At 38.1% G+C, this 243,793-nt stretch overlaps 3 protein-coding genes across 13 annotated transcripts in view; 2 read left to right on the top strand and 1 right to left on the bottom strand.

Annotated features, from left to right (window-relative positions):
- Positions 1–640: 640 nt before the first annotated feature.
- SLF1 (SMC5-SMC6 complex localization factor 1) lies at positions 641–49,152 on the bottom strand. Of its 3 annotated transcripts, XM_081940965.1 has the most exons (19): positions 48,518–48,608; positions 48,133–48,204; positions 46,435–46,539; positions 44,797–44,872; positions 41,335–41,578; positions 39,031–39,193; positions 28,637–28,771; positions 27,669–27,722; positions 26,386–26,538; positions 25,145–25,311; positions 22,930–23,067; positions 21,561–21,723; positions 20,037–20,184; positions 16,339–16,484; positions 8,578–8,744; positions 8,075–8,208; positions 6,212–6,304; positions 5,439–5,621; positions 641–1,853 (listed from the first exon to the last, which is right to left on the bottom strand). In XM_081940965.1, exons 3-19 carry the CDS (start codon positions 46,537–46,539, stop codon positions 1,345–1,347), a joined length of 2,778 nt encoding a protein of 925 aa, XP_081797091.1. In that variant the 5' UTR covers positions 48,133–48,204; positions 48,518–48,608; the 3' UTR covers positions 641–1,344. The 3 variants fall into 3 exon arrangements, with proteins under 3 accessions (XP_081797091.1, XP_081797090.1, XP_081797092.1); XM_081940964.1 differs by lacking the exons at positions 48,133–48,204; positions 48,518–48,608 and adding an exon at positions 48,709–49,152; XM_081940966.1 differs by lacking the exon at positions 48,133–48,204 and having other exon boundaries at positions 48,518–48,602.
- On the top strand, positions 48,599–233,269 carry KIAA0825. The gene is made up of 20 exons (XM_081940976.1): positions 48,599–48,711; positions 52,872–53,004; positions 53,723–53,891; positions 54,720–55,395; positions 71,652–71,816; positions 82,683–82,777; positions 83,588–83,815; positions 87,150–87,415; positions 90,131–90,281; positions 91,900–92,090; positions 94,494–94,676; positions 104,804–104,914; positions 107,463–107,599; positions 115,565–115,753; positions 116,908–117,141; positions 118,405–118,813; positions 128,257–128,416; positions 137,245–137,397; positions 150,256–150,350; positions 231,765–233,269. The coding sequence occupies exons 2-20, from the start codon at positions 52,874–52,876 to the stop codon at positions 231,874–231,876; spliced, it is 3,855 nt and encodes a 1,284-aa protein (XP_081797102.1). The 5' UTR covers positions 48,599–48,711; positions 52,872–52,873; the 3' UTR covers positions 231,877–233,269.
- Positions 233,270–236,054: 2,785 nt separating this feature from the next.
- ARB2A (ARB2 cotranscriptional regulator A) overlaps positions 236,055–243,793 on the top strand; it is a 238,236-nt gene continuing 230,497 nt past the window's right edge. For 8 of the 9 annotated variants that reach the window (XM_081940967.1, XM_081940971.1, XM_081940973.1 and 5 more), the window contains exons 1-2: positions 236,055–236,184; positions 243,073–243,196. In XM_081940967.1, the coding sequence (XP_081797093.1) occupies positions 243,091–243,196 (106 nt within the window). In that variant the 5' untranslated portion in view covers positions 236,055–236,184; positions 243,073–243,090. Of the gene's footprint in view, positions 236,185–243,072; positions 243,282–243,793 lie in introns of all 9 variants that reach the window. The other variant, XM_081940969.1, reaches the window with a different exon arrangement.

Below are 243,793 nucleotides of genomic sequence, written 5' to 3'. Positions count from 1 at the left end.
CACAAATAATTCCATCTCAGCTTCATGTCCTACTTTGAAATAAAACTGGAAAAAAAGTTTAGATAAATTCATGCATAAAAACTGCCTGGAGATGGTTTAAAAGAAAAAAGTACAGATAAACATCATTGCAAAATCTGAATCCCATTAAGTTTTGAGGAAGATTTTCATGGATGGGTATGCTGCTTTGTCTGATAAGGTAATCTTGACAGGAAGGTGAGATTCCTTTGTACCTTGAGATCTGTGTAGAGGCTAGGAGGAACAAGAAGAATGTGTTAAGTCCCAGCAAGACTCTGCTTTCATTTAAGGGTGAAGCAGGATGGGGTTTTTGTTACTACAAAAAAGTATGTGAGAACAGTCTTTCTGTTGGGCTCATACCTTTGAAAGTTCTCCTTTGTCCCTTTCAGAGACGGAAGAGAGGTAGACTTATTGAAAAAAAATACTCATGCTCTTTGGTATCTCTTAGCAGCAGAGATATGATCTTACTTTCCCGTATCACCCCTTTTCAAATGAAAGACACTTTCTTCAATATACTTGGCCCATTTGAACACAAAATAATTACCGCTTAGTACAACTTAGCAGCAATTACAGTTGCAGAAATGCAGTTATTCAAGGCAATATGTTTAAAAACGAAGTACATGTGTTTAAGAGAGTTTAGAACATTTATTTTTCTAAAAAAGTATATGCAAATTGTTACATTAAAAATGACTTATTTCGGTATAGACAACAATATAAAAATATAGATTATCACCAAAAAATGTTCAAATTTACAGACATGTATTCTGTAAACCCATCAGTGTATCAATCAAACCATCATCATATAACAATAACTTGAAGATTAACTGAATTAATGCGGAACAATTGTTTGAACCCACTTGTGCATTGTAACAAAATCCACACAAATGTAACAGAATGTCATGTTTGTTACGTGAATGAATCACGTTGGGCCTCAGGCTAACATTTTATCAATCCCTTCAGGAAATTAAAATCTTGTAAGAAACTGGTTTGTTTATAGCTGTGCTTATTAAAAAGCAAGAATCACACTGAGTTGTTTAATCTTGGAATATCGTAAAGCTAGGGTAAACTGCAGTTCCTGAACTGAGGAATCATTGAGAACGATATAGTTAGGGTAAAACTACAAATCTCTTCAACTACTCCACAAAAGAAAGTGGACATTAAAGTGGATGATCATAATAGTTTACATATTAGGGTTCTCCAATATGGCTTACAACTAAGCCAGTCTTCAACCTTTCACATGGGAAAAAAACACAACTTTTCATGTGTTTCACTTATCTAAGCAAAAATTGCCACTGAATATTACAGTTTATGTATTTTAGGCAAGTCACACTAACTTTGAAGTTTGTTAGTTAAACATGAACCAGACATCTCAATTGTAATTATAATTTGCTGTAACATTGTGAAAAAAGCTTGTTTCTGTTCTTCTGGGTCATTTTTAAGATCCTCAATAGTTTTCTGAAGATATTCTGGGAGTTTGTGAAAAGTTTCAAGCTCTTTAAAATATAGATCTATTAACCAATGATTAGAAGAGTTCATATTAAGCTTGTAACAGTCATCTGCCACCAGGAATGAATCTGAGCAACCAAGCTTTTTAAAAGTAATAGGAAAAGGTCTAAATAAGTCATATACAGAACAAAGATTTAACAGCATCTTGCAAAATAAGTTTATCCATAATTCTTTGCGTTGATTATAGAAATTACTTTGTACTTGAGCATGAAATTCCTCAACTGTCTGTTCTGGCTTCACAATATTCAAAAGATGTTGCTTAGTTGCTGGACATTTTATGTAATCAAGTGGCAACTTTCCTGTAGAATCTTTTTGTTGTAGCAATATTGATCCTGTAGTAGACAAAACATCAGTCAGAAAGTATAAACACACACATGTAGACAGAAAGTGCCTAAAAATAGTCTGGACTCTCTTGTGAATCTTAAAGATGAGCAACACAACAAAATCAGATTGTTAAAAACTAAATAAATAGCATAATTTAAATCTAGATTAGAAGATGTTTTATAATATGATTTTATCCTGTTAAGACACTATACCATGGCTATTAAAAAGTCTGTTACTGCACGATTTATATCTTTTTTTGGGAGGATGCTTCATTGTACTCCCTAGTACATCATAATCATATAAAAATTGAGTCATTTTTTCCCCAAAACTGAGGGCTCCTTTGTTTTAAGTAGCACACAATTTATTCCTTAAAACCAGGAATAAATTTTCAAACTCGATTTCACTGAGGGCCACATCAGGGTTGTGTTTGACTTCAGGAGGCCAGGGTGGGCATGGCCTGTTTGACGTAACTTGTGTTGGGGGCGCCTGTGGTGGCCTGAGTGCTCTGCCAGTGAAAACAGGCTCCCGAGTGCCATTTTCAGCTGTGACGGCCTCCTGCAACCCTCTGCACCCAGCCCTCCTGAGCTCCATTTTCACTAGCAGAAGCACTGTGGGCCAGTCCTTCGCTGTTTCTAGGATGGCCGCGTAGGCCAGATCTAAACACTGCGCAGGTTAGCTCCGGCTCCCAGGCCTTGAGTTTGACAGCCCTGCTTAAAATCCTCTAATAATGCAAATAACATTTGTCAGCAGCCAGGTTTGATGCGGACTCTAGCTAGGGATCCAAGCCCCCCCCCCCATTTCTTTCATGTTCTGAGCAAAGGTTATTTGTTGTACATAGTTGTATGTATAAAAACAGGCTACAATTCTAAGCATATTTTGAGTTGTTTGCAAAAACATAAACATCCTGACAGAATTGTAGTCGCTGACCTGAAACAAACATGCCTCCAATTCAACCATGTAATAATTACAAAAAATAAAAGTAATAGTTTTGGAATAGGCTTCACAGTCCTCTAGAGTTGACCATTATTGAAAATCACAAATATGTAAGAAGGCCCAATAATATTTCTGTAATCAATGTGTTCTGTTGATTTTTACTTTCATGCACCCTTTAACCAAGCAACTCATATTAGTACAATTAAATGTCTTCTGAATAGACATGGAATGCGATAGGCATGCAATAGAGCACATACATCCAAAATTATTGTTACTTGGTTTTCATCAGCTTACATTATATTACAACAAGGCATCCCCTGGGCAATGATGATGTCACCGTCTGACATCATCACAAAGCACTTTAGTACTTCTGACATGAAAGTATAGTATATTACAATACAATCCATCATATCTCCTTGCTGTGTTTGAAATAAAAGTTGCAAAAATCCTAATTAGCAATAATCATGATAGCTAAAATTCTAGGTTATGATCCCACTAAGCTGAAGAAATCTGTTTACATAGAAGGAAGGATTTTAAATAATAGGGCCTTACCCTGTTGGGGTTACTGGGAGTAATCTTGGTGGTTCTTGATAGACTGTTGTTTACAGTTAGCTTGTCTATATTGGTGGGGGAACTGTTTACTTCTTGAGTGTTGCGCTAGTATTAATTTTAGTGTTATTCTCTGCTAATCTAGGTATTGATTCCTACCGTGTTTTCCCGAAAATACGACCTGTCCTGAAACTAAAGCCTTGCCACATTTTTCGCGTGTATATGTTTAGTCCATTTTTCATTGAACTTTGTGTATGTAGTTATGATCTATGGAAAGCACATTGTCTTTACTATGTTGGACTTAAAAAAAACAACATCCAGGACTTACTAGAAAATAAAAGGAAGTGACTGAAGTAGAGAGCTCTTTTTTAAAAAACAGTGATCACTGTTCATATTTTGTTTTGTTAGAATAGGGAAACTTTTTATTACTATGTAACTCACTGCCATATAGATATTATTCTGGTTGTGGAACACATCCCATTAATTTAGATTTTACAGGATTGCAAACAACAGGGTAAGAAATATGGATTTTTTGGGATTGGCAAATAACATGGGTAATCATAAAGAATCTTGTTATCTACATTATGCCCCTTTTTGCCTAAAAATGGTTATGCTAATACGAATACAGTACATGGAGGTAAGAAAAAAGTTGTTAGATAATCCTGGCAAATTATCATCTTTCAAAGTAACCAGTTTCATAGGGTTGTTGTGACAATTAAAAGATGTACAGAATATGGGACACTAACAAACAGATTAATATTAGTATAACTGTAGTGAAAGTTTATAGAGATGAAATTAGCTGGAATAGTAAAGAGAAATGTCATAACTCTAAAACAGAGATACTGCATTGTACTTAGTTACTTAAAAAATAAAAGGCACACGGATGAAGAGAGTGAAAGTTTTGAACGGTTCTGAAGAATAAGAAATGTGAGTAATTCTACCCTGAATATGCAACACAGAGTTCTTGTCAAGTTCTTGTCAAAACCTCTGACAGGCCAAAGCCTGGCAACTGACAGCAAAGATAAGTCTGAGCACACAGCCTGTAAAGTTGCCAGGAGACCTTGATGAATGAAAGAGCAAGTAGATCTTCTCCCTTAGGACAAGGGGATCATCCAGTGGCCATTCTTCATTGACACACAGGAAAAATGCACATCTGTCAGTGGAATGCCACATTCAATTGAGGACTTGGACTTGCTGTAATATTGGGTCTTGCATCACTTAGACCGATTGAAGAGAAGCCAGGTATTGGCTAGGCCTGTCATCTGCATGGTACAGTAGATAAATAAAACACCTGGGAGATCATGTTACTGTTCTGGAAAATACACACTTAGAGGGAAGAACAGGGAGATATTGATTGGGAAAGAATGTCAGACAGAGACCAAGCAAATAGCCTTTAGGGGGCAGGAGACAACTGCAAATACAAAGGAGCCTTCCAGAGCAAACAAAAAACAACACTAATTTGTAATTTGGAGTAAGTTTAGCTAAAAAAAACCAAGTACAGCACTTTTTTTACTCTACGCAACTGAGTTATATAAATCTGGAAACAAGATAAAACATGAAATCCGAATGACACATGGCATAATAAAGATTACAAACTATGCTATGCATCTACAGATATAAAATGCTCATGCAAATGTAAACTGTTATACAATGTAAGAAAGACACAAAAGGTCGTATAAATGGCATTTACAATAGTTTTTTAGTGTTTTGCTATTAAAATAAGGCACTTTTTTCAGAAGAAACAACAGATATTTGTTCAACCCAAATAAAAGCACTTGGTTATTAAGTAGCACGAAGCAATCAGCTTAAGCATACTGCAGTTCATTGTAATATAATGTAAAATCAAGTTTTGGGATAGTATGAAATGCAATCTATACTATTGTTTATTAAGATAATCTTTAAAGCAAATCTGCACTTCAGCAAATATGAAAAAACAGCCACAAATAATTTAACTGACAAGATGAATGAGTATAAATATGACAAGATACACATCAATATTTATGAAAACCTCCAGCTTTCAAAATGACATTCCAAACAGCCTCCAATTTTAATACTCTGCAATTTTTAGTGATTCAAATTTCTCTAAGCTTATTTAACATAAATGCACTCACCGCCATGCTGAAGTAGAAGCTCAGCAATCTCTACATGTCCGTTTGACAGTGCATCATGCAAGGGAGTCACTCCATCCACTTGACTGAATAGGTTTACCTCTGGACAATGCTGCAAAATTTCACGGACGCACACTGTGCTACCATGGTTACAGGCTTCATGCAAAGGTGTCCAACCAGCATAGTCTGAATTATAAATTATGAGGAGTTTTAGGAAACAGCAAAATCCATATTGGGATGTTCATAAATGAAAATCAAATTTCTAAAAAAATAATAAATACATTTCTACACAAATAAACATCAGTAAAAAAATCACATATAATTTGGTACTTTATTTTAAAAGAGGAAACATGACTTGAAAGATGTATTCACTGCAATTTTGCAATAATCTAAAAAGAAGTTTTCCACAAAGCACATTAATATTAATATTATCAAAATTTTAAAAAAGTAAGAAATCAAATTGGAGCTAGTATACTAGAATTTAAACAAAATTCTTATTCAGGGGATAAGGCAGCCACTTTGAATTCATAATTATAAAATGGCTAGGTAGGAATAATTTTTAAATAATTACTGTGCTTAACTGAAAACCCCAAGAATTATATGGAACAAATGACTGGTTCAACAAGCTTTCGTTCCAAACTACTACTCAAGTCTTGCTTTTAATGTATTTTTATGGGTAAGTAAATAATTGTGAAGAATGTTACAAATATATACCTTTCATAGCTATTTGGAAGGCTTATTGTATGTATTTAGTAAAAAAAAAATCAATCACTTACCTTTAACATTAATATCTATTCCTGGTACAGTCAGAAGACGAATCAATTTCTTCACATTGTTGCTTCTGCAAGCAATATGCAGAGCTGTCTCCCCTAGAATGCAAAATTCATACAGTGTAAACAAAACAAAATCAAGGCAATAAGCAAAGTGAAAGGAATTAGGAGTGCTATTTGTCAGAACATTTATTCATCGGAAATATCTCTTCCCAGTGCAAATATCTTTAAAGGACATTAAAAAAAACCCATCAAGTTTCTTTTCAAGTCACAGATCCAACAAGGATTGCACTACTAAAGGGTTAACCTAGGAATTATCTCCCCCTCCCCCTTTTAGTTGTAGAATGCTTCAGTCACATTATGAAAGCACCAAATGATCATGGAATGCATGCACAAAAATGCTTGGATTTGAAGCTGTAAAAGTTTAGAATGCAGTTGCCCTCCCTTAATTATATTCATGAACCCACATTAAGTGCATGGCTTTTTTTGATACAGCGTTTGTAGCTTAATTCAAATGAATGTTTCTGTCCAAGCATGAGTGCCTCTACAAACTCAAGTATAATACGAAACTTCAAATCTGGTAACAGATGGTTTACTGTTTCTCAATAGGCTGTCTGGCTCATGTACAGTACCAGAGTGATAAGAGGGGGATGGGGGAAATGAAAGAGATTACAACGAATGAAATGATCTTTTTTTTCTTAAAAACACACACACACACGCAACCTCATTTAGAACTAGAAAAAGATTAAACAAAATCTGCCACCCTGAAATATGAATTACAAACTTCTAGGTAGCAGTGTAATTGCAGCAGGCCGGGTAATAAAAAAATGATTAATTTACAATATGTTGGTGAACTGATTATATCAGAACAAGAGCATATGAAAAACACGTTGCCCAACATAAACAATGATTTTTTTCTTTAAAACCATTTGCGCTGTTGGATTGGATCACTAATTACCTACATGTAGGAAAGGTAAAGTCAAACTCTTTATGCTGCATGCGGCTGAATCCATCATAAGCCACTTTACCAGGCCTTGCTTTGTATTCAGAACATTATATTTAGGCAAAGAATATTTGGTTGTTGTTATAAAAAAGTACAATATCCTACCTTCAAATTAAATGATAACTATGTGCCAATTTATACTACTGTACACTCTCATTAATCAAATAAAAATATATAAATTTTAAGTAATTGTTTCTGACACAATTCTTGAGAAATTGGCACAGACTGAGAATAAAATATAAAAATCCATGCAAATTATTTTTTTTAAAAAAAAATATTTTAATTTTAGGCCTATAGTATAGGAGGAAGACCATTTTAATTGGATCGCTCTTACCTTTCCTAACAAATGTCAAGCTTAAATTCATCACCATTTTATCACAGAAACCCTATCACAATTGTACTATAGTGCATTTCACTGAATTTGTGCTTTAAGTAGAACTTGGGTAAATTACTAAACTGATAATTTAAACCCTCAACATTTGTCTTCCGATATAATGAACAGTAAAGCCTGGGGCTGAATGGCGAGAAGAGCGGAGCAAGAGAATTAGACTTTCAAATCAGAAGATAATGCTGATCCTTTCCAAACACAGGTTGGGGTGGATTAGTGAAATAAGACAGTCAGGACCCAAATGGATTTATTTAAGGTATACTCTCAATTTAAAACTTGGTGTGTTTGGCAGACCTAGTTAAAAGAAGGGGAAATCCTGCAAAAAGGGCCATTCATTCATATATATGACTTCCCATATTTAAGCATCTGATGGTGTGCAACATGTAAAGCAGGGAAGTGATGTCTGGCTTATGTAATTATGTGATGCTGCTTTACAGCAATTCCTTTTATGATTTTTAGCATTAGAAATGCACAATACCTTTAAGATTAATCTTATGGACATTCATTTGTTTAGCTGAAGAATGGCAATTTTCTTTGTCATGCAATACGGTAGGCTTGGTTTTTCTTTTGAGATATTTTGGTAGATGAGCAGAGTTATCCTTGGTTTGTACACTGAAAATAAGCAAACATTGAAAAGAGGGCATTACACGATACATTTACCTTAAACATAGCTACTGTGCATTATGATAATAAAGAATTCACAATTCTGACTGCTCGCAATTAAAACACAAACAGCAAAATTTAACACAGCGGCACATAACTATCCCCAAAATTCAATAAAATTTGAACAATCAGTATGTAGAACATATGTGTAGAAGGAAAGATACACACACCATTGTACACACACAAACATGTTCATCACTGAAATAGCAAGGCACAATAATTTGCAGACATCACAGGTCACTTAGAGTTCAAGAAATGGGTCAGGTCAGAAGCTGTCCCTCAAAGCAAAATCCTAGTGGTGTTGTAGATGTTACTTACGGTACATCAGGCAGGACTTTGGTTTGGTTCTGCTTATCGCCACTTAGCATCAGTAATGCCCTCTGAGACTCGGAGCATGGCCATTGCCCTATTTTCTTTTTCTTTTCTTTCTGCATCTTCCCTTTCTCACACACTCCAGCTTGTAAAGTAGGCAGATAGCAAGAAACCTGTTGCAAGAGCGACATTTTAGTCTGAGCATGTTGAAAGATTATAATAGCATTGCCAGTCTCCTCTTCTTGCATCTAAAGCTAACATCTTTAAATAATATATTTCAGATAAACATGCTGAGTTTACACAACAGTTTTTAATCATTCTTATGCCAAAGTAACTCCCGTGAAACACATTTCTTATGCTTTTATACCCATTATTAGGAATTCAAAACGGCTTAACTTGCTATAGCAGAAAAATATAAGGGAAAAAAGTAGCATGAGAAATTTACAGTCCTATCCTTCAATGACTGTGCACTGTATCTATATACTGTAATATAGCCTTCAGTCTATTGCACTGTTCTTGAAAGAGGGCTGAATCTAGGCTTTTAACTGATTCCCCCCCCCCTCCACTTTTTTCTAGGAGGAGAAAAAATGTGATTTAGCAACACCTAGCTTTTGAAAAATTAATATTTAATTTTTTTAAAAAAAATACTGTAAGTATGTTCTGTTCACAGGCTTTTTGTTTTAGTAGAGATTGATCTGATCGGGACTAAGAAAAAAGATGATTTTTTTTTCCACCCTTCCTTCTGCAACTCTGTAATGCTTCCCTCCATGCTATTTGCCCCACAATATACATGACGTGGTGGGGAAACGGCAGAAAAGAATTGAAAATGTTGCCTAGTGTAGTCTCAATTGAGCCAAAGACCCTCCCAAGCCTTCTATTAATAGGAAGGACATGGTAGATGCAACTGATATGTATGTATGTATGCATGTATGTATGTATGTATGTGTGTTATGCTGAAGAAAAGAAGGAAGAAAAGAAGGAAAGCGCTCGTCTACTGCTATCTTCTCCGCTGGCATTTCTACCATGATGTTTATCTTACTGAAAGATGCCTAAACTAGGGGAAAAATCCTTTCACTCAAATATACAGTGATTATTTGCTCAGCTGGGGCAGAGAAATGCCATGTTACTTTCCTCTGCCTGCCTAAAGTCCAGGATTATTACCAGTCCAGGTGAGCTAAACACTACGTCAATATCTGTTGGAAATTCCATCTCATATAGTCTAGTTTTAAGAACAATAGTAAGGAAGGTCACTATCTTTTGTCACATTAAAAATTGTGAACTATAGTTCCAAATGTTCAGAGCACAATGTGAAATATGTTGTCAGAAGTATGGGCATTTGCAGGAAAAGTGTCAGGCAATGTGTCTTGACCTGGAGTACATATACTTTACTTTCTTATACATATGTAGCATATAACAACTGCACATAAATAGAAAATATGTTCTCATATTTGGAGAAAGCTGTTGTGTTTACTTTGTACCGTGTATACTGAGATTGTATTAGCTTATGGTCTCTCAGGAAACACACAGTTTGACCTGAAGTGTCTAAACCTCTGCATGGAACTATAATTATTTAGCCTCTTTCCAGGTCCTACTTTAATATTAAATGAAGGCCACAGCAGATAAGAGTATGTACAAATAAAATGGCTTAAATAAAAAAAGATGAATAACAAATACAAAGTCTCAGATCAAGAAATCTGAAGGTGCAACAGAACAACTAAGTCACTAACATGGAAAGTTAGAGATTGGGCATTGGTTCTTACCTGATACGCTCATTTTCTGGTAGAGTAGAGACAGCAGCCAGACTGGTATGCTCAGTCCATTAACCAATCGGACTGAGTCTACACTTATGATGTCATTGGGCCCTTGTGGCTCCTCCCCAGTTTCAGATGAAGGAAAAACTGTAGACTCAAGTGAGAATTGTGAGCAAAAAGTGAAAGTCCATAGTCACTGTATCTCGCTCCTCCGCACAAGGAATTCCCTCGTGTGACCCATACCAAGGCAGGGCTGGCTGCTGTCTCTACCAGAAAATGAGCGTATCAGGTAAGAACCAATGCCCATTTTCCTGTTATCATAGAGACAGCAGCCAGACTGGGACGTACCAAAGACTGGGCTGTCCACTAGGATGGGAAATTGTAAAAAAGGTCCGTTAGGGCACAAGCACTTGTTGTAGCACCCTGCGCCCAAAAGCTGCGTCAGCCGACACGTACTTGTCCAACTTGTAAATGACGTATGAAGACTGTGGGAGACACCCAGGTGGCCGCCCGGCAGACTTCTTCCAAGGTGGCTTGAGTCACAGATGTCGCAGCGCTGTGTGTAGAGTGAGCTGTAATGTTTGCAGGGACCTGTATTGATTGAAGTTCATAAGACAGTTTAATACAGGCTCTTATCCAGCACCCCAGACTAGACGATGAAGCCTAGGTACCCAAGGAGGTCTGGCAAAAGGAGATGAAGAGAGCTTCCGAGTGGTGGAACGAGGCGATGAGGTCGATGTAGATCTTGAGGACACGACGTACGTCAAGAGTGTGCCACTTGCGCTCCCTCTTGTGACGCGGAGACGGACAGAAATCAGTTAAGGTCAACTCCTGACCTCGGTGGAAACAGCTATTGACCTTTGGTATGAATGTCGGGTCCAGTCTTAAGACAACTTGGTCTGGATGGAACACGCACAAGTCATGCCTGACTGAAAGAGCAGCCAAATCAGAAATACGTCTGGCAGAGGTTACAGCCACCAAAAACCGTGTTTTAAAGGACAACGGTTTCAAAGAAGTGGATCTCATAGGTTCAAAGGGCGCAGAAGTCAAAGCCTCTAGGACACGAGGCAAGTCCCAAGTCGGATATCTATGTATGGTAGGGCAATGCAAGTTGGACGCTCCACAGAGAAATCTCCAGATTAAGGGGTGAGAAGGCAGATGTTTGGATGCCAGGCCGTCCAGAGCAGAGACCAGAGCGGCCACCTGCCAGCGTAGCGTGCTAGGGTAAGTCCCTGATCAAGCCCCCTCTGCAGGAAGTCCAATATCTGCAGAATGGATGCCCTAAGTGAGTCAACAGTCTGGTTGGAACATCACAGAGCAAAGGTCCGCCACGTGGCATCATAAATGCGGTTAGTAGAGCTTCTGTGTGATGCCTGAATGGTAGCAATGACGTCGAGGGAGATGTTATCGGCTGTTAAAGCTTGCCGCTCAATCGCCATATGGTTAACTACAACCACTGGGGGTCGGGATGACAAACTGACCCTTGGTGTAGAGACAGGAGGGATGTGCCATGTGGGATGTGCCATGGGGTGGAGATTGACAGAGACACTAGATTGGCATACCAAGGCCGGCGTGGCCAATTTGGCGCTAGCAGCAACAGTTCTGCCTCCTGCTTCAGCATTTTTTGAATTACCCTCTGAATGAGGGGAAGGGGAGGAAATGCATACAGGAGACACCTGGACCACTGGCATCTGAGAGTGTCTACTCCTTCTGCCATGGGGTCCATGAACCTCGAGTAATACCTGGGTACCTGGTTGTTGTCTGCCGTCGCGAACAGGCTGTGCTCCTGCTGTGAAACCTAGCCCATGGGACAATCCCGAAGCAGGATACCATCTTGCCCAAGACTTGGGAGAGAAGAAGGGATGCCTTGCGTAGACATAGCACCTTCCTGACAAGTTCCTTCAGACTGAGAATGCGGTTATTGGATAGGAACACCCTCTCGGCCATGGTGTCTATCAAGACCCCGAGGTGGAGAAGGCGAGTGCTGGGAACGAGGTGACTCTTTTTGAGATTCACCCTGAACCCGTGATTCTGCAAGGTGTGAATGGTGAGGGAGAGATCTCTTTCTGCCTGAACCGGAGACCTGGACAACAAGAGGATGTTGTCCAGGTAACAGAGAATCCGAATTGGGGATGACCTGATGTGGGCGATTAGTACTGCCAGTAACACTACCTTTGTTAATACCCTGGGGGCAGAGGATAGACCGAACGGAAGAGCTCGGTAATGGAAGTGCCTCCCCCCATAGGAGAAGCGGAGATATTTTCGGTGGTCTATGAAGATGAGGATATGAAGGGAAGCTTCGGTCAAGTCTACCAAGTCTGACTGCCTGGAGGATGGTGTGCAGAGAATGCATTTTGAACTGCCGATAGACAATGTGGCGGTTCAATGTTTTTAGATCTAAAATTGCTCCCCATCCCCCGGAATTCTTTGGTACCACAAACAGGCGGGAATAAAAACCTGCCCTTCCTGATGGGGAAGAACCGGTTGGATGGCCCTGATCTCCAACAGCTGCTGAATGGCCTGTTCCATCAGTGCCCTCTTGCGAGGACACCGAGAGACCGGGCATGGCACGAAGTGTTCCTGGGGGATGGAGAGGAATTCTAGCACGAGACCAAATTTGACAGTTTTGAATACCCAATTGTCTGTTGTTGTCTTCTCCCAGTGGTGGGCAAAGAACGCTAGGCGGCTTCCGATCGGAAGAGAGTCCAGATAGTCATTTCCTACATGAAAAATGGAGGTTGCCTCCTCCATGGTAAGATTTCTTGGAGGGGAAACACTGTGTGTTTCTACTGGAGCTGTCCTGGTGAGATCCCTGTCTGGGAGTGTAGGATTGGCGTTGTGGATGTGGGAAGGAAGGTCCCCCGGTTGAAAGGGCGACCTCCTATAGAAGGGAGTGGGCCGACTGTCCTGTTTCTTGTAGATGGATGAAAGGACCTTGCACTTGTCTTTAGATTCCGTGAGGTACGGGTTTAAGGGATTACCAAATAATTGGGTGCCACTGAATGGGGAGGCTGCTAGGCGCCACTTGGTACGGACATCCGCCTGCCATGGCTTGAGCCAAAGCAGACGCCTGGCTGTGACCGAAGAGGCCATGGCTTTAGAAGCGAATCTAGCAGGGAAGAATCAGCCGCAAATTCAACCGCTGCCCTGATCTTGTTGAGATCCCTATTTGATCTAGTGTCAGTGGGAGCGATACGCTCCTGAAGCTATTCAATCCAAACCAAGGCCACCCTGGAGAAAAAGGAAGTCCAGGCCCCAGCCTGATAGTTTTTGATCAAGGTTTGATCTGACCTTTTCTCCTCAGGCTTGAGAACCTCCTCAGGGGCTCCAGAGACCACAGTATGTGAAGACAAGGCTGCAACCGATGCATCCACTGGGTGCGTCTCGAAGAACTTGGTGAGGTCTGGTGCAATGTTGTAGAGACGTTTGTCAAGGTTGGTCAGCTGTGGGCCCGTGCCTGGAGAAAAAAAACACCTTTTTTTTCACCGTGGGTTCCGTGAATGGGGTTCTGGGACCCTCAATTGAAGCCGGTTCTGCCGGATTATCCTGTGAAGTAGAAGCTGAAGCAGAAGATGGTAAATTAGCAGCTTTAATGGCCTTAAGAAGAAGGGACTTGAAACGATCAGTAATCCGGTAAAGGCAGGCGTATCTTGGGTGACCACCTCGTCATCAGACAGGTCTGAGTCCCGCAGATTATCTTGCTCCCCACCAATTGAGGCCTGAGAAGTAGAGGCAGAGGGATCAGGTTGCTGAGCCGCAGCAGAAGATTTATGCTTATGGCCATGTGATGGAGCAGGTTGGGGTTGCTGTTGTAGGCCAGCAGCCATGACCTGTTTAATGGTTTCAGCAATAATGGTTGCCATATCAGCAGGAGAGGTGTATATAGTGTGGGGGCCCCCAGAGCCATGTGTAATCGGGAGGGAAGCCTGTTCAAAGGTGCGTTCCCTATTGAGAGGGACATCAAAGAAATTGCCTCTGGTGCCAGGTTCCATCGAAGATAAGGACTCAGAAGACGACAATTCCCCTTCTGAATAGGCCGGGGGGGGGGGGGGTGAGGGCCCATGTGAGGCAAGACAGGTGGAGCTGGGGACGCCACTTGCTGATCCTCGGAGGGAGGGAGTGCTGGGCAGTTAGAATGTTGTTGTTTTGGGGCCCTCTGAAATTCTCTCTCAAGGACCTTCTCCCTGTGCTCTTCTGCCCTAGTAGTCGCTTTAGAGACCTTGGGGTTTACTCCTGAGGAAGGGGCCTCTTTGGCTTGCCTCTTCCTGCTGCTCTTTGCCCCTGATGGCCCTGCATTCGCCAAACAGTCTCACCCGTTTGCTGGCTAGGCGCTCCTGATCACCTGGGGTGATCCCGTGTTGCTGGGTACTCCAAAAGGCTGCTGTAGAGTTCGCACCTTTTTTAAAATGTCCAAAATGGCCAACTTTCTTTCTCTGAGGCTTTTCCAAGCCTCAAAATGGCCACCGCTATCTTTGTGGGCTTTTCCGACCCGCAAAAATGGCCACCGATACTAAGTGTGGCCAGCGATCTGCAGAATGGCCACTGGACTCACCTGGAACTGCTGCGTGCTAAGCGGCTGGTCGTGTCCCGAGTGCCCAGAATCAAGGAGCGCTGCGGGAAACAGCCGTGGAGTCGTAGCTCGTGAGCTGTGTGATCTGATTTCAAGGCAGGCTTCCTGAGCAAACTCGTGGCCACAGGCAATCAGATGGCTGAGGAGAGGCAGCCAGAGATCAGTTTTGAGTTTCCCTCCAATTTGTAGAATAAAGGATTATTTAAGGAACCAATTTAAAGGAACAACAATTTTTTTGGGAAAAATTCACCAATTAAAGATATAATTAAATAATTTGGAGGAGAGATCAGGGCCTGATGACATCATAAGTGTAGACTCAGTCCGACTGGTTAATGGATGGAGCATACCAGTCTGGCTGCTGTCTCTACGATAACAGGAAAGCTTTTGAATTTTTACCCTAGCCCTGCTTCCTATTTCACAAAGAGGGAGGTCAGCCATCATCTCCTTCCAGACATCACCTCACTAATGCATGAGGGAGACTGGTCTCATCCATTGTGCTGCCTTTTTCATGGTTAAAAAATGTAAAAAGTATAGTAATTTCCATTGTGCAAATTCATGGCTAAGCAGTTAATGCAGAAGCAGATGACTTAGCCTTCCTTCCTTCAACAAATAAAATCAATCTTTATTTAAAGAGAAAACATAATTTCCTTTTTTAATGTTATGTATCAATATACAAATATTCAGTGTTTGAAGAGTACAGATACAAGATGGGAATGATCTGATACAGATGCAAGGTTTTTGGGTGGAATTTAAAAAGAGACACCGCAGGGATTTCAATGTATTACAAATCATAAGAATGTGCAGATGTGCAAAATACAAAGGTATGCAAAATGCAAATAATATTTTCAAACTCAGTTGGTTATCAGCCTTTCAATGTAGCCCGTCAAGATACAGATTGCACGAGTAATACTGGAATTCCTGTTTTCTTGATATAGGGTATAGCAGCAGGATTTTGAAAGCTTGACAGCATTTTCCCTCCCTCCCTCGTACACTCAGAAATTAAGGCAAAGCAAATTTTTAGTTTCTTTCTGGTATTTTTCTTAAGTCAGGAGTCGCCAAATGGGGCAATTTTATGACTTGTGGACTTCAACTCCAAGAATTCTCCAACCAGCATAGGAGTTGAAATCCACAAGTCTTAAAGTTGCCAAGTTTGAGACTCCTGTCTCAAATCAACTCTTTAATTATGGGTTTAAATCATGCTAACAGCTAATTGTTGTCATACTGTTTCTCCAAGATCATGTTTATGGTTCTTCATACTTTGGTAGCTTCTTTATGTACTGTATATGACAGAGAGCAGGTTTTCCTTGAGAAGATGGGGATTGGGGACTTCTACAATCCACACACTAGGACTGATAATCAGGCAGATTCACAACAAGAAAGAGAGAGAGATGAAGCCAACAGTAAAGGACAAGTCAGAATAACCTTAAATGAGTGAATGGCACTTACCATTTTTTGAAGTGAAAGCAGTTCATTAGGAAGAAGAGTGCTGTTTTGGAAATACAGATTTTTAAACACAGCTTCTGCGACAAACATTGCAAGCCACAGAGATGAGATAGAAGAAATGAATACTTTTAATTCCTCATATGAAAAATCTAAAAATAAGATGACCAAACATTAAACCTTAGACCAGTAATCTGGGGAAAAAAACCAACCTTGTAATATTTGCTAAGCATCAAATTTTTGTAGTATTAATAAATAAATTTTTTTTAAATAATCACTCATTTAATAATCTGAAGTAAAAACTGATTAAATTGATAAAAAGAGCAATAAATTCCAAGGCAAATTTTCAAGCTTAAATTAAAAGCTACATATCTCTAAACAGAATCTGCATCTGTTAAAGCATAAATTCAGAAAAAACCAATGAGTCAATTTGGCATTTAAGGGAAAAATACAAGGCAATATTCTTATTAATACAACTAAAATTGTTACAATTTTAATTACAATCTCAAAACCTTACCAGGAGCAACATTGCCAATATGCTTCCACATACTTACATTTACATTATGTCTACCCAAATTTAATATTTGGTATAAGCTATTGGTGATTAACACAATTTTCTACCTTCAAATCTTGGATGTAGCTCATAGTATATGTTGTAGTTCTATATTGTCACTTTGAAGCAGGTACAAGAATATAGCTCTTAATTACAAGCTCTATCATCTATGGGGCATGTCATGCAATGGCCAATTTTAAGAATATATGCCTTAAAATATTTTTAGCCTTATACTTCACCATATACAGTACTTTACAAAAGTTCAAAATAATTCATTAGGAAAGTATGGATGAGAAGTTCATTTAAAAAAAAATTTTTTTTGATGGTATATATAATCAATTTGTATTCTGCATACTATATAGCCAGTGTTGTGTAGTGGGCATCGGGCTAGAAACAAGGAGGTTGGGAGATTTAGTATTGCCTTAGGCATAGAGTGAGCTGGGTGATTTTGGGCTAGTCACACATTCTCAGTCTAGGAAACCAGCAATGACAAATCATTTCTGCAATCTTGCCAAGAAAACTGCAGGGACTCATTCACTCAGCAGGAGTCAACAATGACTTGAAAAAAAAAACACCACCCAAATTAAAAGTGCATACAAAGATGAAAAAAGAGGAAGGTGTATGTTTAAACAGTATGCATATACATAGTGCCAAACTACATTCTATTTTTGTATAGTTTGCTGTCCTTTGGTTAATATTAATAATACATGTGGCTTTTGTCTCCTTGGTCAATTTGTGATATTAAGATACTCAGAATGTCTTAGAATGACAATGATTAATCTCATTTAAGTTAACAGATACAAGTTATAGTTTTTTTATAGCATTAAATCCTTTACAGTCATAGTTGGTGACAGCACCTAACTGATTTGACGGGTACTGAAAAAGGAATGCAGGGTTAGTTCTAATTAGTACATGGGTGAAAGACCATCAGGAATCCCAGGTCTGTAAACTAGGTGAAGAAATTAAGAAAAACATCCCCCCAAATACCCAGTGGTATATCATCTCCATATGTTTTGAAGAAAACAATATTTGACAAGGGAGATTTCAGTTTACAACAACTGCTAACCAATTTGGCCTTTTTTATGGACATTGGTAGTCCTTGCTTAATGAATGTTTAGTGACAGTTTGCAATTACAATGGTACTGAAAAAGTAACTGGTCCTCACAGTGGTCCTCACACTTACGACTGTCTCAGGACCCCCCCAGTTGCATGATCAGCATTAAGATATTTCACACCTATGGTTATGACTGTGGCAGCATCCCCTGGCACAGTTTGTGTATTTCACAGCCACCTTTTGATAAGTAGAATCAATGGAGAAGCCAAAAGTTAAACCATAAGTTGCGGTCACATGATGTCTTGTTTAACACAGAGAAGTGAGTTTTAAGTCTATTTTGGTCACAGGAGGTCTCAATGTGTTGTTTAGTATTATGGGGGAATAACCTTTGGGGGGTAAAAGTGGAGGTGGGAAGCCCACAGCTACATCACAGACAGGAAAAAAAATCTTCTCTACCATGTCAGGTTTTAAAAGGAGAGAGAAAGGTTTTTACTTTCAGACTTGAAACATTCTGTTAAATGCCCTACAATAAACTAGAATTAACTCATTTGATCACATTTCCTGTCTGATCTACTTTGGGAAGGCTGACAGACAGAGTTGCTGGTCCCAATTGAGGCCATTAAACAAGAATTGCCTGTAATCAGTACCTTAAAATTATAGTATAAATGATAAAGAATTAGTGTAATGTTCCACAAATTCAAGGGATATAACATGGGTAGCTTAACAATGTCAATCATTGGATTCTGAGATAAAACCAAAAAGTTCTTGAGAAGGAATGTCAAGAAGAAAAGTTGCAGAGAATTAATAGTAGTTGAAGGCTCTACTGCACATATTCAAAAAGTCAAACAAGTTTTTCATTTATATATAATATAGGCTGTAAATAACAAGGGCTATAATGCTTAATTCTTAATTACTACCGTATTTATCGGCGTATAACACGCACTTTCCCCCCCGAAAAATAGGGGGCAAATGATGTATGCGTGTTATACGCCGATATACGCCAGGCGATATACGCCAGGTGCACAGAAAAGGATCACGGAGCGCTTCACCCCAAAAGCAGCTGCTTTTCTGTGCGCCTGGCGTTTAAAACATCCGGCTATCTATCTAAACGCCAGGCGCACAGAAAAGGATCGTGGAGCGCTTCGCCCCAACAGCAGCCGTTTAGATAGATAGCCGGATGTTTTAAACGCCAGGCGCACAGAAAAGCAGCTGCTGTTGGGGCGAAGTGCTCCGCGATCCTTTTCTGTGCGCCTGGCGTTTAGATAGATAGCCGGATGTTTTAAACGCCAGGCGCACAGAAAAGGATCGCGGAGCGCTTCGCCCCAAAAGCAGCTGCTTTTCTGTGCACCTGGCGTTTTAAACATCCGGCTATCTATCTAAACACCAGGCGCACAGAAAAGGATCACGGAGCGCTACTCAGCGGGGTGTGGGCGAGAGGAGGAGAGAATGGATGAGCCGTCTCTCCTCTCCCAGACACCTGACTAAAACACTTTCTTTCGCCCGCGGAAGAGCTCGGGCGGGCGAAAGGAAGCGCTTTAGACAGCGGGGTGTGGGTGAGAGGAGGAGAGAATGGATGAGCCGTCTCTCCTCTCCCCGGACTCCCGACTAAAAGTTAATAAAAAAAAGGAAGGAGGGAAGGATGGAACTGGAAGGGAGGCAGGGAAGGAGGGAGGGAGAAAGGAAGGATAGGAGGATAGGGAAAGAGGAAAGAAGGCAGGCAGGCAGAAGGGAGGGAGGTGGAAGGAAGGAAGGAAGCATAGATAAGCAGGAGGGAAAGAAGGCAGGCAGGCAGGAGGAAAGAGGAAGGAGGGAACTGGAAGGGAGGCAGGAAGGAAGGGAAGGAGGAAGGGAGGGTGGAAGATAGTAGCAGTGAAAGCAGCAGTGTTCATAGTTGCTTTTACTGTCCTTTTACATTATTTACCTTATAAGTGGTAATAATATTAATAAAAAAAAAGTTCTGAGCTACCCTTATTTTGCTTCAAAGTTCTTTATTTGAAATTTAAATTTTTTTCCTGAAATTTCCCTCTTAAAATGAAGGTGCGTGTTATACGCCTGTGCGTGTTATACGCCGATAAATACGGTAATTATTAACATTACCATCACACGAAATGGCAATATAAGAAGCAAGGTCATCAGCTACAGAGGGCAACATATTTCTGTCCATTATGAAGCCTGAAATAATCCAATATTCCACAACAGCTCCCAAAATTGAATTTAATAGTTCAGCTATTTCATGTTTGAAGACCTGGAAAAGAGTACAAGTTCTATATTGTTATTGTTTACTAACATACACTCAAATTAGTCTCTATATTATTCACTTTAATAAATAAAATGTTTTCTGAGTTGCTAGGAGTAAAGAAATTACTGGTTTAAGATGGTGGGCCCAATCTGAAGCTACAGAAGCTATCTATATCTATCTATAATCTAGCAGGGGTAAAAGATACAAATACTTTTAAAGTTATTTTTCAGCAGAATAGGACTTTTTAAAGGGAAGTTGGAATTAATGAGAGGGTGAAGCATGCTGAACTTCATAGAAATTGGTGTGTGGGGGAGAAGGTTGAACATCTTTTAAATCAGGTTGGTTGTTTTAGCAGGCTGTGGGATGACACAGAACACAATTATCATTTTTGTGAAGAATACAGGTAAAACTCAAAATTTTTTCGAGTTTCATCTGTATATGACAAAATTGAGACTGTGGGTCTTTTGTGAAAAAGAAAGGGCTATTCATTAGGAATAACAATTCTTCTTCCTCGTGTTAAGCAGGTAATTGTCAGGTTTTCAGATGGAACATAAGGGATTATTTTGGTGCTCTTTTCCATAAAAGCTAGCTAATACAGTTAAGGAAAAAGATATGTAGGATTAGATTCCGATAACAATGAAATAACTTATATGATAAAACTGGAATGTCTCTCAGCTTTTAAAGATCTTTTTGTCTTTCCACATGCTATCAAAAGGAGGCTGGTCACAAGGATCACTAAGAATAGAGGATGTAACTATATTGCATTAGACATGTTAACAGCACTACAGGTAGCCTTTGAGTTACGAGTCTTTGGACTGGGGCAGCTAAGTGATGCAGTCATAAAGCATGATGTCATATAGCAATCCAAGCAGTTCCGGTTGCCGCTGTAACCCCAAGATGCACAGGTTGTTAAATGGGAAGTGGCAGGAGTCCTAAGTAAAAAGCAGAGGAATATGGTAGGATGGCTAGTGTGCATGTATACAAGTGGAGGGAAACTGAGGGAAGGAGAGCTTGGGTATATGCATGTTAAGGGTAGAGAGGTCGAGGGAAGGACTGGGTGCATGTGTGTGAACGCAAGGAGACTGAGGAAAGGAGAGCAGGGCATGGCACATAGGAAGTCAGGAAAGACTTGTCAGATCAACTTGTGACCTTCCCTGCCGGCTTTCACACTGACTGAGAAAAAAAGCTGTTGCCCAGAAGCAGTTGCTATATGTATACTTCATATGCATAGGTATTTATATAATAATCTGTACCATGCTACAAAATATCAAGTCTGTATTACACTGAATGCAACAACAAATATTAACAGAGCCTTTCTGAAAGTGGGACATGTAAAAATATTATTTCTCCTTCTTTATATTTATATTAGGTAAATCACTTACATCAGTTGTCCTGAACTTTTCTCTGAATGAATATATAATCCAGTCTATTAGAATATTTGTTTGTTTGTTGAAAAGCACTGAATCGTTTCCTAACCAAAAGGTGTTCAAAAGAACAGTCTGTGGCATCACTAGTGGATTATGTGAGTCACTTCCTTCATAAAGCCTGTAAAAGAAATTTTCATTTCTGGATTTAACTACTTAATTTGTTAAGACTTCAGTATGTTGCATATTTTCCATAGTTTAACAGTATAACAAAGAATTTATAGAATGTGTGATAAACAATGAAGTGATGTTTGAGGCCTCATGTAAGTCATACAAAATGTAGAAGCTTGCTATCTTGTCGTTTAGAGGCAGCTTCTTGAAGAACAAAATATTTTACTCCCTCTGTTATTTCAAACAAAGGACTATAATAGATGAAGTTCAATAGATTAACCACAGCATACAATAAATATGAGCATCAAGATTGCCTATTAGCAAAGATATAATGTAATATTTTTCTCTTAATTTATAAGATTATTTTTGTTTGTGTGTAGGAAATTCAAAACTAAGAAAGAAACTATATATAAAATATTATGGAGAGCAAGGCAGAAAGGTGAAATCAACATTAAGTAACTCCTCATGGTCTATCTAATCAGAGTTAAACAGCCGGGTGCCTTTGGATACAAGACCTGTAATTCTCAAGCAACAAAGAAAATGATAGAATTCACAATTTCTGGAAGATACCAGATTTCCCATGCCTGAGCTAAAGTGGACTCTCATCCCACAAATATGTCCTTAAAAGTTGTGGGAAACATTATGATTTATATAGTAACTAAGATAAAGATTATACATTTCACAGGAAGGAACTGCATTCTGGAAATTTAGAACTGCTAAACTGTAATATGTAATAGCTGTCTCTTAGTTCTCCAAAGCACTTTACAGTATATTACAGCAAATTGAGATATTTATTTGCAGGTTGTGTAAAATAATTTTAATTTGCTGCAGTTCAAATAAAAAAGAACACCTTAAATACCTAAAAATATTGTTTTTAAATACACATCACACAATAATTAATTTTTGTAATAGGGCTGTACACCTCATTGGGTTTGAAAGCAAAAAGCTGCTTTGCAGCACACATGGACAGATATGTAGACCCTTGCCTGAAACTCTTGAAATCAAACATCTTTCCTGGGTTAAATGACAGTGCGCTGGATAGCTGTACAATCTCAGGAAAAGTCACAGCTGAATCCAAAGTGATGCACAGCCCTAATATTTAATGTATACATTTCTAAGTAGAACAGCTTATATCTGAAACAGAGAACACATTTACTGTAAAACAAGATCCACCTTAAAAATATAAATGGAAAGGCTAAAAGGAAAAAAAATATACCTTCTTCTTAATGCCAACACTTCAGCCTCAAACAAATTCGTAACAAATGTCAACAGTTTTTTGTGAAAAGTTCTATCCACATTTGTAGTTTTTGGGTCCGTGATTGAATGACAAATATTATTGTAATAAAGACAAGACCTGTAGAGGGGAAAAAAACCACACAATAATGAAGATTCCCTCAATTTCACATATTTTCATGTACCGTTTTTATTTACCATCCCGACTTTTACATTTAAATCCAATTCTTCATGTTCTGAGAGTGTCCTCTTTGTTGTTACATCTTACTGGAACAGAGATCTAATTTTGCAAAACACTGCTGAGCATAAAAAAGGATTGCTGATAGGATATAGAAAAGAAATTTCACAAGGATACTTTCAAAATAAAGAAATAACTACTGTGTTTCCCCGAAAATACAACAGGGGCTTATTTTCTTTTGCCCCACGAAATATGGCCTTGGGCTTATTATCAGGAGGGCTTATTGTTTTGGGGCTGCCGAGCAGCTGCTCCCTTGTGAACTGGCTCCCAAAGAGCCGGGCAGAGCCTCAGGGGCGAAGCAGCCATGAGGTAACTATGCTCACGAGCAGCCACCCAGCAAATCCCCTCTCCAGCTGGGCAGAGCACCATTCACTGACCTAGGGGGTATTCCTAAGGTGCCAAGCCATGTGGCGCTCTTCCCGCCCCCCAGCTCCTGCGGCTTGGCACATTCGGGATACCCCCTAGGTCAGTGCACAGAGCTCTTTCTGGCTGGAGAGGGGAGCTGCGTAAGCGCCTTTTCTGCCCGCAGGCTCACCAAGCCCTTCCGCAGCTCTCCCAGGGCACTGCCGCTGCTAGCCGCTGCTGCCCGCCGCTGCTCCGCTCCGGCATAACTTCCAAACTCCAAAACTCGGGGCCGAGTCTTCCAGCATTGGCCGCTCTAGGAGTGCTCTCTATGGTGGCCGGCTGCCTGGCAGAGAGTCTTCCGGACAGAGAGTCTTCCGGACAGAATCTTCCAGCAGCCGGCCCACCATAGGGAGCACTCCTAGAGCGGCCGATGCTGGAAGACTCGGACCAGAGTTTTGGAGTTTGGAAGTTATGCTCAGAGCGGGGCGGCGGCGGGCGGCGGCAGTGCCCTGGGAGAGCTGCGAAAGGGCTTGGTGAGGCTGCGGGCGGAACAGGCGCTCGCACCCCCCCTCTCCAGCCAGGTAGAGCTCCATGCACTGACCTAGGGGGTATCCCGAATGTGCCAAGCCGCGGGAGCTGGGGGGCGGGAAGAGCGCCACATGGCTTGGCACCTTAGGGATACCCCCTAAATAAGTGAATGGTGCTCTGCCCGGCTGGAGAGAGGATTTGCCAGGCGGCTACTCGTGAGCATAGTTACCTCATGGCTGCTTCGCCCCTGAGGCTATGCCCGGCTCTTCGGAAGCCAGTTCACAAGGGAGCAGCCACCTGGCAACTCTCCCCTCCGGCCAGGCAGAATGCCACTCCCCAACCTAGTCGTATCCTGAAAGCGGCAAGCAATATGAGTGCTCCACCCCCAGCTCCTGCGACTTGGCGCTTTTGGGATAACGCTAGGTCAGTGAGCGGTGCTCTGCCTGGCCAGAGGGGGGCTGTTCAGGGGGTTTATTTTCGGGGGTGGGCTTATATTTTTGCCCACGCGAAAAATGTGGCAAGGCTTTAGTTTCGGGACAGGTCGTATTTTTGGGGAAATACGGTATATATAGTTTTTTATTGCACTGCTGTTCAATGTGTACATAGAATTATATAAAATAATATCTACAACAAAGTGTCATAACTCAGGAAAGTACAAGGTGCTTCAGAGATCATATGTTTTTGATGATCTATTGCTCTACAATTACAGGCTTTACTTATTATTGTGAGGTTATTAAAATCCAACATTTGTCTGACAACACAGATAAGCACAGCAAGTTTTTTTTTTAAAAAAATCCTTGTATCTTTGTACACACTTGAACTATAATTTTGATAGCAAAACCATTTAAAAATGGTTTTGCTCATGAATCTCTTCATCTTAGAAAATGTACATCTGATATTAAAGCAATTAACCTTTTTGCTAACTTTGATTGCACTCAAAGCTTTTTAAAACTTATTTTTCATATCTTTTAATAGTAGCTGTTCAACAGAAAAAAAATTCTTAACAAACATTCACTTCATATGAAAATGAAAAAGCAAAACTATTTGCTGCTTCAGCAATGATGTAATAATTCCATTAAGGTTTTACCTGACAAGCATTTCCATCAGAGACCATGTTCCATTCTTACAAACAGGACACTGAAGAATTTCAAGGTAATATCTTAGCACAGAAGGTGATTTCCAAGGAGGATTGTGTTCGAGGAGAGTATACATTATATGAAAAAACTGGACAGAAAGGGTAGGGTCTGAATTGCCCTGTAAGAAAGCATGAATGTGTATCAGTTTCATGTTCTGCATCAAACTTAATCTGATTATTATTTTATTTTATTTTAAAACTGAATGTCTTGAAGAATTTAAAAGTGATTTATGTCATACTCACAAACAATATCTTTCTATATTTTATCAAATAATATTCTTACTTTTGGAGATCTGTCATTTAAGCAGAATCTCTACTTCAGTACTATCCACTTTCTTCATAACAAAGTTGAAGGTAGTATTACAGATGATTTTGACAAAGTTAAACACTCTTATCCCTAACCCAAATACCATCTTCTCAAAAAAAATGAAGCACTGGCTTAGCTAAATGGTATTAAATTGGCCAACTATTTCATTACAAAAGCTTTCTCAAGAAAACTATATACTGTCAGCTAAGCCGTCTAACATTTAGAAGGCGAAGGAATGCTGATAAGCTGTGAAAAGTTACTGGAAGATGAGCAGAACTTTGGGAAAGCAAAGGAAACTAACTCCCTAGACTAGGGGTGTCAAACTTACATCATCATGGTGGCGTCATGTGACATATCGTGACTTTCCCCCCTTCGCTAAACTGAGTGGGCGTAGCTAACACGTGACACATCTGGTCCATGGGCCGTGAGTTTGACAGCCCCGTCCTAGACAATATTCATTACATGCTGCTTCTTTGCTCTTTTAAAACACCGCTATCTTTGTAGTCCTGTCCCCATTATCTCATAATTACATCCCAATAGTCTCACTGATCTCTAAGCACGAGATTTTATATCCAGTGAAATGTCTGGCTAATATAGCCAATTGTATGTATAGTTTAAGTCTACAAAGAGGGTGTTCAATCCCAGCTTTCTTTAGGCCTCTCTTTGGGTCTGCCTCTGTCAATAAATTTATGCTTAATGTAATGTATCTTGGTCTTTGGCTTAAGTGTACATCTAAAAATTATATCACAATGTACAAAGGTACAAAGATTATTATACAATCTTAATTTTCACAATCTCAATATAAATAATTGAGTTTCACTGTGGTTAACACTTATAATTTCAAGATGTGCTTTTTTTTTTACAGTAACAAGTAAGATGTTCTCACCTGGAGAATATGCTCTAAAAGAGAATGAATTAGTTTAGCAGGAGGAACACAATCTTTTCCAGAGAAAAATTCTGTGATTGCAATTGGTAAAAAATGATCATCCACTAGTTCTTCCAATATCTTGTTTTCCCTGGAACAGGAAGCATTGTCAAGCTAAGAAGTAAAAATTTTAAGAATTATTATTAACATATTTTTATTAGGCGTTAATAAAAATAAACAAAATCTTTCTGAATTCATAATATGAATTAGTTGACTAATCAATTATAATTCCGTAAGAACATAATTTAACAGCATAAATAATAACTTGAAATTTGGGTGATCGGAGAAACAGAAATTCTATTTTGACTGGTTGATAGCTGGTATCCACAATTTTACAAAAATCTTCATTACATTTGTTTTTATCTTATACTTGATTATAAACAAAATAAATTAATCTAAATTTTCAGACCTAAACTGTTTTTAAGACTTCACTTTCAAAAAAAGTGTTACAGATATACTGTATTTAGATTAAAAAATTGAAACTGTGAATATATCTGTTGTCCAAAAAAAATATTCCCACAAGAGTGCTAGTACTGAAACAACAAAACATCTGAGATGACAAGACATTGTTGTTTGTTATCAGTATGTTTTAACCAGGGATTTCATGTCCTGTCAATATTAATTCACCGTGTTATCTAATGTTATCATTAATTGCAGGATTCACACCTTAAACAAATGTTCAATTACTGTGAAATATGCATTTGTATTGAGATATTCCTGTCAATATTTCAAAAGTCATAAAAGATAGGATTACAATAGTATTCAAGCATATTTAATTACTCCACAGTAAACATTTTGAGGTGATCCAAATAATTAAAATACAGAATTTTGTGCACATTTTTGAACATTAGTACTTGGGACTGCAATTACTATTACTGTTGCTGAGCATAACCAGTTATAACCAATGAAAATTGGTTCACATTTTTATAGTAACAAAGGTTATTATTACTTCAAGAATTTGTTTTTAAACATAATATGGGTACATTAAACTAGATTTTTTTTTACAGTTAGGAGCAAGCAGTTGCAGTTCCATACTCACTTAAGCAAAAACCTACGGCTGTCAGTAATCTATATTATAGTATCACATATGCTTAGTATCTCTGGGTAAAAAAGAACCTGCTGAAATTCAGTCCTTTCAGAATAGCATTTATAATGAAACAAAAGGAAAAGAAAAATATGTGAATGGATACACTTTGCATGTCACTTCTAAGCATCCTTCTAACTTCATTATTTCAGAATCTTACCTCCTTGTTGCATTCCACCTTCTGGCCCATTTGAGTATACTTGCTTAGCATTGCCTGACAGTTAAAAACAAGTTGTTCTTGTTATATTCAATTTGTTAAATGTAATGCAGACAAATATTACATGACAAATTAAATAGGAATTTGGTTATCGGTCCTGCTAATATCTAATAAGAATACTGATAATTATAGTCAAATTCATTTAAAGGACTTTACAGATGATTCCTCTTATCTATTTTTTTCTGATAATACTTTACTATTTTACATTTTTTGTAAAATACATGTTACGTGCATATGTATTTTCTTATTGCAATTTCCTTATTTCACAAAATTTCCAGTAGGCAGACCTATTTTTAAATGGTAAAACAGATAAAAACAGATCTCTATATTTTTCTGCTACTTTGCCCTCTAAATGTGTAGCCCCTGATATGTAGAATGTCAGAAAAAGTATAGTGTTACAATCATTTTTATTAATGGTTTTTTAAGATTAATTTCTATAAAAACACTTTTGTACAATTGTTAGCAACTTTACCCTCCAAAATAGTACAAATTGTTCAGAAAGGCCTCCAACAACCTGAAAAGACTTTGGAGGGTTCTAGAGGAAATAATGCTTATTAGGTTTCCATTGTTTAAAGTACGTATCAAATTACCTGAAGTAACAAGTGTAAGACTGAAACAAGTTTCACTATATTCAGTTCTGTCTGAAAAATACCTCAGTTGTTCTTGAATAGTATTCACACTTACTGAATAGATTTTAATTTAAAAAATGCTAGTAACTAAGTCAGGCATCTCTTCTTTAAATACTGGAGGTTTCCAACCCCTTCCACTGGCAATCCTATACATTTAGAGGGCAATGTAGCAGAAAAATATATAGATCTGTTTACATAAGTTGCATTCTTCTATTTACAGTTGCTTTTGTTCCTGTTCTTTCATACCATGACAGCAAGAAGTTTATAAAGATTCATGCTTACCTGCTGATAATATATATGCTTGATAAGTGCATTTTTCATTTCATCAAATTGCGTATCAATCATTGCTTCTCTCGAGTCTTCCTCATATTTAATATTTTTCTTTTGGTATTCTTCAATGTTGGTTTCACTTTCATTCTAAGCATTACATATAAAGAATGTTGGTCCTTACTTGAACATTTCTTTTCTGTAGTGAGGCAGGAGAGGCTACAGCTGGGTTTAGTCACGGCCTGATTGGTCCAGAGACTGAGAGAATTTTCTTAAGTATCCTTCCTTCCCTATAGGCTCCCAGTTTCACGAGGTCGAATGGAAAAAGCTGCAAAACATTATGTAATGAAAAGGCAGTGCATACACACACAGGCCTGCAACCGCCCCGAACCCGACTAACTAGAATGCTATGGGTGGGATGTAGCCCCTCCCACCTCACTACAGAAATGTTCAGGTAAGGACCAACGTTCTTTTTCCTGTAGGTTCGGTGGGAGGGGCTACAGCTGGGACATACCTAAGCTAAGTCCCAGGGTGGGATGTAGACCCCGGGGAAGGGGAGGTCGCCACCTGTTGAAGAACCCAACGGCCGAAGGACGCGTCCGCCAAAGCAAAACGATCTAAACGATAGTGTCGGATGAAGGGTGTTGGAGAGGCCCAAGTGGCTGCCCTACAGATGTCCTCTAGAGGGGCCCTAGTGGCCCACGCAGCCGTGATAGCCGCACTCTGAATGGAATGGGCCGTAATTCCCTGCGGTGGAACTTGATCTAAGGCTTCGTAAGCCGCCCTGATGGCCTGCCGTAACCATCTGCCTATGGTGGCCAAAGAGACTCTAGCCCCCAGGGTACTGGGCTGGAAGGATAGGAAGAGAGCCTCTGAACGCCGAAAGGGGGTTATGCGCCTGAGATAAATGCGCAAGGCGCGGTGGACATCAAGCCTTTGCCAAAGGATTTCCCTCTCATGGGAGGGAGAGGGACAGAAATTAGAGAGGATGACCTCCTGCGATCTATGGAAAAGGGAGTTGACCTTCGGGAGAAATGTCGGGTCTAGTCGCAGGACGACCCTGTCTTGGTGAAATTGGCATAAGGCATCTTTGGAGGACAAGGCGCCTAACTCGGATATACACCGAGCTGAAGTAACGACGACGAGGAATGTCACCTTTAGAGTTAAGTACCTGAGGTGTACTGTCCTTAATGGTTCAAAGGGGGGTTGTCTCATGAGCGCTCTAAGTACTAGGGATAGATCCCACGTTGGAAACCTGTGCACCGGGGGCGGGTACAGGTTCGCTGCCCCTTTTAGAAACCGTTTGACCAGTTGGGACTGGGCTAAGGATAAACGGCCCTCCCCCCAGGATGGAGGAGAGGGCAGCCACCTGTCTTCGCAGGGTGTTATGGGAAAGGCTCTGATCTAGGCAGTGTTGTAGAAACTCAAGGACCTGGGCAAGCGAGGCATTGGTCGGAGATAGGTGGAACCTTCTGCCCCAGGAGGCAACCATCGACCATGTCGAATTATAAATCCGTGTGGTCGACCGGCGTCTGGAGGCCTCAATGGTGGAAATGAATTTGGTGGACAGATTAGCATCCCTCAGGAGTCGCTGCTCAAGTGCCAGGCGGTCAGTTGGAGTCACTGCGGCTCTGGATGGACCAGGACCCCATGGCACAGGGCGATCTCCTCCTGGGGAATCCTCCAGGGGGGAGATATGGACAGTTAGATTAGGTCCGCAAACCAAGGCTGCCTCAGCCAATATGGCTCTACTAGGATGACATGTGCCCTCTCTATCACTATTTTCCTCAGGGTCCCCTGGACTAGGGGGAGAGGTGGAAAGGCATAAAGGAGGCCTGGGGGCCATGGACTTCTGAGGGCGTCCGTTCCTTCTGTGTTGCGTGCTGGGAAGCGAGAGAGCTGAGCATTGGTCAGGCTGGTGAACAAGTCCACCACTGGGTTGCCGAAGCAGAGGCAAATTCTGTGGAAGAGTTCTGGAATTAGCTGCCACTCACCGTGATCGACTGTCACCTGACTCAGTCAGTTGGCCTGATGGTTGGCTATGCCCGAGATGTGTTCTGATGTTATTGACGCCGGGTTCCTCTCCGCCCAGAACCTGAGTTTCTGGGCTTCCAGCCATAGACTCTTGGAATGGGTCCCCCCCCCCGACGATTTATGTGGGCCTTTGCAGCGACATTGTCCGTCAAGAGGAGCACATGGTGATTGGCTATAGAGTCCAGAAGTGAAGCAGGGCCAGGCGAGCTGACTTCAGCTCCAGCCAATTTATATTGTGGTGCAGGTCTGAGTTTGTCCAGTGACCCCGCGCCAGCCTGGATTCCCTCAAGGCCCCCCAAGCCGAAAAGGCTCCCATCTGTCGTGATTGAGATGTGATCCAGTTCCCAAAACTCGGATCCCCGGGGACAGCCACCACTTCAGGGACCAGCGAAGCCCCGGTGACAGGGAGACTGAACGTGGGGAAATGCTCATGCATTGGCGTTGGTAAAGGATGAGCGTCCATTGGAGAGTCCGAGAGTGAAGGCGGGCCCAGGGAACTATCCCTATGCACGACACCATGTTGCCCAGCAAGCGGGACAAGGTCAGGATGGAAACTGACTGACTTGCGTGGACGTGCCATGCCAAGGATTGAAGGCTTGTCAAGCGTTCTGCGGAAAGACGAACGAGTCCCGCTACAGAATCTATCACTGTGCCGAGATGGATTATTCTCATCAAGGGAGAGAGATGGCTCTTGGGAAAGTTGATGGAAAATCCTAGAGACTGCAGAGTCCGGATGGTTAGATTCAGGTCGTGAATTGCCTCTGCTCGGGATTGGGCCAGGACGAGCACGTCGTCGAGGTAGCAATGGAGTCTCACCGGGAGGGATCGCAGGTGAGCCGCCAATGCCGCAAGGACCTTCGTGAACATGCGGGGGGCAGAGGCCAGACCGAATGGAAGGGCCCTGTATTGAAAGTGGCGCCACTCGTGGGAGAAGCGGAGGAATCTGCGATGGGCTGGCAGTATTGGGATATGCAGATATGTTTCCGTCAAGTCTATAGAGGCCATAAAGTTGTCCCGTCAGATCCCCAGGAGGATGGACCAGAGGGAGGACATTTTGAAGCGCCGGTAGACTAGGTAAGAGTTTAGGCGCTTCAGGTCCAGAATCGCCCTCCATCCCCCGGAGCTCTTCGGGATGATAAATAGGTTGGAGTATAGGTCCAACCCGTGCTCTTCCAGTGGGACCGGCTCGATAGCTCGAATGTCCATCAGGTATTGGATGGCTAGATGCATTAGTCACCGCTGTTCCGGATCCCTGGAAGGGGGGAAGGTCCTGAAGAGCGTCGGGGAAAGAGAGAGAAACTCCAGACGGAGGCCGTCCCTGCTGTTGACCTGACCCAGGCATCCAACGTTATCTGGTCCCACTGATCCGCGAAGGATGCAAGGCGGCCGCCTATGGGCTGACCCGGGTTGGAGTCATTTCCCTCTGCGGAAGGGGCGCCCTCCCCCTCCGCGAAAGGGCTGTTGGGACTGACCTTGATATCTACCCCTATCTTGCCTGTCATATCTGTAGGGGGCATACCGCTGCTAGCGAGTCATGGCCAGGAGGCGTAAAAGAAGGTCTTCAGTAAGAAGCCGGATGAGACTCCAGCTTCTTGGTGTTAGAGGGAAGGATCTTCTTCTTGTCCTTTTTCCACAAGGATTGGGTCAAGCGAAGCCCCGAAGAGGTTGGGGCTGGTGAAGGGGACCACTGCCAGATTCCATTTGGACTTGTTGTCCATTTGCCAATTGCAGAGCCACAAGAGGCACCTCGATGTTAGAGGTAGACAAAGCCCTTGAAGCAAATTTGATGGAATCTAAGGTGGCGTCTGCGGAAAACTGGGTGGCCGAGATGATCTTGGTGAGGTCTTGATGAAGACACTCATCCTGGAGTGGAATGCGGTCCTGTAATTGGCGCAGCCACATAACTGCCGTGCTATTAAAATAAGAAGCTGCAGAGAACGAGCCAGACGTTGTGATGACACAACGTGCGGTCTCGATAGTCCGAGACCGCCATTGATTCTTTTACCAGCTGCATGGTCCATATGGACCTAAACCATCCCGAAGAGATGGTGACAGGGAGACAAATCCTTGCTGGTCTCATGGACACCGCAAAGTCCCTGATCGACCCAAGGGAAGTTCTCCAAGCCGGCAGTAAACAGACAGCCCCAGGCTGACAAAGTCAGAGACAGCTCCGGAAGGAAAGCAGTGAAAGTGAATCCAGCTGGTGAGATTTTTTCTTTGAGAATGATTGCCCAAAGAAAATTTTTTAAAAAGATAAATTAGTCCTTTAAGCAAAAGAATAAAGCGGCGAAATTTATCTTTATTGGACTGCCTTAGAAAGTTTTTTTTCCTTTTCTATGTAACAGCGTTTTGTGGATTGAAGTGATTGGAACGCTTCCCGTTTCTCCTCTTAAGTGAATGAATTGATTTTTTTTCTTTTTTTCTGTGCTACCTTTATTTTTTGGTTGGTCTAAATTTATTTTTTACTTCAATAATCCTTCCTCTTACTGTTTATTAAATTTTATTAAAGACACTTAAGAGATTTTTGCTTTCCTTAAGTTTGATACGAATAAGAGAAAGTTGAATCTGCCATTCGAAAGCCAGAACTTGGTTTTTTCTTTTTCTTTTTTGAAACAAAGTATCCTTTGCTCTATTTTCTCTGATTCTGTTGACGTTGTAACTAGAGGGTTTGCAGCTTGTCTGTAGAGACTGATAACGACTCAAGGACACGGACTGTTCTCTTGCAGGTGTCTTTGTGGAATATTTTGGACAAGGGAAGGGAAAGAAAAGATAGAACCCTCACTTTTTTGAAAAAATTAAAAGGATCTTATGTTTAAGCAAATTCAAAACAAAAATATTTTTATACATAAAAGAGACATTGAAGGTGAGAGTGGCAGTGGATTCTAAACCTTTTCTTCTCTTCTGGGAAATATGTATTTATATACAGATGAAGAAACCCTATGTTACCAGGATTTTTTGGATGGAATTCTAAAGATATTGGAAGGATTTGGTAGATTTGATAAGAAGTTGGATAGATTATTGTCTGGCTCAATAAAAGATGAAGGGACTGGAGCCTCAAAAAGTAAAGAAGAGAGTGAAGATATAGAAGATAAAGACAAGATAACAGATGAACCTAATAATGGAGCACCTATGAGTGAAAGTGGAAAGGAGGGAACATGGAAAAGTGAATCTGATTATTATTATATACGATGATCTGGAGCTCTACCCCTCCTGTCAAGATATGGATTTGATGATGGAATTAAGAAGAGAAACAGCTTTAGAAAGACATCTGATAATCAAAGACATGTTAATTTTAATACCAGTTCAAGGGCAACAAGACTATATGAGAGATCTTTCAAGCAAAAAAGTGCGGAGAGAAGTTTTTAAAAACTTTATAAAGAAGTTCATAAGAGAATTGACGCAACAACTGGCTAAAGAGATAAGATTGTTTTGTTACTGGAAAGACACAGGCTGATAATGAAAGTTGATAACTTAAAATTTAGTTAACCTTTGGTGATTAATAAGTAGGATTTTCTAGACACTTTTAGAATGTTTTCTTTAAAATGTTTATTCGTTAATTAATAACTCATTATGATAATAACAATGGAATAATCTCAATTAGTAAAAATAATTTGGATATAAACTGTAAATTGGGACCTGGGGAAAAGATTTATCAATTTCACTAATACATTTTTGTTTAGATTTTGTTATAAAGATGTAATTTCTCTTGGGCATTTATAAACTTTACTAACAAACTTTTGTTTAGATTTTATTATAAAGATGTAATTTTTCTTGGGTCAGAGGGGAGGAGATGTAATATAAATGGCATTTTTTTCTTTTTTCTTTAGGTAACTATAATAATAATAAGGAAAAGTTAATGGATAATGGTTAATGATTTTTACATGATTGGCATTGGTAAAAGCAATCAGGTATAAGCCTTAAATAGTGAGTTGGGGGAAAAAAAGGGAATATGCTATAAAAGGGTAATTATTGGAGGTTTACAGGAATAGCTAATGAATGCCAGTAGGTGGTTGTGTCTTTAAATACAAATGATTCTAGATAAAAGCATGTTTAAATAATTATAGCTAAATGAGAATGATGATACATTGATGGCAAAATACATAAAGATTTTCGATTTTAAAATGTAAATTAAAATTATGAAGGATGTATAGTAACGCACGAAATTTATTTGGAACCAATCAACATCCTTTCTACAAGATGTAATGAAGAATGGGTTTTTTTTGTGTTTTTGTTTAATTAAAACAATAAAAAATCCCCCCCCCCCCGCCAAAAAAAATAAGCTGCTGCAGCCAACTTAATGGCACAGGCCGAAGTGTTGAAATTCTTATGGAGTGTAAGTTCCGCATGCTTGTCCTCGGGCTTTAGTTGTTTGTCGGCCACGCCGCCTGAGACTACAGTGGATGCATTAGCGAGAAGGGCAACGGGGGCGTCTACCATTGGTAATTGTAGGGTCTGGGAGAAGGCCTGCTCCATGTAGAAGCGCCTATCATTACTCCCAGAGTTAGGCAAGGAAGAAGGTCGAGACCACTGGTTCTTGACCACTTCCAGGAAAGGGGGGGAGGCTGAGACTTCCTCCTTATCTGTATTGGAATTTATAAACATGGCTAGGTTGGGATCCCTGTGTTGGGAAACTGGAGGGGCCCCCATACAAATCTGAGTAGTCTTCTTAGCTTTATGGAGAAGAGTTTTGAAGGCCAGAGGGAGAAAGAGGCTTGAAAATGCCGGATGGTCAGGAGGAACTGAATCCTTCCGAGAACTCCAGGTCTGGATGAGCTACCTCCCCTAGGATAGAGCCCTCACTAACCACCGAAGGGGAAGGAGGTCTAGGTGGATCCTGTCCCCTAAAGGAGGATGGAGATCTGGGGTGTCTGGAGACAGTGAGGCCTTGCCACCCCTTGGGAGGAGCGTTCCAGTTGGGAAAGGCCCGAGGCAATGCCCTTAGTTATAGCGGTGGAAATGAGCCTCCTGATGCTGTCAGGTAGAAACTCAAGATCTTCTAAAACCTCTTCGGAAGGGCCCCGGGATGAGGGCCTCCGGGGGGAAAGTTGTGCGGCTGGGAGATAGTCCCAAGAACCCCCCTCTCCTGGATCCCCTCTCCCTTCCCTATACGATCTTGGTGAGATGGGAGGTGAAGGAGAAGCCACCTGTCTGCGAGGCCATGCAGATGAGATAGAAGGGGAAGAAGGACTGAAACCCCCGGGGGGCGAGCCGGAATGGTGAGAGCTGGGTCCTATTGGGGATCTGGATCTACAAGGAGATTCAGGCCTAACAACTTGTGCTAGCCTCTCCGCCCTGGCCACCTCTTTTTCCAAGGCCTTCTGTCTCCTTGACTCATCTCTAGCAGCCGCTCTGGAAGGGTGCTGGTCAGCTGCTGGCCTGGAGGCCGCTGCCCTGGTTCTGAGTCTGATTTGGCCTTCCTCTACCATTTCTCCCTGGGCCTGCACTGATTCAGGGGCTGTGGAGGCCATGCCTCACTCACATGGCCTGTGCCTGGATTGACTGCGGCAAGCTTGCTGGCCTCGATGTATGGCCGCGCTGCAGGTAGCTGGTCAGAGGAGAAGGAGTCTATCGGCCTCGATGAATGGCCGCGATATCGACAGGCCAGAGGAGAAGACATCTGTGGGCCTCGGTCAATGGACCCGATGCAGGCTGCTGTCTTACAAAATGGCCACCCCCCACGAGGTCGCACCAAAATGGCCACCACACCTCGTGGATTCGGAGAGAAGGTGCCTGATATCAATGGCTCTGAGGTTGTGGCCTCATGGCGAGCTGAGTCCCCTTGGAACTCTTGCAGCGGCTACATCTTCCCGTTCGCCCTCCGCGCTTCTTTACGAGCCGTGGCGTGCCGCACAAGGTGACTTAACAACTGAGGCGCGCCTCTCAAAGCGTAATTAAAGCCGCGTCAAATTCTTAAAGTTGCGGCGAGGCTCTGGCGGCAGCGAGACCTTGCAGCAGTGGCGGGTTGTTAAAGCCGCGGCAAGACTCGCGACCTTCAATTAAAACGGTCTGACAATCAAAGCCACCCACAGAGCCTGCAATTTGCTCGACTGCAATAGGAGCCTGCCACCCCTGCACACCCAGGGATCGGGGAAGGCCCCCCTTTGGGCCCAGGGTAGAAGGCCAAGGCTCTCCTTATCCTGATGAGGCTGAGGGACAGTCTCTATGGCCAGCAATCGAAGTTTTTGCAGAAATTTTAGAACATCCAATCAACCAAATTAGGAAAAATATAAACTTCAATAAGTACCTCACTGGAGCCACAACTAGTGCTTGGACCAAACACTGAAGAAAACTGGGAGCCTATAGGTAAGGAAGGATACTTAAGAAAATTCCCTCTGTCTCTGGACCAATCAGGCTGTGACTAAACCCAGCTGTAGCCCCTCCTGCCAAACCTACAGGAAAATACATTATTTTTTATACAAACAAGGTGTTAGCCAACAGAATAGTATCAACTCAAAAAATTATAGTTAAAATATAGTTAGTGTAGAAAAACACAGCTTAATATAAAATAGTACTGTTTATATTGAAGTAATTGTAAATCAGAAGGAATACGTTTGAAAAGAACATGCTTAAACAGTCAACATATACAGTAGGTTTCAAATATCTATACTATATAGTAGTTTTTAATATGTGGATTGAATGAGGAAATCTAAGCATAGAAACATATATGGTTCTTGTTCAAGATTAAGCCATGATACATGAAAAAACACAGCCCATCAGAAGATATTTTACCCTTCTAATTACATATATGAAAATTTCCAGAAATGAATTTATCATAGCTTGCCATTTGCTAATAAACAAGCTATTCTCTTTACTAATATGCTACAAGCCAAACATTATGGATAAAAAACTTGATTTTGAAAGCTGGTTTCTAATTCTGCTGTTTCTAGAAGCAATTTGACAAAATTCTGGATTTTCTGGTTTTACAAACACAGGGTTTTTATTATTGTTGTACATTGGCTCTATTAATAGGTATGGATACAGTGGATCGGCTTTTTGCCAGTCATTTTTTTCAAAACCATTTGAGATACTGCAGAAGGAGTTTGCCTTGTCTAAAACTGAGAAATGGCTACATTCAATTAAAACATCATTTGATTTTCCAATCTGGTCTAGCTGTATTCACAGCAATTATCATTCCTAGATTATTATTAACACTGAAACATGTTTTGGATAGTTTTGAATGCATATTTTTAAACAATTAAAAAAATTATTAAGATTAACATGGATTAATTTAAGAGATTTGGAATAAAGAACTGGAATGCCTGCCATTAACAAGTTAATAGTTATGTGTCAAATAGTAATACATGTTTCATGTGATCTTATTATGAGTTTTATTCCACATTAGAATGTTCATGTTTATTGGACACATCAGAAACTCTTAGGAAAAGGGTGGTGGTCAATTTCATTATGCTCCAAGTATAAAATCATGGAGGGAATACTTACATGTAGATGGGCTTATCGTATCTAGACAAGTATCCACAAATTTGTTAATATGGCTTTAAGAAGAACAAAAACATGTTAATTTTGAAAGCAGTTTGGTCTAGTGATTAGGAGAAGTCAGAAGACCATGAGTTCTAGGACGGGGTGCTGGATATGTTCGCTATCTTATTTGTAAAAATAATAAAGGTGGAATATAAATAACATTATATAAGTAAACAAAATAAAGAGAGTAATGTTAAATATAGTGAGCATGGAACTTTGGGGCATACCAAAGTTATTTGCTTATGACGGAAAGAGAGATCCACAATACTTAATTCAGTGATATGTGTTCATTCTGTTGTGAGTAAAAAGAGTGATAAATTATTTCATATGATTAAGATTTACTGCTCTGCTGAAATATTGAATTGCTTTCTCTATGTATTCTAATGTGTTTATATGTCTTTTCTTTCATTCTTCTGTAAAGCAAAGCAAATAAAAAAAAATTATATTCTCTAATTTGTTTGTAACAGACCACTGTGTCTAAGTGTATCTTTTGAATTTATGTGCTGCTAAAATGAAGGAAAATGTAAAAAGACTGTGTATGTGTATGTATGCCAACTGTATTTACATTTAAAAGGTTACTATTTAATTGGGCTAAGGCGATAATAACTCTTCCCTCCAGTTAAGCAATTATTGACAACCAAGATTGGTTAATCTCAAAAACACAAAATCACAGGCATGCCCTGAATGGTGCCATATTTGATTCAACGTAAGCAAAATAATGAATGCAATGGTATCTAATGATTCTTACTTTAGAACTATATCTACTGTTTTTTTAATGAAAAGTTCAGAAATTAATATGATACAGTCGGAACTGTTACACAATGATAATTTAACAGAAGTAGTTCATCACAACTCATCAGCTATGTTTAAAACATGAATTTTGTTTATATACTTGCCTCTAAAAGATAAGTTCCTAAATAGTGAATTGGGTAGCATGGAGCCCCAAAGAGATGTTTCAATTTTCCTTGATTTAATATTGTATTATTAGTTAAAACATGGGTAATATCCTTTGGTGTACTTAGTGCTGTATAAATATTGGCCTCCCCAGCTTTTAGAACTCTGAAAAAAATGGAAAGATAATATTTCAAATGTAAATATGATTCTATTTCAAAAGCTAAGTTTATAAAAATAAAAATTCCTTTCCATAGTCTTTCCCATAATCACAGAATGGGTATGTGTACACATGTGTCTGTGAATATATGTGCTTGTATACAGCATTTTTGGAGTATAAGATGCACCTTTTTCCCTCAAAAAAGAGGCTGAAAATCTGGGTGCATCTTATACATTGAATACAGCATTTTTTGCCTCCTGAAACCCTGCTTCCTTCACCAAAATAGCCCTGCAGAGCCTCTAAGAAGTTTTTAGAGAGCCCCTAGGGGCTGGGGAGGGCAGAATTTTTTAAAAGAAAAACACAGCCCCCAGAAGCACTCTATAAGTTTCCTAAAGGCTACTCATGCCCCTTTTTAACAAAAAACAGGCCCATTTTTGTGAAAAACAGGCTGTTTTTTGCTCGTTTATGCCCTCCCCACCCCAGGAGCACTCTGCAAGCCCCCTAAAGGCTATTCATGCCTTTTGGGGGGGGAAACGGGCCCGTTTTTGTGAAAAACGAGCCCTTTTTGTGAGGTTTGCAGAGTGCAAATTTTTTTTTTATTTGTCTCTTCAAAACCTTGGTGGGTCTTATACTCTGGTGCGTCTTATATTCCGAAAAATATGGTAATGTATATGTGTACATGTATGTAAATCTCTCTAACAGTGCTTCATTACCTATAAAACATTCTATCTATTCTTATTACTATAAATGAATGTCATGAGTTCTCACTGTTCAAGCTCTATCAACTGTTCCAGGTAGAAATGATGCTAACGGACGAAATAATACTGAAATGTAAAACACTGAAAGCTAAATAATTAAAACAATAACACTCAGACATTTTCTAATGTTAAATTTAAGTGCTATTCCCAAGTCAACAGAAAACTATTTTGGCTTGAAATTTGCTCTCCCCATAACCAACTTCAATCCTCTCTTGCTTCTGTTTGGAATCACTGAAGTCATCTGACTTTTTAAATCAGTAATGAGTGACAAAATCAATCAGATTTTATATCTTCTTATTGTATTTGGAATAGTATCAAAATAAATGGGAAAATACTACTTTAATGTCAGTACATCTAAAGGTAACTTATTTCTGTCTCATGGATCGCAATGAGACAAATATATCATGGAACATGACAGAAAAATGTTGCCATGATAAATTTGTGCCATGGTTTGATGCAAATGGGGTAAGATCCTTAAAATAAAACATTGGTATACATGCATGTGTGTCTATATACATTTGTATACCATCTCACATAGCAGTTATCATATTTACATCCTACAGTGCACATCACGCACGCTCTCCCTGACCTGCACATCTCCACACACTGCCTCATACATCTTGCCCACCCCCCACCTCTTGCTCAAACTTCCTGACTCTCCCACACACCTTTGTGCATTTCCTCTCTGTAATGGCATGTGGGGATAGGATAGGATGGGTGGTTGGTTGGAAAATATGGTCAGATAAGAGAGGGCATACCCACAGATGTATAAGGGGCAGTAGAAGACTCTCAGAAAAGAACTAATTTCTCAGGATGTAAAAGAGATGGTGGGAGATTTGTACCATCAGACTTGCAATGCAGCCATGCAATAAATAAGGTAGAATTAGTTTATCTGGGTATGTGTCCAATCTGGTCCACTTCCAAAGACGACGCTCCGCCACCAAGCTGCAGCCACTTACAATTGCCTAGGGCTTGCAATTTTTTGCTGGCTCCCCCATCCCTTGACTTTGGTTTGGGAAACTAGCAAGCAGTTGCTTCAGCTAGTGACTGTGGAATTCACTTAACAATAGCAAGTGGGACTACAGGGATTGCCATTGCTAAAAAATGTTGTCCTGCTTTATGACCACATTGCTTAGAGATTGAATTGCCATTCCCAACTGTCATCTAAATCAAGAGCTAACTGTATAGAAACATAATTTTGTTCCACTGCTTTGTGCACTAAAATATACCCACAATTAACCAAGAGGTGTTTAATTGCAGAGAACATATCAGATAAAGAATGCTATTACAAAAGAACTGATATCTAGTTTAGTAACAAGAAAAAAATACAATTATTTTCTAATGACTTAATCATTCATTTCATTAGATAAAATTTCAGCTCTTTTCCCTACCTTATCAAGGAATCCTTTCGTTCATTACCACTCATAATAAACAGAACAACATTCCATCTGTGGAAGGCTCCTGTAGCACCAGAATGACTGAGCTTTTCTCGCCATCTTTTAGGTGCAGATTGCATTTGAGGTGAATAAAGAGAATCGTTTTTAATTTTATAACCCCACTCATAAGTTGTTTCATCAAGCCATCTGCCACTTTCAGCACTATTAATTACGTAGTCCTTAGTTAGTACCCATTTTCCTGAAAAACAAACGAAGTGTCAACCACTAAATTTTTATGTAAACAAACTGCTGTCAAAGGTCAAATATAAAAATAAGCAAAAATTCTTAAGACAAAACAATTAGATATTAAATGACATTTTACATTACTATATCTAACCATTTATGTATTTTTTGAATCTATATTTTTCTGGGCATCATTAAATCCTGATTTTAGCAAGACCTATACATCTATTTAACAGCATATTAACATATTTAATAAATAAATACTGTAAGCCTATGGAAATATATTCAGAGGTAACACATTACCTAATTTTTCATTATTTATTCATATCCATGGCAGCAATACCATGTCTTTTATATAAAAACAAACTTTAGCTTGTTTCATAGTTTGATGCCAATCAGTTTCATTGGAGAGCAAAGCAGATTGTGCCACTGCATAGCACTATTTTACCAGATGGTATTTCTATAGGTGCTAGCTTTGGATGCCAGCAATCATCTGATGAAAAGGTACCCTCAGCTTCTTTGGGACAAGCTATTACATTATGCTATAATACAGAATTCTCTGATTGAAATATGTTACAGCATAATTTAATGGAATAAAATTGATAAAAATAATGGTGGTGGCTTGGATGAATGAAATCATAATTATCAGATAAATGCTATAACTACATCATGCACACATAAAAGTAATTCTAATTTCATTTATTATACATGTTATTAAAAATTCAGAATGAAATGAGACATTTGCTCAATCTAGATGGGGATATTGTGGAATAAATATATGTGGTGATCTTTAAGGGGAAGATTTTAGGAGATCTTGAATTTGTTATGGTATTTCCCAAAAGTGTTTTTTCAAAAAGCAACTGGACTGATTTTTTTCCTTGAAGATGTTTCACTTTTCATCCAAGAATCATCTTCAGCTCATTTCTAATATAAGAAATTACTTCCAAAGTATATTCTGCTTCCTGTCTAAACTCTGATTAAACAATTTTCTCACTAAGAGATTGCAATTTTAATATTTGAGCAGTTAATAACTATTAACAATAGAGATGAGAAATGGAACTTGTGCTGAAGTTATTTTTGCACGATTGGAAAAAAGTAGACGAAGTCGTTTTAAGTATAATAGAACTAATGTAAAATACTCTGTTCACATATTGATAGTCAAAGACAATGTATTGGATTGCTTGAAGAAATATGAGAAATATCTAATAATGTAAATATAAACAGTAATAGCCAAGGATTCCTTATCTTAGCTGAGTCACAACAGAGAAGAACAGGAACTGGTTAGCAGATTTCAAAAGATTACTAATTCACAAATCTTCTTACACAATTGGTACTTTTAAGAGTACAGGTAGTCCTCACTTACAACAGTTCATTTAGTGACTGTTCAAAATTACAATGGCACTGAAAAGAAGTAATTTATGACTTATACACACTAGCCAATTTCCATTCAGAGTTGGAAGGAGTTATCTGGCTTTCTCTCAATAAGATTGCATTGGTATTTAAATACCCAATTACTCCATAGATTTCTTTCATCATGAAAATGAAGGATTTTCTGAATAGTTTTTAAATTGTTCCAAACTGAATATTTATGGATGCTTACACTGTACTTCCTATTCCTCAAACAAAATGGAAACGGCTGTGCAAACTCCAAACTTAGAGAAGCTGGGCAAAATAACATCAAATTATGGCAAAAATGTAAATGTAAAAACTACTACTGACCATGAAGTTGAGAAGTTTTTGAAAATGAGTAGATAAGATCTTACAGGATTTTGTTTAAACAGACAAGTAACTTAATTCATAACAAGCCTGATATAACAGTTACTGAAAAGAAGAAAATCTGGTTCACTGATGTTGCTATACCAGGCTATACTAGGATTATGAAAAACAAGTAGAAAAAATTATCAACTACTGAGACTTAAATATGATATCAAAATTGAACACAATGAAAAAGAAATCCACTGTTATGCCAATCATGACTGAAGGCCTCGGAGAGATAATTAAGGGGCTTGCTGGATATCTGAAATACTGAATTTACCAGACCTGAACACCTTTTTTTTTTTTTAAGAAAAAAGATCCAATGCCTCTGACATAGCCAATCTTTTCTGGAGAGCTACCCAAATCTCTCTATCAGTTTGGAGGGATACATTCCTCTTACTGGGATAAACTCATTTGGAGGCAAGTCATTGTGTATTTATTTTAATGGAGATTATTAGAGATAACATTATTAGAAGATACATTTGGAGGAAAAATAATCGAACAGCTTTAAAGGTAATAGAATATAAAAAGAAATAAAGTCAACAAAGTTTTGTGTTTCCAGGTATAGACAAAGACTATCACTGAGTCTTATACATGTAGCTCTCAACTTACAACCATTTATTCAGTGACCATTTGAAGTTACAACAGCACTGAAAAAAGTGACATTACCATTTTTCACATGACTTTTGCAGCATCTCTATGGTCAAATAATCAAAATTTGGATGCTTGACAACTGGCATGTATTGATGACAGTTGCAGTGTCATGGAGTCATGTGATCTTTTGAGATCTTCTGACAAGCAAAATCAATGGGAAAGCCAGATCCACTTAACAACCATGTTACTATCTTAACAACTACAGTGATTCACTTACACCATACTTCCTTTTGTAAGTCAAGTCATAGATAGCACATTCTATAAAAATACAAGGTAATGTTATGTTTGGGTGCTACAAAAATTAAGCATTAGATATATTTCAATTTCTGTAGTATTAAATAATTTGGAGCAAAAACCACTCCAAATCTAACAGCTAGTTCTAGGATGACTTTACTATGCATTAAATTAACATGGCATCTATATAATACTGCCATCAACAATCCATGCTTGAGAGTGGAAGTGAGAATGGTTTGAAACTATGGAGAGGAATAATGAAAGTGTTAACATAAACTATGTCTTGAATTTTGGCCTTTAATTCATTTTGCTAAGTATTTTTTCTTCCATTTCTGGACTTTACATAATGATGCTTACTCTCAAAGCATGATAATGTGGATATATATAAAGAATAAATGAAAATATGTATGTTAGGTTTTTGTTTTTTGTTGTACTCAAACATGTCACATTATATTTTTCTTTGTATATAAGCAGCAGAGAAATCCATGTCAAGGTCTTGGTTATATTTTCATGTGCCATTCTTTTCCAAAGAATCATTATAAGCAACTGGTCACTGCATCATCTGAAATAACTACAGTATATTGTATTTACCTGCTGCACATGTTGCTAGAAACTTTTCACTCTTGCAAGGCCTTTTTGCTATAAGATGAGTACAATTTTTATATTGCTAAAGAAAAAAAAGAATTGTTATTAAAATGTGTGCATGTTATTTAAGGATTAGCAGGTATTTACTATGGCTCAGCACATTGCATTAACAAGTAACTCTTAGTGGGATGCACACAGTAGTATGTTGTCTGCACAGAATATTCTAACTTGCGTAAAATAGTATGGGCATGTTTGGAGTAAAACTCAGCTTTGGTTATACTTGTGGCAATATGATCAAAATTTGCCAAAATTACTATTGTGTCCTTACTATTAATAAGAAATACTACCAGAGGTATAGATATGACTAAAACTGGTAATTTAGGTTTTACCTTATCTTACTGAAAAACAATATGTGAAAACCTATAATGACCAAAGCCATGACAAGAGTCAGAGGTTAATATCTATGAGTCCATTTGGTACTGTGCCTCTTTTTCTTATCTTATGCTTTAATTTCTTAACTTTTTCTTTATTCTACAAATTATACTTATCCTGAAAGAAAATAACATGAAAAGTATATGTGTATGTATGTATGTATGTATGTATGTATGTATGTATGTACATATGTATGTATGTGTGTTACAACCCCTGCTATGCCCAAATATGGGAGGAAGTTCACTACTCCCTCTTTCTGTCCTTCGGCTCATTACAGAAAACCATCCAGGCAGAAAACCATATTTTTATTTTTAACGTTGCCTTTTTTTATATTTGTGTTGTATTTGTGCTGATAAATAAATAAAGGGAGACTAGTATAGATCTATTTCAAGCTATTTAGCTCTCATCAGCTAGCCAGGTTCAAATCCCAGTAAGGGTATGGCTAGCTGATGAGAGCTAAATAGCTTGAAATAAATCTAGCGCCAACATTTCTGCCTCCGCCCTCCGCAGCTCCCGGCCACGCCCGGATGGAGGTAGCCAGAATGGCGCCGAGGCAGTCCGGCGGGCGAGCGACCGAGGATCAGGCTGCCTCGCTCACTCTTTCGTCCGCCCGGACCACCTCGGCATCGCTGTGGCTACATCCGTCCGGCCGCGGCCGGGAGCTGCGGAGGGCGGAGGCAGAAATGTTGTTGGCGCTGCCGGATGACGAAGGCACGAAAGCGACTGGGGAACAACAAGAACCTTCCTGCCTCTGCTGGATTTTGCGCGCTCAGTCCAGCAGAAGCAGGAAGGTTCTCGTCGTTCCCCAGTCGCTTTCGAGGACTGCGGAGCGCGAGCCGGCGGAGCACGCTCAGGAAGGCGGGGAATGGGATCACGTGTGCTGGAGGCTGAGGCAGCCTGAGCCTCCAGCACACGTGGTCCCATTCCCCGCCTTCCTGATAACGTCACCAGCCTCACCAGCCATAACTTCACTGCACGTCACTGCATACATACATACATACATATATATACTTTTCATGTTATTTTCTTTCAGGATAAGTATAATTTGTAGAATAAAGAAAAAGGTAAGAAATTAAAGCACACACACACACACACACACACATATATATCAAGACAAAAAACTGAGTTCAGTTTCCAATCAGAAACTCTTTCCAATAAAACTGCTGCAGGCTCATAATTACCTTATGTATTTTATCAAGTACTATTACTTACCTCACTGTTAAAGAAAACACAGTCTAATTTCAGAAGCAACTGGATTAGAATCTTCTTTTCTTCATTCTTAAATCCAGTTAACTGAATCTTTGGTTTTCCTTCCATCTATTTAAAATAGTTATATAAAACAAAAGGTATGACTGAAACTTCAATTATATTGAGATCAATGAATTCCTGTTCAAATTTTAGTAACATTATATATGGATTAAAAGGATCAGCATCCTTCATTTCTTCTAACCAGACAACATATAGTCAGTTTTAACTAACAGCTGCTCTGAGATTGCAGGAATGGGAATGCAGCATATTTTCATTTTATGTGTGGCCAGAAGATTAATGGCCATCAAGTACTTCTCAAGTAAGAAAGCCAACAAAAGATGTTCCCATTGGATATAATCACATTTACAATTAGGAAGTTATAAAGCAGTAGGGAAGGGGGGGAGAACCTGCCTACTCACTTATTTTCATACATAGCTCTAGTATGTGTGTGTGACACAGAGAGAGAGAGTGTGTGTAAATAACTGTCTAGGGCAGTTCTGCTAAATAGCACATCTTTGAGGTCTGGCAATTTTGTTCTTGCTAGCTGAAGGTTCCTGATAAGCAACAATCAAGGAGTTCAGTGCCTGCGGAATGACATTGTTCCTAGTCAGATCCCCAATAGAAGAATTTGGGAGCAAGCAGACATCTGATTGGGAGCAAACAGTGACTGGAGGATGTAAAGATGACATGGTAGCACCTGAATTTCTCCCCAACACTTTATCCAGATGAAAAGCTACCCAGAGTGATTCTGAATGCTTTCTTCATGGTAGACATTCAAGCAACCATTTTCTTACAAAGCCCTCCAGTTCTGGTGAATGTAGTTACTTTCACAGGACGATTAAACCAGCCTTCCCATTTAATTTCTCTGATGCCTACTCTCAATTCTTAGTAACTCATCATTATCAGATGACTGCTAATTATAGAGCTGACATAAATGCCAGCTTAACTGCCAGCACTTGTACTTTACTTTGTCAGCCTGATACGAAGTCCTGTCTACTTTGCTATACAACTCTGTGAAAACTAAAATACACCAAATAAGCCAGCCAGTTATGCAATAAGTAATTGCTTCATGTGATGCCAGTGTTCTTTCTACAGTTACGGGAATTATGTTTATGTCTATAGTTAAAATAAATACTGGGCTGCATCCAGGCATCCCACTAAAATTAAGAGGATGTAAAGGGTTATACAAAACTTGATATGCAATAATTTCAGTGTGATTACCTGAAATAAAACTAAAACAGGACCTCAATTATCGTGACCAACAGAACCAATCTTTAATCCTATGCAAAAAATACTAAACAAACTCAACCTAAGCACACACTGGACTAGATTCAAAAGCCAGTGATCATGGAAGAGTGATTAGCCAAATTGTTAATGATCTAGCGTTAACATGTCTCCTGAAGACATTTCAAGTCCAACAGCAATAACTACAGAAAGAAAGAAAAAAAACAGACTTCACAACATGTCTATGAAGATTTTCAGTCATCCAGGTCATGGTTGTCCCAAAGGTGGTTTTTTTCCAAGAGGCAACTGGACTTTCTGGTTTTTCTTTGAAGACGTTTCGCTTCTCATCCAAGCAACTTCTTCAGCTCTGACTGGAAAAGTCCAGTTGCCTCTTGGAAAAAAAACCACCTTTGGGGCAGACTTCACAATCACTTCTACCTGGAGATGGAAAGATCAGCACCAAGTCGCAGTGACGCAAACTTCTTCACCTTCTTAGCGCCGTTATGTATCCTGCTACGCCAGAAGCGTAAGGTGAAAAAACAAAAACAACCGCGTTGGAACAATGGGAATAATAATAACTAACATCAACAACAACAATAATCGCTATCAAGAAGTGAGGCGCATCTGCTCAAGAACACCGCGGTTTTTTCAAACGGTGGTTTCCCACCCGCGGGTTTGTCTCTCGCCATCCCACCGAAGCTTCAAAAGGGGAAAACATTCTGTCCACCGAGTCCAAAAAGCCCCTGAGGAAAAGCCGCCGCCCGTCCCCCCATCCCTCCCGCCCGTTATAATCAGCCCGCTGCTACCCAAGCGGAGCCCTCACCTCGAAAAGTTCCTTCCAGACCCCCCCCCCCCCACGCCTCGAGCTCCTCCAGTCTCCTCCCTCGTTCCCGCGCGCGGTTCAGGCTTCGCTGGCTCCTCCCCCGGATGTTTGAGCCGTTCCGGGCCGTGGCTACTAACGCTTGCTTGGTCTTCGGGGTTACCAGGCTCGGAACGCAGGGGCGGCTGGCCTACCTGGTAAGTGACGTCGGGATGCATCTCCCTCGCAGTGAGGCCGAGGGGGGGGGAGGGAGGGAGGTTTAGGTGATACGCCGGAAAATGTGGGCCATTTGCCTCCCTCTCTCCCTTGGTCTCCACTCGGTTTTCGTTAACCTCTTAGTGACCCCCTCCCTGAGATTCAGGGTTTTGACCTGCCGTAAAAAAAAAAAGGTGTGGCGGCATTTTGAAAACTGCCCCACGCATTTTTCTTTGCGTAGGGTTTCCTCTTCCCTGCAGCTGACGAAGTAGCTCCTAATCCAGGATATGTTGGAAGATGTCTCGAAGATCCGGAGTAAGAGATATACCTCGGGAGGGCGTATTCACATTGTCAGCTTCTGCACTGAACGCGACAGGGTTTATTTTTCAGGAGTTCACGTTTTTGAAGAAGTCTATATTGTAACTATCTAGATAAAAATGGGATTGGAGCCATACATGTTTTAAATAAATAAAATACATGTAATAAAAATATTTCGTATTCATTCACTGTTATATGGACTCTAGAAATAATAGTACTGTAGTTTAATAAACTACAGATTACATACATAGCTTTTACTGATGTATAACAAAGTAACTAGGAGATGCTCCTGCTTACAACTATTTTTGTTCCTTTCAACACATTCTTCACATCAGCCTATATACTGCCCGCTAACTTTATTATCAGCGTATGCACACCTTTTTTTTCTATACATTTTCTAACTTTTTATTGAGATACTTAACACTTTTGTTTTCTTGGTTATGTATAATTTGCAATCATTCTATTTTCTTTGTCAAACAAAACTGTTTTAAGTACTTAATTCCTTAATTTTAAGATTCAGACTCTTCATTGCATCATACAATCGAGCATTCACTGAGTTTATTCGGGTTTTCATTCATCAGTTATACTGAAAACCACATGTAGATTCATATCCCCAACTAACATCTCTAATGTCAGCACAGCATTCCTTATATATAATTATGTACAGTAAAACCACCAAGGAAACATCATAAATTCATGTCTTACCCCATACTCGATGTACAAACATCCATTAAACTTTGTTTATTCTCTTGCATGCTTTGTTTCCATCAGATGCATTTATTTCTATCTATCCTGCCTTTATTATTTTTACAAATAACTCAAAAGCTGCAAACATATTTAACACATTTTCCTCACAACTCCATGAGGTGGATTGGGCTGAAAGTGACTGTCCCAAGCTCACTCAGCTGACTTTCATGGCTAAAATGGGTCTAGAATTTATGGTGTTCAGTTTCCAGCCTGGTGCCTTAACCACTGGGAAGCTTATGTTATTTGAAACTGGCTATTATACATTTCAATAATCAACTATTAATTCCACATTTACACAAAGTTTCATAATTGGATCTACTTCTTATATGTTTTACCCAAATCAACAAATAAACTTTATCACTTTAATAAATATCCCAATGATACTATTGAAGAACATTGTAGAATATTTAAAAAAAATATCCCTATCCTACTCCTGGCTGCATCTGATGTTCCCATCACTTCTGTAATGTTACAATTCTAACACACCTTCATATCTGGCTTCTTTATCACTGCTGCTTTTCTTCATCTGTGCATAAAACATAAATTTCACTTGCTGGCTTCTATGTGGATTGGTCTGCCAGTACCTATTTTTTTCTTTTTAGGAATTGTCCTGTGGAAAGTATTTTATTTTTAAAAAAAGTGAATATTTGTAGCTCAGGATTGAAATGGGTCTTTGGTGCTTTCTGAACTTGATGGTTTTTTTGCAGACATTTCATTACCCAGATTAGGTAATATCATAAGAAATCATCATGATGATGTTATCTAGTTTGGGTAATGAAACATTTGCGAGAAAGCAACCAAACTCAGAGAGCACCAATACTCAGTATTTTATTTTAATAATAATAATAATAATAATAGGGAATGCTTTATTCCAAATTAACTTTATTTCTCTCATTGCCTCAGTTATCCTTTAACCTTAACACAAATCCATGATTTACTGAGTCTGGAAACTGGAAAATTCATTGTGACAATAGATTGATAAACTGTACCTCTGCTAAGCTATCAACTGACAATAGCAAAACCAAATAACCTGGAAAGATTGGTTAACCAGACAAATAACTTCTTCAGTCACATTTCCCCACACCCACAAATAGGCTGCTCAGACACCATTTATAGTATATACAATGAAAGGTAAGCCAGCAGACACTAGGAAGGACAATGATGTTTGACCTGGTGACAGTCACATGCTAGAACCAAAACGTAGATAACCCATGTGCCCCAAAGCCCACACAAATGACCAGTCCCCCTATAAAAAGTTTCAGAACCCCATTTTTCTCTGTAATCCCTAAGAACAAACCCCTTGTTGGGAAATAAACTGATCCACCTCCAGCAGTGTACCTCGTGTCTTATTTGCCTGTGTGCTCCCATCTTGGAGAAAGGGACCCAGATATATTCTTTTAACACAAACTTCTAGCAAAAACCTACCTGTTAATGAAGGATTCAGCAAAAGGGGAACACTAGGCAACTACAGATCAATTACCTGCTTACCATCAATTTTCAAATTGCTAACTTGTATAGTAGCCAATGCAGTCCAACAGCATCTAGTTGAAAACAAGCTCCTTCCAACTCAACAGAAATTTTGGCTGCAAAGACCAAACTTTAAGAACAAATGCATACAGTATGCAGTAGTTATATGTATTCCTAGAATGGTGCATGTTACGTTTCTGCTCTGCTTCTTAAGACTCCAAGATGCTGGTTTTGATCTCTTAAAGCCTTCATAGATTATTTGAAGGACACATCTCCTCAGTTACATCAGTGCACTCCATTAGATCTGCCAGAGAATGCATGCTAGGATACTATCAGCTAGGGACCTACCATATTTTTCGGGCTGTAAGACGCACCGGACTATAAGATCCACCTCGATTTACAGGAAGAAAAAATTTTCACCCACTTTTAGGGAGGGAGGGAAGTGCGTCTTATACATCGAAAAATACGGTATATTTGGCGGGTCCCAGAAGACATACAGTACCTTCTTTGCTGTGATGTTTGCCTTCTGGAACATTCTTCCCCGCCAGATTATATTATCAATATCCTTTTGATATTTCAGAAAACCCACAAGATCTTGATATATAAGGCCTGGGCTCTCAGAAAACTGGAAACATGCTTAGAAGGCTCCACTACTGAGCCGGCTATTTTTATTCCCTCTTCGCCTAGAATTTGTATCTTCATGTTACTATTAATGTGATTTTTATATTTTTTTATATCTATATTTTTTAATATGTGGTTTTACCCACTGCTTGTTCATTATATTGAATCACCTGGGCTGAGATGGCCAGCTATATAAACTTTTTACTAAAAAAATGATAAAATATGCATTTTTATGTAAGTGTTCTTTATGGTTAAATATTTGGTTATAAAGGAAAAGGTTTATTAAATATCTATATGGTAAATGCTAATAGCTAACATTCAGTGCCATTTGTTCTTTAGGTCCCCATATACTGTCTTTATGTGGCAGCTTAACATTTTAGGCTTATATCTCATAAATGGCAACTTCAATATAATTGATGCTAAAGTTGACAAGATCATGTTTTCCTTCCTCATAAGTACCTGTCTCTTCTTAAGGCAATTAAACTTACAACTGAATAATATATGTGAATCATAGGTAGTAGTCATGAAAATATTGTCCACTCATCTATAATAGTAGTCTCCAAGTGACTATAGAGACATAAATATTGTTTTCTACCAAGTATTGTACCTTTTCTTTGATATATTTGAAAAGAAAATGGCTACATTTGGTGGAATTCCTGAGAATAATAGTTCTGTGTAATTATGGTTTATTATCAGAAAAACATATTTCTGCTCCAAAGCCCATCTCTGAATGGGCTTAATATTCTGAATGGGAATCTTCAGAGATACAGAACTTAGTTCTGTGAATTCACATGTGACTGCTAAAAATACTCTAGAGTTATTTGTAAGCAGCCTGTTTTTCCTAGAGGTAAGCAGAATAGATGCTGTCACAAAGAAGCAACTACCATTGAGGGAAAGAAAAGAGAAAGTATTTTCATGTTTTTTATTTGCTAGCAATTTTACAATCAAGTTTTTATACCTATGTCAGCAATCAAAAGGAGTTGGACATTTTATTTTCTAATTTATTTAGAAATGGAGTGGAGAGATGATTTTTCTCTTGATTCTTTGAACTTCGATTGTTTGCTAAACACATTTCCTGGAAATCTGGAGGTTCAACAGGTACTTGGTGACATTGATGAGAAAATAAAGAAAAATACTTTATGGTAAGCGGTTTTATTTTTTAAATATTGTATATAATCCAGTGACAAGTGTTTTGTGAATTTTTTAAATTACTGTATTTATGCTGCTTATTCATTTATGAACTTTACAGAACAGTTATTTGAAACACAGAAGAACACAAATGATATATCTCTTTTCAAATTGTTAGAACAACCAAATTTTTGCAAGGCTTGTATGACTGCTTCAGAAGCTTGTTCTGGCTATCTTTGCGGAACTGGGCAAGCATAGTCTTTTTGATTCAAGTCAGAGTAGTTTTGGAAACATGGCAAATTAGTATAGATGTCACAGCCCAATAATTTTTTTACAAACATAATTAACTTTATTTGAAATATGGATACTGCATTTTCTGACCCTCTGGAATGAAATCAGCCCTGGGTATGGTAGTAATATGGTGATGCTATTCTAATCCATACAACCTTTATGCAAATACTTCCATATGATGTTCTTAAACACATATTACTTACATTGGTCTTCCCAAATTAATGGACAAACTGAATTCCTGGAATTGAAATCCAGACATCTTGAAGGTGCCCACGTGGGAATATAGCCAATTGTTTCAAAAATTATAAAGTGACGACATTAGTCTTCTCTTATGACAAATTAAATAAAAAATATATAGGGTGACATAAAATGTTGACATTCTGCAGAAAATAGGTAATATATTAAAAAGAATTAAAATACTTATTTTTCTTTTTGGTTTAGTGTGGACCAATGCCTTAAGGAACTACAACTGGAATTAAATGAAACTTGTTCTGATGAGTTGCTGCAGGACACAACGAGTTTTCTTCATTGGCTAAATAACCATGATTTCAGTTCAACCAAATTCTCTTCAACCAATCAAGGAGAATTAATCAAGTTTCTCCAAACATTGGTGAAAATGCTACTTTTTATGTTTGTGATAGAAAAGTTTTATAGCATACTTGGCCTCCTTTGGGAGTTTAGCTGCTATTTGCTAGGGTAAAATGCAGTTAAATTTTAAAAATTGCTAAATTTTGTATGTTTAACAAAACACTGTAGAATTTTGGACAATAATGTCCAGTTTACCAGATTTTCAATCTTAATGGAAAATTTTAGAGTCATGGAAGATTTTTCATTTGAGTACTTATGTCTTGAAGATAGATCAATACTGTTTTATATAACCAATTGCATCCAGGCTACAAATATTTTAACCTGTTCTTAGATAAGATTAAATTTGTAATTAGTTAAAAACATAATGCTAATGATACTTAAACCTTTGTGGCTAAATGTCCTGTTTTACTAGTTTCATATAGAGGTAAATGGGAATGAGGAGCAGAGTTGACCCTGGAACATCCTGTAAATCAGGCGACTTATGGCTAGATTCCATAAAGCCAGAGCATAGTTAAAAAACATTGCCTCCTGGCTGCCATTCCCTTATCTCATGAAGGTGCAATGCAACTCAAAGAAAAGAACATATCAGAAGGGCTGATTTAGAAAGATGAGAGGAATTTGTTTTTCTTATGAATATGCACTGAAGAGAACCTGGAAATTTTTAATGTGGAATGTATAATATATACACACATATGCTTGTGTGTACTGGCAAAATAAAAATGAAATTTATATATTTGAAAAAAAATCTAGATTTTAAGAGATAATGATGAAGCCCTTGAAGATAACTATTATTTATTTTAAATAGTTATTCATGTATTACAAATATCTTCTGTCATTTATCCTTTCGTAGCAAAGATTATTGAAGAATGAACAAAATCAAGAAGAAATCATTCTTCAATTTCTCCTTGAACTCTCCAATCAGTGTGGTGTCTTATTTCCCTGTACCCCAAGTGGAGCATCTTTTGAATTCGTATCCAATAGCTCCATTCATGGTATTGAAGATGATACAGCAGTGGATGTTCACTGCATTTGGGATGATATAAGATTACATCTTCGACGCTACTTAGTACATCAATTGCAAAGTAATCAACAAACAAAAACTGGTACTGTACAACATCAACTGCAATTTAAAACTCAGTGTCTGCAGCATCTCTTATTTCTTTATCCTGAATCTGAAGTTCTAGTCAAGTATCAAAAAATGCAGAATAAATTGGTTAGTGATCTTTTGCAAAAATGTGCTCAGGGTAAGAGTGATGAAATGAATTTTGAAAAGATTGTTCATAATTACAATAGTTCCATTCCTGCCTTTTGTGCAATGATAAAAGAAGATTTATATATACTAAGTGGAATTATTGATTCTTCTTCTGTGCTGAAATTTATTAATGAAACTTACTTGGATACCTTCACTGAAGAAATCACTTTTGTTCTTCACATGCTTTGTGAGCTCCAACTCAAAGAAAAAGCACTACATGATATAAAGACAAGCAAGAACTCAAAGAAAAACAGAGGCATGGTTCAAGTTGGGGGTTAGTGACATTTTCTTTATGGTCATTAATTGTTTTCTCTTTATTGTTTAATTTCTGATACACATTTTAACTGATTCAGCAAAAGATTTAAGTGCAGGAATGTAATTAATGTCAGGTTATATATAGTATACTGCCATATATACCTAAAGAAATGCTGTCCTAAATTTAGGATTACAGTTCTTCCCAACCCTGGCAAGATTCAGCAAGATAATCTTGCTTGCTTCCATTAACAAAGAAGAAACAACCTTCCAATTTTAAAGGTAAATTTAGTGGGGAGGGTGGGGAGTTTGCTTTTCTTTTAAGTACAGTGCATTTATTATCTGCAAAAATGTCAAAGGTATAGATTGACAGAAATCTAATTTCTGTATTCTTTTAACTGATTATATATATATATATAAGAAGACTGGGCTTATTTTGTTTTTTATCCACTAATTACATCCAGATTGAAGTAGCAAATTTATTAAAATTATAATATATAATTACTTATATGGATTATATTAATCTTAAACTACAACATTCATCGTATTGTTTGAGAATACATAATTTGAAAAGAGTCGTATGCATTTGAAATAAAAATAGAAAACTATTTCTGAAACCTGGACACATTGTTCATATTGCTAAAGTAATTAGCATTTCTTCTTTAATTGCCAAAGTAATATAAACCTTTATCAAATTATCTTATTAATTCTATAATATGAGAATATGTTTGGACAGAACATGAGCTGCATAAATGGCCTGTCTCAGATTCTTATTTTTTCTGCTGTCCTGCTGTTTCAAATTCCAATCTCTGTCACCACAATTGTATAATGGAAATGGCATGTGTAGAGATGCTGCTTGAGTATCTTCTTATCCCAGCACAATTGGGATTTGGCAGCTCACCAGATAACTGGTTAGTTTGTTGACAGTCCAAGTGGGGTAGATAATATAACATATTGTTTTCTTCATTTCAATCATGCATTCTCCCACATCCTGCTGACTGGCAGGGGAGACAGATTGGAGCACAAGGAAGGGAGGTTCAGATTTTCCTCTTTCTGTATGCTGAGCTATATGCACAGATAAAGAAAGGAAAAAGAACACATCAGCTATTTTTAGGTGGAAGGATATTACTTTAAATGAATATTCAGTTGGTGCTGTTATCATATAAATGAAAAAGTTTTCAATGTCTGCTCTTGGGGAACATCATCTGTAATAATTCTAATGTGTGAAATAAACAAATCAGCAGATGATACTTCTAAAACTTTATAAGGAAAAATGAGTTCTGCTTTCTAAAAAAATGAAAGTTACAAATCAAATCAAAATAATCCTTTCAGATATATTTTATGTAAGTAAACATTATTGAGTTGCAATAATTTTTGACTTATTTGTGAATTTATATAACTGAAAAAAATCAGAGAGAAATATAATATAATCCTCTTTGTATTATAATTGCATGGCAGAAAATTTTATGATCACCTTAATATGATTATTTGGGTAGGGTGAGATTTTAAGTGACTAGACGTTTACAAGTATGTGTATCCTTGAGTTGTTTCTTTGAATCAATGGGGTGATACTTCCAGACATAAGGTATATTCTTATAAACACCTACCTATGAGCATGGATTTATAAAAATTAATGAACAATCTATAATGGCTTGATCTGAACATAATCTATATTTAGGGACAGCCAAAACGTACATCCTGATATAATAAACTACTGGCAGACTACATTATGATCTCATTCTGCAGAAACAATAGCAGAACCATCACAGGAATATCAATTATTTTCTCCTTCTCTATTTCAATAAAGAATCAGTAAAAACCATTAAACATATATGATAATGCTCATAGTTGAACTTAGTAGATAGGAGGAATATAGCAGAAAATGAGAATAGGATATAAAAATCATAACTTAAAGTTATCCAAACTTAACAATAATTTGAATCACCTTAAGTACCTTTTAGCACATTCAGCATATTATGCTTATTAGCATTAGAATAATGAATGAATTTCATCTTGGGATTGCTTCAGAGTAAACTGATTAATAAAGAAGAAAGAGAGAAAGGATAAAATGTAGGAATTGAAACATAGGAGCCCTATGATGATAGATAATTACCCAAAAGATTGAAAATAATATGGTTGGTTGCACCGTCCATCCGTCATATATTTAGACTGGATTTGGCATTTTTATCCACCTATTAAATCCTTCCCAAAGACCTGAGATAAGCAGATGTTGTTTGATGGTGTTAAAAGTATGATCACAGGATATAAACTGTTCCAAATAAATCTGCATTCCGAAGTTGACTAATGATGATTTTGTTAATGCTGCTGATGTTCAAATGGTGCTCAGTGTTTGGGGATTTCACCCAAGGGTTCTATTTCTATTGGTACCACCTTTGCTTTCTTTTGCCACAGTCATAACACTTACTTGCAAATCTTTGTATTTTCTGATTTTCTTCAGTGCTTTTTCTTCTATTTAGCTGTCTCCATATAATGCAATATCCACCAGACGGGCCTCTTTGTCTTTCATATTGACAATTGTTAAATATGAAGTGTCATGTGTCAGATGCATGTCTGTTTGAAGTCCCAGAGCACTTTTGCTTTTTCATTTTCTATTACTTTGTCTATTTTGTAGACCCATCAGTTCTTGCTTGCAGACAAATGGTATTTCTTGCAGATATTCCTATGCACCTTTGTTAATACTTTGTCATACCATAGTTAGTAGTCATTTTGTGTGACCTTCTTGCAGCAGCTGACCTGGTAGTCCACTGTGTCTTCAGATTCTTTGCATAGATGGCACTTGCTGTCTGCTGCTGTTTTCTCAATTCAGGTTTTGAATACTTGTTCTTAAAGTGTAGTCCTTCTTAAGCACTAGTCTTAGAACTAGTTCTTCTGTCGCCTTCTTCTCTTTTTCTTTAAATTTCTTGCTTTTAACCATTGTCAGATCTTGTTATTACCGTATTTTTGGAGTATAAGATGCACCGGGGTATAAGACGCACCCTAATTTTAGGGAAGAAAAGCAGGAAAAAAAGTTTCTGCCTCTGCCTCGGTATTAATCTGGCTAGTGTCCTTGAAGCAAACAGCAAAGAGCCTAGACAGTTTGAGCAGCCTGATTCAGCAGGAGCAACTGATTGAACAACCAATCAGCTGTTCCAGGCTGCAGGGATTGCCACAGACCATCACTGCCTGTGTGCCTTGCATTTTCGGGCGGTTAAAGATGGTGGGGATCCTCACTTCCACTTGGATTTTGATAACGAGCAGCACAGGTCTTTTTATCCATTTAAAACAAACCCTATCACCCTGCAGATTTAACTGGAGTGCGTGGGGTGGGGGATGATGTTCATGGGGGCAGAAGAGGGACTTGGCTGCTTGAAGAGGCTGGCTCAGTGCTGGTGGTGCGTGGAATCACGGAAGCCCTCTTGGACAGACACCTGCTGCGAGGGCCCAGACCCTTCGTGAGGCTCTAGCATGGCACTTGCTCTCCCCACTAGACCCCCGCGAAGGGCAGCATCAAAGGCAGCACGGCGGACCACTTCCCGCCCCACAGCCTGGGCCGGGCTCCATAGCATCGTTGCCCCCTGCACGCTCTCTCTCAACCTTGCTTTGCAAAATCTGTTCCATCCTCCCTTAGAAGGGTTTTTAACAATGTGTTGGTTAACATTGCCTCCCACAGCGGTTTCCTCCTCCCCTTAAATTCTCTCTCCTCTGCACGAGCCAAACTTGTGGCATAAAACTGAAATCAGGTGCTCTTGTGAGGTGGCACAGGAGCTCCTTGGGAGAAGCGAGGACAAGTTTGGCATTTCCTCTCTCCCACTCCCTTCCTCTCCCCCCACTTTCCCCAGCCTGCCTGCGATCTTAACTCGCAGCTCCTTGGCTTTTCTTTGCCTTAATTCTGCCCGCCCCATTCCGTGAGCTGGAGCGCCGAAGAGGTACGAAGCAGAAACGTGAAAGCAAGAAGTAAAAAAACAAAACAAACGTGGAATTCCAGCCAGTAGAGGCTTGGTATTGGGGCTGCTGAGAAACAGGAGGGCGCAAAACCGAGAGGAAGAATCTGGTGGTTTTCCTCCCGAAGGGGCTCTTTTTCTCCACCCCTTTCCCTTGGTTTGTGGGGGAGTCTCTCGTCTCTGACGCTGACAGGCGCTCCTTCAAGCCTGCTGCAAGCTCTCTCACCCCTTTCATTTCTCCCTCCTGTTTTTGTGAGGATTGTGGCACTTTTGGGAAGCTGATCATGCTTTGAACCTTAGGAGAGGAGGAGGGAGAAAAAGTGTAACCACCCGAGAAGGGGCAGGTGAAGTGGATGCTGCATGAGTGGATGCTGCATGAGAGGTGAAAGGCAAGGTGGCTCACTGCTCAGCCTCCCCCTTCTCCAGAATACCCAGGCAGCTAAGATTCCCGTGCTGCCACCCGAAAAGGTTTTATCATGATCTCTGCAGCTCACACTTCACCTGCCCCCTTTCCAGATGACCCAGGTGGCTGAGATCACTATGCTGTGACTCAAAAAGACTTTACCACGACTTTGCCTGCTTCACCTGCCCCTTCTTGGGCGGTTTGAGTTGTGCTTATCAGGGTGTGAATTCAGCCCTGTATTTAGCGAGGGGAGGAACCGTGGCTTCTCCTTGAAGTATACTTGATAATTAAGCAAAATAAACCCGAGATATATTCTAAGAAACACATTTTATTGTAAAGAAAGTAAAAACAAAACTTACTAGCTAAATTATTACATTTTGGCAGAGTTCCTGCCTGCCACCTTGGCAGGCGAACAAAAGACAAAGAAGGTGAAATAATAAAGATGAAGGAATGTGGTAGAATGTATAGACATGCGCAGTGAGTTTTAGTGATAAGAGTCAGATCAGTCTACCATATGTCTTAGAGTTGAAGCACAGCTGGCAAACAAAAAAACGCAGTGACAGTGCTGCCACCCGAAAACGCTGTTACTGTGATCTCGGCGGCCTGGAACTGCCTGAGAAGGGGCAGGTGAAGCAGACACTGCGTGGGAGGTGTAAGGTAAGGCGGCTTGCTGCTCCCCCTCCCCCTTCTCCAGACGACCCAGATGGAGGGCAGTTGGCTTCTGCTCCTGGCCTGGGAGACAGATCTGGCCAGGAGGAAAGAGAAGATGGAGAAGGAGGAGAAGGGCGTGCTCTTTTTGTTCCCTATTCCAAAAATGGGCATGTGGAATCAGCTTCCGACCAAGGAAGCAAAGGTGCAGGGGTTTGCTGGGAATGAGAGACGGATCTGGTCAGGAGGATCGCATACCCTGTTTTTGCAATCGGGGAGGAAAAAGAGCATTTCAGGTGGTGGGGATTGCAGATTCGTCTTCCTGGCCAGGAGCAGAAGCTGACCAGCCTCTGCCTGGGTTGTCTGGAATAGGGGCAGGCAGAGTGGCGAGCAGCCTTGCCTTATGCCTCCTGCACAGCGCCCGCTTTACCTGCCCCTTCTCCAGATGACCCAGGCAGCTACATTTGGAGTATAAGACGCACCCAGATTTTCGCCCTCTTTTTTTGAGGAAAAAGGTACGTCTTATACTCCGAAAAATAAGGTATCCGTTTTCCGTACTATTTTTAAAAATGTGCTAGCCATGCAATGCTTTCTCATCCCATATCATTTTTTTGTTCTTCATTTGGTGTTTCTCGTAGGACAGTTTGGTCACTCAAATACTCAGTAAGCATTCCTAGTGTACTAGCTTCAGTATATATTCTTCAGTATCCTTCAGATATTCTTCCATTCCTCTTTTCTCTTCTTTAATTGTCTGATTTACTTGCAACATTCCGTGCCCACTATTTTCCTTGCTAAATGTGCAAGGATGAAGGGCATGATTTAATGTCATTATTTTTCTGGTCTTCCTATCCAGAGCCTTCAGTTCTGCTTGAGTCCAGTCCAATGTCCCATCTGAGTATCTAATGACTGGAATTGCCCAGGTATTGATTGCCTTGGTGATATTTCCTCCATTGAGTTTGAACTTTTCTTTACTCTCTTGAGGTATTAACGTTTAACCTTTTTATTGTCTACAGTGTGCTTATGGTCAGCTTGAAGGATGCGCAGATATTTCTAGTGATGATCTTCATACAGAGTCTTGATGGTATTTCCCTAAGATATCTTGATTCTTTTAGTCTTCACTGTTTTTCCTATTTGATCATGAATGTGACACATTTCTATTGCAATATCTTGACTGGATATACAGACAGTGTGAAACAGTGATTCTATTTCAGATAATGTTTTTCCATACAGCTTCAAATTATCCATTTTACTATCCCACAGAGGTGGGATAGCCTGGCAGATGTTTTTCAGTTTTGAGAGCTATGACCTGAGTTATTCAGTTTATTCAGTATTGTTGACAGAGGAGTCAGTGCCATGACAAACAGTAGAGGTGATAGTGAGCCTCCTTGAAAGATTCCTCCTTAACGTCTCCCAAACTAGGACCATTGACCAACAACCGTGCTTTCCATATTGATATCTTTTAATCCTTGTGCTAAGTGTTTTTTTGGAACAAGCTTCAATGCAGGCAATCATATTCCTTGTTTTTGTGATGCTTAATTATTATTTGTTTCAATTCTTCTACTTCTTTAGTTAGAGAGCTTTGTTCATTTCTGAGGCAGAGGAGAGAGTGCCTGATTTTGCAATGAAAACTGTCCTGGCATCCTTTATTGCCAACTCCCCCTGATTTGCCTCTACAGTCTGAATTACTTCTGGCTTTCTTTTCTCTGAGTAGTCCTTTGCAATTCTTCCAGTTCTGCTGATTCTTGTTGGGCTTGATCTGTAACAACAGATCATTTTTTAAAAAATATCTCTGTTTATTTGCAATGAATAAACTAGCTTCTGGCCCTGATTGCTCAGCCAACAATCCTGAGTCTTGTAGACCATTCTTGATTTGATGTCCAGGAATTCCAACACCTAACACAGTCTTTGACCTTCTATGGACGATGATCCAGTTGGAATATGTTTCTGTAGTTTACGTCTCACCATATTTTTTATGGGAGAGACAGTCTTTGTCTGACTCTTCTGAGGAGATCTATCCAGTATGGTGGAACCTCTGACATAGCTCTCATTTTCCTCAGAGCACATAAAAGCCTGACAACCATGTAAAGGTAGTGCCCCACTGAGGATGGCAATTATTACTCAGGATAAACTTTTTTCCTCATCTCAACGTAACTTAAACTGGTTCTCCTGCTTTTAACTGTTAACATGAAAGTATTGAAAGAGAATTAATTTATTGTTAGGGAAAATTGTTGCCAAAATGTTATGACTTGGAAACAATACTCATGGAAAATGTATTGAACATTTTGGATTCTGTTCTTGCATTTTATAGGATGTGATCTAAGTATACGGGTAGTCCTCGACTTACAGCAGTTCATTTAGTGACTGTTCAAAGTAACAACAGCACTGGAAAAAGTGACTTATTGCAGCATCACCATGGTCACGTGATTTACATTTGGATGCTTGACAAATGACTCACATATATGACGGTTGCAATGTCCTGGGGTCATGTGATCCCCTTTTGTGACCTTCTGACCAGCAAAGTCAATGGGGAAGCCAGATTCACTTAACAACCGTGTTACTAATTTAACACCAGCAGTGATTCACTTAACAACTGGTACAAGAAAGGTCGCAAAATGGGGCAAAACTAACAACACATTTCTCATTTAGCAACATAAATTCTGGGCTCAAATGTGGTCATAAGCCGAGGACTACTTGTAGTTGATAAATCACTGTTGTTGCACTAAGTTTGCCAAGTCCCCTTCATGCATTTTAAGGGGAAGTGTGATATGATCAATATTTGGTTGGAATTTTCCTTGTTGTTTAATGTTTTGTTTTTGCTTTTGTCATGTGTTTTAATACTAGTATCTGAAAACACACAATTATTCAGGAAAATAATGAATGGCTTATAATGATAAGATGGATCTTAAACATGATCTGCTATTTGATTTTTTTCAGTGACCTTCAATACCTTTGACTGTAGATTGCTGATAACTCTTCTAAAACACCTGAATCAAACGAGGCTGTACATGTCCTGACCCAATGACTAAATGCAGTGATGGAATGAATAAAGATCAGTAAACTAAAAATGAACCCTGACAAGGCAAAGAGCAGGGCAGGTGGTTATCTGGGTTATGGCAGACCGAAGTGAATGGATTGCATATTCTAAATGCTATTGCATTCTTCCAGAAAGAATATTTACATATTTTGAGAGATCTTCCTGAACTGTAACTGCCCCTGGCAGTTTTAAGTGATTACAATGTCCAGGAGTGCATATAATCACTATGCCTTTTCCTGGGCACGACAGCTACAGTTATTCATGTACTGTTAGGTTACACTAGCTAATATAATGTTTTCAATGGGAACTGTTTTTCCACTTGGTAGAGAAGGCGCAAATGAGGCAGAATGTGGTATCTAGATTGCCAACAGGACACTTAACTATCCTGAAGCCACACTTCCTTTAAAACAACTACAGTGGCCAATTGGCTGTCGAGCCGTATTCAGTTTCTTTTATAAGAACTAAACACTTGAACAGGCTATATAACTGACTTTCTTCTCCATTGCAGTCTGGTTAATTATTGAGATCATTAGGGGAATGTGCTAAAAGTTGCACAATGCCATCTGGTGGTTACTTATAAGTGAGTCTTTTCTATAGTAGCACCTTGATTCTGGAAGGCTTTTTCCTCTGAAATTGCTGACGTGCCTACTATAACTTTAGGTGCCTGTTGAAAATCTGTACAGGCCTTTCATGTACGAATGGTAGGGAAGTGGGTCTGCTGTTACTTTTTTGTCTACTTTTTAATCATTATGGTTTATATTGCTTTATTATTGTATGTTGTATTTTCTAAACTGCGTACAGATGCATTTGCATAGGAAGTAGTATAAAATGGGTGCAATAAAGAATGAAACAAAAGCTTCAACGTCTTAAACTAAAAAGATTACAAATACTTTTCTTGATGACATGATTAAACTTTGGGGGAAAAATTAAGGGTAGTTCTCAATCTTTCATTATGTCAATGGAAAGTTTGCTACTTTATTAGAAAGGGAAGAAGGGTTATTCCTCCCTCACCTTAGAAACTGACATGCGCTTTGAAAATGGAGATTTTAGAGACTCTTATAAACAGAATTGTTTGAGCTGAAGAAAATGTTTCATTATGTTCATATGATGCTGAAATGTTTGCTTCTTTTCAGCTTAGAAGATAAAATGTTTTCAATCTATTTTTGCTAAAAGAATTTTGAAATTGATACTATGAATATCTTACTATTCAAATCGCTTATTAATGCCATTATATGAAAAGGGAATCTTATTACTGTATTTAGGACATCAGTTTTCTTGGATAGGGTTACTTCACTAAAAAAAGTTATCCATAGTTTATAATATATGTTTAAAAGAATTGTATTATAATTTTATTTTTTCCATGTCTATTGTGCAATAATATTTTGTTAAATAGCAAATTTAATTTGCTAGATTTTCCAAACAAAACAGAATTTGGTCATTTTATCTAAATATTTCCAGTTAGAAACATTATTTTCATCTCAAAGCCTCTTTTGCTCACCTGGGTGTTCTTCCTATGGTTAGAAAAAAAGGGTAAGTCACCATGTCCCCTAATTATTGCATTTTCCTCCCAAGCATAAAAGATAAAAATGATTTAATTTTGGTCTGATTTCTCTTGAGCGGTCTGAACCCAATATGAGATTTATGTATTAAAGTACCTTCTTTAATAAGAAAAGAGTGTGACAAAGAAGTTGAGAGAGAATTATTAAGTTACGTTTTCTTAAAAACATACTGTAGTTTGTAAAGGAAACCATACATGCCTATGAGACTTAAAAGAAGAAGGACTTCTAAAAGGTCTCTTGAAGAGATTCCTAAGGCACTTACACTATTGTTTGAGGGGGAAAATGTTACATGCCTCTTTATTAGACTCTTTTCAACACATATCAACTGTCTCCTGAGCAGAACTTAATTAAGTGCTCCTTGCTGAGATACTATTAAGCTGTGTGGCATTGTGCATGCTTTCAGTAATATAAAGTTTGGTTAGCTTTAGATTTTATTTTTAATTTTTGAGAAATAACCTGATTAAAAATGGTGCACATTAAATTGGCATCTGTGAGAGAGACATGTTTAAAATTTGAATATTACTTTTTGATAGTTCAGATTAAATTTTAAAACAATGGGTTTGAGGGATCAATTCTCAGCTTCAGTTAACTATTGTCATACTGATCCAGATGTGAATTTTCTGTTTGTCTTTTATTTCAGAATAATTTATTCCTTTTTTTTTTTTTTTTTGCTAACAAAGGATCTGATCCATTTCTTCTTCCCAAATCCCAATTCCCTCCACTGTATATTCTGCTAGTATATTAATATGTACTTGGACCTTTATACAAATGTTGGGCTTTATCAGTTTTTCAAAAATCTGAATTGAAGGGAGGCAGACAGGCATGGATTTCTGAATTTATTTTGAATATGGCTTATTTTGAAATATTACTAAAATGCAAAGAGTCCCATTTAATATTGCAGTATGTTTACCAGATGTCAGTCACTGGGATAAAAACTGTCTACAGATTTGGAAACCTAGTATAATCAGGGTTTAGAATGTTGTTCAGTCTCATAATTGAAAATAACTATGGTTCTTTTAAACATGTTCCTGACAAGTAAACAAATTATTGTATTTTGGTTTGTGTTTATTATATTTTATACCTTCCACCCAATTTTAGCAAAAGTTTGCAAATTAAAAAAAACTTTTGAATATTCAGATGTACTTTTATGTATATTTTTTAACACATCTATTTCTATAGTTACATTTTTCTCAGTTTTTGAATGTTTTTGTGAGCCTACTCTCACAATAAACATGTATTTCTGAAAACGTACCCCAATGTAATAGACTTGAATAATATAAACGTTTTAGTACAGCATATAGTTTACTGCAGGCATGTTTGAAAACAAGCTTTAGAAGCAAAATACAATGGCCAGTATATATCTATTTTTTAAATCTAGAATGCATTTTTTCTTTTATGTGTGTAGTTTTTATCTGTAAAGAATTCAGATTGTGATTCATATATCTTGACCTATAAGTAAGTGGTAAATATTAAATATAAATTTTGGTATTGAAGTTCTGTCACAAAAGAAGCTAGGATGTGATATAGCTTTAGGATTTATAGTTAATTAATTTTTATAGTCAGATATATTGTTGGACATAATGGAGGACGTTGTTGGTTGGAAAAAATGAAATACTTTCATATTTACTAACATATTCTATTTAATGATTTAACTGAAGTATTTAAAAATGTCCTAATAAAATTATTTAGTAAAACACTTTTGTTAATCTACTATTAAGGAATGGCATGCTTTTATAATACATTGTGGGTTTAACACTTATCTCTATATTATTTTCTAAAATGGCTCTGAAAGTAATTTTCACAATTTATTTCTCTTTGCCACAGAAGAGTCAGACAAGACAAACATAAAATGTATGATTCTATTTCCTATAATTTGATTGTGCTGTACTAAAAACTTGATATTGATCGCAGTATATCTAATATTGATATTAATGATACCAGCATCAACTTTCAAATCAATCTTTGCATTAAGAAAATTGAGTGTTATGGATCCCAGTTATACAGATACTGCCCCATAATATCACAGATGCTTTATGCCAAATGTTTTGTTTTAAATTATAATATGGTTTCTTTATTACATTGAAGTATTCTAAATGACTGGATAGTTTACATTTCTTCCCATAAAGGAAGGCATGTCCAGTGAGATTGTATTTTCTTTGAATAGAAAAGCCCATATTACATAAGAACCTTCTTTTTGAAGTCCATGTGCTTCAAAAGTGATTTACCATGTGGCATGGCAGCTGCTATTCAAGAAACACATGCTCAAAGCTCTCTAGTGTATGTGGAACTAATTGTACTGCTTTTTGGATCCCAGCCCATACTTTCACTCTGTTGAATTGACTTTATGGAACGTGGTTTGTGAATGCTTTCCTAAAAATCATTTTCAATGTGATTATATAATCTCATTGTGAGGATTTTCCATATAACAATGTGCTACAGAATATTCTGAATTTTTTTGCAGAGGTTGAATTTTTTTTTCTTGCGATATAGAACTATAAGACATAAATGCCTACTTACTGTTAGGAGGATAATACAGTTTTTCATTTTGAGAAGAACTAAATTTAAATAGCTCAGAATGGATTATCTGCTCATTTTAGTCTATTTTTTGTCTTCTAAAACACATTTTTAATATTAATAGGTTTCAGTAGTTCAAAAAAGAACTGAAAAGCAGCAGTATTTTAAAGCTGAAATACTATGCTAATGATTTACATCTATGTTGTTTCTTTTAGCACCTTAACATTTTTTATGATTTCATCTCTTTCAATCAGCAGGGAACACTTATGATTAGTATATCTGATAAACTTGTCAATGCCTGTTTAAAGCAGAATCTCCTAGTCTGCTTTATTCATCCTCCTCTCTCTTATATCATTTCAAGTATAATCTTGATAAGACAGAGATATGTCCTGGGCAGCTGTGTATAGCAAGCTCAGACGACAACTAATTTGTGAAGGAAAAAATTAAATCAGGAGGTAAATTATTTCATGATTGCTCATTCCCAACAGACCTGGGCATCATTCTGAAGAAAATATCAAATAATTGGTTTCAGACCGTGTCACACACATGCAATTCCCTTCGCTAATGGCTGTGTGAGGTAGCACTAGGCCTCAGGGGTCATGAAAGAACTGAAAATAGCTTACTGCCAGGCACAGCAATAGAGAGACAGTGCGAGTAGGAAATGAAGTGGCAATAAGTGCAATCCATAGGGGAAATGTGCTTCACTTGGAGTTTAATATATTGGTTTGGAATCTGGCACTAAGCCATGCAACAATTGTTTACCTATTCGTCAGCATCTGCATCTGTTCTGTTTGGTAAATAGCACTTAAATTACTGCTCACAAATACCTAGATCAATACCTATTACTGGGTCTTCTTTCTTTTTCATATTTTATAACAGATGCAATCTGTGAACAATATTTGCATTAGATTAGCAAAGTCAGAGAGATTCACTGGAAAACACTTCATATTTTTATGGATAGATCATTTTGTGATTTGAAACCCTGTTGCCTTTTAAAATCCAGCATCTTAAAAAGATGCTAGCTTTTAAACTCTAATGATTAAAATTGATGTGAATTGTTAAACCACTATATCAAGTTATATATGGAAGACTGTTACCATTGTTCCTAACAGTTTAGCTTGAAACAGTACTACAGCAACTATTCCAAAATATTAAATTGCATAAATTATTAGGCAGCAATACATAGGTTGTTAAATCTAGTTTAAGTTGTTTGTGTATATAACAAAATAATTTTAATTCTTTACTTACTCTTTCATTGACAGTATTTTAGCTTACAATGAATAATAGGTGAATATGATTAATATAAATAAAATGAATACAGTAATTTCAGAAAAAATGGGGATTAATTATAAAGTAGCTGTTTGATATGAGTAAATTGAAAAATGATAAATGCAAGACACAACAATAAACTTATTGTAGATTTTAGAAATTTTAAAATGCTGTTTTTAAAGATTTTAGAAGGCAAATAGTGGTCTTAATCATAATGCACACTGTCCACTTTGTGAGATGTATATACTGAAAAGAATCAATTTGAGTCAGACAAGACATCAAGGTTACTTCACTCTGTCCTTTCTCAAGGCAAATCTGATCAAATTAATCTTCAAAGAATTAGGCAAATTGATAATAAAATGTCTCCATCTTTTCTAGCTTTCCTTCTCTAGCATCTTATGGAGGAATTACTATACAGTACAGAAAATTGTTGCTGATTTATTATTGGCAAGCACAATGGAGACAAAGGAATTAAAGAAGGATGAAGACTCCCGTTTCTATGTTCAAGCCAATTTTTTCTCTATTTGCAGTCAGCCCTCTACTTATCTGCTTCATACACTTAGCACCCCTGTAAACTGAAGTGTCCAGGTGTTCTGCCAGAGGGAAGAGGGCATTTACAATCAATCATATCAATGGCTCAGGTATACCCTCCTTTCATTACAATGGCCAAGTTACAGCTTTTCACTATATTCCCCCTGCTGTAATGTTTGTTCCCAGGGCAAATTCTATTTCCCAATGTCCTGGTTTTCTAACAGATTCCACAGACTAGGCAACAATTAATTGTTATTTCTCCTGTTAGGAGTTCCATTTCCCCCCAATATTTATTCATGGGGATAAACAGTTTTAGAACACAATAAAAAAAATCCTCAAATTATCTACCTTTAGTGAATTCTTCCTTACCCGCTTCATTAATTAATGCTTATTAATTGGTAATGTTAAGGTAATATCAAATTCACTGGTAAATAAACATATGATAAGTATAATCAGAATGTGTCCTAATAAAATCACTTAATTATAATAAAAAATACTACACTGTTACAATTATACATTTTATGCCAGGTATCAAACTCATAGATGCTTGTGCTATATACAGTGCATTTACTTTTATAAGCTACAGTGACTTTTTAGGTTGGCAAGGAGCAGGATATATGGTCCATGGGTTCAATTCCAAGTAGATGGGTTGAATCACATAAGTTTTAATTAGTTACTATGGTTGTGTGTGACTGATAAGTCCCAATAAAGATGAAACTGTCTCCCGGTGTTTAATGAATGTATAACAACCATAGGAATATGTACTGATATATTTCCATCCTGGGAATTGAGGATGGAATCATTAGATCTTTGGTTTGAGACATATAATAAAAGTTTTATCTCTCTAGTCTCAGAGTACATATAAAGAAAGACATTTATTGTACATAGATGTTCAATACTGAGATAATGTCATTGACAGCTTACAAGTAACTAAGACATAAAATTGCAATTAGTCAGACCAGGGTAAAAAAAAATGCTGAAAGAGTCAAATCATATCAAGACCAGATTCATCTAAATATAAAAGAAGAAGAATCAATCTATATATAGTATCATTTTCAAAGACGCAGGAAATAGTAATTTGGATAAGGATAAGATCAAAAACTAAATATACAGAGATTCCAGACAATACATTGACATTAACATCACACGGAAATAAAGATAAGTGTATCTCCTTTTGTAATTTTGATTTTTGTTTTGCAAGGCATTAGAACACTGATGTCAAACTCACTGCATCACGCTGCCATCATGTGACGTTTCGTAATGTTTTTCCCATTTGTGGAGCTGGGGTGGGCGTGGACTATGCATGACACATCTAGCCTATGGGCCACCAGTTTGACACCCCTGCATTAGAAGAAAAAATATTTTGGTTTCAAGTCTTCATTTTTACTGCTTTATATTATGTTGCTAAATGCTGTTAATATTTTTGGCATTTAAAATTGTTTTTGACATTATTTTCTCTGTTCTTACTGAATCCAAGATACACAGCAATTTAAAAATACTAACCAACATACTGTATTTAACTGTGACCAAAACCTGGCATCCAATATGAGAGAAAATTAGAGTTGGAATGTCCTCCAAATTATCTGACTGATGAGGAGGAAAGCCATTGTATTTTGCAATTTTTCAAGGCTGAATTCTTATAGAATGTATTTCCATAACAGCTATTCAAGAATGCTTAGTAATGTCTTATGATTGCCATTATTATCAGTACTACTGAAAGGATGTCATATGATACAGTCAGTCAGATGATACAAACAATGTTCTCGACACAAGGTACTACTGGTTCAGTCCTTCACCTGAGTTTTAAATAAACTCTGCTGGTTGCAAATTATTATTTGGAAATGCAACAACAGGCATTTTTACCAAACCAAAACACTATCCAAAAGCATTCTCTTCATCTTCTGTTGATTTTGTCTTTTTTACTAAATTAGCATCTTATATTTTTAAAATAATAAAATTAATCAGATGTTTTTTTAACATACTATTATATTTATAGATAATCTCTTAAAATATTGTGAATGAACTATGTCCTTCTTAGACTTTATTGTCATGAACCTGAGAAATAGCGTTAATTTCTCCACATTCCTACATAAGAAACTGAACATTTTTTTCACAAATATCAGCTTTCTGTTTTATTCATATGTACATAAAACATGCACATATGCTATCTGTCATTTTTACAAATAATCAGAAAAGTTAATTGCAACATATACAATTTAATGATATAGATGTCACATAACCCAAAATGACTGCATTTCCACAGTCAAAGTAGTCTTTTAATCCTATCAGAAGGAAAACAGAGAAAAATATCTCACCTAAAGGTTCATCTAGGAAGCAAGTGTGATACGTGAATCTGATTTTCTTTCTCCTTATTTATAGTTGCTGAGGAACATTCCAGAAAAGGAATGAACCAGTGTTTGACATTACATCAACTCAAGTGCCTTTCCCAGCTTATAAAATCATGTTTGTTGATGGAAGAAAATATTGAAGAGCTATCTTCGGGATTACTGTTAGTATGTATGTCTGAGAACAAAAGTATTCAAGGTAAAGTATGGTTATATTTTCTATATACTGTTTTCTTCAAAGAATTGATTTGTAGAATTTCAATAGATATAAGAAGGGGAATAGAACAATAACATTCTCATCAACCTTAGAATATCGACTTATTTTTGATACAGTCCTTTGAAATATTCTGTTCTTGATGGTTAATTTTTCTTTCTAGTTGATAAAATTATGCTGCCCAAAAATATATGAAATATACAGTCATATAAATTGTATAAATCAATAAAATGCCATGTGATCCATTGTGAAAAGATTATCTGAGATGGACTTCCAGAGGAAAAAATAGCAAACTGAAGATGCCTATCCAAAAAGCGGAGCCAAGAACTGCAGCAAAGAGCCAGTGAGTAGGCTGGCTCTTTAGAACTTTGCTTGATAAGGAAAGCCATGTGACCACTCATGAGATTCGAACAATTGCTCTTTGAAAGATTGCAAGACAGTAGTCTCTGGTGGGTTTTCAGCACCAGGAGACAATGAGAATAGCCATGTTGACAACTATAGTATTTCCCCTGATGGCGAACCTATGGCACGCGTGCCACAAGTGGCACGCGGAGCCATTTGTCAGGGCACGCGAGGCGCTGCCCTGTCAGCTGGCCAGCACGCATGCGCGCGCTGGCCAGCTGAGTTCACCTTTTTAAAAGCCATTTTTCGCCCTCCCCAGGCTCCAGAAGCTTTATAGGAGCCTGAGGAGGGTGAAAAGAGCCTCCCCCACCCCACCCCCCGGAGGCCCTCCGGAGGCTTCAGGGACCGTCCGTGACTTCCGGTTTGTTTGGAGGGTGGTTTTAAGCGCTCCGAAGGCTTCAGGGAAGCCTCCGGACTGTCCCTGAAGCCTCCGGAGGGCCTCCAGGGGGGCGGGGGAGGCTCTTTTCGCCGTTCCCAGGCTCCTATAAAGCCTCTGGAGCCTGGGGAGGGCGAAAAAAGCATGTAAAAATGGGGGAGTCACGTGTTGTGCGCACATGCGCACTGGGGGATCGCGCATTGCATTATGGGTGCGGCACGCCCACACACGACCCCCCTGCGCTCCCCCCACTTGTGGCACGCGAGCCAAAAAAGGTTCGCCATCGCTGGTATATGCCTTTTAAAAGATATTAGGTTTGCAAACTTCTTTTTCTAATCATGTTTACAAATTGCTTGTCAACTACTTTTAAGCTATTAGAGTCTATTGGATTGACAAATGGGTTAGTTTGCCTTCAGTCCTTAATGAAATAAAATCTTGATCATAACCTTTATTTTTTTTTAAATGACATATATAGCAAAAAGGTAAATAAGACTTTGATCCTTGAAAACTATAAATGAATTAAGGATCCAATTAAATTTAGAATAAGATTTTGGAATTAATTATAAATGATCAGTTATAGTTAATTCTAAAATCTTATTCCAAATATATCTGGATCCTTAATCCATTTATAATTTTCAGATCAAAGTCTTCTCTAGTTTATTGCTATTTATTGACAGTTGATTAACTGGGACCTATGAAGTGACACAAAATATAACACTGAAAATATGAACACTTTTAAGAATTCAGAAATCAATACCAACAATATAAATAACAATGTTTGTTTCTATGGACAGTCCCAAAAATGTTATAGAAAAAATGGCAGATGAGGAACAAGTTTTAATTGACCATACAAAGATGGCATTAAAAGCAGATCTACAAATGACAGGCCATGAGAATGAATGGAAAAAGATGTCTCATTGGACATACAAAAGAAACCTTATGTTTCTTCAAAAATCAAAAGGCAAATACAAATAATAAATCAAGAAAATGAACTGGATAACTTTTATATAGCGGATTTACAAAACAGGCTTATTAAAGATTAGAAGAGTTTTATAAGAAGGAACAAAGAAGAAATGAAAAGAAACTAAATTCTATGACATTACTTGAATGAATTACATACAAATTAAGATTGTAAGAAGTAAAATGAAGGAATATAAAGTTGTTTATTTGATCAAGATTAAAACAATATACCCTATTTTTCAGAGTATAAGAAGCACCTTTTCCCCCCTAAAAGAGGGTAAAAATTTGGGTGGTCTTATACACCAAATGTAGCCCCACCCACCTGCCCCTGTCTTTGCAGCAAACGGAGGCTTCAATAAACTACAGCAATCCCTGCAGCCTCTAACAGCTGATGATCAGGAGTAATTGAAAGTGAAATTAGCTGTTTGCCCCACATGGCAAATTGCTGGGAGGCAGGTTTTTTTTTTCTTGTGCTAATCAGGCTGTTTGCTGCAAGGAGGCAAGTGAACAACTATAAATGCCTATAGAATGTTCAAATTATTAGACTTATTTTTAAAGACTGCTTTATTATTGTTCTAGACAACTTAACAAAATGAAGCTTTTTAAAATAAATGCTTTATCTGAAGAAGCCCAGTGGTATTGTTTTAAAAAGTGCTATTCTTTTAAATAGTAGAGAATAACTATACTTCCAGAAAGCACATTTTAACAGCATCTGTACAAGTATAGTCTGAAATATAACACTACAAACAGTGTATATTGTCTGTACCGTTTGTTGCAAGGAGGCAAATTGCTGGGAGGCAGAGGCAGATATTTTTCCCTTGTTTTCCTTCCCCAAATCTAGGTGCATCTTATACTTTGGAGCGTCTTATACTCCAAAAAATACAATATATTGTTATTTCTAGTAATCCTTAGTGGAATTTCTCTTGACATAAGAATTGAAAAGATAATTATGAATTTGTCTGTAGAAAAGAAGTGGGATATGGGATGAAGCAATCATTGATTGTGTGAATAAGAGAGGGTGAAGAGTTGCAAAAATTATTTACACTTCTGATGAAAGTTGGAAGTAACTTCTTTACATATTTTTATCTTATTATATTTTTGCATGTTCTACTTTTGTCTTTGGATCTTGTACTCTTTCTATTCTTTCTTTCACTTTGTATTAGGTTTTACTATTGTAATTAAAATCCTTAGTAGATAGATAAATGAAAAATTATCTGATATACAACTCATTTTAAAATAGGTTTTAAAAATAATCAGTCCATAGGAAAATGAAATAAAATTTTGGTAGAGGACAAATGGGAATATAAATTGGTGGTACAATATTGGCTATTTTAATTATACCATGACAATTCTATGTATGTTTATTAAAAGATAATAACACAATGGGTTGTTTTAAATGAGTTAATTAAATACTGCTTAAAATAGAAGTAGATGATAAGGAGATCTACATGGAAATTATGCTACTGGACTGATTTTTTGCTGATTTGAGTTAAAGTTAAATTTTCCTCCTCTTAAATTAGTTGTGATAAAAAATTAATAAAAGAAACTTCAAACTGTTCTCTCTTCTTCCTCCTTTCTCTCTCTGCCCACTCTCCACTTTACAAACTGTTTCCCCATTTCCTCTGCCACCCCTTTTCCCTGACCAGTCCTAGGCTAATGCATAACCCAAAATGACCTATTTCTGCAGCCAAAATAAGTTTTTAAGCCTATTAGAAGAAAAACAATGCAAAATATCTCACCTAAAAGTTCATCTAGGAAGCAACCTCAATGAGGAAGCTTTGTTTACTAGATGAGAAATGCAAGTATGCCATTCGTTTGTTTATTTCTAGAATAGAATCTAGAATATTTATTTCTTAGCCGCACCCTCTCCCGAAGGACTCGGGGCGGCGTACAATAAAACAAATAAAATACAAAATACAAATACAAATCTGGACCGGACATACATATAACAAAGACGTATATAAGACGTATACAAGGAGGAGGTAGGCTGATAGATAAAAACAATTAAAAAGTCACAATATTTTAAAACCCCAATAAATAAATTCAATTGAATTACACTAATAAAAACCCGTCAGGAGCGATATAGTTAGATCATGGTTGAGCCAGGCCAGCTACTTGGAATAGGTGGGTCTTGAGCTTAACTCGGAAGGAGCGGAGGTCAGACGTAGTCCTAATATCCGGGGGGAGGTCATTCCACAGGGCTGGGCCCGCCGCAGAGAAGGCTCTACTCCTAGGCGCCGCCCCTCGACACTGTCTGGTGGACGGCACCTGGAGGAGTCCCTCTCTGTGCGAGCGAATTGGTCGCAGGGATGTATGGAGCAGAATACGATCCCGCAAGTAACTAGGTCTGGTTTCAATATTCCATCAACACTGGAATCCTTAGCTAGGCTGTCTTGTCATGGCTTTGCTTTACAATAAAAGAATACTATTTCTCTCTGTTTAAACAGTTATCTCATTGCTCAAACTGTGTTCATGAATCAGATTTTTTAGAATTCCCATTTCTCAGTCCCAAAGTATAAAAGAATCACTGTCTTTCTACTGTTCAAGCATCTTTTTTCGAAAGCAGGTACCTGATGATCATTGAATAAAGCCTGGCAATTTATCCTCAGTGTTGTGCTCTTTCTTTGGCCAAAACTTCCATGACATTAGTATCAAATAAATTGGATTGACAGATAAATTTTACATTAATATTGGTGATGGGGTAATGCCATTTGCCAAAACTGAAAGGTAGCAGGCTATTTTTATAGGTATCAGTCAACAGACAGATAGTATAATACACATAACTCTGTCTTCCTATTGGTAATAAGGATCATTGGGTTAAGGAAGAATGTTCAGGGAACCTTTTCATATCTGTCATCTTTAAGGAATTGCCTCACTGTACTTCATTTTGCTTTGTATTGCCACTTAATTTATCAAAAAATAAAAAGAAACTGATATTATTTAGCTGCTCTCTGTTTGGATTATTGTGTTAATATTTTTGGTTTGGTGTACAAAATGTTTGTAAAATTTCATTTAAAAACCTGAAATGTTCTTTTAAAAGTTACTTATCTTTTATTTTAGTTTTGCTAAAGTAATGCCTGGCTTTTAGCTACACCAGAAGTTTCCTTGGCCATCATTTTTCTCTAGATCAAGTGATGACAGAGAGCAATGGCTGCATAAATTGGATGTAAGAAGAACACTTAGGGTTTATTTTAAAAAAAATCAAAGATGTCAGATCTGGCAGATTGTTTGTAGTCTTAGAGGTCTTAAGAGGGGTCAGATAACTTTCAAGATTTCCTTAGCTGGATGATTATGGAACTGTATTAGGAAGGTGTACATAGTTAAGGCTAAAGTGCTCCCAGGGTTTGTAAAGCTCATTACACTAGAACTGTAGCTGCTGCTTGGGCGGAGAGGTCGAAGGCTTCCATGTTGGAAATCTACAAGGTGACCACCCGGGCTTTTCTTCATATGTTTCCATAGTGTTATAACTTCGATGTAACCTCTTCTGCAGATTCTCTTTTGGTAAGAAGTTACTTATGAACCAGAAAGAAAGAGAGAGAACTTTGAAGAAAAGAGAGACACTTAGTGTACACTGTTTGGAGCTACCATTAGGACAAGTTCTTTGACAGCTTGCACAGTGGAAAGCAGTGAAAGTCAATTTAGATAGATGAAAATAACAGTTACAGCTCAAGCTACTAATGCTCTCTGACGGTAATCCCAACAACAAATGATAGCATTATAAGACATATGATATGCATAAAAATATGAAAAAATATATGAAATCATATTTTTAGCTTAATAAAAAATAAATTTATTTAATAACTCTATAATTTGAAATGTCTACTTCAGTTCTGTTGTATTAATATTTAGTGTAGGAGAATAACAGTCAAAACATTATTTCAAACTGTTTATTTGACTTCTGTATATTTATATCTCTAGAGTAGTTCTAAAACTATAGGCTACATTCATGTGAAATATCAAATATTAAACTAATAAAAATATGAACAACTTTTACAACAGAAAGATTAAAGTGGTTATGCTGTTGGCCTAGAAATCAGGAGACTTTGAGTTCTAGTCTGTCTTGGGCATGAAAAAAATGGAGGTGACTGGTCAAGCTATTCTCTCTCTGCCCAACATACCTCATAGGGTTGTTGTTGGAAAAGTAGGAAAAGGGATTATTGGCTTGTTTGCTACCCTGATACATACACACACACACACTGTTTCCTGGAAAATACGACCTACCCCGAAAACAAGCCCTAGTTCAATTTTCCACACATGCACCTAAAATAAGCCCACCCCTAAAATAAGGCCTAGTTAAGCCCCGCCCATCTTCTGGTTGTACAAATTGGGGTGATGTGCAGCCGTAAAAATCAAGCTAGGGCAGGAGTGGGGTGGTGGTGAAGGATAAAAATAGGTGGTGGGGGGATGGAGGATGAAAAGAGGCAGTGGGGGGATTTATTTATTTATTTGGATTTATAGACTGCCCCCTCTCCCAAAAAGGGACTCGGGGTGGTGTACAGTCAATGAAACACAGATAAAATACATAAATAACAATATAAATAATATGTAAACAATTAAATACTTGAGCATTTGAGTGGAGGAGGTGAGACTGTACAAAGAAATAAATATAGTATAAAAGCCCTAAAACATCCCAATTAAAATACCCAAACCCAATTAAAATATATCCCCGGGAGGTAAGACTAAGAGTGTGCCAGGCCAGCTAATTGAAACAGGTGAGTCTTTAGTTTTCGACGGAAGGAACGGAGGTCAGTGGTGGTTCTGATGTCGGGGGGGAGGTCATTCCAGAGGGTTGGGCCCATCACAGAGAAGGACCTACTCCTAGGTGTCACCCGCTGGCATTGCCTGGTGGACGGCACCAGGAGGAGTCCCTCCCTGTGAGAGCGAATTGGTCGTAGGGACGTGTGTGTAGGATGCGATCCTGCAGATAACTAGGTCCTATGCCATGGAGCGCTTTAAAGATGGTAATCAATACCTTGAAACGCACCCGAAAGGCCACAGGCAGCCAGTGCAGCTCGCGCAGGAGGGGTGTTACGCGGGAGTATCGTGCACTCCCCATGATGGCCCGCGCGGCTGCGTTCTGGACTAGCTGTAGTCTCCGGATGCGTCCCAAGGGGAGCCCCATGTAGAGGGCATTGCAGTAGTCCAGGCGAGACGTCACCAGCGTGTGAGTGACCGTGCGTAGGGCACTCCGGTCCAGTAGGGGGCGCAATTGGCGCACCAGGCGAACCTGGTGGAACGCCCCCCTTGCCACGGCTGCCACATGGTCATCCATTGACAGCCGGGCATCAAGGAGGATGCCCAAATTGCGCGCCCGTTCCACAGGGGACAGTTGTTCGCCCCCTATGGCCAGCGATGGTATCAGCTGGCTGAACCGAGGTGCCGGTAGCCACAGCCACTCAGTCTTGGAGGGGTTGAGTTTGAGTCTGTTGTCCCCCATCCAGACCCCGACGGCTTCCAAACACCGGGACATCACTTCGACAGCCTCGTTGGGGTGGTTTGGGGTTGAAATGTACAGCTGAGTAAGGATTAAGGACGAAACGAGGTGATAGGGTGCAGAGCTGTCCCCCATGTCTTGTACCGGTTTACCTGAGAGCTCCGCAGCCAGGCCATCAACATCCTGACAACTGCCTGGCCTTGTGGTGGCGACTCCAGAAACACTGTCCAGGCCCCCAGAAGTGTTTGCCAGCCCACTTCTCCTTGCTTGCCACTGCTCAGTTCAGGAGGCTCAACTATGCATGTGGGGTCATGGAAGGGGCTGCTGGAGCTGCTGCAAGATGAGGTGGTTGTCAGGATATTGATGGCCTGGCTGCAGGGTGCTCAGGTAAGCCAGTGCAGAGTGTGGAGGGCAGCTCTACACCCCCCCCACCTTGCTTTGACTCGAGTACCCACCCCTCACTTTGTAGCCACCACTGGTGTGTCACTCAGTCTTCTGCTCCGTTATGGTGGCGAGCAAGGAGAAGTGGCGAAGAACAAAGAAAAATGAAGTGAAATTGTGGTGGGGTTGGAAGACTAAGCAAGACAGAGGGTGCAGAGTTGCCCCACACGTCCTGCAGCGGCTTACCTGAGGACTCTTTAGCCATGCCACCCATGCCAAACCCTCATCCCCTCACCCCATCCCAGTGCAGCCACATCACTAACCTGCTTTCCAGCCCCGTTCCCCACCAACGCGTGCAAGGCAACAAAGCTAGTCTCTGGGACTACAGTACAAAAAATAGTTCAGACCTTCCAACTTCGCAAGATCAAAATTAATCTGAAAAATATGATGTTATGTAAACATGAATATGCTTGATTAGATGAATCAATGAACCTCAGAAAATAATAACGTTTCTCAAATACTAAGCTAGTTGATTGAATTAACAATAAAGTGAAAATAATTCATCTTGAAAGTGTCACTCAAAATTTTATATTTGTTTGGGTAAAGATTTGGGAGATATTTCTAAGGAAGGAAGGGTGTGTCTTGATTTCCTAACTTTGCTTTCCTAGAACTAGCAGATAATGAAAGAAAATATGACTCGTAAATCAGTTTTGATCACCAGTAAGAAGAATGCTTTTTTAAAAATGTGTTAATCTATTGTTCTCCTAAATTTACATTGCAATTAAATTATTGGAATATTTTATTATATCCAGTAAAATCTTTATAATTGGAGATAAGGTCCTTTGAAGATACTTGGAACATTTAGTAGAGATCAAGAATACTGTAAAGCAGAACATCTGTATTAAAAATGAGGGATATTGGACCAAATAATGTTTTTCCTCCTTTCTAGTAGGCTTTCTCATTCCTCTGATATTTCAGAGGTCTCTTGTTAAGATTTTCAAAAACATCTAACATACTTTTCATCTCCCTCTCACCTTTTCCCCCCATTTGTTTTAGAAAAGTGAACTTTAGACAGATCTGATAACGAGCTCCAAGAATAGCTTTTTCCAGTGGAGCTCTTTGAAACCACCCTGGGCAATTTCTCAAGACGAGTTTTCAAGCTTTGCTTCAGGAAGCTAGAAAGATTTGCAGTAGTCTTTCCTTTGTAGATTAAGAAGAAATCTACATATATGCATATATATGTATTTGTGTTACAACCCCTGGTATACAGCCCAGGTTCAAATCCCAGTAAGGGTATGGCTAGCTGATGAGAGCTAAATAGCTTGAAATAGATCTATACTAGTCTCCCTTTATTTATTTATCAGCACAAATACAACACAAATATAAAAAGGCAACATTAAAAATAAAAATATGGTTTTCTGCCTGGATGGTCCTCTGTAATGAGCCGAAGGACAGAAAGGAGGAGTAGTGAGCTCCCTTCCATATTTGTAACACAAATACATACCTATTTCCCTGGCTCAGCTGATAAGGAGGAGAGCCTGTGGCTTAGTGGCTAAGATATCTGCCTTATATATATATGTTATATATATATATGTTATATATATATATATGTTATATATATATGTTTTATATATATATATATGTTGTAATTGCACTGATAAATAAATAAATATATTATTTATTTACTATTTATTCACTAAAGCCCACATTTTGAGCCCACGCTTGAAGATGGCAGGTGCGATCCTGCCGAAACGTTGCAAAGACAATCTCAACTTTACACGGGATAAGACCCGAATACAACAAAACCAGCATATATATATATATATATATATATATATATATATATATATATATATATATATATATATATATATATATATATATATATATATATATATATATATATATATATATATATATATATATATATATATATATATTTGTGTTGTATTTGTGCTGATAAATAAATAAAGGGAGACTCCCTCCCATATTTGGGCATACCAGGGGTTGTAACACAAATACAAAGACAGACAGACAGACAGACAGACAGACATATATATATATAACATGGTAATAGAGGAATAAAACATTTACTCAGAACATAGCAATCAGACATTGTTTAATAGGCTTGCTGGAATTTTTCTACATAATCAAACCAAAGAATATAGGTTTACAAGCAAGTGATCCCATTTTAAATTCTTATGTTTCCTGGATGCTTATTGTCTTCTTATTTCTAAATTATCATATTCATATTTTTTATTGTGGAAGAAATTTTGAGTTAAATGCCAAATAATGATAAAAACAGATATTGGAAGATTAAACATATAGTTGCAAACCTTATCGGGCAATAGAATCATTTATTTTAAATTTCTATGAAAAAAAATCCCTTATGTTCTTTACCCCAGGTGGAAATTATTTTTAAGCAGGGGAGATCCATTTCTTCAGAAAAAAATATTTTGCATAATTAATTTATGATGCTGGAAAGCTGACATTCCTATTCATTTTCTTCTGACTCTCTTTTCTACATTTGTTTTCTTTTCACTCTTTCTTCATTTCTGTTCCTGCTGAAAATCTTGAATTAGATTGGGTGGTGGTGGTTGGGGGCAGAAGAAACAGTTTCCATTTGTGCAAATTGTATAGAGGATTTATATTGTATGGATGGAGGGGAGAGAACTTCAGCATCAATATCTTCCCAAACACCAATAGAATCTCCTATTGAAGCAGTTTGGGGACACTCAAGATCTATTGTTTAAGAGCCTACTCAGTATGACTTCTGATTCTGTTACCTCTGAGTGTTCAGTAAGCATTCATATCCTGCCACATGTGTTTGCTGTGAATTGGTTGATAGATGATTGATTGCAAAATCCTTAGATAAGTAAGTTGTAGCAAGAAGCCAGATAGATAAATAATAGCCAGAAACAGCAACAAAAAAAAAATCATGTTCTAAATGTTGCTTTGGACATCGGGACATGCAGTAGGAAAGGGAGTGCTAGCTTGAAATCCATGTTTTGTGAGGGAAACATTTCCCCCAATATTCTGGAAATATGAAATGTGCCAGCTAAATTGATAAAGTTAGTCTCAAACATCAAGGATTGCCAGAAAAAGTGTTTTGTATCACTAGCAATTTCTGGTAACAGGCTCTTCTCCTGTATGCAGAGGCCATTTTAGTATTTGTTTTGCTAACAGATTTCAATTAAATTCAAGACATCTTTATAGATCATATTTATATTTCAGAAAGATTGCAAGTTAGAACTTTTTTTTCAGAAATTTAATCTTAATTTTTACTGATATTTTGCAGGAGTTCTGAAAAATACTTGTGGGGAGCTTTTTACAGGGGACAGTAGAGCAAATGAATCCAGCGAATTTCCTGAGCATATTCTTAAGGTTAAAAAGGTGTGTAAAATATAAATTAAAAATACTTTAATTCTGAGAGATAGTTTTCCTGTGTACACATCAGCATAGATTATTAACATATTCTTTACAAATCAGATATATGTAGATGTTAGTATCAGCACAATAACTAATTTAATTTAAACTTGAGTGATAATATTAATTTTGAGAATATAGAACACTTTGATGAGCCATTTTAGCCCTACTAAAACATGTAGAAATATTTTCCCATGTTTTAGTTGATTTTTAAGAAATGAACAAAAAAGACTTTAAGAATGTTATTTTGTTAATTTGGGATAGTTATTTTCTATTTGCACAGTCTATACAGCTTACTACATATAAAAGGCAATTGTATATATTTCTTGTGGTTGGCACGAAAACAAAATTCTGGTATAAGTGCTACCACAATCTAAAGCTGATGGGAAAGGGGAATTGTTTGCTCACTTTGCATGAACATGTAAAAGCTTTGGTAAAATAATGGGCCTCCCCTCAATTCCATGCACCATATTTTGGGGCCTAGGAATGACAATCTTAAAAATTTGTCATATTATATTATATTCCAAACTAACTCTGGCTTTTCCTTTCCTTCTCCAAGCCAGGTCCAAAATTTATCTGAACAATATTGAGATTTGACGTCTGTCAGGTTCCCAAGAATAAATTTTGTAATGGGTAGGGAAAATACAAAAGTAATTGCCTATTTTTCGTTGCTGTCATTTCCTTTCAGATAATTCAGATAGATGTTTAAAACTGTCATAGATATTTGAAACTGCACATTTGTATATTAAATATTTATTGTATAAATTTATATTTCAGTCTACCATGCTAGAGTTTGGATGGAGAAATGTTTTTAAAGACCTGTCCTCTTCAGTAGCACACAGTTTAATAATTGCAGTTGAAGATTTTTCCGGTAAAATTCTTGAACATGAACAAAGTGAACAGTGTTCAGCTACTTATTATATGATGTGCCTTGTAAATGTACAAAACATGAATGATTCCTGGAGAATTGTCAATGAGAAAGAGCAACCAAAGCAGATTTCAAAGGCATGTATCCAAAAATATGGAGGTTTGAGTTTCTTTAGGATATTATATTTGTTGGAAGTATAAAACCAATAATTCTTGTAAATACCATCATTGATCTTGTTTATTTAACAGTCAATTAATTGAAGTTGTAAGTTGTAAATTATTATTGTAAGCATTTTAGAGTATGGTGGAGTTGCTTATTTATTTATTTATTTATTTATTTATTATTCGTATTTATAGACCGCCCCTTCTCCCGAAAGGGACTCGGGGCGGTGTACAGTCACTAAAATGCGTTATAAAATACATACATAAAACAGTTAAATAATTAAATACGTAGGTGGAGGAGGTTGCAAGACTGTATATAGAATAATAAATATAGTACATTAAAAGCCTATTAAAACCCCAAACCCAATTAAAATGAATAAATCCCCGGGAGGTAAAACTAAGAAAGTGCCAGGCCAGCTGATTGAAATAGGTGAGTCTTTAACTTTTGCCGGAAGGAACGGAGGTCGGTGGTAGTTCGAATGTCTGGGGGGAAGTCATTCCAGAGGGTTGGGCCCATCACAGAGAAGGATCTACTCCTAGGTGTCGCCCGCTGGCATTGCCTAGCAGACGGCACCAGGAGGAGCCCCTCTCTGTGTGAGCGGATAGGTCGCAGGGACGTGTGTGGTAGGATGCGATCCTGCAGATACCAAGGTCCTATGCCATGGAGCGCTTTAAAGATGGTAATCAGTACCTTGAAACGCACCCGAAAGGCCACAGGTAGCCAGTGCAGCTCGCGCAGGAGAGGTGTTACGTGGGAGTAACGAGTACTTCCCATAATAACCCGCGCGGCTGCGTTCTGAACTAGCTGCAGACTCCGGATGCGTCCCAAGGGAAGCCCCATGTAGAGAGCATTGCAGTAGTCCAGGCGAGACGTCACCAGCGCATGAGTGACCGTGCGCAGGGCACTCCGGTCCAGTAGGGGGCGCAATTGGCGCACCAGGCGAACCTGGTGGAACGCCCCCCTTGCCACGGCTGCCACATGGTCCTCCATTGACAGCCGGGCATCGAGGAGGACGCCCAAATTGCGCGCCCGCTCCACAGGGGACAGCTGTTCGCCCCCTATGGCCAGCGATGGAGTCAGCTGGCTGAACCGAGGCGCCGGTACCCACAGCCACTCAGTCTTGGAGGGGTTGAGTTTGAGTCTGTTGTCCCCCATCCAGACCCCGACAGCTTCCAAACACCGGGACATCACTTCGACAGCCTCGTTGGGGTGGTTTGGGGTTGAAATATACAGCTGAGTATCATCAGCGTAAAGATGGTACTCAACCCCAAAACCACGGATGATCTCGCCCAGCGGCTTCACATATGCGTTGAACAGGAGAGGCGAGAGGACCGACCCCTGTGGCACCCCACAAGTGAGTGGCCTCAGGGACGACCTCTGCCCCCCTGTCAACACACATTGCTTCCGGTCGGAGAGGTAGGAGCCGAACCACCGCAAAACGGTGCCTCCGACTCCCATCCCCTCCAACCGGCGCAATAGGATACCATGGTCGATGGTATCAAAAGCCGCCGAGAGGTCTAATAGGACCAGGATAGAGGAACAACCCCTATCTCTGGCCCTCCAGAGATCATCAACCAACGCGACCAAGGCTGTCTCAGTGCTGTGCCCGGGTCGGAAGCCGGACTGGCGTGGGTCTAGATAGTCGGATTCGTCTAGGCTTGATCATTGTAATAGATTCTGCTTGGAATGGAGTGAATTAAGATTTTAAAGATGTACCATATTTACCAGAGGTGATATTCAGCAGGTTCTGACCAGTTCTGGAGAACTGGTAGTGGAAATTTTGAGTAGTTCAGAGAACTGGTAAATACCACTTCTAACTGGCCCCGCCCCCATCTATTCTCTGCCTCCCGAGTCCCAGCTGATTAGGAGGAAATGGGGATTTTGCAGTAACCTTCCCCTGGAGTGGGGTGGGAACAGAGCTTTTACAGTATCCTTTCCCTGCCATAGCCACCAAGCCATGCCATGGCCACCAAGCCACGCCCACAGAACCAGTAGTGAAAAAATTTGAATCCCACCACTGCCATGAGTGATGTCAAGTTGGCCATGCCCGCTCAGTCACATGACTCCTCTACCAAGCCATGGCCCCAGAAACAGTAGTAAAAAAAAATTTGAATCCCACCACTGATATTTAACCAGTAGATTCCCCCTTCCCAAATAACTACATGTAAATTGAGGAGTATCATTCACAGAGACAAAAAAAATATGGGTCAGGAATACTACTATAAATGCTGCTAAAAAGCTGCATGACTTTGAAGATTATTCCTGTTTTGATAAAGGCTGCTTGCCTGTTGAATTTAATTCTTTTGTGGTATTTAAATAGATCTTATTTGTCTTTATTTCTTTCAATGCCCAGTTACCTATCTCTTGCCTCATTTATGTCTCTATCTTTTCTTCCCTTCCTAACCTTCTGCTTCCTTTTCCTCCTATAGCCGGGGTGTCAAATTTGCGTTTGTCATGGCATCGTCACATGACGTATCACGACTTTCCCACTCTTTGCTAAACCAGGCATGGTCATGTCCAATGCATGATGCATCCAGCCCACAGGCTGCGAGTTTGACCCCTCTGTTCTATAGCCAGGGTTTTTCTTCTACTGCTGTTGGGATGTGGGAGAGCAGTGTGTCTGAAAATAGTTTATGAATAAAAGAGAAAATTGTTGATATATGCAGATGCAATTAATTTTAAGTAGTAATTGTTAATTCACTGAAGATTATTTTCACCTATCCCAGACCTTATGGAGTATAGATTCTGATGCATATGTTCTGGCATACATATATACTCACACATACATGTACGTGTCATATATAGTCATTTGGGGAGGAGAAATTGCTAAGATTAGTTTCAAGTGGAAGATGTTTTTTTTTTTTACAAGTTTAGAGAAGCTGACTAATGTGCAGGATTTTTGTATGAGTTTGAATATACAATTTTCCTTATTAGCTCTTTCTTTGAGAGAGAGACTTACTTAAATTTGAGTTGTCTTCCTGTGTAATAAGCTTGGAATATTGCCTATTTGAGTGTAATTAGTTTTTGTCTGTTCAGTCATTGGTTAGAAATTAATGTATACAACTGCAGATTAGATATGTTTCCATTAAAATAATGTCACAGGTGACAGGTTTTTTTAACATGTGCTTAATACAAGATATATTTCTTTGCACTTCATCTGTGCCTTTTAGTACCAGAAAATAAAATGATTTCAAAATTGATTTGTTTTATATGACAAGCATACATTTCAATGATACATAGCATGCCCTGTGCATCATTGAAAATATTTGGAATTAAAAATAACTGAATCCTAACATTTATATTTCTTAGTTTTGTTCTGACGTCATGGAAGTACTTGACATGTTGCTCCCATTGGCTCTCGCATGCACAGTTGAGGTTTTCCAGGAAATTAGAGCAAACTTTATAGAGGCTTGCAGCAAAGTGGCAACAGCTCTCCTGACCAGATTGGAAGAGAGAAGTAAAGATGTTCCTACAAGAGCTCCACTTCAGAACTTATATACCATTCTTTCCACAGCAGTACATGTATATCAGCGTTTTAAAATGTATCAAAATGTAATGAAAGTGGACTCTGGAACGTAAGTCTTTTTTCAGTGATAACAACCTGTTTTAATTATTTTCTTTTCTTTCAACTTCCTTTCATGATTTATTCTGACTAAATTTTGACCTAATTTGCTGCTAAAACTGAGGGTTGATATTTAAATGTGAAGTATTCTTTGGGGGATATTTGAGGAACCTCCCTTCCTAGTTACATCTACCCATTCCATCAGATCTGGCAGGAGAGGTATATTGTAGGTCACTTCTATTAAGGTATGTCATCTGACGTAACTCCATTTAACTGGTTTTCTATGCAAAGGAGGGCTCACTTTTGTGTTATGCAATCAATTTTTCTTTTGTAATTTCCTTTGATGTGTTAACTATAAAAGGGACTGAAAGCTGGGTCTTGGGGTTCCCTCTAAATGAGAGGAATCTCTTTTAATCAGAATGTTCTGAATACATTGAAATAAAATGATCTTCCTGTCTCAGTCTTTTTCATTGGATGCTGAGTCATGAGCCTAGAAGTCGTAGTTTGGCCCCAAGACTTCAGGCAGTAAAAAAAAATGCCACCTGATTACTGATATTTTTAAAACAGGCATTTATTGTAACACAACATGATTATGAATGAATTTCAATTGCAGGAAATTTAATATTACTATAAAAGCATTCAAAATTAAAAAAAATCTTCTGTCACAAAATCTACCAGCTTTATAACAATAATATATTTAATGACATTTCAGTATTTCTTCTAGACCAGGAGTGGCAACTCAAGACCCGGGGGCCAGATTTGGCCTGCAGGGTACTTAGATCCGGCCCGCAAAGCCACCTTGGAAACAGCGGACTGGCCTGCAGTACCTCCACCAGTGAGTCGACCCTCCCAAGCTTCGTTTTTACTGGCAGAGGGTTGCAGGAAGCTGTCACAGCCAAAAACAAGCTTGGAGCCTGTTTTTGCTGGCAGAGCGCTTGGGCCACCACATGCGCTCCTGACATGAATGACATCAAGCTGGCCACGCCCACCCTTCCCCCCAAGCTCGAACACAACCCTAATGTGGCCCTCAAATCGAGTTTGATACCCCTGTTCTAGACCAATAGATTAAGGAGCACAAATCGTTTTTATTCTTACAATAATAAATATATTTGCTCTCATTCCCATTCTTGCAAACAATTGGATGATTTGTTGTTCTGTCTAAATACTTAGTAAATGACAGGAGAAATTAAAATCTTCCAAGACTAGAAAAAGCACCTATGTCAGGGAAGATACTAACAAAAGAATACTGATTTTTTTAAAAAGCTTTTCATTTATTATTTTAAAAAGGTGAAGTTATATTTTGTAACTAGTTAAAATTTAAGCTAATAATTAAAAAAAATTAAGTTAGCTATTAGTAAAAGGTAAATGTTTCCCCTGTCCAGTTGTGTCAGACTCTAGGGAGTGATGTAATAACTAGCCTTTATGACTTCCTATCCTTGCTTAACCTTTCATATTTTTGCACCTTATATTACTTATGCCATATATTTGAAGTTAAAAATTATCCCATAACTTATATGTTTAATAATAATAATAATTTATTAAATTTCTAGACCGCCCCCTCTCCCCGGAGGGTATGTATGGATAATGTGTGTTTATATACTGTATATGCTTATATCCATACATTGACATGGATTTTCCTGACAGTGGGAACAATTAATCATTGGAACTACTTGCCTCCAGAAGTTGTGAATGCTTCCAACAGTGGAAGTTTTTAAAAAGAGATTGGACACAACCATTTGTCTGAACTGTTATAGGGTTTTCTGCCCTCAGCAGGCAATTGGACTAGACAAGGGGTGTCAAACTCAAGGCCCAGGCGCCAGATCCGGCCCATGGAGTGCTTAGATCCGTCCTGTGGTGCTGCCCTGGAAACAGCGAAGGACCAGCCCGCAGTGCCTCTGCCAGTGAAAATAGAGCAAGCTCTGTTTTCCCTGGCAGAGGGTTGTAGGAAGCTGTCGTAGCCAATAACAGAGCTCAAAAGAGTTGCAGGTGGTTCTCCCGACCTCCGTTTTTGCTGGCAGAGGGTTGCAGGAGGCCATCGCAGCTGAAAATGGAGCTCAGGAGTCCATTTTCACTGACAGAGCTTGGCCCACTACAGGCACCCCCAATGTGAGTTATGTCAAGCAGGTCATGCCCACCCTGGTGTCACCCACCCCAGCCTCCTGAGATCAAACACAACCCTGATGCGGCCCTCAATGAAATTGAGTTTGACACCCCTGGACTAGACGATTTCCAAGGTCCACTACAACTCTGTCATTCTGTTATTCTCATTCATTCTCTTTCTCTCTCTCCTCTCTCTCTCTCTCTCTCTCTCTCTCCCCCCCCCCCGTTACAAGGCTATTTTAATTTTAAATTCACATTAGTGTAAAACTAACATTTTGTCAGTCTGAATAAAAATGAATTATACAGAATATTAATAATCCTGTTGTTTAGAGGTATCAGGTATAATAATAGTATGTCTTTTAATAACAGCAAAATAAATATCTGATTATTTAGCTAAGTATGTTTTCTTTATTAAGTCTTCTTCTAACCTTATAAATAGTATAGATTTGTAAAATTACATATATTTTCAAAAGAACATATGTAATGAAAACTAGATTGTAAAGTTAACGTGGAATCAATAGTAATGGATAATTGCTTTTTTAATAATGCAAACTATTTGTAGAATTGTAAATTGCTGTCTCACAGCAGTGTTCTTAAATTGTTCTCTATGATCTTTGCCCTTGAACAGGTCCTTATTTCTAGCACTACTCCAGCAATATAAGGAACTGATCAGCATTCTTCAGTTTCAAGTTACAAACTATTGTATACAAGTGTGCATTACAAGCATTTTACAGGATGCCGAGAGTCATTACTGGGATGACAAGAAAGCTTTTTATGAGGTATGGAAGTAACTTTACTATCCTTCATTTTTATACAAATGTGGTTTATTTTTCTTTATTTTTGACTGATTTGAAAAACAGATGTAAAACAATATGGATTTAAAATGAAGTTTTAAGATTGTATCCACTCATCCAATTGCCCGTCTGCATTATTTCAATGGTTCAATGGTCAGTTCTAAGACACAAGGCCAGTAAGCTTCTTCTGATTTCCCAATATCCTGTTATATCTCTGCGTCAGGTGTGATTCCACTGCTCCTAATATAAATGTCACTAAGTTAAAAAGAGAGTAGTCCAGAGTAATTGGACTTAATTAAGATTACAGCAAATTGTATCCTAATTTGCTGTAAATGTTATGGATTTAAGTTTATATTTTAAGATTGTGACTGATTAAAACAATCCCTGAAGCACTTCATCACTAAAAATGTTTATCTACAAAAAGTATAATTTCATACTGTTTATTAATCATTTCCCCAACTAGATGAATTATCTGAACCAGCTAATTCTTAATTCAATAATTGAAGTGGATAGGAATCCATAATCTGGAAGTACCGTATTTTTCGCACTGTAAGATGCACCGGACCATAAAATGCGCATTGGCTTTAGAGGAGGAAAACAAGAAAAACAAATCTGCCTCTGCCTCCCAGCATCCATCCGGTATTCATCTGGCTAGTGTCCTTGCAGCAAACAGCAAACAGCCTGATCAGCTTCAGCATGTTATTGCAGCCCCAACACATTGCTTGCCAGGGTTCTGCTCTGTTGTGCCCACCAAGTGGGCTGAGCTGCTGCTGCTGCTGCTGCTGCTGCCGCCACTGCCAGGGAACGCTGGAGCCTTCGCTGTCAAGCAGCTGATTGGTGGTTGGATCGGTCTCCTGGAATACTGCCAATCAGCAGTTCTAGGTGGTGGGGATTACTGCCTCTTATCGCTGCTGCCGCCTATTGCTGCCGATCGCCTTTGCTGCCGATCGCTTCCTCCATCAGCTGCGTGGCAGCAAAGGCTCCAGTGTTCCCTGGTGGTGGCAAACGGTGGCAGCGGTGAAAGGTGGTGGCAATGGTGACAGGTGCACCAACTCCCATCCCCCACACAATATTTGCTCTATAAAACGCACAGGCATTTCCACCCACTTTTTGGGTGGGGAAAGTGCGTCTTTTAGTGTGAAAAATACGGTAAGTGGCTTAGGGAAACTGGAGAACCTAAAGTTATATTAAGTTCACTGAAAATTATTCTCAGCAACAAAAACATAAATAGGAGCAACTATCTGATAGCTTCCTACATTTTACAGGGAAATTTGCTTTCATCACTGCAGAATTTGTGTTTGGACGCATTTTAATGACTAGAAATTTAGTACTGGCAATCTTCATTTTAAATCTGGAAAAATTGTTTTATAGTAGTTCAAATTTCTGTTTGGATTAATGTAAAAGTGTTTACTTCTAACTAGTTAAGCATAAGTTGTTGGGTTTTTAAAAGTCAAACTCTGTTTTAAATATTGTGAGGAGTTTAACTCAGCATCTTTTGTTCTTCAACAGTTTCTTTTCAGTCTGAATGCATTTTATCGAAAGATTCCAAGCTGATATTGAGAAAGATAGATTTCTATTGTTTAATCTTTGGTTGTTTTGCCAGGGAGAAAGATGCTCATTTTCTATCCATATGTGGCATTATTTCTGCTGTGCTCTTCAACATGACCTATGGAGTGTTCTATCTCCTATATTAGCTCAGGAGATTCTAACAGAAGTGCTGGAGGAATCATTAGCACTTTTGGCTTGCAGATATTTTCAGGCCCAGCCCAGTTACAAAAGGACGCCACAAATAAGGTAATAATTTAGTAAAATTATGCACTTTGAATGAGATGATAGCAACACTAGCTTATTCTTAACAAAAAAACCAGCTGTTTGAAATGAAAGAGGAGTGTTACAGTTAAAATAACATTAAAATCATATTTATATAAAAAAATAAAGGCAATTGATTTAAAGATAAAAACAAAAAGAACACGTTAAAATCTTGCTAAAATCAAAACGTATAAAGGCAAATAGCCAGATGTTTGACCATACATTTGGCAGAAGGTTATTTTACTTTATTTTATTACTATTTTACTAAATTAGGGTGCCCAACTTGAGATGACTCTGGGTGGTTTATGTTTTATTCTTTAACATTAGATACTGTTAAAAAATAAAGAATTAAAAAAAAAGAAATATATACAAAAAAAAAACCCTAAAAAAAATAGAGACTTAGCAGCTACCATTCAACCAGGCCTAGGAGTAAAGCTACATTTTCAATAACCTTTGTAACACTATCAGAGTAGGAGGTGCATGGATCTCTGGTGGATGCTATTCCAGAGAGCAGGCACCACAACAGGGAAGGTACATTTCCATAACATGACATTGATTAATTGAAAGGACGTGGAGCATGCCCATTATGTCTGATTATATTGGATGGCAGCAACTAGAGATAAGTGGTCCTTGATATGCGAAGGGCTTTATGGGCAATAAGAATCTGGAATTGCATCTAGAAGCCAACTGGTAAACAGTGCAACAAATGTTGTCGCAATACTACTGACCTCAATCCTGATTAATACAGGTCCAGATAAACTGCTTCACCCAGGGCATGCTACAGCTGGAAGTCCTCTGCCCTTTCAGCAACCTTCCCAAAACAGCAAAAGCTGGAGATTGGATGGAAGTTATCCAAATCTTACTCAGTCATTCATGCCTTAGTCACCTCCCAACTGGATTATTGCAATGCACATTAAAATAGAGCTGCCTTTGAAAATCATCCAAAAGCTGCAACTGGTCCAGAATGCAGCAACATGTGCAGTTGTGGGCACCCCACAGTTTGTCCAAATTGCAACACTATTAGGTGAGCAGTACCAGCTCCTGTCAAGTGGAAGAAATCAGGAGTCCAGGCAGTCCAAAAAAATATATGCTTATTGTATGCTAAAGCTGAGCAACATGGTGGCCTAGAGGTGAAGACACTTGCTTCCTACTCAGAAGGTTGAGAGTTCAATCCTAGGCAGCAGCAGATGTTTCTGTATCAGGGTACATATTACAGTCACTCAGTCTTTTTAAAGAGATGATTGCAGATATGTACTTTTGCTCTCATGTTTGCTGTTTTGAAATAAGGCCTTTGCCCGTTATATCAGTGAGATACAGTTCATCATCTAAGTATATGGTCTGACTGTCTTTTAATTGCAAGTTACTCTTGTGGCAGCCAGAGGTGGGCATCCTAACATAGTACTGTGTTCTATGAGGAAACAGATAAGATTGAAAGAAGAAGGAAATAGAAGAAGGAAAAAATGCATATGAAAATACTTTTAAATACTGCTTTTAAATACTGCTTAAAATTGCAGAGCAAACTTAGAATTAAATAATTTAAAATCTATAGCTGAAATCCATAAATATTACGTGTCATTTATATTTAGTATTGGCTTTGAAAAATTTTAAGAGGCAGTGATAAGAAATGACATTTATTACTGAACAGATTTTAAATGTAAATAAGTGTTGATTGCATTCATTGCAACAGCTTCAGCTGACAGCATATACAGAATAGGCAAGTTAAATTGTTGAATGTGTTTTTACAGTAAAAACTAAATGTTACCTAATAAATGTAGCAAATAATAATTCTGATCCAGAATTCAGCCTGTGTATAAGAAAATTGCTTTCATCTTTATGGAGTGAGGTGATCCACGTGTGTAGAGCAAATATTAGAGACTATATTAATTACATTTTGCGAGTGAATTGTTTGAAGTAAGTCTGAATATGATTCTAGTTCTTTTTTTTTTCTGGGGACATTGCTTCATAAGCTGGGTCTCTTCTACTATATTATTATACAGATAGCCTTCAACTTACAACCGCAACTGAGCCCAAAATTTCCATTGCTAAGCAAGACAGTTGTTCAGTGAATTTTGCCAGTTACCAAACATCTGAATTTTGATCACGTGACCACTGGGACGCTGCATTTGTGTAGCATCCCAGTGATCATAATAAATGAGAAAAAGAGTCAGACTCAGAAGCCACTTTTTTCAGTGCTGTTGTAACTTTGGTCACTAAACAATTGTTTGTAAGTCAAGGGCTACTTATAACCATTTACTTTACTTTTGCCGAAGAATCCTGATAATTTTAAGAGTAAAAAGTATATATTTTGTAATATGGCAAATAAGTCATGATTATGGATTGTATTATATTGCTAGATTATTTTCAGAGTTTTTATTTTACCTCTTACAGAACAGATGTCACAGCAATCTTGATGACCTGTGAAAACATGCTGTGGTCAGTTTGTGGTTCCATGCAAGAACTTTTAGATCCACATAAAGACAGAAATCCTCGTATTTATAATATCCACAGATACTGCAATAACTTACTTGCAGCTGCTCTTGTTTTAACTTCACCACTAGAGAATTTGTACAAGTAAGTGTGATGCTTCAAGATTAACATACATTTAGCCTATAATAGGAGTGACAATTGTCTCTCTTTGTTTAATGGCTGATTTATAATATGATAATAAAGCCCCAAAGTCCAAACATTGATTAAGGACGATAATACTTTAGTAAGTTAGTTAATTTATATTCAGTTTTTACAGCTTAATTCCTTAGTATGTATTAATACGTGTGAATCATCTGGCAGTAATTGACTCAGCTGTTTACACTGCATATAGGGGTTAGGCAACTAAGTCTTGTATCTGCAGTCATTTAAACAAAGGCAGAACAGATAGAACACTTCTGAAAAGGAAAAGTTTAAAAATTGAACCTACCGAAAGAAAGATAAATTAAAAAACCAGAAAAATATAAATCCTAGAAACTTGAGATAAAGTATAAAAATATAACAAGAATTATGTGTAAAACAAAATTATACCAATATTAGCCAAATGTATCAGACCAGATCTATACCATCTTTAAAAGAACATGTGACTTTCCTTCTCAATTATATGTTGTACATTATGTATACAGTTCTTATGGACCTCATCTGTTGCAGTGCAGGAAAAGATATTTTTTCTTTTAGGTTGCATGAAACCAAGTACATGGTCTCAGAGACCAAGTTTCAGCGTTTCCTTTGAGACTAGGACATAACATGCCTGGTTCTAAACTTAAATCCAATGGATATTACTTTTTTTTTAACTGTTACTATTGATTCATAAATACTTGCACAAATAATACATCTAACATCCTGTTACACATGCTCTTGATAGCCAGTTTCCATTCCTCAGAGAACTGAGGCATGTTTTGCCACAATCAATAAATAACGTTATGATAGTGACCAGTTTGGCTCTAATTCATTTTGAAGCCTTCAAGCTATAGACTTTTTTTTTATTCTTCCAGACAGAAATACCTTTTATTAGTAGAGTGCCATAATATACAGTAAGAGGATAGAGGAAAAGAAAATATTGATAAATCTTTTAAAAAATTGACATATTGTACTTTGCTTAGCCTTGCTATTGGGGAACATAAAATATTACCTAATAGTTAAAGAATATGATTGTTCTTTTCTGACTGATAAAATACTAATCAAATAGTGTATTTTACTGACTTCTGTAAAATGTTCACATCGGTTTTCTTGTCTCTTCATCAGTAAGTTAACTGGAAATAAAGTCTTTGTAGTTAAATACAATTTCCTTGAGAATTGTATGAACATTTTGGATGAAAGGGCCAGCCTTCTTGACCAAAATTCAGCATTTACATAGCCAAAGACATTCAGCATTTTCCAAAACAGGAATGCTGATTATTGAGCATGGCATTGTTCATATTCTATTTCAATTTTTTTTTGAAGTCTGGGTATGGTTCAGATGTTGTTTCTAAAGTTTTATTGTATTTTTGACAAAATAGGGGGCGGCTCTTCCTAAACTTTAGTGGTTTTTTTGACACTCAATCATTAAGCATGTTGTTACAATAGAACCTTTTTCACTTAGTGATTTACAAGTTGTGATGATTTGCATATGTAAATAAGCATTCTAGATTAAATGGCACCTGGGATTTCTTAAAGGCTTTTTCCTTGAAAAGCTTCATTTCTCCTGTGTGCTGCTTGGAGAGTCCAAGCATGGTTTAAATTCAGTCTATTCGCCCAAGGACTGAGTTGAAATTCTTAGCCACGCCTCCTCTCCTCATTGAGGTTCAGTTCAAAAATTCAGTCCAGCCCAATTGAGACACGTTTTGAGGAGCTCCTCCGTTCTTGTGCGAATAGACTGGGACTCTCCGTTAGTTAGCTTAGCTTTTTCTTATTTTTGTCGTTTGCTGAGAAATAGTGTTAGGTAAACTTTGAGCCGTTTTAAAAATCACTGGTGAGGCTTTTGGACTTCCAGGCTCCTCATTGCTATGGAGCCTGCGATTGTCAGGGCGTTTGTCCATCGGCTGCTGGCGAACGTGGGGGAAGGTAGGAGGCTTCCTTTTCCCCCGGCAGTCTTCTTCTTCATCTGCGGCTGCCGGAGTCCTCGGCGGAGGCTCCGGTTTATACCTGACAGTTCCCTGAGCGTCCGAAAAGCGTGGTGGCCATTTTGAAAGTGCTTTTCATGCGCTTTTCTCTGCTGGCCATTTGGAGTTGCTGCGCTTTTCCTCCCAGCCTGCAAATTGCCACGAGGGAGTTTCTGGCCTTCGTTCGGGGCTCCGGCAAGGCCTCCTCCCTCTGGACCATCTCTATTGCGGCCTAGGAAAGTTTTTGCCGCCTGGTCATACTCCTGTCCCACAGACATATCTGCGCAGCGCATAGCAGCTCCCAGCTCATGGCGGTGCCAGCCTACTGCCTGCAGAGTCTCCCTGAAGGGCCGTGAGAGTCTGGCTTTGTTCCAGTTGAAGATCATCATGGCTGACAGTGGCAAGAGGGCGCAAGAGGAACATCCTGCCTCCTCACCAAGACGCAGTAGGCTAGACCCTCCTGTGGTGGAACAGGGCAGTAAGGGCACCAAGGGAAAGGGGATCCCTAATCCCAGAGGTGGCAAGGCCCTATCTAGACCTGAGGCCCGCAGACATAAAGCCCTAGAGAAGACTCTTGAAAGGGCCCGAAGGCTATCCCTATCCTCTGGGCAACCTTCTTGTGATCCAAATCCCTTAGCTCAGGGGCAGGATCCTCCCTCCCAGCCGCCTCCACCAAGGGCCATATCTCCTTCATTGGAGGATGAGGAATCCCAGGCTCCCTCTCCTGCAGCCTCTCTGGGTTATCTGGATTCGTCCTCAATGATTGAGGAATCCTGTCCCTTTGAGTCTGCCATGGTGGAGGAGGATCCTGGTCCCTTAGGGGATTCAGACAGGGGGAGGGCAAGCAGACCCTGGCCTGCTGATGACCGGGGGCCCAATCTGTCTGTTGAAATGCAGAAGGTTATTGAGCAGGCCATTGAGAGGGGCATTGCTTCTGGAATGACTAGAAAGAAGCAGACTGCCAGAAACTCCTCTGCCAAATCTATTCACAAGCCTGGCCAGAGTGGGCAAACTCAGGGACCTCATTCCCCAGGCACCTCCATTGCCAAGGAGGAGTCTGTATTAGAGGAGGATAACATTGGGGAACTGGAGTTCTCAGAAGACGAGACTCCTATCCCAGATAAACCTGCCTTCACTGGATTATTCAGGCCTTCCCTTTTTAAAGCAACATTCCACAAGGCAAAGGCCTCCACCCAGGAAGGTATCCCCATTCAGGGAGCTCCAGACCCCTCTGGGACCCAGGATCCTAAACAGGGACTATTCAAAGGAACCGCTCCTGCGCAGGACCTGGTTTCTGTGCCTGAGCTGTTTGTGAACATGATCCAGTGCCAGTGGGTGCAGCCTGGATCACTGACCAACCCTAGTGGGGCTGACAAACATCTCTATTCTGTGCAGAATAATTTGGAAGATATCTTGAAACTTCCACAGGTGGAGGCTCCAGTGATATCTCTCACTTCTAATTCCATCCTACCGGCTGACCTCCTTGAGGGGCTCAAGGCCGAGGACAAAAAGGCTGAGATAACACGCCTGGTCCATTAAAGCTTCTACAGCAGCTTTGTTCTTTGCTAGAACTTCACTGCTTTGGCTGAGGCAGTTGAGAGCGAATCCCCCCTCAGAGGATTCCAGATGGATGCATGACCTTAACAAAATTATAGCAGCTGTGGAGTATTCGGCTGATGCTTCACTCAGTGCTGCAAAATTTGCATCTCTGGTTCTGGCTTCAAATTTGACCTCATGACGTCTGTTGTGGCTTCGTCACTGGCAGGCAGACATGAAATTGAAATGGAAGCTTGCTTCTGCTCCCTTAAGGAAGGACAATTGTTTGGTGACACATTAGACAAATTCCTAATCGAGACCAAGGATAAACAGAAGGTGCTTCCGCCTACTGCCCGGAAGGCTGACAGGAAGAACATTTTCTTTTTTTGGAAGCAGTCCTTTTGGGGAAATGACAACTCGGGTGCAGGTCCCACCTATCAGAGACCCTACCCCCAGGGCAATGAGTGTAGCCAGGATAGGTCATCTTTCAAAGATAAGGGTAGACAGCAGCAGTCCTTCCGATGCCCCTTTTGTGGCGGTTCAAACAACCGCTCCTACTGTAGGTCCAAGTGACCACCAATGGGATCCTCCCATAGCCTGCTGTCTCCAACTTTACGCCGCCCAATGGAAGTTGATCACAATGGACGCCTGGGTTCTGAACACAATCAGGCAGGGCCTGACCTTGGAATTCCTCCCCCCCCCTCGCGAACCAGTTCCCTCCTCCCTCCCCAAAAGACAACGCATGCAGGCGGAGATCTTACATCTCCTCCAGATAAATGCCATAGAACCAGTTCCCGTAGAGCAGGAAAAAAGGGGTTTTTACTCCATTCTTTTCCTTATCCCCAAAAGCTCCGGGGGTGGAGGGCCATTTTGGACCTCAAAAACCTAAATCGGCATCTAGACTACAAGCATTTCAAGATGCAATCCTTACAGTCCATCCTGGGTTGCATCAGGTGAGGGGACAGGTTGACCTCCATCGACCTGAAGGAGGCTTATCTGCACATTCCGGTACACAGATCCCACAGGAAGTTCCTCAAGTTCCATTACGATGGCAAGCACTACCAATACAGAGCCCTGCCGTGAGGACTTTCATCAGCACTGAGGACTTTCATGAAGATATTGGCGGTTGTAGCAGCCCATCTGCGCTCACACCCAATACATCTTCTCTGTTACCTAGACGACATCTTGATACAATCAGCATCCACCAACCAGGCGCTCAGAGACGTGCAGGTCACCATCTCCACCTTGCAGAAACACGGGTTCTCGGTGAACTGAAAAAAGAGTCAGCTGACTCCTGCGCTCTGCATCCTTCATCTAGGAGCACTAATAGACTCCGTCCGTTGTCAAGTGTTCCTGTCACCGGACCGCAGACACAACATCATCAGCCGTGTGCGGGAGGCGAGAGTGAAACAGTTCACGTCCATTATGTCCCTATCACAACTCCTGGGACTCTTGATCTCGCGCATAAACATCGTTCCTTGGGCACAGCTTCACGTGAGGGAGCTGCAATGGTTCCTCCTGCCCATCCAGCGAGCAAAAGCCAGAAACTCCCAGACGGGTCAGACTACCTCCAAAGGTCAGACAGTCCCTCCGGTGGTGGGAATCCAGTGCAGTGATGAGAGGTTGCCTCTTCCAGGAGCCAAACCGTCTGGTGGTTACAACAGATGCAAGTCTACAGGGATGGGGCACCCACTTCCAGGAGCAGGTGACTCAAGGCAAGTGGTCACGCAGAGAGGCAGCCCACAACATAAACTGGCTAGAATTAAGGGCTGTCATACTAGCCTTACTCCACTTTCGACGGGACATTGTGGGTTGCCATGTCTTAGTGCTCATGGACGATATAGCGACAAAGGCCCACATCAACCCCCAGGGGGGCACAAAGTCCAGGGCCCTGATGGGGGAGGCGGAGGCCTTGGGACGGTGGACGGAGCGCCATCTGACCTCCTTGCGGGCAGACCACATCTCGGGAGTGACAATATGAGAGCGGACTGTCTAAGTTGGACAACCATCGACAATGCAGAGTGGCGTCTTCACCCGGCGATCTTCCATCAACTGATCATCAAGTTCGGACTGCCGGTGGTCGATCTGATCGTCAGTCCAGCCAACTCGCAAATTCCGAGGTTTTTCTTGAGATATGTCACCCCGCAAGCAGAGAGAATGGACGCTCTGAGATGCCACTGACCCAGGGGCCTTTTGTATGCTTTCCCGCTGCTGGCCCTCATCCCACAGCTGGTTCGGAAAATCTTGTCGGAGGAAGCAGAGGTTCTCCTAGTAGCACCTCACTGGCCCAGGAGATCGTGGTATGCGGACCTTGTCAGTCTCTCCATTTGCAGACCATGGAAGATACCTCAGGAGCTACTCTACCTCAGTCAGGAGGTCATAGTGCATCCGGATCCCAGCTGGCTCCAACTGGCCGTCTGGCACTTGAGGGGGACTTCCTGAGGAAAGACAATCTATCTGATGAAGTCATTTGTACCATCCAGGCATCCCAACGTCCATCTACGACTCGGATTTATGATGCCACTTGGGCGGCATTCGCTTCCTGGTGTAGGACACTAGACATAGTGCCCACTTTGGCATCCATACCACAGCTGCTGGACTTCTTGCAGGCAGGGTTGGATAAGGGCCTGTCTCCCAACACCCTCAACCGGCAAGTGGCAGCACTTTCTACCATTCTTGCTAGACAGTCAGCTGTTTCCTTAGGGCAGCATCCTCAGACCAGGAGTTTCCTCAAGGGAGCCTCCAATCTGTGCCCTCCTAAGGTACACAGGTTCCCTACCTGGGACCTCCTGCTTGTTCTGAGGGCCCTGACCAAGACACCATTTGAACCTATACGTTCCATCGGTCTTCGTCACCTAACTCTGAATACAGCCTTTCTTGTAGCAATTACATCAGCAAGGAGGGTGTTAGAGTTAGCTGCTCTTTCTGTCCGTGAGGACTTATGTGTTTTTCACGCTGACTGGGTCACCCTCCGGCTAGATCCAGCTTTTATGCCAAAGATTAACACTCTGTTCCATAGATTGGAGGAAGTGGTACTTCCTAACTTCTGCCCTCACCCTCAGCATCCCAAGGAACGAACTTGGCACAAGCTCGACGTTCGGAGAATGGTTTGCTGCTATATCAAGAGAACAAAGGAATTCCAATGCTCCGAATCCTTCTCATCTGTTTTCAACCAGGTTCCGTGGGGCACAAAGTTTCACCGTCCACTGTCAGTCGGTAGTTGAGGGCTTGTATCAAACTGGCCTAACAGCACCAGGGCAAGACGGTACCACCTACGCTCACCTCTCATTCCACACGGAGTGCGGCCACCACGGCTGTGTGGGCGATAAGCTCCTGTGGAAGAAATCTGTAGAGCAGCTACCTGGTTGTCTCCGACTTTGTTCATTAAGCATTACCGCATTGACTCCTAAGCTGCAGCAGAGGCATCTTTTGGGAGGAGAGTGTTGCAGAGGGTAGTTGCGACTCTGCGCACCCTGGACGATCATGTTGCCCTCCCTGGGACTTCATAGCTTGGGTATGTCCCATGCTTGGACTCCCCAAGCAGCGCACAGGAGAATGACTGTTGGCTTACCTGAACAGTCATTCTCTGGGCGCTGCGGGAGAGTCCAACCCCGCCCTGGGGTTTTCTTCATCCCTCATTTATCAGGTGTCTCAGGCTGCTCGGAGCGTGTGGGCTATGGAGACGTCCAAAGGACACTTCAAGATCACAGTCTATCATTGACTACGCCTTCGTTTTTGAACTGAACCTCAATGAGGAGAGGAGGCGTGGCTAAGAATTTCAACTCAGTCTTTGGGTGAATAGACAGAATTTAACCCATGCTTGGACTCTCCCGCAGCGCCCAGAGAACGACCGTTCAGGTAAGCCAACAGTCATTTTCATTCAAGAAGCTTCTTCAGTTCTGATTGAGAATCTCCATAGTTATCTGAATCAAATGAGTGCTGTACTGGTCTTTTTCCGTGGGAGTATTTCATCTCACCTGAAATGAATGGGAGGATATATGAACTTGCAAAGGTTTTAATTTCTTGTGAGGTACTTGGGTCAATCATAATAAAGAAATCAGCCAACACTTCAAGCAGCTACTTGGCTGCTAGTAACCTCCAGCGGCATTTCTTCTTTCAGATGACCAAATAAGGCATCAGTGCTACTAAAAATATAGAGGATAAAGAATATATATGACCTTAATGAGAAATAAAAGAATGTTAACAACTGAATCTCTATCCAGAATGACATTTGTACAAAAGTAATTTATTCAGGGGAAAATAGAATTGTGATCAGTTTTACTAAACTGAATTTATTAGATGCCTTATTTGACCAGCTGAAAGAAGAAATGCAGTTGGACAGTTATCAGCAGACAAGTAACTGCTTGAAGTGTTAGCTGATTTTGTTATTATCATTGACCTATAAATTCACAAGAACGTTGCTGATGCTATCAATTGTGCTTGATTCTCAGCAGTTTTATGGGTCAGTTTTCTGTACATTTTCTTTTAGTTGTTTTAGTTCTGAAATGAACGCTTAATTGTAATATTTTTCAAGGGTTTTTCTCTTTCCACACTTTTAAGTTTCACCAAGTAAGTTGAACATCAATTTTTCAGTGTTTTGCTACAGTAATCTACTGATCTATATTAAATCAATTTCTTATGCTGCCTCAATATGTTTTAGGAAAAATGGAAAGCTAACCAGTAGCAAAATTCATTGTCAATTAGGTAATTTTCCCAATTTCTTCAATTTTTTAAAAGAAAGATTTCTTGGAAATTATACTACCGTAAAAGAGGAATTGTAAAAAAAGAATGTAAAGAATGTAAAAATGTGGCCTCATATTTAATGTAAGGCAAGATTACCTCATCCCCACTCCCTCTCATTCAAAATCTAATCATTTTTTCCTCTGAAGAAAAAGCAGTTAGCTGTTCCCTGTGCCTCAAAGTTGGTTTAAATATCAGTCTGCTAATACAGATAGTCCTTAACACAGGAGCACGATTGACCCCAACATTTCTGATGTTAAGTCAGCCATTTGTTAAGTGAGTTTTGCCCCATTTTATGACATTTCTTACCACACTTGTTATGTGAATCACTGCAGTTGTTATTAACAAATAAATCTTGCTTTCCCCATTGACTTGGCTTGTCAGAAGGTAACAAAAGGTGATCATAAGATCCCAGGACACTGTAACCATCATAGATATGAATCAGTTGCCAATTGGCTGAATTTTGATGATATGACTATGGGAATGCTGCAATGGTCATAAGTGTGACAAAAAGTCATAAGTCATTTTTTCAGTACAATTGTAATTTTGAGTGGTCACTAAATAGACTGTTGTAAATGCAGGGTTACTTGTACTTCAGATGGAACACTTGTTTTACTATAATTCACATTATATATGATGAGGGAATTTAGGGTTTCTAAGCAGCTTTCCGTTTTTGCATCATTCTGCTCACCTTGCAGTCTCTCATTCACAAAATAATTTCCTTTAGAAGATTAAGCCCCCCTGCTTCAGAACACTGTGGAAAACAGGATAGATAACTGTGCCAGAAAATACCCACTTTGCAGTATTTCTATATTATTTCAAAGAAAACAAATGAGGTGTCTCTGAAGTCACCAGGAGCCAGGTTGTGTCAAAAGAAACTTTGTATGAAACCCATATATTAAATACAGTATCTTTCCTTTTGAAAAAATGCAGTCTTAGCAAAGTTAAAAGTATTTTTGTGAGTTTAAAAAAATAGCCTAAATTCATGAATCTTGTTATTATATGAAATTTAAGGAGATTTTCAACAATTTAAATTTTATGAGGCATCTATTAGTTCGTTATTTAGGCAACTCATAATTTTGCACCAGTGCTGAAATTTACAAGATCACTTCTCACCTTGTCACATACTATAGAAGAATAACACCATCCTAATATGGAATTTTTCCTTGACATCAGATACTTCCACAGATGCTTCCCCCAGCTTTGAGACACGAGGCAGCTGCTATAGCATGTATTATATACAAAAAGAACATCTACTAACTAAAGTAGTGCGTTATTAATCAGCAGAGCATGAAAATGAAATCAAATGAGCCAGTGAAGCACTAGAGCTGGGTATAGAAGGTGAATCGCCTAAGAGTCCCTCTCTTGATTTACTCATTGAGCACTGTCTCTGCTACTGGTAACTATCTAAATTCCGATCACACAGAAGTATCCTTTTTGGGATGCCCATCATCATTTGGTCTGGCTGCTGGACTCCCTGATCATTCTAGCTGGAAATTAACTGAGGGAGAAAAGAATGAAGCAAAAAACAGGGCCAGGTCTCTCTTTTTTCTGTCACTTTAGTCTGGCTATAAGAATTGCACTCAGAGTTCTCCTTATACAACAAGTTTTATATCTTACTGCTGTAGAGCCCTGGGGTCCATAAAAGCCATTCTTTACCTTGGTTGATCCTCTGCTGTTCTACAGCATGCTGAGTGGGACAGTGGATTGAACTATAATACTATACCATGGCAGCAAGCCAAAATATTTCCATTAAACACGAAGCTGTTGGAATTGAAATCAGTTGCCTATTTTGTCTTCATTGCCTGTTAAAGGAATATGATAAATTCTGATTTTGAACTGCTTATTTTTTTTCAGAAAAGTTCAAACCATTTCTGATGATTTGTCTTCAGATATTTTGGAGCAAGCTGTTTACCAACCACTGCACTGGCTATCCGGCATATCAGAGTTTTCCTCTTCATTGTTAAAGTAAGTATCTGTAACATAGACAAGACTCGAACCCATGTCTGTGTTCCATATTGTTGCTTTTACTGATAAATTGAAATGAATTATACACTTTGAAACATTATGTTAAAATATATATTTCATTGTTTAGTTTCTTTAAAAAACTTGTTTTTGCTTTACAAATTTTATAAAGCTATTGTTTTTATATTTGTTTTTTGTATTTGATTTAATTTTGAAAAAGTAGCAGTCTTGAGAATTGGTGAAACTACTAAAGCTTACATTTATTACTTTGTTCGTATTTGGTATTTTTAGAAAAATGGCATGTTTAAAAGCAAGTGCATAATTTTCTTGCTGTTTCAGTAAGTGTAATAACAATTTACATATGAGACATATGCTACCAGCTGTACTGCCATTTCTTTTCTAACTTTGGATCAAAGTCCTCTCACATCCATTTCAAAACCTGTTTGGGCTTCTCACAATATTTTGTGTCCCTTCCTACTAATTTCATTTCTAATTAAATACTAGATTTTTTTCATTTGTATTATGAAAGAAAAAAAGATTATTAGCTTTATTATTCATGTTTTCTAGTGATTTTTTGTTTTTTCTCTTCTGCTTTATACAATTAAATTGCTCTCAAAGAAAATCTCAGTAATTATATTATATAGTTTAATAAAGCCCCAATTTGGGATTAGGTACCATAATTCTGCTTAGCTAAATCATCACCATCATTTTGTAAAAAATATATAGAAGATGTTGATGCTGCCAGAAGTCTGTATGTGGTACTATGATTAGCTACTCTCCAACTGCAGCAATGTTTTATTCAGATGGATGCAAATATAACTTTCCTCATAGAATTATTTATTCATGTCATATTTTATATGTAGTTAATCTTCTGCTGTATGTGGGTGTGGCTAGTCTTACTTTTGTGGCTATATGAGCTTGAAAGATGAAGTAACATATGTTTCTCCATATGACCAGCGAAAAAGTTTTCAGTAGTTTATTAGTATTAACACAATGACTGAGTGAATATTTCAATTTGCACTGTGCTTTAAAGAGCCTAGAGTAATTGTTAAATACTGAAAAATAACACTCCGTCTGGTTAGATGTAAGTTTGTTTGAACTGCATGTTACAAAGATCCTGCTGTTTTCTAATTAATAAATGTACAGTCAATTTGCTGTTAAATTATATTTTATGATAGATATTGAATTATGAATAGGTTTTAGGCATTGTTATAATGTTACGTTTTATTCACTTTCTTAATATTCAAATAAATATATGAAAAAAGTTTATGTATTGTGATATGAAGCTGAAGAATAAGCTGTCTAATAAATAGCGTTTGTATTGAATATGTTTTGCAAGTATGCAATCTAGAATGATGTCCTGGTATAATTATGTGTTTAACCGTAAGACATGCTAAAAGGCTACAATTACGTTTTTTTAAAATTATATAGCACAATTTATTTCTAACCAAGAAATTAAAATCCTAAAACGGGCTAAAAAAAGCTTCATTTAAAATTGTAACCAACCATTGTATATTTTTCTTTCTTTCTATTATGTGTCAGAACTTATATAGGAACACAATATATTAAGAATTTCTCTTATATAAATTTTGTTTAAATAAATTAAACTGTTTATTTTTTTTGTTTTATTATAGAAAACTTGTGCCTTCATCCAATATTGCAGGATATACTGTAGTTGAAGATAAAATATTCCCAAATACGCTCCACGAAGCATTCTTATTTTAGAGGCAGATGTCTATTAAATACAAGTCTCTAATAGCATGTTCTAATACTGATCTTTAGTTGTGTGTGTGTGTGTGTGTGTGTGTGTGTGTGTGTTTTATAATTCTGCTTTAATTATGATTTTAGACTTCATTTCAAATATTTACGGCAATAACTCTAAATATATATAACCCTCAGTTATACTAAAAGATTTCATATTTATATAAGCATTAAACAATGTCTGGCTTGTGAAACGAGAATTAATAGTCCCAATAAAGAAACTAAGTAGGTTGCCTTGAAACTGTTATAGATGTATTATTCGTTTAGCATGGCTTTTAGGGTGTTAAGATAAATATAATTCCTTCCCCCAATAGCAGTGGTGGGATACAACCGGTACGCCCCGGTACCGGCATACAGGTGCCTTCTGGGAGCACCAGGTACCGTTCCAGTACGGTGCTCTGGAGGGCCCATCCACCCGCCCACCCTCCTTACCTGTATTTGAGTCTATTGGGGCTTTCACACATGTGCACAGAGTGTACGGCGCCTGCGCTCCGCTTCGCTGAACAGCTAGAGCATTGCAGGCAGTAAGTACGCATGCGCTTGCTGGACGTGCACTGCACATGTGCATGTAGTGGACGCTGGGCCCCATTGCAGCATACCGGTTGCAACGGGACCCGGAACCCACCACTCCCCAATAGAATCAAGTATACATATAGTAAGAAGACATGACAGCATTCAGCAAACTGGGGAATTAGAGTTTAAAGGAATTAGGATTTACCTAAACTTTTAGGCTGTTGATTTCACCGATAAATTATATATATTATTCTGTATGTATCTTTCATTTTGAAAGGACTCCAGCTGGAGAAATGACAACTCAGTGTCATCTGAAGTTACTATTATCCCAGCCATATTGTAACTGGAACTTGCTTTTGCGAACACTGCTACATCATGATTGCCTCTTAGTGAAAATTTTGCTGAGAAGTTTTAGTAAGTATTAATTTTATCATGTTTCTAATAATGTGAATGTGCAAACATAATGATATTTTTCAGTTTTAACCTTAACCTTTTAAATTATTTGAATATTAATAGGAGGAGTTTATAATATTGTGGAATCAAAACAACAAATAATGAAAGCTCACTGCATTGTTTATTAGACAGTACATACTGAAGGGGTCTCTTCCAAAATTATTGTGAAAGACCCTACTGCAGACGGATGCATATTTATACATTTCAGAATGGAGGAAAAAATGATGCAGGCACACATATACTGGACATAAGTAATAGATGATATAAGATACATATTCATAAGTAATAATGTAATAAATCTCAAGTACCTACTCACTTTTATCTATGTAAAATAATGATTTTAGTTAGAAAAAACATTTGCACTTTGAGATTCAAATGCTGCTATGGATCTAATAATAGCAGGCCGCTGTACAGTGAAATTCTGTAGGTCTCAATTTATCTTAAACTATTCCATCATCTGAAAACTGATTTTTGTCACAATCCTACTCCTTCTTGAATACAAAGGCATTAAAAGTTTTTTGAAGTAATATCAAGGCCTTCAGATCCTCCAATTCATTTTAACAACTTCTTCCAATGGCTGTATTAGAATGTGCACTGATAGTGAAAAAGACAGATATTTATTATAGTACTTCATTTCTCTCTTCCTTGCTATTTGCTTACTTCTGAATTACTCTTAACAGATTCTGAAGAATAACCTCTAACTATTAATAATGGTTCAAAACATTAGATTCCTTCTCTGAAGTCCTGAAACACCATTATTGTCCTCCCTAGTTTAAGTGGTAGGGTAGCAATCATTTCCCTCTACCTTGTAAGAATTTAGATCCTATGTAAAGAAGTCTTATGGAAAAAAAGTACATTGGAATAAGTTTTCAGTAGGTGGTTTGCTTGCTTGCTTCTTTATTCGTTTGTGTGACTTGTATGTGCTCATTTTTCCTATGACCCATGATTATTCTCACAAACAGTAGCAATATTTCCCTCATCTATGCTTCTCCAATCTATATACTCATATATCAGTAAGCAAGATGCAACATATTTGTGATTTTTGTCTAAACCTGTCTCTGCAACTTTGAGACTGGTGCATCCATTACTGTATTTGTGTACAACGGTTCATATTTTAGGGGCAGATACAAACATTGCAAACTTCCTATCAAGTATGAGTTTACATCAGACAGATGAAAATACCGTAGTATGATAATGTGTTCTGTTTATAATATGGAACTGTCCAGCAATTGATATTTTTGCATTAGTGGACAGTAGTAACTGCCACTGTTTTTGTGCAGGTCTGTCATCTCATGAGCTGCCTTTTTCCTCATCATATAGAATTCCTGCTTTGTGCACTCCCTGTGCATCAATTTTTGATCAATTTCTTAACTTTGTCAGGAAGATATTTGGTATTTGGTTACTCCCAGATTGTTAGACAAATATGTTCTTCACTCCTCTGTAAGCAACCATTAGTCATTGTAGCTGTTTTTCACAGTATCCAGGCTTCCTAAAGGTAGACCATATTGGCTTCCAATCCCTGCATCTCACCACTTTCCAGAATTATTGGCTGCTCTAAGGTTGCCATTGCTCTTTCTTCGTTGCAAAATGGGACAAGTACATCTTTGAACACAGATCCTTGTATCTTATAATAGATATTTCAGTAATCCTCTCTGGGGCTTGGATGTTTTGTCAGTACAGGTTGACTTAATTGCCATTTCAGCATTGCTATGATTGTTTTACTTTTTTTCCTTTTCATTTATTCATGAAACATTTCTTTAAAGGATTATCTGATGTTTGCTTCCCATAAAGCCAAGTATACTTCATTCTTACTGCTCAATAATCCTTTCAAATCAGGATTTCATTTATGTTAAGGTGGCCTTACTGGTGGTTTCTGCTTTGGCCGGCACGTCTAGTGTATATTTTAAGCACTTTGATGTGATCATTTATTTTATTAAATGAAGAGAAAGATATACTGTAGCAAGGTATCACCTTCATAATGAAGATTATGTCTGATTCTCATATTATTTAACAGTTTTATCTGTTACCCAGCTTTGCCATTAGAACCTTCTCTCCATATATTGGATGTCCATAGGACCTTAACATTTAGCATCTAAAACTCAGCCCTTTTCCCTGATTCTGATTCTATTTATTGATTGCTAGGGTTTGAATAAAAACCCCTCAGTCTTAATCTGTAGCATGGTTAGCACCCCTTTCCTTCCAAAACAGCAAGTTAGAGATAATCTTCCACTTTCATCTAGAATACCAGTATTCCATTTTCATCCAAAGCTACTGACCCAAGAGGGATACCATGCTTAGCAGGAATACCGTTTTTCTTCTGTCTTTATGTAAAATCATACCTTTCCTTATACCTGTATGAATACAAGACCTTTCAATTATGTACTCAGCCAATCCCCTAAACAGCAAGAGTCCATGAGGAATTGTTGCCATTTATACAGTGGTCATCTATTTCCAAGTCTCTTCAAATAATAGAATTTTAAATTGTGTAAAATTGTTGAAGAATCTGGGGAACTTAGATCTTATTATGCAATATTGCATGATAGCAACATTAAACAGGGTTCCCCCCCTTTAATCACTTCCTCTGTGGATGATAGAAAGCCCTGTAAAACCATAGTAGGGCACAATTAGAAGTTGTTATGAAGAGCAGGCAACTCGGTAAATGTATGAGTGAGCAGTTAGATGTCTAAAAGCGTATTTTAGGTAAGTTGTCTATCAGTGTCAGTCACTAACAGAATCAGTCCATTTGGTGCATTTGTGATGGTGCAACAAGCTTAACTGGATGTAGTCATAAGCAGCTAAGGTACAAATAACATTATTCTCTGATAAATTGGAGCAAGAAGTAGATCACCTTAAAGTCACCAAGGAAGGGCTATTGTTATCCCCAAGGTATTGTGCATGAATTTGGGGGAGTTCTACATGAATAGGGCAATTTAAGTTCAGCCTGCTTTTTAATTATACTGTGGGCATTTGCACATAATGAATGCTCAGATTTTGATTTATAAATCATTCAAATAGGCATGCAGGTTAGGCATAGTGGTCTTCTACTTTTGCAAGTTGAAACCTAGTATTCCATCAACATCTTTAATACTTTTTTGCTTTATAGAAAAAAGTCCTAATTGTTCAGCTTATAACCGTGGCTGCTATGAGGGATTTTAACTAAGGATATATTTTCTGAATGATGGGGAGGGAATTGTCTCAGCTTTGATGTTGTCAGCAGAGCCTTTCTGGCTGAAGCTTGGCCTTGAATAAGAATGGCCACTATGGATACTTGATTGTTCCCTAGCAGCCTTGCAGAGTCAGAAGGGCGTCATATAAATCCAATAAAACAAACAAACAAACAAACAATTTGCTTTTGTCTTGCATGCTCTTTCCATTCCACTTTATCTTTCTAGCTTCCAACAAGGAAAAAATACCAATGTCCTTGAAAACACAAAAAGGTGTATTATGGAATTTTCCCTGATAAACCCACATTCTCAAGAACATTAAAGGAAATGTGGCATATTTGAAGGTAAAGCTTGTAATTTTATCATGGCTAGGTGGCCATTTGTAAAAAAGAAACTCGTACCTTCTTAGTAACAGTCTGATGCTGCTCTAGAATAATTTGTGTGGCCTACTGTTGACACTGATGAATCAGGGGGACTTTCTATTGTAGTCACAACTTGCTGTATGAGAGATTTTAAATTATGGCTCTTAATGTTAGCCATTAACAGTTAATCATAGATGGAGATTGTTAGTACAGTCTGGAGACAATGATTGACTACCACATCCATATCTAAGATTTGGGATATAATTTTATTTTCTAGTTCAAGTTACAACTTGTCCTCTATCTTCAGTTGGAACTAATCTTCCAAAATTATTAACTCTTCCAATCAAGCAAGGTATGATTACTGGTTGAACCGACAATTGACTTGAATTATAGGTTATCGCTGTTGCTATTGCTGTTACTAGAGCACAGTAGACTTATGAATAAAGGTGGGTACCAAGATCCCTGACTAGGCGGCTCAGTGGCTAAGACACTGAACTTGTCGATCAGAAAGTTGGCAGTTCGAATCCCTAGTACAGGTCTCCTGCGTGAGCAGAGGGATGGATTAGATGACCTCCAAGATCCCTTCCAACTCTGTTACTGTTAATCTGTTAATAATGTTGCAGGATTCAATCTGGGTTAGTCACTGGGATGGGAGATTTTGTCTTCTCAGCTTTGGACTCGTGCTGGAGCCCATCCTAAGGGAACTTCTCTCTAGCAGAGTGTATGTGGTATTTATAGTGCCTGTTGTAAGTGGATTTTTATATTATATTGGAGTGTGTTGATGGCTGGCTTTTAAGTTATTAGCTGTCACTTGCTTGTGCTGCCCAGCCCTCACCTTCTAAATGCTTGAAAAGCTGGTGGTAAATCAGAACTCCTGTTATTTGACGGGGGGCCTATTTCCCAGGCTTCAATCACTTCTCTGGTTGTTTTTGTGCCTGCTTGTCCAACAATCATATTAGCTGCAAATTTGAATGTGTGTCCTTGTTCATTGCAGTGTGAGGCTACCAATGAGTTCAGGTCTCTCTGACTGTTGCTTGTGTTCTTGCTTTCTGATGGTTAGCTTCGCTGTCCTACATAGTCATAGAGGCAATCCATGCAGAGGATTTGGTACATTACATTGGAAGTATCTTCCGCTTCCAAGTGATCTTTATAATGCATAATTTGTCCTCGTATGGTAGCCTCTGGGAGGTATGCGATGCCCGCTTGCAGAACTTGGAACCTACATTCTACAGCTTTCTAAATGTTTTTGATGTAGTAAGGTATGCCATGCGGTTGGTCTTGTACTTTGCTTCTTCCTTTCTTTCTTGCCATCCCTTTCTCTCCAGTCTTTCTGCTTGGAGGGGGTAGAAAAAAAGTGAATTCTGTAGCTAATCTGTCCTTTACTTGACTAATTGCATCTCTGAGGGTTGGTTGTCAAGATCTTCTGCTAGTGAAGCTGCTGTGCTGGGGTTCGTCAGTTTACTGACGTTGATCTGTTTCATCACAGTTTTGTTTCCCTGTGAACATCTCTTTGGCTTGATGTGAAAGCTTAATTTGGAGATGATGAGTCTATGGTCGGTCCAACAGACAGTGCTCGGCATGGCGTTTCATCCTGTCTGTCTTTCCTCCGCACAATGACATAATCAATAAGATTCCAGTGCTTGGAGCATGGGTGCATCCAGGATGTCTTTTTGCGACTTTCAACTCTGTGTACCTTAGCTACCTAAACTACAGTAAAGAACTGCAAGGTACTGGAATTGGCAAAGGAAATTGGGGGAATTGCCCTTTCTAACAGTTCTAAACATGGCCCTGGAAAGGTTAAAAAAAAATCCTGTCTCAAGTGAGCAAGTAATAGGGGAGAAAATAAGTTATAGGCAGGTATTTCTAAGTGTTAAGAATTATGTGTTCAGAGAAGGCAATTCATCCATTATACAGAGAAATTATCAGAGAATGTGAAAGAAGAAAGGATATGTTTTCACTTTTCTATGCTCACCATACTACTACTCCCTAATGATATATTAAGGTGCCGTATATCAGTCTGTTCATTTATCTGTGCTGCCTCTTCTTACTGATAGCAATTCACAAGTGTCAGGCAGCTACATCATCTATTATCTGATCCCTTTAAAGCAGTGATAAGCAACATTTTTTAGGAGACAAAAATCTATTCCAGCATTGAATGTTGCCATTTCATGTATCTACACATGACTAAATGTCTGTCTTCTCTAAATTTACAGAATAGTTAACAGTTATTTTATTTTTAAAATTGTTACACTTCCTTTTTGTTGGAGGTTCAAATCCAATGGCACTGATTCTTTAGCACGTTATCATCGATTGACCACAAGGGAAAACTGAGTGAAGCTAAGGAGTTAAAGATTTCCTATGTGTACGCACTTTGTCTATCACTGTGCGTGCTCTTGTCCAAGGGATCCTTAACCTGAGGTCAATTCCTTCTGCTTTTATTTCCAGACACATACCAGATTAATAATATGTTCTTTTACTCTCTCCTGGTAAATATAGTTGACTAGATGCTAAACTTTGTATATTCATATAATGTAATCTGTGTAAATAATATATTTCTGATATAGTTATTAAACCTGCCTGTTCCCTTAACCAATTTCTAGGGGCACCTTTAATCCTTGGTCAGATCAGATTCCTACTCTCTCAAGAATGTTCAAATTGCACACACAGAACAGTTTCTGACTGTTCCTTACAGTTCCCTTACCATTTTGAGGTGACTTTTACCTCAAAATGAAATAATTTATTCTCAATAATTATAGACAAAAGTTATAAAAGAAAACTGCATATATTGTTTTTGCCTGCAACAAAACTATTAGTAGGTTCTTATTTCAAGACAACTAAAAGCTTGAACAAAACTATTTCTGTTAAGATCTGAGTATACACACATACTCTCACATAAAGACACAGAAACACATATATGTATGTACATAAACACAGACACATGCACAAGGTATATGTATGACAAAGAATGCACACAATCTTAAACTGATTGGGTTAAACAGAAGCTATTGTAATTTATTTTTAAAAAATAAGCTATTTGACATCTTTGCTTTTGAAATGGCTATATGAGTTTACATTTTATTATTTTGTAATTTTAAACATAACACAATATACTATAGTTTGTTTGTTTATATTAATTTTTTTATCCTGTCTTATTTTTGCTTAACTAAAGGAAGTGAGTTTGTTTTAATTCCTAGAACCAGTCTGGCTTTAGTGGTATTTGAATAGATACTGAAAAAATAACATGTATATTTAAAATTTATTAAAATTTATTTTAAATATATAAACAGTTCAGAAATAGTTCATTTTGTTACTTAGAAAATTTATTTTTGTGCAATCAGGATTAATGATTTTTGTTCAACATGTTATCCACACAATTATAGCAATCCTTGACTATCTCAGACAGTTCCAATGCATAATTTGGGAGTTCTCCTGGATTCATGATACCTGTTCAAGAAACAGGCAGCAGTTATGGCTAGGAGAGCCTTTTCAGAACTTTGTGGCTAAGAGAGCCTTTTCAGAATTTTCCAAAAGTTGCTCCCTTTCCTGAATCCTGAGGCCATGCACTCAGTCACTCATACTGTGGTTATCCCTGATCTGGATTATTGCAATAATAATGATACTTGGGAGTATCTTTGAAGAGCATTAGGAAGTCACAATTAGTCTAGAATGCAGTGGTGCGGCTAACTGGTAGAGTCAGATTTTAAAGGTTTTATGGAAGGGCAAGAGGATGAGGTGGATCTCACTTGGAGAGGTACAACGTTCCAGAGGGCAGAAGCCACAGCAGAAAAAGGCTTTTCTCCTGGACTCCACAGCTGGAATTCCTTGGCTGACAGGGTCTGCAGAACGCCCCTTCTGCCAGCATGAGTAGGGCAGGTGAAGCCCAACAGGGTGAGGAGGTTTCTCAGGTAACTTGGATCAATGGATTTCTTGAGTAAAAGCATTTCTATTAAAAGAAATGAAAGTACAAGTGCACACTAAAATTGAGATAACATTAAGTAATTAAGAATTAAGGAAGCTTTGATTGACTAGGATTTAATCCTAATTGATTGATTGATTAGGATAGAGTTGAAGGGGGAATGCTCCTATGGAAGGGGGGGGGAGCTTTCATAGTTTTCTTGTGTTTCTGCAAACTTGAAAATTCCTCAAAGAGATGATATCTTGCTCTTGTTTCTTAATTACTCAATTGAGACAAAATTAAGTAATTAAGTAATTAATTAATTAATTGAGTAATTAAGAAACAAGAAAAATGGAAAGAAAAATAGAAGGTAATGAGCTCTTGGATGGTTAATGATTATTTGGATTAAATCCTAATCAACCATAGTTCTGTAGAATATATGGCCATACTAGAACTTTTATTATATGTCTTTTCTTTCTTTTCTTTTTCTTTTCTCTTCTTCCAGAATCTGAATTGTCTACATGTAATGAGCAAAGTAATTGCTTAGATATGAAAGAGAACAAAGACATCAATCTAGCTGAAGCAATATTTACAGTATTGTCTTATTGCACTTTATCTCCCAAATCTCTTGGTGATGCCCTTCAGAACTACATGGAAAAAGAACACATGTGGGATTTCTTACATAATATATCAGGTAAGTATAATGTAATAAAATGTATCTTGAATATTATATTCTCAGTTTTCTTGATTTACAGGGTGTGTTAAAACATAGATCTTAAATTATTGAATAATACAAGTGTTCTCTTTCCCTCCAAGATGCTATGGTATAGTAATTAGGGCAAGGTAGTGTTTTAGACCTGAGTTGATACTGTTGAATATTACAGTTGTTTTCATCAGTGAAAACAATTTCATATATAAAGTATTAATTCTGCAAGAATTAATGTGGCATTTGGACAGTAACATTATTCCTCTAAGAACATTTAATTTCTGATTTTGAGATATTTTGAAATACTACAGAAAATACTTCCTACTCATCTTGATATGTAGTACCCCTTGGCATTTTCAATTTGAACTTCATTTCAGGGATAAACCATATGAAACATTAATGATGTAGTTTGTCCTCAAGTGCAGGACAGTTTTTTTCAGAAATAACTGTCACAGTGGGATGGATTGGGACACTAGCAGGAGAGAACTTTAACTACTTGTTCTTCTGCAGTCCTCTCAGATTCACCCCATGTCTGAGTTTTAACTTTTCATTTATGTCAGAGAAGCTTACATAACTTCTTCTTCAGTAAAATAGTATATGTTAGTCTCGTAAGAGTTGGGATTGTGAGGCTGAGAGAACAAAGTCAGTCTGGTGGTCTGGAACAAGTATCAAGTACTTTTTTTTTTTTTTTTACAAATGTGCTCTGTATTTAATTTTTTTAACTTTTCCTTTTTTTAGTCTCTTTACCAAATATCTCAAAGAGAATGATAATATGATGATGATGATGATGATAGACATTATTTTTCTAAATGTATGTCTACTAAAAATATTTTACAGTTGAACCAGTCATAGAAGCATTTTGAAATTTAAAACAAACAAACAAACAAACAAACAAACAAAAGAAGCATTGTTTTGGATGCTAGTGGTAATCATTTTTATTTTTTCCTTTAAAGTATTCTACTGAGAAAAATAAATGTTGAAAGTTACAATAATTATGCCATAAAGAAGTTCCATGGGTTCTATTTATGATAAGAATCTAGCATTAAAAACCAAATGAAACTTTATAAAAATCCTCATATTGAAATTTACTCAACCCTGAGTTTACTTGTTTCACTATCTTTAATGTTTTTTTGTTTCGGTAGTTTCTAGTTGCACTGAATCAGAGCCAGCAGTTGTCAAATGTTTGAAATCGATTTTGATTAATTCAGTTAACGGAACAGTAAAGGAGGTAATCTCCTTGGTGCATTCATGGGAAGCAACAGAGAAATATGGCACCTATCTGCCTAATAAAACTGTTCCTGAAAGTTTGTTGAGCACGGTTCCAAAGGAATGGAATTACATTTATAAAAATGTAAAAACAGAAGACTCTGGGAAATGTAAGTATCTTTACTTAAGCCTGTAAAAATATTAATTAACCATTTAATGACAATATGTAAAAATGGAAGAGGTTTTGATCATGAACATCTTGGTAACTACTTTATTGTCGTTTTTTGGTTTATTAATAGAATAGTTGACTTATTTTTTTAGAAAGGTAACGGAAAAATATGTATAATTTTAATAATGAGGATGCAGCAAAGTAAATCATGTTCAGAGAGGAGGAAGAAAGAGCTCTTTACAACTGAATATTGTGACCTTTTCCCTAGAATTCTCTGTTGTAGTTGAGCTCCATCATTTCCAGACTAAAGAACTACATTTACTCTCAGTATGTTGAGTTGCTCTATCTGTTCCACTGTAGGAGTTGATGACAGTTATTAAATGTCTGTAATTCACTTAAATGGCTGCATTAAAAATATTGGAGCACATGCTAAACCATAAAGCACAGTTAAATAAAAACATTTAAAATGTTTTGGGAATGTAGTGCAAAGTAGAAGCAATATGTACTCTTAGAATTAGTAATGTAATTGAATGAATGTTGTAAATAGGTTAGACAGAATAAGAAGTATTTTTTTCAATGCAATCCTTGCAGCAAGCGATATATGGCTCCAAGTACACTTATAGAATAGCTTGTATTCATATTGCTATAAGTTGCATTAGCTTCCACCAACCAGAAAAAAATCATGTCAATTAGCTGAGTGGCTACAAAAAATTAATAAATTAATGATATTAGTTGTTGTGAGTTTGTAACACTTTCCAGAGCATGGATTTATTACTGTAAAAATATGATAGGGCCTATTGAAAGGAAATAATTTGCTTTTACAAGATTTGCACCTACATAATAACAAAATCATTTGTTTTACTGTTCTGTAAATATCATAGACTGGCTCTTTATTGAAAAAAACCTCAGTAAAATGTGTCCTCTCACGAAAGCTAGCTAGATAACCCAATATAAACATCTGAATTTATGAAGAGCAGATTAATCTTTCTAGGAAAGAATAAAATAAAAATAAAAATGCATTCCAAATGGGCCTCTGCCTGTTCCAGTGTTCACATGCAGTGCCTAGTCGATATTAGATTTTATCTGCATGGTTGAAGCAGTGGTGATCAGGTTGGCTCAGTCTCATAAGCCATAATGGACAGATGAGTGAGAGAAATGTGTGATAGACACAATTAAATTAAATTACATTAATTGTATTGGTTGTGACTCATTGTAAAATAAAATGGTTTAATCTTAATTATATCTGATTTCATTTTTCTTTTAGGTTTCACAAAGCTTGCTGCTCAAGTTCTATCTATTGTAATCAGCAATTTACCTTCTGTAATAGCATGTTTGCCATCCCCAATTAAATATTTCTTTTTAGTATCTGATAAAAAAATACCAGAAAAGTTTATTGAATCAGAGAAATACGGTTTTCTTGTCAAGACTTTGATTATAATTATATGTCAGATATTTGAGGATGGAAACATCATAGAACTTTTAACGGGTGCAATTCTTGACAGATGGAGCAAAGAAAAGCTCAGTTTAGTTTGCATATGTTTGGAAACTATTATAGGAAAAAAGAAAAAGAATCCCAAACAAGCAATTCATAAGATAATTCAGAGCATTGAACAGGAGAAGCCAAACTGGATTGAAAAGCAACTACTAAAAGCAAAAAAACTGAGCACAGAATGGTAAGAAACATTTTTCTTCTTTGTTATTGTTACTGCTGCTGCTGCTGTTTAAGTATAGTTCATGTTCAAATAGTTCATAATAAAATAGTTAATTTTAATTAATTATAATAAAATAAAATAAAATTATTATAAACTCTGTTATAGAGTCATCTGCAGAGAGATGGGTGGCACATAAATACAATAAATGAATGAATGAGTGAATAAAATAAAATAAAATAAAATTTGAAGTAGATAATACTAGGTTCCAAGAAAGCCTTCTTAGAATAAATAGAAAACAAGAAAAATATTTTCCTTATTTGTACTTTCATTACTTAGAGTTTGACAATGAATTTTGCTATGGAGATTAGAACTCAATGGCAGTGCTTTACATAGGAGCTTTCTATTAGATTATATGATTGGTATGAAATAAGAACCTTTAATATTGTAATATAAAAATAGACAAAATAAAATTGAAGCATTTCAGAAAAGCATTAAAATGTATATTTCACAATCAGAAGTTGGAAGATTTGCTAGGAGCTGAATGAAAGTAAATATTTTATGTCTTTTTCACTGATGTATCTTTATCATCAACTGATATGATTATAAGAATACATGTGGCATGTTGCATACTTTCCAGATGATACTAGATGATACTGGAGTTCACTGTACTTAAGTCTGTTTTTTAGGGCAACCTCGTTAATTTCTGAGAAAATAATGCAAGTTTTCTGGGGGAAAAGCATGTGGTCATTCCATTCAAGTCCTTCTAATTATTTAAAGGGCCATACTCATGCCACTTCCACTTCTAGCTATCTGTAGTCTGGACTGTAAGAGAAGTTATCTTTGAAACTCTCTCATGTCTTTCTATCTTTGAAGGGTTTTCTGTCTTTGTATCAAAGCCTTACCACATTGCCCGAATCCTTGGTCTCTTGAAGTAAATGTGTGTGTATGCATTGTTATGTTTTTGTATCTTTGGGTTTATTTATTTCTGCCAAACAGTGTATAAGGAAAGATGTAAATGCCATTGATCTCAGAGATCCAGGGGAAACTGATTACCCAATAAATCCAGTTTCTTTTTTTGCTGATGTTCCAGACAGATTAAACTAAAAAATAGTGTTGGAAGAAATATCTATCTGGTTCAGTTCCAAGCGGGGAGAGAGACACTGAAAACATGGCGGCTGATTGGACATATGGTTTAAAGGAGTAGAACCATCAAGCACATGGTCCTGGTGCAGCTAAACACATGGAGTGAAGAGTGAGGGTTATTTATACCCTCTCTTGGCCCTTGCCCTTGAGCTTCCTGTTCCTGTGGCAAGGGGATGTATTCTGTTGGTTGCTATCAAACTCCTATGGGTCTATGCAGGGGTCATAGCTAACTTTGTAGGTGCTGATGCAATGACAGGGCTTGTTGTGCAATTCCTATTGTGGTTGAAGGTTAACCCTACCTTTGTTCAGAGCCAGACCTTGCTGCAAGCAGTAATGGATTACCAAATCTGCATTTCTAAAGCTGCCCCAGCTCAATATCTGCTTAGGGAGCAGGGGGAAGGGAGCTGAAGCTCTGAGTTTCTGACTTCTCTTTCTCTTTTAGGGGAAATATAATATTCTATCTTCTCGCCAGGTCTCACTTCTAAAATCATTTTGCATTTTTTGTGCTTAATGCAATTTTCATTGTACTTTTTATTTTGTAGTAGGCTACTAAGATTTCCTATTAAAATAATTGAGTTTTGTGGTGCTATTGATATTTTGGCTATTTCCCAAATAAATACATTGAATTCTTTCAGTGTGCTTTATATATGTGAAAGGTCTTAACTGAAGAGATTGTTGTATTAGTGATATAGGGTTAAATTCACCAAGATGTATGTTTAAATATCTATTATGGTTATGTATCGGAATGTGGTTTAATATCTGAGGCACATTCCTGTTTGGCAACATAATTTAAGCTCAAATGATTCAACATGATTTACTTTCATCCTGGAGCCATAAAGCACCATTTCAAAAGTGTGTCTGATGAGGCAATGTTCTCTCACTCAGAAAAGAATCCTTGGCCTCCTGTGCTTCGGGGAAGGGCACACTGATGATGCTTACAGTTCTTGCCACATTTTTCGCAAGATAATCTGCTTGCAGGTTTTATTATAAGAGCAACCCATGGAATTCTCACCTTCCTATTTCATTCTATTCATTCTGTTTCTTCTACTGTGGCCTCTGTGGCTGCACCACTAATTTGAAGACACACTTCTGTGAAGGTGAGAGAACTTAATTATAAGTTGATGGAATCTTCCATAGTACATTATATCGTACATTAAGTCACGTCAGGCTTGACATCAGTGGATTCTGCCACACTTTAAGGAAAAGTAATTTGTGTCCAAAATAAAAGCACAAGTCCTTACTTCTGAACACTGAAAATCTCTAGAAGAAGCAAAAGGAAGTGAATCCTCCACCAAAGTTAAATTTTCCCTGCTAAAATAGAGCTACTGCCAGTGGAATTATTAGATTAACCAATGCTGTGCCTTCTCTACTCATAGAACTGTGAACTTTGCTCTAACATTTTCTTGTATCAGTGTTAGTGTTCTACTTCAGAAAGAAAGAAAATTGGAGCAGTTTTGGGTCAGTGGACTCAAATTGATTTAGTGCTTGATCATCCTTTAATCTGCTCTCAATGGATGATTATTTGGATGATCATTAAAGGAGTTTATTTTCTTTTCTGCTCCTGTTGATACTGATTGGATATGATGATCATGATATCCATTCAGTTGTGTCTGACTTTTGGTGATTCTATAGGTTTCTCCACATCTTCCAATCTTGCACTACTTTGAATTTTTCTATGACTGGTTTCAGCTTTGATGGTGTCCAGCCATCGTGTTCTTTTGTGGCCTGGTTTCCTTTGTCTGTTCTTACACTGTCATCTACAATGATAAAAAATTTGGTTGTAGAGTTAGTTAATTAGATAGTTGTATTTAAATCCTGCCTTCCATTGACCATTTTTTCCCACTAGAACTTTGTGGGGTAGGTTGGGCTGACATATTGTGTCTGGCTGCAAGTCACTTAGTGAGTATCCATGGATGAGAGTGTACTTGAACTAGGGTTTCTCAGGTCTTAATACAGCATACTCTATATTGGCTGTTCCTAGAACCCAGATGTAAGCATCAAGTATAGTTTCTTTCATTAACATTGAAATATATATCTGTTTTTTTCTTACATCTTTTTAAAACCATTCTTAAGCTCAACCACATCTTGCTGGATTGGCTTCAAGATTTGTACTTGAGCCAGGATCTCTTTTAACAAGATAATTGAAGATTCCTCTTCTGCCATCTTTTCTGGTTCAGCAGATAATGACACACAGTTGGAATTTAGCTATAGTGCCATCTCAAAAGTGGAAGACCAGCATTGCAATTGTGTTAGTGCAGAATTCTGTGACAATCCTGGAACCTATAGTTATGTTGGGAGAAATGTCCTTCTGGGTTCAGCTCCAAGTGGGGAAAAAGACACTGGAAATGTGGAGGCTGCTTGGAAAGATGGTTTAATGGTGGACAGGACCACATGGCTTGAGGTCCTGGGGAAAAAGCTGATCACATGCTTCTAGATGTTGGGTGAAAAAGAAGAGAAGAGGGAGAAGGACTGAAAGTTTCTGGCTTTATATTCTCTGTTCGGCCCCACCTCCCTGTTTCCTATTCCTGTGTAAGAAAATATATTCTGATTGGTTGTCAAACTCCCATGGGGCCATGCAGGGACAACTCTCTAGGCTGCCTTTTGAGTCCCAAGTTTGGTTGAGTTCCCAGATGCCATGTGGTGAGTTTCTGTAGAAAACTAATCCTATCTTTGTTATGCAGAGTAAACTAGCTCAGGGCCCCTAATAGCCCATTGAGAAAGGTGGGGCTATTAAGAGTGAGGCTGTTTTCCTGCCTTAAAACATGTTTCTCCATTTCTTATCCAGGGAAATGTAATATTTTGCCTTTTCAATATTTTCTAGGATATTTCATTCTTCTAGGAGAGGGGTGGGTGCTAATTTCCTACCTTTACTAAAGATGATGTTCAAAGAATATATTTCCTATATTGTACATTTATCCAAATATAGGCAGTTGTTTTGAATTCCATTAGTGGGTGTGGATAGAAAGAAGATAACTGTTAAGCAACTTTCCGAAGGAAACTGGCTTGTTTAGCGCTAATTTCCTCAGACAGGGAAAGAGTATTTGGAATTATGACACCGTGCTCTGGTTGGCACAACTCTATTTTGAATAAATGTCTACTTTAAAAAAAACCACAGTTACAGTTTTCATCTAAACCAGGAAAAATTAAGCAAAAAAAGAATGTTTGTATTTAGGATTGTAGGAAGTTATCACCCAGCCCTCTCCCAGAAAAATGAAATATCCTAGGAAATATTAACAAGGCAGAATATTATATTTCCCTGGATGTGAAAAGGAAGAAACATGTTTTAAATCAGTGGTTCCCAAAGTGGGCGGTGAGATGGCTAAGGGGGGCGGTAAGAGGCCAGGGGGGCGGTAAGAGGCAAGGGGGGCAGCAAAGGAGTGCTGGAGGTGGCCTCCTCTAGCGAGCTATTCAGAACCAGTTTGCTCACTCACCCCCACCCATCCAGAAGCTGCTTGATCGCTCGCTTCCCCCGCCCATCTGCACTATGCTAGCCCTGCCCACACACTGATTGGTTGGCTCACCAATTGCCCCGCCCGCCTCTAAGAGCCCTATCTAAACCCAGTTAACTTTTTTTCTGCTTGGCTTTCTATAGATAGGGCTCTTAGAGGTGGGCAGGACGATTGGTGAGCCAGCCAATCAGTGAGAGTAGGGCTAGCATAGTGCGGACAGGCAGGGGGAGCGAGTGATCAAAGGGAGGCCATTTCGCATCCCTTCGCTCCCACTTTGTCTTGATGAGGTCGCTGCAGCTGCGGCACGGACGGACGGAGGTAGCCGGAGTGGTGGGGAAGCCTGGGGGGGCGAGCGAGCGAGTGAGAGAGCTGCCTGATCCTCCATTGCTCGCCCGCTCGGGCTTCCCACCACTCTGGCTACCTCCGTCCGTCCGTGCCCGGAAGTTGCAGCGACTGATCCTGCTTCGCTCGCTCGCTATTTTGCCTGTATGGGGTGCCTCGGCGGAAGCCCTTTGCTGGCGGCCAGACCTCCCCTCCCCGGGGTGACAACACATCCATGATCACCATCCCAGTAACGCTGCGGCCGTTCGGCCTGCGAAGAGAGGGAGGGAGTAAGAGTGAAGGGTGAGGGAGAGCAGCAGGGGCTCTCTGCAGGGGCTCTGCATTCCCCCCCCACCGGAGCCTTCCCAGAGGTGGTGGGGCTGGGGAATGTGGGGCGGGGAGGCGCTGTCTGGGGTGGGACTAGATGACCTCTGGAGGTCCCAACCGGCCCTTCTGACTCTGGAGACCAGAAGCAAGCAAACACATACACACACACAGAGAGAGAGCAAAAGTGTCTGGTTTTGAATATAATCCTCCCTAGTGCTTGGGGAAAAAATAAGAGGAACATTTGGATACACATTTTGAATTAACTTGGAAAGAAAATTGCTAAAATCACTTTTAGTTGTGTTCTGCATTAAGAATTCATGCAGTAGCATTTCTTGTTGAATTAGCAGAGTAATATTTACAACAGCCAGCTAAGACAGTTTTATCTGTCTTATAATGTGTGTGGGTAGAGGACTTAGGAATAAGTGCAATTTTTGCCTGTGATTATATAATAAATTCACAGGTTATACATTTGAATTAGATGTTATTCAATTCATGTTTAACCTATACTTGTATTCAATACATAAGGTGTTAATTATGTCAATGGAAGAGATAGGAAACTGCATTAGTGATATATATGTCAATGCGTTGATTTGTACTAAAAATGTTTAGTTTAAAGAAGTTTAAGGAATCACAAATATGAGTGTGGAAAATGTAATGTAGTTGTGGATGACCCTTTGCATGAGTTGTATTGGGAAAAATAAATAAATAAATTAATAATAATAATAATAATAATAATAATAATAATAATAATAATAATAATAATAATAATAATAATAATAATAATAATAATAATAATAATAATAATAGATTCCCCAAAGAGGTAAAAGGCTACATTTTGCTAGAGTTATTCTTCCAAACTGTTGAGGAGGGATTGGACTCCATTGTCTATATTTCCCTTTCCATCCCCATGGTTCTTTAGTGAAAATTATAACCCAAGAACATATAGATCTGTTAAAATGTTCCCATTCTCACTTTCCATATTGGGAATCCCTAAGTACCATGCAATAATCTCATCAAATAATTCAAGCAAATGTTGGTGACATTGAGCTGAAGCCAAAGTTCAAGAAATTGTACCAAGAGTTTTAGTTACAGAAAGAAATTTCTGATCACTACCCTGCACTATGGACAGTGGTTAAGAAGCTCCTTGTTGCATTTCCAACATCATATTTGGTGGAACATGGCTTCAGTGTGGTCTCCAAGCAAAGAAAATGACTCCAGATTACTGAATGTGGTGATTTAAGACTCCTGCTAAGTGACTTAAAACCAGACATTGGGAAACTGGTATCACTTCATCAAGCCCATCCATCACATTAAGAATTTACTGAACAGTGAAGTAGTTACTAAATTTTGCTAAGTTTACTAAGTTACTAGTTACTAAGTTTCTTGATAAATGACTATCAGACTTTGAAAACCTGGTATCACTGGATCATGTTCAACAATTTTGTTGAATTAACTAACTACAAAGGTTTTTAAATTGAATTTTGAATAAATGTGCAATTAATTGTTACAGTTTTGAATTTTACTGTTACTATCTTTATTCCTTCATGCAAACCACCCAGTCACATGACTCCCCCAGCCATGCCCATCAAGCCATGCCCACAGAACCGGTCGTAAAAAAATTTGAATTCCACCACTGGGTGGGGGGCACTGAGGATCAGTTTGTAGCACCAAGGGGGCGGTGGACTGAAAAAGTTTGGGAATCACTGTTTTAAATTGAGAATAGCTCCCTGTAGCTTCCTGCCTCCACCCACTTTGTCAATGGGCCATTAAGAAGGCCAAGCCAGTCCCTTTACATAATAAAGAGTTCTCCCCTTCAGCTCCAGGGGGATGGGAATGAAGGCATGATAATATAAGCCTTTTCTCAACTGACCACATGGCATCTGAGAACTCTGAGAATTCAACCAAACCTGGACTCAGCCTAGAGAGTTGCCCCTGCATGGGCCCATGTGAGTCTGACAACCAATCAGAATACATTTCTTACACAGGAACAGGAAACAGAGAGGTGGGACTGAACAGAAAATATAAAGCCTAGCAAGCCCCTCCATCGGCCCTTCTCTTCTTCTCCCCAACATTGAAGCATGTGATCACCTTTTCTGTTCAGGGCTCAAGCCATGCGGTCCTGTCCACCATTAAAACCATCTTTCCAAGCAGCCTCCATGTCTCCAGTGTCCTTTTCTCCACTTGGAGCCGAACCCAGATTTCTTTCAACAGGATATTGCTTTTTTACTATCCTCTTGAAACATTTATTAAATTCAATTGTGGGTATTTTTATAAACTATGTAGTATATTTTTGCATATGTTAAGAAAGTTAAAGTATCAAATGTAGTTTTGATTATATTTTGAAGAATATAATTTTAGCTTAATAAAATACTACCATTAACAGACATAAATTTCATATTCATAGAAATATGGGAAAAGTGACAATTGTATTCATTGTCTGTCTTGTACATTAAACTATTATTAAAATAACCTTCATTTTATTGTTACCCCCCTCTCCCCAAATTATTACTTGTCAACTAAGATTGTGGAGAATACACAGTCTCAAAAGAAATGTCTGCTTTTCAATGTAATTTGTTGAGTCGAACATTATTATTTTTCATTATGGTGACCCTGAGTTGCCTGACTGGGTGCATATAAAGATTAAGATGAATGCAGTTATTCCTTGGCTGAGGTCTACCTCTTTCAGGGCACATTCTCCCTAATGACATGATTGATAGGCAGTCCCAAATCTAGAGAGGAACTCATTAATCACAACACTGACTGAATCCAATCATTTGCTTCACCTGCACAGTGATGGACAGGAAAGGATACAGTTTGTGTGCTGACACTAAAACAGTCATTTGTCAGAGGGCCTCAACTTTTTCAATGTCATCCTGTAAGCAGCTTGACATAACATTCAGCTGCACTACTATACAACTTCAAAACACTACTTTTTAATTCTTCTGTGCTTGTAAAGACATAGTTCTCTGGAAACTTTTAGATCAAATGTAGTGATAGCATATATTTGTAGAATTAAATTGTGGTGACTATAATTTCAAATTATTTACTGCCTTGAGTTTTCTGAAGTGATGTATTAGATTGTAATATTAATTACTGGGTTCTATGAATGTACATGCATCATGCAAATAAATTCAAATGTACTTAAATTTGTTGCATATGTGTGTGTATGTATGTATATGTATGTATGTGTATATATGTATGTATGTATGTATGTATGTATGTATGTATGTATGTATGTATGTATTTGTATATGTATATACACACACACAAACACACTTATATATACATACACATACACATAAACACACACACATATATGTACCACTGCTCCTATGTATGTTTATCTGAGAATGGGCCCGCCTGAATTTAATGAAGCTTAATTCTGAGTTGACATATACTAGCATGCAGATAAGAATAAATACTTAGTTTTCCTTGAGAATGTTGTACTATCGGCTCCACTATAATTTAAAATATAATAATAGCTTTTCGGATTTCTAAATTGCTAATTGAGGATGGATGCAATGCTGTGATACAGTTTGATATTTATAATCAGATCCTAATATATTGAGTAATTAATATTAGAATGGGAATAGTTAGGTAAACTAGCCCAGGTGTCACATGCAAAAAGGAAGTGCAGGCTTTTAACAATTGGTTGTTTTCCCAAATTGAAAATTGATATAAAATTATTCAGTGAGTAATACCTTGAAAATTTTAAAAAGATTTTAAAAGCTGCAGTTAATATAATGACTACTTGTGTGGTGTGTTAATTAGGATTTAAAATATTGTAATAAAATAAGAAACCAAGGTTACATTACCGAAAGTGTGCTTTTTTATTAAGAATAACAAAAATCATTTAATTGTCTTATATTTTTATTTAAAAAATTTTTAAATTTTTTTATTTAAATTTTTTTTTTCCAAAGTATTATGTTTTCTTTTTACTGGAGTACTTGTTCATAAAGAGAGGACATATATATTTAAAACACAAGCAGAAACGTAGTTGTGAACAATAAAAAGATACCTACAAAGTTACATTTTTCTCTTCTTTACAGTACACTGAGGGACTTTTACAGAACTGTGTTTCTATCATTTTATCATATAATCACACACTATAAGGACTGAAGAGCCCAAATCAGGAAATGTAACTATATTGGTCTCTTGGATTAAGATTTTATCTTTTGGCAATATTCATTGTTTTGTATTGTAATACTTCTGCTTTCTTTTTAGTACAATTATTACTGCAAAAGATAGTAGGAACTCAGAAGGGGAAACTATTGAGCTTGAATTGACTGAGCAGAAAATAAACATGATGGCCTTGGATATCTGCCACAAACCAGGTGGCAGTGAATACCTGAGGCAAATTTATCACATCATCCAGCTCAATGAGGTAGGGAAACAGCCTTTTTTACCGAGCAATTAGGTGTGTAGTGGCCTGAGGCAGCATCTGCTGGCAGCTAAGGGTTACTCAAGGAGGTGATAATGCTTCCTAAAGTCAATACCTAGTCAATACCTCATTGGATTACACTGTTCACTTTAAGCTTTTCTGCATTTTTTCATAAAAGGTTATTTTAGGGCATTATATGCCTTTCATTTAGATATATATGTAGACTGTCATGCATCATTAATGGATTTCTGATTTCTAAAACTGACAGAAAAAACATTTTGTAAGTATGTACAAAATCATCTTGTTTTCCTGTACACCGCTTGGAGAGTCCAAGCAATGGGTTAATTCAGTCTGCTTGCCCTTAGGACTGAGGAACTATTTTTCCTTAAGCCACACCTCCTCCTGGTGTGCTCAATCCCCCAGAATTCTTCCTCAGTCAGCCCGTTTGGACGTATTTAGTTAGAGCTCTGAGCTAAATTAATCCTTTTTTGGCTTGGACTCTCTATTACGTTTAAATTCTATTCCTAACAATTTCCCCAACCTTGTGAGACGTTTCTCTCTTCAATCCTGCGACTCTCTCCAGTTGAAATTGCTTTTGAAGGCCAGGAGGTAAGCTGGAAGGTGGTGGGGGGTGCCCCTCAGCCGATCCTCGTGGGACGGCTTCGGAGGCCTGCCGCTTGTCGTTTAAAACGGCGCGGCTGCAGCGGCGAGGTCCCTACGTTCCCAGGCCCCCCGTTTGTTGTTTTAGACGAAGTATTTTTCGTTCCCGGCCTGCTAGAAGACCTCGACCGCAGGGAGGAGTGGGCGATCGTCGCCATTCGAGGCGCGTTCGCTCCTCGCTCTCCCTTAGCCCCACGCTGTTGCGGCGGCCATTTTAGGCGCGAAAATAGCGCGCCCAGCCATGGCCGCCATTTTGCATCAGCCATCGTTATCAGGAGGCCGCTGGAGGTGGCAGGGCCTAGCAAGGGTTTCTCGGGCTAGGATCGCCACCTTCGTTTTTTTGTCTATTTTTGCGAGCGGCGCTGGTTCCTGTGCCATTCCAACGGTCATCATACCGGCTCAGGGAGGAGGCCTTAAGTAAGCGCAGGCCAAGTTTTGATAGTCATTCTCCTCCCTGCTTCTCCTGCGGAGCCTTGCACTTCGGTGCAGGCTCCAATCCTACCCCTGGGCCTCCGACTGGTATTAAGCATGGGATGATATCTTATGTATTGATTTAATTACTGTGCATATGGCAATTTTAACAAATCCTTTCGTTTTGTTTCCCATTGCAGCAACCAGTCTATCTCTATTCTTCTGCCTTATCATAGCCTTGCTCCATCTTGTGTGGTCATTGACTATGGATCTGCCCAGTCCCCCCGATTCCCAAGATACTAGGCCGAGCCTCTCGCAGGCCCCTAGCAAGGGTTCCTCCTCATCGGGGAGTGGGGGAGCGGGCAAGAGTGGTGGGGGTAGCTCTGGGAAACAGCGTTCCAGGCCCCCTTCTGTGGCTGAGGCCAAGGATGCTGAAAGGCGCCAACGGGCCCTTGACAAGCAATTCGAGAAGGCCAGACGCCAGGCAGACAGGGAACAGTCCCTCTCAAGTATCCCTCCCTCCCGGGAAGAGCTCCAGATGGTCCTCGCCGAGGAGGTGGAGTCCCAGGACCTATCCCCAAATAGGTCATTGGCAGAGCCGGCTTCCCCGGCGCCCTCTTGGGCCTGTGAGCAGGCCCCTCCCCCTGGGGATGCTAGCATAGACTATATGCAGGGTGAGGCTTCACCCCCCCTAGAGGAGGGTTTGGATCCTGATTCTGACTCTGAGGAGTTATCGCCCCGCATGCAGGAACTGATGGCCCGTGCCATTGCCAAGGGCATCACGGAGGCCATGAAATTTAAGAGTCCCACTGCAGTGGCCCCTAAGGGCCCCAAAACCGATCAGGCAGCTCCCCCTCCAAGCAAGCGTGTCCGCCATCCTTCCCTGGAATCCTCGGTGGTCAGCGAGGCCTCTGCCATTGAGGACCCTGACCCGGAGGTGCTAGGTCTCTCGGACGACGAGGACCTTCCCCCTGAAGCGCCCGCCTTTGCGGGTCTGTTCAAGCCCAGCCTTTTCAAATCTGTCCTGCACAAGGTCAAGGCTGCCACCAGGGTGGGGATCAAGCCCAAACCGACCGCGCCGGCGGCGGATGCCACTCCGGCTAATCCCAATGCGGTCATGTTTGATGTCCCAACGCCCCAGCAAGAGCTGGTTCCGGTCCCGGGGCTGTTTCTCGACCTAATCCAGCGCCAGTGGGCTCAGCCAGCCACGCAGTCCTCTCCCAGTGGGGTAGATAGGAAGCTTTATACTATGGAGCCAGTGCTGGAGGACCTTCTGGCCCTGCCCACTGTCGACCCGCCCATCGCTGCGCTCACCTCCAACTCCTCCCTACCGGCCGACCTCCTGGAAGGCCTTAAGGCGGAGGACAAGAAGGCGGAAAAGGCGTGCCACAAAACCCACCTGGCGGCTGCCTGGGCCATCAGGGCCTCTTCATCCGCCTCCTTTTTTAATAGGGCCTCTGTGATCTGGCTGCGCGAGCTCCTAACCAAGCTCCCGGCGGGAGAGGTCCGTCTCCACCAGGACGTGTCAAAAATAATCGCGGCCTCCCAGTATGCCGCTGATGCATCCCTTAATGCCACTAAATTTGCCTCCAGGGCGCTCGGCTCTAATATAACTTCTCGTCGGCTGATCTGGCTCCGACATTGGCAGGCGGACCAGAAAAACAAGTGGAAACTGGCTTCCGCCCCCTTTAAGGGGTCCAAATTGTTTGGCGAGTCCCTGGATCCTCTCCTCATCGAGTCCAAGGACAAGAGGAAGATCCTACCTTCTCTAAACAAAAAGCAGGAACGTAAGGCCGCTCCCTATTCTAGGAGGCAGTCCTTTCGTGCCCCCGAGCCTTCTACCTCTGCCTCTTCCTTCTCTCCCTCTAATAGGTCCTTCGGCCAGCAGGGCGACAGATCCCAGGACAGGGCGTCCTTTCGGGACAGAGGCAGGCAGCAGTTCGGCTTCCGCAAGTATAATCGCGGTGGGGCCTCCAGCAGGCCGTTCCGTAAGTCTAAATGACTGCCCGGGCTTGGCGCCCATCGGGGGTCGCCTCCAGCTGTTTGCCTCCCATTGGGCCCAGAACACCGAGGATGCTTGCGTTTTGCAGACAGTCAGGGAAGGCCTATCTCTGGAGTTCCTGTCTCTCCCCCCCCGGACCTTCATCCGGTGCCCCGTCCCATCCTGCCCCCAAAAGAGGGAGCGTATGGACCAGGAAGTCAGTCATCTCCTAGACATCAGGGCCGTGGAACCAGTTCCCCAGGGCGAAGAGGGGAGGGGGTTTTACTCCATCCTCTTCCTGGTGCCAAAGAACTCGGGGGGGTGGAGAGCCATCTTGGACCTCAAAAACCTCAACAGGCATATCGCCTACCGGAGGTTCAAGATGCAGTCTCTGCAGACCATTCTGGCGGGGATTCGACAGGGAGATCTACTCACATCTATAGATCTCAAAGAGGCATACCTACACATCCCCATCCGTCCTCAGCACAGGAAGTTCCTGCGCTTCTATTATGCGGGTCGCCACTTCCAGTACAAAGCTCTTCCATTCGGCCTCTCGTCCGCTCCTCGGACGTTTACCAAAGTGCTGGCGGTAGTGGCGGCCCAGCTAAGACGCAGGCCCATAAGGCTCCAGTGCTACCTGGACGACATTCTTATCCAGTCGTCGTCCAGGCAACAGGCCCTACGGGATCTCCAAACCACTATGAGATCCCTCAGAAATCACGGCTTCACTCTAAACATAGAGAAGAGCCATCTCACTCCAACAAACAGACTTGTACACCTGGGGGCGGTGATAGATACCAACTCGTGCAGGGTTTTCCTCTCCCGAGACAGGTTGGCCGGTCTAAGGTCCATGACCCACAAGGTGTTGAGCTTGAGGCTGGCTCCAGTGGTCCTTCTGTCGCAGCTGCTGGGAAAAATGATCTCCTGCATTTCCATAGTGCCGTGGGCCCGCCTGCATTCCAGGCATCTTCAGTGGCTGCTGCTGCCGCACCAGAGGGCATCCAGGAGCAACTCTACCAGGCCGATTCGAGTTACGCCGGACGTAAAGAGGTCCCTCCGCTGGTGGGTGTCTCCGGCCATCCTCAAGGGCCATCTATTCAAGGAGCCCGAGAGGTTGATCGTCACCACGGACGCCAGCCTCTCCGGCTGGGGAGCCCACATGGGGTCCCTGGTTGTTCAGGGCAAGTGGTCCCAAGTGGAAACCAGCTACAGCATCAACCTGCTGGAACTGAGAGCTGCTCGCCTGGCCCTGCGCCATTTCAGCCGGTCCATCCATCGTCAACATGTGCTTCTGATGACGGACAATGTGGCCACCAAGGCCCACATCAACCGCCAGGGCGGCACCAGATCCAGAGCACTGATGAGAGAGGCGGAGTCCCTGGGACGCTGGGCGGAGCGCCATCTGGAATCCCTTCGCTCCGACCATATCTCCGGAGTGGACAACACACAGGCCGACTGGCTGAGCAGGACGACCATAGATCCTGCGGAGTGGAAACTGGACCCTCGCCTGTTCCACCAGATGTCCGACAGATTCGGGACTCCGGCCGTAGACCTGTTTGCGTCCAGGGACAACAAGCAGCTCGACCGCTTCTACTCCCGGTTCTTCACCCCGGGGGCGGAGGGGACAGACGCACTGCGTTGCAAGTGGCCCCGCGAGCTACTGTATGCCTTCCCTCCCCTGCCTCTCCTTCCTCAACTCATCTCCAAAGTCATCGCAGAGGGAGCAGAGGTCCTTCTCGTGGCCCCGCATTGGCCCCGCAGGTCGTGGTTCGCCGACCTTGTCCACCTGTCGGTGTCTCCTCCGTGGCGCATTCCTCCGGACCAGATCTCCCTCAGCCAGGGGGCCGTGATTCACCCAGAGCCCCAGTGGCTCCAGTTGGCCGTCTGGCACTTGAGGGGGACCAACTGAAAGGCCAAGGCCTGTCGGAGGAGGTAGTGAGCACCATTCAGGCGGCGAGACGTCCTTCAACCACTAGGATTTATGATGCGTCCTGGGCCGCCTTCGCCAAGTGGTGTGAGGAGCTGCTCATCGAGCCGACGACCGCGCCTGTTCCCAGAGTGCTTGACTTCCTTCAAGCGGGACTCAACAAGGGCCTGGCCCCGAACACCCTTCGACGCCAAGTGGCGGCTTTGTCTACTGTCTGGTCGGGCGACCACCTTTTGCCTCTCAGCAAAATTCCGAAGGTGCGTCTTTTCCTCAAGGGCGCCTCTAACCTTCGCCCTCCCACCGTTCATCGCTACCCTACTTGGCAGCTGTCCGTGGTCCTGCGGGCCCTATCTGGCCCTCCATTCGAGCCTCTACGCACTACTTCTCTTCGTTTCCTGACGCTGAAGACGGCCTTCTTGATTGCCATCACGTCAGCTCGCCGGATTTCGGAGCTGGCGGCTCTTTCTGTTCGCCAGGATCTGTGCGTCATCCACCCTGACAGGGTCATTTTGAGGCTGGACCCGACCTTTACCCCCAAAGTAAACTCATGGTTCCATAGAGCGCAAGACATTGTGTTGCCGAATTTTTGTCCTCATCCGTCGCATCCCAGGGAGCGATCCTGGCACAATCTTGATGTCAGGAGGGCCCTGAAGGTCTACATCGCTCGTACTGCGGAATTCAGGAAGTCAGAGGCTCTTTTCCTCTCCTTCCAGCCCGGTTCCCTAGGGAAGAAGGTCACTTCCTCCACAATTGGCAGGTGGCTTCGCGCTTGCATTGCGACTGCCTATGAAAGTCAATCCAAGGCCGTTCCGCGCGGCATCACTGCACACTCCACACGAAGTGCTGCTACCTCAGCGGCCTGGGCCACCCAGGCCTCGATCCTGGACATCTGCAGGGCCGCTACGTGGTCCTCGCCTTCTCCATTTGTGCGACACTATAAATTGGACATTTTCGCCTCAGCTGAGGCGTCCTTCGGCAGGCGTGTGCTCCAGGCGGTTGTGTCAGAGACCGAATCCCGGGAGCCTTCTTCTGCCCGCCCAGATGGACAATAACTTTGGTATGTCCCATTGCTTGGACTCTCCAAGCGGTGTACAGGAAAATGACCATTGGCTTACCTGAAGGGTCCTTTTCTGTACACCGCGGGAGAGTCCAACCCACCCTGGCTCTCAAGGCCGGGATTCGGGTTCCTCGTGTCAACAGTACATCATCTTGGACGCTTCGCTCCGTCCGCACGAACTGACTCCTTCTAAGAATTCTGGGGGATTGAGCACACCAGGAGGAGGTGTGGCTTAAGGAAAAATAGTTCCTCAGTCCTAAGGGCAAGCAGACTGAATTAACCCATTGCTTGGACTCTCCCGCGGTGTACAGAAAAGGACCCTTCAGGTAAGCCAATGGTCATTTCCATTTATTTTTGTTTTGTTTTATTTCCATTTTATTTCAAGGAAAATTAGATTAATATAATAAAAGAATATGAACATGTACAGATCATGTTTTTAAAAATATAAACTTATCGACCATAACCATTGTTCTTTTTTCTTCAGTGAAAGTGTATTTGTTTCAGCTTTGTGCAGATTGCCCAATGAGTAAATAAGATAATTTTTATTTTTGAATTGACTTCTGAAGCATTTTTTCTTTGTTACATACAATATTGTCTTTGCTCAGTTACGGACCACTATTGACTAATATATTAGATACATGTGTATACATGAATCAATTATATAAATGAGCACGATTGCTATCGTGTTTTAATCATATTTTTTTGTCTGCTTTACATCATATGTACTAGTTTCTGTGATCATTTAGGAGCAAAGGTTAAAAAAAAATTGTAACTTGATTATTCACTAACTTTGAGTACAGCCTGTTAATTATTTGAGGAATTGCCATTTTGATTTGGGTGTAAATAGGTGGAAGAAAAAATAAAGAACCAGCAATCAAGAATGATCACTCAACTCCATAAAGCACTTTTAAAAACATCTCTCAGAGTCACTCATTCAGTGTCTTAGTCCAATGCCTAAAGTCAAGGGTCATATCTCTAGGGATTTTGAAAAAGCCAAGAAGGTTGGGCCTGAATTTTAGAGAAAAGTGTTGTACAAAGCAGATACCACTAGAGAGAAGGATAATTCCTGGATCCCATCATATGACATTGCATCATAAAAAGTTGTTAGAGCATTCCAACTTTGTTGTATCTGGTGATCAACAAGAATTAATATTAGTCGATAGGATCAATTCAGCATACGCTAGAACACACAATGTTCCAAGGGAAATTCATGTTAAATTTCTTAGAAAGACCACAAGAGATGAGGTCCTAGGAGCTCAAAGGGGGGAACCACTAAAATATAAAGACAAAGAAATAACCATTCTTAAACAGATTCCGAAGAAAGTAAGAGATAAGAGAAGGAAATATTCCTTCTTGGCAAAAAAAATTATACAATAATGGGGTCTGGTTTAGGTGGCTGTTACCAGAAGGCATAGTAGTGGTGGCGGGAGCCTCCACCACCCGCCCAGAAACTTCTGCATATGCGCAGAAGCATCACATGGAAGCACGAGCGTGTCCGAACCAGTAGTAAAAAAATTGGCAACCCACCTCTGGTCTAGTGGTGATTTTTTGCCCTTAATGCCTTGAGGTAATCCTTAATAGAGGTTCTTACACATGTTTGGTTGGTTTTGCTTTCTCCAATGGTACTTAGCCATCCCTTTTGCTGTTTCATCTCCAACAGATCCTTGAAAACCAGGGGGTACCATTGATCTGTCAGCAGCAAGGCAATGCCAGGTGCAATCCAATCTAAGACCATTGTTGCTGTCCAGTGGTGGGTTGCAGGCAGTATGCCCCGGTACAAGCGTACCGGAGCCTGCCCGGAGCACAGGGTACCGTTCTGGTACGGTGTTCCGGGGGGCCACCCGCCCGAGCTCCTTACCTGTCCTTTAAGCCTTTGGCGCTTCCGTGCACACGCATGGTGCATATGGGGCTTGTGCAATGTTCCGCTGAGTAGCTGTAGTGTCATGGAGGCTTGCCAAGGTGTCGCAGGCAGGTACGACGCATGTGCGCACTGCACGTCCATGTGGGTGACACCGGGCCCATTCCAACCGTAGTGGTTGGAATGGGATCCGGAACCCACCACTGTTGCTGTCTCATTCCAAGTGGCAAGCAAGGCCTCTGTTGAGCTATGCTTGAGAGCCTCAGGAATAATCCCAAACTCCCTTTGAAATCTTTCACGGTGGGAGCAGTTCAGAAAAATCCAAAAGAATCAGAGAACCATGATTGGGCATTGATTTGAATGCCTCCTGTATCCAGATTCTGTTGTTATTGCCCTGAGGCAAAACCAAATTCAAGCATCTCCTCAATGGATGAATCTCAGTGTGAATCTCATGATGTATCTTAGCAGATGTATCTTATCTGTTGCAACATGTGCCCTATGGAACAGCTTCCCCATGGACATCCAGATGACCCAAGCCCTGTTGGCTTTCTGGAAGGCAAGAAAAACCTGGCTTTTGCCACAAGTGATAGGGCCAGGCCATGACCTCACAAGCTACTTCTGACTCCATGCTCAAGAAAAGCAAGTTGGAATCCCCTCACACTATTGTGACATAAACCACTACTAACTTTGTCACAGCTTCAAGCAACTCAAGCAGGAAAATCACTATGCCTCATGATACTGTAGAGTAGCCACGATCGCATCAGTGTGAATTATCTAAAAGATTTATTTTAGATAACAATTATTTAATTAATTAATTATATATTTAATTATATATTAAATATATAGGAGGAATTTAAATCCTTCATGCATTTACATAAATGACCTCTTTGTTCTTCTCTGATGTAATTAGTACTCATTTGGAATTCTTTTTTTAAAGGATTATTTGAATAAACAGCTATTTTACGAGGGAACTTCTGAAGAAGATCCAGCAAACATCAGACATTTACGTTTAATGTTAAGAAGCAAAGAACAGCCTGTTTTTGACCCTTTCCAGGTGCACCACTGGTATTGCACTAATGTCTTAAAAAAGGTTAGTCGTTATATGAAGTACCTAATGTTGTTTAATGTTTAAATCTGTTAACAAAAGAAATCTAGTGCCTAGTTCAGATTGTTTTTGAAAGCCTTGAAGTTATAATTCTTTGGATACACACACACACACACACACACACACACACACACACAGTACACCATTTGACAAAATTGTGGGTGCTGTATATACTTGTCCTCTTTATTTAGAAGCTATCTTACATATAGATGTAGCGAATTTGACAACAGTGATTGGGAGATCAAAAGAAAACCTGATTCGTTATTAGGAACTTTGAAACCCAAACTTTTTGATTAAAAATAGAATGAGAACAGCCAGTTATAATTTTCCCAAAATATACTATGCTACTTAGCTGAGTTCTGTCTCTATTATTGTTGATCTTATTGCCAACTATCTTTATTGCATGGGACAAGACGGGACGGGATGGGACGGGACAGGAAAGCAGGCAGGCAGGCAGGCAGGCAGGTGTTTGCTTTCAAGTTCCTAAAATGCAAAATACAAAAAGGATAGTAGTGGCATTTATCTTATACAATTAAATAAAGCTTTTCATACAGTTCCAGCACTATGAACAACAGAGGAGATATACACTGATAATCTACTGCATGCAGTAATGAATCATGCTTATAAGTGATTCATAGAAGCAAGGATTGGTATCTGTATTGGCAAGGTTTATCCTGTTATAGTATCTTCCCCATGTTGCCACCTCATTCCATTTCATGTATTGTGACTGTACTCTTAAGATTTCAACCAAATACTTTAAGTTGAGTTGGGAAATAATACTGACCAGTATGGAATGGAATGAATACTCTTACTAGAAATAGATCTTTTGCCAGAAGATAGTTGCCTTCTTTTGATTCCTTATGCCTATACAACTATACAACTTGGAAATTTTGACAGTCTTATTAGCTGGACCATCTAGCTCAATCTCATCTCATGGAGAATTATCTTCTTGACTCAGAGCAGCTTCAGATCAGTAATATATGAGACTGTAACATTCTTGGTGATATTATGGTTTCAAGTGAAATTGATATGTAGCAGAGATTTGAAGTTAATATATTGGTGTACTATGTGAGGCAAACAGTAAATCTGTTCCCAAATTATAACACGATTGTATCAGAGAGGATATAATAAATCCCAAATTATTTTGGTTACTAGAAATAGTTAAAAAATAGATTATGGAGACATTACCCAATGGAATGTCTGTGTGCAACCCTGCTTCTCTTTCCAACATGAAGCCTCATTATAATCTTACCTAAGCAAGCAAGTGTTACCTACCAATTTGACACAAATCTCAAAGAATGGGATCCTTGCATATAAATTAATTGCCAGAATCTGTGTGAGATAGTTCTGTGGTTAAACTGATGGCCTTCCACTAATTAATCCATCTTAGTGGTATTCATCTTGATTCCCCTTTTACTTTTGTAGAAAAATCCTTTTTGAATTTTTCCTTTTAATTAAAAAATAAAATGGTTAAGATTGTTTAACCACTGAGCCACCTGGATAACATTTTATAGTTGCCAGAAGAACCAAACAACTCAGTATTTGTGTATCTGATTTGCAAGCATCTCCCTTCTGTTATAGAAGACAATATTAAAATATCTGAGGACTGTTGAAAAACCTCCATAAATTATAGTTGCCAGGTTTTAAAATTCTGTTTTCAGAAATAACAGATTAAACTTCATGAGAAACATAAATCAACATAAACAATAGAACAAGATGGATAAATCTATTATTTGCCCGGCATAATAACTCGTATTGATTCCTTGAAATTTGAGTTTGAGGGGGGGTAGAAGCCATCTCAACATTCTAAAAATTCTTCTTTTATTTCTATTTTACAAACTCCTCAATTATGCCTTCTCCCCTGGTTTCCCTTTAGATATCATGAAATATATAAATTTTTGTTTTCTTTGTCAGAAATATAAAAAACTGTATTGTTCTCAGAACTTAGTAACTCAAATCTAGAGATCTGCTGACCAGCAGATAGATGGTCAGTGTTTACAGCTCTGATACACCTAATTGTCCATTGCAAAAGGAATTGGATTGTTATGAGCCATGCCCCAAACAGATAATGAACATTCTCTGAGTTAGTAGTACATCTTTATGATGCTCAATGGTGCACGCAGATTCTGAAGCAGCACACACACGCCTTGAGGCAGCCTTGTTGTTTTGTGTATCCAGGTAAATCACACTACAGCGTAATTAACAACAACATTATCTCTGTTGCTCTGCAGTGCAACTTTGCAAGATGGCCAACAAGATATATGTAAACTCAAAGGTTACATATCTTGAGGGAGCCAGTGTAGTCACATATGACCTTCTGTGACTTGACTTTGAGCCGCTTGTTAGGCTAACAATAAAGCTGTGCTTGAGTGTGCTGAACCATCAGCTTGTCAGAGGCAGTAGCCTGATATACTTGATTACATATTCAGAACTGAACTTGACCAGGAATTTATGCACAAAATTCGGTTACTTTTTTGTTAATTACTTTGCTGCAGTTGGAATTATTTATAATCCCGGTAACGGTGTGAGAACTATTCCCCACACTGTTCTAGAAAATAGTAATAGTGGTAACCTTGGCAATGCATGTATGAGACATTAAGGAAGGAGAAATGATAACTTACTCCTGGGAAAGAGAAAATGTGAGAAAGAACATAAACTGACCTCTCCTTGATTCTGTTTGGTATAAGAAGGGACTAAGGGAAATTCTGGCAGCTTCCAAGATTGTTGTTTATTAAACCCTGTAACAATAAAGTAGCATTCCACTAAAATTTGTGGCATCCAGTTGGTCACTCATCCTGCCTCAAAAGACAGAGAGTGCAGAGGGGAAAAAATTGAAAATATTGACAAAAATTAGTTTGAACAAATATTTTTTTATCATATTGTATATTTCTATAAAAAGTTGATAAAGGTACTCATGAATGCTGGCTAAGATGATTCAGGTTTCATTTCAGATAAATTCAACTCAAACTGAAGATTTGTCCTTTGGATTTTCTGCTGTCTTAAATATTGCTTGACTAAATGGCTAGGTTAAGCTAGGCTTTAATTTGGAATGCAGGTAATATTTTTAGCTGTTACAACTGACTCCTCTTCTCATTAATACTGTAGTACTGTAAGACCTTCAAAAGCTGACAACTCTGGGTAGAATTCAGTCACCGTGTGACAGGACTGCATTGCTCTATTAACCTGCAAGTGACAAGCAATTGTTACTGTACAATAGCTACAACTTCGGAAACCTTTGTTAAAGAGTAAATTGATATTAACAAGTGATCAGATTTTTCTTCAAAACATCCACGTAGTTATATCACGTTTTACTACCTTTATTGGTGACTTTATGTTTTTTTGTCACAACCAAGACAGGTTGTGACTAATATTAGGGCGGTTTTGGATATAATAGGTAACTTGGGCCTTGTTCTACTAATGACAATGCAAGGAAAGAGAGAGATTATTGTGGTTTCTTTTTCCCCACTGTACCTTTTTATATTCTTTCTTCACTCATATTTTAAAGGATGTGACCCAGGAAGAGTATAGTGGTATGTTTAGATCCTGAGAGATTACCATATCCTAAACTTCTGAATATTTCTACTTTATTAGTTAAAGCAGGGATTGTGGAAAAAAAGAAAGTCTCGGCATTCAGAGCCTGAGTGAGGAAATTGATTTAAACAGAAAGCATTCAATTATTGAGAATTCTGTAACTTTATCCTGTCCCTTTTTAATAAATCTTGTTATAGGAACTCTGGAAAAATCTTGCTTTCTATGGCAGTGGGATCACTAAGAACTTGATAATAGATGAATAGGGATTCTAGAAGTAAGCAGCTGACTATCCAGAAAGTCTTAATGGAAATTTCAAGATGAGGAATTCCTGTCAAGAGGGACCCTCATGGGAGCTAGGAAGGATTTGTTTAAAAGGCATCATGCAAACCTGATTCAAAGTTGAAGTAGTCAATGACTATTTCAGCTTGAACCACAATAATACATGGGCAAAGAACAGATACAAAGTCAAAGTAAACCACTCTAAACTCAATTGTAGAAAATATGACTTCAGCCACAGAGTAGTTCTAGAATGCACTACCCAAGTCTGTTGTTTCATCCTCAAACTCCCAAAACTTTAACCTTAAACTGTCTACCGTGGACATCATCCCTTTCCAAAAAGGTCTGTAAGGGGGCATGCATAAGTGCACCGGCGTGCCTACTATCCCTATCCTACTGTTCCCATTTATTTGTACTCATACCCGCAAGTATGTACATATATTTGCTTATACTTGTATGTTTATATGTTATATTCATACTTGTACTTATTTTCTCATACATGCTTGACAAACCAAAATAAATAAATAAATAAATAAAATTGTGTGAAGGAGGAGCCATGTCTAGAAAATAATGCAAAGCCAAGCCCCGGAACAAAACAGAAATATACAGTGTGAGGAGATCCAATAATGAGCATACAAATGCAGGAAAGGATGGGCCAAGTTACATGCTGCCTAGAATTCCAGTATCTCTATAAACACACTCAAACAGAATTAGAAATCCTAACACTGAAAGATGAACATATTTTAGTAGATATTAATGAAAACTGTTGAGATAAAATCTCATGAATAGAATGTGAAGACTGAAGAATCTAACATTAAAAAGGGACTAGGACAGAATTAAAAAAGGGGAGAGCTGAGGAAGAGTGGCAGTAGATGAAGACCCAACATTGAGAACAAGAATTTGAGTGAAAGACTCCTAATACAAACACTTGATTAATTATATAAGGAATGGGGAGCAATAAATATATTATTATGGAAGTCTGAAAGACTTTCAAGCTTGGTAGAAGATCTTGATAATGCCCTTATGGATGAGAGTACAGACTGTTCTAGGTGCCTATAGCTAATAATGGGAAACCACCTATCTGGATATCTGTTGGAAAATCACCTTGGTGAAGAATGTAAAGTCCCAAATATTCCTCAGTGATCTTATTAACTGTTTCATTTTTTAGAAGATAGAAAAATAAACAATAATACATAGAGAATAAAAATAAAATAGAAAAATAAACAATAATACATTAAATCCCAATTTGGACTAAAGAGGGTACAGGTTGAAGAAATAAAAGCACTTGGAAATTTTAGGAGGAATCATCTTATGGATTAGGATACTACAGAAAGAAATTGGAGCATAATTAGATATGAAGGCAACTAATTTCATCTAATTTAGAAAAGTATTAGGTGGGATCCTGTAGGCAGAAATCCTCAAAGGAACTTAGAAAGATCCTGAAAGTAGAATTACACAACATTCCAGTGAGATGAAAATGGGGTCTGCTTAGGAAATTATAGTGAATATATAGGGATTTTTTGATTGTGCTAGAAATGTATAAGCAGTGGAAAATAGGTATAATAATCAAGAAAGTATACAAGCAAAGTGTTTAATATTTGTAGAAAGCTGGAAAGACTAAACACAAGAAGAACTTATGCAATGAAAATAAAAAGAAACAATATGAAGAAAAGGAAGAAAAGGAATGGTAGATCCATTATTAATAGAAAATAGAGAACAGTAAACTGGTCACGGGGAAATGGCAGGAAGACATGATAGGCCAGTGATGGCGAACCTATGGCACATGTGCCACAGGTGGCACGCGGAGCCATTTGTCACGGCACGCGAGGTGCTGCCCTGTCAGCTGGCCAGCACACACATGCGCGCTGGCCAGCTGAGTTCACCTTTTTAAAAGCCATTTTTTGCCCTCCCCAGGCTCCAGAGGCTTTATAGGAGCCTGGGGAGGGCGAAAAGAGCCTCCCCTGCCCCCCCCGGAGGCTTCAGGGACTGTCCGGAGGCTTCCCTAAAGCCTTCGGAATGCTTAAAACAATCCTCTGAGCAAACCGGAAGTGACTTGCTCGGAGCATCATTTTAAGTGTTCCGAAGGCTTCAGGGACCGTCCGGAGGCTTCCCTGATGCCTTCGGAACGCTTAAAACGACCCTCCGAGCAAACCGGAAGTCACTTCAGTTCCGAAGTCTTCAGGGAAGCCTCCGGATGGTCCCTGAAGCCTCCGGAGGGCCTCGGGGGGAGGCTCTTTTCGCCCTCCCCAGGCTCCTATAAAGCCTCTGGAGCCTGGGGAGGGCGAAAAAAGCATGTAAAAATGGGGGGGTTGCGCGTTGTGCGTACATGCGCACTGGGGGGATCACGCATTGCATTATGGGTGCAGCACGCCCGCACACGACCCCCTGCACTCCCCCCACTTGTGGCACGCGAGCCAAAAAAGGTTCGCCATCGCTGTGATAGGCTGTCATGTACTAAGATGGGTCAATCAAAGTTTCTGAAAACAGGATTGCTATAAAATAGACTGCCTTGTAAAGTAGTAGACTCTTTGTCAAAAGACCTTTGAGAAATTAAAACGCCTCCTTGCCCAAGAACCCATATTGCGACACCCCGATCCAGAGCGACCTTTCATAATCCAAATGGATGCCAGTGATGTCGCGATAGCCGCGGTGCTACTGCAAAAGAATAAAGAAGGCCACCTCTTGCCATGCGCTTACATCTCCAAGAAACTCACTGCTATGGAAAGAAGGTGGGCCATTTGGGAGAAGGAGGCATTCGCGATCAGGTGGAGCATGCTCACCTGGAGACATCACCTGGAAAGGGGGGATATACCTTTCGAGGTATGGACTGATCATAAAAACCTCGAAGCTCTCCTTGCCCATCAAAAGTTATCCCCCAAACAAGTTCGTTGGGCCCAATATTTCCAAAGGTTCAAATTTGAAATTAAACACATCCCCGCAGGAAAGAACTTGTTAGCAGATGCGCTGTCGAGAAAACCCCAGTTTGACAGTAAAAAGGAAGAAGTTGTACACCCCATCATATTTCCTTCTCACCAAAAGGCAGCTCAAGTCACAATTCGAAGCCAAGATAACCTGAAAACTGAGCTGAAAGCGGCCCTCCGGACAGACCCGTGGTTCAACAACAACAAGGACATCCTAACGATGAATGATGGCGTAGCCTGGAAGGGGTTCAAACTGTACTTCCCTGCAGAGATGAGACTGCAAGTACTACAGCAGAGTCATGATGCAAAACTAGGAGGTCATTTCGGATTCCTGAAAACTCTTCAGCTCGCCAGGCGTCAATTTTGGTGGCCGAAGATGAGATCGGAGGTGGAAGATTATGTAAAAACCTGTGCTACTTGTGCCACGATGAAAACCCGGCCGGGAAAGCCCCCCTGGAGTACTACAACAAGTGGCCAACCCTAGCCGACCATGGGAAGAGATAACAATGGACTTCATCGTCGAGCTTCCAGATAGCAGTGGTAATAGAGTAATCTGGACAGTTATTGATTTGCTTTCCAAGCAAGCACACTTTATCGCTTGTTCAGACCTACCATCCGCAAAGAAATTAGCGAAAATGTTTGTGAAACACATTTATCGCCTGCATGGGGTACCAAAAAGGATCATTTCAGATCGCAGAGTTCAATTCACCGCCACGTTCTGGAGAGAATTCCTAAAATCGATCGGGTCCACACACGGACTCAGCTCAACACTTCATCCCGGCACAAATGGGGCAGCAGAGAGGGCCAATGCGATGGTGGAACAGTACATCCGGTGTTATGTGGACTATCAGCAAGACAATTGGTCGGACTTGCTACCCTTCGCCGAAGTAGCATATAATAATCCGGTCTACAGCAGTACCGGATTAACTCCTTTCCAGATTACCAGTGGCATGGAATTCGTTCCCATGCCTGAGCTGCCTAAAGAACCTCCCTCCTCCATGTCTCTGAATGAATGGTTGGAGGCACTAAAGAAGGGATGGGAAAATACGAAAAATGCCCTAACAGATGCGGCAGAAGCCTACAAGAAGCAAGCTGATAAACATTGCATCTCACCCCCCTTTTGAGTGGGGGACAAAGTTTTTGTGTCTACTAAATACATAAGATTAAGGATGCCTAGTAAGAAATTAGGTCCAAAATTTCTAGGTCCTTTCCCAATAGAAAAGATAATTAACCCAGTTACAGTTCGACTCAGCCTACCCAGACTCCTAGGGAAAATTTACCCGGTGTTCCATTGTAGCTTATTGAAGCCAGTAATGGGGTCTGGCATAAGGCCATCCACCCAAGCTCCACCTCCTCCTGTAGTGGTAGAAGGGGAAACACATTATGAAGTGAAAAAAATCTTAGATTCTAGGCTGTATAGGGGTCGCTTACAATATTTAGTGCATTGGAAGGGGTACCCTTTGTCTGAAGCTACGTGGGTGAAAAGTTGGGATCTGAAAGCGGATAATTTAGTGAAACAATTCCATGAGAAGTTCCCTGATAAGCCAAAGGGTCCCCCGGGGGGAGGCAGAGGTGGATAATTGTGTATAGTAGTTTCTACTTTTACTTCTTTTGCAGAAAACGTGGTTTTTTTTAAGAGAGGCTGCCTGTCAGGCCTGCAGAGTTTCCTTTAAGAATCTTCGGCCTGCCACACTTTCTTAATTTCCTATGCTGTTTCATTAGTGTAGTAATTGGGAGGGGGGAATAGAAAGGAGTAGGATTGTGGAATGTGTTGTTGTGATTCTTTTCTAGAAGCCAAGGTCATTTTTTGTCTCCACACCTCGACATTTGACCGGAAGAAGCTGGGTGGAGATGCCAGCATGGAAGAAAAGGATTGGGGCATGTGATTGATTATGAGTGTGGGGATAGATCATGAACTTTCAACTGGGTGAACTCTCAGGATGTAAATCAGAGTTGGAATTCCACAGATGTGCCAACATACCTGTATATTAAATCGGACCTTTAAGGATGATTCTGCCTCGGACTTTGATTTATATCTGCATGGTATTTGGAACACTGACACTCTTCTTCACCAGAAGCAATGCAGTATCTTGGATGACTGGACTTGGTTTAGGTTATGTTCAAAGATATTTATTTAACTCTTCCCAATATGCAGCTGCGGGCTATGCTGTCATCTGACTGCCATCCTTAAGGCATTGCCTTGTCTCCCAAGGTCTTTCCCACATACCATTGGGAATGGTATTGTTACGGCAGAAAGATTTACTTTGAGGGACTGTTCCCATGCTCCCTATTCCTATGAAGCCTGACCTTAAAATATATGCCAATTGCCTATTTTATGAGAATATTATAGTGTTTGATAGAGAGCCAAAGTCAGAAAAAATAGGAGTGTATTTTTGCAGAGAAGAACGGTAGCATGAATTGTATTGTTCTTAAATTGCATAGGGCCTTCAAATATCAGGCATGTATCAGAGGTGGGTTGCTGCCAGTTTGCCTTGGATCGGGTGAACTGGTAGTGGCGGTGGCGGGAGGCTCCGTCCACCTGCCCACCCGCCCAGACGCTTCTGTGCATACACGAGCAAACCGGTAGTAAAATAAATTGCAACCCACCACTGGTATGTATGTAGGCATGCATGCATGTATGTGTTTAGTAATTTTTTATTCCCCATTACACTCAAATGATCAGGTTTATGCATTTCATTCCCTTCCATTTTCCTCCCAACAACCCTGTGAGATAAGTGGGAGCAAGAGATAGTGAAATTACCCATTAAAGTGGTTGAGAATACACTTGGATCTGAGTCTTCTTGGCCCTTACCATAAAATCATACTCAATCTCTCAATGAGGACTGATAGGTATAACACACACTTGCTGGTATTGTGCAGAGTCTGAACTTTAAGCACTGGAATTAGTAGGGGTAATGGAATTCTTGTCCCTCTGCTTCATCTTGATCACATTTCTGCCTTGCCTTGTGACACCTGCTTATGTTTGTCTCCTGCAGTTCTTAATCGCCCATTTTGCCCTTTGAATCCAGTTTACAAATCTCTATGTTTTGACTTGATAAATTAGATTAATGGCCTTGCCTTGTGTGAATTTTTGAGATGGTTTCATTAATTAATGAAAGCCAGTGGACCAAGATATTAATGAAGCCAACCACCTTCTGAAGATCTTTTAGCATATCTGAGCTCTTTCTAATATTTTTATACGGCCTTCCTTTTGCTGTAATTATGTAAAATGGAATCATGATCCTAGCTTTCTACTTTCATCCTTAGAATCAAAATGTTTAAATCCTAGCAGATAATATGCAGCTTTTAGAATGGTGTTTGTGATTAGGGTTACTGATCTGTGTTACAAAAATTTGTATGACAAGTAGATTTTTATAGCAAAGATACATGTGTGTCATTAACTCTTTGCTTCCACTTCATGGTTGTCCAAAATTTGGAAATCTTACTTAGTTCAATCAGGTAAGTCTACTAGCCACTCATATTTATGATTCAAAATGATGATCTCCCAAGAGAGATGAATGGTTCAAAAATGGGATAGATAGATTTTTTTTGGTGATAGGTAGACAGACAGTCTGTCTGTTAGATATAAAGAGGAATTGATAGTTTTCATTTAACTGTAGGGAGTTTTTGTATGTTCATCTATCCCACCTTGTTCTTTTTAAAGAACACGATGTGTAAATGTTTCTGAGGTACTCAGGATGTGATCACTCTTCAAGGAAAGGTCCCCACTTTCCTTGAAGGAAATGGTTTGCATGGATGGTCACGCTTGCATACCATCTCCACAGCCTGGCCCCGAACAGGCCACAGCCCAGCATTGGGCTGTGGACTGGGGGTTGGGGACCACAGTGTAACAGAATCATGAAAATCAGAGATTTCTCTGTGTCCCATTTTATACTAAACAAATCAAGGTGCAATTATCTTGGGTTCTTTTCTCATGCTTGCCTCAATCTTAAAATTGTGTAATCTTGTCTGATCTTCTTATCAGGACCTGTATTGGAAAGGCATTTAATTGTTCCTTTGCAAAAGCCATCTGGAAACTATTATGACTTAAATTGGTTAAATGTGAAGTTATATGCTAGTTATTTTAGATGTCTAAATATTTGAATAGGAGAACAGGGAGCTAGTTTTACTAATTAAATTCTATGAGCTTACATGTGAGAGTCTTTACTTAAGAAAAAAGATGAAACATGTCCCATTAAAAATAGGTAATCTAGAACTAGGGCAATGTGATTAATTTTCTGAGATGTAATTATCAACAAGCAATTTATAAATGGGTTGTCAACAAGATAAGAAAATAATCCCAATGTGGAATGAAACACATGATGTCAGAAAGGCATAAAAATGATGGGTTGATCAGGACAGAGAATGGTGAAACATCAAGCCGAGATATCTGAAGTTTGATTGAAGGGCCACAAACCAGCCATTTATAGTGCTTAAATTTAATTTCAAGGGACAGGACATTTGATTTGTCCCAGTTTATTATGGAGAATTGATTGATTGATTGAGTGATCGATTGCCACCCATCTCTCTCTACCAAGCAATTCTGGGTGGCTTATAATACCAATTTTGCATACCTTATTCAACAATGGCTGTTAAAAGGCTAGTCTTGAATAGGGGAGCAAAACTCTGTTGTTGGAGCATTTATAACTCTGTTCCAATCCACAGAAATTCTTAAATTGTTAACAGCCATAGTGTTACCACAAGAGGTACTTACCAAGTCAGATTTTGCCTACACTAAATCAAGGAAAACAAATTGTTGTACCAGGAAGTTGCCCTAATTTGAATTGTTGAACAAGGAAACAGATAGCAGTTCTAGTTATAGGATCCCAAAAGGAGAATTGCTAGTATTAAAATTTGCATTGTCTGTGTTAGAAGTCTGTTTAAAAGACAAGTTTAAAAAAACCATTTTAAAAAAAAAACTGGGTAGGAACATTATACACCAATAAGGTGAAAGATCAGGAAGATTGTTTACATGATATGAAATATTGACCTCTTAATTTTCTCATAAGAAAGAGACACTTTTAATTAAACCAATTTTCTATATACTTCATTTTGCTGTTCGTTATTGCATTATAAATTTTAGATCTCTCAATCAATAATTTCTTAATTAGAAATGACTGTTTATTAGAGCTATTTATAACACCTTGAGAATTCCTATCTCAGTTATGATAGGTTTAATATTTAGTAGCTTAGGAAGATTTAAATGAGCCAGCATAAAATCATTTAGACCTGGTAACGATTTTGATTTGACTACTTTGTACCCAGGAACTACAGGGTAAAATCACAGTTATTCTTAGATCACATTTGGGAATTTAAATATGTGTTTTTAGAGTTAATTTAAAAAAAACTGAACTAAACTGATATCATTTTGTAATGCAGGCAATAGTCTATCACACTTTAATCTTTTCAGTGTCAGAGACCCCCTTTCAGTTCAAGAACTGAGTTCTATCTTTCCACCTTCTCATTATGACATTTGATTTTGCTGTTACCTAATGACAGTTAATGTTGTGTACTCACATATTGCTTTGGATGGCATTCTGTCTTCCATGAAATCATTTGACAATCTCAAGGAAAATGTTTGTATAACGTGGATATTACATGTGTTAGCATTGGTTATATAAGTTTTCAGAAATATCTATGGGGAGAGGGGGCGGTCTATAAATTAAATAAACTATAACTATAAACTATCCAATAATCTAGTGGAATATGGATTATTTTATATAAAAGTAGATATGTAAAGTCATACTGTAGTTGCACTAAAGTCTTCCTCGTGGTATATTTTATGTCAGTAAAAATATAATTTGCTACAACGCATACAAAATGTACAATATTTTAAGGAAAATGGTTTAGTAAAATGCCATTAACAACTGGAGAATTCAAAAATCAATTTATCTTTATATAAATAATGGCTACATCCCCAAATGGATTTATAAATTAATTGCTGACTTACTAAAATAAAACACTTCCTCTGTTGATAAGATTGATGTTATCTGTGTAAGTCCTTGCTCTAGCCCTCACTTCTCCTTATTTAGTTTATCACAGCTGGAGTTTTAATTTGCTGATCATATTAACTCTGATTAATAACTAAGCATACTTTTTTTTTTTACATCAACAGTGTGCCGTTAATGAGTGGAAGTGGGATTGGTCAGATATGCTGCCAAGTTATTTGGGACAAAATAGAATCACCTTTGGGACACTCCTAGCACACAGGTATTGAAATTACGGAAAGGGAAAGTTTTCTTAGAGTATGAGAAGCTTTGTGTTGTTTGATAAAATGTGAAACAATGTAAAAAGTCATTTTAACTAATGGACTAAAAGTTTAAATATAAAGATCTGTTTCTACACTGATGCTCATTGCATCTTCTTCGCTATCTTCCTTTTGAAAAGATCCTTCTGGAAACAAGAGGTGGGATGTATTGTGGTAATGCTTTAAAATCAATAGAAACTTATATCCTTTCCTTACATGTGAAATTGTCTTTTAAATGCAACAAACAAACAAACAAACAAACAAATAAATGGCAGCATAGAAGAAGGATTCATGTGTGATACTACAAATAAGCCATATGGAAAGAGTGTGTGTTAATTGAGTTATAAATGGTGAGAAAATTGTGAAAAGTAGGATATAAATGCATTATTTTCTTAAAGATAGGACTTTTTCATGATTTTATTGGCAATATTCACTTACATGAAAAAATGGCAGATTAAGAATGTATCTAGAGAATTTCTATCATAACAAATGACCATGTATGACCGATTTGCTATACGGCATGTTAAATAATTGTAATGAATACTATAAAGAGTGGCAAGTTATGAATTAGCGAAGAGATTTTTTTTCTCCTATGCAGTATAGTACTAAAATAGAGAAGTATAGGTCTCACAAAGTCTCTTGTATAAAAAGAGCTACAGCATATTTCTGTAAGAACCAGCTTGTAATAAATTATGCTATTTGTAGCTAAAAGAAAACTCTGATAGGTTTCCCAAAGATAGCCTGAAAGAACATTAAAGATAACAATAACAAATAAAATTTTTTAAATTACTATGCAATATTGAAGAGTTGAAAATGATTTTATTTGAGAATTACTGAACTATCCATTTGATTTGATGTACAGGTACTCCTCGATGTACAACCACAATAGAGTTCAACATTTCTGTTGCTAAGTGAGACAGCTGTTATATGAGCTTTGCCCCATTTCACAACCTTCCTTGCCACATTTGTTAAGTGAATTACTGCAGTTGTTAAGAACATGATTGTTAAGTGAATCTAGCTTTGCTTGTCAGAAGGTTGCAAAGGGGGATAACATGACCCGGGGACACTGCGACCATCATACATGACATTTGACAAGTGACATTTGACATTTTGATCATATTACCACAGGGATGCCATGACAGTCATAAGTATGAAAAAGAGCCATAAGTCACTTTTTTCAGTGCTGTTATAACTTTGAATGGTCACTAAATGAACTGTTGTAAGTCAAGGACTACCTATACAATTTACAGTTATAAAAATAATATAACTTGTCTAGATAGTTTTTACTATTCTGAAATAGCAATGCTACTAAACTGTTAGCTCTAGTGATGATTCTTTAAAAAAAAAGTATGGCCTGCATTTGGAAAAAACTGTTTCTTGCAGAATATATTTGTGATGGATATATGTTAGGACAAAGTTGCAATATTTCTTCATAGTTCAGTAGATATATGGTTATATATTGCACCCAGTCACCTGTAAAATGTTAGTTGCATATATTTAATATGTAATAATATTACTATTCTTGTTTGAAATGATCACAGAAGAAGACAAGGGATGGGATGGGATGGAATAGAATAGAATAGAATAGAATAGAATAGAATTTAACGCCCAAGTGTTAAAGTAAGCAATAAGTCATAGGTCATAATGTGTGTGTGTGTGTGTGTATGTCATATATGCCTATATAGAGAGAGAATATTAATATATTTATAGTATTGCTGATTTTCTCAAACAGTATGCTTTAAAACCTTTATTATTATGGTATGCATAATAATTTGAACAATTTTCCAAAATATATTAAACAATTTTTTGGGCACTAAGGGTATCTGCATTTAATCACTTAGTATGGAAAAGAAATACAGTCTAGCTCTACTTCTTTTATCCTTTTTATAAATATTATCTTTAACAAATGATAAAGTTGTGCTATAAAAAGACTCAACTGTCATAATATTCCCTGTTTGAATGTCTCATCTATTAATAGTTAAATTCTCTCATACTTTTTTTTTCTAAATTAGTGCCTATTTGAAACTGAGTGTTAGCCCTAACAACAGCCTTTCCTTTCTGTTCTATTGATCCCTTCTCATCCAAATTAAGGTAGTGGTTGCATGTATATGGGGCATACAGTTGTGACAGCAATATTTCTTTGGAAACCTAAATTGAAACCACTTTCTTTACATGTTGTATGTTACAGTAGAAACATATCAAATATAAAAATTCTTGTCAATGTTCCTTGAAGCCTATAAACCTACACACACACACACACACACACACACACACACACACACACACATTCAAAGGCCCCATAATCTTATTTATAATTTTTTGAGATAGAAGTGAAAGACAAATACAGGTTTATTTATCCACATATAAATGCTTAGAAGCTCTTATTTAGGGAGTATTGCCTCTAATGCTTGAGGTAATATGTACTTATCGTGATTAGTAACTCTTCATAGCTATATTCTCTTTTACAAAAGACAGTTATATTGATAGATTATATGTCGTTAAGTTGTTTTGACTTTTAGGAATGAGATAGTTCATCTTCAAAATAATCTGTCCCCAACCTAGAGGTGGTATTCAGCAGGTTCAGACTAGTTCTGGAGAACGAATAGAGGAAATTTTGAGTAGTTCGGAGAACCAGCTCTGACTGGCCCCACCCCCATTTATTCTCTGCCTCCCAAGTCCCAGCTAATCGGGAGGGAATGGGGATTTTGCAGTAACCTTCCCCTGGAGTGGGGAGGGAATGGAGATTTTACAGTATCCTTCCCCTGCCATGCCCACCAAGCCATACCATGCCCACCAAGCCATACCACGCCTACCAAGCCACACCCAGAGAACTGGTAGTAAAACCTTTTGACTCCCACCACTGCCCAACCTGTCTCTTCAGAACTTTCACCATTGTCTTTAAAATCAAATTTGTACACCATGCTGCTGGTTGTCTTATTTTCTCTTTCCCTCTACATTTCCCAGTATTATTGATTTCTCAAGGGAGTCTTCAGATAATGATTTCAAAATATGGAAATTTCAACCTGTTCATTTTTGCTTTATTTAATAATCCATTTGTTTTCTTGGTTGTGCATGCTGTTCTCAGGTATCTTCTTATAAGACCTATAATCAAAAAGATCAAATACCTTTTCTATCCGGTTCATTTAGATTTATATCTACTGTCAAAGATTGAGAGGTTGTATATTGTTCATTTATAAAATTAAGTCAGTCTGAACTAATGCTGGTGTTACATTTGTATCTTCCAGTGTTAAAACTAAACAAGCAATATCCCATGTTTTGACTAAGACTAATTACTTTACAGGGTTCTCTCATTGAAGAAAACAAAATAATTTTATGTTTCAGCATTCTATAATCTCATTTCATAATTAAACTTGAATAACAACATAGTCTTCTATTATTTTTTTGTGTTTGGCAAATAATTTATGTATCTTGGCTACATCTTATTTTGTGTAATATGGAAAAAAATGCTTCCTTCTTAAGCATTTTTATAATTATAGCCTATTTTTCTTTCTTCCAAAGAGGATTTTTTTGTTTTAATGAATGAATGCAATTATTTTCAGGACATTGAACCAATTATAATTGCCTTCACACTTCAGATCATATTTTGTTAAGAGAGTTTGAAGACTACAGACAGCTCTATAAAAGGAGAAAGTTTATCTAGTTAGCCCAAAGCATTGATATTTTGGCTCATTGGGTATTATCTTTATTGCCTACGGATTCTTTTTGGTTTAACACAGTTGTTCTCCAAGGAGAGATTTAAAATCTTGTGATATTTATAGTGTTCTGATTTGTAAAGTTGGCACTTACTTCATTGTTTCAATGTATTATTAATTGCCAGAGAGACAAAAAAAATGTAAATTACAAGTTCTTCACTATAATGGCAGCATATGGAAAGATTTCTCTTGAATCATGTAGCAAATTCTTGTTTTCAAATGGCAATTCCTTTGTTGCAGACCTCCAGATTGTTGGGAAGAGAGAATAGTGTCACTCTAAAAGTTTGCAGCATATATCTCTGAGGGAGGCTTTTTAAATGAATCTTTAGGTTGACAGTTATGATACAAGTGTATTCCCTTTTCTTCAACTCATTTTGTTTAATTTTACATCCTTTTTGATTTGCCTAAAAAATATAACATATTTTCATTTGCTTTAACCAGGTGTGGGTTTTTTTGTACAGACGCTAGCACGGTAGGATTGCAGTTGAAAGTGAATGAACCAGTGAAGCTTGGAAAGGCCATGGCCCTTCTTCAGATGGTAGCGATAAGTTGAAAGACTCATTAATCAACAGCAGAGTCACAGGTGTGGTGCCTTTCCTACAAACTGCCAGCAGACTGTGAAAGTCATATCTACCACACAATGCTGTCAAAATGGGATTGCAAACACTTGTGCCTTTTTTCTCTTTCAACTTGAAAAGTGCTGTTGTTTAAGTAAGGGAAATAAGTATTTGCACTAATTTTTTTTAAAAACTGGATCTATTTTTATCTCTAAGGACTGCAGTAATAAAATGGGACTACATCGATTTATATGCACACTAGCTTTGCTATGTAACTAGTTATTGTTTTATAATCCTGAAAGGATCCAGTTGGCTTACAATAATAATTTGTAATTATTAATTACAAGCTTCATTTATGATGTTAATGAAAATTTAATGTTAGTTAAAATCTAAGTATCAGGAAATTAATTTCCATCCAAAGACTGGTTTTAATATAAGAGCTGATATTGAAAATGTTAGGAATGTGATATGCCAGCCATATTAAAATGTTGTATACAGAAAGAACATTTAAAAAATCATATTTATAAGTTTACCTCTTATAGAAGAGGAGAGTTTTTTGAGGGTCAAACTAGCCTATTTTTCTCTCCTAAAAACAGCCTGCTCTGTTTACTATAGCAGAAAGATTTACTTTTTCATGCTCTTTGCTATATCAGAGCTATTGTTATTAATATGGTGAGGAGTAAAATTGTCTTTTCTGACCTTTAGTTTTTATACTTCTTTTTGTTATTCTTTAATTTAGTAATTGCAGCCTTTTAAGAAAATTCACAGTAAAATATCATGAATATGTGCGTATTAATTATACTAATAAAGAACTTTTTAACCACCTGTAAAGAACTAAATCTTTGTCAGTAAGGGTTTTAATAAAATTAGCAGTAAAATGATATAATTACTTCTGAAATAATTGTATAGGTTATTCACTACATTTGATTAAAAAAATGAAGTCACTTCTATGCATAAAGCCAAATCTCAGTAAATGCTATAGTGAATTCAATAACTTCTTATTGTTAATGAAGTACAATGAATTCTTTTTGTATGCAGAGCAGCAAAATCTCCTTTATCAAATTTTCTTATCATCAGTCCCATTTTAAATAGCTAATGTAATATTATTCCACTTGTGGTTTTATTTTCTTTTTTTTTTTACTTCTCACTATTTCTTTTTTTTTATCAAAATAAGATATAATTGAAGACAGTTCTTTTCTTATGACTTATCCTGTATAAATAACCCAATTTTTACAGAATACTTTATATTAGCATAAGAAACTAAAGCAAACAAAAGCATATGTAATTTTTTTCTTAATTTGTAAGTTTCTATTTCTTGTATACTGCTATAATAATTTCAACATCTCAGATCACTAGGGCACAATAAATGTAAAATGCCAGTGTCAGTCAAAGCATATAAGATAGGCTTTCAAGCACCTACCAGATATTTCTGAATCTAAAATGCCAGCAGTTAGGAATTCTAATAATTTCAACCTTCTGGTTTTGGATGGGTAGATGACTGGAGAGACAGACAGAGTCTTATACTAATTCTTCAACCCCAAGAGCTCTGAGCTCCTAAATTAAATGACCCAATTAGGGAACAGAAGGAATACTAGAAAGAAAAACATTTGGGATTTTGCTCTTTATGGAGTGGCATGAATAAATTACAAAATAGCTACGAATTTATTTTGATTAAATTCATTAGAAGTTACTTGAAAAACATTCCAATAGTTCATTCCATATCTAAGAAGGTATCATCTTGTGGTACATGATAATCAAAGGCAAGTTAGACAAATGGATAAAATAGTTATGAAGCCCTGTTACCTTTTTAGATCACCAAAGTTTATGATTGGAGCAGAGTCATATCTTCATACTTTTTATTTTTATTTTCCCCAAACATTTATTATCTAGGACTTCCAGTAAATAGTCAGCATGGTATATCTGTTATTCTGCCTCTTATGACCCATGCAGACATATCCCTAAGACTTTTGCTTGAAACCTGATAAGCATCCTTGAGTCCAGCTATTCATTCTACTGCTCTTATTTGATTTGCTGCCATAATTCCTTTTTCTAGAATTTGGAACTGGATGCTTTGCAACATTCATATAATTCTTTACTATTGTAGGATATGACCAGGCTGAGACGGAGGAAGGGGGTCAAATGTGTCACCAATCATGAGTCTCCTCACGTCCACAGGATTTCTAAGTCCAACCCACATTGAATTCTTTCTATTCTTATCTCCCATTAACTTCCCTTGGCCGTTAGTAGTTCAGATTCTTGTAGAGAGCTCAAGTTTACAATAAATCTTTATACACATTTGAACTATCTGGATTTCCTGATTTTCCTAGTGACTGACATGTTTCCTGGCCCTTATTCTAACATACGTGCACTCCTATTTCCAAGTCCAGAATATCACATTCTTTTTTTAATTACTTGATTGCTTTATCATATGTATGATGACCACAGAGTCAGCAGCAGAGGAAGCCAATGTAGATATTAAATCATTTTTTAAACCAGGCACCCACTTCTCTGCCTTCTCAGAAAGAACAAAGCCATCTAATTAAAAAAGAAGGATTGAGCATTTAAAACAGCATCAAAAGAACAGAATAAGCTTGCTTGAACTGAAGCTTGTACCAAAGCAACAGCTAGCCCAAGTATTAAAAGATGCTAGTACAGGTAATCCTCAATTTATGACAAGAATGTATGTTGCTAAACAAGATAGTAGTTAAATAAGTCACATCCAATTTTATGATTTTTTTTATCATGCTTGTTAATTGAATTACTGCAGTTGCTAAGTGAATCACACTCGTTAAGTGACACTTCTGCCCATTGCTGGTCAGAAGCTCACTGGAAAGGTTGCCATTGACAAACACATGACCCCAAGATACTACAATAATCATAAATACATTGCCAAGCAGTTTAACAAGGTGCTTCAAGGAAGTGAAATTGAAGCTTCGTTAAAGAGGCAGTACCAAGCAATTACAAGCCAATTACCGGTATATCAGCAACTTTCAAATAGCTAACAGGCAATTCCAATCATTATATATATAGCAGGAAAGGGAATGGGATCAAAGCAGAACTAAAAAAATATGAATATAACAAAAATAATGACAATGAATTGAGAAGACAGCAAATGAAGAAACAATGTATCACCTAGCTAGTTGCTGCAAGAAGATTTCACAAACTGAATAGAAACAATGGCATGACAAATAGCAACAATGGTCTAAAACAGGTGTCAAATTCAAGGCTTGGGGCCAGAATCTGACCACAGGCCACCCTGGAAACAGCCCATTTTTGCTGGCCACCACAGACACTCCTGACACAAGTGATGTATAGTTGCCCCCCCACCCCACCCCGCTTCCCGAGGTCAAATACAACGCTGATGCGGCCCTCAATGGAATCAAGTTTGACATCCCTGGTCTAGAATATTGATAAGAAATTTCAATTGTTTGCAAAACTTGTGGGGTCACAAAACTTGTAAGACAAAATAATAGAAAATGAAGAAATTAAAATATTTTGGGAATTTTAAATTTAAACAGACAAGCACATCCTATATATAATATACCAGACTTAATAATTCTCAATAAAATCTAGCTAGTGAATGTTGCAGTTCCTAAAGACAGCAAAAGAGGAGAGGAAAAACCCTGGGAGAATCACAATATGCAAGGACCTGCAAAGTAAAATGACTATGGTAAAAGAAATCAAAGATACTATCAATAATAATATGTGTCTTGGGTGCAAGCTCCACTTGAACACCTTTGGCATTGACAAAATCACCACCAGTCAATTGTAAAAGGCAGCTTCACTTGGAATAGCTTACATCCTGTGACAATACCTGCCTGTCCCAGGATTTTGAGAAGGACTAAATAGATGGATAAAAATGCCAAATCCTGTCTAAACATCTAGCTGATTGTGTGACCAACTTAAGTGCCTAATTTGGACTGAAGAAAAATCTTACAGTACTATATTAGTTATCTCAGTATTGAGAGCATTCTGTTGCACAATTTGTAATGCAATCTTCAGAAGCAAGAAGCTTGAAAAATAGACCCAAGATATTTTGATCTGTGCATATTTAATTTAATGTTCAAGAAAGGTTCTCCTTGCACATATGTGCTAGCGTTCCTGTCTCTAGGGAGTAGTGCTCATCTCCGTTTCAAACCCGAAGAGCCAGCACTGTCCGAAGACCTCTCCATGATGGTCATGTGGCCAGCATGACTAAACGCTGAAGGCACATGGAACACTGTTACCTTCCCACCAAAGGTGTTTCCTATTTTTCTACTTGCATTTTTACATGCTTTTGAATTTTACATGCTTTTTGAATTTTGAGATTGGCAGAAGCTGGGACAAGTAATGGAAGCTCACTCCATTACACGACCTTAGGGATTCAAACTGCCGAACTGCCGACCTTTCTGATCGACAAGCTTAGCATCTTAGCCACTGAGCCACCGCATCCCTCAAGAAAGGATTATTACATCCTTTGTCTAAAGCACCCTAAATGGGTAAAGGAAATAATAGACCTGACCAAAAAATCTCAAATAATTAAAACAAATACTAAATAGTATTGCATCAAAATAAATGTTGTCAAAAATTCATTTTTAATGGAGAATGTGAAAGAATCTAAGTGGGATTAAGTGACAAGTTATGTTTTGCCTTTCCTACTCTCTGTACTAATCAGCCATTTAAGTTGAAAGAGTTGTCTAACAAGAATCACAATTAGCTGATTTAGATCAAATGCTAAACTATACAGTAGTTTAAGATTAAATGAAGACTCGGGGCTCATATATTCTCTCTTGCCAACTCATTTGATCATGGCTTATTTGAACTCTCTAGAAAAAAAAATGAAATCTGTGAATCCAAACATATGTGGGGACCCTAGTTCAAAGTAAAAGTGAAAACTTGTAATTCTGCTTTCTGTTGCATCAGAGAAGAGAAGAGAAAAAGCTTGTATACGATCTCAAGGCTTATCATATAACGCAATTGCATACATTTAGCCTGATATCTGAAAAGAATCAATGTTACATTCTGCATGTCATAGAGACTCTGACTCTGTTCTAGGCTTAGGGTTAGGATATATTGTGCGCTCCTATCATTTTTTTTCCTCTAGATGTTGTTTATGCAGTTTTGTTCAGTAGGTCATGTTTCTTTAAATTATGTAATCTTTTAAATATTTTAAACTGCCTAGAATATTTTGGTAGGAATAGTTTAAATTATTAATAGGAATAATGTGTATGTAAGGCCATTTTCTAACCTAGTGCCTTAACCATTGTGACAAACTGGCAGTGGTTAAGGCACCAGACACCAAAAGGTGTATACATCTTTTTTTTGCTATTTGTCATTACTATAGTTTTGTTTTCATACCTTTATATAATTTATGCTAGTGTCTTAATGTATTAGAAAACTCTGTGTATCAATATACATATCTGTTTGTGTATTGCTTGATATAGTTGTTAAACTATATCATTTACTATACCATAGTAATGATAAGTTAAATGAATGTTTTACTAAAAAGCTAAATTATGTTTTCATTATTCTTTCCCTACAATTTTTGTCTATATGTTTTTCCTTTGATATTTTTCTTTTTCTTTATAATTTTTTATTTATTTTTAGAATAAATTTCTTTACTAATGTTGCAGGTTTTCTACTGTAATCAGATTCCTATTAAAATAACAGCTAATCTTTTCAGCCATTTGTAACTTGTTATATAACAAAGTTACTACAAAGTTGGTTTTAGCGTTTTCATAATATTTTTTTATTTTTTTATTTAGTTTGTACAAGATAATAGGTATAAGTATAAACATGGACATGAACAAAGGAAATGAGTACAAATAAACGGGGACAGTAGGATAGGGAGGGTAGGCATGCTGATGCGCTTATGCACGCCCCCTCTATGGACCTCTTTGGAATGGAGTGAGGTCCATGGTAGACAGTTTAAGGTTAAAGCTGTGGGGTTTTGAGGATGAAACAACAGAGGGTTTTTTTTAACCTTTTTGCCCATCTGAGATGTATACCAAATATTTCTAAATAATACATACAGAAGATGTTCTTCCAGATCATCAATGTTGAATCTTAATTTAGTATTTTCACTCTTATTTTGTATTTTCACACTTACTTTGTAAGAACTGGTAAAAACTGACACGAGCAGGTAAGAAATGTGTTCTATCCTAGTTCTGTACTGTCTAATGACTTATTGCTTTCTTGATATGAAACATTGGAAGCATAGTTCAATGAGTTTTTCTTTTGTATTAAAAACACAGCATATATACTGGGTGCCATTAGACTCAATCCATTGTCTACAATCAGGTTTAATGTATTTGAAAATAGAACTTTAATAATTTTATAATATTTTCTATTATAACTTGATTTCGCTTTTGCTGAATGCAAGAATTCTTTTATGTATGATAGTAAAATAATATCCTCTTTTTATATTTTGTTTTGTATAAATTACTGTAATCAGACAAATTCTCTTTGCTTAATATTTAAGAAGATTCTGAATTAAACCCACAATTCTTAAATTAGTCACAATATTTAATATACTCATAGAGCTTCTTTCCAATGTGCTAGAAATAAATGTGTTCTATCAGGCAAAATATATGAAAATTGGTAATAGTAAATGAATTTAAACAAACATAACTGTATTTAATATCACTGAAACTTTATCTAAAATATTTGCTGAGCAGACTTGTTCTTGAAATTCACGTCGTAGTTTTAAAAATGCCCTTCTATTTTTCAGAAGTTTCTTAGCTCCTACTGCATTTGCCACTATCATTATTTTTCACTGTAAACATCATGTATTCTTAAGTTCCTTTGGGAAAATGTTTTTTTTTCTATACCTGCTTCTGTAAAATGACTATAAAAACAGATGTTAATGATCAGTTGTCCAAGTTAGCCATATTTATTTATATTATGTTGGCATTTGGTCCAAAGAAGCAGTTCAAATGAAGCAATTATACTCCTACATTTAAAGAAAGGTAGAACATGATCTATAAAAGATATATATGTACAGCTTAAGATTTCATTCTGTTTATGTGTTATTCAAAATTATTAATAACAAAATGGTGCTATTAGAAATTAAGACAAAAAATTCAACACAAACATTCATATACACATTTTATATGCATTCTTTAGTATTTGCACTTGTTTTAATTGATTTTTTTATACTTTTAAATGTGTGAGAACATTTCATGAAGATCTTTTTTATATTTAAATGTGCAGGCTTTCTGTCCAGCAAGTGTCTCATTGTCGCAGTGTCACTACATCTCAAGATCTGACCTTTGCACCATAAGGATTCATGATAGTCCATGTTTTTTTACAAACTAGATTGCTTTTGTCCTCCCGCTAGGGGGTATCAAAGCCTTTTGGAGAGCAAATTTCAAGTACTGATTGATTTGTAAAAACAAAAGTAATTTTTTGCATATACTTTGCACCGCCAGATGTCGCAAAGGCTTCATTCATTAAATGTTTTTAATCTAAAATATGGCACTACTAATTTAGTGTTTAAAGGGCCATAATAGGTCAGTAGATTGTCCTTCAAAGATTTGATTTACACATTCACAAATATGTCAGTATGAGAAGATAGCCACAAGTATAACCTAGATGTTACTAGCATTAAATTATTGATGCAACTATTTTAATTAATATAATCTTTTTAGTTGGAACTATTGTGATCCAATTTCTCCTATCTATCCAAGAGAGAAAACAATCCTTTATAGGTTAAGGTATGACCAAAATAGGTAACTTTTTAAAAAGAAAGTCTAGAATAATGAGGCATAATGTAGAATATACTTCAACTGAAATTATTTATCTGAGTACTAATTGGCACTTCAACTTCTAAAATGTGTAAACAAGAATTTGATCCTTCTTTAAGACTATCAAAATGAGAAAGGGAGAAGAAATTGAAAGAAAGTTGTGTATTTGGGGATGAGTTTAGTAGAAACTAAAGGAATGTCAAATTTTAAAAAATGACAAAAACCATATTCCACCTAACCAGATTTCACAGAACCTGAAAGATCAATAGATAATTTTGCTGTTCAATTTTGTTAATCAAAATTATTTGATTCTTGTTATTTATATCAATTATATATGCAGAGTTTCTTATGGCAAATAGCATGCTTTTTCTGTCCAGTTATATTTAAGATTACATAACCAACTATCCTCTACTTTCCACCAATTAATCAAATTAGTCTAGATATTAATTTAATAGAACTAAAATTGTGTTGCTAGTTTTCTCAGGAGATTTGCATGGATGAGTGCACATTGTGATTGTACTTTCCAACATTGCATCTATGTATCTGTGCAATAGATAAATAGATAGGTAGGTGTTATTTAATAGGTAAGATCCTGTCAAGTTTAGAAATCTTACAAAAACCTTTTTAAATTTATCTGCCTTAGTCATTTTCCTTTTTTAAATAAAATGCTTTTTTTAAAAAACCCGATTCCTATAGACATTTGCCTGATCTGAAATTTGCAATTCTTTTGCACACAAGGAAAGCAATATTTTTTCACCAAAGATCTTAATATTTTATTTTATTCTTGAATTTTGTTTACTATACTTAGGGTAATGGTATAAAGCCATTTTCAATTAAGTGATTATAATAATTGATTATGATAAATTTACATTCTTTATGATTATACAGAGAACATAAATGATTATAATAATAACATAGAAGACAAAAAATAGATATAAACTTATTTTTAAATAATTAAAATATTTAGATGTACATTAAAATATTGCTTATTGTCATAGTAATTCTCAAGATTTTTAAAGGTTAAATCTAAAGGTAAGTGTTTTACTAAATCTTGAAATATTTTTATTACAATTTTATGCCAATAAGAATTCATATCAAAACAGTTTATTTTGGTGATGACCAGGACATGCACCTAAATACACAAAATTCATTAGTATAAAATAATGCAAAACCTAAGAATAATAAAACAAATAAAAGAAAATTAGTGAAGTTTCTTTTTACCAATCAAGAGTCAGGCATGTTTTTCTGCTAGAGGTCACTGTACAGAATTTAGTTACCTTTAAATAAATAAATTCACACACACTCACACATTTGTATTTATGAATAATTAGTTGACAAGCAAAAAAATAAAGAACACAGCATATCTTTTCAAATAGGAGGGCATCTTCTGTTCATTTGTTGATTCCCTGGGCTAAGTTCAAAGTGTAGTATCTGTTCTTATAATTTTGGCAAGAATTGTTTATCATACCTTGGGTAATAGGAATGTTTAAAAAACAGGCCATAGAAAATAAATATCTAAGGCACTTCCTACTGGGCTTCTAGGGAATTAATATGTATAGGTATATATTAGCATTTACTAAGCATCTTGCATTTACCATATCATATTCAAATCTAATATCTATAAAAGAATATATTAGGATATTGGATTACATACATAATTTATTATAGAAATTCAAAAAGTATAGAAAACATACAAGTAAGGCTAAATACAATAAAAAGATACATAGAATTTGTAGTCTATAAGATGTTTTTGTTATTTTTTAATAATTTGTTTACAGTAGTAGGTAATTCTATATAAATATACAAAACATTTTGTCAATAAATGAAATTTTCTGGATTATATCCAGAGTTACATGAACTTGAATTCTCAGATGAATGTGGGAAAGTTGCAGTAATTTCAGCCAATTATCTGTGTAACTACTTTGTCCTACAAAATCTGCCCTCTGAGGTCAGTTGGGCCTCTACATCAGATAGAAGTGTCTGCAATTAGGGAGGGGTTGGAGGAAGAAGAAAGGACTGGCCAAAATTATTCCCATTTCTTCCACTTAGTATTTTTGCTGCATCTAGCTTCTGTTTGCAGTTGGATCACGGAGAAGAACATTTGGAGCCCTAAATTATTTTAATATTTTTGAGTATGTTTATTTAAAAAGTATTGTTTATTTATAGCCCTTCAATATAGATTTGATTAGTCATCTCTACATCTGGCTGGGAATACATATTAGAGGAAAACTGAGATGCATAGGATTGGGTATACAATGTTAGAACATTATAAAAATGAATACTTTCTGAAAACTATGTATGGTTCTACTTTTTAAACCCTTCCATGTATTGCTTTTAACAGAGCATTCACTTATGTTACAAAAACACTGGACCATATTTGGATTTGGGTTCTGTATTTGTTCTATATTTGGACTCTCTGTGTGTCACTGACTGACTGACACTCTCTCTCTCTCTCTCTCTCTCTCTCTCTCTCTCTCTCTCTCTCTCTCTCTCTCTCTCTCTCTCTCTCTCTCTCTCTCTCTCTCTCTGTAGTTTACACACACTGAAATTCATGATCTCTCATGATATGCTAGGGAAAAAAATGAATCCATTTCAATAAATTAATAGGGATGAAAATCCCAGTCCATCCTTCTTTTCAGAGGTTCACATGCATTGTAATGAAATGCATTAGGAGTTTTGTTCACTTGAAATCCAAATGAGACCCATTTTGGCTCACACCCTTGACAATCTCTTTTATAAGCACTGCTGTCTCTTGTTCATGTGTGGGCCTAGTAAAAGGGTTTCTTTGTAAGATGCACAGAGACGAAAGACGAAGATGTCAAAACACAAAGTTGGAGGCAATCTAACCAATGCCTCCCAATTTTTGTCTTTGAAAGCTCTCTTCATTAAAACTATTTAATTGTGAAGCTTATCTGGAGGTAGAGCTGTTGCTTAATATTTTCCAGTGTCATTCCTTGGACAGTCATTTGTAACTTTTTTATATACTTTCAGTCTTCATTGTTTAGTAAATTGGATGCCTTATTAGCAGGATAGTACTAGAATGACTTCTGTTTGAATTATTTGGGTGTAATGAGGTACAAATGTTTCATACTTATCCCTTCTCTTTTCCCTGTTGAAAGCTGAAAGAGCCTTATACAACATACAAAAATTACATATTATAAAGTAAATTTTAAAATATATTAAGTACTTTTCAATTATCTGCTGCTCTTTCTGTTTTCAATGAATTTATGTTACCACCAATAATAATGTGATAAATATACAAACATGGATAATTTCCAATATGCCCAAATATAAATGCTATTCATTTATGCAGTTTTCCTAGAAATGTTGCATTAAAATAAAACTTAATTACTATTTAATATATTAATATATATTGAAATGAGCTATAGCTAATGTGCAAGTTTGTTTAAAAGTGATCATATATTTATGGACAAATATACTTTTGCAATTTTTCAGGAAAAAATAGTTGAACTCCTATGGTTTTATTAAATTACTATTATGAATATTAATTTGGTAATTTGTTAGAAATAGTATATGAAATACAGTGAATTTTTAGTGTAGACATAATGTCTAAGAATGAGCAGAAGCAACTCTGGCCTGTGTGGCGAGTAAACTTAGTAATTATTTGTGATGGGTAGGTTTTTTGAGTCCCATATGTATAAAAGCTTCAGGCCCAGCTATCTCGTCTGCTGGCAAACAGATTTTCCAGGTGCTGAATATTAAAATTTAATATATTATTTAAATATTAAGAGAATCATATCTTCAGTAATTTTATTGTACACTTGTACACAAAACATACCAAAAGTAATAGCTACCTAAGAAGGATATATATATATTGTTTGGAATAGTTGCAGCAATAAATATTTGATTTACTTTATTGTTTATGTAACATTCCATGCATAATATATTGAAAACATTATACAATTTTTTATTCATGCAGTTCAAACTACTTTGTGAACAATTTTATGTCAGCAAGCTGAATGAAGCCAGTAGAGTTCTAAAATATGGTCAGTAATATGACTAATTCCATAACTGCATTTGCACCCTGTTGCTGACTTAATGTCAGCCATTCTAGATTTCATGTTGATAGGCCATTTTTTTGGAATCAGGGAATATTTGTAGGGGGATAAGGTTTAGTTATTAGTTATTATTAAGTAGTATTATTTATTTACTTATTTATTAATCAAATGTATATAGTTGCTAATCTCTTTTCCAAGGGGAGATAACTTTATGTGCAAAGTTGCATGTAATAAATTTGTAATCATTATTATTATATAAATATATATAATTACTTATTGTATCTATATACTATGGTACTAAAACTCTTGTGTCTAAAATGGAGTAATTTATAGAATATTGGGAGCCATTACTCCCATGAAAATAAAATTTGTAGGTTCTTGACATTTCCATGTGGCAGTACTTGCTGCTGCTGAGCACTGTGGTCAAACTGCTGCAATCACATGATCCTAATTTACAACATTCCCTGACACAAATCAATGGGGAAACTTGGGAAGCTTCCAGGGACAGAGTCAATGGAAATTAAATGACCACAGCTGATAGTGGGAGCACAAAGGCAAATTTGGACTTGCAACTTCCTTCCTGGGAAGCTTTCAGGAAAAAAAAATCAATGGCAAACCTTATAGAGAAGGTGAGAAATTCCTTGAGTAAGTCTCCCACATTCAAGCAATCTGTGCTGACAAATATATCCAAAAGGATGATCCAACAGGTCATGAGTTGTCTAGAACTATTATTGTTCATAACATTTACTGTTATTGTTCATATGGATAATGCAGTAGGTTGATTGTATTCATAAAAATTGTATGACAACATCATAGATAGATCTTATTGACTGAAATCCCATTCTCCGTATAGCTTTTTTGATATGGCTTTATTAGCAGTTTTTTTTCCTATTTCTAGCAAAACAAGAATCTATTTCCATTCTTAAACTAAATCTACTTACAAATGGGTCAAAATTATTTTAAAAATAGCAACTTCAGACTGAAATAGTTGCTTACCACTATTGAAAGCTATTAGCATTTTATGAAAAAGCTACTTAATAACATCTTCACTGATATCAGGAGTATTGGATCAATGTCCTCTGAAAATTGAAAAAAATGTAAGGCCCCATGATGAATTGCTGGTAAAGACTACATCAACAATTATGTGAAACCCTAAAAGCCAGAAAAAATAAGTTTCTGTTATGTTCCATGTTGCGGGAATCTGTACAAAAGATCATTATTGGAGATAACGGATGTGCACAAGGCTGAAGTGGTTTTTTTCCCCTTTTGTTTAAAAGAGTCAACATTTTCTTGAAAAGTATTAATACTTTAACTTAAAGGGAATAGTTTTATGTTAAATAGCAGCATGTGTTTTCTTATAAATGATAAACAGATAGACATGATTTGCTATACTCTTTTATTCTATATTGCCCTAGATAAAATTTCAATAGTGCTTTTTAATGCATTAAAAGATGATTTCTTACAGCAATACTGGATGTCCTAGTCTGAATTTTTTTTAAAAAAAATCAATGTGTTGTGACTGCTCACTTCTTTAGACTTTGGATGGCTTACAAAATCTAAATTATATGTACCTTAATTTCACATTTTTAATTAGAAAAGGGAAGATATTTTACTCAGTCTACATTATAGATCTTAAATAAATCTTTGCAAATTTGTTACATCTGTAATTCAATTGGATGTACCATCAAATGAAGCCCAAATCCAGTATTGTTCCTTTTCCACCAAAAATAATGTATCCCTCTTAGGTATTCTTCTGGCAGTGTAGAAATACTTATGTATGTGGGAATATTGGTTTTACATCACTTTCTCTGATTCTTACTAGAAGTGAACTATGAGCCGAATAATTGTGGTTTATTCAATAAACCATAGTTATACTAGCTATGCTCTGATATGGTCGTTCAATCTGGCCAGTGATATTTTGCTAAGTCATGGGTTTTTGTTTTTTGTTTTGGTGCAAATGAAGATGTTCCAGATTAATTTAAATTCATGAGCATAATACTGTAAATGTAATATGCTTATAATCATGGTTGTGTTAGCATCAACTCTTAATATTTTAAAGAAATATGATCTATAGAGGAGGCATTTACAGTTTAGTATCATCTGTAGTATATACATTGCTTCTTGTTTTCTAGGTCTTAGAATTGTTCTCCCAGAAAATGGGATTTTCTAGAATTTGCATTACTACCAGTTGCATGTCCAATACCAAAAGTACTTCAGAAACATGGGAGGGCCTATCATTATATTTATTTTGCAGTGATCCTTCAAATACTGGGAAGAACTCAAACTATATTTATTTCTCAAACTAATATTACCTCATTGAAATTGATTTGCGAAACCACATAGTCCCAGCAAACCAGAAAGGAGCTATGCTGTAACATTTTGCTCATCTAGTGGTACTTTCACATTATATTATAAGAAAAGGTGATTTGTTGTATTACTTGACATATATCTGTAGTACAGTGGTGGGTTCTTGCCGGATCGCACCGGATCGCGCGCGCTCCCTTTCAGCGCTCCACCTGGCTCGCGCGCTCCCTTTCAGCGCTCCACCTGGCTCGCGCGCTCCCTTTCAGCGCTCCACCTGGCTCGCGCGCTCCCTTCCGGCGCTAAAACCGGAAGTACGGTCTTGCCCCGCCCCTGGCGAAGCGACGACGCCTGCCTGCGCTCCACCAGCTCGGCTGGGAACGGAGATGTTTCCTCAGCGGAGCGGAGCGCAGGCAGGCGTCGTCGCTTCGCCAGGGGCGGGGCAAGACCGTACTTCCGGTTTTAGCGCCGGAAGGGAGCGCGCGAGCCAGGTGTAGCACTGAAAGGGAGCGCGCGAGCCAGGTGTAGCGCTGAAAGGGAGCGCGCGAGCCAGGTGGAGCGCTGAAAGGGAGCGCGCGAGCCAGGTGGAGCGCTGAAAGGGAGCGCGCGCGATCCGGTGCGATCCGGCAGGAACCCACCACTGCTGTAGTACTATTCTTTTCCAAAACTGATAAATATGGAAGATATTATGTAATAATATTTGTTCTATGATATCTGCTTTTTTGCAACTGACATTAAATTATGGAAGTTCTGAATTTTAACATTGTTTGCAACATTGAATTCAACAGAAATGACCATAGAAGACTGAACAAATCTAATTGAAGGTAGCATAAAAGACACTATCTATTTGTAATAGGTCTCATTGTTGCATAATTATATGCTACCAAAGCAACTCTGCTGTTGTTTCCTGCAATGTGTTAGTATATAATATTTTAAAAATCAAAAATCTAATTTCCATGGACAATAATGGCAGTGTGGAACACTAAGATATAAATCATAGCTATCATTCTAATCAGCTAAGCTATTTTGTTTTTTAGGTTCTTTTTGCATTCAAAATGAATTTAGGAATTAAAACCCTGTGCTTCGAAGATTGTAGAGGTCTACAAAACATATGTTCAACACTATCGTTTTCCATGCTCAGCAATTAAAAAATGGCTTTGGGCTTTTTTACCCTCAGAGGTTTGCCAACTGCTATGTCTTTCAACATTTGTAAAATGATTTCTTCATTTGCTGAAATACGAAATTAACTCAATATAAGAATGTTTTGAAACACTTTGGAAAAAGTTCATTTCAGGGGTTCTGGTTTTCTGCGCAAAGAAGTTTGGTCTGCTATTTTTCAGATCCTAAAGAAAAAAGTAATAAGTCCTTTGTCATGGATAACAAAGAGACGATTCCTTTTTAGTATTTGTATGTTGTCATGCCAGGCTTAGGAAATTAGCCTAATTTATTATTTAAAACACTGGTGGGATTTCTAATTGCATTCATCATTAGATATGACATGTTTAGAACCAAGAACCGTATCCAGTGAGAATTTTTCAGATTGAATTTTGAAACAAAAATATTTTTCAAGAGATCCCTAGCTCTTCCTTGTTACCATGACAACAGTTCTATTTGTGTGAGAGCTCAGTCCATGGCCAATGAGAGAGCAAGCAGCATCAACTAAACATACGAATACATCAAAGACAAATTCATATACTCAATCTGATCAGCTCAATTAATGTAAGAACAGAAGCTGAAGGGGGTTAAAAGAGGGCACCCATTCATGATAGATAGAGCTCCTTTTAGCAGAATATCTACATTGGCCTTTGGGGGGAGGAATTTAGCGCACTGTCAAAAACATTATCAGAAAGGAAAGTACTAGGCCTCCTACACCTAACAGATATGAAGCTGTCAGACAAAGAATAGCACTATTCATTAAATGACACTTATTTTCTCCCATTTTACAAGAATACAGCGAACAAAACAAGCAGGGGAGCAGCTGAGAAAGACACTTTTTTCTTTTCCTAGTGATGACAGACATGCAGCAATTATGGTGATAACTAAGGAATACTAAACAAGAAGCCAGCTTCCATTCTGTTTATCACCTCAAATTTTATGTTACTAAATTTGCATGCAACTCTTGTTTTCTTTTACTATTTACGTCTGGGGAAAAATTAAATCCTTTTGTTTTTAACATGGCATTTTCAGCTTTGGTGAAGAGTTCCTCTGAACTATAGATTTGCTCTTACTTTTCCTTTTAAATGGTGATATCAGGCCTGAAGTACTTTTTGAAGTGAGGTTTTTCAGAACACAATAAAAATGCTGTTCTCAATGGCAGATGGAGGAAAGAAATAGCATTAGTGTAATGGCAGGTATTGTGTTAAATTTCCGTTACTCATAGTGTAAAGGAAATATAGTGAAGGTCTTATTAATTGCTGCTTTATGAGCATACAAAAAATAAAGGTATATGTGTGTGGTTGATTTTAATATATTCATTTCAGCTATCTAGAAAAAAGTAAGTAATAGAAGGTGCCAACCTTCTGTAGTTTGTAATAGGTGGAAGGAAAAAGGAGTTCCCTCTGAGTTGATATGTTTTATGAACCCTATGTCTAAACCAAAATAGTTTGATTCCAGATGTATTATCAGTAATCTGGTACTTATATGTGCATGATCTTGGACTGATTGAATCAAACCCTGTAGCCAAGTGCTCTATAATGTGCTGTCAGGAAAACCTGACAATTGTAATGAAAGAACAATAAATGTGGGATAGAAGTAATGTTAGGGTCCAGCTAGACTGTATGAAAACTGATAGCTGGGATATTGGCTCTTATGTACTAACGGATACTAATCCCTTTGAGAATTTTTTTTTTTTTGAATGAATTAAAATAGTCCCTGATTCAACAAAGAAGTATGAAGAAAATCATTTAGTGAACCGGTGGATTTTGCCACAAATCCTGTACTAAATAAATGCACACTAGCTTGCAATTCTGGGCATATGTAACATCCCATAAAATTTTCCGAATTGACACTTGGAATCAGTGTGTATCTGTGTGCGTGTGTGTATGTATATATAGTATGTTTTGAAAAATAATGAATTACTTACCTTAGACAGAATTACTTTGAGAATCATTGCACTTCTAAATAAAGATATTTGGACTTTTTATATTCTGCTTTAATTATTGATAGGCAGAACAAATCTATGACCCAGCTTTTACCGCTAACTTGGAACTTGCCTAAGCGATTAATAGGGATGTTAAGACTAGTCGAAAAGATAATTATAGTGATAGTTACTTATACTGCATGATCGTAAATTCTGTTGGTATTCCCACTCATATTGCCTATCTGAAATAAATACCATAGAAAGCAACAATCAATTTGTGGCGGAGATTTTTTTTTTTAAAGGGCAGTAATATTCTAAAAACATGATATACCTTGTCAAAGATAGTGTGCTTACTTCTTAATAGACAACTGATACAAGCTACTGAATATCCAAAGTTAAATTTGAATTCTCTGGCACCCCAGACAGAGCTAAGATAAATAAATCCTTTTGACAGAGATACAGTCAGGATAGAAGAGAAAAGATGTCATTCCAATCACAACAGTCAGTCAGTGTCATGGTGTAAGTGGCCTGTGCATAACATCCATAAGCAATAACTCTCTAAGAAATGAATCTGAATTTGACTGAAGTACAAAAACACATATAAATCCAAAACAAGAGTCTCATTCTACTATGTAGTCTATGATAAAACCAATGTTTACCTCCTAGATTTCAAATATAAAGAAATAAATATTTATTCTGCTTATGATGTTTTGTTTTATTGGTTTTATGATGCTTTATGAGTTTTACTTATTGCATACAATCTGGATCCTTAGAACACAGGTGGAATATACATAAATATAAATAAATAAATGGATGGATGAATATGGAATCAAACCTCACTGAGAAACACATGAAGCTGCAGTTTTGAATCTTAATTAGAGCTTCCAAGTCAAACTTGCACTCCTAAGACTAATTGGAGTGACAGGTAGATAGCCCAGTGGTGTTATCCATCTAATAATACTTTGCATTAAGTGGTAGTTATTGTTTGTGGGAGGAATGATTTGGAAAACCCAAGTTTAAATGTCATCATGAATCTCACTAGGTGATCATGTGCAACATTACTATATCATGAAAAAACCAACTTACAGGCTTATTTTGAAGAAAAATGACATGAGTTACATCACACTGAACTAGTCAGAAGAAAATCAGGGCAATACTTATAAATAGCTGATTGCTTTAAGTTCTTTCCCATTATGAGCTCCATCATAAGAATAAGAATTAGGAAGTATGCCAATGTAAAAACAAAAGACAAGTATGAAATATGTCTTTTGTTGAGCAGTATCAGTAATCAAAAGTCCTGTGTCTTGAAGGTTAGATGACTGACAAGTCTTCCCTATCAATTACTATCCATCAAACATTTTAAAAGTCACAATAGCTTTGGAAATGAAATTATTGTATTCTTTAAAAGATTATCTACTGCTGCAAATCAGAAGTTAAAACCCAAAGAACCTCATTCTAAGCATTGAAGACAGTAAAATTCATTTTATTTCAAATATTCCCATATTGTTTTTCATTTATATAAATATAAAGATTGTTATCTATAGTTTTAGGGGATAGCTTGCTGTTGTATGTTGTATATGCAGTGACATAAACCTATTGCACACTGGAGGTCACCCTTGTTACTTAGTTTACATTTTTGCAAAATACAGAGAATTGTATTTTATATGTACATTGGTGAAATACCAGACAAATGCCAGTTATATGGAGTTGAGTGTTGCAATCACCTAATCAGTAGAGAATGCTGAGAAAAATGTCTATAATTTACATTCAGTGATGATGAAAATAGCAAGTTCTTATATTATTAAAATATTAATATTTACTACTGATTGAAAGATACTGAATTATTTGTGAATATTACATGATCTGCAATTTATCTTATGTTACTGAACAGAAATTATTTGATGCAGAAATATTTTGTGCTATACATGGTAACATCACATGTAAGAGGCTTTCAGCTGGGGCTTTTAATGAGTAGGCTAGGCCTTCTCATGTAGTTGCAGATGACATCAGAAACAAATTGTAATCCTCTTGCATTTTTTGGCTGTTTTCTCATTCAGTGAAGGAAGAAAATAATATACCAATTGCTTTATTAGAAATAAAGATAGCAAAATGTATACCGTATTTTTCTCAGTATAAGATGCTCCGGAGTATAAGGCACATCTTAGTAAGAAAAAAATTCTGCCTCTGCCTTACCAGCATCCATCGGTATTCATCTGACTAGCATCCTCGCGGCAAATAGCAAACAGCCAGGTCAGCTTCAGCACATTATTGCAGCCTGATTCAGCATGAGCAGCTGATCGGTGGGTGGATCAGCCTCCAGAAATATCCCCAATCAACTGTTCCATTACTGCCTCCGTACCTCAGGGATCCCTGCCGCCTGGAACTGCCCCAAAATGTGATGCACAGAGGCCAAAAAGGGGACGTGTGGAGGTCGAAAATGCAATGCGCGGAGGCCAAAAATGTGATGTGCAGAGGTGGCGATGTGCTCTGGCGATCCTCGCAGCCTTGAACAGGTCTGAAACGGAGCATTTGGAGGTTGAAAAGGCGAGGCACAGAGGTCAAAAACTCAAGGCACGGGGCCAAAAACGTGAGGCACAGAGGCGGCGATGGTCTGTTGCAATCCCTGCAGCCTGGAACATATAAAATATGACACATGGAGGCCAAAAATGACCAAAGGGTGGGGACTGGCTGGTTGGCGGGCTACATTCGTTGTATAAGACACACCCAAATTTTTACCATGTATTAGGGGGGAAGTGCGTCTTATACTCCGAAAAATATGGTAATTCAGAACCTGCAAAAGAATGCTATTGATCAGTGATGTATTTGGGATGCCCCTTTTTCTATTACTTAATATGATTTTTAGTTCTCAGTGCCACCTCATGTGCACACTGCAAATCCTTCCTCTTAATCTACTGGCATTCATTGTTAATTAATCGCATCCTAGCATTAGACTCCATCAATCTATACACCTCAGTAATGAGTAGAATAACTGAAAACAAAACACATTTTTAAAGATTTTATGTTCATGGGGCCTGGATTTAGTCTTTTAAATTTGCAATGTTATTCCTCCCTAAAAAGTGTCCCTAACTGAGCTGCTTCCAGGAAACATCTGGGTTCTATCTATTTCCCACAAATAAGATTTATCAAGACAGGTGGTGTGTTGGAAAGTACAATCTTACATTAGTCAAGAGCCAGGCCATTGCATTTTATCTCATTTATAGTCTAATTGTATTTTACAAAATTATAATTCCAATATTTAAATATTTATTAAATATAGAAATTATAATTATATTTAATTAAATATGCTTACAATTTAAATTTAATACATTGATATGGATTATATACATATCATTTAAACATATAGATATTTAAATATTATTTAAAACCTAATTAGAACCATGTTGTTTATATTATTTGGATTACATATTGTTTAGAATTTATTTTACCATCTATTTCATTTATTTCAATTTACTTGTAGTTTCCAATATGTTGTTTAGTGAGATGATTTATTCAAATAATCATATCATATTTAATAAAGAACAGTCCAAGGCAAACAGAGCAAATGTCTTTATCCATAAGCAACCAAATGAGAAATGGATTTTTATTCAGTCAAATCTTTTTAGTCAATGAAACTGCACTTTCATGCATACTGCACACAAGTGATAATTAATATAGTCTAATTCAGGACATGATACTTGAATTGATGTACTGTCATTGATACCCCATGTTGAAATCAAACCTTGACAGGAGTTTAATACCCTGGAACAGGTCATCATATGATAATACTTCTTTTGCTTTTCAGTATTTGTCTTCAGTCAAGCAAAGTATTACAAGATAGGTTAAAAAAAAGAAATAATTACAAATGAAGAATGACGCAGGCTGTGAATAGAACATATGTTAGGCTAGGCAGAGGCATCAGTGAATTATATCATTTTGTGATGAAGCAGCACTGAGGCTGAACGGACCTATTTCAGACCTTGATGTATTTTATCTCTACTGTATTTGGACTGTCATCTTTAGAGAAAGACTTTGTGTAATTGAGAGTCAACTCTAATCTTCATGACTCAAGCATGAAGCATAGACTAGATGAAAGTATTATGGAAGAAAGAGAAGCATCTAATAATGTATAAATGAGTTATAACCTGTTAAACCACAGACTTTCAGTGAAGTAATGTACAAAATATAATTTCCAAAGACATTAATTTCAAGTGTGATACATGTAACTCTTTAAAATTATATCAATTACAAATTTATTTTGATGTGTTAAAATAATTTGTATATACATCTTTAGAAATACTTTTGACTGAATTTCAAAGCCTGAACTACATTACTTTGATGATCAGTCAAGTCTAGAAGGTTTTAGATTGTCATATTGACTTACAAACTATTTGATGAAAATAACAAGATTAAAGTTTTAAAGCTTGCAGTTATTATTATTATATACACAGCAATGTGAAATTACATCTGCCAGTTTAGCTGATGTTGACCTTCATATGCCTTAGGTTCTTCCCAAGAACCTAGGATTTAGGAATGTATGGTTGTAATATATGTGCTGTATGGCTTTATGTGATTGACAGATCAAAATGTTGTCAATGCACAGATTTTCTCAGTGCTGCCCAAGATTTTTTGTTGTGACACCCATGTTCACTGGGATCACCATGGCCGGTTTATGTCATTATCTTTCAAATTTGATTTTCAGATCTCCATTCTTTCTGATCATCTCCAATTCTTTGGCTTCTATTTTACTGTCCCCTGATATCCCCATATCAATTATTCAGACTTTCTTCTTTTCAACCACAGTTAAACCTGGTGGCTTACGAACTTTATCAGTTTGCATTTGGAAATGCCACATTATTTTAATTTTGTAACAATGATTTTTATTATGGTTCATCAAACAATAGATTTTTTGACTTGGGTTTGGCATTTTTATTCCCTTATCAAGTACTTCCCAGAACCTGGTATAGGCAGGTGTTGTTTATGGTATTAAAATTTTCATTATAGGATGTAAGCTGTTCCAAGTAAAGCTGCTTTTTGCAATTGACTCTTGGTGACTTTGTCAATGCATATGCTGTTCAAGGGTGCTCCAGATGTTTTGGGATTGCATCCAAGCACCTATTACTACTGGTACTATCTTTGCTCCCCTCCCCACAGTTCTACTTCTATTTGCAGTTGTATTCTGTGATTTTCTCCAGTTCTTTCTCGTTTGTTTTCTCCTGGTTTTGCTATGTCCATTATCCAGATTTTTTTGTCTTTCTTATCAACAGTTGTTAAGTTTGAGGTGTTATACAGCAGGCACTTGTTTGTGTGAACTCCAAAGTCCGAAAACACTTTTGTTTTTTCATTTTTTATTATTTTGTCTATTTTGTAATCCTGTCAGTTCTAGCTTGCAGGTAAATGGTATTCCTTGCAAATATTCCAGTGCACTGTTCTTGCTACTTTGTCATGCCATTGTATGTAGCCAGTGATCTTCTTGCAACAACTAATTAGATGGTCAGCTTCTGTTTCTTTGCAGGGATCAAGCAGATAGAAGATCAGAACTTAACTTGAAATATCTGATGTCCATAGTTTGGGCCTCAAAATCTAAACACAAAAAATATGGGAATTTGGAGCCTCAACTGTACTCGTATAAATTGTGGCATTCTACTCAGCACTTGGAAGAGGAATTTTATCTGTAAAGTTATTTGCAAATGAGTCACAGCAGGTATTTTTAAGCTCCAAAATAATATACTGTAGGGCACAATAATTGATTCTCATTTGTGTTTGTTTTTTGCAGTGAGGCCTCCCTCATTTGCGTTTGTAGACTGCCAGGAATCCCTTGTAGATGGGTCGGTGGAAGTGATATAATGATAGAAAACAAATGTAATTGGTATTCCTATAATCTCTTTGCCTGTTTTATTATCTCTAGGAAAATCAAGGCTGTTTGCTGGCCCCATCACCAATGCAGAGAGCAGGTAGTGGTCTTGACAGGCATGGGAATTATAGCTTGTTTGTTAATGGGAACGTTTATCTTTTTCTGTTAGTGTAATAGGACTGGCATCAGACAAATACCTGATGGGGATACCTGAGGAGGATACCTGAGCACCTAATTGTGCTAGCAAAGCATTACTAGGAATAATGTGGAAGTACACTTAGCGAGCATTGCTGTGGTAAAAAACCATGTCATTTTAAAGGTCCCTCCTCAAATGTATATGAAATTTCACCTTATCACTTCATAGTGAATTTTCTGTATGTATATCTTTAAATGTGAAAAATACAACTCTTATAAGCATTTTCACAGCATAATCTATAAATTGTTTGTAATTTAAACTCTCTATATTAATTTTTGTGAAATTTGGCAAGTTTTATGCCCTTTTTAATGAATTAATTTCATTCAAATAATCCATTATTGTAAGAAACTGTAAAGGTACAAGTATATTTAGTTGCTGGTTTTCATCAAAACCTCTAGTTATCCTGAGTAGGAATAAATCAGGCGTACCTACACCCCAGAACTAATGTAAGTTGAGTCGAGTGCTTTCTGAGCTGATGGTTTCTTTCTCTAAAGGATGCATTGGGTTCTTTTGCTTCTTGGCTTTTATTTTTATGTTGTGCTTAAAGATTGAAAAACCTAGCAAATTATATAGTTTCAGAGCATATTATTATATGTGTAGGTTAATGCAAAAAAAAAAAAAAGCATCAGGATGTGAAGATTTCAATTAGATAACACTAGATGAAAATTAGCCCATTAAAACCTATTGGCTGCTGGATTTGTCTTCATCTAATAAGGTTGTAGATGGATTCTTATTCAGTTTATTATGCCATTCAGAAGAGTAATGCAGCTGGACATCTTTCTAACTTCCTTAAAGAACTGCCTGCATGTGTTTTTTTAAACTTTGTCAAGTACAGTAATTGGATTTGTTAACCAGCATACATATGTGTGCTGAATTTAGTATCAATGCATGGGGAAATAAATCTGTATGGAAACTTAAGAGACATCAGCTCAATGTGATGATATACAATATGCTGATGATACTCAGCTATATGTCTCAGCCCGTGGTGAGTTAAGCAATGCCATGTCTTCCCTCTCGCAGTGCCTGGAGGCTGTTAGGGACTGAATGGGGAGCAGCAGGTTGAAACTGAACCTTGGCAAGACCGAGTGGCTATGGGATTGGGGTTTTTTGGCCCAGGGAAAATTGCCACCTTTGGTCTTGGATTGGGTGGTACTACCCCAAACAGACCCTGTGCATAATCTGGGGGCTCTCCTGGACTCGTAATTCCTGCTCAAAGAGCAGGTGACGGTCATGACCAGGAGGGCCTTTGCGCAACTGCGGGTTGTGTGCCATTTACGCCCTTTCCTGGACCGACAATTCCTACTCACAGTCATTCATGCCCTAGTCACTTCCCATCTTGACTATTGCAACATGTTCTACATGGAACTGCCCTTGAAGAGCATCCAGAAGCTCCAGTTGGTGCAAAATGCAGTGGCCCACATGGTTTTATGCAGACCTCCATATGCACATGTATCACCTTTCCACCAGAGCGGGGAGGCAAGGAATGTTGTGTGTCCCATCCCCTAGGAAGATACACCTCAGGGACCCAGAAGAATGGTCGTCTCCATGGTGAATCTCTCTGTCTCTGGAACATCATTTCCCCAGAGATTAGAATGGTCCCCTCTCTAATATTCTTCTGGAAAGCACTGAAGGCCTGGTTCTGCCAGCGGGCCTGGAAAATGCAGAGCGGGATGGAGCCCCTTAAATGACTCATGTGATGTGTTGTCGCCCGGGGGGGGGAGAGGGGTTATTTTATGATATTAAATTATTAATTAATTTATTATATGATTATTCTCTTTTTTAGTTTTATTGTTTTATATTTAGGTTTTTATATTCCTGTAAGCTGCCTTGAGTGGCCATGTGCAAATAGGTGGTAATATAAATTTCCTAAAATAAATTTAACTTAAAAAAAAATGTGCTATAAGAATGGAAAATGCAGATTCAGCATAAAGAGCTACTGTGAGCTGGGTTGAATTTAAAATGGAGCTACTGTAATAGCATTATAAAACTCTATGGCATGGAAATATTGCAAGTAGTGTGGATGGCTCTGGCTACTACTTTTCAATCAAATGATTAAATTGAGAAAGCTAACTATTTTCCAAACTATTTCCCCTTCCAAGATGTTCTTACTTTGCTGGCATGTAAATCCTATTCAAAGAAAGAATATTTTTTCAAATAATTGGGGTGGGGGTAACCAAATTAAATAAAATATAGTATATATTTAACAACATTCCTCCATTTTGGCCTATATTTTTTTAAAAAATCCACACTTAGTAAGCAAAATGTGCAACAAAATTAATATATTTCGTAAGATTTGATTTGATTAAGTGTCATAAAGTCATTGTCGATTCTTAGTTACTACATAAATTTTCTTGCTGACAATGTCACAACGCCTTGGGCAACCCTGCTGAGATATACTCTTGGCACATATTTTCAAGATTGTTCACTCATCTCATCCAGGAGATCCCACCATCACGATGAAGCAGCACTGCAGGACCTGGAAAGACATTAAAGAAGAAAGGGATAAATCTGAGTTTGATTTTGTTCCTGATGTGTTTAGTTTATCTGAAATCTTTGGAATGAATATGAATCTAGATGTTTTTGTCTAGCATTAAATAAGAACAAAACTTAGGAACTGCCAGAATTTAGGACATGTACAAGTTTGTCTTTTATTCATTATGCTCGTATTATTTACTTTTTAAAACTAGATGTGTCATAATATGGTATTTTAAAATATAGCATATAACTATGCAGAAAACAGCAATGCATCTTAATACTTTTTACATAATTAATATATTGTTGGATAATATGGAAAATATTTCAAACTCTTGAATATTTTTTCTGAATAACACAGAGTGTTGATGAAGTGCAACAAACTAGTTCACTATTATTCAGTTAAGTGCAGGATTTTCTTTCCAGATTCCAGTTTTATATAGCAGCTACTCAAATTTAGTTACTGTCTGTAACACCAATCTAATCTTTTAGCATAAAATTTAATTTTCTTCATTTTTGGCATATGAAGAACAAAAAGTGCTCCCTTACCTCATTACCTGAAATTTTACAGTGGTAGTAACAGCAGGGGAAATTGTGGGACAATTTTTGGAAATCAAACATAGAAACATTGGGAGTACTAACATTCATAGATACTGTTGATACAGCCCTTTCATCTTCTAACAGCGATAACATGTAATTGCTCCATGCCAGTTTATTTTTCTGAGTAAAGCAACATGCAGTTTATGACTATTTTACTTCGTAGCTTTTCTTATATCAAGAGAAAAAAATAACAGTATATATTTAAAATCCATTTCAGTTATGCTAACTGGTAACCTTAGTGGCCATTTCCAGTTGAGATTCGAAATGGGTAAAGTAATTTAAGTTGTTCTTTGCTGGGATGGCAAATCCTATGAAATTAACAAGAAAAATGTTAGACAATAGACAATAATGTGGGTTGAGTAACATTAAGGAAAAAAATATGGGTTATGAAAGATGAATTTGTGTTCATAAAAATGAATATTTACTAAACGCATCCAATACCAATATTGATTCTTCTCAAAACAAAACTTAATTTAAAATACTACATATAAGAATTCTGCTGTTTAGTTATATTGAAAATGTTTTGGAGCCATCATATATAAGCCTAGCCTCAAAGATATCAATAATTCCATTTCACATTCTGTCAATTTTATTTGGCTCTACCGATCATTGTAAATATATAATTTGCTAGCAAATAACTAGAATTAGGCATAGAGGATGAATTCAGAATATCTGATTCCACACAAGTCTTACAAATGACAGAACTGAAAATATTCTGGGCATTTCTAATAGCAGAATAAGAGATTTTTAAATAGCTTCCTTACGTAATCTGTTCATATGTCCACATTTTTTTTCAGAAGGTCTACTAAGCATTTCCTTTGCTATATCATCAGTTTCTCTATTTTAAACCACTGTTAAACCATTCTATGGCTTCAGACCTCTTAACATAATATGTACAATACAGTAAAAATAAAAATTGATTTATCTAAAATACATCTGATTATTTCTCCTCATAAGCAGCTGCAACTGCTCTCCCTGGTTTATTTTAAGATGAAGATGTTATGTGAATTCAGAATTGCGTCTTCTCTATACAAAATAAGGAATTCAAACAAACTTTAATAAACAAGAGGGGTTTTTCAGGTTATTTAGATTAAACAAACCGTGGTGTTCAGAGAACACAATGTTTAAAGAAACATCATTTTAGGATTTGTAGCAGGTACCTCTTAAATGCAAGAGCTTTTAGAAGTGCTTGCAGATAAAACAAAAGTTTTGTGGCTATATCATGCCTATGTACCACAGAGTGCTTTCAGGGTGTCACAGAAAAAAAGTATTTTCGGTGATACATAAATAAAACTTTAAACGTTTTTGACCTCTACAGATACACACACACAAACACACACATCTTGCTAACCCTGTCTTTAATAGCAATGGAAGTAACTTTTAAACTTTTATCAATATTGTTAAATGAAACTGTACATAGAAATGGCTTTCTTCTTGCCATTAATTAGGTATAGGCAGATGGAGACTATTAGGTTTAGTTTTCTCTGGGATTGGAGCAGCTTGAAAAATTACTCATATTTATTTCAAGCACATGCAGACATACAGAGACACAGACCTGCACACATACAGCTGAAAATAGCTTAGCTTATTTTTCAAGACAGTCCAGTTTAATACACATACAAAAGTTGGTCAGAATAAAACTAATTAGATATCATATACAACAAAGCAAAACAAATTGGAAACAACTACTTTATCTATTTTTATATTGGCCCTCAACTTATTTTGAAACAATCTTTTTAATCAACAAAGAGTAGTGATTGTATTACAGACTATTCCTATTAGTTAGAAAACATTTTACATAATGTAGTACTTACCCTTTGTAAACTAAGAAGTATCATAAAGTTGGAAGGAACCATTTAACAAGCCACCTAGTTAGTGCTGGAATACAAATTAAAGTGTCCCAAATGGCTACCTAGTTTCCATTGGAGCATATCCAATGAAAAGAAGTCTACCACTTACATGGGTACATTGATTCCATTATAGATCTACTCTGTCTATTAGGGTGTTGTTTCTAACATTCATTTTTTGCAATCTACTTCATGTAATTTAATCAAGGATTTGATGTCATTCTGAAATGAAAAAGAACAGGTCTTGATTTCTTTTATATAGTATATTTTGATGGTTGGAGTGGTTGAAGATATTTTTACTCAATTATCTTTTCTTCAGACTTATGTATAGAATTTTTCTTCATAAGATTTGGAATACTTAGAAAGGTAGTTGCCTGATCCATTTTTATTTATTTGATTTATCCTGCCTTTATTTTTTTGTGAACTCAAGGCAGCATACTTACCTAACTTCTATTTTCACCACAAGAAAAACACTGTAAGGCGGGTTCGGCTGAAAGAAAGTAACTGGTCCAAAATCATTAAGCTGGTTTACATGTCTAAGGATGACAGCTTTAACCACTACCCCAAACTGCTTCTAGTTCCCAGCTATTCCATCTATTCTAATTTCTCTAATTTTTTTTCTCAAGTGTGGTGGCCAGATCTGGACACAATACCTCAAGTGTGGTGTGACTACAGAAAAATAAAATGGAACTATTTCTTCTATGATTTCAACATGACACTTGCAATTTAAATCACACTGCTGACACATACTCAGTTTGTAGTTAATTATTATTCTAAGGTTCCATTAACAAGCTAAAAATTCTCTATTTTATTCTTGTGCATTTTATTTTATTTTCCAAATGCATAATTCTATGTGTTTTAGTGAAATTCCATTCTGTTTCTTCCAGTTCATTTCTCCAACCATGAAAGTCATTTTGATTTTATTTCTGTCTTCTAGTATGCTAGCTATTCAAAGTGGGTTAGTGTTATTTGCAAATGTGATGTCTATTCCCCCACCTCATCATCCAAATTAATACTGAAAAATAGGAAGCTCAGGATTATTACATGTGGTATCCCATTTGATATCTCCCCAACTTAATGATGAAATATTTATAAGTATTCTTTGAATAACATTTTGAAGCTATCAGGGTATCTACTAAAATGTTATATCTTTCAGCTCACATTTACGTAGCTTGCTAGTCCACAATTTCAAATATGTTGCTGAAGTTAGGGTTTGCTATGTTGATAGCATTATCCCAATGAAGATAATTACAATATTGAAAAATGAGATAAAGTTAGTCTGGCAAGATTTGCAGTTGACAAATCAATGCTGACTTCTGGTAATTACTGTATTTTCAAAGAGATCTTTTTATGATTTACTGTTGAAACTTTCCAGGCAATAGGTCATTCACTATTGTGCTATCATTAATTTGTTTTTAAATTATTGCAATTAAAATGCCTTCTAATTTACTCTAGGAAAAGGCATTTATACAGTGTCCTACAAAAGAAATAAAACATTAATAATTATCCTAAAATTCAGGAGAAGTAGAATGCAGGTCAGATGGAATACTGTAAAGAAAATACTACTCATTCTTAAAAATTGTGAACCAGATTGAGAAAGTACCCTGGGAAATATTGTATGTGATTATGGTCAAGTCACAAGTGAAGCCTTATGTCTTCAGTTTGCTCCATATAGTTCTAAAATCTACTTAACTGCATGTCTTGTTCCCATGTGATGTAAAGTAGTGGCAAAGATAATATTGTATCCTGATAATTTTGCTGATCTTGCAATTCATGTTACCACATTTATTTGTTTGTTTATTAGATCTATATTTGACCTTCCTTCCAAGAGCTCAAAGCAATGTTCATAGTGTTTTCTGAAGTATATGAAGCCAGGAAAGAGAACAATAGCAAAGATGCACCCCATATGATCAAGCAACTTTGTTAGTATTGCAGTATTGTAAGTCCTATTCTGTATAAGCTTAGGTGTGATTTGAGAGTCAAGCCAAATAAGAAAGACACAGTCACATTAGTAGTTTATGTGTTTGTCTCAAGCACTAAAAATAAATCTGAGGAATAAAACAGGATGCTTGGATAACAAGAACCCAATCCTTTGCCTTCTGCATACTACTACCGAAGCATTTTTCTAATACACAAGTTTTCTTGCATTAGAAATATTATGATAAATTTTTTTTAAAAAAATGGCTTAGTTCATCTTCCTTCATATCCCAATTTCAAACTTGAACAGGATGAAAGCTCAAACGGCAAATCTGACTATGCTTGCCATTCTGACTCGGTGCTTAGAATGTAGTTGAAGCTATTAGAATAAGCCATTTGTAAAGCCATTACAAAAAAAATAGTTCACAGGCTTACTAAATAATGGAATGAATAGTATCTGTATATAATCCTTAAAAATATAGGATTATATATGGTATTTTTAATAGATGGTATATTTTATATATGGCATTTTTTCCATATTGAGTAGTCAGCTGGTGCCAGAACAAATTTTGTTTTCTTTCAGATTGGTTAAACTTCAGTTCCTACACCCTACCAAAGAACACTGCTATATAACTCTAAAAATTGAAGACTAAAGGTGTATAGAATATGTTGAGAAAAGCTGCTTTAGCATTACCAATTCCTTTTGTACATTATTACAATGTACAATGTACATTGTCTTCAAATCTGCATCAACTCAAGAGTCTCAATGAAACACAGAGATATTAATTTGAAATTTGACAATTGTTGCTATAAATATGATTTACAATAATTTATGTATATTAGCATAGCATCAATATAATTCCTAGATAGGATTTTTGCATTTTAGATGGCACTACTTTGGATTTGAAGATGATAAAACATTACCTTTATGTTTATTTAAAAAGTTATTTATTAGAAAGGTTTTAAGTTTATTATATCACCACCAGTAAGAGAGTTTCTTTTTACTCCCAGATATTTCCAAAGAATGGCATGATGCTTGACAGTAACAATGTCATGTTGCAGAAGCTGAACATGAATAATTAATAATGTTAATACTTATTTTTATCTGGTTCTGAATTATTCTTTTTTATATTGCCTTGTTATAAGTATATTAATAATAGAAGTAATTCTTACTTTTTAAAAAAGTCTTTTGTTGTTACTTTAAAATTCCTTTGAGTTTTCATATTACATATCTATATGTTAGTGAAAATATTTCATTTTCCTGGTATACTTCCAGAGCTGTATCATGTAGTAAAGGTTTTATAGTTGATATACAGTGCAGCAGATGTCATTCCATTTGCTTAAGTCCTGCTGACATTTGGAGATGTGGATTAATTGAGCTACGGAATGGAATTTAATTAAAACTAAATACAGACTTGGCCATTGTATCTGTTCATTTCCAGCACTCTGGTGTGTACATTTGTAGTCAGTGCCATAGTTAATTTGTTTAATCAGGATGCTATGTAGGAGAAACTGTACTTGGTTTTAAGCTGAAAGACAGAAAGCATGGTAAATGCCAAGTTGAAGTGTTATCATGCTAGTCTCTGTGAAAGGTGAGACTGATTCATCTTTTGAAACCATTTGGAGGGTGTAAGAGATACTAGAAAAAAAACTGTAATATGAATTTTCTGTGAAAAGGGTACTTAAGAATGTTTGTTGTAGGTCATTGGTATGTGGCAGAATATGTAAGGATGGCATAATGTCCATAATAGTAGAAAGTATTTTTGGCAATTTTATACTAGTTCTTTGTTATTCATATTATTTTGGCTTCAGCATTGCATGCATGTACTGTACAAGGTGTTATGCCATTCTGACAAGTATAGTAGAACAAGTTGGCCTTCTTTCTATTTAGTGGTATCTGAAGGCCTTTTTGGATTCATCTTGTTGTTTTAAAGATATATATGTTTATAGTAAGCAATGTAATCTAACTAAAAAGGCTACATAGAGCATCAACCTGTGCAGTAAAGTATAATGGTAACAAAATCAGGATGATCTCCATGCTGAACTGCTAAATATAGCTGTTTTTGAAATAAATATAATAAATATTATACATATATTTTATTTATTTATACTTACATATAACAAAATGTAAGCATTAAGGCAATAATTTAAAGAGAATTACTGTATTTTTTGGAGTATAAGACACACCTTTTTTCCTCTAAAGAGAGGCTGAAAATCTGGGTGTGTCTTATACATTGAATACAGCATTTTTTGCCTTCCCGAAGCCCCACCCCTTCACCAAAATGGCCATGCATACCCTTATGGAGGCTTTCAGAGACCTCCTGGGGGCTGGGGAGGGCAGAAATGAGCAAAAAATGGGCCGTTTTGCCCCCCCCAGCCCCCAGCAGCACTCTATAAGCTTCCATAAGGCCATGCATGCAATTTTTTTTACAAAAAAGGCCCGTTTTCACAAAAACAGGCTGCCTTTTTGCTCATTTTTAGCCTCCCCACTCCCCCAGGGGCACTCTGACAGCCCCTACAGACTATTTGTGCCTTTTATTTGGAAAAAAAGGGCCTGTTTTTGTGAAAAATGGGCCATTTTGGGGAGGTGCAAAAACTTTTTTTCCCCCTTCCGGAAAGCTTTTTAGTGATTGGTGAGAATTACATTGATCAAGTGCTGTGCCAGCAGAAACAAGTCTTAGATTGTCAGTGATTTTCTTCTCCAGCACATGGATAAATACACATGGAAATATTTACCTATCCTACCTACCTACCTACTCTCTCTCCCTCTCTCTCCCTCTCCCTCTCCCTACCTACCTACCCCTCTCTCTCCTTACCTACCTACTGTATTTCTTCTTCTCTCTCTATCCCTCTACCTACCTACCTACACACACTCTCTCTCTCCCTACCTACCTACTATATATTTCTCTCTCTCTCTCTCTCTCTCTCTCTCTCTCTCTCTCTCTCTCTCCCTCTCTCCCTCTCTCTCTTTCCCTTTATTTACCTACCTACTTTTTTTTAATTTGTCTCTTCAAAACCTTGGTGCGTCTTATACTCCAGTGTGTTTTATACTCTGAAAAATTATGGTAGCTGTAATTGTTCTGTTCATTTGTCAATCATTCACTTTAGTGTTTATTTATAAAGAAAAAAGAGTGCATAAAGTAATATTTAAAAGCCAGAATTATTTTATTGTAGTGCTAGAGAAAAGCCTTGGTATAACTTTACTAATTGCCATATTAGCTTGAGTATAATAACAGGATCGTATAAAAACATACGTGGAATACAGCAAATATTTAATAGAAAAATAAAATCCATGTTGCAGAAGGCAATTTAACAACAAAATTTTATTGAACAAAAGTAAATAAGGGGAGGTCCATCTTAAATTGGAATAGACTCTAAGTGATAAGCTGTAAATCAAGGACTACCTATACAGTATTAAAAACTAAAAGGCAGGTTTCTTTGGAATATATTTGAAAAACATGTATGTGAAATCCATATTATCTAAGAAAAGGAAATTTAACCATGGACTGGCCTAAAATTTCATAGCACCAGTCCTTCGTTTTCCAAATATGTTAGCCCATTAGCCCTTTAGGTCGCCACCCCTCCATCAATCCTGAAAAGACTACCATTTTTACTCCAGGCTCAGATTGATCAGTTAGTCTTTAGACCAGAATTACCCAACATTTCCAGGTTTGTGGACTGGCGGGTTGGTTCTGCGCAAGCAGCTGGCAAGTGCATGTGCTGCTCCATTTGCACGAGCTGTGGGCACCCACACCTGCGGCTCACGCAAATGGAGCACATGTGCACATGCTTGCCCACTGCTCATGCAAGTGGGGATGTGTGTGCACACATATGCGGCTACCATTTCTGCAGCCCAAACAACTCACGGCCCACTAATGGGCCATGGTATATAGGTTGGGGACTCTTGCTTCAGACATAAATTAATAAATAATTAGTCACTCTAGTTTCTCCAAAGGATAAATATTGTGTTTCATATAGTGATTTATATCAGATTAGACTGTTAGCAGTCCTTTTCTCTTTATTAATGCTGATTCCTTAGTGTATTGTCACTTGATTTACTTTTACTATTTGCTAGTAGTTGATATACTTTTTTTTAAGCCAAGCCTTTTTTTTTATTTTCAAAACAAACACAACACATAAAATCTTCCTTTTTTGTATACTGTAGAAAGTGTATCAGTTGGTTACAAAAGGCTTTCGTGCATCTCTTCCACAGTCATCAAGCATAATTCATATTAACTCAAGTGTTTTAACTCAGATATTTATACATGTTACCATCATCATACCTCCATTTACATTTGACTATAATTGTTTAAACATCCTTCATCATAAAATATACCAAAATTTAATACATAATCACATACTAGCATTTCATTTAATATTTTTAAAGTCCTCCAATAACACTGAATCTTTATATCTTATTCTAGCTAAACATCCATAATATTCAATAACAAAATTTTCTAATCCTTCTTTCCAAATCATTATTTGCAATTTACATTCAATTTTCTTATATTGTACCCATGCCTATATATACCTTGTTATCATTATCCCTCCTTTATTTAACTATATCATATATCATTACATTTTCTCCCTAATATTCAAAACTTAACTATATCTAACTTATTTATTTATTTATTTATTTATTTATTTATTTGTTAATCTTTATATATAATCCAAGACGGTTTCTAATCTTCCTTTCATGGGTACCATTCAATATTCATATCCCACTATTACTTAGTAGTAGTTGATATTCTTATTTGCCATCTGTTCGCACCCCATTAAATTCTGTACTGTTACTGTTAATTGGATGATAATTATTAGATGATCCATATCAATTTTTTTTTGGTCTATCAGAAAAGTCTTGAAAGCTTTTTCTGCTTGTAGGTGATGCTATCTCAGCATCAGAAATGGTTGCTCATGCTTTCACCATTCTACTCCTTTTATATTATTGAAGGTTCTTTTTCTCATTTGTATATTTTCAAGATAAATTCTGCAAAACGCTCATTCTTTCAGCCCTTCGCAAAATCAGGTGGGCACATTTTTTTTTTACAGCTTATACATTCCAAAACAAACTTCCAGACACACTAATGGCTGAGGGCTCATTGTTATGTGATGTCCATCAGGAGCAAATGATCAATCTCAGAACCAAAACTGATAAATAACAAATTTAGCATACACATCCAGGAAGTAAAACAGAATACTTCATGTTAAAAGTGAATATGTAGTCCTCGACTTACAACCACAATTGAATCCAGAATTTATTTTGCTAGCGGTTGATATTCTTATTTGCCATCTGAATCCAGAATTTATTTTTCTAAGTGAAAAAATTGTTAAGTGAGTTTTGCCCCATTTTATAACTTTTCTTGCTATATTTGTTAAGTGAATCACTGCTGTTGTTAAATTAGTAACATCGTTGTTAAGTGAAATTGGCTTTCCCATTGATTTTGCTTGTCAGAAAGTCCCAAATGATTATCACATGATCTCAGGACAGTGCATCCATCATAAATATGAACCAATTGTCTGGCATCCAAATGTAAATCACATGACCATGGGGATGCTGCAGTCATAAGTGTGAAAAATAGTCCTAAGTCATTTTTTTCAGTGCCATTGTAATTTTGAACAGTCACTAAATGAACTGTTGTAAGACGAGGACTACCTGTTTAAATTATATAAATATTGAGTAAGAAATCACATAGTTGTCTACTGAATTTTGGGAAAGAAACTTTAAGCAATCTGAGTTACAAGTTTTTTTGGAAGTTCTGTAACTTAAAGATACTATTTACACGTGTGTGAATGTTATTAGAAGTTAACACAGAAGCTGATGCTCAACTAGTGTATTTTTGGACTTTCCTAAATGATAAGGATGAGACATTTATTAAATATAATTTTTATTATAAAACAATATAAAAGGAAATTTTTAGTTTCATATTTGCTGTATGATGTTGCTGGAGTATGTTCTGACTGTTTTCTTATCAAATCTGTAACTAAATCTATATTATCATGCAATATAACTATGTAGCATTATATAATCCTAAACTCTAAGAGACGTATAGTAAACTGAAAACATTTTATACTGTTCATAAGAATACATTAACATTATACTGTTCATAAGAATACATTAACTGCCCCACTTCAATATCTGTTCATAACACATTTATAAATTGATACACAAGTAGATATAATATAGTCTACAGCTATGACTTGATATGATTATTTTATGGATGGCCACTTTAAGTGATTGTCTTTTCTGATTGTCTTTACTCTGTTTTATGAAAGTTCTGTCTTCAGCCTTCAACTCATTTTCTTTTCTCAATGTGTTTATAGAGTCATCAAAAATTAATGAGGTAGCATCAAGAAATTTCCCAGAAAATAATTGACTGTTTCATTTTTCCCCTAATTAAATGTTTTTAAGTATGATAAACCACGATAACTGAAAAAGCTCACTAAAAATCTGTGGGTTTATAATATAGGATTAGGTTTTTCTCTCACATGACAACTGTAAAAAATAAAATGGTTTTTCATTATCTTGGCATTACTTTATTGTATGATTAACACTAATTTTAAAAATAGGACTAACGGCAACATAACTGTATGTTAGTATTGATCTGTTCAAGCCTATTCAGAAAAGCTATTCCTCCACCTTATTCAGGTGGATATTCAGAAGTAGGTAACATTTGGACTTTGGAGGAATTTTGAAAATCCTCTATAACAGTGATGGCAAACCTTTTTTGGTTCGCGTGCCACAAGTGGGGGGAGCGCAGGGGGGTCGAGTGCGGGCGTGCCACACCCATAATGCAACGCGCGACCCCCCCCAGTGCGCATGCGCGCACAACCCGCGACCCCCCCATTTTTACATTTTTTTGCCCTCCCCAGGCTCCAGGGGCTTTATATGAGCCTGGGGAGGGCAAAAGGAGCCTCCCCCGACCCCCCGGAGGCCCTCCGGAGGCTTCAGGGACTGTCCGGAGGCTTCCCTGAAGCCTTCGGAGCGCTTAAAACCACCCTCCGAGCAAACCGGAAGTGACTTCCGGTTTGCTCGGAGGGTGGTTTTAAGCATTCCGAAGGCTTCAGGGACGGTCCCTGAAGCCTCCGGGGGGATGGGGGAGGCTTTTTTCGCCCTCCCCGGGCTCCTATAAAGCCTCTGGAGCCTGGGGAAGGCGAAAAATAGCTTTTGAAAAGGTGAACTCAGCTGGCCAGCGCACACATGCGCGCTGGCCAGCTGACAGGGCAGCGCCTCGCATGCCCTGACAAATGGCTCCGCGTGCCACAGGTTCGCCATCACGGCTCTATAAAATGTTCTTATACTAGAACATGTCTCTTCATAAAACGACTAGTATGATGGCTGCCAGTCACAGAATATCTAGGCTGCTTGCTGTCGCTTAGTTTCCATCAACATTGCTTGTTGTACTTCTCTATATCTTTCTATCTTTTCAACATATTATTCCATTAGAGCAGGGGTGTCAAACTGGTGTATTGCACAAGCCACACTCACCCCAACTCTGCAAAAGGGAAAAATGTCACAAAACATCACATGATGGCAACATGACGCTGCAAGCTTGACATCTCTGCATTAGGTCCATATGTTGATTCATACATTGTCATTTGTTCATTGAACTGCTCACAGCTCTTTTTCTGAGGATCTTATTAATTTTATTCAATCATAATTTCCCCTGTCTTCCCTACTCTTTGAGCCAATTCACTCTTCCTTCATATTTGTGTTGTGATTTGATTCTCACTCAAGACAACCAAATCACTCTACAGTCAGTCACTTTTGCATTCAGTGACTTTCAACATACATTAATTGCTGATCTTTTGTTATTTCTTCTTTCTTACTACAGAGGTTCTTAAGTAACATATTCCCACTGCATTCAACATGTTTGTCTATGACATAATTTATGACATGTTGCACATTCATATAAACAAAAAAGGCAGAAACATGCTCTTAGATACATTCACTTCTTTCTATAAAAACATTTTTTGCATAAGACCACATTCTATCTGCCATTTTCTACCAATATCTTACAATTTCTCTAGTTTCTATCTTTATTAAACATATTACCAAGGTACTAATATTATTGTTCTACTTTTCCAATTGTTTTGTAACTATGCATCATAAAAATAGTATGAAATAAGTCAAATTTTCCTTGAATTTGGTTTTATAACATGCTTTTGTTATTGCAAGTTGCTTTTTATTATTTTTTTACAAAAAGTTTTTTTTAAAAAAAGAAAACAAAGTAAGATGATTTGCAATGGTAGAAGGGAAGGAAATATTCTTGAAAATTAGGATCAATCAATATGGGTTCAGTCAAAATATTGTTCTAAAAGATACTTTTCTTTTTACCAGAGTTTTGCTCTAGAAGACAGTGAAGAGATTTATTCCCTTTAATTTTAAATAGAGACATCGAGCCACTACAATAATATAGATACTTGTTTAGAGGAGCTCATTCTACTAGTGTGAATTGTAAATATTTCTCTGTTCCAATTTTCCTATAATAAGGTACTCTAGGAAATTAGGAATTACATAATTATATCTCCAGTGGAATATTTTGTATGTTGTTGAAAGTTCAGAAATGTAGCTGAGAAACAGAAAAATTTAAAAATAATGTATGGACGCATGCAGCTGCTTCTTAAAGCTGCCAAGTATATTTTGAACAGTAACAAGGAGATTTTTGTATAGTGTTCTTCAGAGTAGATCCTGGTTTATGTAAGAAATATATTTAAAAAGCTAATTTCTTTTCTCCTTACTTCACTGCAATCCACAAAGCATGACTAATAATAGATTTAAATTTGCTAAGTGCATATATTCCTTTGTGCCATCATAAAGAGAATCTATTACTGCAAATTGAAGCTTAGTTCCAAATTGTGCCATTATGAAGTTTTCTTCCAGCAATGTTTTGTCTCTAATATACTTCCCTCATTGTAATTCTATTGCAAACCTGATGTCTAGCATCAAGTCTCACAATAATTATTTTAAATTGCTACTAGGAACAGTAGTCCTGGTGGGATATATTACTACCATTCTAACAAGATGAATTTCAATGCACTTGTAACTGTGTTATAAAGTATTGAAAGAAGTAGGATCTTTGAGTACTCAGTGGACAAGCATATAAACAACATTGAAAAATTATATCGACCTCATTTTACACACCATGTTATGTTTCATAAATTTATTTAAATATTTAAAATGGTGTAGTCATATGTAATAATGCATCATAACAAATTGTTTCTTGTAAATTGTATTTACATGTGTATTATTGTTGTTATTGTTATTATAGTTGACTTTATTAATATTAAGAAAATAAAAGGCTAATGGATTACAGCAGAGGTGTCAAACTCGCAGCCCATGGCCTGGATGCGTCATGTGCTGGCCCCGGCACTGCCTGGTTTAGCGAAGGGAGAAAAAGTCCCGATGCTGTGACGACGTGAATTTGACACCTCTGGATTGGAAAATAAAGGAGCCAGTTTGATGTATGATTAAGGCACCAAGTGACAAACCAGGAAACCATGTTCCATCCTAGGCATAAAGCCAATTGAGTGACTTTGGGCCAGTCATTCTCCTTTAGCCCTAGGAAGCAAGCAATAGCAAACCATTTTTGAAACTTTGCCATGAGAATTACAGGGACTAGTCCAGATGGTTATGAGGAATCAACCAAAGGCACCACCCCCATATAGACTATAGAAAAAGACATTAATAATTTCTAAATAATAATGGTAACTAATCTTCAGATATTTTGCACACGTATAATTTCATACTTGAACTAGTGTCATATTAACATTATAATATATATATATATACAATATATATATATATATACACATACATACATACATACATACATACATATATATATATATACATACATACACACACACACACACACACACACGTATGTGTGTATATATATATATGCTGGTTTTGTTGTATTCGGGTCTTTTCCCGTGTAAGGTTGAGACCTTACACGGGAAAAGACCCGAATACAACAAAACCAGCATACCTACACCCGTGAAAATCTACGAAAACATATATATATATACATACATATATAAATATACATACACATATATATTATATGTTTTTTGAGGTTTTCGCGGGTGTTTGTATGTCATTGGTTGTTCGGGTTTTCTCCCGCGTAGAATTGGAAGTATCTTCACGACGTTTCGATGAAGTCTCATTCATCATCTTCAGGCTGGTGCTTCAGGCTTGGTGCTTCAAGGAGCACCAAGGAAGCACCAAGCCTTTCCCGTGTATGGTTGAGATTGTCTTTGCAACGTTTCGGCAGGATCACACCTGCCATCTTCAAGCTGTGGGCTTTTTAAGCCCACAGCTTGAAGATGGCAGGTGTGATCCTGCCGAAACGTTGCAAAGACAATCTCAACCATACACGGGAAAAGACCCGAATACAACAAAACCAGCATATATATATATATATATATATATATATATATATATATATATATATATATATATATATATATATATATATATATATATATATATATATATATATATATATATATATATATATATATATATATATATATATATATATATATATATATATATATATATATATATATATATATATATTTATCAGTACAAATACAACACACACACACACACATATATATACACACACACATACACATACACACATACATACATACATGCATATATTTGTGCTGATAAATAAATAAAGGGAGACTAGTATAGATGTATTTCAAGCTATTTAGCTCTCATCAGCTAGCCATACCCTTACTGGGAATCGAATCTGGGCTGTATTACATATCAGGCAGTTGTATTAGCCACTAAGCCACAGACTCTCCTCCTTTATCAGCTAAGATAAAATTTCCAGGCAGAAAGCCATTTTTTAAAATGTTGCCTTTGTTACATTTGTGTTGCATCTGTTTAAAGAACAGCTGGTGGTTTTTTTTAGAAAATATAGAAGTATTCCAGTTTCAATCATATTTATAAGCTAAGATATGAATCAGCATTACAAATGGAAGACTTAATATAGAAGTTCTGTATGTATAGAAGGATTACAAGGTTGGCTGTGCCACTCATGAGGAATATGAATTTGGAATATGCTATTAGCTGTTTATGCATGAGTTGGCCTGCTTGAATAAAAAATTGAAAAGGAACATAAAAGGGTTAATCAATGAATGGATAATGTAATAGATATGTGGCATAACATTTTGAAATGGCAATATAGAATAGCTGGACCATCAGCTGAAGTTCTAGTTAGCTCAATATTTTTTATGTTTATGTGTAAAGTATTTTTTTGTTGCACTATGTGACCAAGCATACAAATTATGGCAGTGGTGGGGCTGAGACATATTGAGGGGGCCCATGAGGGGAAAGTTCTTTAAAAGAAAGGAACAGTAATCTTAGTAAAATATTGTTTAATGCAAGGGTGGAAAAGAAGTTACTGAACTGCAGTTCTAGATCTAGACAGACAGACAGACAGACAGACAGACAGTATTGATGGCTTGTGTCTTGTTTTTCCCATTGAGATGGTTTTTCAGGACCTATCTTATCCTTTGTTGATACTTGCATGCTGCTGTCTTCCTTACTTCCTCATCATGGTTTCCATGTGACTATTGGATACCAAAGTACTTGTAACTGTCCATATGTCTGCTGTGTGGTCTGCAGATAGTTTCATCCCATCATTCTCAACTACTTTCCATCTCTTGACTATCATCCAACAGCACTTCTCCAATCCAGATGATGCCCCATGTCCTCAGTACAGATCTGTGCCTGGTGGATCAGAAAGTTAATGTCTTATTTACTATTAGCCTACAACTTGAACTTTTATGGATGTATGTGACTTACTTTGAGACTAGATTACAGTTACTATAGATAATCACGTTATAAGTATTATTTCCATTTAGAAGTTACTAGACCCAAATGTTTTTATGGTTGATCTGGAACACATTGATAAGTCAATCATAACTATAAGATTCCTTTAGCTTTTTTTTAAACAATTTTTATTTGTTTTTGAACAAAGACAAACAAACATAAAAATAAAAATAAAAAAACATCTTCCATTACAAATTGTAGAAAGTGTCAGTTGGTTACAGTATTTCCATGCATCTCTTCCATAGTCACCACCTGCTTTTCATATCAAATCGCATATTTTAAATTCACCTATATCCATGTATATCACAATTATTATATCTCAACCTTAATTTGACTATAATGGTTTTTACATCCTTTTATATATAATATTCAAAATCTAGAATAGGATTATATAATAACATTCCATTAAAACATCCTAAGATCATCCAATCACAATACATCTTTATAACATATTCTAGATAAAACTTTTAAACCTCCTCTCATAATCTCCGTGTGTTATTTATATAACATTTCATATTATCAAACTAATATATATATATATATATATATATATATATATATATATATATATATATATATATATATATATGTGTGTGTGTGTGTGTGTGTGTGTGTGTGTGTGTGTGTGTGTGTGTGTGTATGTATTGTTATCATTATTAATCACTATTTAACTTTAGCTATTGTCGCTTCATTTTATACATACTACTAGTAAACTAAATTTACCTTAATTTTTTATTATACATTTTCATTGCATCAACCTGTATTTTTCCAGTAATAGTACGGTCTTATATCTCTTGCCATTTGTAGCATTAATGTTCCAGTTACTTTCTTAATAAATCTTGTATAAACTTCTCTTGGCAACATGTTATTCCTTTCATATCTCATAAAAGCTTGAAACCCAAAATCTGTTCTTTCCATCAGCTTATCTTTGGTTATTGCTAGTGCTTCTGTCAAAATTTCTCTCCTTATCTCCGTCAATTTTTCTCTCTTTTTTTCTTCTGTGCTTTGAAGTCTCGGGTAGAGTTCCAATCCATCTATCTCCCATTTCCATATTCTCTTGCCATTACCAACCATGCTCACTTTGTTGTCAGTATCCACAGTTTTCTTATCTCTTTGCTCATTTTTTTGTTCCGTCTTTTGAACTCTGTCCTCCACTTTCTTCATTTGGTAAACATCCTCAGTTTCTCCACCAGATTTTTCTGTTTTGTATTCCATATTCTCCAATGAGAATTTCTATTTTCAATTCTCTCTGTCACAACTAATAGATTTTGAATTTCAAACATAATCATTTGCAGTGTTACAGTTTCTTTTGGCTGAGCCATTCTTTCAATTTTGCAAACACTGCCACTATAGGGTTCAAGGCTATTTTAATAAACTTCAATCAGGCTCATTTATTATCTTTCAAGTCAAAATGTTGTCTTCCCTCCAATAGCTAGTGATAGAACTTCCAAAAGACACCTGTATAAGCAACCTGTGCTCTTCCTACTATCACTGTAATAAACAAACTGAAAGAACCTTGAATCTCAAATGATGAAAGAGAAAGAAAAAACAATGTATCCAGCCTCCAGCATCTAAGTGGCAGTGTAACTGCTTTTCCTCCTGTTGTTACAACCCTCTTTATAATCCTTCTTATTTTCTTCTTTATATTCCAAGCTTAAGAAAGAAAGAAACCTTTAAATGGAGATCAAAACAATCCAATCAATCAAATCAAGCATTATAAAAAAAGGAGAATTTTAATCCAAAGTTCCATCCGTGAAAAGCAAATTAGAAACTGGATAACACACTAAGTTCAATGCAGATCAATCTCGCTGCCTACAGTCTTCTGTCTTCAATCTTAACTTAATTTTTTTTCTTGGGTAGTCTCTTCCTCTAATAATAAAATTTCCTCACCAATTCAACACACTTTCTCTTTCCGCTTTCTTCCCATTCCGGAGCTGTCCCAACTTCAGCAACTTCATTAGCTGCATTTCTGTCGCCGGAAAAAAAGGGCTATTCCTGGATCTTTCAGGGACTTTGCGGTGTCCCTGAGATCAGCAGGAGGTGCCCTTCTCAATCACCGTCTCTGCTGGATGGTTCAGGTCCAAATGGACCATTCGGGGGCAGAAATTCGACTGCGATCTCGGAGCACCAAGATCGCATGTCGTGCCATCGCGACGTCAGCTCTCCTCTCCAAGATTCCTTTAGTTAACTTCTCTGGCACATAATTTGTTCAGTTTGGGATTCAAAGACTGAGGAAGTGATCTTAAACGTTCCTGTGCCAAAAATCTGCTGATCTGATTCCTGATCATAACTCAGCTTACAAGCAACAATATAATTTATAGCTGTTCTCTGTGTGGTTCCACTAGGCCCGTGATGGCGAACTTATGGCATGCATGTCACAGGTCGCACGCAGTGCCCTCTCTGTGGGCACACAACCTGTCACCCTAGTTCAGCTCCACCATGCATGTGTGCGTACCTCCCACCAGCCAGCTGGTCATTGGGTCTCTGCTGCACATGTGCAGGTGTGGTGCATATGCACGGGGGGTGAGGGTTATGCAGAGGCATGAGTGCATGCACGGGAGGAAATTCGTGTGCAGGCAGGCCATGTGCACATGAATGAGGGGCGCATTCAGGGGGTGCATATGCATGCACAAGCCGCATGTTGGGCAGGTACGGGGGATGCGCCTGCACAGGATGCATACACATTGCATTTTGGGGGTTTGGGTTGTGCACGCTTTGGGCACTCGGTCTGGAAAAGTTTAGCCATCACTACACTAGGCAGAGATTTCACTTATCTACAGTATTAGTTACCTGCTTGTGCAGATAGCAGAGTTGTGGTCCTAATACCAGATTCACCTTTGTTAGTCTGCTGAAGCTTCTAATCTACTTTTACCTATAAGCCTTTGACCATCCAGACTGATATTATGCCTGCCTTCAGTTTTATGTGTAATGTTTGCCAGGAGCTCAAGGCCGTTGACTATGGCTATCAAACTTTTTAATTTTTGCTGTCCTAAAAAAAGTACTGCTGTTTTTATACTGAAAGGATTTGAATATATTGTTTAGGAAGATAAAGTATAAATGCCATAATAATTATTCTTATCAACATTGTCATCATCATAATTAACTTGTTATTTTCTATTCTTGCCCTTCAGCATAAAAGTGCTTGGAGGAACAATTGCAATTTAAGCAACTAGAAGCTCTAGAATTGCTTAATATTAATAAAATAAAAACAGTAAGTAAAGTAAATCAATACTAATTTTTAAAAGTTTAAAAAGCCTGACAAAATATTTGACAAAGTATCATTAAACTACATTTAATCCAGAATATTCTTTAAGAAGGATAATGTTTATGGTATACATAAAACTGAGTAATGCTGTGTGGGAGGGAAAGGAAGTTATTAAAATGTTAAACTCAAAGTGCTACTTAAATTTCAAATCCTCCTAATGTTTCAGCACTATATATTAATAACAAATATTTTCCTTCTCATTTTTAAAAGTTCCACAGTGTTTTTATTGTAAGATCTTTTCACTGTAATTTACAATTTTGACTTACGGCTAAAACTGAACAGAAGCACAAAAATATAAACTTGATTTGTTTTCCTGTTCCATCTCCCATTATATTGTCCCAGTGGAAGTATTTTGAAATAAGTATGTGAGCTTTGCAAATGCTTTTAATGAGCGAGTGAGAGGGTTTTATTTGTACTACACTTCTGTGGAATGTTTTGCACAACACTATAACATAGTGAGCCAATGAAAATTTGAAACCTGGGGGAAACTACAATTAATGAACAATATAAAAAGTTGCTTTGTAGATAGGTAGAATATTTAGAGTATTAATTGAAAGTGAGTTGCTTTGTATATACCAGTGATGGCTAATCTTTTTGTCATCACGTGCCGAAAGTGTGTGCCTGCACCCATAATGCAATGCGTGCATGACCCCCTCATGCACCCTCCCCCTCCCATTTGCCCTGCCCTGCCTCCACCATTTTTGCTTTCCAGGTTGGTGCAGGAGGACTTCCAGGCCCAAAACAGGGTGCGAGGGGCCATGTGTGCCCCCATGCCCCAAAGGCCTTCTGCACAAATCTGGAAGCCAAAATGGGGTGCAGGGGCACTGCGTGAGCCCCCAAAATACAATGCAAGCACCCTACCGTGCATGCATCCTGCCCCCCCATGCATGTGCACGTGTGTCCCATGCATACGTCCTTCCCCGCGCATGCACAGCAGAGACCCAAAGACCTGCTGGCCGGCGGAAGGTGCATGCACGTTGGAGCTGGGCGGTGGTGATGGCTGGTATCCCTGCAGAGAGGGCTCTGCATGCCACCTGTGGCACACATGCCATAGGTTAGCCATCATGGGTATATACTGTGCATTGCATGAGACTCTTTACTTTTAGTGGTGCGAAGCATGAGCTACTGAAAATGAGTGATTTTACCTTTTTTAATTGCTTAAGTACACTCCTATGAATCAGTGTGGATCCACCATGTTGGACCAGTGCATGGTTCCTCTAGTAAACATATTACTGATGACATTTGATCTGTAATAAATAACACAATCAATAACCATCTCTTTGGGGTAGATGGGAGGTTTAGAAATATAAGCAAACAAATAAATAATATCTTACTGAATTCAGTGTTAACACAGAAGTCATGAAATTAGGATTGTAGCTCTATGAATGTAGAATCAGAATTAGATACATTTCCCATAGTGTGAAAATAAACTTTCTTTGCATCTTGACTGTTTGCCTGGAAACATTTTGACTCTCTATATGAAAAAATCATCCAGTTTATGGTTGTACCAAAGGTGGTATTTTTGCGGGGGATAAGAAGCAAAATGTTTTCAAAGAAAACCCCAAGAAAGTCCAGAAAATAATCAATTCTCAGTTTGGACATTATATTGCATCTGGATGTACCTTTGTTGTCCTTCCGTCTGAAAGCTTTGCTTGTCTTCTTAAACATGCAGATTTTTTTCTATTTTTATTAACTTTCATAACATAAAATACAAATGAAAGTAAAGCTTCTTCCCTCCACTATAATACATTACCAGTTGGGGCAGGTGTGTCAAACCCAATCACATCGTGGGACGTATCACGACATGTGTATCACGACATATCAGGACCACATCGTGACGTATTTGGATATTTTTTGCCTTTATGGAGCCGGAGTGGGTGTGACCTGCATGGGCCATATCCGGCAGGCCTCAACTCTTAAGGCATCAACTCCCTTCTAAGAGAAATAAAATATGACCTAGGACATTCTGCTTTCTCATTATCACCTGTTAATAATTACACAACTATGAATGGCTGTGAGGAGATTAGAAAAAGAATGGAAATGGAAGCAAGCAATCAAGAGATAGGCAGTCCATAGCTTATCTTTTGAATGGTAACTTACTCCAGGTGGGATGGCGCATTTTAAATCATTTGAAATGTTTAACTATTAATGAAAATCTGAAATTCAGTTTATAATTTTCAGGATTATAGCATTAATGATAATTTACGGAAATCTGTATAGCATTTGTTTCTTTGTGTGATGTGGAGCTTGACAAGTCTCTTTGCCTTTCCTTTTATTTTTTCCACACCTGTAAAATCCTTCGTTTCTCATTTCAACATTTCTTGCAAGCCTTAACTTTCACAGGATTTTCTGTCCTTCCCAGACATCTTACGCTTTAAGGATTTTAAGCCATTGGATCTAATGTACCATCCCTGTGAATTCAGCAAAAGGTTCTCTTCTGAAATCTAGATTAACTCGTCTGTATTCCTGTTCCTCTTGATATCATAATATAGTTATGAGCATTTTCTCACACATCCCAGTGACCCTTTTTTTCACACACACACACACACCCGTGGAATCCCTGATGCGCTCTGGGTTTTGTTGTTTGCATACAGATGATTCGTTATCCAACTAGGTAACATCATCAGTGCTAGTGAGAGTGGGATTTGCTTCCTGTTTATATACAGGATCTTGTCCTGCCATGGTAGGTGTCGGAATAGTTTTCTCCTTTGTAATTCTTTGTGGTTTTGTTTTCTGCTTGATTGTTTGTCTGGTGTTGACTACTCAAGAGAATGTGTTCTGGTCTCTTCGTTTCCTTCTTAGCTTATTATCCCTTTCAATAGTGTGCAAACACAGTTTATCTTTATGTGTCTGTTATGTGGATGCCTGATGTATCTGAGTACCAAGCTTCCAGAAATTCCCTAGGCTTTTTTAAGGAATGTATCTTGGTCTAGGAAACTCTGGTTGAGTCTGTCCATGTGTTATGAGATTAAGGAAGTTTCATCATGTCTTCTGCCTGTCTGCCCTACATAGTGGATCTTACAGTCCTTATATTGTATGTTATATTTTTTCCTGTTAATAATGATTAAGTCCAAGATAGAAGACCTCCTCCTCCTCTTTTATTTTCTGATAATTAAAATTTCAATGATAGTAAAATTCTTTACTGGATCTCTTGCATCTTGGCAGCAATGTCAAAGTATTGGAAATCTATCATTGTCACAGTTGTGCGCCTTTTGAACTTGTCGTTATTTGGCACAGAAAGTCCTTATCAGTATTTTCTTCCTGATCAGAGAATTTAAAATAAACTTTTTTGAACTCTATGAATACAGTTTAACTTAGATCCAGGATGGCGAACCTATGGCGCGCTGGCCAGCTGAATTCGCCATTTTTTGAAGCCATTTTTCACCCTCCCCAGGCTCCAGAGGCTTTATAGGAGCCTGGGGAGGGCAAAAAGAGCCTCCTTCCCCTGAGGCCCTCCGGAGGCTTCATGAGCTTTCTTGAAGCCTCCGGAGCACTCAAAACGACACTCCGACCAAACCGGAAGTGACTTCCGGTTTGCTCGGAGCATCGTTTTGAGCGCTCTGGAGGCTTCAGCGACCTTCAGGAGGCTTCCCTGAAGCCTCCGGAGCACTTAAAATGACGCTCCAACCAAACCAGAAGTGACTTCTGGTTTGCTCGGAGCGTTGTTTTGAGCGCTCCAGAGGCTTCAGCGACCTTCAGGAGGCTTCCCTTCTTTTTGTCCACCTTACAATCACAGACTGTGTAGTCATCTTGGGGAAGAGACTTCTGGATCAGCTTTTAGGCAGATTAGTTTCTTCCCTGCCTCAGTGACTGTCTTTTCTCCTGGGACACATAGATTCTTTTTTGGATAAGTTCACTCCTGCCTCCACTTTGCCAAGGGATTTCATCCCAGACATATCCTTCTCAACAGGAGGCTTATGCAATGGCACTAACAAGCATATGTATGCAGCATAATGTAAACTAATCCTTTTCTTCTTTGCCCCAATGTCCAAGACAAGTATGTTAATATCAGCAAAAGTTCACAACTTGAAAGTTCGTAAGTAGAGTAATGTCTGCAGTGAATTTTATAAGTAGTTTTCCACATGCTACCAGTCAAATATGCTTTCACATTCAGGTAAACTTTGTGATCCAAGTGATGTTGTGGCTGCCCTTTCACTGTGTCTGGAGTCTGTGGGGGCCTTGATGAGAGCCAACAGGCTTTAACAATCATGGAGTGACTGTGGATATGTGGAGTCTTCACATCTGGAGATTTATTATCCTTAGTTCGGGAGGGAGTGGCACTACCCAGATAGACTTGGTGCTCAACTAGGGGGTTCTCCTAGACTCACAAATCCTACTTGAAGAACAGGTGGCAATCATGGATAAGAGAACCTTTGCACAACTTTGCCCTGTACTTAATTACTCATGCCTTGGTCATCTCCAGCTTGGATTACTGCAATGTGCTCTACGTGAGGCTACCCTTGAAAAGGAATTGGTCCAGAACACAGTGATGTGGCAGTTTCGGATGCCCTTAGGATGGCACTTGTAATAGCACTGTTAGACAAGCTGCACTGGCTACCCATCTGCTTCTGGTATATTATTGCCTTTAAAACCCTTTATGGCATGGGTCCAGGATACAGAACTGTGTTTTCCCAATGAGATTGGCCCATTTCACTCATGCTGGAAAAAGGGGCCTACTGCAGATCCTATCAGCTAAGGAATCTTGCCTGGTGGGATCCAGAAAAAGAGACCTTTTTGCCATGGCTCCTGCCCTTTGGAACATCTTGCCACAGGATATAAGATCCCTATCCCGTCTTTTCAGGAAAAGCCTTAAAATCTGATTGTCCTGACTGGCATGCGGTCCTAAAGAAGCAGCTGTTGGCTAGACTAACACACAAGGCAGCTTTACCCTCTCCCCTCTAAACCCTTGGGGAGTATTTTTGTTTAGTTTGTTTTATTTTTTGTAATTTTGATTTGGTTTTATATTAATAATTGTCAGATATCTGTGTTTTTATCTTTCTGTAAGCCTCTCAGAGTCACATTGAACTGTGAGGTGGATGTCAAATACATTTGATAAATAAATAATCATTGGCTTTTGTCCATTCATTCATGATACTTTTGAAGCCAATTTATTATTTCTCACTTCTCTTCAGTCTGCATAACACTGCTTATCTCAAAAGGGAATATTGTAATCAATATATATCCATCTACATCTGGATGCATGCTAAGGAAGTTAAAATGAAAATACATGCTACTGCAGAATGCACTTCTGCCCTTAAGTGTTAAATGTAATAAGTCTTAAGAGTGAACTCATACCATCACATTCCTTTGATTTAAAATAGGAAGTAAGCCTTAATAAGTAAAGTTACCATTAAAATGGTTTATTTCTTTGCATTTGCAAATGGATTTATTTTCTAGTTCATGAAACAAACAAAAAGTGGTATTGTAATATGTCAGTATGTACATTAAACCCACAAGATATTTATATTTTTATATTAAAAAAATACAGAGTTCCAACAGAATACCTACCTGTTTCAAATTCTGTAGCTTCTCAATAGATTTCCTGTTGAGAAACAAGCAAACTGAAATTTAATGGAATACTGGAGCTGGAATACTGGAAACTAACTCCATGATGTATTAACCCTAATAATAATGTTCCTGACATAGGGGAAAATGATGGAAATTAAACATCTAGTTATGCACACTGTGACTGCACAATGTGCTGCATGCACCACATGTGTTAGAATTTCTTCTGATATCTTTTTTTAATCTTTTATTCATAGCATTGCAGGTGATAAAAAATTTATGCTTTGAGTCTGGCACTGAAATTAAATGCAAAATGAAAACAGAAGCAGTTTATTGTAACATCTTAAATATCTTCATCTAGCTTACTATTGTGCTGTAAAAATCACAGAATGACTTTTAAAATTTCCAAGTGCAAATATATAAGAGTTGTGCAATAAAAATAATGGGCAGTGTACATATTACCAATAAATGTGTATATCATTATTAGTAATGGACTTAAGGGATTGTTACAATTTCCAATCTATATTAAGTCCTGTATAGGCTGATCAGTGGCAAATTATATGAAAATCATAATGACATACATATACAAATAGTGTGTATTAAACCTGATAAGCTGGATTTTTCTATAAGTCATATGAACAGCAGATCTTGAAATCTGAATATAGATATCAGACAGTCTAATTATTCAGGAAGTGGATTGTTAAAATTTTGTCACATTTAATTAAATTTTCAGCACACTTATGCTTAAGAATGTCATCTGTTGCTACTTCAGTTTACTTTAAAGCAGATATGAATTATAAAGCGTTTTAGACGTACTTAAATCTTTACCAAACTTGCATTCGTTGGCCAACTTATAAATTACATGGTGTTATGAAGTTTGTATTGAGACTAGGTATTTTAAAAAGTGACTTTTTACTCAATTGCCCTTGTTTGGGACTGCATCAGTTTGTTGAGAATTCTGAACTGATTTATCTATTAATATTGCTGCTGTCTTTAGTGAATGCTGCAGTGCCACATTTCCAATTTACAACTTTGTAAAGTTAAAATTACACCAATTAATAAAAGTATTTATACCAGTAAAAACTAATGTTTTATGTTTTTGGACCCTATTCAGATAAACAATAAATAATTCAAAACTGAACATTAATGTATTGCCTATAATTTTACTACTACTTTATGAATTTGTATGCTTTTATTTTTTAAAAAATAAAATGAATGTGCATTATTCTGTAGATAATGTTATACATTTATAGTTGTCCTACAAGTTGGAGGCTACAACTACCTGAAAATATATTTAATTCAGTTAGTGATTCATATATTATTGATGTTCATGGGTATCAAGTTATGAGATTAATTTGAAATATATGGGACTCTTTAAAGTTTAGGGCATCAAGTATTATGATAATTTTATTCTCAGAATGAGCATTAAAGAGACAGTTAAAAGTACAAAACATTTGATAATTAGTAGCAATTTTAATTCAAATCTCTTTTTTTGCCTTTAATAGTTTTTTTAATGTGCATATTTTGAAATATAAGGCATTTTACCAGAAATGTTGGGCATTGTTCTAGTAACTGGATATTTTGTAATTTGAACAGTAAAAAAAATCCACTTTGAAAGCACATATGAGAAGCAGAAATTTGTCAAATTAAATACATTATATTGAGCTGCTTTTAGGAGCAGAAATAAATTTGCTAATTTGTTTATATACATGGATTAATATAGTCCACTGGTCTGCAGCAGCTATGTTAGGGTTTCTGTGTAAATTCCTCTCATTTCCTTAATCATATACAAATTTAATATCTGCATGAATGAATCTAAATTGTTTGCTTCTTTCTTCCTAATTCCTGAAGCTGTGTAAAAGCCTATAGAGGTTTCAAATGACAGGATTACAAGCAAGGTTTTGCATACAAGGCCTTTAGGGAAGAGCGGCTACCTTGCATCTAATAAATAAGAAAGTGAATTCATTGAATAAAAATTAAGCAGCATAAGTTGTGATAAAAAGAACCAAATGAAACTTCTGATGAATGATATTTGCTTTGTGTGGAGGCATCTTGAGAAAGCTGAAATACTGAAAGAGAACCTGAAGAAAAAAGATCATTAAGGGGTGTTTTTTGTTTTTTTTTGCAGAAAACAGTCGAAACACTCTTACAGAAGATATTTTATTTTTGTTTTTAGTGGGTGCATTGCTGTTGTCTCTTGAACTATGGTATTTGTTCTTTCAAATGAACCATCTCCACTAGGAAAACCACTCTTTTATTCTTTTAGATCTTTGCAAGCAAATTCTATTGAGTCTTAGTTTTAGATAGATCATTATCATCCTACTGTTAAATATGTCTTATTGGTTAAATCATACTAAGGTCAGCATCTGATAGTAAAATATGGCTAATCATAAAGGACAGATGGTAGTGTCCAGCTTGTATGTGGCTTTTATATTGTTTTATTATTCTTAAATTGTTGAATTGCTTTGGTATTTTTATATTGTTTTTAATTGTTTGCAAGCTACCCAGAGTCACAAATTGTGATGGGTGACTATATGAATTGGAAAATGATAAACAAATAGTCCTGAACTGAATTAAATTAGTAATCTATTCTTTCCTCTAGTATAGGTTCACAGGAATTCCTAACCAGGTATGCCAAATAAAACATTTCATTACGACAAATTGTATTCTAATTTCAATCAGAATAGAGCTGGAAGGAACCTTGGAGGTCTCCAACCTCCTGCTCAAGCAGGGGCCACTATACCATTTCAGATAGGTGGCTGTCGAGTCTTTTCTTAAAAACCTCCACTGATGAAGCCTCTACAATATCTGAATGTAAGCTGTCCACTGCTTAATTGTCCTCGCTATTAGGAAGGTTCTCCTTAATTCCAGATTCCTTCTCTCCTTGATTAGTTTCCATCCATTGACCCTTATCTTGCCTTCTGGTGCTTTGGAAAATAAATTGACCCCTCTTCTTTGTGGCAGCCCCTTAAATACTGGAATACTGCTGTCATGTCACCCCTAGTCCTTCTTTTCTGTAGACTGGCCATATCTAATTCCTGCAACCATTCTTCATATGTTTTTGTCTCCAGGCCTTTAATCATCTTAGTTGCACTTCTTTGCACTTTTTAAATTGAAAATGCAGTTTAGTTTATAGTGAAAATCTCTTCTTGTGTCTACAGTTCATTCATAGGTAGTATTATTTAACTGTATAATGATCAAAAAGAAGTTATGAAAATAAAGTCAGGTTGTGCACAGAGAACAATCTTGTCATGAAATGCATTATTGTAATAATTCATAGCAGCTTAATGGAAAATGGGATGGCAATACCACTTCTTAAGTGCACTGGCTTAAAATACATTTATCTGAAGCAATGTGGAATAATAAAGTTTACTATTTAAATATTAGGTCAGTACCAAAAAAAAAAAGATGTTTAAATTTGTTCCTTAGCATCCAGTTGAACAAAACACTACTTTTTAAGCAGTGCTGGAGAGAATCTGTTTACAGTAGTAACACATTTAATTGTGATGACACTAACGTGAATTATATAATAAAGATAACTTACTGAAAATTATTGTTAACGTATTACAATTTAATTTTTCAAGTAGATTAAGTATAGAGATTATCTGAAATATAAGTTTTGAGAATTAAAGATGGAAAACTGCTCAACTTTTTTCAGTTGCATTTCACACTTAAATATTTGTTTAATTTAATCAGAATTAAATTCCCTACTTTGTTTAATTTTTTTCCCACAACACAGTGCAACATTCCCCATCACTATGATCCTTTTCAGTATTCTCTAGATGAATGGGATTTGATTGTAATTTGTGCATATATTATGTGTTTATTCGTTTTGGGGCTGCTTTGTAGATTAACAATAAAAGACTCATTCTATATTTCTAAATACTGTTATTTTACCTGCAGTGTCAAAACATGAATAACTACATTGTTTCAAAGAATATTAAATATTCTTAGGATTATATTCTAAGAATATATATTTAGAATATAAAATATTTTAGATTTACTGGATATTATAGTCCATATTTGTGTTCCCACTATCTAGCATCATAGTTTTAAGTACAGCCAACGTTTTATTCATTTATTTTCTTTGTATGTATTTTAAAATACATTTAATTTTTTTAGATTTAATGTCAATTGGATGCTTTATAATATTTGGGAATGCTACCATAGCATGGATATTGTTATTGTACCCTACCTTGTTTTATGTTGAGCATTGTGTAAAATATAATTAATTCCACTGATGTCGTATTTTATGACAGAAACATTATACAGCAATCCCTAAATATATATTGTGTATTTTCTGCAACACTACCTTTTTCATTCAGTTAATTACTCAGTATTTATTTATTTGATTTTTTTACACTTCCTCAGTCATATAATGTTCAGTAGTTAAGGTTACATGATTTGTCAGGAAATTAGTTTATGTCCTAATTTAGGATGTAGGAAGCTGCCTATAGCATAGACTACTGATCTCAATCGCTCAGCATTATCTATATATGGACAGCCACTGTCCTAGAATTCAGATAAATTTTTCCTAGGCTTAGGTAGAGAAGCCAACATTAAGACTGAGATTTTCTGTGTGCAAATGAGAAACTCACTATGGAGTTATATCTTGAAACATTTATGAACATTCTGTCTAGAGTCTGTTGCAGGGAGAAATGGATACATTTGGGAGGAATGGATGCATTTGGCCAAAGCTTTACTGTGGTTGATAAGATACATGTCCAATGCTATTTTTGAAAATCTGATCAATTAAAAGCTTAATCCACAATAGATAAAGTCAATTTAGCTTATGAAAACCTAGGGGTTTAGAATATTTCCTCAATACATTTCTTCAATAACTTATCTACCTGAACATAAATTATTTATCTAGGATTTATATTAGAATATATAAATTAATAGCAGTTCTCAGGCTGGAGAGAAATAATATTTAGGTCCCTTGCAAGGCTATTAAAAAAAACAATCAGATACCGTACTTTCGGAGTATAAGGTGCATCGGAGTATAAGACGCACCAAGATTTTGCAGAGGCAAATTTAAAAAAAAAGATTTTTGCACTCTGCAGACCTCCCACAAAGGGCCCGTTTTTTGTGAAAACGGGCCCGTTTTGTTTTTTTAAAAAGGGCATGAATAGCTTTTAGGAGGCTTGTAGAGTGTTCCTGGGAGTTGGGCCCCACCAAAAGCAAGCAAAAAATGGCCCATTTTTCGCAGAAATGGGCCCAGCCTTTTTTTTCCCAAAAAAAGGCCATGCATAGCATTTAGGAGGCTCATAGAGTGCTCCTGAGGGCTGGGGTGTGTGTGCAAAAGTGAGCAAAAAAGGCCCATTTTGCACTCATTTCTGCCCTCCCCAGCCCCCAGGAGCATTCTATAAGCCTCCTAAAGGCTATGCACGGCCATTTTGGTGAAGGGGGTGGGGTTTCGGGATGCAAAAAATGCTGTATTCAGTGTATAAGACGCACCCAGATTTTCAGCCTCTTTTTTGAGGGAAAAAGGTGCGTCTTATACTCCAAAAGATACGGTATTCAGAAATACTGAAGAAAAAAAGTTAAGAGTTTGGAGCATAGATCAGTTTTTGAGCTTTGTTTTGCTTATTTTATTTGCTTTACTGTGCATAAATCTTCATTATTTTAGCAATAACAATTCTAAAGTAGTCAAATTATGACTCAGAGCAGAGGTGGGCTGCATATACTTTAACAACTGGCTCGCTGAAAATGTGAGTGCTTGTACACACCCCGCTTCATCTTCCGCACTTGCATGCAACACCTAAAACAAGGCTTTTTTGATGGTGGTAGCTTCCTGCACACCTGCTAGTAGAATGGAAGAGGCACGCAAATCAGCTTGACTGTAGGGCGGGGCGAGCGAGCCGGAAAGTGAGATATCTAGGACCGGATAGCATTGGGGCAGAGAAGCAGAGAATGTCTGTTTTCTATTGGGACAGTCTCCTGCAACCCTCTGCCAACAAAAACATAGCTTGGGAAGCTGTTCCAGTCGAAAACGGTGATTGGGAGCCTGGTTTCACTGGCATAACACTTGGGCTACCACAGATGTCCCTGACACAAGTGATGTCAATCTGGCTACACCCAGCCCTCACAGGTGAGAACTGTATTTGTTTCCTTCAATCACAGAGCTGCATGCAATTTTCCCTATAATTTTCATATCCACAGATTTCCAGAAGTTCAGTAGTGACCAGCTTAAGGTTGACTCAGCCTTCCATTCTTCTGATGTTGGTAAAATGAGGACCCAGATTGTTGGGGGCGATATGCTGACTCCATAAACCACTTAAAGAGTGCTGTAAAGCAGTAGAAGTGCCATATAAATCTAAGTCTTCCTGTGAGACCATCCTATTGCTGCCTGTCTTTCTGTGTGAGTGGGTGGGTAGGTGAGTGGACAGGTGGGATTAGTACCTGCATTTATGGATTATAGGAGGGAGAATGGTCCAGCCATCTTGCACATCAGCACCTACGGTTGCAACTGTAGAGCAATATACATTTAGTGCTTATTCAGAGCTGGAATGGAGCTGAGGCCACAATGAGAATGTAGTAAAGAGGTGGATTCCTAGGAGACAGGAATGCATTTTAGAAGAGTAAGACTCAGTGTGAGAGGGAAGGATGAAGGTAGCCCCTCCCTAACAGTTCACAAAGATGCAGATAGTAGAGTCTTCAATCTAGCAAGATTTTGTCTATCTATCCCTATCTATCTACAGAGAGATTGAGATATAGATAGATATAGATAGTATAGAATAGGATATTATTTTTGTTTTGCATGAAACTAATAAAGCAGAACATATTTAAGTAAAAAACAACAACATTGGCTCTTTACACAAGCTTGACATAATCCCATTCCAGCAGATACAGCATTTTTATAAGCAGTTTTTAACATTTATCACATCTAGCATACCTGATTGTACATGCATTATAAAGATTTCTTTATAACCTTCTTCCTCTTACTTAGTATGTCCATGTTTAAATTAGCTGATTCTAGTTGTTAATTCCACAAAATGAAATGATTTGGCACTTGTCAAACAATCATGTTAATGGTATTATACTACAGAGCACTGTAATAATTAATGATCTTCTTTAAAAATGATAAAAGGTGCAATTATATACACATTTATCTAAGAATAACTATTTTAACATATGAAATGTTAAGATACACATTTTTAAAAGTTCATTGATTTAAAAGTGTTATTTTTTCCAAAGAAGCTGTATGGGATACCAGTAAGTGCTGGTGCATTGATTTTACAGAATAATAACATCTAAATGAAAATATTGGTAACCTGAAGCAATAGTTCTGTAGTATTTCAAGAATGTAGTGATTATAATTATTTTAAACTAGTCTGGGAGACATTTATTAGTAAAAAAATCTTTACAGTGATCCAAAACTAAACTTAAATTAGTACTCATTACTAACCTTCCTCCTGAAGAAATCAAATTATTGTATGATGTTTGGAAACAAAGGGTTCAAACCAAATGCTTTGTTCTCTGAAGATCAGAATGGAGGCAAGACTGGTTTTGCCAGATGTTATTTTTCTATCTTGGCAAGCACTTTTTAAATTCTATCCCTAAAGATCCATAACATGTTCACAATAATTGACATTGTATTTACAGTATATTGTTCCATTTTTAAAAAATGTACAAGATATTTTGTATAAGATTTTGAAGATATTTGTACAACAGAGTACCTACTTATATTGATTATTGTGGCATCAGTATTGTCAATGTATTAGTAGAGTAATCAGATTTCCTTTAGCTACAATAAGATGTGCATTCTTGGCTCACGAATGAGTATGGTTTGCTCTCTCAAGCCAGCCATCCCCCTTTTGACGGTAAATGTCATTGCCTGGATTTCCCTTTGACAGTTTGTCAACTCTGAACCCCTGTTATAGTATCTATTTATTTGTCTTGTTTTCAGCTACATTAATCCATTCTGTTTTGACAAGTAGACTGATGGGTAATTGATAACTGTGATAGACACAAACAGAAGAGTTAGATGCTGAATAATTCAGCACTTTTCAATATCAATAAGGGAACAGGTTGAAAATTTTTTGTCTCTATTTACACTTAAACTGAACTAAGTCAGTCTAGACATTTCTGCTGCCAGTCTATCAGAGAATCAACAGTGTACATTGGTTTCTACCCAACAAAATGTTTTATAAGCTTGTAACAATATGTGTGAAGCTGCCAGAATAATAAATAGGTACAGCAGCCCATGCATGCTAATGTTATGTTGTAAGCAGTTTTGTTGACAAGTGCTAATACTTCTTTCATACTATCATCAAAAGCAGCTAATACAACAGCCATTATTTGCTGGCTTTCCAAGCAAGACATGATGGATTGTGACCTTAATATGGGTTAGCCAAGTTTTGAAAGTTAAACAACTTGCAATAAATCATAGAATTATTACAATGCAGTTTAATTGGTTAAGGACTGTTTATTTCCTAAACAGGGTGAAAAATTTCTGTTTCGGCACTTCTAATTTGCAAAGTGCATTTTCATTATGAATGGCAGTTTAATATTCACCTCTTTTGTCATGCAAAATATGCAACACACAGGCAATCTATTAATTGGATAAAAATGCATTGCAAGCGTAAATTATCCTTTATATCATCACTTGTGAGCTTTTACATCTATTAAATGTGCTAAATGGAACTTACTTAGAATATACAGCATACAGTTAATCCTGAAACTTAATTCAGTTTCAAAATTATTTTAATGATCTTTTTTTGGCAAAGTAAAGTAATTAGACAATTGTAAACACATAGAACAATTTACCTTTACTTAAAGCCCTTGGTGGATATGTTTCATTGACTTGGCAGTTTAGGGATATGTATAATTTTCTAATATGTAACAAATCTGTATTGTTTTCATTCAGATAAAGATTAATATAATGTACCCATATGTGAACAGAAAATGCTCAAAATTGATTTAGGTTTGTACTACATATTATGCATAGCATCTTTTCAAACATATATAAAATATTTTGTGCATAGAATATTGTAATAAATTTATTCTTTCTAGTGTATCCGTCTAGGCCAGCAATGGTGAACTTTTTTTGGCTTGCATGCCACAAGTGGGAGCAGCGCAGGGGGGTTGTGCAATGCGCGACACCCCCCAGCGTGCATGCATGGATGACAGCTGCAACCCCCATGCTTTTTTTGCCCTCTCCAGGCTCCAGAGGCTTTATAGGAGCCTGGGGAGGGCGAAAACAGCCTCCCACCCCCAGAGGCCAGGAGCTTCCCTGAAGCCTCCGGAGGGCAAAAAAACGACTCTATGAGCAAACCGGAAGTCACTTCTGGATTGCTTGTAGGGCCGATTTTAGCCCTCCGGAGCATTCAGGAGCCCTCAGGAGGCTTCCCTGAAGGCTCTGGAGGACTAAAAAGGGCCCTACGAGCAAACCGGACTTCCGGTTTGCTCATAGGGTTGGTTTTCATCCTCCGGAGCCTTCAGGGAAGCCTCTGGAAGGCCCCTGAAGGCTCCAGAGGGCTTAAACCAGCCCTACGAGCAAACTGGAAGTCTGTTCCTGGACTTCTGGTTTGTGCTCCGGAGGCTTCAGGGAAGCTCCTGAAGGAGCCCTCCCCAGGCTCCTATAAAGCCTCTGGAACCTGGGGAGGGCAAAAAATGGCTTTAAAAAAGGCTGAACTCAGCTGGCCAGTGCGCGCATGAATGCTGGCCAGCTGACAGGGCAACGCCTTGTGTCAACGCCCCTGACAAATGGCTCCATGTGCCACCTGTGGCACGCGTGCCATAGGCTTGCCATCCTGGGTCTACGTATTTCTATGGCTATATGGTGCTCCCTGTTGTTTTATCATAAAACTGAACTTTTTTTGTTGCATCAGGGGTTTCTTTATATGGCACCTAGTTCTAAATGTTTTTCACAAGTTGGATAAGTACTTAACCTGTTATATTTATAATTCTCCAAAGTTAATGTTATTTTCTTTTGGAAAAACACATTTATCACAATTAGAAAACAGAGTTAAAAGTCACCAAGTTAATGGCCTTTTAGGCTTTCTCCGCGTGAGTAGAGTTCACTTTTTGAGTAAACTAAGAATTTTATGTCAGGATTTTAGAGATGCGTAGGTGGGGCATGGCGAAAAAAAGATTGAGAAACACTGCTCTTGAGTAAAACAATAATTGCAGGGTATCAAGTCCAACCAACTGAAGAGAAATTCATGTAAAGAGCCCTTCCCAATGTGTCCTCTCTAGTTGCTAAGAGACATTCCTTACTTCTTATTTACAGGATAGGAAGGAGAACATTGGCTCTGATTTCACTGACATGGATGATATGCTAGATAAAAAATCTAAAAACATGATTTAAACATTCTTTTAGAAGCAGGCTTGGGCCTAATACATAAAATTTTCTTTCTAGAGGCCCATTCTCTATTTTATTCCACTGAGGCAGAAAGTTTGAAGTAGAAGAAATTAAATCAGTAAAGGGAAAACTCACTGACAATTGTATATCACTATATCAGTATTGGACTTAACTTGCCTCCATTCCTGTTTTTTCAACTGCTGATTGTCTTCCTGATTCCGCTCCTTATGTACAGAGCTGATACGAATAATATGAGCATGGTTGCTCAGATTCCAAAGCAATGGATGAAGATGGCTAGGACACTGAGATGAAGCTTTTGAAGCTGTGACTGACAGCCATTATCCCCTGAGATTCTCAGAACTCTGAAGAGGGAATTAAGCTAAACTCTTGAAGAAGGTTTTCAAATCCAATTGCTTAAAGAACAGAATAGTTAAGAGCTCCTAGCTGTTGATCCAAAGGTGGTAAACTCAAATCCCATACAGATTGGGATATTTTAACAAAAAGAAAAATATGCAGAGATGGGATTTTTTTTTTCCTCCAGAGGTTTTTCTTGTACTGCTATCAAAAGCCTTGGGAAGGCTAATCCAGCAAAAATACCATTTGGGTACAGAGGAAAACGACAACACTATATTAGTCTCCTTGTCAGACGTGACTAAACTTTGGTTGTTTTTTTTCTCCCTTCCCATTCTTCCATTGAGTAATTTTGAAAGCAGGAATCATAAATCAGCAGTCCCCAAATTCTTCTGGCACCAGGTACTGGTTTCATAGAATACATTTTTTCCATGGACTGAGGGCATGCATGAATGCGCAGATGAAGCTTCACTCGCTCACCCGCTGCTTGTGCAGCATGGTTCCTAACAGGCCATGGATCGGTATTGTTCCACAGCTCAGGGGTTAGTGGATGTTCTTTAGTCTGTTGGCTGCCAGTTTAACATGGTATGATCATGAGCATCATTAGATGAACCACACAGTCATCTTTTTGGGGAGGATACAAAGGCCTGCAAATAGAAATAGAATGACTGTGGCAAAAGAAAGCAAAGGTAATAGCAATAGTAATAGACACATTGGGTGTAATCCCAAAATAACTGGAGCATCACTTAGACAGCATTGGCATTGGTAAATTCACCATCAGTCAACTGCAAAAGGCAGCTTTACTTGGAACAGACTACACCCTGTGACGATACCCTTAACACCACAAAATATCCACATCTGCCTATCCCATATCCTTAAAAAGGACTAAATAGATGGATAAAAATGCCAAATCCACTCTGATCATCTGACTGCAAAAACCATAATAATATAAACTTGCTAAGTTATTAATTCAGAGTCTTCCTTATTAAAATAATTTTTTATGAGGCACAGTAGTTCTCCTGTGTGCTGCTTGGAAAATCCAAACGTGGGTATAACGTCTGTCTATCTGCCCAGAGACTTAGTTTAAAATCTTTGGACATGCCTCCTTGGCTCGACTGCTTCCAGTTTCTTAACTCTAGCCTGAAGAGATGTGTCTAACTCTTCTCTCTGACTATTGAGCAGAAATACAGAAAAATTTCATCTAAGCCTTCATCAGATTCTCCAAAGCTAGCATACAAGCACAGGTGAGTGAAATTACAACGTTGCAGAGCGCTGCACTCCTTTGGGAGTCCCTGGCAGCCTGTTGGCAGAGGGATCAGCAGTAAGGAGCAGGCGGCTGCAAACACAGCTCTTGAAGTACCGCTGCTGTTCCTTTCACCGGAGAGCATGTAGGATAAGCGGTCACTTGCCGCGAGGAGTTGAGGCGCTCAATGGTTGGCTTGCTGGCTTCGCACCAGATCCTCCCCCATCACTGCCATTTTGGATTTCCTTCCACCGCCATTTTGCAGCTGCCATTTCTGCAACCTCACGAGTCAATACCTATTGCAGTCGGCATTGCCGCGATGAGTCTCTCAGGCACCTGACCACATCTCGTTCTAGGAGATTGTGGCGAGACCGAAGCACCAACATCTGCTCTTCATGGACTGTGACCACGCTGTGTTAGTTAATTGCCATGCTGAGGGAGCCCAGGGGAACTCCAACCTGCATAACAACAGCCACGCATAAGGCACAGCGCTTCTCCCCAAGGTGACTGTCCGAGTACTTGGTCACATCCTGGGGATCTTGAAGCGCCATCATCTGCTACTTTTAAGGTCATCATTGTCCAGGTGGTGAGTTTGCTATTCAAGGGGCATATCCATTTTACATGTGGCAAGCCTTAGCCTCCAATATGGCAGATAGCCACTCTGCAAAGAGTGCCCAGCCTGTCTGGTACACAATTACCTAGACCAGGCTCTAGCAAGACCAAAAACACTTCTAAGGGGTATTCCAAAAATCCCAAGGATCAGGGTCTATCACAAAAAAAGTCATCAGCTGCCTCTGATAGACATTCATCTAGACGCCAGAAGGCCCTTGAGAAGCAGTTTGCCATCCAATTGCCAACCATCAACACACCAATCAGCCAATTGGAAGGCACCACACAAATACAACTTACAGAATAGCCCAAAGCACACATTCCAGTAGAGAGAAGTTCCCTGAGGATAGACTCCAGCATAAGTCTGAAAGTTTGGAAGATTAAACCTCTGGTCCCAGTTGATCTATGATTTCTTTCTTTCTTTCTATTTATGACTGATTTGTCTGAATGCCAAGCTTCCAGGAATTCTCTAGAGCTTTTAGATTTAGCTTCGTCTAGGATAATGGCAGTTTCCCAATTGAAACTATGGTTTTCTCTGTCTATGTGTTGTGAAATTAAGGAGTTTTCACTGTGTCCTCTGACTGCTAGTTCGTGTTCATGGAAGTGTTCTGTAGTTTTCTGTCTATATGTCATACAAAGTGGTTGCTGCAGTCTTCATGTTGTTATAGATTACTCTTGGTTTTTCCTTTGGGTTCATGGGTCTTTCAATTTATTTATGTTGTAGAGTGATCAGACACTTTGGGAAAGTTGTGAGGCTATCCATTTTGGTAAAAAATGTTGTATAAGCAGTCTTGTTTTCTTTTTCTGGTGTTCCGTATTGCTGCAGTGGCTCAATGGCTTGACCAAAATAATATTTTAGCATACAATGGAAATATTTCTAGTGGATGTGGGCATCGAAGGAGGAGGAGGAGCTTCCGAGGCAGATGGCGGCTGCCGTGTGAGCTCCGCAAAATTGCGGAGGGGTTTTCCATCTGGGAGAGGTGCTGCCGACCCCTAATGCTACTCTGAGGGTCGTGCTTTGTCGACGACCACCCCCCGATTCTGCCCTGGCCAGGAGGGGCCGGGCAGGGCGTTTGGGGCGGTCAGCTGGCTAGCGAGAAGCTGAAACACCGAAGGACGCCGAGGACGCCGAACGCGCCAGCGCTTAGGCGGAGAATGGAATGGAGAATGGAATGGAGTGGAGAAGGAGAACGGAATGGAGTGGAGAAGGAGTTATGGAATGGTTTGCTGGCTGTGGCTGTGGCTTCCCATCTGGCTAGTGAGAGCACCAGATGGGGAGCGTGGAGCGCGGAGCTGAGCGTGGTGCGTGGAGCGCGGAGCTGAGTGTGGAGTGTGGAGTGTGGAGCTGAGCTGAGTGTCAGGCGGCTAGAGAGGAACGGAGGAACGGAGAAGAACGGAGATACGAAGTGGGTCTCGTTTGGCTGTGGTTGCCCGTCTGGCTGGTGAGAGCGCCAGACGTGGAGCATGGAACGGATCATCTGGCACCAAACAGAGAACGGAGTGTGGGAGGTGTGAGGGAGAAGCGCGGAGAGGCTGGAGAGACAGGAAGATGATGAGAAAGATTGCAAGTATGTCGGTCTGTTGGCGTGCTGACGTGTTGGCGTGTGGGCGTGCTAGCCGGGGCGTTGGCCAGAAACCTGGAGGACTGCCTCGTTGTGTGAGAGGCGAGAAGGGAGACGGAGGAAGATCTGAACGAAGCAGCTATAGGAGGGGTGAGCCGGTTAAAGTTTCTCAGAGCAGAGCAGACACAATTAAATGGCAAACCTAGAACCTAGGTTTGAATCCTTGATACTATTCTGATTGTGACCTTGGCGTTTGCTTTTAACATCTTTTTAAACATCTTTTAAATATCTGCTTTTAACATCGTTTTAACATCTGCTTTGCCGGTTCCTACACCATCTTGAAACTCTCCTGAATGAAACCCGGGGAGGCGACTAGCCCATTAACTCACCCTTTTCATCTTGGGTCAGGAAAACCTTCTCGACAAACAAATGATTTTACATCTATTTCTTCAGCACCAGTTACCAACTAACTGTACCCCATGATTCCATTTCTATGTACACGAAGCCGGAATTACTGCGGCTGCGGGAATCCCCTTTCTCGCAGGTCTGGCCTTCAGCCCTTTCGAGGGCCCACCTTGAGGATGGGTTTATTAACCCTGAGAGGTGGAGGAAGCGCAAATTAAGGGGTTTTTTAGTAAAATATTTTTTAAGAATTTGTAGGGATCCTGGGGTTGGGGGGTGGGAGGAGGGGGGGGAACAGGTCAGGAGGGATGGTAGAGCCAGGCATCTAGGTGTGGTCGAAGGAGGAGGGAGCGGAGTGGGGGAGAAGGAAGATAGCATTCCTGTGCAGGGCACTTTAATACCAACGGTCGTAGGGAGGGGCAGGTGCGAGGACAGTTTAAGAGCACGTAGTCGGTTGGGAGACCGGGGTTTTTGGTCATTCCCGGTCGTTTGTACCAACCCCTGCATACTAGGTGGTCAGGATCTACAGACCCAAGGCCTGAGACTGCTGTTATGCAATGCGAGGTCCGTTGTCAATAAGGCCCCCCTCATCCACGATCTAATTTTGGAGGGGGACCCGGACCTCGCCGGAATAACCGAGACCTGGTTGGGCCACGAGGGAGGTCTACCCCTTGTGGAAATGTGCCCTCCAGGTTATCGAGCATTTCACCAGCCTCGGGCCCAGGGAAGGGGCGGTGGGGTAGCAGTGATTATCCGGGAAGACTTAGAGCCGAGAGAGTTCACTGTGCCGCAGACATCCGGGTGTGAGTCCCTCGTCGTGAGATGGGGCCCAGGGAGGCAGTTGGGCCTGCTGATAGTATACCTGGCTCCTCGCTATACTTCAGCGGCCCTGCCCGAACTCCTTGAGCTGATCTCATCGGTGGCGGTTGAGACCCCCAAACTTTTAGTGATGGGGGATTTTAATCTGCCGTCGATGGGAGAAGCGTCTGAGGGGGTTCAGGAGTTCATGGCTTCCATGACAGCCATGGACCTGACCCAGTTAACTCAGGGCCCTACTCATGAGGGAGGCCACACCCTGGACCTTGTTTTTGTCTCTGGCCAGTGGACGAGTGATCTGGGAATAGGGGATCTAGACACTATTCCCCTGTCATGGTCGGATCACTCACTTCTCCGGCTGGACTTCCCTGGTGCTACCCCCCGCCGCGAGGAGGCGGAACTGGAAGGTATTAGATGGTTCCGCCCCAAGCGCCTGATGGAACCGGATAGGTTCCAGACGGAACTTGGGCCACCTCCTGTGGACCTGACCCGCCCCCGAGTAGAGGACCTGGTAGTCGCATGGAATAGTGCGGCTACCGGGGCCCTAGACCGGGTGGCGCCTTTGCGGCCTCTCCTGCGGCGAAGAACCACCCTGGCACCTTGGTTTACCGAGGAGCTAAGGGTGATGAAACGCCACAAGAGACGCCTAGAGAGTCGTTGGAGATCCTCCCGTTCCGAATTTGACCGAGCACAGGCACGAGCTTATTTGAAGACGTACCTTGTGGCACTAAGAGCGGCCAAACGTCAACATTGCGCCGCTCTTATTGCGTCTGCAGATAACCGCCCTGCCACCCTGTTTCGGGTGACCCGTTCCCTCTTGTTTGAGAGACCACGGGAAGCCCCTCTACAGGGTAGAGCAGAGGAGTTTGGGAATTATCTACAGGACAAAGTCGCTCAAATCCGGATGGGATGGACCCCTTTCAGTGGTTCAGTAGAGACGCCCGTTGCGAGTCTTGAGGGACCGCTTTGGGAGGAGTTTGACTCGGTTGCCATCGAGGATTTGGATAGGTTGCGTGGACGTCTGCGACCCACCACATGTTTATTGGACCCGTGTCCCTCCTGGCTTGTACTGGCATCCTGGGAGGTTACGCGCGACTGGCTCCTGGGCCTGGTGAACGCCTCGTTGGGTGAGGGGTCTCTACCGGCCGCCTTGAAAGAGGCGGTGGTGAGGCCCCTGCTCAAGAAGCCTTCCCTGGACCCAACGGACCTAGTCAATTATCGTCCAGTCTCCAACCTTCCTTTTTTAGCGAAGGTTGTAGAGAGTGTGGTAGCACAGCAGTTCCCACGTCACCTGGAGGAAAATGATTATCTAGACCCGCGCCAGTCCGGCTTCCGACCCGGGCACAGCACGGAGACGGCCTTGGTCGCATTGGTCGATGATCTCTGGAGGGCCAGAGATAGGGGTTGTTCCTCTATCCTGGTCCTATTAGATCTCTCGGCGGCGTTCGATACCATCGACCATGGTATCCTGTTGCACCGGCTAGAGGGGCTGGGAGTCAGAGGCACCGTTTTACGGTGGTTTGGCTCCTACCTCTCTGGTCGGACGCAACGTGTGTTGACAGGGGAGCAGAGTTCGACCCGGAGGCCACTCACATGTGGAGTGCCACAGGGATCGGTGCTCTCGCCCCTCCTGTTCAACACATATATGAAACCGCTGGGCGAGATCATCCGTGGTTTTGGAGTGGGATATCATCTGTATGCTGATGATACTCAGCTATACATTTCCACTCCGAACCACCCCAATGAGGCCGTCGAAATGATGTCCCGGTGCCTGGAGGCCGTACGGGTCTGGATGGATGGCAACCGACTAAAACTCAACCCTTCCAAGACGGAGTGGCTGTGGCTTCCGGCCTCCCGGTTCAACCAGGTGCTTCCATCTCTGGCCATCGGGGGCGTCCAACTAGCCCCCATGGAACAGGTGCGCAATTTGGGCGTCCTCCTGGATACCCGGCTGTCCATGGATAACCATGTAACAGCCGTGGCAAGGGGGGCGTTCCATCAGGTTCGCCTGATGCGCCAATTGCGCCCCTTATTGGACCGGGATGCCCTACGCACAGTCACCCATGCGCTAGTGACGTCTCGCCTGGATTACTGCAATGCTCTCTACATGGGGCTTCCCTTGAGATGCACTCGGAGACTACAGTTGGTCCAGAACGCGGCCGCGCGGGTGATTATGGGGAGGACCAGATACTCCCCTGTAACACCTCTCCTGCGCGAGCTGCACTGGCTGCCTGTGGTCTACCGAGTGCGTTTCAAGGTTTTGATTATGATCTTTAAAGCGCTCCATGGCACAGGGCCTAGTTATATGCAGGATCGCATCCTGCCCCACACATCCCTACGACCAATTCGCTCACACAGAGAGGGACTTCTCCGGGTGCCGTCCGCCAAACAGTGTCGGGGGGCGACACCCAGGAGCAGAGCCTTCTCTGTGATGGGCCCAGCCCTATGGAATGACCTCCCCCGTGACATCAGGATTACTTCCGATCTCCGCTCCTTCCGTGTACAGCTGAAGACCCACCTCTTTCAATTATCCGGCCTGGCTCAATCGCAATCGTAATTTTCCCATTCCTCCAAACTGTTTTTTAAATTGTTCTTAAATATTAATTTTATTGGGTTTTTACAATTGGGGTATTTTAAAGTAGATTTTGAACTGTCTATTGTTGTAATTTGTTTCCTCCTCCGTGTATATGTATATGTGTTGTGTATGTATGTACGTTTGGTGTTGTTATGTATTTTATGTTATATGCTCCATTGTACGCCGCCCCGAGTCCTACTTGGAAAGGGAGCGGCTAATAAATCCAAATATTATTATTATTATTATTATTATTATTATTATTATTATTATCTTTCAGGTTAGGATTTAATGGAGATTTTGTCAGTTTTCAAAAGTAATGTTGGTTTCGGGAAGTATTGACAAAGTCTCCATTAAATTCCAACTTGAAAGGCATTGGCTTTTCAAATAGTTGAATTCAAATAATTTTGTAAATGTTACGGATGGCTGGATGTCTTAATGCTAAGACAGTCTTATTACAGGCTGAGGCAGACTACTCTATGGTAGCCTTAATCTTTTAATTTCCATTTATTGAGTTGTAGCTATTATAGATCTACCTTATCTTCTGATGGATAACTTCCACAAACATTCCTTGCTCCAACTCACAGTGAAACTTTTTCACTTGAACTATCTTGGCAATAATCAGAAATGAGGTGGAAAATGCATACGGCAACCCCCAAACCACGATACCATGTAAACATCTACTGTCTTCTCATTAGGAAAACATGAGAAGCACCAGTAAATTCTTATTTAGCCAAATTTGTCTAAGTGTCAAGAGTCCCTTCTTGATGACAAATTAAAGAAAATCATCTGAATGAAAAGAGTTTTCTCTATTAGCTCTCCACTGGTGTCTCAGCCAAGCTGCCTGGACATACATACATATTCATATTCATATACATATACATACACACACACACACACACACACACACACACACACACACTGCATTTGTGCTGATAAATAAATAAAGGGAGACTAATATAGATCTATTTCAACCTATTTAGAAAACCATCCAGGCAGAAAACCATATTTTTATTTTTAATGTTGCCTTTTTATTTGTATAAAAACATTATAAATATACAAATTATACAAATATAAAAAGGCAACATTAAAAATAAAAATATGGTTTTCTGCCTGGATGGTTTTCTGTGATGAGCCAAAGGACAGAAAGAGGGAGTAGTGAGCTTCCTCCCATATTTGGGCATACTAGGGGTTGTAACACAAATACATACCTATTTCCCTGGCTCAGCTGATAAAAGGAGGAGAGCCTGTGGCTTAGTGGCTAAGACTCCTGCCTAATATGTAATACAGCCCAGGTTCGAATCCCAGTAAGGGTATGGCTAGCTGATGAGAGCTAAATAGCTTGAAATGGATCTATACTAGTCTCCCTTTATTTATTTATCAGCACAAAATACAACACAAATATAAAAAGGCAACATTAAAAAAAAATATGGTTTTCTGCCTGGATGGTTTTCTGTGATGAGCCAAAGGACGGAAAGAGGGAGTAGTGAGCTTCCTCCCATATTTGGGCATACCAGGGGTTGTAACACAAATACATATACATACATACAAACATACACATACACACACACACACACACACACACACATATATATATTCGTAGATTTTCATGGGTGTAGGTATGCTGGTCTTGTTGTATTCAGGTCTTTTCCCATGTAAGATTGAGATTGTCTTGGCAAGTTTCAGTGAGGTCTCACTCGCCCTCTTCAGGCTGGGTTTTGGGCTTAAAGCATGGTCGGAGCTGCTGTCTTTCTATAAATCTTGGTGGGGATGTGTGGAGTACTGGCTTTGTTTCGGTAAGTGGATTGATTGGTTGTGTGGTTGTATTAGGATTGGTAGATTGGTGCTGGCTGTGTGTCCATTGTTGTTTTGTGTTGTAACAGCCTGGGTAGTGGGTGGGGCTCGTTTGTTGACGAGGGCTGGTTTCCAGATGTCTGGTAGACGGGAGGTATCATCACGTTTATTCAAGTTGTGGGGGTGTTTCTCTATTTCAATAGCTTCCATAATTATTCTCTTATTGAAGTGTTCAGTTTTGGAAATTTGAGAACCAAATTTATTAATTGAGACCTCACCGAAACATTGACAAGACAACCTCAATCTTACACGGGAAAAGACCCGAATGCAACAAGACCAGCATTCCTACACCCATGAAAATCTACGAAAACAAACACACACACACACACACACACACACACACACACACACACATTGCCTGAAACCTGTTAGATTCTAAATGGCTTGAGATATTTAACATATTCCGATTAAATGAATTTCAAATTAAAGTCTGTCTTCTCAATAAACGAGTAGTTTCTACTGGGTATTTTGGAAGCATCATCTAGTAAAATGTGCACTTTGTTGTCATTTCTGGTTAGATCAGAACATTGTATATTTGTATTCAAGTGTTATTAATTCAGATAATGGCTGTCAGTTATGGTAGATTAATAAAATTGAATTCTCCTGTTGTGACCACTTTCCTTGGATTACCTTGCTACCTATTGAGGCTTTCCATTCTGAGAAACATTATGATCTGCAGCTAAACTCCTTCAAGTGTATTTCTGAAGCAATAGTCTGCCAAGCAACACTGAAGCAACTAGATAACCTGAGGGAACACTATAAGCTGTGTGGATTTAATAGGGACAATGAAGTTTTGCAATGTCTTGAAACTGAAACAGATCCAAGCCACTGAAGCGACTATCACTATCCCTTAAAGCTATGTGAATGCTATCAAATAAGGAAAGAAAAAAAATTCTTTTATGAAACCCTCCAGGAATTTGGCCATTTTTTTGGAGGACAGACAAAAATTACTTTGGGTGGTACAATATTTACAGATACTCAGAAATGAAGAATGGGTTGGGAAAGTTGCAAGAAGCTTTTGGATTAATTGACTGAAAAGCATAGTTCTGTAAATGTAATAATGTCTATTGCATATTCAGAACTGAATTGGAGAGGGATGCAACTATGATCAGCAGGCCTTAGTCCTTAAAAGTTCCCCCAAGGCCACTATAACCAAATAGAAGGTAGATATTGACCAGATGTGCCCATTGATAGATACAGATACTGTTTTGTGCCATGTGCAATCCTCCTGAATCCTCCTTCTGTGGGATTATCAAAATATAGAGGTGTCCCTCCATCAGAAATCCCCAAGAAAAAAGCCTTTGATCTTAGGGCTTCCGTTAGGAATTAGTGTGAAATTTATGAAACAATTTAACTTCAGATCCAGCAAAGCTTTTTTGGGAAAAGTAAGGAAAATGGAGAAAATTCTATGCTTTCTATAATCAAAGGGTATAAATCAGAACCACTGATTCTGGTGTGGTTTTATTTTTTAATTTAGTTGTTTTGTTTTTAAAATAATTACCACAGAGAAATAACATTCTGAAATATTTTAGCTTAAAATAGTTTTAGTGCTGTTCTTTGGATGTTTTTATTAGCAAATTAAAACTAAATTTGGTACTTTAGAAGTTATTTTATAATCTATACTGTTTGATCCTGTAAGTTAAAAATGAAACCATGGGTATCTTGTATAAAACCAAGATCATCATTCTTTGCTATTGCTGTCAAGTTATTTATGCTTAACTAAGCATTTATTTATCAGTTTTTAATGATAAAGTCTAACAAGGTTATTACACCTGAGAGAAAAATATGTAAGACATGTTTCTAATTAATCATAAGAAGGGTTCAATAAGGTCTGGCTATTTCTGTCTATAGAACATCTTATGAAGTTTCTTTCAAGTGTCAGTAAAACTTCTGCCATTACATTGTTTTAAATTATGCAACTTTGGGGGATGGGTGTTAATATAGTCTTTCTATATCAGAACATACAAATAAATGTATCTAGTAAATTGTGCTTATTAATTGTGCTTATTAATTGTGGATGTAATCACTCTTAGCTGGAAAAAAACAAAATATAAGAAATTAAAATGAAACTCAGACAACATGCAAAATAGTTTTACATTAACTTTTATTTTTTAGCCCATTGCAAGGTACGTCAGCTTTCAAGGTTAAGACAAAAATCCCAGCTTGCATGAAACAGCATGGGCAAGAAAGCTTGGAGTATAGCTAGGCTTCAGCTGCACTTGTGGTTTACTGGCAAAACGTGCCCAATCTTATTAGTAGTTCTTACTCTTAGCAGTGAATTCTGTAGGACACATGGCAGTGGTGGGTTTCAAATTTTTTTGGAACCTACTCTGTGGGTGTGGCCTGCTGGCCATGTGACCAGGTGGGAGTGGCTTGCCAGCCATGTGACTGGGTGGGAGTGGCTTGCCAGCCATGTGACCGGGTGGGAGTGGCCAAAACGATGTCACTGAATTCTTTGCCACAATGGATGATCTACAAAAAGAAGATATAAAAAAGGAAATTTATTATTTTGTGCACTTACTACTTAAATAAGATTAAAATAAGCACACAAAACAATAAAAGAGCTACTTACAGATGGTAAGTAGCTACTACTTACTACTTGTATTTCAAAGGGAATACAATACATATTAAATTTTACACATGTTAACAGCTGCTGGAATTGTGTTTGCACAACAGTGGAAAAACAAAGATATGAAAATGAATAAATATTAGAATGTGCAGGAATGAATAAATTGACAATTAAAATCAAGAAGGCTTCGAATACTTTTTCACGTGGGATTTGTTTTATCAATTGCTAACTAACAGAAACAGCAATTAGAAATCTAAAAGTATGGAAGAATACACCAATTATGTAAGGAAAGGTCACTAAAATGTATAAGGAAATATTATTAGTACTTGATCATTATAAATGTGTAGATAACTGCGGGACACTACACACCCACACACACAAACTATGACAGTGCCAGGAAAACATCAAAAATCAACAATTTCCCCCAAAAAGACTGCAGATGAAACCAGTTTTTTCCCCTAACCCGAAGGACAGGAAAGACAAAGCCACTGGAATAAAAACCATCAAGGCATTGTGGGAAATTATAAAGGACAGTGCCAGGAAGCTCACAGAACCAGCAACCACCTCACAATTACCCAAACAACCAGGTATCACACAGAAACACACAAAATCTGGCAAAGCTTCCTTGCACCAACCTGGCCTGCCCATAGAAAAGAAGCCACTTTGAGACACATAAACCATGCAGCAACCTGTACACTTAAAAGCAACATATTGCATCACAAATAAAACATTTGCAAAAAGGAATAAAATTTCTTGTAATAAACATTCTATAAACAATAAATAAAAATTCCCTAAAATAATTAAAAAAAAAGATATTCTACACATAATATATTAAAATAAAACCATTAAAATATTCTATACACAATAAATTAAAATAAAACCATTAAAATATTCTATACACAATAAATAAAATTTGAGATTGTGGAGATGTAATTCTAAGGCTGGTCATTGTGGAAGGTCTTGATGAGGAGATCATGATGACCACGAGGCAGGAGACATATAAATTTAATAAATGAAGAAATAAATGCCCTGTGGTCTCGATGGCTTGCTTGCAGATATTTTATTGTCATTGGTGTGATATACCTAGCTGGGTCATGAAATGTCTGCAAGAAAACCACCAAGCTCAGGGAACACCAAGGACCCCACTGTAGTCTCCCTCCTCCCCCCCCACTCCTTTTCCTCCTCTCAATATATCCCACTCTTTCTAGCACTGATGATGCTACCCAGTTTGGTAATGAAATGTCTGTAAGAAAACCACCAAGCTTAGAAAGCAGCAAGGTTCCCACTTTCCCCCACCTCCTTTCTTTCTCCTTTTTGTCCTTTCTCCTCCCCCCCCACACTCCCTTCTAGCACTGATGTTACCTAGTTTGGTAATGAAACGTCTGTAAGAAAACCACCAAGCTCAGAAAGCAGCAAGGATCCCACTTTCCCCTACCTCCTCTTTCTCCCTCTCTTTCTCCTTTTTGTCCTTTCTCCTCCTCCCCTCCCCCCCACTCCTTCTAGCACTGATGCTACCTAGGTTAGGGTTACTGGGCAACGTGTGTGTGTGTGTGTGTGTGTGTGTGTGTGTGTGTGTGTCTGGAGTTATGCTCCCCCCACACCTTCCCTCCCGGGGGTCGAAGCACCTCAAAGGGACAGGCAGGCTGCCACATATATATAAAATATAAAATATAAGACATTAATTTTTCAGAATTACAATCTACAGATATCCAGCTAAATCATTAACTACAGTCTATACAGATAAGAATATCTTGAACATCTCTTATAATTTGTTTTCCATTTCTGTTTTTCACACAGTATTGCTATTTATAGTATTCACATATGTACAGCATATAGAACATGATTTTGTTCTTTAACCATAAAATAAAATAATTACTCAAGCTCATGATATTTTATCTGATTCATATGAGTACAAGATTTAGGCATATGCACATGCCTATAAATTATGACAAAATTAATTCTACAATTTGTATGAAAATAAAATTGCCTGGGATAAATTTTCAGAGTTGTTATGATTGTTCTTTTAATCATAAACCAAGTATTCCATATTGCCACTAAGTTTTGGACCAAATTATTACTTTATTTGGACAGCAAATTTAATTTAATCTTTGAACATGCTAACATAATCCTAAATAAGGTATGTGCCAGTTCCAAATTTAATAGACTTATCTGAAAGTCACATTGTTAATTTGGAATAATATAAATTGAAAGCTGGCAGTTCAGCTCACAGAGCCAGGATTTTAAAATGAATAGATTCATCTAACTTGAGCTGGTATATGATCAGATCTTGCCAGCTGATGCTTCCAAAATAATGTAATATATTTTTGATATGCTAATAAAGACATTTCTGCTGTGGACATCTCTGGAGCTTTCAATACTAAGTTCTGCTTTTTATGCAAATGAAAATAACTTCTTGGCATCAGAGTTTCTTATATTTCTGGATTTCTTTAAACATGATAATGCAATTACATCTAAGACGCATGCAAATTGCACTTGATATACCCCTAGGTTTTCATTTTAGAGTCAAATTTTTATCATTCAAGCAATGATAGACTTTTTCAACAAGTATAGAAAACTGCTACTGAAGATGGAGTTCTTATTAAATTGTACTCTCTTATGATTATTTTTAAGTGGATAAACAGCTTGTCACATAAGGAGAATCTCCGTGCCATATTTGTGTTACTCAATTTCACAAATATTTAAATGTTTTATTTTATTTTTTCAATGTTTTATTTATAGTTTGTTATATGTAAAACAGGAAACTTATCTTATTAAGGTAAATACTTAAATTTGTGATCTCAAAACACCTGAGTCATAAATTCATATTAAGGTTATTAGACATGTGGGATTCATTCCTTATGATACACCAAGGACTGGAGAAAGAACTCCGCCTGTTAAATTAATGAATTTCATGTGAAATTATTGAAAATATGTGACGTCTGTCTGCATTTTATGACTTTATTATTCTTATTTTTTTCTGCTTTTTTGTTGCTCTCTTTCCCCAATTTTCATGCTCATTGAGCAAGTACGTTTTTCTTTAAATTAACATACAAGATATTTGTGTGAAATCTAGTTTTCATTCAGTCAAATGTCCTCCAGAGTCATTTTATAGGGAAGATGGGCAGCATAAAATTTTAATTTAATAAATAAATAAAATAGATGTAATACATTTATTAAAATGTAAATAAATGCACATAATCTGTTTCTAAGTCTGTCCATTACCAAAACAATAGACAGGTGGAAATTGTCCCTTCCACCCAAAAGGGAGTTACTTCAAACCCTGTATATAGAATAGGCTGGCAAAAGAGGAGCACAAAATTGAACATTGCAGTATAAACAGAACTAGAAACAAAGCAGTCACTGAAATTATTTTGTAATGAGCTATTTAGCTTCTTCTTCTTCTTCATAAATCAGAAATTATTTCATCTTGTATCTTTGTATCCTTCTATCTGTTCAATCCAGCTTGCCCAGGAGAAGTCTGGCAGGTTATATACAAGTATTTCTTTGTTGTTCTGCCTTGACAGAAACGAATTAAATAAGTGAGAAAATATATGCATTATTAATAAATTTGGTAAAATGAGTACCCAGAAGATTGTATCTCTCACAACTATGCTGGTGTAGCTAACATTGCAAAGGTCAGAAGTAAGTGAAGTCGATCAGTGTGCAGAATAATAATGCTAAACATGGACACTTAGCTGACTCCTGTGCAGTTTCTAATCTGGCTGATTCTGGAATGAGTAACCTTTGCTTAATAATGGCAGCTCAGCAAAGAAATGCATGGATGGAAGTTTTTTTTTACTATTTATATATCCTCTTCTCTATATTGAGACGTAAGTGTCTAAGATATCTCTCCTGCCTGTAATTACTGTAGGGATAAGTGGCTTCTGGTGCAAAGTCAGAGATGTAGAGAGCTCAAAATCTATTATGTGTTTGCTGACAGGCACCAAAACACAGAGGAACAAATTCTGGTCTATTTTGTTTATGTTCCTTTTATAATAAGAGTGGAATATTATGAAAGTGTTATTTTTATGTACATATCGGCGTGCTAGATTTGTAAACAAAAATGGTTGTACAAAAATATAAGAATTGTATGCTCAGTAATAACCTAACAATTGTAATATGTTCCCATATAATGAATAACATTTTTTTTAAATTCCAGTGTGGCTAACATAAATACCTCATATATTTAATTTCAGATGGGAGATGAAAGAGACAGAAACTCTGAAAGAGGAAGAAAGAGTGATGCTAGAAGAATTACAAAAAAATTATCTCATACCACCTTCTCTTACTTCAGAAGATGAGGAATAACAGAGAATTTGACAAGAATATCTTTTAATTATACATTCTTAATGTCAAATAAAGTTTTTTTCCTGAAAGATGGCATTGCAAAAAAACAAAACAAAACACAACCCAATCCCAACTATATAATTTGTGCATTTTCTATTTTATTGGTATTTTCTAGTGCTGCATCTTATATTTTATAAAAAAATTTCTTGATTATTTTCTACTAATATTTTGTCACATATGAGACAGTTTTAACAATTGTTAATATAAAAGTAAATTATATATAGTGCACAGCATAATATACTAAAATCTAAGGTAGCATCCATACATATTTTAAATCTGTTATATGTACTATTTTTGGAACATTTAGAAAGCATATCTTAAACATGAAGCCTTTCCTTGTTTCTTCTATGCTCTTAGCTAAATACCACTATTGTATGTTCTTTTCTGGATATTTTCTAGATAGCTGCATATGTGTTAGAAGCAAAAGTAAGAATGACAGATAAATTGTTTTGCTTGATTTACTGGCATTACCATTACAGTAGTCCTTGTTTAGCGACCATTCAGTTATGAGTGATAAAAAGTAACTTTGTGATCAATCCTCACATTTACAACCTTCACAGATCTGTAAAGCAAAGGAAAGATGAAGTACAAATATAAACGCAGCCAGTTTCACTTAGCAACTGCTTCATTTAGCAACTAAGTTGCTGGTCCCGCTTGTAGTTCCTAAACAAGGACTACTGACATAGTTACATTCACACATGTAACTTCTTTCTTTTTACATAAAGTCCTCAATATACAACCAGGTCAGTGGCGGATTAAGGCTCACTGGTGCCCTAAACACTGACAAATCTTGGTTTGCCCCCCCTCCTTTGTACATACTGTACAAATCTTCATTGTTTTTTTCTTTCTCAACTTGATGGTGCCCCCTTAGGCCTGATGCCCTAAGCACGTGCTTAGTCTGCTTAATGGTTAATGCACCACTGGTCCATGTGTCTTATGTGTATTTTTTTCTGTATTTTAAGAACACAAAGGATAAAATTGAGAAGATAAAATATCACAAGCTACGTTTTCGTCATATTGAAGTAATATGCATTTCAGACACTACAAGGATGTACATTTCATAATTGGGGGAAATTCCTGCTTATGGACAATTTTTGTAGAAAGGTAGCGGCTAGACACACCTTGGCCTTATTGGGAAGATTTGAATTTGATTTTTCTTCTCACGAGAAATTGGAGTATTTCTTGTTTGATAATGGCTGCTATTGGCAATTAAGAGAATCATCAAAATCAGCTACTAAATAACAATAATTTTAAAACTATCAGAACTCTACAAAATGAATATAATTTACATAGAAATGGCAGTTAAAACTCTAAACTGCTCAGCCTTGTTGTCCTGACCTTAGAAACTGCAAAGTTATTGGAGATGGCCTTTATGGAACTCTAAACCAATAATTGACTATTAATATAAATTAAATATTTCAGATATACTGTATATTCGAATAATCTCCTGCAAATTTGGAATATCAAGTTGGAGTATCCTTTACAGCCAAATGAAAGGCTCCCAGTTTAAAGAACACAGGTAATCTTTGGTTAAAAATGGCAATTGTGATCGGGATTTCCGTGACTAAGAAATACTGTTGTCGTAAAAAGCAATGTCCCACGAGTGTGCCACTTAGTGATGGAAATTGCAGCACTTCTATATTGGAACTGTAGCAGTATTTTAGCTTCAAAAAGTTTCAAAGCAGTTGGCACATACTATGGGTTTCTGGATAAAAAGACCGAAATCCTCCTGAAGTCTCTTGAGCATTGGGATAATATCAGATATAAAAGTATCAATTCTCTGAACCGGAAAGCACCAAAGCCAAGTATTTAAAACAAGATTGTTGTTCTATTTTGTGTTATTTGAGGGTTGAACAGGGATTTTTTTGAAATTGCGCACACATCATTTTCTCAAGGTTTATTTATAATGAATGTTCCCTACCGAAGTGAACCTGTGCTCCACCAGCTCTCTGAAAACTTTCCAGACTGAGATAGTATGAAACAGGATGTGCACGAAGCAATATATAGATCCATTAGGCAGTTTGGGGGAATGAAACTTCCCAAATAAAAATCACTTAAAGCCATTAAAAAACATGCTCTGTAGAAGATCACTTCTACAATTTGATGGGAGCAGGAAAGGGGCCCTCTTTGAGTAACTGTTTTTAGTAACAAGGAGTGTCTTTGATTAATGTTTCTAATTTTTTAAAGTAACACGCAAGAATGTGAAATTCTGATAAAGACTGGTCCAAACTGGCCAAAGACAAGAATTACCCAAAGAGTTGTTCTTTAATCAAGATCATTCTAAGAATATTATGGAATGATATGAACTACATATAGTTACTGAACAAGCACGTTATATCACAGATGTATCAAATTATGCTGACCATGCATGAACACATTCCAAACCCAATATATATGAGGAGTATATAAAGTGATTTTTCCTTTTGAAGAGGCCTCTCATCTTGTATCCAGGGGGGGATTTCTCTTTTACTTATGCAGAAATAAATATGAATATACCTTTCCAGCTCAAATCCTATGTTGGCAAAGCCACGCCAGGCTAAGGATCTTTAACAAATTTTCCTAGAAATATAGCCTCTGCAGCCTCCATACTTATTACCAGATCAGATGGCAAAGTCATGTCTTCAGAATCTTGGGAAGGCCAGCATTATTTGGGACCAACCTGACCTCAGGATGAATGATATTCCAAAGAGCTGGTGCAGTGGCTGAAAACTTTTCGCCTAGGTCCTGTCACATGATATGCCTTTGTGGATAGGACCCACATGTCCATCCAGAAGGGACGTGATTGGAGAGGGCCGGTCCCTCACATAACCCAGTTCATGACATGTAGGGCTTAACAGATCATTACCAGTATTTTGAATTGAACTTGGAAGCATACTGATAACCAAAGTAGCTTGCAGAATAGAGGTGTAACGTGTGCTGATATAGGTAAAAGTTGCCCTCACACGTATGTGTTAGTCATTCCTGGCTCTAGGGGACGGTGCTCACTTATTTCAAAGCTGAAGAGCCAGTGCTGTCCGAAGACATCTCTGGTCATGTGGCCAGCATGACTAAACGCTGAAGGCACATGGAATACTGTTACCTTCCCACCAAAGGTGGTTCCTATTTTTCTACTTGCATTTTTAAATGCTTTCGAACTGCTAGGTTGGCAGAAGCTGGGACAAGTAACAGAAGCTCACTTTGTTACATGGTGCTAGGGACTATACAGGCAAATATAACCGCCCATGCCACTATATTTTGTACCAGCTGAAATTTCTAGCTGTTCATCAAGGCAGAAATATAGTATTTGCTACAGTAATCCATGTGAGAAGTGACCAGGGCATGAGTTACTGAGTGTAGGGCTTCCTGGTGTAGTAATGGATGCAACTGGTGCACAATCTGAAATCAGGCAAAGGGCGAAGACTATCTAGCCACAAGTGCCATCTGCTCATTTAGTAAGAGTCATGAGTCCAGAAGACTCTGGATTGTGCATCTCACACCATGCCTACAAAGAACCTCACCCAGCAGTCAAGATGTTAAACAGGAGTGGAGAAAGAACCTGTGGCACCACACAACGTGAAGTAATACTTCCGAACTCAGCGTTTTCATTCCTAGTTCCGGCAATCACTGAATCCGCTTGTCAGCTTCAGTTTACATTGTATTCAGATTTGCAAATGTTGACTTATCAATAAGTCACAGCTATGCAAACTATGGTTTGGTTTAGCTAAGTCTTATCGGATCTGGGCTGCAAAAATGCGGCTGACCGCCAGACGGCAAACCCAAAAACCCCAGGGCTTTCGTTGCCATTCCGCCGCCGCCTATAGCACCCGACCGTGTTTCTGCAATCCAGATCCCGCAGCCCAAGATTTCGGACGCCGCGTGAACTCAGCCAAGAAGAAAGTACTTCCGATTCCCCGATCGAACATCAGTTCTAGCTGCCAGTTACTGTTTTCTGGGATAACGAATGTGAAGATGGGGGTCTCATTCCGCACCTACAGAAAACACGCATAATCTTCGAGGCACCACTCAGCCCCCGTCCCTCCAGAGCAGGAGGCTCCGCGGGAAGATCCGTAGAAGGGAGGGAAACGCGAGCAAGAGCGCGGAAAGCGCGAACTCCTGGATGCCCCGGCTTGACTCCGTTCGCGTCACCGGAACCGGAACTGGGATTTGATATTTGGGGGGGAGGAGGAACGGAAGGGGCGGGATAAGCCAAAGCCAAACAGTAAAGAAGGAGAAGCGGCGGTGCGTCTCTCGGTAACAGTGTTTGCCCCGCCCCCTTTCCCGGAACTGCAGGTACGTGTAGCCGCTGTGCTTTGCTTTTTGCGTGAGCCGACGGCAGGCATGGCCCCTTTCCCCTCCGATCGGGCGACGACAGCCCTCCCGCCCCCCCTCCCCCTCAGGTGTGCGCGTTGAGAGTGAGGAGGGACGGGCAGTGCAGGAGAAGGAAAGCTTCCCTCCCTCCACTTCTGGTCTGCGCCCTTGGCCTTAAATGTGCCTGGGAAGCGGAGGGCTCGCCTACCGGCGCTAACGACGGGCACGGCTGTGGTTACCTGCCCAGGAGAGGAGGAGAAAGCCCCTGGGGCGGCCCCGTGTCCCTTTTTGAGGGTGGGTGTGGGTCGCCTGTCACGAACGGGAAGCACAAGCGGGCGTATCCCGGAGAACCGCAGGAATCCTCCCCACTTGGCGCGTTTTCCAGAGATGCTTTTTCTGGGTCTCTTGAGAGATCGAACCTGACTGACCTCTCAGGGACTTCCGAGGAGCATCCCAAAACTAGGCGCTTAAGAGACGACTCTGCTTGGAAAAGGAAAAGGAAAAAAAAGCTGCGTATCTGGATTGGGGGTGTCTGATCAATTTTGCTGTACTCAGTATGGGCCTGCGTTGTGTTTGAAGCCGAACTGGAGGTTTTAAAAGTGCCAGAAAGACAAGGATACGGATTTCCTGCAGAATAATAAATAACACCTTGAGATCAGTCACTAACAAGGTTCACCCACGTGGGGGCTTTTTAGTACTAGATCTCCCAAAGTTCCTCACTGGGAGGTCATATTCGCCAGCGTAAATTAATGGTGGTGTAATAAAGTATTCTGTTCCTAATTCAACTTGCAAAATAGTAATAAAAAGAAGGGTAATTATCTTCTGCACGAATATCAGTGCAGTTGCTATGGAAACCAGTTGTAATTCTGAAGGATTCTAACAGATCTGTTTACCATTGTTTACTTAATCTGATTGTTGGGATTCATTAAAAAAATGTAGTCTGATTGACTAACCCTGTTCTAAAAGTAGGTTGTGCAAACTGAGCTGTCCATGTTGCAAAAAAACCCCTATAGGTCTAAGTGGAATGTAGGTTTGGATACATCGATAACTACTGGATTATGCTTTCTTCCCCTCAATATCCCAGTAGAGAACAAAGAACATTCCATTCTATAATGTCACACAATCATTTTATCTAGTACATTTTTCTCCAGCCTGGCATCTTTCAAAGTTATTGAACTGTATAGGGGAAAGGAGCTGACATCGCGACCTGCGATCTTGGTGCTCCGAGATCGCAGTCGATATTTTTGCCACTGGATGGTCCATTTGGACCTAAACCGTCCCACAGAGACGGTGATTGAGAAGGGCACCTCCTGCTGATCTCAGGGACACTGCAAAGTCCCTGGAAGATCCAGGAATAGCCTTTTTTTTCCGGCGACAGAAACACAGCTAGTGAAGCTGCTGAAGTTGGGACAGCTCCGGAACGGGAAGAAAGCAGAAAGAGAAAGGGTGTCGAATTGGTGAGGAAATTTTATTATTAGAAAAAAGAGACTACCCACAAAAAATTAAGTTAAATTAAAATTGAAGATAGAAGACTGTAAACGGCGAAATTAATCTACATTAAACTTAGTGTGTTATCCTGTTTCTATTTTTTTTCATGGATGGAATTTTTGCAAAGGCTCCCTATTCTTTAAACTGAATTGATTAATTTTTTCTTCTTTTTTCACTTTTGCTTACATCTATGGTTAAAATTTTCCATCTTTTATAATGCTTGATTGGATTTTTTTTGATCTCCATTTAAGGGTTTTCTTCTTTCTTAAGCTTGGAATATAAAGAAGATAATAAGAAAGATTATAAAGAGGGTTGTAACAACAGGAGGAAAAGCAGTTACACTGCCACTTAGAGGCTGGAAGCTGGATTCATTGTTTTTTCTTCTTTCTCTTTGATCACTTGAGATACAAGGTTCTTTCAGTTTGTTTACTGAGAGTGATAGTAGGAAGAGCACAAGTTGTTTATACAGGTGCTTTTTGGGAGTTCTATCACTAGCTATTGGAGGGAAGACAACATTTTGACTTGAAAGATAATAAATGAACCTGTTTGAAGTTTATTAAAAAAGCCTTGAATCTATAGTGGCAGTGTCTGTAAAATTGGAACAATGGCGCAGCAGGAAAAAAACTAACATTGCAAATGATTATGTTTGAAGTTCAAAATCTATTAGTTTTGACAGAGAGAATTGAAAAGAGATTGGAGAATATGGAATACAAAACAGAAAAATTTGATGGAAAAACTGAGGATGTTTATCAAATGAAGAATGTGGAGGACAGAGTTCAAAAATGGAAGAAAAAAATGAGCAAAGAGATAATCTGTGGATACTGATAACACACTGAGCGTGGTTGGTAATAGTAAGAGCGGAATATGGAAAGAGGAGATAGATGGATTGGAACTCTACCCCAGACTTCAAAGCATAGAAGAAGAAAAGAGAGAAAAATTGATGGAGATGAGAGAAATCTTGACAGAAGCACCAGTGATAACCAAAGATAAGCTGATGGAAAGAGCAGATGCTGGGTTTCGAGCTTTTATGAGATACGAAAGGAACAACGTTGCAAAGAGAAGTTCATATAAGATTTATTAAGAAAGTAACTAGAATATTAATGCTACAAATGGCAAGAGATATAAGACTGCACTATTACTGGAAAGATACAGGTTGATGCAATGAAAATGTATAATAAAAACTAAGCTACATTTAGTTTACTAGTAGTATGTATAAAATGAAGTGACAATAGCTATAGTTAAATAATGATTAATAATGATAACAATACATATAGATATATTAGTTTGATAATATGAAATTGTATATAAACAATACATGGAGAATATGAGAGGAGGTTTTAAAGCTTTATCTAGAATATGTTATAAAGATGTATTGTGATTGGATGATTTTAGGAAGATTTAATAGAATGTTATCATATAATCCTATTATAGATTTTGAATATTATATATAAAAGGATGTAAAACAATTATAGTCAAATTAAGTTTGAGATATAATAATTGTGATATACATGAATATATGTGAATTCAAAATATGTGATTTGATATGAAAAGCAGGTGATGACCATGGAAGAGATGCATGGAAATACTGTAACCAACTGACACACTTTCTACAATTTGTAATGGAAGATGGCTTTTTTATTTTTATGTTTGTTTATCTTTGTTCAAAAATAAATAAAAATTGTTTAAAAAAATAAAAAAAAGTTATTGAACTGTATTCTTGTGAACCCAGATATTACTGGTGGTGATAACAGATCATAGATTCACATGTTATTAACCTAACAACTGCGGTGATTCATTTAACAGCTGTGTCAAGAAAGGTGGTAAAATGGGACAAAATTCACTTAATAACTGTCTTGCTCAGTAACAAAAAATTTGGGCTCATTTGGGGTTGTAAGTTGAGGACTACTCATATATGTGTTGTAACAAGAGGACACAACAATTAACAGCATAAAAAACAACAAAGCAAAATAAGGAAACAATGCTGGTGTATAAATGTTAATGCCTTTTCCCATGAGGCACTAGTAATATTAATCAGATATTGGAAAGAGGCTTTTATGGAGGTTTTTTATAGTATAGTAATAGTGTCAGGATGAATGTTTACATAACTATTCTGCAGTTTCATCTTTAGTGCCATCTCTTTCAAGAAGCACATCTGATGTTCTAACTGTTCCACGATCCCCAGAGAAAATAGAGAAAAGTCTGGGACACTGGTTCCCAGTGGTATAATGGAAAAGAAAAACTTTGAAAGGTGGAGTTCTTGGAGTCTTTCTATTTTCTTATAATGCACCAAAGTACAAGGTGTAATGGAAAGTAACCCTATATAGATCCACATATAAGTAGCAGGGGTGCATCTTTATGGATGTTTCAATTCCTTTGGAATTGAAAAACTTAAGGATAACACTCACTGTACATTAGGCAATTGTTAAAATGGTGGGTCACAGTATGTTCCTGCAAGGCAGTGTGTTACTTGCATATTTCTATAATTTCCAAAAGTAACACACTTCCCTATCTTATTCTTTGGTGATTGTCATGTTTATTACACTGTAAAATAATTTCTGTAAAATTAAATTCTGTAAAATTTCCAGAATTAGTACTTTTGGGTTTTTCTTTTTTTATTAGAACATTTTTAATAGGATTAATGTATCTGAAATGATATACATTAATACAGTGTTATGTGAAATTTGCTTATTCACACATACCTTTCGCTTGTACAACTTCATTAAAATTGGTCTGAATAGGCAATTAGAAGTTACCACATTAACATTCTCTAATATACTTTTTCATCTTTAATACATTGTGAAATGCATAAACACTTCCCCAGTATCTATTTATCACTTGGTATTGATGTTTAAATGGTGTATCAAAGTGTAAGCAATTGTCAGCTTCCTTTTTTAGAATACAGTCATTTTAAAAGCAATTCATTTTTTATCTGTCTCAAGTCAAAATATATTATTGTTTTATAAAGAGCTTTTGGAAGCCTGTGACTATAGATACCATCGTTGTTGGCTGTGATCTGACATATTATTTATATTGTTTAAATCCTGAAACCCTTAAACAGCTTCAAAACATTTTAATTCAAAATCTTATACACATTAAAACAACACTAATAAACTCTTATAATTTCATAAAAAACCAAGATATAAACATACATGGCTACTGTTAAAGTATCATAAGTACAAATAACAGTCTATGCATTTATAATTGAGATGAAACTTGTTGAAATTCAGTGTAACAGCTAAAAGAAAAGTACTATATAATGAAGTTAGTGTTCCAGATTTTTATTCTTATTACAATTGTTGAAATGCATATGTTTGCTACAAGAATCTTAATGTTTGGTAGTACATAACAATGTGAACATTTATTTTCACTTCTGAACTTAATTAAAACTTCACACAGGGCAAGATTAAAAATGAATATTTATTATCCCTACTGAAAATGTATTATCATAAAAGCTTGAACCCAGTATTGAAAAAAATAGTTTCTGGCCAAAAAAATGCCAAGTTTCTAGCAAAGATTTTGACTTTTCTGATGCTGACATGTTTGGAAATGCTTTTGAATTTATTCAATATTAAACCATACAATTTTATGCACCTTTTCATAGGTAGCCCCTTCAGTTACCACAACAATTGGGACCTAGATTGCTGTTACTAAAAAATGTGGCAATGTCACTTGACCACATTACTGAGCGATAGCAATCGTACCAGTCCCAGGTACCATCATAATGTCAGGGCCATGGGGTTATTAAGAGAGAAGAGCCAGGTATAATGGTCTTTGGGAATGAATTTGGGAATGCTCAGATAAGAGATAGGATAAAAGATAAGAATGCTCAGATAAGAGACAGCATAGCCCACAACTTCATAATGGCAGAGCAAGAGGCTTCCCTAATTTCTCATGCTGTAAAAGTGATGGTGGGCAGATTGTACTTTCAGACTTGCAAGATTCTATTAATGTAGCTTTAGAATAAAGTAGAATTAGCTTATCTCTTTGTGTTTCCTGCCTGGTTTACCTTGTGAGGTTGATAGTAGGCGTCCTAGGCTAGGAATGCAGGGTGGGGGCTGCTACAGGTGATGCTAAGTGCAGGTGAGGACTGTAGATGGATGCTACAGAGTGAAGCTGGTCCAGCAAGGATTGTAGTTGGGTGCTGAGGAGCTGGCAAGTTCTGTGGGTGGGTGGGTGGGTGGGTGGGTGCTGGTTCTCAAGGAGTATTGTAATCGAATTTGTTCTTTTTTAAAAACCTTTATCCTTCTTGTTGATAGTTTTCTATTACTATGAATGCATGTTGAATTTGAGGGAGGAAGAAGATATCTGTAATTTAGATGTACCAGGAAAAGATAGCTAACATTTGAGAATAAGCACTGCAGATCTGTGGATTTAAAAGTGATTGAGAATCAAGCCAGTTTAGTCTGATATATCAGGAAAAGCAACTACAGAGACAGGCAAATTACAATGATGAGTATTTTTTTTTGAAGTAGTAGGTTGTAGACTGTAAAAAATAATAAATTACATTGAAGTGAGAAATGTGGAGAGGTTGCAAAACTTGAAGCTGTTGTCATCCCAATCATAGCAGACCCTCAAACTCTAGATACTAGATTACAGATTAACAATGACTCCTGTGTTACTTTAGTATATTATTATAGTTGATTAAGAGGTTCTTTAAAAATGAATTATTTTTGAATTATGAATTAAGAGCCGTGGTGGCGCAGTGATTAGAATGCAGTACTGCAGGCCACTTCTACTGATTGCTGGCTGCCAGAAGTTTGGCAGTTTGAATCTCACCGGCTCAAGGTTGACTCAGCCTTCCATCCTTCTGAGGTCAGTAAAATGAGGACCCAGATTGTTGGGGGCAATAGGCTGACTGTAAACCTCTTAGAGAGGATAAAGCACTGCGTGTAAAGCACTGTGAAGCTGTATATAAGTCTAAGTGCTATTGCTATTATATGCTTAAGAAATGAAGATAGATGACCAAGGACAGAGAATTTTGGGAAACGGGATAAAAAAAATCATGTTGACTGTTACTGATTTTATTGAAAAAACTGCCAAAGCTTTGGTAAAGACGGAGAACAAAGGCAACTGAGTGTATTTGCAAAGCAAATTGGGAATGGAAAAGAAAGTGCCAAAACAATCCCTTAAATTAAGAATTATTGTTAGAGAGGATATCTAGAATTGTATGCCCATGAGATACGTTTTATGACAGATGTTGGAAATATTTTTTCCTGAGTTATTATTTGTTTATTTAGCAAGACTTCTAATCCATTCCATTCTAGCACCTTTTTTTCAGATACTATTGATTTAAAAAGAACTGTTCGATTTCTGTAATGATTTTTTCTAGTCAAGATATTTCAGAAAATAAATTTAGCATTCTAATTTATAATTTTTTTTCAGCTTATCACCTCAAGATTGATGCATGTTTTCATCATTGCCTTAAGCTTGCTGAGAGTTTGGATTAACATGGCGCAACTCCAACAAGGAGGTCCTGATGAAAAAGAGAAGACTACAGCATTAAAGGGTACAAATTAATTTGGAACTTCTCCTCCATAGGCACTCCGTAGACTGTGTTCTGATGAACTATAATTTTGTGGTTAGTAAAACAGGTGAGCAAGTGCAAATGATACAACCCACATTTCTTGGCTGCAATAAATCTCTTACATATATCCATATTCCAGAAATTTTTGTTCTTTGCTTCCAAAAAAGAGATATCAGCATGCAACAGGATTGCTGTTAGCTGTGATAGAGATGCCAGTTGGATCCCCTTGATGGCAAAAATCCTATTATGGAAAGAAAAATGCTACAACTTATGCATATTAGTCAACCCACAGAAGGAACAAAGTAGTGGGAAAAGCTTTAAAGATTATGTAATAATCTATTTGCAAAAGTTGATACTGAATTAATGTATTACAATAATTTCAAAATTATTTCAGTGGAAGGACATACAAAATTTCACCTTGGCAGCCTGGTTGAATTAGATTTCTCTTTCTTTCTCTTTGGGATGAATTGTTGCTTACTTGGTTCACTTTTAGATTTCTATCACTTTTAATCTGATACAGTTTGGGATTTTGAATCCTAATCCCTATTGAGCTGTCTTCAACATACCTGTTTTTCTTCC

This window comes from Natrix helvetica, assembly GCF_964273705.1.
Source record: "Natrix helvetica genome assembly, chromosome: 2".
NCBI classification, from domain to species: domain Eukaryota; kingdom Metazoa; phylum Chordata; class Lepidosauria; order Squamata; family Natricidae; genus Natrix; species Natrix helvetica.
The sequence above is the reverse complement of the archived record's forward strand: the minus strand, read 5'-3'. Positions and strand labels throughout refer to the sequence as shown.

Excerpts from the sequence above, each read along its gene's own strand:
- SLF1 (XM_081940964.1), bottom strand. The coding sequence starts at position 48,732 with ATGCATCCCGACGTCACTTACCAG. Across the intron at positions 44,873-46,434 it reads GTGTTTTCTTTAACAGTGAG|CAATATAAAAATTGTACTCA; the intron begins GTAAGTAATAGT and ends TTTTTTCTTTAG. Across the intron at positions 41,579-44,796 it reads TCTAGCAACATGTGCAGCAG|GAAAATGGGTACTAACTAAG; the intron begins GTAAATACAATA and ends TTTGTTTTTCAG.
- KIAA0825 (XM_081940976.1), top strand. The coding sequence starts at position 52,874 with ATGGAGTGGAGAGATGATTTTTCTCTTGATTCTTTGAACTTCGATTGT. Across the intron at positions 117,142-118,404 it reads AACAGAAGACTCTGGGAAAT|GTTTCACAAAGCTTGCTGCT; the intron begins GTAAGTATCTTT and ends TTTTTCTTTTAG. Across the intron at positions 137,398-150,255 it reads GCACTAATGTCTTAAAAAAG|TGTGCCGTTAATGAGTGGAA; the intron begins GTTAGTCGTTAT and ends TTACATCAACAG.